Source organism: Excalfactoria chinensis, chromosome 1, assembly GCF_039878825.1.
Source record: "Excalfactoria chinensis isolate bCotChi1 chromosome 1, bCotChi1.hap2, whole genome shotgun sequence".
Classification (NCBI taxonomy): Eukaryota; Metazoa; Chordata; class Aves; order Galliformes; family Phasianidae; genus Excalfactoria; species Excalfactoria chinensis.
In genome coordinates, this window is record NC_092825.1 from 14,711,956 (window position 1) to 15,000,313 (window position 288,358).

General features: G+C 38.1%; 2 protein-coding genes and 1 long non-coding RNA gene across 5 annotated transcripts; 1 reads left to right on the top strand and 2 right to left on the bottom strand.

The window, feature by feature from the left end:
- Nucleotides 1–993: 993 nt before the first annotated feature.
- On the bottom strand, nucleotides 994–43,225 carry CERK (ceramide kinase). Of its 2 annotated transcripts, none has more exons than XM_072361565.1 (13): nucleotides 42,921–43,225; nucleotides 35,012–35,125; nucleotides 33,873–33,995; nucleotides 31,944–32,069; nucleotides 31,504–31,567; nucleotides 26,330–26,475; nucleotides 18,392–18,466; nucleotides 16,888–17,040; nucleotides 15,286–15,391; nucleotides 12,106–12,176; nucleotides 6,778–6,980; nucleotides 4,648–4,856; nucleotides 994–3,700 (listed from the first exon to the last, which is right to left on the bottom strand). In XM_072361565.1, exons 1-13 carry the CDS (start codon nucleotides 43,057–43,059, stop codon nucleotides 3,601–3,603), a joined length of 1,629 nt encoding a protein of 542 aa, XP_072217666.1. In that variant the 5' UTR covers nucleotides 43,060–43,225; the 3' UTR covers nucleotides 994–3,600. The 2 variants fall into 2 exon arrangements, with proteins under 2 accessions (XP_072217666.1, XP_072217665.1); XM_072361564.1 differs by having other exon boundaries at nucleotides 6,778–6,983.
- Nucleotides 43,226–68,870: 25,645 nt separating this feature from the next.
- TBC1D22A (TBC1 domain family member 22A) lies at nucleotides 68,871–221,513 on the top strand. The gene is made up of 13 exons (XM_072357216.1): nucleotides 68,871–69,072; nucleotides 71,058–71,114; nucleotides 73,654–73,994; nucleotides 74,704–74,883; nucleotides 92,192–92,262; nucleotides 97,642–97,770; nucleotides 98,641–98,703; nucleotides 102,282–102,396; nucleotides 123,772–123,881; nucleotides 134,632–134,707; nucleotides 147,996–148,123; nucleotides 185,929–186,024; nucleotides 218,256–221,513. Exons 1-13 carry the CDS (start codon nucleotides 69,011–69,013, stop codon nucleotides 218,382–218,384), a joined length of 1,557 nt encoding a protein of 518 aa, XP_072213317.1. The 5' UTR covers nucleotides 68,871–69,010; the 3' UTR covers nucleotides 218,385–221,513.
- Nucleotides 221,514–249,014: 27,501 nt separating this feature from the next.
- LOC140260091 (uncharacterized) lies at nucleotides 249,015–250,243 on the bottom strand. 2 transcript variants are annotated; one of them, XR_011905498.1, is made up of 3 exons: nucleotides 250,126–250,243; nucleotides 249,965–250,047; nucleotides 249,015–249,123 (listed from the first exon to the last, which is right to left on the bottom strand). It is a non-coding gene; the product is annotated as an uncharacterized lncRNA (long non-coding RNA). The 2 variants fall into 2 exon arrangements; XR_011905499.1 differs by having other exon boundaries at nucleotides 249,062–249,123; nucleotides 249,975–250,047.
- Nucleotides 250,244–288,358: the final 38,115 nt, after the last annotated feature.

The following is a 288,358-nucleotide window of genomic DNA, read 5'->3' on the forward strand; positions in this document are numbered from 1 at the left end:
AGTTAAAAAGGCTGTTAATCCTCTCGTAGCAGAGCATCTGAAAGGACTAAAAGCAGACCAAATGCCTCACCTGCATTAAAACTATGGGACTGGTCACACCTCAATTGAGAATAAGATTAAGCCCTGGTGAGATGTGTGCTGCATGCACATCAGTGGGTGAGACAAGCCTGAGGAAACTGCTGCTACACTGTGGACAGAATTCATTTGCTAGGACTTAAACACCAGCTAGAATCTATTGAATGTACTTAACTATCTGCTAGAAATTTGAAACAAGCAGTGTGAGTAATAAGAAGGATAAAATCCTATTACTCACATTAAGGCAGGAACTCTAAGGAAACAGCGAGACAGAAGCGCTGGGAGAAATTTCTGATTCTACATAGATAACATCTTTGTGTTCCTGAATATATGAGCAATATGGTGACATTCCTGCAAACACTGGCTTGTTGCATAACTTCAAAAGCAAAATCTGCAAAGTGCTGAAAAGCATACACTTACTGCGCCCGCTGCTCACATATAAAGAAGGTGTTTTACTTCTTAGTAGGAAGTGTACTGTATCAATAATTACTGCAATTAAGTCTGAACAGCACCTTTTTGTCACATAGTAGGTATTAATTTAGTCTAGTATGCAGTCCACGCTTCTTACAATGGCGGTTGCCTTCGACATTTTGCAGTTTACAATTTTTCAAAGCCAGTAACTCCAAATACTTACAACCAAGATTCTCCTTCCCCTTCAATCTTCAGTTTCTCTTAATAGGATTACACAGTTCTAGGAGCAATCCAGCCTCACGAGCTGCTTTTCTTCGCTCTCAGTATTGCCTGCTCTCACGCTGGCTATAAAGCAGTGGTCAATGCTAATGAAAGCTTATGAATTACCTCTCTGCCACTTTAACCCACCCACCTCCATTACACCGGGTGCATTTCCTTTGATAGGCAGAAATCTCCCAACAGATATTTTCTTTCAAATCAATCTGTAAAAGGAAGAAAACCACAGTATCGCTGTACAACATCATTTTATTTATTTTTTCTCAATGAATTCCTTTAGCCTCATAAAACAGAGCACATTTTCTAATCTTGAAGCCAGCAAGATTGGGAAATAAAAACAAAACAAAAAACACAGAATCAAACTTGGTTTTTCCATACATGATTTTCATACCGAGACTACATTCAGATGGAAAAAAAACAAACCCTAGAATTAAAATGAAAGCATATCCTACTTCCACAGCTCTCTTCTTAAAAATGAACTGGGTATGTCATACGACTCACCTCTGCTTGTACGATATGCTACAAATAGAACTATTCAGTTCAACTATGCAGCTTTCCTATTTTCTAAAGATATTTATTTTAATACGTTGCAATACCGTCGGTATTTACCTAACACTTCATTACGATACTGCTGAATGATCTTTTCCTCCTTCTCTTCTGGTGGTCCTCTTTCCGAATGGAGGCCTTCCCAGTGACCTTTTTTGGGAACACCAGGTGCAGTTTCAGATGTTACAAGTACTCAAAAGCACTTCAGCATCGCAACCAGATCAGTCTGCCATTTTTTAAGTAACAGTCTCACGCCTAACTAATGGAAAAAAGCTGGTTAGCATTTCTGCTGTTCTCACAGGTGAGAAATTGATCCGGATAGCTGTAACGCTTCATCTGTTGGTAAGTGGAGTTTACACTGTCATACCCTGGCCAAGCATTACAGTAATTTGAAATCTCGGTTCTTTTACAGTATTCAGAGATAGGCCAAGCTAACTGTAGAACTCTTTAAACAACTTATGATTTCAAAAGGTATTTGCAATTGTACAACCGCATCATTTCATTTTCAATTGGGTTCTTCATTCAAAAATACCACTCCTCTTGCTAGACATGGCTTTAAAAATACAATGTATTTAACATCTTTGCAATATAAATGTCCAAAAGTTGATTTTCCCAATGTTTTTAAGACTCGATGCATTACAAAGGAAAGTAAACAGCGCTACTTTTGGAAAAGTATTCAAGTATCTCCCTGACATTTTATATAATGAAAAACAGATCCTAAACTTCATATGAATGGACTTAAGCAATTTATCGCTCACAAATCTTTTTGGTTTTCTGTCATATACAACAGTATGAATAATACTTGTAGCAACAATATAGCACAGCTTTTGTTATTACACTAAACTGGAATGTTTCAACTGAAAAAGAAATAAATCAGCCATATAAAAGAAATTTCAAGTTCTCCAGTAATAAACTGACCAATCACCATGGCTTACACAGAGCAAATGTACATGAAACCAGTAGAAGTCAAATGACAGAAATGCCAATAAATACACATGAATAGAGAATAATTAGCTGCGCAGACACACACACACAATAATCTGAGATGCAGTAAGCATTAACAAACAGAGGTTTGTGATCCTTACCAAACAGGAATAAACCTGCTTGACAAGAGGGAAATTTTGCCCCCAGAATACACATCGGATGTGTGTGAGCCACAATACACAAATTCAAGTATAACTTAAATAATCGCTCTGTAGTTGTACTTGATAGTCTAAGGTATTTTCTGTAAAAAATAAGTCAGCACAGTGATTTGTGATTTATCCCAGTTGCTTCCTTTGACCTCACATCACACTTTGCTTCCTATTTAGTTAAATAAAACATTGTTTTAAAGACATTCAATCATGAAATAATATTTCCAAACTTATTCCAACATGTTATTTCACAAAGACATTTTAACATATCTCATAGAATCTCCAAAGAATTGTGCACTGAAGAGGAAAGCTTTTCATATGTTAATTTTAACTATTTTTAGAAATGTAAAATTTGCTGGTGTTTTATAAGCGACTTATATTTTCCCTTGCCTTTGCCTTCCTCGTATTACACACATCCCTGTGAGTTGCTTGCAAGACATCTCAACTGCAGTACGCGGTATTTGGTATAATCCAGTCATCAGATGCTTTATAATCCCAAACAGCAGCATGCAAGGAAGCACTTATAAATAGGATATATAGGAGAAGTTATGATCTGTCTACAGATGTGCTTTTGTTTTTAAAAATATTTCTAGACTGTTATTGTTATTACTTAAAGCCAGGAATGTGTATCTGAATTGCATTGATAAGTTGCAAGGTAATGTCAGAACTACAAAAGGAAAGATTTAAAAAATATATATGCAGATGACAACACTGTTGTCCAGCATTTAAGCCACATGCAACACTTCACACTCCCAGCAGAACACATTCTCTCAGATACTGAAAATATCTTGTCTTTGTATCTTGGTTTGATGGCAACATAAAGTTCAATGTTTTAAAACAATTACATATTATTGCAACACAACTGCTAAATCAGCTCCCTAAAAAAGCTCAGTATTTATCAGTTGTTATGAACATATACACATACGTTAATTCTCTCTTTTCTAACATAACTTAGATTACATTACTCCAAGACGTATTTTAATGACTACAATGTTAAAAAAAAAAAAAGTGAAATAAAAAGTCTAAAATTATATTGAAACTATCACAAAAAAAAAAAAATCCTAACATTTTAAAATACTTGTCAATTTGACTAAAATGCATATATACTCAATTTCCTTGAGCATTTATTTTTTTCTTCTCCTCATCGAAGGAACAGTACTCATAGTAATTGTTCAATGCTACTGTGGCTGTAGGCAGCTTCATCTGTACAGTTTTCCTCGATTCCCCTTGCAAACAGTTTCATTAACTGGCAGTGAACCCTAAAAAAGATGGAAGTCAATTAAATCATACTTAAAAAAAAGAAAAAGAAGCAGCAATGATAATATACATTTGATTCTAATGATCCGTGAATCTTGGGCACTTGTGCAAAGTTCCTTACTTCAGACTACAGAAACAGCCTTCAGTCCCCATACAGTCTTTCCCTGCAAAGAAGGCTGGATGCTTTCACCCTCCCATCACTCCTGCTAGTTATTTATTCCCCATGTTAAGTTCCATGCGACATCAGGAGAAACTGACCTTATACCATATACACTGTATACACAGAACAAACTTAGATACAAATATTTAGTTTGGTATTTTTGTTTCTCTTTGATTTAGAACAAACAAAAACACACAAACCAAACAAAAAACGCCCTTCAAATTTTAAAAGTGACTCATCTTCTAATTTGATTATCTGCAGAACTGCAAACTGCTTTCTCCATATGCCAAGGCTTAAGATAATACCAGGCTTATCCGGTATCAAAATATACAGAAATACTGAGCATGTGCCATATTTTATAAGACAAATGTGCGAGGTGAGAACCAATCAGATGACTTTTATATGACTTCTTAAAAATGGAAAATAACAACAACTGTTATCCTGAAAAATATTCTGTTTAATAGGAAAAGCTGGTGTTTAGAGTAGCAAAATACTCCATTCATTTAAAAAGAATCATTTAAAAAACAATATCTCCAACTGCAGCCCTTCAAAAACATTACATCAGATTCTAAGAGCTAAGCAGGACTTTGGGTGTTGGGTTCTCTCTCCTTCTCTCAAAGAGATCCTTTACAATGGATGGTCGAACTATTTACTGGAAGGGACCAAAACCAAAAACACTCAAATACACCATGTGGGGACACGCTCTGAGAATATCTTTATGAGTACATTTAAATCAATGAAAAGACTCGGTATCTTTTTGGGTACACACAGGGAAAAATTGATGCACACCTCACTTCAATTGCTGAACTATCCAGAGTTTCTCCATCACAGTTCCAAGTGCTATTAGCAATATTGCAGCAGCAGGCTGGATGATCTCTGCAGAACTGGCCAAAACGTTTCTTCCCTATGTCTGTGACACTGCTTTCATTGTCTTCTGAAAGCTTTGATGTAAATTGAAAACTCTTCACCCGATAAACATCTACAAATGAGAAGTCAAACTACAAAGAAAAAATAATCAAAAAAGGCAATTACAATTATTTAAATATACTTGATGCGTAAAGCAACTCAGCATGCAGTATTCTACAGTCAGGAAAGTCTGTTATTTCCAAGTTTACCTGAGGCACAGAATGACTTCTGTTTTCTCATTTGTGTGGCTTTTTAAAATAAAAAGCAAAACTGGAATTTTACTTTCCAGTGGTGTAATGGTGTTCTTCAAGTAGCACCAAACAGCCACTTTTTGGATAATGAGGTAAAAGGCTCTGAGAGTAGAACTAAAGAGGATATAGGAGCTACTTTAAAAAAAAACTCCTATAAAAATAGATTATAACGTGGAATCTAACTCAAAAACATTTGGCTTGGATCCTTATACCATCCTCAAGAACTGCTCAACTACAACTCTTAAGATGAGCTTTTCTGAGCCTAATCATAAAGTAATGAAGATAATTATAGAATAACTTGCATTGAAAAAGCCATCTGGACCAATCATACACCTACCATTAATATTTCCTCACTAAACCATGTCCCTTAATGCCACATTTCTGTGTTTCTTGAACATCTCCACAGATGGTGACTCCACCACCTCCCTGGGCAACCTGTTTCAATGCCTCACCACTATTCCTGAGAAGAAATTTTTCCTAATATCCAACCTGAGCCTCTCGTGGACCAACTTGAGGCCATTCCCTCTAGTCCTTTCACTAGCTACATGGGAGAAGAGGCTGACACCCACCTCAACGTAACCTCTTTTCAGTTAGTTGCAGAGAACAAAAAGGACTTCCATGAGCCTCTTGCTCCAGACCCCTCGCAGCTCTATTGCTCTTCTCTGGATACACTCCAGGGCCCCCATTTCTTCCTTGTAGTGAGGACCCAAGACTGAACACAGTAATCAAGCAGCAGCCACACCAGAGCTGAGTACAGTAAGACAATCACTTCCCTGCTCCTTCTGGCAACACTACTTCTGATAAAAGCCAGGATGTCATTGGCCTTCTTGGTCACCTGGGCACACTGCTGGCTCATGTTTAGCCACCTGTCAACCAACACCCTCAGGTCCACTTCCTCTATAGAATCTTCCAGCCTCTCTGCCCCAAGCCTATAGCACTACCTGGGGTTGTTGTGGCCAAAGTGCAGGACCTGGGACTTGGTCTTGTAGAGCTTCACTGGGCCTTATACCAGTGATTCAGAATGCAGCTGGTAAGTGCAAAGAAATGCCTCGACCAAAGAATTCCAGAGCAGTACATATACATCACAAAAGTGGGCATAGAGGAAAATAAGAGCAAAGGGAGATATTAAACACCAACAAAATAAAATAAATTTCAGCTAGAAATAAGTAGGATCAGTTTGAGACCAGTTCTATTTGATATTTTCTTATAAATGATCTGATTTCAAGATTCAAATGCATACTAAGTTAGGAAGAACTTTTGACTCTTTCAAGGATAGAGAAGTATTGCAGTAAGGTCTTGACAGATTAGAGGGTTGGTCAATCACCAACCCAATAAAGTTCAATAAGAGCAAATGCCAAATTCTGCACCCAGGACAGGATCAATCCTGAATAGATGTACAGACTGGGAGACAAGAGGCTGGAGTGCAGCTCCATAGAAAGGAATCTGGGGGTTCTGGTTGATGGCAAGTTGAATCCAAGCAGGCAGTGTGCCCTGGCAGCCAAAACACTTTAAATACCATCAAAATATTAAATATATAGAATATTTTATAAGACAGAATTCAATTAGCAAAAGTGGAATTTGGTCAGAATTGCCCAAGGCCTGGCTTAGCTAAGGCGATTTCTGTGATGATACATATTAAGTCATACTAAATGCATTAGCTTTTTCTAAATATTTTGTAGATGTTTTTTTTATCATATACAAATATCAGTATTCACAGGTTAAAACTTATTCTAGAGAGCTCACTGTCAAAGGGAATACATACCTGGTCATCTTTGTTTGTGTGTCTGACAAGATACCGTAGAAAGTCAAATCTGGAGCATTTACGAACTAGAATCAGGTCAGCTGTACCGTCTGCTAAATGAGCTGCTGGTGAAAGACCTTTTGGACTTCGTGGACAGGCACAGCTCATATTTACTACATTGATTGCAAGAAATTTCCCTTTAATAACCTTCCATTCTTCTTCATCTTCTGAAACACATGAACAAACACAAGGATATTGGATATTAATTGAACTACACATAAGAACAGGAAGAAGCAACCATTATTGGCATGGTACAAGATTTTACTAGCCATGTTCATGCGCTGCCAATACAAATCTAATAGATTCTTAGACTTCATATATTAACAGAAGAAGTTACTTCCCCCCTTCAAACACCATCATTATCTTTTAGTGCTGCTTACAATTTCTGAAATAAGCATGTCAAATGCAAGATCAATGTTTTGGGGTAAAATCACTAAGTTTCAGGCAAGGACAAGGGAGATGCAGGTTATAACTCTTGCGGGTTAAAAAGTTTGAGAGGATTTTTAATTTTATTTTTACTGTTCAACATGTTATTCTTAAGCAAGCAGCGACAGAGAGATACTGGCTTAGTGTCTGGTTTCTAACCCACTCCTCTTTCAGTCTCAATGCCATAAGCTATCTTGAAAAACAAACAATACCAAATAAAAACAAGAAAAGATCAAAAGCGAGGAGATGACTCAGGGTTCAGGAAGGGCCAGCATGCAGCAGATCAGCAGCCCGTTAAGGAACTCCTAAAAATCGTCTGCAGATGAACAACAGTAACAAAGAGTTGAATTTGTCTCTGCAAAATTATTCAGGGACTGCTGGGGGAAAAAAAAAAAGTGTTTTCAGTAATATAAAACTGTTCTGTTATATTAGACCTAAACTGACTTTAAATGTGCGATGAAATAGATACTACCAGGAGGCAGAGGAAATTTCTGGAATGAAAATTGTTTATACTGGCAGCCGCTGCACAGAGATATCTAAACTGTATTTTCTCATATAAGGATAAAAATAGATTAGAAAAGGCTTTGCATTTTTACATTAAACATGACTGCCTTCCTTACTATAATAATAAAAAAAAAGCCATAAAGCAGCCATACCACTGTGTTTCACCTCCAAGTATAAGCAGGCTCAGATATATTTTTTCTCTCAGAGAGAGGTCAGGCACTGGAATGGCTGCCCAGGGAGGTGGTGGAGTCGCCACCCCTGGCAGTGTTCAAGAGGTGTCTGGATAGGGAGCTAGGAGATATGGTTCAGTGGTTTTCTGTAGGTATGGCGAAGGGTAGATGGTTGGACTAGATGATCTTGCAGGTCATTTCCAACCTAGTGATCCTATATCAAATGAAAAACTCCACAGAACTAATGATCTCAGAATAGCCTATGGAGATGCACAGTTTGAAAACTGTAGTCCATGAAAGAAGTGTCACCATAGATGATGGAGGTAAAAACGAAGTCACAAACAAACAAGCAAGATAAACTTCGTCTATGAAAGCTTGTTTTGATCATCAATTTGATCACCAAACCACAGCCAAGCAGTTTTTGTGCCATATTAAATAACAGCAAATTAGAAATCTAATATTATTCAGTTGCTCATCTTGGGGTTAATTTAAAATTAATTATTCAAGGTGCTTCTTTGATGAGATGATAGATATTTCATGTTCTGCAATTCCATTATTCTTTACTATCTTCGTTCTTACATCTCACTATCTCAGTTGTTACACTTACTTGATAGTCATTACCACCATCATCCAGGTAAATGGCGGACCTAAATTCTATAATACATTTGTTTTCAATTGACCTCTTCAAAGCTTTATACAACAGAAAAAGGAAGAAGAGGGAAAAAAAGATAATGTAGCTCATCTTTGCTCTTTCAACTTTTCTATCTTCTTGGACATTTTAATTACTTTTAAAATGCCGTTGGAACTTCTTACTTCCCCCTTTCTTAGTACCTAGGAAAATTCAACTCCAGGAAAACTAGAGTAAGTCTGTAACACGACAAAAGTCTTAAAGCAAACTAAAAACAACTTCATATTTTTTTTTTTCCATCTAGTCCATCCTCTGTATGTTCTGATAAACAAATAGGTAATAAAAGAAATGCAGCTTTGTTAGATTCAACATTTTTTGCATCATTTGCCAGAGTGGTTTTAGTATCAGTCATGTTTGCTTTACTGCTGATCATTTTTTTATGTGCTTTCAAAAAGGAGATTACAGAGAGAAATCATTTAAATTAGTTTCAAGATGTGTACTTTAAGAGAGAAGAAAGACATACATCAAACTACAGAATGACTTTGTTCAGGCTGCAGGCAAATGATGAGGCTGTTCTGAGATTAAGGCAGCCAAACAGAACATAAGAAACTACTGGAAACATGAGACATTGTGTGACCCAACAGTTATCAGGGTGAGAAACTGACAAAAGTTACAGACAGCATCACGTAGAACATCTGAGTTCCATGGGTAGTAAAGGGAGTTACTGGAAGGACTGCTTAGAGAGCTGAAGGAGACCACCTATGGGGGAGCTGAACCTTGCAAAGCCAACAGCACCTACTTAATACTGGTACAATCAGTCTGTGGCAGGGATGTAGCAAAACTGGACACAATTAGTGAAATTCAGCTGGAAACAGCTGTTTATTTGGGAGAAGAAAAGGTTGGAGAAAGGGAAGAAGTGGATTAAGGAAGGACAAGCATGGAGAATGGGGAGATAACAGGGGTCACTTGAGCATGAGCACATACTGATCAGAAACCTCCCTGATGTGGATGTGACCTGTTGAAAACTTCAAGTCACATTAACCAGACCTTAAACTGTACAAACTCACAATCAGAGCAGGAATCTAGCTAATAGTGCCTGGGGTCTGGAGTATGGATGTGGCAGAGTCTGAAGGACCCACACACATTCACATAGATTACAGTTTGATAACTATGAGTATCTGTAGATTTTGTTGCAAACTAGCTAGAAAAAAAAAACAGGATCTGGGCACTGATAGACTTAAAGTACATGGTAATTTTTGAGGGATCCCTGAATACAAGCATTGTTGTGAATCAAGACAGTAAGGGGATGTATATGTTCTGCTAGCAAACCTGATGTGGAGAGAAAAGCAGGACTGGGATAGTTACTGGGATAGTTAGTTACAGTGCTTGTGTTACGTGTGGCTATCTGTAAAGGTACCGACATCCTGTCTGCATTGTTCCAGCTACAACTGTACTGTGTGAATGCCTATGTCTGCATGCAAAAACGTGTCATTTCCTGGCTACATCTGGGTATACACCTGAATGTTACTATATGGACAATGCTTATCAGCCACCTGTGTCCAGAACTATACAAGGACTTAATTTAAAAGAAAAACAGGCACTCTCTGATATCAAAGCAACAAAATGAAAAAAAAGAAGAAAAAAAAAAAAAAAGAAAAAGAAAAAGAAACCTCTTTAAAGATGAAACCTTTTGTTGTTTATCTGAGAAGTACTAATAACTTGGTCCTGAATGCATCTGGATATATTAACTACTTATGTATGCTCATTGTAATAATTAAGTCTCAATAGAGGGCAGAATGCTTATATGCATTTTTACCTGGTGGAAAAGCACTGTTTAGTAAAAACAAAAGCATGTCACTCTTTAAAGAAGCTTAACTGCTCAGTAACAACACAGTCTGGGTATTTCTCACCTCTTAAATAACCAACTGCTCTCCTAACCATTATTCAGGGTGCCTCCCTGTAATATCACAGCTTACTTAGAATACCTTTTATACAGTAGGGCAATCGTAAACCAGGGAGAAATAAAATGGCACTCATTTCAACTGCCTACTGTGCACATATACTGCCAGTTGCTGAAATCAGCCTAAGTGCTAGCTCTGAAAATTTACTCAGCGCATGCACACAGACTTCTTCACAATACAAACAAATAAGTGATGGTCAATGAAAGCAAACTTCTAAACTCATATGAACAGTACACAAATGAAGTATGCAAATGAAAGAATTAGCCAATACACCTCACAAGTAAAAGCTCACACGAGGTGGTAATTTGAAATCCTTCTTTGTGCAAATCAGGAATAGTGAATTGTTCTTGTTCACTTTCCAGGATTACATGGAGAAGAGAATACAATACAGAGCAAACAAAAGCAGCCACTGAAAGTAAAATTTAGGACAGTGTCCTCCAAAACCATTTGCATGTCATGTGCTAAGCTGACTAAAGCAGTCAGTTGCTCACTAATATGTATTTCACTTTTTCAGCCTTTGCTCCTTTGCTGGATCAAAGCTGTTAAGAACAAGAATAAAGAGCAAAGAAACAAACAAACAAAAAAAGGCAACTTCTAACTACAATTATTTCCTTCTCCCCATGAAATTTTCTTGCAGTAAAGAATCCTTGTATCACATTTAATTCCTAAGAAGATATCACGTAAAGCAATTTATTTTATTTATGCCTAGATTCAGTTATTCAGGCTACCAGTGAATCTCTACAGTATGAAGATACCCTTTCTAAACAAATGAAACTGTGCAAAGTAATTGTGATTACAAGACAAATAGGTCATAAGGACCAACTGTTGTGTTAAGAATAGTTTTATGCACTGGGCTATGCAAGAAAAAAAGACAAACTGAGACCAGAGGCTAAACTTGGCCAATTGGAAGTTCTATGTTTTCTTTCTGTAAAATCAGAAGTGTATCAATACTAGTGCTTCCTATTAATAGGCAGTAATTGGACATAAAGAGATAGGAAGACTGATGCATAGCATCCAGCATGTAAACAGTTGTTTTAACAAAACAAAGGAAAAGGTATGTCCTTATGAAAGTGTACACAGGGCCTGGAATTGAAGAGGATAAGTACAACATAATGAGAGAAAGATGAGAAAAATCTCATTTAAATTAGATTTATTGCTCCATTTACTTAGAAATACTTAAACTCACTAGTGAGGCTATTATTATCCGTGTTCACTGCCTCATATGTATTTAACAACTTAATGAAGGGTGACTTGTGTGTGAACAAACACTAAGCTGAACCTTCATCTATTCCATAGGTTATCTCACCAAACTTTCCATACTGGCTCAGTTTATCGGTTAAATCCTACTCACAAAAGTAAGACAAATTCCCAGCTCACTGAACATATCTTTAGGAAGCCTAACATATCAAAATATCTAAGTTGTTGATACAATTTCATCAGAATTGTCTGCGGCCTGAGTGGAAGTGATGCCTTAATATGTGTTTCTAAACTTGAAAGATCATTTTAGCAACCTGCAGTGACAAACACACTTGAGCTGATACGTACAGAAAAACAGTATGTTCCATAATACTACATTGTTTTGCTTTTTATGATAAATTACCTTCATGTTTGAATCCACACTTCTTGCGTTGTTCTGCCAGTTGTTGCTCACTTTCCTTGCAAACATAACATCTGAAAACAGAAATACTATTCAGTGCCTGAAAACAAAAATATTCGGTTCTGTGCTTTCCCTAATAACAGTAAGAACTTCCCTCTCTGTAAGACAGAGCATGGCACCAGCAACCTTGATATGGCATAAATCACGATAGTCCCAGAGACCCTACAGGTACTTAAATACATTGCTAAGGATTACTGGAGGTAAGAAATAACAGCATCACATAGCCCTAAGATCATATAGGTTGAAAGGGACCTCTGGATAAGGTTCAGACTTTTGCTCAAAGCAGGTCCAACAGGATAAGGTTATTCAGTATCTTGCTTGGTCAAGTTTTTAAGATCTGCTAGTACAAAGCACTCAAGACCTCTGAGCAATGCTTCAATATCCAACTGCAGTAGCAATAAAAAAAAACACTGACATATTGGAACTAGCCTTGCATTTAACAAGACCTGTAAATGGTCTGCCTTCTCTGCTGCAAGGACACACTGCTGACTTGGGTTACAGCCTGTTGTCACCAGGACTTTATGAGCACAGCTGCATTCCGGACTTCCAGTGCACACTCAGTACTGCTGCAAGGGACTATTCCACCCCAGGCTCACACACATCCTCCTGAACTTCACAAGGTTCCTATCAACCATTTCTTTAGCCTGTCAAGATCCATCTGAACAGCAACCTTGACATTCAACCTACTGACCACTCCTCTCAACCTGCTACCATCCATAAAACCAGTCAGTTCACTCTGTACCACCATCCCAGTCTTAAATAAATGTGCTGCACAATACTGGCTCCACTGTTGTTTCCTGAGGCACACCATTAGTAATTAGCTATCTTTTGGACACAGCAATCAAACCTTCCCATATAGCCTAACCAGCTTTCCACCTATCTACTAATGTAGTATATACCTCACTGATTTAGTTTTAAGAGTACTACAGAAAACATTATACCTTGCTAAAACTAAGGTACTTAACACCCACTGTTTCTCTCTCATCCAGAGGCAAAGGAGGCATTTTTCCAGCCTTTCCCCTATATTCTGACAGTGAGTTTGCTGCACCACTAAGCAACAGGTCCACATTTCCTCCCACCTTTTATTATCGACATCCATAAATAACTGCTTTGTAAGACATAAAGCTCTTCACATCCCTCACTTATTTCCACCCTACCCACACTATGGGTACCCAGTGGTATCCCTGCATGTTGAGCCAACGTATCTGCGCTCCTCTGAGGTAACCCACTCCACCCCTACCTTCTGTTTACTTCTCAGTTACATTTCGGTTTTAGTTAAGAAAGATCTTTAATTATCATGCTGCTCTTTTTTCATGTTTACTCAAGTTTCTGCATATCAGAATGGTCTGTTCATGTACTACATCCTTAAAAAACCAAGGAACTCTCCTAGACCTCTTTGTCCCCCAGTGTTGCGTGGGATCTTGCCAAGATTCCTGAATAAACCAACATCTGTTCTGAAATTCAGGGCTGTAATTCTATACTTTGTCTTGTTTGCTTCTCTCAGTATTTCAACCTTCATAATCTCACAGTTTCTGCTGCCAGACTACCACCAACTGTCACATCCCCATCTTCATTCCCTCCAGCTATCTAAAGGCATAGAATGGTTTGGGTCAGAAGGGACTTTAAAGTCCATCCACTCCCAAACCACCTGCATACAGTACTCAGTGTGGGCAATCTCACCCTTTTCTGTGCAGTCTCAAGGAGACACTAGCTCTGCAATCATGCACAGATTAACTTCTCATTTCACACAACATACTGCATGTGTTTGTGCTGAGGCACTTGAAATAGACACCCAGTCAGGTTGATATGACAGAGGGGAAGCTCTCACTCTCCAGTGTAGTTTCCAGACACTTTCTCAGTACCTATTATAGCCTTTTTTTCTCTCCAAATTATAGAAACCTCAGCATACCTAATCTGACCCTCCTCACAAGGCCAACCGACTCAGTTTGCAAAGGTGGCTCCAACTTGCCGGACGGGTGCCACGAAATTTATGTTTTTTAATAAATATTCTTTAGTCATAAAAAACGTCAGGTTTGCAGGTGGTTTCCTTTGCATAGTCTTCAGCGACTACAATTCACTTCATTCTTTGCACTGAAGGACTGGGGCTCTTGCCTCTGGAAAAGTAGTTTTAATCTACTGTTAATCTCCTCGGTTGCTAGACAGCTTGCTCACCTCTGCTTTGATGGCAATTCAATGTTTTACCAAAACACACCTTTTACAGGTGAGGCCACCACTGCCCCTAGACACAGCTTCGGGGAGACACATCAGGCCCTCTTCCACAGAGACCTGGATGACAGTTTTCTCCATCTGGAGCATCCCTGGCATCAAGGCACCTGATATGTCAGAACTGTAGCTTCCTGGAGACCAGGTACTGTAGCATGTCACAGCACTACTACTGCATAGTCTCAACTAATTCCATGTAGTTTCACAGTTTCTGGCTCCTCTGTACCCTGCTGTGCTGTTAGCTAGATCTCTGTTAGCTGCAGTCATGTATCAAGAATCATAAATACCTACACGTAACTTGAAGCAAGAGAAAGCAAAAGAAAAGACGAAAAGCCAGATGATTTAGTCAGGCCCTTAGACTACATAAACATGTGAACAATATCACAGTATATTTACAGAGGGTAATATTCTACAAAAAGAAAACCAACAAAAAAAAACCCAACTAAATAGACAGCAGTTCATTAAATGACCTATCCCCGAGACAAGAAGTTGTTGCCATGAGACTGAAACAATTCATAAAATAATTAGTTCAAATTACAGTGTGAACATTTGAGAATTTCTGAGTAATTATTCCCATTTTCGGAAGCTATGAGGCATCCAGAGTTGGCATTTATTAGCATTAACAAAGTATAGCGCCCTCAGTATCTTTTTAATGGCACACTGTGCTGTTATGCTTTGTTTAATCTGAAACTGAGGAATGAGAGGACACTAACAAAAATTTTATTACCTTTTTTTTAACTAACCTGACAAAATATGGTATTCCCTTTAATAAGTAAACAAACTCTTTTTAAAGCGCATCTCTTCAGAGCGAGTGTTTTGATAATAAAGAGCAATATTGCCGTAACCTCAGTTTACACACAGACATTTTCAAACAGTATCCAGACATAAATAGTAGCCTACCCTGTTCTGCAGCTATCTTTATCTCGTGGAGATCCCAGTGTGTGTTTTGCTGGTTGAAAAGAAATTGTTCCTTCATAGTAATGATGAGAAAGAAAAGTCTTGAAGCCTACATAAAAGAGGTATTAAGCAGCATTAAGCCTTTACAAAGCCACATCGCAAACACCTCTGCTTACATCCTTTGATTGTTGTTCTGTTTCCTTCTCTAAGGACCACAAAAAATAGCTTTTCTCCCCAGGCTCACAGCTTTTTGTGTTCTGATGTTTTAGAATGTAAAAGGACACGTTCTCTTCTCCCCCACAAAGACTTTAACATTTCCATGTGGGACTCTTACTTTGACTGATGTCTTTAGAAGACAAAAGAAAATTTGAAGTTGTATCATAAATCAAAACAGGCAAAATACACTTTCCAGTAGCTTAATATTTGCCCAAATATTACCTACCTGGGCTAAACCACTCAGCTCTGTCCATAAAACTGAAAGAGCAAAACAATTCATTCCATGAGCTGAATGTCCAGAGAAAAGTGTCTCTTTCCAACTAAGAAAATCAAAACGATTAACACCAAAAATATATTCCTTTTTGGGCAGCTATCACTAGGTGGGACATATCAGCGCATTTCTATGAATGATACAGAACAGTAAAGTGTTAGCAATTTTACTACTAAAAAAAAAATGATGATCCAATTTTAATTAGGGTTGCTTTTAACATCATTCATAACAGTTCAAAATTTTTTGGTTCTTTATAAGATCATAAAATATGGAAGTATTAGTTACAAGTTAATCTGCTAACTGTACTATTTGGTCAAATTCAGTACTTTAATAAGCAAACTTTTAACGTTATCCCCCAAGTGACACAGTTTTAATGAACACAATACCATAGAATGACTTGGGCTGCAAGGAACATTAAAGATCATTTAATTCCACCCACTTGCCATGGGCAGGGACACCTCCCACCACAACAGGTTGCCCAGAACCCCATCCAACAGGGCCTTTAATGCCACAAGAGATGCGGTATTCACAGCTTCTTAGGGCAACTTGTTTCAGCACCTAAACATCCTCTGAGTCAAAAATTTCCTCCTGATATATAATCTAAATCTCTCCTCTTTTACTTTGAAACCATTCCTCCTCCTGTCATTAAGAAACCACGCAAAAAGTTTGTCTCCATCTTGTTTATAAATTCCTTTTAAGCACTGGAAAGCTCCACTGAGCCTTCTCCAGCACAAAGAAGCCCAAATCCCTCACGCTTTCTTCTTGGAAAGGTGCTCCAGTTCTCAGAGCATCCTTGTGGCCCTCTTCTGGACCTGCTCCAACAGCTCTGCATCTAGAGTCCCATGCCTGGTGGCAGCACTGCAGGTGGGGCCTCACAAAGAGAAAGCAGAAGGGAACAATCACGTTCCTCACCCTGTTAACCACTCCTCTTTCGATGCAGCCCAGGATATGGTTGGCCTTCTGAGAAAACATGATGCAATGTAATTGGCATCATAAGAAATTTAAAATCAACTTCCTTACATTTAAAAGTTACAGAGAAGCTTGGTTTAGGGAAGGAGTATCAACTGCTCCAATATGCTTAGACACTTACATAAGAACATAATAATTATTCAAGTTACCTGAATAGTCGTATCTCATCGGACCCATCCACCGTTTCTTTTCACTGTCTTTCAAAACATCTCCATAAAAACCGTAACCCAACAATGATACAGCGTACTTCAAAAATGTGTTGTTATGATGCACAGATGAGACATCTAAAGGCTGACAGTCACCTACAAAGGTAAGTGCAAAGTGTTAAGTCTTTTGTTTCAATGTGCAAATGTGATAATAGCTTTAATGTTACAGACTTCTTAAATATAAGAAATGTGGAACCTATATTTATACACATCACATACACGTATACACGTGCATAAACACGTATTTTTTTTTATGCTTGCAGGAGGGGAAAATATTTTTGAAGGACTAATTTCTTTCAATATTTAAAAACCACTTAGTACTAAGTGAAAAGAATGGCCAGAATGCTAGAAGTATATAAAGAAGAATGTACACTCATGCTCTGTAGGGTTGGAAGAATATGTCATACAAGAGGTCAAAGCAACATCTGTACATCTACTGAATGCTAAATCTTGTATTTCATAGTAACAAGAGGACTCTGATTTCTGCGTAGCAGAAGCTTCGGGAGTGGTTTGAGGTGGTTTTCTTTTGCCTTGTATTTTATTTATTTTAAAAAGTCTAAATGCATGTTGTTTAACTTCATGCTCACTGCCTCTCATCCTTTCAGCACAGATCATAATATCTTTTAATATAACTGAGAAACACATAAAATTTAAATACCTATATTTATATGCCCATTTAATAGTCCAGTTAAAATACCGTAATATACTAAGTACTTATTAGAAACAGCTCTTTAATCCTAGTCCTGTGGTGCTAAACTCCAGAAGTGCTGAACAGTTTTAACCAGAAGAGAGCAGAGAAGCACGTGTTTGTGTCTTTGCAACAACAGCTCCTAAGATTGCAACTATTATGCATTCAGTAAGCAGGTGAAGTAATGATCATCCAGAAATCCTACCCTTATGCTTATACAACATGGATATAAATGAAGACGATCTTGTACTATTTTTCAAATGAAGTATAAAGAACATGACTATGACTCTTTGGTATGTGGCAGATAGAACTGAGATCACTAGTCACAATACATCTCCACCCCCTGTAATCCCAACACAATTCAGGGACTCTATTACTTCAGGACTTAGAGAGTGGCAATGTCAGTATTCTCTGCTCACTGATGGTAACATACCAAACAAGCATTTACAGACAAATAGCTGTCTTCCTCCCTACTTCCTTCTCAAATATGTGATTTTCAGATTGCAAAATGGCAATTATCTGCTAATTCCAGTCAAACAGAAGTCACACTTGAAGCCTGGCATGAAAGCATTAAATTGCACAAGATTACTTATACAAAAAATGTTCTCTAAAATGTACATGCTACTTGCGACGGCTTTCTTTAAGAGACATTTATCACCCAACAATTTACACTGTTTATTGTATTTTTCTGCTATTTTAATATCATGCCAGAGAGTGTGATTATATTTTCATAGCGAACAGTGAACTGTGACCACTCACCTATAATAATATGGAGAGCTGACGTTACTGGATCAGAAATGCCAACAGTTGAATAGCATACGCAATCTGTTGAGCCTGAAAAATGAAGACCAAGAGATTAGTTTATACCTTTTCAAAGCAAGTACTATCGGTATGGTCCTCCAAAGAAAAGCTTTATGTTATTGCAGCCTGCCCCTTTGTATTTTATGGAACAAAATAAATACACAGATACAAAAATTATGATTTATATTGGAACAGTAACTTTCTTTCTGCAGAAAATAGAACCTATTTGCTCTTGTACAAAGGCCCTCCAGTATGTATGAAATTAACGTACAGCAGATAGTGAAGGGAAAGATTAAGGACATTGTTACAACTCTTGCATTAGTTATGGGAGGTGAAGAAGGCACACGCTGATCTCAAGAGACACCAGTTTCCTACTTCCTGGGGGAGTGCTCAAAGTCCCAGGCTGTCAGCATCCCCTCCCTCCTCCACTGCATCTTACAAACACAAATTTGTGCGTTGTTTGATTATTTGAAAGTTAATAACCATTTGCTTTCGGTAGTTGGTTTACTGATAGGAGAGCAAACTAGAGAGTGACCTGCCGTTACAGTCTTCAGCAAAATACCTAAAGGCACAAAAAAATAAGGTTTAGGTTTCACCTGCATTCTGTTTTTTCTAACTACTTCAGGCCACTCCTCACTCAGCATGCCCACTCAGTATTATTAGCTGCCATTTAGAGCCAGACAACACTCCCTTGAGCCCTATAAGAACCATCTAAGAGCCTACTGGAGAGTTCTATATTCTATTCTGCAGCAGGCACTTCAAATTCAGTGTCAGATGTACCAACGCACATAATTTGTTACAGCACCTGACTCTAGATCTATCACATTGTTTCTCTATAGTTTTTCCTCAGATGAAATTCCCTGAAAAGGAAGGCTGGGAATATGAAAACAAAAACTTGCTTTGTCCACATATCTAATCTTAGATTTGCTACTGATTTACACCACACAGGCCAGACAGAGAGCACGTAATTTCTAAATTGAAGTCAAATGGAAAATTAGAAATGAAGAATGACCAATCACTATTTAAAATCCACCTTTTGTTCTTTCTCACTTTGAAAGCAATCAGAACATGTACCCTTATGAACAGGGACACCAAAAAAATCCTGCCTCTGACTCATTTCTCAGTTAATGGACATAATTTCCCCTATCACTTAAGTGCATGGAAGAAGCTTCTATCATGCAAACGATAGGCAGAAGGCAGCCACTGTGAGCAAGGAGCAGCTCCAGGAGCCAGTTAAAGAGAGCAGAAATGCAGAACAAAAGAAGCACTGTCTTTAAGATCTCCCTCCTCGAAGACTGAGGTTTGCAATGCTGCAAGAATATGCAGTTGAACAGGAAACAACTCAAATTTCTTTCAATATCACGTTAGACGAGGTACACAGAAAATGTTACTTGTGCCATCTCTACATTGCCATCTCTACTCATTAATTCCACTTCAGCAAGAAAAAAAACCCTCTCATTACTTTTTAAAAGATACAAACAGCCACTAGAAGATATGACCTGATTTTATTCTGCTAAATGTACAAGCCTAGTACTTTGAGTCATAGAATTGCACAGGTTGGAAAAGACCTTTAAGATCATCAAATCCAACCACAACCTAACCATACTTATCTAGCTTTTCAACTTTCTTCAAGCTGAGTCTGTATTCTGCTATGAGTATTACCCTGAAGTTCCATTTGGCACTTTGTACCATTGGAAGGGCCCTAGGAAATAAGACATCAACAAAATACTGTCAGTTACAACACAAGACTGACAGGCTCCACTGACTGCAGTGATTAGGCACCCCCTGATTATAATATGAACTTAGGCATCCAGTGAACATGCAGACAGCCAAGCATAATAATCAAAATCTGAGAATCGATTTCACTTGGAAAACTTCTCCTAAGGAGATTAACTCTGTTACCCAAACAACAGCAGCCACCAATGCTGAAGTGCTGCAGACGACTCAGCTTGGCTTCCAACTGCTCCTGCAGTACACTAGACATCAGGGGCTAGTACATTTCAAAGGGCACCACACCACAGTAGCTAAGCAGCTGAATCCCAGACTAAATACCTGAAGTTTCTCAGCTAAAGGAAGTTCTCATCCCAAACATTTTAATACTCAGAACCTACTGAGAATAGCGTGTAGAGGGCAGAACAACTCTTTGGCCTTAGCTTAGCTGGTCCATGACAAAATAGGTCTAATTGCTTTGAATCTTTACCACATACCATGTATGTCTCATTAATCCATTTTCCCCAGAAGATTTATTAGGAGGATTTATTATATAGCCACACAACTGCTATATAGGCATATTCTATGTTCTATCCCTCTACAATTTTTAAAAAAAATTAATACATTAATGATATAAAAATGAACCAAGTTAACTTTTAGTTAACTGTAAGAAGTGATTAATATATATTTATTTAGTTAAGACAGCTTGTAACTTATACTCTCCATATAACATTTTTGGTAAAGCAGAAAAAGTAAGGGTCTGCATTACAGAAAATGCAGTACAGTTAAATAACCAGATCTATAACCAGACAGCCCCTTTCCACTGTGTGTGCATGAAAATATTGTGCAACAGTTGTGAGTAGACAAACTGTCTGACAGGTGAATCATAAAATGGCTTGGGATGGAAGGGACCTCAGGGATCATGAATCTCCAACCCCTCTGCCACAGGCAGGGCTGCCAATCTTCACATTTAATACTAGACCAGGCTGCCCAGGGCCCCATCCAACCTGGCCTTGAACACCTCCAAGGATGGGGCACCCACAGCCTCTCTGGGCAGCCCATTCCAGCACCTCACCACTCTCACAGAACTTTCCCTGACAAACCTTCCCTCATTCAAGGTGCTCAGATACCACTTGACAAGCTTTAGATCAGTCAAAGAACTACCACAGCAATGAGAAAAAGCATGGCATTCTTACTCATACAAAAGAACTCATGGCATAAGATTCTGTGGATAAAAATCAACAATTAACCGCTGAAGTAAATGAGAGAAAAGTGTTCAAACTAATCTTTTGAAAAATGATAAAGACTACTAATTTACCACTAATTTTCTCAAGACAAAACACACAGTTGGGGCTATGACTATTCATTTTGCCACTTTCCTTGACAGAAATGTTAACAAATGCCAAAGAACTGGAAGACTTTGACTGCAGTACTAAACCAAGCACATGACAGAAGTGAGATGTTGACCCTGGGATGAGTAATGAATTTAATAACAAAACAGAAACACTCAGTGCTTGTTAACATTGCTTCATGTAAGATGCCCAACAAACCAGTCATGAGGAAGGCACTTATACAGCATTTGCAAGATTCTCAAAGAAAAATTAGCAAGGTAACAGTCTTGCACTGCAAAGAAGCAGATTAAAAATTAAGATGTGATTCCTGCAAGTTTTTGTTATTTTTGTAAATATAGATATATTTTTAAAGTCAGCCTAATAATAAAATCTTAAGTGAATCACTTTAATGGCAGAGTAGCTGCGTATTCCTGGTTGAGTGGCTTGGTGTTTTGAAATACCCAGAGGTAGCTTTTCTGACAAGGACCTGACATGATCAAAAGTAAGCAGACAAAGTTACTGCTGCTGGGAGCCATGAATGATTTGGGCATCCAGAAACCAAGAAATCAGTTTCACATCTCCGGAATGACAGGCTGGCTTAAAGAGAATCACCTACAGAGAATTTTGTCTGTTTGTTTTATTTTTGGTAGATAATCACTTCAGCAGAAGTTAAGTACCACAGCACAACAAAAATAACAATAATGGCAAATTTAAAGATGAAAATAATCTCGCCTGACTTGTCCTCACAGCGGACCGAGCATGTTCAATGTAGCATTTAGCTCTGTCATTTCCACAAGTATAACTGATTTAGAATTACAAAGGTGCAACATAAAACACTGGACTTCAGCTTCCAAATTGAATGTATTCAACCCTGAAATGAGTTGCTAACTAAACTGCAAAGATCATTAAATATTACAAACATTATAACAGGGAAGGCTGTGGATGCACTGGAAATCTTTAAAAAAAAATGTTACAGCCTAGCAGGCAGTGGTGTAGGGATCCAGCCACACACCATGAGTTCATTTCTATCTCCTTTAGGAACTTGTGCATTAATCCCCCACCATTTTTCACGTAAGAAGCCTTTTAAGCAGTGTTTAGCATTACTTTCCACAGTTACACATCGATATGCTTATTACATTCAGCATATATGCTTCAATCCTAGACATTAGGTCATCAGTTTGAATGAAGCAAAAACAAGAAGGAACTGGATATGCTAGAAGCCTCAATTGTGACAGCAATTAACACTTTGTTTCTGCATGTTGCACAATCCTCCCTAGCACTTGGAAGATTTTTCCTCTGTTCCCAGGGTAGGCCATCAGCTTCCATAAGGAGTAAAACTGCATTAATATTATGCCATAGCACAGAGTGCAGCAAGATTTTTTTACCCGCTGAGATGACAAGGGTATTTAATCTGATCACTTCTCTTTTACTAGAGGATCTTCCAACAGCAGTTGATGGCTTTGTCTCCCTCTATATCAAGTTTAGTTAAATATATATATATATATACACACACACACACACTATATATATATATATATATATATATATATATATATGAATTACTCTGGCTTACTCTAGAGTGTATAATTTTAATAGCAAAACATCTGGACAAAACCTCAATGTCACATTTAAAATATAAAAGGTTCTCTCTGGTTTTAAGTTTTACATAGGCATACTATCAATCACCCTGGATACAGTGAAAAAGCACAGCTGAATTTGCTTTAAGGCTAGCTGGCACTAGCAGGAAATAGTAACTATAAGAGAAGTTTCTGTAGGTGCACTGCCTTTTAGTTACCACACCACAGTGTGGAACTGTCTGGTTGCTACATCTTCTGAGCACTTCCAACAGGAAATACAGTCAACTGGCAGATCTAAAGAATGGCTGCAACTAATATAGAAATTCTGAAGTTAAAAAAGCTATTTGAATAGGAGCCTTCATTCATGTAAATTAAAATACAAGTTATTTCATAAAAACATGCAAGAAAATATACAACAGCTTTATTGTTTTCTTATACAAAAGACACATAAAGGAGTTGGAATAGTCTACTGCCAGCAACCCTAGAAGGGCCAAGCAAAGGCTTTCTTCAGAAATAAATGCCTCGCAAGAGCTATTAAATTTTAAGAAGACATGGAGAATGGGATTCTGCCTGCAAAATAAAGCTAATTCCTCAAAAAAAACATCAGAGAGATTTTGCATTAAAACACTTTAACATTTGTTCCATTTGTAGTTTCAAACCTTCAATTAATTGACAGTCTCTGAGCAAAGATCAAGTCTGCTGAATTGAGTGCTAGTTTCAATACAGGCAGCCTTTACACAACAAAAGCACAGCACTGTGCCATGTTAATACAGCAGCACTACTGAGATGCTGTCACCTTACCCCAGGCTCCTGTCAGCACTGAATAAACTACACAAAATAAACTAGACTTTAGAACTTAATCTCTAGGTAACCTTCGTCTTCAGTATTCACTGACATGTTCTTAAGGTTTAAAGAAAATGTTGTAATGAGCTGAAAAAGTGCTATGGATGAAGCTTTCCTCTATGATTTGCACTGCATTGCTGCTTTTCACGTTTTATTTTAGGGCTGTCAGTTTAGCTAAACAAACAAACAAACAAACAAACAAACCACTGAAGAAATACAACTACTTCTATTTAAGGATTTCATTTATCTGGGAATAAACTCTACTTTCTTTGGGAACTAAAAGATCTGCTGGAGTCAATACATGCTCAGGGCTCCATCACATCAAGTAAAGCACACTGCCTCCCAACAGTCTCATAGGCAGCACCAAAGACAGCTTCACCAGAAGCTGGAAAAAAAAGAAATCATGCTGCCTTCCCAAGCACACCGCAATGCACAGCCTTGGTTATTTCATACACAATTTCAGGTCTCTATAATAGCAATGTGTGCTAATGAGTTTGATAAACAGACCAAATTCATATTCCTGTAACAATTTCCTCATATTTTCATCAATGAAGCATTTTAAATATCACACAAGATACAAACAGATCAAGACATGAATTATCTTCAGCGCTTCTAAAATCCAAAAACCTGATAACAGAACTTCAGGTTCCCACTATACACACCACTATAAAGAATAACGACTTGAAAATGTTTGAGCCTCAGTACTGACTGCACGGCTGTACCTCTGGTTAGCTCAGGAAAACAGCATGTAGCGTGCATTCGAACAGTAAAAAGCTGCAACACGGGACAATATTCACAGAAGCACTAAAGCACAGAAGAGAGGATAACTTGATACATGTTAGCAATACTAAAGCCTCAGTGAAGCTCATACTTTTTGGTTGCAATTGGAAAAAAAAAAAAAACCAAAAAAAACACATCAAAAAAGCATTTAAAAAGCAAGGTTAATATTTCAGTTTTATGATGCTTCTAGTTTGTTTCCTTTTCCTATGGGCAAAGAAATAGCTTTCAACAATGATGTTCTCTTTTTTCTAAACGCCTACTTCTTGTCACTACTATCACCAAGAACCAAATTTTTCTGCAACCAGATCATGTAAGCAAAAACCTCTTATCTAATAAACAAAACTGAGTAAGGGAAACGAAGGGTGGAGCACTTCACATTCAACTGTTTTAATTTACATCTGATTTGAATACTAAGCTTCAACAAATATGATCAAAGTATGCCTATACATAGCAAGTCCTACACAGAACTTCTAACATATTAGCTAAAAACAGGAATGAAAAAATACAAAACAATAGCAATTTCACATTACAACCTGCAGGTAACTGATCCTTATTGTATGGCTAATATAAGTTAACCTTCTTTCAAGCAACAATTCAGACATTTAGGTTTAGATGCATTCTTCACAAAGATACAAGGCACATAAACGAGTCACCTAATGCCTGAGGGTAGAAATATTCTATTTCACCTGATGTACTTTTATTGCTGATGTTAAATTTTCTCATAAAGTCCATGTTTTAGTTCTAGCCAGACACTCGTAACATTTATTTCACATCTCAGTTCTTTAATTCAGATCTCAAGTGTCTGGCAAGGAAAAGAGAACAGCATACCAATGGCACTGAAAAGTGCACTTGTCTTTTCATACAGTCCTTGAAATTGCAGACGCCACTGAACAGCTGCAAGAATTAATATAATTTTGGGTGGCACTGTCATACAAGTGGCCTTCTGAAGGTATCCTGCAAATTGGAGGAGTGAGACAACGTATGGGTCACTCTACTTAGATTGATCCAAAGAGTTACTGTGATCAATGAAGATCACATTCAATTAAAAAAAGTGAATAATGACAGTTTTCACAAATGCCTTTCAATGACAGCAGTCAGGATTGCCTGAAAACGTGGTTGAATTGTGAAGTTACAGCTCCTTGCACTTCTAAAAGAGTAGTCAGGGCAGAAAGCGCAACTCTGCCTGGATCCCGGGGACTGTTTGTTCCTCAGCTACAGTAGGTGAATGCATTCTGTGGTAACAACCAAGGTGGAGAAGAAAAAAAACCCCTCCAGATTCAAACTGCTGTCAGAAGACCAGGAGGCTCTCACTGCAATTCTAATTAAGCTTGTGGAGCACAAGGAACTGGAAAACTATGTTTTTTTCCTTCAGGTAAGTCTCCGTTCAATAAAGTTAACTCATTAGCATGTTCAGATGAGCAAAAGCATTACTATCAACATCTTATCTTGTATTAACATAAAATAAGACAAATTAAAAGAGCAAGGAAGAAACAATAATTTTCTCCAGAACTGCACATTTAAGACTTCATTTTGGTGCTTTTATGTAATACCATTGCTTATTTCTCAAGCTTAGTTCTAATTTTGAGAAGTTATGAATAAGAAAAAAATTTCAATTAGAAATCAAAGAAGTAATCTGAAAGTTAACCCCTTCTTACCAGCAGGAATTATGCCAATCCTTATATTGCACTGGGCTAACGGTGCTTTGGGATTATTTTGGTCTATGCCAGAGTCCTTCTGCATTCTTCCAATGAGACCATGCATCACTTCACTGAACATGCCGTCCCCACCAACACAAACAACACTGCCAGGAAACACAAATTAGAATGCACACTAACAGTCAATAAACAGCACGGCAAATGTTCTACTTAGGGCATGCAATGCACATCAAAATAGTTGTATTCTCCTCATTCGCTTATACAGACTACAATAACTCACAGTCAACTTGGCATTAAACAAATAGCAGAAAAAAAAATTCAAGCTACACAACTACAAATGCACCTGGACAGTTCTGTAATGTTTGAAAAATGTCAAAATGCAACCTAAAAAACCCTCTCTATCCTCTGTTGCTGTATGAAGACAGAGGGATATCAGTGGAAAATAACCGTACAAAGAAAACACTGAAGAAGACTGTACACATAGCTTCTGAAATAAGCAAAACAGCAATTAGGTACCTTTACAAAAAAGGAAAGGTAAGTTAGTATTTGTAGATGCAGACAGAAGTGACTCGACACTGCACATTTAATAGGGATACACATTACATGAAGGTCAGAAACAGAAAAGCACATGCTTGCATGCTCTTTTGACCATGCTACTAGTTCAGACAGACAGAAGTCACGTATGTCTAAATAACCACTCATAACAAAGCAGAGTTCTAAATGTCACCAGAAGCAAAACTTTGGTTTTTAATTAATTCAAGTCAGAGTTGGTGCAGCAGCTACACAGAACCTCAGTGTGCTAAAGCTCAGCGCAGTTCACACCCAAGCAAATGCTAGGAAGTAAAGAACTATTTTACAGCAGTATACATTTCATGCACAATAATAAAACGCCCACTCTGGTTAAAGACTGTTTATGATTTTGGAGTTCAAGAGACAGGAATTCAAATACTTTTTGAATGGAGATGTGACAAATCGAAACTTACGCGTATATGATACGGAACATTTACTATTTTCCACAGCAATCATTTCCAATGCAAAAACTAACACTTACTCTTCCATATAGTCAGCAGTAGATATTGCAGAGTGAGCACATATCCCACTGGACAAGTTAGCTGGTTTAGTATTTAAGAGCTGATGATTTAGATTTACTTATTACTGTTTATTCAGCATAAGGGAATTCTGAGAAACCAGTCATTTATTATTCCACGAATGGAGAAGATAGTCTTATAAAATACAGCCCATCTCTAAGTCAAGACCTAAGAGACTGACAGAAGGGAGAAAAGGGTTTTTGTTTCTCACTTTCGTAATGAATTTATCTTTTCAAAGCTTAGCTACTTTACTTCTCAGCTTCAGAAACCTGTCTCATCTTTCTTAGTAGCCTCTAAGAGGAAGGAGGCAAAAGTTTCCACATCAGTTTAAGGTCTATGCTGTGCTAATAGTGTTCTTTATGTAACAAACAGTATATGCAGATTCAGTGATGAATAATACGAACTTGTATTCCTACTGAGGGTAAATAGTGACAGTTGAAAAAAATAAATAAATCACATAGACAAAATTAGCACGATCAAACTCATTGCAAACATCAGATCATCAACGTGTGAGACACGTGTATGAAGGTACTTAATGCAGGACTACTCTAAGAGAGACCTTTCCTTGAGTGCTTCTTCCATTTTGGATTTCTTTTTCTATTGGACTAGCATTTCACTTGTTAAGATATCCATCAACTATAAGGGCTGATCTAAAATTAATGTTTCCTATTTTGTTATGCTGGCCCGTGACCTCAGAAGTGGATGTTGATGGTATGGCAATAGGGTCTGAACCTCTCCCCCAGTATTCCATTACGTTTTGTTGCTGTGTGACAAGCAGCAGCAGAGGAGCAGTCTCACAGAATAGTGTCTGACACACAAGTGCATATGAAGCAAAGGTGTGTCACTGAATTCCTCTATGTGGAAAAAATGACTCCAATTGACATTCACCTTCGCCTGCCGAACATATGTGGAGAACAAACAGTGGATGTTGGCACAGTGAGTGGACTGATATGTTTCAGCAATGAAACACAAGCCAAACTAGGGACAGCCCTAAAACATTTATTTTTATTTGTATGCAGGCATTACTGGTGAAAACACAGATAATGGTGACTACATTGAAAAAACAGTGTTTTGTAGCTAATAATGTTAGCATGCTCTTTGTAGCTGTTTTAGTTTCCATGGAAAGAAATAGGAGGCATTACTTTCAGAGTGACCCACGTAGCTATGCTAAAGGACCTGAGTAGCAAACCCATGAAATGAATGAGTCTTAAATGGTCTATCATCCCTTCCAACCTCAACCACTCTGTGAACTAAGTCAAAAACTAGAAAAAAAAAAAAAAGAAACAATTTTGTATAGGCTTGTTCCATTATCATCCTTACCCATATCAGATTTATTCTAAACACAGTCATTATTTGCACTACAGCATGCTGTAGTCGTTCTACATAACAATCTACAAGAACCTGTACTGTGTTAATGCATGCATGGTACTTTAAGTAACCATCTTCAAGGGGAAGCCACTCTACCACTAAGCTATTAGAACAACACAGGAAATCTGTATTAGGAGAAATGGGAAGAACAAACAGAAAACACATATAAAAGGTTTAAACAATATGCCTGAAGCATAGACACTCAGAAGGCAAGGAAGCAATTATCATTAGGAATCTTCACTGAGTTCCAAGAAATTCAAGCATATCTTTCCTAAATAGAGAATCTGGAAGAGACTGAATGAAGAATCTTATCACTCAATGAAGGAATAATCACTTAACAGAAGTGGTCTGTGGGGACAGGTGAACTACCATTGGATATAGGAATCCAAAAAGCCTTTTCCTGCATGTGAAAAGAGTCAACTGAACTTGAAGATAAACACACATTTACATGATGGTTTTGGTTTTTTTTTACTTTTCCAGTTAATCACACGATCTGTTGTTTAAAAAGTAGCATGAGCAGAAGAATTGCTTCCTAACATCATTGTCCACCATAGAAACACCTCTGTGTATGATGACCAAAAGTCAGGCTTAGAAATACGGCTGGCGGTTCCCAGGATGCCACTGAGGCTTACTCTGGGAATGGAAGAGTCAAAAGATCATAAAAACATGCACTGCTCCGGCCAATTTTTTTTATCTCAGTCACATTAAAGAAAGCAAAAGCAATCCCCACCAAAACAAGATCTAAACTGGAACAATCAAAGAGAGATTCAGAAATCCTTTAAGAAAAAGTATACGCTAGGCATTGTTTGAATATGTGAAAAAAATGTTTCAAGTAGCACTACAATCAGTGACACCGGCAATAAAAACAAGTTGCTGGGAAGAGATTCTATCACATTCTAGAAGCTAACTTTGGAACAGGGAAAGCTCATTCTCCTTTTAATTTTGCTATATAGCCCAAGATGGTAGAACCACTGCTGTCTGGAGCTACACACCTCAATGTCATATTCTTAAGCTTCAGACTACTGCTTATTTGCTCTTACTCCTAAACTTCTTAGAACATCCAACTATAGCAGTTCAATACAGATACAGTGCATGGTAAGATTCAATAGCACTTGTTATGTGGGTTTCTGCTTGTTTGTTTTTATCTTAGAGAGTTAGCAGTCTTTTTAGAGAGGCAAAGATTCCCTCTGCTTGTCTTTGCACTTGAAATTACAACATCACTTATCGCCTTCCTCCTTTCCTTAGAAGTCTCAAAATTTGTTTAATAATTTATTTTCATGTACTTCCTAAAAATATTCACCTTGATTTTTCTGATGAAATGGTAAGTGGCCTTAATGAGAACATAAACATGCACAACTAGCAACAACGCATATATTATCAATAGGAATTTACATCAACATAAAGCATTAGAACTTTCATGCCGAACTACTTCTCAATACATTACCTTTATAGATTTAGTTTAGTAAAGACTATAACACTGCAGTAGAGATACAGTCCTCCCCTTTAAACTAACAAGACCAGTTATAGATTCTAGATTCTCACATGAGAGTAGATAGTTTAGATAGCTGCTGACAAACCCTGCAGGACAGAACGATTACCATTTTGGGAACCTCTTCTTACAATAACCAATTCTAGACATTGACTGGCTTAATTTTCTTCCCAATTCTGTACTGGAATTGCATCAACCTTCAGTACCATATACTTTATATACTTAAGTCAGATGAAAAGTTATCATTTTTAACTATTTTTTTCTAAGGTACTTTCTCTGAATGTTTGCAATATTAAGGAAAGTGTTAGTACGACAAAAAAAAGTAACACAAAAAAGCACTTCATTTTAAAGCAGGTCCAGAAAATTGCTTTGAAGTCAAGGAGTTCAATCTGAATTTAGTTTTTAACTGTAACATCTTGCCATCATCACGTACTTCCTTGATTTACAACCATGCATGCAGATCTGCAAGAATACTCTGAAGAGATAAAAGATTTTTTATTTTCATAATTTACCAGCTTAAAAGCACCTGCCTCCAAGCATAGGAAGACATAACTTTAAAATACTATAGATATGAGCTCATTTACATAGGTTCTGCATACATTTTATCACTATATAACTAATTTCACGTCATGAAACAGAACTGAAATGACTAGTTTATTTACTAAAATATTTTGCTTCTACAGCAGACATAATAACAGCATGCAACTTTACTGTTCAGCTTGGTCTTCTTCTAAACCAGTAACTTCACAAACAGAACAAAATCAGGTGAAAAATATAAAGCTAAATAACCTGACAGTTATTTGCACTTGGCAAGAGTGGTTTTACACGTAGTCAAGATGCCACTAAAGCAATTTTTTGGACTCGTGTATGTGTCAAAGTCATCTGTACTACAAAACACTTCATGATGCCTTCCAGGCTGCCACAGAATGCTCAGTTTCTGGATCAGCAAAAGTAATCTTACAATGATCTGCACAACAGCCTCATGCAAACAATATATTTGAGTGAAATATAATGATGTGTTGAACATGCTAACTGAAACGGTGCAGTATTCCTTTGATACTCCTAAATGTGCACATCCTACTGTGGAAAAGAACACATCCTGGATCTTTGATCAGCAGCAAAAAATGCATAATCAATTAATGCTATTTTGAGTTAGAGACGAGAACACATTACATAATATATATCAGCTCACTAAAGAAAAAAAAAAAAAATCAAATGAAGTTACTTACCCATCATATTTACTAATATTAACTTCAAATAAGTTGTCCTTAGCATGGTTAGCATGTTCAGTTACTATGAAGAAATGAAAAAATATACACTTAAAAATTAATGTTATAAAATAAAATATTGTTATAAAAAGGTATATGCATTTGTTAAGATTGTTATTAATTTATTAATAAGGATAACTCTATTGCCAGTATGACCATAAAATCAACTTGCCCATAAGCCATGCTTCAAAGAATTTTATGCTGAGGAAAGAATTGATAAAACAGGGTAAACGTAAAAAATATTGCACTAAAAACTGTGCAAGTGAACAATAGCTTTTAAACAGTAAAGCTAAAAAAGTATTTAATAAATGGAGAGATTCAGTAGTACCAAATTAAGCTACACAGAGATGCTTTAAAATCTATATAGTGTTTATTAAGGTATTAAAACATTCTTTACTCACCAACAACATCAGCAGAAATAGAAGCCAAACTGAAGAGTGGAGCAACTTTCTGTTCATAAATCCTCTTCCCTTGTCGTTTTCCTCCATATGGATTAATATACACAAGCAACTGCTTTGGTCTACACTCTAGTATAGAACACAATTATTTGTTAGAACATTTGTACTTCCTCAGATAATGTTCTAAACTTTTATTTTTAACAAGTATTAGATCAATACACTTACATAATAAATCCAGCTAAATAAAGCTAGACTGTTTGGATGGTTTAAAGTTACCAAAGGCTCAAAGCAGTATTTTTACTGAGAATATCACCTTTTCTGAAAGTTACTAATAGAAAAAACATTTTTATTCAGATGGAGATAATGGACCAGGCCATACATCTCACAGATCCAATCAGTAAGCGCACAAAATCCATTTCTCAAATTACTTTATTGGAAGACAGGCCCCACATGGAACACATGCAAAAGAAAATCATTAGTAAGAAGCATGTATTCAATGCCTGTGCAAACAAACATTTTTTGTTGATGATCTCCTTCTGGACTCTGAACTTTAAGTCCCCACCTGAATCACATTTTAGGTGTACCTGTCTCTCTCCAGTCTCTTCTCTGACTTTCAAATGGAACTCAGACCTATGTTGTAGGTATCTTTCCTCCAGACCTGTCTCCAATCCACCTCCTGCTGCTTCTGTCTGGCCCCTTGGATGGACAGCATCACTTTGTGTTGTCCAGGTTGTAGACAGGACCTGTTGCTATCCTTCATCCTGCTCAGACACAGTAGTTGAGACTGTGCTACCGTTATCCCTGGCTTGCCTTCTGTTGTGGAGTTGTTTCCTTCTTACTAATTCCTGACAGGTATAGAGGTGCCTCTGACACAGGTAAGTCCTGCTAAACTACACTCAGCCTTCCAAAAAGTAAATGTCCAAAAGTTTCAGAAATTATTACTCAGAACTCTTTCCACAAAAGATAAATACATCGTTCTGAAAGTAATGCCTCCTGTTTATTAGAACAAAGAGAACAATAACACTATTTGATAAAGGAAATTCTCAGCTAGACAATACTGTTTTTCAGTGCAGTAACCACCATTTGCTATGCATTCTCATCAGTGACAAAGTATGTCACACTCAAAAATCTGCATGCCCATCCAGAATGCTGTCACCAGCGCTAACACACACCACCTACTGCCTCACATCTACTTGATGATCTCCACAAATGTTCAGCAAGTGTAGACGAATGTCAGCAGATGGGCTGTTTTGTTTTCTTTTTTTGCATAGAGGAATTCAGTGACACAGCTTTGCTTCATATGTACTTCTATGTCAGATGCCATTTTGTCAGACTGCCCCTCTGCTGCCATCTGTCACACAGCAACAACACGTAAAAAATGCTGGTGGAAAGATTCAACCTCTATTGCCATACCACCAACATCTGCCAACACAATAAAACAGGAGACATTATTTTTGGAGCAGCCCTCATGCGTTGGCAAAGACTTAGAGTAGATATATGAGATGGAAAAAGTTACCCACAAGTGTAATAATTACTACAATACTTGTCCTGGGATCTCCAGAGTACCCCAAGCTTCTAAAACTAAACTTGCTCTTTCTCAAAATTAAAATATTTAAAATTTCTCCTAAGTTTCCAATGTGTCTCTACTTCGAAATAAATAAATAAATAAATACATCCATCCAGGGAAAAGGTGCAAGACATTTTAGTCCTGACTGATGAGAGTAAAACACACATTTAGTACAGCTTAGAAAATATGCATGATGCGAAGCAATAACAAGAGAAATGAGACATTTCAATTCCCACCTCACTTACTTCCTGAGCAGAAGCTAGCCTCAAACGTTCAAAAAGATACCAAAGATCTCAAAATAATCTTAATTGACACACATGTCCGTAAAATTGTGCTGCAAATGATGGTGCTTCAGTTGAACTTACTCTGCATTTCAAGTAATTCTTTCAGTGCCTGTATCCACTGGTTACACAAGTACTCATCAGCACACCAAAACGTCACATCTCTGCACCGCCAGCGGTGATTTCGGGCTTTTTTCACATAATAAACTATAGAAAATAAATAAATCAATCAATAAATCAATAAGAGGAGACACAATGAGACTGTTCTGTGAAATGGCAAATGCATTTCAAACACACCTCTGAAAGAAGTGGTCTTCAATTCTCAGTACACATTTCTGCAAATGAAAGGATTCAGAGCATAAAAGATAAAATTGAAAAAATAAGTGAAAATATCTGCTCCAGGTCCTTACGTTACCTCATAGCAGATACTCAAATGCCAAATGCAATCCATTCTCCATAAACTGATACACAAGATGGTCACAAGTTCACTAAGCATACGCTGTTTTTTTAAGCTATACTCAAGTCTGCACTGTCAACCTGATATAAATGGCCACAAGCCTACAAGGGTTTGGCATATACATCGGCTCCCATGTAGCCAAGAGAACAGGGCGAATTTAATTTCGTAAAGCTGAAATTTGAGAAAAAGTAGTTTAAAAAAAAACAACAGTAATAGTAGAAAAAAGTTTAAATCTTCTGGTGCATTTTGAACCAGGTTGATGAGAACATAAGTGACCTTCCTTTTCCATCTACAGCATCACCAAACAGTAATACTGAAGGACTGAATGCAAAGAAAGCAGTCTATAAAACAAACCTCTGCTGTGTGAGCAATCCCATTTGTCCCAGCTCTGCAGCACTGTTTCCCCAAAACAGCCTGAACATTTTCTTGGCACTTTAAAATCACCATCAGTAACACAAACAACATTTGTATGCACACATTCTGACAGTAAGGGATAATTAAAAAAGAGAAAAACAAAACAAAAGCCCCAAACATGTAGGGGTCGTTTTTTCAGCCTTTTGATTTCCTTTTGATTGTTCTACTGCAGATCTATCTAGCAGCGGAAATACAACACGTTAGCTAGCACTTCACAATGTCTTATATCTTATATACATCTATTCTGTTAAAAATATGACAGTACTCATTCTGAAGATTCCTTTCCCATCTGTCCTACGAGATCTCCAACAAAATAATCAGCGTGTGTCTCCCGAGCTGCTCTGTGCCTTACCGGTGAAAGCATGGGGCTTTGCCATCTTTTGCCATTTGCCAGTGCTACGCTGCTTCTTGTTCAGTTCAGTTTCTTCTACAGCAATGATCTCCGAGGTTGGTACAAAACAGTTATCTGTATGAACACAAGGTTTTACACATGTACATCTTAAAACAGCACCAGAATGATTATTCCTATACACATACAGTCATACACTCAGAGCAACCCATTCTTAAACACATTCAAGAGTCTAAGTCGAAATCTGCTGAGTAGTTCCAATTTCCTCTTGTATTTACTCAAAGCGCATCATCCATAACCACCTATGAACTATCTCAATATTTAAAATGTCCACAATTTCTGTGAAAGGTAGATATTCTCAATATAAAAATGCTTTTCACATGAAGCCAAAATCCAGTAACGCTGCTTTCAGAGAGCAAGGAAACTGCCCCTTCAATGACCACTAACCCAGGTATGTGACAACCAACAGCACAAGTTATTGCTAAGAACACGCAACCGTATCTAGTAGCAAAGACTACAAAGGCTATTTGCCATTCTCAAGTAAGTAGATGGCTTATGAAAGAAGGGCATTCATATGAATTCTTACATCTTTACATCCCAACAGACTTTACAACTTTCAGATCTCCTAAGAAGCAAATTCGAAGTGTTATGTTTATGTACTGTTAAATGTATTTCCCTTTTATCAACATGAATTCTGAAAGACAGTGCTTCTAAAGACCTCTTTTACTTATGAAAGAATTTCCTCCACCCACAACTTTTTTTCCCCCTCTCTGATGCTCTCAATACATTCTCAGTCTCCCTGAGTCCTGTCAAACAGAGGAGTTAGTCTCATTTTCATTACCACTTTCAAATTTCCCAGCCTTTATTTTAACTTTAAAAAAAAACAAAACCACAATATTGAAGTGGATCTGAAAATGATGTATATTTATGTCCAAGCAAGCAGCATACAGAATCACAGAATTGTAGGGGCTGGAAGGGACCTCTAGAGATCATCGAGTCCAACCCCCCTGCCAAAGCATCCTCCCTACACCGCATCACACAGGTAGGCGTCCAGGCAGGTCTTGAATATCTCCAGAGAAGGAGATTCCACCACCTCCCTAGGCAGCCTGTATACATACAAATGTATACAGAATCATAGGGTCACTATGGTTGGAAAAGACCTCCAAGATCATCCAGTTGAATTGCTCACATATCGTCAGTATTTCCCACTAAACCATGTTCTTCGGTGTTCCATCTCAATGCTTCTTGAACTCTTCCAGGGACAGTGACACCACCACCTCCCCGGGCAGCCTGTGCCAGCATCTAACCACTCTTTTGGAGAAGCTGTTAGGAAAAACCTACAATCTGAATCACCCCTGTTGTAACTTGAGGCCATTCCCTCTCCTCCTATTGCTAGTTACATGGGAGAAGAGATTGACTCCCACATCACCACAACCTCCCTTCAGGTAGTTGCAGAGAGCTATAAAGTCTCCCCAAGCTTCTTCTTCTCCAAACTAAATTAACTCAGTTACCTCAGTCACTCATAGGTCTTGTGTTCCAGACTCCTCACAGCTCAACTGCCCTTCTCTGAACACGCTCCAGAGCCTCAATGTCTTTCTTGCAGTGAGGGGCCCAAAACTGAACACAGTACTCGAGTTGTGACCTCACCAGTGCAGAGTACAGGGGGGTGATCACTTCCCAGCTCCTGCTGGCAACACTATTTCTGATACAATACAGGGTGCCATTGGCCTTCTTGATCACCTGGGCACACTGCTGACTCATGTGCAGCTGAGCATCAATCAACACCTTCAGGTCCATTTCTTCCACACTGTCTTCCAGCCACTCTACTCCAAGCCTGTAGTGTTGCCTGGGGTTGCTGTGGCCAAAGTGCAGGTACCTGGCACTTGGTCTTATTGAACCTCATCCCATTGGCTTCAGCCCAGCGATCCAGCCTGTCCAGATCACCAACTCCGCAGAGCCTTCCTACCCTCAAGCAGATCAACAATTCCTGCCAGCTTGGTGTCATCTGCAACTTGTATATAATATGCGATCTTTAGAGAATTATAATACACTTTCTCATATAGCAATATAGATTTAGATATTAAGAGATACAAGACAAAAACGAGCAATGGTTTCATTATTGTATTCTACTCTACATTTCCTATATTTCTTGCTAATTTGAAGAAGTGCCATGTTGGTAGTAAGGAATGTAAAATTAAAAAAGATTTTTCATGACCTCTTCACATTGGTGACTGCAACTCATTTGCTACTTACTAATTTGGTTGTTTTTTTTTTTCTCCTGTCAGCAGCTCTTCTCAATAGTTGCATATTGTCATATTCTATTGACAGACAGAAATTATACAAGCATGATATACTGAATACTTTTTAGCTTTTATGCTAGGAGTAGCAAGAGAACTTATTGCTCTATTAGGCATTTTATGTATTAACAAAATAAAATGAAATAAAATAAAAAAAAAAAAAGGAAGAAGTGAAAGCTTTCCAAACATACAAACAGATCAAAAGCCACTCCTCTGAAGGGCTTGGAGAATATGCAACCAATAGAGGTTATTCAGAAATTCCCTACTTATGAAATCTAAGCTTTTGTGTTTGAATGGAGCTCAAGAATTTGTATCAGTACAAATCACAGCATGACTGAGGCTGGCAATAACCTCTGTGTCTCTCTTGCCAAACCCCACCCAGCAGGGTGCCCAGGGCCAAGGCATGGCAGCTTCTGGAGATCTCCAAGGAGGAGATCCACAGCCCCTGGGCAGCTGTGCCAGTGCTCAGCCACCCACACAATGCTGAAGTGCTGCCTCGTGTTTAAACAGTGTCTCCTGTGTTCCAGTTTGTGCCCATGGCCTCTTGTCCTGGCACAAGGCCTCTAACACAAAAAGCCTCGCTCCATTTTCTTTAACCTTCCCCTCAGGTATTTATATATATTGATGAAATCCCTCTGAGACTTCTTTTCTCCAGGCTGATCAAGCCCAGTTTTCTCAGCCTCTCCTCAAAGAACAGGTTCTCTGGGTCCTGCATCATCCACAGGCCAAATTCTCTATGAAACATTCTAGCTCAGTGTGCCAAAAGATAAAAACAACCGTGATTACAACATTTAGTTTACTGCTAAATAATCAGCTCAACCCCACGTACTGGCATTCAGTTTTATCAACATGACTGACTTAAAAATAATAATGACTAAAAACAAAAGCCATTTTTTTCAGTCAGACTGAAAACCAGCTGGCTGCTACAGCACAAACACTGAAGAGTTTTTTTTTGGTCCCAAGTTTAAACTTTTCTTCACTTAGAGGTGAGAAAACAATAAGAAAGCTCTCCATCAGAAGGCAGATCAGATTATATTGGTCACATACTACAGAAAGTTGTATCTAATAAAGAATAGGATAAGTGAAAATTCTACATAGGGGTACAAAGCATAATTACACAGAAAAAAAAGCAAAAGAAAAAAGCATATTTCAGTGCTAAAACAAGAAGCTACTTAACAAGTTGCATGTTTTCCCCACAAGGAAAAACTAAAAGGAATAACAATAAGCAAACAATCAAAACAACAACAAAGCAACAAGGTGTACGTAGAAAAACATGTACTGGTTAATTAACCATTCATCTGTATTTGAATAATGCATGTTCCACTGGAAGAAGCGACTGCCAGGGTTGTTACTCCTCATATCCTACCTGCTCATTACAGACAGTGGAACCACCAACACACAAGCATGGTTCAGATTTCCTTACCAACCCACTGCCACTTGGGAACAAGTGAGGAAAGACGACCTTGACAAGGGACACATCAGCATATTACAGGTATGCTGGGCAGAGCTCGGTGCCAAGCAAGCCCACCTCTCTTGTTTCTGTTTAGTCTTTCCTACAATCCACATCATCAGAATGGCACTGGTCTTGTTAGAACTTGCCCTGAGGCTTCCTCAAGAGGTTGTTTTAAGGGAAAAGCAGGAAAAAACAGGCTGAGAGAAAAGAATTTTGAAGGACAAAAATGAAGGTTAAGAGCACACAACAAGCAAAAGCATACAGTCCAGGGCCTAGATTGATCATAGCCCTCTTGCCTGTACTTTACAATAACAACAACCAAAACAAGAAAGTGACTAAAGAATTTCATTCTGTGTTTATAATGCCATAGAACCAGGCATTACCCTGTTTCAGCTAAGACTTACAAATTCCATTAAGTACACACACACACAATACATAATCTGCAGAATTCTGCACACCAAGTTCATTATGTTACTTAGGAAAAGAAGAACGTGCCATCAGCACAAGGAAACAAGAGAACAATAAAAACAACTGATCAATGCAGCTTTGCATAAGCAACTTGTGATCTACAATCTCATGCACGAGCGCTTCAAGGTTGAAGAAGAACGTTCTTCAGTGTACCGAAGAGATGCCTAGGAAAAAAGGTGTATAGCTAGGAGTGAATGGGAAGCATTTGAAGACGTTCAGATTAAGCTTTTCACTGAGTTGACATAAATTCAACCAGAGAATAAGAATTGGGAACCTCAGCACTGAAGAGCGCCCCTGAAAATATGATACTGCTAAACAAGGTCCAGTAGGAGGAAGGAAAGTAAACAATACTGAGGAGTTAAGGGTTTAAAAACCATACCATGGTCTGAATAAATGCATTACGCTTTTGTTATTACTTTCTCAATGACAGATTTAAAAGTAATATTGCTGAATTAATATTTATTTCTTCACAGGATAGATTTTAACAATTTTTTTTAATATATATTTTTATGTCGGACAGAGATGCAAAACCAGATATTTTTAGAACTACCCATTTCCTAAACACAACAGACTGTTTTGCTTCCTATTTGATCCTGCATTTGGATGTAGAAAGGAATACATATTTCAGTACTTCTACAGTACCTCTAACTAGTAGCTCTCGTTCCTTGCCTGTGAGGGTCCAAAGACCTTGACAAAATATGCACCAAACCACTTTAATTCACACAACTAAATGCAAGCCCACAAACTCTCATAATATAGGCAGCTCCAATTTGATATTTTTAAACATTGATTCACTGCAATGACTACCTACTCAACAACAAAAATACAGAATGCTTACACTGTATAATTAAGTCCCTATTTAGGCATACTGTACAGTAGTCACGTAGTTGAACGCTAAATGGAGGAAAGATACCAATCTTGGTCAAGCTACACCTCTGAAATTATATGCTTCTAACTAACCACCTTCCATATTACAAAACCTATTTATATACCATCATGTACACTGCTCATGTTTCCAGTATAACTGCAGAGAACACAATGAGCCATCCCAGGTCTTAAAAAAGCTGAAAAACAGAAAGATGGCAGTAATAGAAAACTGCCACAGTACTGAAGCACGAGCTCAGAAAAACACATGAATTAATCAGGGCTCTAAGCAGAGAAGTTACATCATTTATTGTATTTTCTCTACACACATCACAGCTGTGCTTCCAGAACACTTAAGCATTTCTGTTTCTTCTCCCACTCTCTCTTTTCTCCTCTGATTCTAAATATCTTAAAATCCTGTAAGCACAGGACAGCAGCCACACTCAGTAACCAGGCCTGCCACCTAAATAATCTCCAAATGAGTACTGCTTCAGAAACCACCTCAAAAAGGGCCTCGTTTATTATGGCCCACTCTGCCTCTACCACCTCCAGGATTCTGACATCCTCCCTGGAAATGACTTCAGGACAGGCTCATAATTGGTTTGGCCCACCAAGAAAGCTTGTTTAGAAGTACTGGTAAACTTCAGAGGTCTAATAATAGAGCTTTAAAGCCCCATGGCATTCTTTCACGGTCTAAAGCATGGGCATCCAATATTATGGCTTGCTTGGGCTGCACTAAGAAGAATTACGTCAGGCTGCATATAAAATATGAAATATATTTAATGTACCTAACAAAACTTTTTATTTCTTTTTCACTAAAGCATTAAAAAAACAAAACCATAAAATAATAGGTTGGGCACGTATGGTCCGAAGCAAGTTATCATAGAGTGGAATGAAGCTGCCTCTGAACTTGTTGTAGCCTATCAGTCAACCAAGAACTTGAGAAAGGGATTTTTAGAAGGATTTTACAGAACTGAACAAAACTTTCTACAAAGCAGGGGCCTCCTTACCTAGTGGGAGCAATTACCCCAAGAGGCTTTAAAACTCTGTATTTCAGATTCAAAATTCTCCTAAGTCCCTCCAGAGTCATTTTATATCACTTAACTGGGCAGATTTAGAAGACTTATTTGTCTACACGGTTTAAAATTCATTTAGTTGCACGCCTACAGTGTCAAATTCCACTTCCCAGCAATACTGCTGATAAAAAATTAGACTATGTCAAACTGCATACGCCCAATAGCAAGAGGACGATAACAAAGTATCAGCTTGATGGTATCATTATGAAGAGTAGGAGTTCAAAAAACATACTCAAAACACTGCCAAGTTGCAGTCATGTAAACTGCAACACCAGTTCATACAGTCCTCCTCTTTGCCTTTTCTTTCTTCAGAAACCACAATTAAGAAATTCTGATTAAAAAAAGAAAACAACAAGAAAATATTTAAGGAAAGAACATGATAAGGAAAGAACTCTTTCAGTACTCAAGTTTGGGAGTACTCAAGCCTGGGACTGGAGGTACCTACACCCCACCCTTCTACAACAACCTTCTAGTTAATCCTTCTACCACTCATTTAGTTCCTCTCTGTCTCAATTCCTCCACCTCTCAAGTGAAGGTGACAGCACTTATCCACACAACAGGAGCTGCTGTGAAAAGGAGGACACGAAACATCTTCTGATGTCCCCACATTGTGCAAATAGGGACATAAGAGTAACGGGAGTAACGATTATATAAAAACCAAGAGGTCAAAGAATGTGATCAAATGCCACCTAAAAAGTAGAAAGAAACTTGACGTCACTGGTGCACAGGTATTTTCAGAAGTCATCCTACAATTCTGTCACCTAATTTTGGCAGTAAATTCTTTCATTTGCAGTTTTTAAAAGTCGGCTCTATTGGAACCCCAGAAATGGGAAACTACAAACAACTCTGTTAGCACATTATTGCAATCTATATTTAATACCTCCAGGACTGGAATGCACACAAGTTAAACCTTCTGTTCCACAGAGGCCTTTAGAAAGCAAACAGCTTCAAGTATAACTACTTGGGAAAAAACAAAACTGCCTCAGCATGGAAGTGTTTTTTTAGCCATATCTAAGTCATGTTGATGAAATAAAGTCACTTTTAGAGCTCTCTCAGTGCGTCACGTCCTACTGCGATTAACGTTAATGCAACATCAAAAGCTGCAGGCTGCCACGTATTAACAAGAAACAATAGGGTGAAATTAAACAAGCAGGAGTTTTTTTTTCATCCAGCTGCAGGTCGGGTTCCTCCCTTTGTTATCAGAGCCACTTTCCCAGATGCTTAACAGCGCTCTCTGAAAAGCGAGCGGTGCTCACATCAGGTGCACGGCTCCTCGGACAGCTCTCGGCTCCGTACCAGGGCAGGCGGCGGCCCGGCCCGGCTCAGCACCGCAGACAGCCCCGGAGCTGCTCTGCCTCTGGGCGGCCCGGCCCGGCCCTAAGGCTCCGCCGCCTGCCAGGCTCCAAAGGGCCGCGTTTCCTTCAACAACCATCTGCCTTCAGCGGCTGGACTCTGAACCCCAGACGCCGCGGGTTACACCGGCTGGCCCCCGAGAGGGGAAAGTCCCCCGACACGTGCTGGAAACACTCGGCTCAACAAAGCGCCTCAACAAAGCGCCCCGCGCCGGCAGGAAGCCGCGGGACCCGGCTGCGCTCAGGGTCACACCAGTCTCGGGCCGCCCCGAAGCCGCTGCCCTGCCCGCCCCGCCGAACACAGGCCGGCGCCGACACAGGCCGCCCTGCCCGGCAGGTGCTCCGCGCCGCCCCCCTCCCCACCGCGGCCCAGGAGCGCTTCGCTCCCACAGCTCCACTCACCGGCGCCGCGGCGCGGCGGGCGCGGGTCGCGCCAGGCCAGCAGCCCCCTCTCCTCGTCTAAGGTCACCTCCCAGCAGCGCTGCCCCAGCCCCAGCGAGGACGCGAGCCGGAGCCGCCGGCCGCCCGGGAGCTGCTCCATGGCCGCCGAGAGGCCGGGCCCGTCGCGTTCCGCTACCGCATGGCCTACAGCGGGCCACCGCCGCGAGGCGACCCGGCAGCTAACGGCGCCCCTCGGCCGCCGCTACCCGGCCTGGCCCCGAGGCGGGACGCGGCGTCAGCGCCTACGCCAGCGCCGCCGGGTCGGCCTCTGCCGTGCGGGGCGGGGCCTGTGGGCCGCGGGGTCGGCCCGGCTCTGCTCGGCGCCGCCCGGTTCCGGTTCGGTCGCGCTCTGTTCGGTCCGCGTGGAAGAGCGCGGCCTCGTCACAGGAAGAGAGATTCGGCCGCTGCTGAGCTCTTAGAGCTGTTGTGCTTTTTGTGCGAGGATCAAACACCTCTCAAAGCGTCAGTGAGGCAATGAAAGGATGATGTGTCTGCCTGAGTAACCCCACAGACCTCTCCTGCACGTGTTGTGCTTACAGAGTGTTGTGCATACAGGTGTTGTCCACACCTACAGAGATCAGCCAGTCCAACTGCCTGACCAGCTCAAGGCTGACCTTCAGATAAAACCTGTCATGAAAAGCATCACCCAGATGCCTCTGGAACACTGCAGGCAGGGGGCACCAACCAGCTCTCCAGGAAGGCTATCCCAGTGTCCAACCACCCTGTCAGAAAAGAGGTTCTTCCTGATGTCCAACCCAAACCTCCCCTGATGCAGCTCTGAGCCATCCTTGGTATCTTCTGCTGGGTGTCAAGGAGAAGGGACCACACCTCTCCCCCCAATGCCCCTCAGCAGGAAGCTCATGGCAGGGCAGTCCTGTCTCCTTCCCTCCTGGCCTGACACATCGAGTGCCCTTTCCCACTTCCCAGAAGACATGTCTTCCAGATCAGAAGTAATTGTCTTGTTCCTGGCAATAATTCTATGTGATTGAACTCTTGAGTCTTTGCTGCCCTTCACGTCCTCCATGGGGTCACTGTGAATCACAGAATCATGGAATGGCTCTGGTTGGAAGATTCCTTAAACACCATCTAGTTCCAGTCCCCCTGTCCTGAGCAGGATTGCCAACCATTAGATCAGACTGCCCATTAGATCCCACCTGGCCCTGAATGCCTCCAGGAATGAGGCACCCACTTCTCTAGGCAGCTGTGCCAGGGCCTCACAGCCCTCTGAGTAAAGAATTCCCTTTCAACATTTAACTTAAACCTCCCCTCTTTCAGTTTAAATCCTCTCATCTCTGTAAGCACCAGAAGCCTACTTAAAATACAGGCCAGAGCGAGGCAATTCCTTTGCCTCTGACCTTACTAGAGACACGATTCTGAATAGTTTCTACAGTTCAGAGAAAAAAAATGCCGATCTGTTCTTATTTGTTTCCAGCCCTGAGCCTGGGCAAAAATCCCTGCTTTACAGAGGATGGCACAGAGCCCTCTGGCTTGCTTTGTTCAGAGCCAGCACAGGTCTAAATGCTTGAGTTTGCATAAGAGCACTTGAGCTCTGCTCTGAACCATTCGACTTACTCAGAGCGTGTTCTAGAAACGAATGACCTTGTCATTTTCACCTGAACTATGTGTTTGGGATGGTCTTCAACAACTGTGTTTCATGTATTGTTGTCATCTTGTTTGTTGACACTTGCAACACACTTTCCTCTGGCCTTGAAAAACATGATGTTGTCATCTTTATTTTGTCATATGCCTCGGAATCTCACGCTGCCACACTTCCAAGGAAACTATCCTGTATTACTCAACTGTATTACTCTTTACACTTTGAAATCCATCCTCCCCACCGACACCCAAACACCTGTAAAGTTCTTCATACCTGAGGCTTAAAGTAAAGCTCGTTTGTCCTTAAAGTCTGTTGTGAGCATTACTCAGCCAAATTCACTGCTTTGCAGGCATTAACATCCGGCTGGTCCTTTACATTGTGCCAGCTACATCATCTGTTAGTGTCTACATCATCTGTAATCATCTATATCTACTGTTACTACCTCTCCTCCACTAGGACTGTAATATCCCTGGTTCGAGAAGGATCTTTTTGTTCCGAATAGTTCCCTATCTAGCACGCTTCACCCCTGCTGTGTATAACAATATTATCATTTCTGCAAGCCACAACAGTGACGTGGAAACCACAGTCCAACGCAGATAAATACAACAGAGCCTCTTTCAGTGCTGACCTCCTCAGACGTGCTCTAGGTTCTGACAGCTGCAGTATTAAAAATATTGTGTCGGGGTACTTATTATCATTTTAACAATGAGCAGATTAGATCTCATCTTTTATAGTCCGCAGTCACCTGAATCAATATTCTTAAGCCGTGATCCATGCTAGATGAAGAGGTAAAAAGTTCACTGTTTTTATATCTCTTCCCCTATGATAATTTCTTTTCATTCTTATTAACCTGACAGCTCTTTTTGTCTTAGCTGGGGCTAAAACCTGCATGTGTTAAATACAGAACACAAACAGAGCACTACAGCATTCCACATTCACATTTCCTGTTTACATAGGAAACCTTCACTTGTTTGCACACCATTTTAGCCTGACAGTGTTTCAAGTTCCTTTGCAGTACCACAGGGTTTGTGGTGCCTGAACTTTTAACAGCACTGTTTGCTGTGCTCTGGCACCCTCTGACAGTCCCATGAACATCAGTGTTTGCTTCTTCCCTTAGAAAGTAACTGTTAACTTGGAGTCAGCACAATTAGGGTTTCCTTTTCCTTTTTCCCATTTCCCTTCTTCCTTTTCCCTTTTCTCTTCCTTTCCTTTTTTTTCCCAGTCAGGAAGAACAACTGAAGGGTGACTGACTTGGTAAGCTAAATCATACAAGTGTCAATTATTGTTTTACTGCTTATTATATTACCCTACAATTACCACTGAGGGGCTGGAGCTGCAGAGGCAGCGATGCTGCCAAACTGCAGGAGTTATAGCCTAAAATCTTGGTCTGAAGATGGCTGATGACAGGGTTCCACCCTGAGAAATAGTATGGTTTCAAAAGCACCTCACTCTGTTCACAGGTTCATAGAGGCCGCAGGAAGGGCTGCAGTTGCAGTTAATTCAGGAACTGTGATACATTGCATAACAAGCACTGTTCTCAGTGTCAATGGAAAAAATGCAGGAAAGCAACACAACTTACAGGGTTTATACCATCTCTACGACCCATTTATTTTATACAGAGAGCAAACAACATCTAAAGCTGCCTTTCTCTCCCCAGTGTCTGATTTTATAATAGGTCATTCATCTCTATAAAAAGTACTTACTCTGAGCAACTTTATGTTGTGCTGAAGAGGATCATTACGTGACAATACAGCCAATCAATTAAGGAAGACTTCCAAGCAGGTACATCTTTCTAATTGACAGGAGCAGACAGGTGCTCTTCAGCACAACCTACATTAACAAAACACTGATTTTAATCATTTCAAATTTAAGCCAAATTGCAAAATAATTGTCTGGCTTTCTTCCAAGTCTTTAGGAGGTTTACTGACTCATTAGGTCCTTGCAACTAATTTTTTTCCACAGTGAAAATCAAGCATGCCCTTTGTGTACCTTGGCAGAAGTAGAAGGCACTGTGTATGCAAGCTTATCTTAGACAGGGGAAGGTCTAAAGGGAAAAAAATAAAAAGTAGAATATCGCAACTGGAGTGAAAGTTGGATAACAGCCACGCAGATGCACCAGAGGTCAAAGAAGAATTTTATTCCATCGTGTAGCTGGTCTACACATTTCTCTTCAGGAAGTAAGAGGGAATCAGGCTTTTATGTCGAACTCCAGAAGCTAAATGCAGATGTTGCAGAACTCTTCAGCCACTGTGCCCTGTGCTCCCTGTGAGATGGCTCCAGGCCCCAGGAACCTTCATGTCCCAGGGAACCTGCAGTGGTGCTTGGTCTCACTGAGGGAAGAGAAGTTCCAGGTCAGTGGAGACATTCCTAATACCGACCCTTGAACCTACGTGAGAGCCAGCTCTAGTCAGGCCCACGTGACTGCTGGAAAAGAAGTGCAGAACTGAAAACTGTAATCTCATTGCTCAGGGATTTAAGGCTGGAACCAAAGTCAAGGAAAGGCTGTTGCTTTGCGTATTTTTGTCATCCATTGAAACCTATGAAATATTTCTTGCCTTCCACAGAAAGAACTCCCCAAGAAAGTTTCAAGGTAGTTGCTTGGAAGTTATCTTTTGTTATTATTATTATTATTTTATTTCATTGCATCTTGGGAAGATTGAAGTACTTAGAATGAATCCAGTTTTGTTCTCAAGAATACATGCAAGTCCTGTCAGAACACTGCAAATACACTAAAGGCCACATATGGTTATTGTAAAACTAAAAGTCAAAGTTAATAGAGAATAGAAAAATAATTCATTTTTAATATTAAAGTAATGGCTAATATTCTAATTCTCTTTCAACTTATCAGCAAACAAGTACTAAAGAGTGAGTGGAATATTCTTGCCACTGATAGAAAGAATGACATCACTTTGTCTATAAAAATACCTAGTTATTTTAAAGCACTTCTGTGCTTATGAGTTTAAATTACAGTTATTACTGAAAATTATTTGGAAAAAGCTGTTTTAAAGGCTTGTCAGAAAGGATGATAGCAGCCTTTTATTCACTTGAACTAAAAGGTAATTGAGAGAAAGTTGTTGATATACTGGAAGGAATGGATCCAGAAGATAATTTTTCTTGTGAAGGGAAATGTCACATTCTATTCCTGAGCTGTGGAAATTTACAGATTCCTTCCTTTCTTCCAAAGCTCCAATCTGTCTCTACATGTTCTGTATAAACTACCCATCACTGTGAAAAGTACTGACTAGGGTTTGTTTCAAGCTGTTACAGCTGTGGCTTCCACTTACAGATAGACACTTAGTAGAATAGAATAGAATAGAATAGAATAGAATAGAATAGAATAGAATAGAATAGAATAGAATAGAATAGAATAGAATAGAATAGAATAGAATAGAATAGAATAGAATAGAATAGAATAGAAGTAGATAGTCACTTAGATAGATGCACTTGACTGCCTGTATTTCTTTGATGACAACCTATTTTAATTATTAGCCTCTGTTGGACTGCCTCAGGAGCTATGAGACATACACACCCTTCATCCAACTGCATGCTTTTAAGAGACAATGAAATTAAAGCAGGTCCTTACCTGCAGTGCTTCTAGGCAAGGATAACTTAGGAGGCAGAACTGGAAGAATGCTGGTAATATCCAAAAGCTTTCCTCTCCTGTTCACTTCTCAGCTCTATCAGTTCTTCCAGTAAAAGAGAATGCTTCTCTCTGCTTTGCCAATGTCTCTGATCCCTCAGAGCTGCCCTTAAGCCCATGCAGACTTGCATGGAGCACATCCATTAGGTTTTTTCTGCAGCTACAAACCCTTTCTACAGAAGAGTTCTAACAGGCAGAAACTCTGGGCAGGCAGACAGTTTTCCATAGTTCAGTTAGTAATAAATTATTATTAAATTGTGTATCAAGTTCAGTAAACTCTTCTATATGTACTTTTTCTTAGTATAAGAAAAATCAATGCTTTTTAAGGTTTCGAACTCTGCCTGGGTGGTTTTCCTTAGCACATTTACAGGACATGTGTGTGCAACTGGTGTCACACTTTGCAAATTTCAATAGAGGGCTCCAATCTCTGCAAATTGTCTGATGGACAATTAAAACATCACATAGAAAGAGACAGAGCACCGAGTACTTCAACAACCACAGAAGCATCTCTTCAAGCAGCACCTACGGTCTTTGTGATTTTCAGTAAAATAAAACAGAAATTACCAGAGCAGCAAATGCCATTCAAGAAACTGAGATCACTTCTCACTTCAAAGAATCAGTTGGACCAATGTTAAAATGTTAATAACTTGGAAAAATTTAAACTGCAATTAGAACGTATATATAAATAAAGTACATCCATTAAAAAGCTTTTGACAGTTGAGCTGACAAGATTGAGACTGTACCTGATACACACAGACTAAGATGAAACATAAACCTTGTTTATACTTTTATTTTTTTCTGTTAGTCACTGGAATGACCCCGGTTTGTCATTTCTTATTACCTTCCCTGTGATCACAGGTGGATTGAGCTCACCTAGAAGCTTGTGAAGTGCTTAATCACCACTTACTCCTTCCTGCGCCCTTCTTGACTTTTTGGAATCTTCTTCAATGCTTCAATTCTGTTTGGTACTTGGGAACTTAGTAGCCATCAACTGTACAAAAACTCACACCGATCTCCTTGGAAGACACTTCCTCCTTTTGACCCGCTATTCCAAAGCTCATAGTTTGCTAAACACCTCTAGAAGACTACAAATAATTGAAGTTAAAAATGGATGTAGAGGTTCATTTTAGACGTGCAAGAGGTGTTCAAAGATGCAGCCTCCATTTGGAAGATAGGACAGCCACTGTATGAGCAACAAGGATGTTCAGAAGGGCAGAGGCATTTGGCTAAACTGGAAAAATATGATTCATTAAACCCTTACTTGTAGATACTGTCATTTTGAAGTACATCCTTATCAGAACAACATTAATTCAGAAAAGACTATATTTATATATACATATACATACATACAAATGTTCTCAGATTTATCAGTCTTTGGATACGGTCTCATCAGTCTTATTATTCACTCAGTATTTAATTGGAAATTTACAGGCACACAATCTTTTATTTAAATAATTGATACCTTTGCAAAGACAAAGATTCTGGCTGTAGATTATTTTAAAGTTGGGGATTTAAGGTAGTAGAAAGGTGTTGTTTTTTGCTTGTTTGTTTGCTCGTTTTTGTCATCAAATGCCAGTGAGTAGCATCTCCTGGATACTGACATGAATTGGTTCGTGGGATTTAATTAATGGTGTTACTCTGGGTGGCTAGTACGATATTTTAAAAACACAATATCAGCTTGAAGAAAATGCTTAGAAATACGAGTAAAATTCTCATTCAAGAACTGAGATTCTGAGTGATCAGATCAAAGATAGATTGAAGCACTTTATTTGAATAGTGTAATTTTCACTTTGATTGTTTTTCAACTGAATGCTGAAGCAAGTGCGATGACAGCTGGTATGAAGTTGTCTGAATCGGTGATGCCGGAACACAGATACTTGCCAATACTTTGCATAAAAAAACACAAAGCGGAGCTATTTGTGCACTGTGTCTTTTGACATCTCAGCATGCATGTTGACTTGAAATGGATTTCTCTCTTTGTGATATTCTGGTATCAAAATAAGATGGGAAGAGCAGAATATAAAATCAGACGCAGCTATGCAAAAAAAACAACAAACCAAACCCACACAAAACAGCAACAACAACAAAGTGGGCAACAGAGAACAGAGCATCTTTTCATCACTGAAATTAAATATTTAATTCTAGCAAACAAATACAATCGAGAGCTTTGCTGTACCTGCTGTACCTGACTTCGTACTTGTTCAAAGAAAAGCCAGTCATCCCAAGGGTCATTCTGTGTATGTTGAAAAGAAAATTCAGAGACTGAAGAGTAACCTGGTAAATATTTGTAATCTGTTTGTCTTGCCTGACAAATGGCTGCCAATTTAATTTGGGGTCCGCCATCTTACAGGAAACAGTTTTAGAGCTGCCGAGTCTACTTGTCATTCTAAATATAATCTAGTAAAGTTGTAGATTCTGATGAAAGTGATACATTTTCAAATGATTGCACAGGGTTTTACTCAACAAGCTCATTTTGTCAGAACTATGAATCATATTTCACTGCAAAGCTTTGAAAAATTAATCATATCCAGGCTATCTGCAGACTGTCGATGCACGTAGTCTTGCGAAAGCCATGACTCAAAAACATAATTCTAAATCACTGTAGCTAAGAAATGGTAATTAGGAGTAATCTATGTTACGGGAAAGAACCTGAGTGCGAAGGAACCATTCAAGCCAATTGCTTTTATGGTTGTATCTATAACAACAAGCCATCAGGAGAAGAGATTACATTGTTAATAACAGATTCTTCGCTTTGATTAGAAAAGGCAATGCAATAATGAGACTTGAACTAATAACACATTCATAATAGATTTAGCTGTGAGAAACTTCCTCCTCTGTCACAGTAGGACGAGTGTAAAATAAATCTGTGCAGGGCCCAAACAGGAACTGTAATAGAAACCGGGGAGGCATTGAGATGAAATGAATATTCAGTCTAAAGTGGACTTGTACAACATTTCATTCCTCTTGCTGTTTTTAGCCAATTTTGAGACTGTGACTAGAATTCTCAGGACAGAAATGAATGTAATGCTATGCATGCCTTTCACAGCTAGCAGCCACTGGCTACTGAGAAAACATGTGTGACTTACCTGCTGCACCATATGGCTGATTATCTCAACATCACAAATCAATCCACCTTTGGAAGCAAGCATTTTGAAACACCATGGGATAGAACACAGAATGGAGAGAGAGGAATAAAGAAGGGCTGTGTGGACTTTCTCAGCACAACCCAACAACTTAGCCATAGGCCGAGTAGAAGCGGACAACACCTGACTACAAAGAGGGTAGGAGTAGGAGGTAAAACAAGATACATTTTCCCTTTCTTTCTCAGCACAAAAACACCAAACTCATGCACTGCTTCAGAAGGCAAGCAATGCTGTGCGTGGCTCCCAAGGGAAATATGCATTGCAGCACTGACAGCAGCATAGCTTGAAGTTGGGTTAGAAAATACAAACGGCTCCTACGTAACTGAATCAATGCCAGCACATTTCTGAAAACTATCAGATAAAAAGCAACATGAGTAATGGCAAAGTAAAACTGAATAAAGACATTAATTTCTTTCACTCTCTGAGAACAGAATGGTTACAAAGCATATGTGTGTGCAAGCACATCTGCATGCACGGTCACTTAAAAAGAAAAACATTTACCTGAACCTCCACATTTACCTGAACCTCCTTTCCTCTGCAGGGAACCTGGAGGACTCAATGACCTCTTGAGGTCCTTTCCAACCCCTGCAATTCTGGGATTCTGTGATTCACACGATGATGATGGTGTTAACACCTTGTCCATTACTTTACTCTTCAGAGTGATGAAATGATAATGCAGTCAGGCTTCTTTACCTTTGAAGATTTATTTGCTAATCCTAACAATCTTAAAAGTTTCTCCTTCTGGTAACTGGTAACTGTTTAACTGCATGGAGGGTACGATATATTGAAATAAGCAGTGCTTGCTTCCACCTGAAGTATTGCTTCCTATCATTAGTTTCAAACATATGAATAAATAACATGCTCTTTGGACTGGCACAAACACCAGTGGGTAAAGCTGACTTAAAACAGTCCTCACCATCACTGCTGAAACCGATGTGACTAGTGCCAGTCAAGAGGCATTTGGGTAGCCATGATGTCTACATGGGACAGTCAGATATGACACAATGCCTCAGAAACAGCAGCTTGTAGCAAGGGTGGATACATTACAGCATCTAACATGGCACTAAATGTCTAAATTTAGGCAACTGAAAAACCACTCCCCATGTTGGATAGCACTATTTAGCAGAGAGACCTCAGATTTTTGTCATCTAAGTCCTGGGATTAATGTCTTAAATACAGGAACTACTAATCACTTATATACATTTTCTTCCTCACCTAAAGTATGATCAGCAGATGAAAGCCTCTGATGCTCAGGCTCCTCACTTCTCTGGTGTGTGAGCCTCAGGAGGCTCAGCCTGGTCGAGGTGTCAGCCAGTTTTCTGGGCCATACATCTCCACTATAGATGTGACTTAATGCCCAGGGAAAAATGGCAGCCGCAGACAGGAAGATATTTTGGTGGCAGAATCCACAAATAAGTTAGGAATCTATTGTCCCTGAAGAAGCACTGTAGCTCTTTTGGAATAATATTCCTGATTTAGTTTCCTTCCAAATAGCATTTGCTTCATGAGTGCCACAACTGTCTGCACAACTGAACTAAGGCACAACAAACAGAGATAATCAAAGGATTTGCTTCAAAACTGAGTTACTGTTACAAACCTAATTGCCAATATGGACCTGGTTACACTGTACCTAGGAACCTGAGATTTGGCCCAGGGTGAAATATCTTCCGTTGTTTAGAAAGCATTTTTTCTAAAAAAAAATCCTGAACTCTCCTGCCTTTACTGGAGAGGGAGGTGATTGTCCCTCTCTACTCAGCTCTTGTGAGACCCCATCTGCAGTACTGTGTCTGGGCCTGGGGCCCCCAGCACAAGAAAGGCACGGAGCTCTTGGAACAGTTCCAGAGGAGGGCCACTAAGATGATCAGAGGGCTGGAGCACCTCTCCTAAGGAAAGGATGAGGGAACTGGGCTTGTTTGGTTTGGAGAAGTTGTCACTGTGGCTTTCCAATATTTGAAAAGAGTGTATAAACAGGAAGGGGAACGGCTGTTTATGAGGGTGGCTAGTGATAGGACAAGGGGGAGTGGTTTTAAGCTGAGACAGAAGGTTTAGGTTAGAGATTAGGAGGGTTTTTCACCCAGAGGGTGGTGACGCACTGGAACAGGTTGCCCAAGGAGGTTGTGGCTACCCCATCCCTGGAGGCATCCAAGGCCAGGCTGGATGTGGCTCTGGGCAGCCTGGTCTGCTGGTTGGTGACCCTGCACACAGCAGGGGGTTGAAACCAGATGATCACTGAGGTCCTTTTCAACCCAGGCCATTCCATGATTCTGTGATTCTACCGGTCTTCTAATTTCATATGAACTTCCAGGCCTCAAATCTCCTGGTATATCTGGCAGAAGATACTAAAGGGATTAGAGCAAGTCAAGAGTTGATGCCCACTACCTGATTTTTCATAGTTTCATGACTATGTTTCAAGTTCCTGCTGCATTTCTAGTATTCAGAAAAACAATCAGGTTTCAAGCAAAATGATGGATGAATTATAACAGCCTTAAGTTGATGTAGATACATCTCACTGCCTTCAGAAGATACACCTATTGTAGAAACCCTATGCTTACCACCAAATTAAAACATGTTGGTATTTAACAGTTTTGCAGTGGTGAAGATATTATCATGCCTAAGGAGATCTTGCATTTGCCCATCTGAGACTGAATCTACAGACACACATAGCATTAGTATTTGGCTGTGTAACTTATTTTGGCTACTTATTGTAGTGATTTGTTCTTCCCCAGATCCCCCTATAATACAAAACACTGCTGCTTATTTATCCACCTCTACCATAAATATTTGCAAATAATCTTCTACAGCACCTTATATAAATCACACAGAATCTCAGATTCTTTTCATATTTATTTTACTGGGCAGCTACCTATCTTAACTGACAGCCAGTGAAGTGGCAGTTCTGTGAAATCACAGTACTCTTCATCATTATTCTGGTCTCAGAATCAAAGATGTTGCTGACATGAGATGGTGGGTGCCAACATGTTAACATCTGTGCCCATGTTTAACCCCGCACAGAAGACTCCACTTTTTGGTTTGAAGAAGCACGAGCTGGCAGGGTACATTCAGTCTATTGTGCTTCTAGGGTATCTTTGAAGTGTTATTATTAATTCTACTTTTCACAAATTCCAGCTCACTGTGTGAGAATTGCTTCAGCACTTACTATTGTTTATCCAGATAACACCAACCACTCAGTGCTTCTGTCACGATGAGCATAAAGTAAATCTGACTGAAAGTGTCCACATGTATGTGGAATAGCATTTCATTAAGAGCAGGTACACAAAATCCTCCTGTGGCGACATTCCATGAGTGGAAAGCCACGCTTCAGTGTATTTTCTATGCAAATCTCTGACTCTCACATGAGCATGGCATGAATGGTAGAGCTGCATCGCTTTCATTTGGTCAAGAAGCTACTGTTAATTAGATACGATAATGAAAGTGCATAAACATAATCATAAACTTCAAGTTTATGTCCATCAATGAATTTGAATGTGTATTTCCTTAAGACATAATCTTTCATTGTCATGGAGTCACAAGTATTTGAAAGCTGATAGTAAAAGCAGAATATCTGCCCACAGACCAAATATCTTGTTTACAGCACACTACTGGTGAATAATTGAATCCTACATGAGGCATTTTTAGCCTGGAATAGTTCAGAAATGACTGCTATTGATTGTCTCGGTGCACCACCTACCACAAATGCACACAATAGTACAGACCGTGCGGTCTGCAAGATGCAGTCATCTCATTTGTTACTATTCAGAGCAGCAGAAAGGTTGCCTTGGAATCTGGTTGGCCTTTCCTGCAGCTGAGGACTGTTCTCTCAGACAGCCATCCTGCCATTCTGCCTCAAAATCCAGCTCACTTCTGAGTGTCCAAAGGCAACTCAATGGATGCTCCACAGATTTCTTTTTCTCTCAGATGCAAAATGGTGGAACTTAAGAATCGTTCCGTGGCTTGTCAGAACATTTTATTTACAGAAGGTTTCACCACTTTGTTACAATAACCTACATCCCAGGACATTCTAAGTGAATGTTTCTTAATCGTTATACTTCATTCTTCAAGCTGCAGTGCAGTTGACCTTTCTGGGGCACCAGTCTGAACTGCAGCAGTGTAGCTGCCATGAGAAACAGGGGGACGCTGCCTTTGGCACACACATTCATTCTGGACGGATGCAATCTACCACCAACTTTTATAGCCTTTCCTGCCATTATCAGGTGCTGGGCCCTACAGTACTCTCAGTACAGCCTAGAAATAACAAATAAAAGAAACACAAAGCAGTTGGAAAATGAGTTATTGTGATGGAAAGGAGGTTTAACTCAGGCTTTATAAAATGCTTTTTATTACTTGGTAGTAAGCAATTAGGCATGAATCAATATGTAGTTTTTCCATATAAAGAGATTAAATACAAATACATAAAAATACCATTTTAAGCTTCAGATTTGTCTCCAGTCTGTTTCTGTTGGGCCACGAGATTAGAAATGGAAAGTTAAGACATGATATTTCTGAAAATTCTAATGTGAAAAAATAAGCATTCACAGCCTTGATATTAAAAAAATAAATAAATAATAATAATAACGTAGCAAAAAGGAACAGAAACGCAGCACATCACTCAGGGAAGATTACTTTTATATTGAAGTCCTGTGAAGGAAATTAATCATTGCCGTAAGTGGGCAGAACACAGCTGGGAGTGGCTGGATTGCGTTTGCAGTGGAGGAAAGCTGAGCAGCGCTCTGTGAAGCAGCTCAGCTGGATTCCTGAGCAGTGAGAGGCTGCTAACCACCAGCGCTTCAGAACACCACAACAGTAAAAGCCCATGAAATGGCTGCAAGAAACTGTTTGGTTACAGGCCCAGTGGGAATTTCCTCAGCTTTCAAATAGTGGGGGCTGTATGCCAAGATCCCTGCAGCACTGCTTATCTTGAAAGTAAACAGCTGAATGCATTTGGCACGATTGAGTACTGCTGTTCAGCCAGCTTTTATATGGGTTTGTATGGGCACAACTATCATAGCTCTGGAGTTAGGAAAAATCTTTTTCTGAGTCAACATTCTTTTGCTAAATTTCCAGCATGTATGTATAAGGAAGATGCGAATTGGCAGAAGTCTTATGAAATAGATAAAGACTCATGCAGAATTTTCAGCCTTCTCAAGCTGATATCTCCACTTCCTTCCTTTACCCACCCACAGCCAAGTGCAGCACTGCTGGGTACAGCAGAATGGGCTTCTCAGACTTCAGGAAGGATCTTTTTTCCATGGTAATCTTAAAGCTGTCATTGTTGCAGTGACTGCAATAAATGGACCTTGCCTCCTAAAACACTATGGCTACTTTCAAAGTAGATAGGTCCCAAAAATGCCAGATTCACATTAACTGCCCAGTGATCATGCTGACATGAAAATGAGTCATGTTCAAACAGGAGGCCAGAAGGCTTTGAACTTCAGCTGGCTGACACCTGGGCATGCTGCAGAGGATAATTGGCTTCTTGATCCTGGAGAATGAGATTACCAAACCATTACAGCACTGAGCAGAACCAACCCTTCTACTCAACAGCTGTTTTGCTGGCAGACACCAGGGACACCTCTTATTGCAATCTCATAAAGAGGTATTAAGAGCAACCTCAGGAGACCTCAGTTTTTTTTTCACAAAGAGACATTATTACTAATACAAATATCATTTATTACAGTGTAATGGATGGAAACACTGTTGACAAAGGAGGCACTCCCTGAGTCCTCCTCTGCAGGTAGGAAGATACTCCTGAGCTGTGCGCTTCCTTCCCTCAGGAGAAATCACGCATTGGATGTACAATACTTGACCAACAGAGAACTAAACCCAGAGCGATGGGCTTCGATGGTACTTTGTATGAGGGGTACTAATGGGAATTATTGTTTTGGTCTGTTTGGATGAGAAAAACCATTGATGCCACAGGATACAGGAGTGAGAGCTACTTACATAAACGGTGATGCTGCAATGAGTTCATTTGATTACAGGACAGAGGATAAACAAAGTAGGCAAATTGTAATAGAAAAGAACCAAGTCGTGGAGCCCAATCCTCCCACAAAAGCAACAAGGCTATTATTGCTGTTGCTATGAAAGTTCTTGGACTATTCCAGATAAATAAAGTTTCTGATGAAGTTTACAATCCTTAGAATCCATAGTATCTGTATGTGGACTGTTTATCAAACCAGTGTTTCTTAGAGCAGTGTGAAACCCCACCACTTATGTTCAGTTTCTTCCAGGCGTTGTGCACGCGTACACTGAGCCGCACCTGTCAGGGAAAAATCTATAGCAGTGCAGCGTAGATGAGTGTCAGAAAGGAAAGCTGTGCGGAAAGGGAAATATTCAGAGCTCCAAAGTGCCTATTGCTGGTTCATGTCCCCAGGACTCCTAGGCCTATAAGAGATCTCTCAGCTATTGATCCTTCTTCCTTGGGATGAAAGGGATGAGCAATTCCCCTCAAGTTCACAGGAGCTGATGGATGCTACAAAAGGCTTTTTAGAACAGCTCTGACAAAGTTGCTTTCTTGTTTCATCTGCCAGAGGAAAAGATCGCAACAAAATAGCAAACTAACACTGAGCAATTCTCTTAAGGTGAGGTGAATGCACAGGCTGCTCTAGCACCACAGAAGTGGAGAACCCGATCTTTCCATGTGAAAAGTGGGTTCTGCTTTGCTTGGGTTTACAGAAAAAAAGCTGGAGAGGATTTTTCACAATGATTCTGAAGCTTTTACAATTCAAATGCCATAACACACAGTATCAGTGTATAAAAGTTAAGCTAGAATGTGTGTGAACTCTTCAAGCTGTTCAGCACCTCGGAACGCAATGATGAAACAGGGAACATTTTTGATACGTTTGAGCTGAAGAAATGTGATAGAATCTTGACATTGCTGAGCTTCCCTCTTGCCAAGGGAGATATGCTTCCTATGATAACATCAATAAGCAACTTCTACTGTAACAATTCAAATTAGTTCAGAACCGCACTAAGTACTGTGGTTTTATCAACCAGAGCATAAGCAGGCAAACAATGTCAAAAGTGACACGTCAGTAGAACATGAAAGGATGCTGAACCCCCTCTTTTCCCTCCTCTTTATTTTATTTTATTTGAAGCTTATTGGAGTCATTATTTTCTTCCTCAATTACAAAAGGAAACAACTTTACCGAAATAACTGCCATTGGGTACCTAAATTCTCAGACTGGATGATTTAGGATGTGGGCCAAGTTCTGCTGATGCCAACTCTGACTGCACAGGAGGACACCAATAGTCCAAACAGTTTAACCAACCCCTTTTAATCAATTTTACTCAAGTTGCATAATCCTTGACTGCTATATACTGACATTATCCAAAACGATGCTGCTTTAGCACTCCGAACAACTCTAATCTCCTCTCAGACTCATTTTCCAGCAGGGATCTGAGCTTGCTGCAGTGAAGATCCCTTCAGCTCAGCTCCTGGCCTCTCACCACACTGTGACATGGAGGCACATGGTTGTCCTGGCCTGTCCCAGTCAGGGAGAGCACGGCAGGCAGCACTGGCACTTGAACATGCAGGCATTGCAGCTGAATGGAGAGCTGGAGCACAGTGAACTTTAAACACACCCCTGGGAGGCTGCAAGCCCTCACACTGCAGCACAGAGCTTCCAAATATGTGCAGCCATACAGTGGGGGACTAAATGTAAGACCTGTCTGGTATCAACAGCAAGAAACAGCTAAAGCCCTTTCCTCTCTTCCCCACTGAATTAATTGCTTGGATTTAAAACACTTCTTTTGCAAATATACTATTAAAATACCTGAACGATTGAAAACTAACATGGATAGACGACACAGTTTTTCTTGTTATCTGAGGCTGGCAGACATTGTTACAGATGAATCAACTCAATTGCACAGCAGAGAGACAAATCAAGTCGCCAGAATTTCACACCACGGGAACTGCTTTGGAAAGAGTTCCAACTATCAAATATCACCATGGTTTTGAGCCAGCAGTTCCTCATCAAGGTATTGATCTTTTGCTGGCATCATAGCATCTTGTTGAGACAATGACACCGTGTTTCCAGTGGAGCCAAGGGCACCCCAGCCACCCTCTTAGCTGTGCTTGAGCATGCTGCAACCAGACATGGTGCTGAGGAACAGCACTGGATTTTAAAGCAGCACAGATTCGCCTTGGTAAAGTTAGGTAATGACAGGCTACTGAAGCACCAAGACAGCACTAAAGGCAAAGGTGCTATGGAAAACTCTGTGGAAGAAACCACAGTCTACTGAAGTCAGTTGTGTCCTAACTCCATCATTTCTAAGCACTAGATGAAAAATGACAGCTATTTCTCTACCATGATGGTTTCCTAATAAATTTTACTGGTTTTGAGCATGTTGCCAAGTCTTGGCATTGAAATAAAGCAGATATTTTCTACCATTGTGCAGTGTGTAGCAGATGGAAAATTGGAATACTATAAAGAACTCATATAACTGCTGCTGTGGTGATTTATTCCTTCACTGCACACAGATGTTCACACTTCAACTGGCTCATTATTTAAAAGACAGGAAGAAATTGCTTGAGGTACCCTCTCCTAAGGGAAAGGCCCAGATTCACATCACCTTTCATGAAACATGTTGTAGAAGGATCCTCCTCCCCTGAGTTTTCTGTTTCTTTCCAGCACACAATACATTTGAAAAAAGCAGAATAGATCTTAGCTGGGCTAGAAAGTATGGCCCTATTTCTTCATCTACACAGATATATGAAACACGATTTTTAGACAGAGCAATTTAAGTAAGTTTGTTCCACCAAGTTTCCTCTTGCCACAGAGAAAAAAATATCAGTGTTCTTGGAAATACTCCAATAAAACTACATTTTATTTCTATATAGGACTAAACATCTATATCAAAGTACATTTATATACACACGCCATATCTAAAACAATGTAATGTAACTGCTTCTCTATTGTAGAGCGTTTAAGTAACACAGCCCACAAGAGAGATGTGATAAGAAGAAATTCAGAAGGGAATAGCTCTGAGAACAATTCATAGGTTTTAAGACTAGACTGTTTTGATCATCTTCTCTGATTTTCTGCTGGGAGAACATAGATTTTCACACAGTAAAACCTCAGTCAAGCCCAAAGAATTGTAGCTGCACTACAGCATCTCTTTCAGCAAGACATCCTGTCATGATTTAAAGAACTTAACTTGTGGAGAAGCTCCCACATCCTCTACCGAATGATGTAGTGTCTCATCTTTCTGCCCGTAACAGTGGGGCTGGAATCGGATGACCCTTCCAACTCAGACCATTCTGTGACTCTCAGTGTTTTGATGGCATTTCCCCCCTTAACTTCTTCTAGCATCAATTTCCAGATGTTAAATCATGTTATGACTGCTATCATCTTGAGCACTGATTGCCACTGTCGTTATTTGCAGCTCTTAATTATTGCCACCTACAGATACACAGCACCAGTGATTTTAATTTGTAGGGCATTAATAAGAATGCTGGCTAGCATTATCTGAAAACTGGTCCAAACCGATGAGCACCACAGACAAATTAATTACAAAAGTCCATTTATCACACATAAAGATGGCATAGGATCAGTTTGATATTAATACAATTAAGGATTCTATTATTGTTATTAATGTGGGAACACAAGTAAAGTGTGACATCAGCTATGAGTTTAAAGCTTTTACTGTACAATCCATATATATGTATGTTTGACAGTGAATCAAATTTTATATATGTATTTATGTCTGTGTTAAAAAACAGACAAAGATTTGCTTGGTAGAAACCTGCTCATTTTACCCTTGGCTAAGTCAGTCAGATCCTACCTCTCTGTACGAATCTTTCACAAAACAAAACTGAAAAGGAGAAAACACAGAAGTTTTCAGGATTCATTATCATTTCAGTACTGCTCTTTTTCATGGCTCAACTCTATGGCTGACTTTCAGAGTTGGAGAGATTTTTGAAAAATGATGCATAACATATTTATTTCCTCAGGCTACTTGTGAAATCTTATTCTAATGACCGTGCATAGCAGAATTATTACCACTGTACTTCAGGATTTCAGTATAAGAGATTAATCCTTTGAGCTCTTTCTATTTAAAATGGCTTTAAGTTCTGAGGAGCTGCCTGTGATTGCCTTATCATTTTCCCTTCAAAACTCAGGGCTTCTTTGGTGGTTTTACGTCAGTATTCTTAGTTCATTTCTTGCGCTAAGATTGCCAGTCCTGAAACAACTGTCAAGATCATTCAAGTGAAATTGCAATTTTTCATTTCAAGGTTTAGAAGCTAAGCTGTTCTTTCTTTTATTACTTTACAACATGATGATACATGCTGCGTTATACTAGAAAGTGATATGAATAGCAAAATATTTCATTCTCCCTCTTTGAGTTTTCCTTTTTCCCCTTCAACCATTCCTACTTGTTTTGGAAAAGTAGCAGCCTGTGACTTACATTCAGGTAAAAAGAACAAAACTCTGCAGGTTTTGATTTTTGGCTTCCAATTCCAGCAAAAAATCTGGGCAAATATTTATCGTCTTCAGTCAGGAGGCGCTTTGCAAATCCTAATGCTAACAGAGCAACCTCCTGGATTAGTGGCAAAACTTCAAAACAAATGCATAATAAAATATTTTGCTACCTTTGTCATATTTTATTTCACCCCCAAAACTCTGGAATTACTCCCACTCATTTCCTTTGCTGTATAATTTTGCTTATGCCTCTTTCACCAATGAACAGTGTTTCTGCAGCAGCACTCAGTAATTATTTTCTCCCACAAATCATGCTAGAAGAATCCTGCTATAATGCTACAGCTCCAGAATATTTGCTATACTCATCACTCTCACAAATATTTGCTCTTCCTCAAATGAACACACACAAATCACAAAAACAGCCTGAAAAAGTTCAAGCAATAAGGAACAGTTAATGAGACCTAATACAAGCATGCCTCTAAACTAGCATATTCCTTCCTCTTTAAGGAAAGAAAACATGATTTTGATGCAACTCACCTGATTTGAATAATAACCATAATGGATTATACTGAAGATATTTTTAGAAATTACATCATAAACAACTGCAAATTTATACTCTGCTTTGTATTTTTGAGCTACCTTCTACTGTCTGGAGTCACTGGAATACTGAAAACATATGGAACACTAAAAAGAAAGGAAGAAGGCTGTTTTCAGTTTGAAGGTACATTTCAGCTGCTACACAGAGAAACTCAGAAATGGATTGAAAAGCAAACAATGAAACTTAATTACCTTCTAGTATGCGTTTGGATTAAAGAGAAATTAACTGAGAGCAAAAAGTGGTTGAAAAGCATGGTCAAGGCTCTGTTACCCTCAAGGGATATCACCAGAAACTAATCCCTGATGTAGACACAGAAAACACAGAAAAGGCACTCAGAGTGGCTTTGAGGGATAAAAGGTGAGGTCTGTTTGAATTCGATATAGAGGTCCGAGGAGAAGACCCAGGAGGAACTTCAAACGGCGCTGGTGATAGAGCTGGATGGCCAAAGTCAAAAGTAGAGGGGAAAAAACAAAAAGCTGCAGCAATCAGTCATGAAGATTATCAGAGAACAAATGTTTGCTTTAGCTCTCAGGATAAATTGTAGATGCGGTTTAACACAGTTTGATGCATACTAACACCTGAAGATATCTGCTGGAGATAATCCATCAAACTTCTGTGTAGTACTGTTGTCTCTGCTATTCTTAAGCACCTGTGGAGAGTTACAGATTCACTGCTGAACAGCTTTTTGACCAAATAATGGAGGGGAACAAGCACATGATCGCAGCAAATGCCATACCAAATGCAGCATCTCCACATCAAGCCAGCTTGTCAAAGAGATGCTGCCTTAGTGGTGGTCAGCCCTTAAATGAAGTCTAGGAGAGGTGGAGTCAGGCTCCACCCTTTCTGGGAGCACAGCTGAATTACCCTCACCTGTGCTGACCCGACACTTGCCTCAGCTGATTAATCAGAGGTTCAGGCTGTGATTACCAGTTTCCCATACACTCTATTTTTCACTCTTACATTAAAGCAATAGTAGACAGTGTTGCTATTTATTGGGACTCTGTAAAAAAAAAAAAAAAAAAAAAAAAAAAAGAGAGAGAGAGAAAAGAAGAAGTGTGAGTTCCAGCGCATGGCTTACTCTGACTTTTGCCAAATGTTATTGCCTATCTCCATATCAATCTGCAGTTCTATGCAGGTCAACCAGCACCTCTTAAGCTCTCCCAACAATTTAGGAAGATATTTTAGCCTCAGGAAAAATCATCTAATGAAATCATCTAATGCCACAATGATTTCTCTCCGCATCTTGTTTTGATAGCAAGCTAAATTTGCAGAAACTGATTTGAAATGTATAATTTAAATAAAAGAAACATCTATCAATAATGAACAGAACTATCATGGCTCAGAGCCAAATATGCAATCATTTAGTTCTCTGTTTGAAGTCTGTCATGGTGCAATACTGTGTTTAAACCTTCACCATATGTTCTGAAGGCATAATAAGGTAGAATTTCAAGGAACAAGAAGTATCTTGGAAAGAGAACTTGTCACTTTTGCCAGCTTCTCTGCCTTTTGACCAAGAGGTAGGAAGAGCCATTCCTCCTCCTGAGCCTCATGAGCATCAGCACTGCATTGCAGCAGTGCTCCGGGAGGAGTTCTGTGCTCCAGGCCATGGGCGAGCTTACAGCTTAGCTGGGGTACGCCTGGCTGCCAGCACTACGTGATCTGTGAGACAGATAAACTAAAGCAAAATTAAACACCTTCACCTCAGACTGCATCAAATGTAAACATGAGCGCTGTCACTAATTTTTAAATGAGGGACATATTTTTAAATCTACCCATATTGACTGCTCATCCAGAAGAAGACACAGGAGGCAGATGTTTACCCAGAGACAGACAATATTTGTTTATGCTCTCTGCAGTTTCATTATCCATTACTCAGTTACTTACTAGAGCGTGTGGGTGTCAGTGCAAGTGTAGTTTGGAAAGTCTGTTCCTCACTCCCTTTCCCGTGAAATCTTGCTCAACTCATGTAACAGAGAAGGTCATTTACAGAGAAGAAAGTTACAAAACCCTACAATGAGTCTGCCTGTGACAATGAAACGGCCACAAGTTGTATCAGATGAGGTTTAGACTGGACATAAGAAGAAGCTTTTTCTCTCTTAGAAAGAGAGTCAAGAGAGAGTCTAAGTCTCTCTTAGAAAGTGGTCAAGCACTGGGATAGCCTGCCCAGGGAGGTGGTGGAGTCGCCATCCCTGGCAGTGTTCAAGAGGCATCTGGATAGGGAGCTAGGAGATATGGTTCAGTGGTTTTCTGTAGGTATGGTAAAGAGAGGACAGTTGGACTAGATGATCTAGTTGGACTAGATGATCCCTTCCAACCTTGTGATTCTATTATTCTATGACTCCTCCTGGCCAACAGTTCTCTCATGGCAATTCCTCCCTCTAATTAGTGTTTATTCTTCACATGTACTTTTTCACCATGAGGTTTACAGAACATCCATTTCTGCTACTGAAAAATATATTACAGAAGTCTTTAATGACCATTCCTTGCTACATCAGAAGGCCCTACTAGAGATTTAGTTCCTTTACAGGCACGAAAAGCAGCACCATTCAGATTACTGAGTCTCTGCCTCTGGCTTTCCTTCACCTCCGGCTACACATTCAGTGTTCCTTTTGCCACATTTTCCTATTTTATTTTTTTACTTTTCTTGGATGTGGTTTGCTCACCATGATTAGGCCACAAACTTTGGCTCCTTCTCTCACATCAGTGCTCCTGTGAACAACTTTACCTTAGGAAATGATTCCATTATGCTTCTTAACTCCTTCACCATACTCTTTCCATCCTGTTCTCATGCCAGCCCTCTTGCCTCCAGTTGCTGGACCCTATTTCTGATGTACCCTCCTGTCATTTCATGTGTTCTGTGGAGCTGATGTGGGACATAAAAATCACACTAAAAGAGTTTCCTCTAGTGTACTGCCATTTTTCAGCAATAAATTACCATAGCATTCTATTCCTTCAAAAATATTTTTGTTTTGGCCAAATCTACATTTCAAGGTTTCCTCTGAATTTTCTCACTGTCTATCCATGTTGAGTCAATTAGGAACAAAGGTGAAATCACTCCTTTCTTCCAGATTATCTTCATTGACCAGCATCCACTGTTCAAAATGACATTTACTTGTTATTTTTGGACTTTCCTTGTTCACACTTTCTTATTCACAAATATACAACTTTTGCTCAGATCCTGCTGTTTCTCACTCTTCATGTCAGATAGCTGCCTTTTTCTCTCTGCCCATGGGACCAGTATGCCCTTCCTGACCCTCATGTCATGCAGTCTTTTTTCTCTGCACTGCGCTGAAAGAACTGTTGTGAATACATGATTTACTGGGCCACTTCTAACTTCTTTCAATCCAGTTATTGTTGTCCGTCCTTCCTCTTTAACATCCTCTTTGTTCTTTCTTTCACGGTTCTCTGTGACCACTTCTCCCACTCATCTTGCCTTGACCTATACTGTATATAAAAATATCGAACCATCTGAGATTGCTGTCTTCTCTAGTATAACTGCCTCTGTTTCCTTTTCCTTTCTTTTTGGGTAGAATGCTGTTCTTGGGTTGGTTTGCAGCTTCACTTCCTCTGCTTCCTCCATGACTTTCAAAATAAAGTAGATGGATGAAATGGTTAGAAAGAAGGGTGTTCTCATCAGCCAAACAGGACGTGTCATCAGCCGCTACAGAAGGCATTGTGTGTTATATTAGCTGGTTAAAGTTGCTTAAAGCAGTAAAGACATGCAGAAACCAATGCTTCAATACGGAAGCTAATTTAAGCTGTTTTCACTTTTTGCTTACTGATTCAAGCAAACAAAACATGGATATAGAGAGACATAGTATTGTTATCTCTTAGAATAAGTCACTTCCAGCCCCACCTCAGTGTTGCGTTTACACTACAGCATGTTGCTGACACAGCGATCTAAAGATAAGCATGAAAAAGCACACTAGCTTCAACAACTTAATCAGCAAATCCTCCCAGTGTGCACATAGCTAAGCTATCAGGGGAGTGCTGTTGTCAGCTTAGATAATTTTCCTTAACATCAATCCACACTTTTCTGTGTGTCATGAGTAAAGCTGTACAGTATATATACCATACCTTTGCAGAAAAGTCTATCAGCGTAAGCATACCAGCACAGCTAGATTTCCTGAACCTTGCCACAACAGATGAGCCAAAATACAAATTGGTGCAACTGAATGACCACTGAAACATCTGTTTATATATCTCACCAGCTACTGCACTAAGGAATAAACATCTTTGTCCTTTCTTTTCTCAAAAGATTGCTACTTCACGCTATAACTCTTATAATTTTTGACCAGCCAAGAACACAGGTACATTTCTATATTTTAGTACATAAAATTCCTGAGCATCTTTATTTACCAAATGTATTTAGTGACTGAACTCTGAAAACTGGCCCCCAAAAGTAGAAGTAAATTATTTTGATAATGCAAAGCATTTCTTTCCTGCTGAAAATAAACTAAGTGTGGAATCATTCAGAGCTCAGTTTTGAAATGGCCCTTCAGAAGAAGCAGATCCTTGGAGAACCAGCATCCGGAATCAGTATTTTAAGGATGGATACTCTTAATACAGTCTTCTATAAAATAGTTCAGAATATATGTATTTATATACAAATAAAAGTTCTATATTACAATATAAAGGTACAAGAAAAAAATCAAGCTGAATACACTAACTTAAGCTTAACTAACTTATGCTCAGCCTAAGAGATAGTCCTGCATTCTCATTCTGCTCTACCATAACAGACTTCTGTCTGTGTGTACTCCCCATTCTTCACAATACAAATGTAGCTCCATCTGCACATCAGAATTATCTGGAGTATTCAGTAGAGTAAATCAATGCAAGAGTCATTTGTTTCTGGTGTACAACTTTTCACTGCATTGAAAACTTAAGAACAATGTAACACATACATATAATTAAAAAGAAATAATGCAGTGAACTCTATGCTGACTTGATTCAATAAAATCTCCACTTCTAAAATGAACCAGAAGTTCCACACGGCTGCACCAGACTGACATAAAAGTTAAATGGCTCTGCTTCAGCATTCAGGCCAAGTATCACAAAGACTGCAGATGGCCTTGGCTACCTATCCCCAAAATAATTAGATTCCCTTTAGAGAAATATCAATAATGAGTAAACATAGTTTCAGTGAGAAACATAATTTCAAAATCCATATTACTGCTTATGATAGAATACATATTCTATGGATTTATCATGTTTTTGACTGCTACAAGCAAATGTATCTCCTTTTTATATCCTAACAGTGATGGATCTAAAACAAACTTAGTCTTAGACTAAGCAAAGTTCCACTCCTGACCTTAAAGGTTTCATTTTCACTTTAGCTAATAGGCATGGCTCATATTACACTGTGCTTTTCGTGCACTGCATTAAGACTGCTGATACTGAAGGTCACAGTGCATTACGAAACGCTTACAGATCCATAATCTTTAAGATGGATATTATTTAAAGAACATTAGTAGAGAAGAGGATACAATCCATACCATACTCATCTATAAGTAGCACTGAAATTACTGCAATGTGCAGCTTCCACTTATGACCAAGATCTTAAATGATTTGCTTAATAAAATATTTGTTAGCTCTGAGGAGGTAGATCGCAAAGCAGGCAGAAAACTTCATTATTTTTTTTTTAACGTATAATAAAGTATTTGTATTTTACGCACGCACTAAAGAACAAATGCCGGCTTATAAGTCACACATCACACTACCTGCTGACTTTGTTTTGCCAGAACATCCCCTGCAGTCACTGTCATGTATTAGACTTATGTAGAACGCAGCAAAAAATACATCTGTAATCAGCACTGTTTCCTCAGGAGTCACAGTCCAGAGTAACGTGGCACTACGTCAGTTTTATTTGCAGAGGTGAGGCATCTTAGGATCAAAAGACAATGAAAAAGCAAGCAAACAAATGCAGTTACAGTATTAATGGTAACCTTTGAAGGAACTTTAAAGCCATGACACAATAAAGCTTTCCCTCCCTAACCCCTCAGAAGATAGATGGGTAAATAATTGTATTTATCAACTGCGCACCAAAGGAAATCGTGATGTATTTTATTATAAAATGACATTAAATTTAATACGATTGAAAAGCTTCGCGAAGAGAACCTTGATTTACTCTTCATACATATCCCAACCAAGGGGACCTAAAGCCTCGAGAGCATCACACCTTGAGCATCACTCAGCAAAAGCAGCCAGCCTTTGGACAACACTTCATTTCATAGAGCCGGCTACCATTACCAGTCGGTGCCCTACACACTACAACACGGTGCGAGGGGTTCACAGGAAGGAAACGGCCACAGAACACAGCAAAGCAAAACCACCACAGACCCCACCGGCACCCTGGGCGGGACGAAGGGGGCCGCCACCGGCCGGGCTCTGCCCAGAAGGCCCTCCCCACTGCTCGACACTCGCTGCCATTGGGCCGATTCGACTCACCCGGCAGTACTCTCACTTCTGGTTGGTTAAACCCTCTGGGCCTCCTCGGAGGGCGAATGAGAAACGCCGTTGTTTCCCGGTCCCAAGATGGCAGCGCTCAGTCCAGTTTCTGGGGAAGGGAACTGGGGGGAGTGAACCCTGAGGGCGTGGGTCGGGGCTGCCAGCCGGGACGGGACGCGGGGCCGGGGATGAGGTGACAGCCGCCATGGCGAACGATGGGGGCAGGAAGCAGTTCTGGAAGCGGAGCGGCACGAAAGTACCGGGCAGGTGAGAGGGGCGGAGGGAAGGCCGGGGCTCTCTTGGGCAAGGGATCTCTCTGGCCGGTCCCGCGGTCGCAGTCCCGGAGCGCAAGGCCCAGAGCGGTGCGGCTGTGCCCGGCTCCCCCCTCATACCGGTTCGTCTATCACCCCTACGCCTCCTCAGGGCGTCCCGCTCCTCTCGTCCGTTTGGTTGTCCCTGCAGAGAGATGACTGTGCTGTGCTGTCCTGTCTGGGAAGTTGTTGTAAGGCGTTTCGGTCCCACTGTCGTTATTCTGTTGTCAGCTTGTACTGAAAAACAAGCTGTGAGTAAACGAGTGAAATATATTAGCTGAGTTTGCCTTTCCAAGCGCCCCTTGAGAAACTAAGGAGCTGTGGCTAAAAAAAAGCCACAAACAGTACAACCTAAAAAAAAAAGTGCTGACTTGAAGAGTGTGGTTAAAAAGGAGAAGTAAAAAGTTGCTTCTGTTAATGGTGAGTCTGTAGCAGCAGCTTCTCTGCAGTTGTGTGCCATATCTTCAGTACGCTCACATTGGTAAACATAAGCTGTTTGAGTAGCGGATGGGAAACTTTTACTACTTTGTCATTAGCCAAAGACTGAGAGATTCCAAAGTATCCCCATTCACAGATAAAGATAATTTATTACATGTACCATTTTTTGAATGGCACAGAGAAATAATCTTGCTCATCCTTTAACTTCTACTGTCCCTCTTCCATAAGCACAAACTGGTAGTAGTTCTGTTTGTCTAGTTATAAACTGCCTCTTCTGGTCTGACTGTTCTTCTTTCTCTGAACTTCTTGTGTTGTAATTTTACTAAGTCCCTGTACCCCCTGTGGGGATAAAACATGTTTGACTTTCTTTGATTACACAAGCTCTGTGAATAGTCGCAGTTAATTAATTTGCAACCTACTGCAGATGTGGAAGAATGAAAATATGGAGAATGGGTTCATGTTTTTTATGGTAGAGAGAGGATTGTTGCTTTGTATAGAGGTGAATTCTCTTCATGTCTGCTCATACAGCGTCTGAAAGAAAGGATAGATTGTCTGTGCCATGAAGGACAGTGGCTGGTGACACCCGGCCCTCAACTGATCTGGAGTAGGGGAGAGGGTGCAGACAGTTGACTGGGGGTGGATTTTATAAACTCCACAGCCATCTGTAGGATTAATTTCACGAGTTAATGCTGCTGATTTGTTATGACTGCAGACTTTTTGGCTCGGTACTAAATCAATTTTATTAAGGTTAGACTTACATATGTGGTCTTGAGATTGATTTTTGATTTGTTGGGAGGATGTTTGCCACCTTTCATGCGGTTTTCAGTGCAGATTTAGGTAGTGTCAGCGTTGCATGTAATTTGCTTTTCTTACAATCAGAATTGTGCAGTAATAGTTTTCAACATGAAGCTGCTTTTACTTGAAATAATACTGTGGCTCAAATCTGGAAGGAAATGGACTTTTATGATTCTGAATAATATGCTGTTCTGTAATAGAGGTTTTAATAAAAAGTATGTATTTGGAAGTTGGTGTATGTTAAAGCATTTATTTTTTGTACTCCCATGGCTTATGTTCTCTGACATGACATCTTCTGTGCCTTTTTGTTTTCTTTAAATTGATCAGCCTTGTGCATTGGTAGCTGTTAAGAATTGGCTGGTTAGATTTTGGAACCCAAGTATACAGAAAAACTGAAATCTTTGCAGATAACTCATCGAGATTTTATTCTGTTTTATTCAAAGAAGTGATAAATCAGAAGAGAGAAACCTTGCTTCTTTTGAACTTTCTTACTGTGGAGTTCCTAGATAGAAAAAGAATCATCTTAAGTTGGTCTCAGTCTTTCTATTGAGTTACTTTTGAGTATACACTTTAGTTTCAGATTCATTGTTTTTAGTTGTGTAGGGGATTCTATGAAGTGGAAGACTATGAAGTGGAAGACTACTAGAACATTTCAGTTCTGTTTATTAGTGTCTAATTAATATACACACTCTCTCTCTTGTCCTATAGTATCCAACACGTCTATGGAGCTCAGCATCCGCCTTTTGACCCATTGCTGCATGGAACGTAAGTTAACCTAATATTCTATGATATTGTCACTGTCTGGGTGGATATGGGAAGAGCAGTGGATGTAGTCTACCTTGATTTTGGCAGGGCACTTGATACTGTCTCCCACAACATCCTTATAACAAAGCTGAGGAAGTGTGGGATAGATGAGTGGACAGCGAGGTGGACTGAGAACTGGCTGACTGGCGGAGCACAGGGGGTTGTCACTGGTGGTGCGGAGTCCAGTTGGAGACCTGTAACTAGCGGTGTTCCCTGGGGGTCGGTGCTGGGTCTGGTCTTGTTCAACATCTTTATCAGTGACCTTGATGAGGGGATAGTGACCACACTCAGCAAGTTTGCTGATGATACAAAGTTGGGAGGATTGGCTGACACACCTGAAGGCTGTGCTGCCATTCAGTGAGACCTGGACAGGCTGGAGAGTTGGGCAGTAAGAAACTGGTTGAGGTTTAACAAAAGCAAGTGCAGAGTCTTGCACCTAGGTAGCAATAATTGCATGCACCAGTACAGACTGGGGGATGACCTGCTGGAGAGGAGCTCTGCAGACAGGGACTTGGATGTCCTGGTGGATGATAGGCTGGTCATGAGCCAGCAGTGTGCCCTTGTGGCCAGAAAGGCCAATGGCATACTGGGGCACATTAAAAAGAGCGTGGCTAGCAGGTTGAGGGAGGTGATCCTCCCCCTCTACTCTGCCCTGGTAAGGCCTCATCTGGAATACTGTGTCCAGTTCTGGGCTCCCCAGTACAAAAAAAGACAGGGATCTCTTGGAAAGAGTCCAGCGGAGGGCCACAAAGATGGTGAAGGGCCTGGAGCATCTCCCCTATGAGGAGAGACTAAGTGAACTGGGTCTGTTTAGCCCTGAGAAAAGAAGACTGAGAGGGGACCTGATCCAAGTCTATAATTATCTAAGGTGTGGGGGGCAAAGTGGCACTACTTTTCAGTAGTGTGTGGAGACAGGACAAGGGGAAATGGCCAGAAACTGGAGCATAGGAAGTTCCGCACGAATGTGCTCAAGAACTTCTTTATGGTGATGGTGATGGAGCACTGGAACAGGCTGCCCAGGGGGGTTGTGGATTCTCCTTCTTTGGAGATATTCAAGACCCGCCTGGACACCTACCTGTGCGATGTGGTGTAGGGAACCTGCTTTGGCAGGGGGGTTGGACTCGATGATCTCTGGAGGTCCCTTCTAACCCCTAAAATTCTGTGATTCTGTGATTCAGATAACCCAGATGATTTGGATCTTATCTGTCTTCCTTCCTCCTTTTCTTCTTTGTTGTTAGAATATTAAGTTTCTATTCATAATTTTTGTCATAAACTTGACTTTTCTGACACCTTTTGTTGCTTCTTGATGCTTACCAGATTGTGAATTGCAAAAGAGCTTTTCAGTATCTTGTCTAACATGGATTGCAGTCTTTCATCTCTTTGCAGTGCCTCAAAAACTTACTGTAAATAATTATCTTAATTCATCGAATGAAGACTATAATTCAGATATAAACAATCTATATGCATCTTTCTGTTGATTATCTGCCTATTTTTTCTGTGTGTCTGTCTGTGAAATAAAGGAATTAGATTATGGCATGGATTACTTTGAGATAAAGGTGGGCATTTTGCCTGTGGAAGTAGGTGGAAGAAATGAGGTAGTAATTTAAAAATGGCCTTAGGTCGTGGTTATTGGATATCAGAACACAATGTGGGTGAAAAGGGTAAAATTATCACCATTAGTAACCAAATAAATTTCTTGCTAATAGCCCACAGCTAATGCAAATGCATTATTTTTCATTTTTTTATGGCTGAGGTGTTTAGGAAAATGCATTGTTGGATTCTGACTGTTGCTGAAATCTGAAAGCTGGCGTGATTGCTCTGCATTACAGTAAATGAGAACAAGGGCCAAGCTAGGGAGGAATGTCTGGTTTATCTATCTTGTACTGTTTTGACAAGGATAGAGTTAGCAGGTGATCAGGGCATGCTCAGAGTAGGAACTTGAGGAGACATCCTGGCTATCAGAAGAGCAAAGTTCTGAAGCAAATTCATGCTACAGTGCATGATTGGAGAGGAATGATAAATCTAATGAGTTTTAAGGTGAGATTTGATTTGTTTATGACAGTGATTGCATTGCTTGATTGCATATGGTGATTTAGGATTAGACCTGATGACTTGATTGCTGCTGCTGCTTGATTATGCAACAACTACATGGAAGGGCCTGAAACCTCTATAAAAGCTCATAAAACAAGAGAATTGTAACATTTCCTGTCTGTCTTATAAAGTATTCCAGCAGTATTTCTTTTATTTGACTTCCAGCTTTTATCTGTTTGTCTGTTTTGGAGGCAAGGAAAGGGGAGATTTGTTCGGACTGCATTCAAAACAAGGAAGGGTGAGGTTGTTACCTGCCTTCCTCCTAAGGAATATTCCACTATGTTATATCATGGTTGGAAGCAGTAGTAACTTGAATAGAGGGAGAGAAATATCTGCTGCTTCCCTTCCGACAGCATGTTGCTTTCTTCATTACTGTTTCTCTAAACACTGTTTACTTGTTATTTAACAGCTTGATAAAACCGGGTTCAAAACCACCTACAACTCCAGTGAAACTAAAGAAAGTCAGCACCTTCCAAGAGTTTGAAAGTAATACAAGTGATGCTTGGGATCTTGGGGATGATGATGATGAACTCTTAGCCATTGCTGCTGAAAACTTAAATACAGAAGTGGTCATGGAAACGGCTCACAAAGTAATTCAGAATCACAGCAAGTTACAAGAACAGCATAAATTTCTGGAAGAGCATCTACAGGAAGGAAAACAAGTAGAATCAGCAGAGCTGACTTCAATTGTGTGTGGTGATAATAGGCTCGTTAAATCAGTCAGTGAAGGTCATACATCAGGTTCATCAGGTATGTTAAGAAATGGAAAAAGTGTGGAAAATCAAGTAAGGAGACCTATAATATTTGCCTTATAGGACATTAACCCCTTCCCAACCTTTACTACAGGTAAATGTTATTAGTCGGTATTAGATGATTTGAGTGAGGTACTGCACTCCATGCTAAACTGTAAGGCATGTCTATGTGAAATACATAGGTCAGGAAAGAATAATTAAACTTCTTTGTTTTCAGACTAGATATGTACTCAATTTTTGGAGGGACTTGCACTATTTTTTGTATTTTGATGACTAACTGTATCAAGTTGTATGTAATTAATCTACTACTGTAGAAAAAATTGTTACTAAAATGCTACTTTATAAAATACTTAAAAATGGAGAAAAATGTCTTCTATGGAGTGGGAAGTTCATCCTGTTGAGTGATCTGGGCTGTGTTCCTGTGTAATAAAGTGACCAATCACAGTGATGATTATGGAAATGAATTAACCTTGCTGTTAGAATGATCTCTAATTCATGTGTTTTAATTGTGGAATATTGCTAGGAAGAGGAATACCTATGCTGTTAAATTCAAGTAGTTTGCAGTTCAAATTGGTGTTATGCCTTTAGGTTATATTTCTTCTATTTTTCCAGAAGAGAACTGTGTTCTGAATTTAAAAGCTAAATTCAAATTATTAGTAGTCCTCTTACTAGCTGAGGCTAAGTATTATGCTTCTTTCTCCTTTCAGATAATGCTAGTGAAAATTCTTCCATGCAAAGATCACAGTCCCTTCCACAAACCTCCACACCTCCTTTAGTGAGCGGAATGGCAGACTTCAGTACCTCAGTTACTCCTGCATTAACTGAAAGAGAAGCATCCCGATTAGACAAATTTAAGCAGTTACTTGCTGGCCCCAACACAGATCTTGGTGAGTATATTTTGAGAAAGCTACGAACTGCATCTAAATAACATTTAAACTATAAAACTTTGCTGATATATTGTTTTTCCAGATTGTTGGGTTTTGATCTAATTCTTTTACCATTTAGAATAGATCTTGCAAAAAAAACCAAAGGATAAAATATAATTGAATGCCTGTTCTAATATGCAATTTGAATGCATTATTCTAATAAGTGGAATGTTTGATGCCTTCTTGTTCTGTTGCATTGCATCATTTTGTCTTAGTGGGCAAACTTCTGAAAAAAGCCACCACCAGCAAACCAAACAAAAACAAATCACCAAGTGTAATTAGCTGTGTTAGTGCTAAAGCCCGCTAATGAAGCAACATGAGGTGTAAGAATGATTCTTCTGTTTAGGAACAGGAAAAAATGTTAAGGCATGGAATTATTATTGCTTGTCTACTTAGTGAGCATTCTGTATGTTCAGACTAATACATTAGTTCTGTGTCTCATCTGTGAATGCTGACAGTGTGTTAATGTGAAGACAAAGTTATTGTCAGATAACATGACTATTGCCTTTGTCCACTAGATTTTAGCTGCTGATTTGTAAGAGTAAGCGTTGAGAGGGTATCACAGAAACAAATGGCATGTATCCCAAGTGAAACTGTGGAGCAAGTAGGGAATTTGGAAGGCTTGGTTAGTCACATTGATATAAGACTTTATGTCAGAGTAATACATAAAATGATTTTGACTTAAGACAGTTCTGGTAGATATGTTCAGGGAACATACGGAAGGAGATAGAAACTGCATGTTTGCAGTTCCTTAATTAAGACTTCCTTTTCCTAAAAATAAGAGATTACTTCAGTGTAACAATATGATGTAGCCCAAGTTGTGGCTATTCTTTTTTTCATTCTGTGATGCATCCTATGGTGAGATTGCTGCTGATGAAATAGAACTATGGAAACAATACTAGACCAGACATAACAGCTGAGTGAGTGATGATATTCTTAGGAAACACAGCTGTGAATAAACTTTTAAGGTGCTATGCAAAATATGGAATTTGGTTTAAACTTGCAAAGGACCATCAAATATTGCTTTTTCATCCTTTGATCCAACATGTTATGTTTTTATGTGATTGTGACTGACACTAAGGCCCAACTTTCTTGAACACGGTATAACAGTAGTAACCTTCTGTACAAAAAATTATGAAATCAGAGTGAAGACAAGGTTTAACTTAAACCAGCTCAAGGGGAAATGGCCATGAACTGGAGCACAGGAAGTTCCACAGCAATATGTGAAAGAACTTCATAGTGAGCACGATGGAGGACTGGAACAGGCTGCCCAGGGGGGTTGTGAAGTCTCCTTCTTTGGAGATACTCAAGGCCTGCCTGGATGCTTACCTGTGCAGCCTGCTGTAGGGAGCCTGCTTTGCTGGGGGGTTGGACTCGATGATCTCTGGAGGTCCCTTCCAACCCCTACAATTTTATGATTTCACTTCTGCTTCCTAATTAAACATGAATACTTCCTCAGTAAATGAAATTTATGAATTAAAGTAAAAAGAGATTTGTTGTGTCCCCACACTTTCTAAATTTCACACAAATATATACAGGTATACAAAATTTAAACATATTGCTCTGCATGTCATTATTATTATGTGGTGCACATCTCATAAGGTGTCAGTATTCTTTTTTGTGGATTCTGTTAAACAATGCCTGTTCAAAGCTACATGTAGGGAACGCCTTGTTTCTCTTGATGCATAGGCAAAAATTCATGTTTTTTAGTATGTTCTTTTTTCATGAAAGGATTGTAAAGAAAATTCTCAATATTGTGAAACTGTAAGTAGTAGATCATATATAGTGCTGGAACTACATTACATATATTTATTAGGGTAAATGTGAGTTTGTATGCTTATACACAAATATGTACGAACAAGTATATACTGGAGGGCCGGGCTCAGAGAGTGGTGGTAAATGGAGTTAAATCCAGCTGGCGCCTGGTCACGAGTGGTGTTCCCCAGGGGTCTGTGCTGGGGCCTGTCCTCTTCAATATCTTTATTGATGACCTCGATGGGGGCATTGAGTGCACCCTCAGTAAGTTCGCAGATGACACTAAATTGGCTGGGAGTGTGGATCTGCCTGGGGGTAGCGAGGCCCTACAGAGGGATCTAGACAGGCTGGAGAGCTGGGCTGAAGCCAATGGGATGAGGTTCAACAAGACCAAATGCCGAGTCCTGCACTTCGGCCACAACAACCCCAGGCAGCGCTATAGGCTTGGGGCGGAGTGGCTGGAGGACTGTGTGGAGGAAATGGACCTGGGGGTACTGATTGATGCACGGCTGAACATGAGCCGACAGTGTGCCCAGGTGGCCAAGAAGGTCAACGGCATCCTGGCGTGTATCAAGAATGGTGTGGTGAGCAGGACTAAGGAAGTCATCCTGCCCCTGTACACGGCATTGGTGAGGCCTCACCTCGAGTACTGTGTCCAGTTTTGGGCACCTCAGCACAAGAAAGATATAGAAGTACTGGAGCAGGTCCAGAGAAGGGCAACGAGGTTCGTTAAGGGCTTGGAGAATCAGCCCTACGAGGAGAGGCTAAGGAAGCTGGGGCTGTTTTCTGGGGAAAAGGAGGCTGAGGGGAGACCTTATTGCCCTCTTCCAGTTCCTGAAAGGTTCTCACAGCGAGAGTGGGGCAGGTCTCTTCTCACTAGTGACATGTGACAGGACGAGGGGAAATGGCCTCAAGTTGCGCCAGGGCAAGTTCAGGTTGGATATTAGGAAGAATTTCTTTACAGAAACGGTGGTTAGGTACTGGAATAGGCTCCCCAGAGAGGTGGTTGAATCGCCATCCCTGGATGTGTTTAAGAGCCGTTTGGATGTGGTACTCAGGGATATGATTTAGCAGAGGTTTTTTTTAGAGATGGGGTACTGGTTAGGCTGCGGTTGGACTTGATGATCTTCAAGGTCTTTTCCAACCTGCGTAATTCTATGATTCTATGATTCTATGATACATGTGAACATATACACAGTTCACTGGAATCTTGTGTGTATATGTGTGCATTATTGGAAAGTGCTTTTTTTAGTTCCGTGTTACAACAGAGACTGTATTTAAGAAGGGCTGTTAAGGATACTATTAGTCTAGGAAACTAGATTGTTATTATTCAGTATAATACTGAAAATGAGCTAAGGTAGAACTACATAAGAGGCTCTAGTCTAAACTTTGTAGCAAGTATTGAAGGGACAGGTATCAGTTCTGTTGCACATAGCTAGTTTTCATTTGTGTGTATGTGTCGGAGGGGGGGTGAGGGGGTTGTTGATCATGATGAACTGAATTAGTGGTCTGTCATGATGGAGACATTCCAGCAAAAAATCCTGCTCCTTTTTACATTTTATGTAGTAGTGTTGCCTTTACTTGGAAGCAGTGGTTGTTTTAGCAGCCCAGAATATCTCGAACTTTGTTTACTTGATACAACTTTGCATGTTGAGAGTGATTGTGACAGGTTTTTTTCAGAGTATCTAGAAAATAAGGTAATCTGTGGACTGAAACAGTGTCATGTACATTTTCAACTTGAGCCTTTTCTCTAATCATAATGTGAGAAATCAACACAAAGAATGTGAAGTAATGCAAATGATGCTGAAAGCATTTCATTCACACTTGAACAATAATTATCCTATAGAGACAGTGTAAAAAGCAGTGTTGGTCACATATGTCAACTTGTGGCTGTGAAAGATTATGCTCTTTTTCACTGTAAAAACTCAAGAGTTTTCAAAAAGATGTGTTATACATTTGGAAATGAAGATTATTTAGGCCACTGAAATGTGCTAATATATTTTGGAGTCAGGATTTGGTCTGTAGGTTGGATGTTGTGAAGTTGTAGAAAGAGGTACGTTCCATTAGCTCCATCAAATTACACATGGAGAAAAATAATGTACTTGGAATGTACAGTTGTCAGAGATGGAATCCTCTGGTAGTTACTACACAAACATATGGTGACAAAGACATTCTCAAAGTTTCTGTGTATGGTTTTATATTTGGGTCCATGTACACGGCGTCCTTCTCTTCTACTGTGACAGATGCACTATTCAGCTTGGTGTCATCAGCAAATGCGCTGAATACACACTCAATTCCGTTGTCTGTGTCATTGATAAAGATGTTAAAGTTACCCTTTCTTTGTCCGCTGATGCTGTCATGTGCTTCTAGGTATATCATTTGTGCTACAGGAGAGAAACATTCAAGAGCCTTTGTGCCTCGAAGTACTAGCATAATGCAAAGAATAGGGAGCTGATGGCAAAATTATGAAGTGAAAGCTGCCTAACAAACTGAATCACATCACAGCAAGAAGTGTGGGCTGGTAGAAGGAACCTGCTGTAAGAAGCTATTTGGAGAATGACTTGAGGTCTGATTACTCTCTATTAGATCATGTTGATGTATACTGAATGCACATTCAGGAAGCAGGATAGGATTTGAGGTAGCAGCACAACTGCATGTTAGATTGTTGGGCCGGCCAGTGCTTCATGGTACTGCAGGCCAGGTTGCTGAGAGACAGAACTGGTTGTTCTGTACCACCTACCTATGCTTATTCTTGCTTTGCAGTCAACTTGATTTAGATTTACGTCATGTAAAGCCCCACCTTTCCTTGTAGAGGATTTTGCCTAACTGAATTAAGGTGGGCTCCTTGTTTTCAGAGTCTCTTGCAGATGATTGCTATAATAGGAGTGAAGGAGACTCCAAAGCAGCGCAGAGAGATTGAGAAGGAACTTGATAAGTAGAGTTTATATTTTTTTGTGTGCTTAGAATTGTTTATATGACCTAGAATGCATATTAAGCCTTATTGAACACGTCAATTATCATTTTTGTTTGTTTATGGTTGATAAAGGTAGTAGTCTGTAACAGCATCCTGCTGTCCTTTGAAACTGTTTGTCAATCTGACGTTATTGAAAAAAACTGAATAACTGTACAAAATATTCATTGAAACGAACCTGATTAGTTTTCTTCCTAGCCTCATTAATTTTTCTGCATTGAACTGCATAGCCATTTGTCTTTATATTCTTGGCCCATCTATGTCACTTAGAATTTTATTGCCTCCTGTAGTTTTCAGTCACATACAGTTGATCATTTCAGTGTATATTCTTCTTCCAGTTTGCTGCTGTGTCAGACAAAAGTAACAAATTCTGTCCCGCGCCTTCTTGTTGTGACTTGCTGTTTGTCGTATCTATTTTTCAAACTGTTCTCACTGCAAACTATTCTTTCTGATTCCTGTGCTAGTCAGCTTATCTGCAGAACATGCAGAGCGTGCATTTCAGCTGAGAAATAATAAGAAAATAAATCCAAACCCAGAGAAACAACAAACCAGCCCCCTCACCCCCCAAAAAAAACCACAACAAACAAAACACAAAACCAAATCCACACAAAAACAACTCAAAGGTCAGTGTTCTATCAGTAGCCTCCAGAACGATTTTTTTTTGCTTTAATTAAACAAATTGGTGCTTAGTATCTTTATGTATTTTTTTGTATTGTTTTCTGGATTTGTTTCTGTTTTCCATGCTTTGACGTAATAGCGCATGGTTTCACGACTATGTAAAGCATTAATGCTGTGGTCGAGCATTTCAATTTCAAGGTAATAATTTATCATTTTTTTTGTAACTAGGTGACATAAGTTTTTTTTTTTTTTTGTTTGTTTGTTTTGTTTTATTTTTTGTTTTTAAACAGTTTCTGATAACAGTTCTGGTAATGGGATATTGTGCTACAAATTGCAAAAGCGATTTAATTAAGAGTGTCTCACCTATCAGATAAGGTTTTGTCACCAATAAGGCAACCTTAGTGGTAATGATTATTAATGGTTAGAAATAGCCTCAAGCATCTTTTTGCACTAATGAAAACTACTCTCGTGATGCAAAGAATGTTCACAGTCAGCTGAGGAAAACTTGTGTTGATAGGTGATAAAAAGTCTTACAGGAATTTGTTGCAACAGAGATGGGAAAAAAGGGAAAAGCTTTTAAGCCATTTCCTGAATGTTTAAACAGTTCGTAGCTCTTACTGATGTAATTTTGATTCTTTACTTCAGTGATCCTACTGCAAGTCTTATTTATGTTTAGGGTAGGCATGGGCAAAGTTCTTTGACAGCTGGATGCTTGTGCTTGGTTAGCGCTGGCGTTTCAGATGACAGTAAAAGGATTTCTCTTTGTATGAATGTGGTTTTCCTTTTTATGTGAGCTATGAGCTAAGTTCAGTTTTTCCTTCGGTGTTTGGTCACAAGCTGAAATTCAGCCTTATTTCCTGTCTCCACTAATCCATGAAACAATTAGGAGGAATGCACTGCAGTCCCAGTGGTCTTCTCACTTTGAGCTGATAATCACACATTAGCTCTTCTCACAAGTTAGAAATGCTAGCACGTTGGATTCCTGAAAGTAGTGTGGAGTTGAAACGTAAACAGTTTGGGTGACTAAATCAGTTCTTTCACCTCATTCAAGAGTAGCTCCAGCCCATTAGACATACTCCAGGTGAGATTCTTTGCATGGGCAGGATCCTCTTTATTCTGTAGCGTTTTCAGCAGCTTTCTTTAGCTGAAGATACGAAGATACTGAGGGAAGTGACAGAGAAAGGAGATATGTAACTTTTAGGTGTTTTTTGTTTTAATTACTTTTAAATAGGAAAAACTCTCTTGTGGATAAGTATACAATTTCTGTGACTCAGTGTTTAAGTTGTGGGTTCTCCTGTAGAGTTTATTTCTTAGTGGGTTTAGTACTCTCCCATTTCCCTTTGTTTTCCTAATCTTCTGTTCACTTGCTTTCTCTTATGTTCTAACAAGAACCTCATCTTTTGCTCCTCCAACTCTCTACAAAAAATAGCTAACAAGTTGTACTTTCCTGCTTCCTTCTAGCAAAGGCCCTAAGAAGGGTCTTAGCATATATTTAGAACATTTGCTTGGACTTTATTTTCTGGTTTCTGCATGCATTCAGAATAACGCTTTGTTCCATTGAGAAGATTAAGGTCAGTGTTTGCCTGAAAAAAATTTAATGAAGCTCCTAACAGAGCTATTATTCATTTTGGAAACCAGTTGCTGTGGTTGCCATAGTAATAACAAGCCCTTTATTAAAGCTTTTTTTTCCTATATGTTTTGCCTGCATTATAACGTGCGGTTGGGGGAGCTGCAGTTCCATGAGTCTGTGATCTTGAAAGAATTTTCCAGCTTCGTATAGTTAAATTATCCAAGGTATTTGTGTTATAGGAACATAAAACATGTAAATCTAGTTTATCATGTCTGTTGTGGAATTGTTCATGCAGGCCATCGCTTCGTGTAGCCGATTACAGTAACCTCAGTTAAATAACAGCTGTATCAAAAATGAATAATGCGCATAGGGAAATTTAGAACCCCTTTAATATCTCATGATTTATTTTTATTTATTTATTTGTAACTGGTGGAATGATGAACGACTTGCAGACTTCGTTGTTTCCCCGTATGTTTGTTAGTTATGATGGGTAGTAGCTGCAGTTATAGCTCTCGGGGTTAGAAAGCTTGCAAAAAGTGTGTTTTCTTTGTATAATGCCCAGTGAAATACTTATGGAACATGAAGAATCTTTACATAAGCTACTCAAAAAGCATAGTGTCATAAGATTTCCTTTAGAATAATTGCTCTAAATATTTTCAGTTTCAGAGAGAATAAGCTTGAATGTATTGTACTATCAGAGAAAAACATTTTTTTTATTCTGAAATGAAACAAATTATGCCAATTTGAGACATTTATGTAAAGTGTTGTTATCTCTTCATAAAAAGACCTCCAATCTCAACAGCGCTTCTGCAAATTAAATGCTGTCTCATAAGCAGAAGTGCCTATTGGCTAGTGGTAGTAAATGGAGAGATGTTTTTTGGTGTAAAATCTGTGGGGTTTTATAAATGTATTGATCGGTCACAGAATTACTTAAAACGATGGGTCATCTCAAAGAAGGAGCACTAATGGGGCTTCACAGTGTTGCTTCAGTAAGTGAAGGGAGCGAGACAGTTTTCATGAAGAGTTTTACAAACATTGCTCTAATTTCACCTCTGAACCAATAGGTTAAACTTATTTCTGTATTTGCACCTTTAGCACGTTGTCGTGTCTGCGGTGAGATTTTTTTTGCAGCTGCTCGTTTTGGAGATAATAAAATAAGTTACTTTGATATTCTGGAATTTTGTTCATTTTATTGAAGTAAGGATATTTCACAGTGCTATTTTAATTGAAAATATATGCCTGATTTGTAGGTGGCATTAAAGCTTTGTGAAGAAATCCTATACTGGGGAGCATGTTTTCAGCTTATAACTGTGACAGCTAATTCCCTGGCAAGTCTGTATGGGAAAGGCGTTAGTATAATGACAATAAATTGAAATTATGGTTTGAATAGGGATAATCTAACATTTCAACCAATGACAAATAATTTAATGCTTAATTAGATATTAAATAGAGAACAAGTTTCTAATATAAGTACATTTCCTTGGTGCTCTCTAAGTGTTGGTTGGGGATGGATTTCTTCTAATACCTAGATTTGAAGGGTTGCTGACTGTGAGGTGTACGTGCAGTCATACAGGCTTTTAACAAGATGTGAATTTCCAGAGAAATGAGAACTACACTTTCACATCTGTGCTGCTGTACTGCTGTGCTCAAGACGACAAAAAGCAGTGATTAAAATCTGAAGTTACACTGTTGCTTTTTGGAATTTGTTTGATGAGGGAAAGCTTACATGTTAACATTAAGCCAGTATTTATTAATTTTATTCCAGGTACTGTATGTAATTTCCCTTCCTTTGGGTATTGTTTAACCCTTTGTCCATGTAGTTACCTTTTATTCTTCTAAAATGCAGTTGAAACTCTGGTATTGGTCTAAAGGTAATTAAATCCCAATTATAGTTTATTATAGTATAGTAATTTAGCGTGCTCTACTGTAAAATCTTAAATTTTAAAAGGGATTTTTACTAATGTGCTATTACTGAGAAAACCAAGACCTGGTTGCACTTGTTTCTGAGCAGAATTGTTTCTTTAAGTTATGGAGAGTTTAATTTATTGGTGAAGTCAGACTGGCCATGTAAAGGGGTGAAAATGATAAGATGTGAAGCAGTAAACAAATACTGAAAGCTAAGCTGAGGTAGACATACTTGCTGAAGTTAAGTCCTTTGATATTAATTGGGTTGGTGCTCTAGTATTACTAAAATGAGAAGAAAGGGGAAAAAAACAAACCCCAAATGTCAAGGACTAACTGTAAGAATAAAATAGCTGGAGTATTTTGGTAGGCTTGCTGTTCCAGCTGTGCCATCTGACTTTGTTTTTCAGTTTGCCTGCTTCTTCTTAACACCTTATTTTTGGTGTCTTTACATTAGCTGGAATTCATTCTTGTTATTTTTGCACCATTCATTGACATTCATCCTTCTGTTTTGTGAATCTGTTGGAATCAAGTCTTGCTTGTGGGAAAGCTTCTGAGGCCGTCAGGAGCCGCGTAGCTCTGGTGATAGCGCTTGAGGCTTGGCATTTGAGCATACACAGATGAATATTTGCTGTAAGAAGTCATGTTATCATTTATTATACTTATAATACAACTTCAGTTGTACTGAAACTTCACTACTTGTATACACCTTCAGATGGATTTTCTGTTTCAAGGTACTGTAGAATATGAAAATACTTAGCACTGCTTGATGGGAAAGTCTTCAGTAGGAGACAAGGGAGGAAAAGGGAAGAACCAAATGTTTAAAAGAAAAGCTAATGCAGGTTGGATCAAAATATTGTAGCAAAGTGCCAGCTTGGAACATCGTATTTTAGTTTTGAGATAAAAACATAGTGATCATAATGATTTCATACTTCTTAGATTGTTTTTTTAGCAAAGACTCTGATGTCAAGTTGGGCATGATTGCAAGTACTACAATTACATGTTATCATTTGAAATTACCAAATGATCTGATGGGAAATTTTTAAGAATAAAGCACATGCTTATGTTTCAAATAAAACACGCATGTAATTAATCTGTTTTAACAGTGTTATTAGAACCTAGCTTCACTGCCCATTTTTCATCTGAAATGGTATTTTGTATATATGCTCTGGTTTGTTCTTTTCTTGTTACCGGAGGCATGTTTATTGCATGCTGCAATAGTCATGTTAATACTGAGTGGCTTTAGAGTATCCTTTTTTCCCCCCTTGCTTTTGTTGGGAAGGACAAGACTTCCCTTTTCTTCTTCTTCTTTTTCTTCTTCTTCTTTTTTTTTTTTTTTTTTTCTTCTTCTTTTTTCTTCTCCTGTTTGGATGATGTTAAACCTTCAAGGGAAAGCGTAATGTGAATTGATGCCTTAACAATTGCAATGCACAGGAGTCAGACTGTATGCTTTTTGGGTAATAAGCATGAAAGCTTGCTGCTACACCTGATAAGAATTCATGCATAACCTCTTTCAGTTGTAATGTGTGCTATTTGTCATTTGGAGAATGCTTGTTGAGCTGGCTTTAATGAAAAATTACAACACTAATTTTATACATTGTTGGAATAACCTGAGATTCTGGAATTTTGGAAGACTGAAATCCAACAGCAGCCATTGTTTGCATAAAAATGGGGTTATTACATACAAGGGCTAATGGTATATGATGAAACTAACTTAAATCTCTATTGTGTAATCGTCTAACGTCCTGTACTGAAAGCATTTGCCATGCCTCTTATGAAAGCAAAAACAGAAATAAATGCCTTGAAAAAAATTCAGAAGGATTTTGTATAACATGACAACAAAGTAGAGATTATTTTATGATAATAAAGATTATTAAATGCAAGAAGACAGCCTCCAAGAAAGTTAATTTCTATCTCAAATAAGGAGAGTAGAACAGAGTATCAATCCTGTTAGTGCATGGAGATGCTGCTAGTAAAGTTGGAGAGAAGCACCTTGCAAAATATTTGAAGCTCGTAGTTGATTATTTTTCCAAATGTGTTTGGAGAAAGAACACAGCCCATTTTTTTGTAGGCCCAGTAGACAAACCAGGTGTAAAGAGAGCAGGCAGAGGGGAGGATACTGTAGCAGAGAACCATAAACAGTTATGTTCAGCATATGTTCAGCTTTTTACTCCCAAATCCTACGCTGTGGAGGATAATTCCAAGGATCTGTTTCAAATTAAGTTTTGTGCTGTAAACCAGAGTGTTGTTTTTTTTTTCCCACTTTGGGAAAGAACAAGGCCTCTGAAAATCAGTGTTATAGGGTATGCATGTTATTGTTTGGAACGATAAGACAAAGCTCTCCTTACTTGAAGGAAATCTGTGCTCATTGCAGAATATTGTCAGGAACAAAAGTGATTTCTCTTAAAACTTGTTGAAATATTGTGCTGTTTCTCCTTTTTCTTTAAGGAATGTTATTTCAGTGAGGACTACAAGCATTTATTTATTTTTATTTTAGAAGCAGATGTTTCATTTGAAATTATGCTATATTTTAAACCCTTAAAACTATTCTTGATTCTGAACATGCAAGGAAAGCTCAGCTGTATCATGGAATTTCTATTTATAGTCTTACTTGAGTAAGTAATATTTCAATTCGTTTGCATGGTTCCAGTCTACGGTCTTAAATGAGTTACGTAACAGTATGTGGTATCTTTGTCCTGGGTTATTTGTCACTGATTTTCATATGCTCTGCATTATCACATTCTGACAGTACACTCACCTTTTTTTTTCTTGTTTTTGCTTGTGTTTCTTTATGCAAAAGAAGATATACATATATGTGTGTCTGTGTATGTATATGCATATATTGTTTTTAGAGATTGGTACCCATGTTTGTGCTGGGTTTTTAGATTTTTACTGTAACTGGAGTAGAGTTGAGGGAGAAGAAAAAAGTAGTGATGTGAAGGATTAGAGAGCTTAATGCAGTGAGAATAAGAAATTACATAAAAACAATAAGAACAGTTTCACAGTTTCTATTTACTTCTGCTTTCTACTTACTGTATGTGCTACGCTTAGTACATATTTGTAAACAGTGTGGTGTTGAATCAGTAGCTAAAATTTGAAGCTTTACGAAAAAGAATTTGTGAAAAAGCTGTAAATGAATGCACAGGATCTGCTTCCTTTTTGACAGCCTACCAGTAACACAAATAAGTTAAAACAGGTGAAACAAATGTGTTCATGGATGCTGCATGAGGACTAGTGCAGTGGTATGGTGTGCAGCTGGAGACCACCTGCTATTGAAGACTTAAGGCCCTTAAGTCCCTTTCATAAAAACTAATGCTGGAACTTATTATCATGTTCCAAGTTAGAGAGGAAATGCATGTTTGATTTTTAGATATTGTATTTAGTTAAGGCTTATTTTCTTTTTCTTTATTCACAAAGTGTACAAAATACCATCCTTCTGATATTGTCTCTATTTGCCCACCTCGCCTCTGCTTGCTCTGATAGGTTTTCTGCCCTTTTGGCTTTCAGATGAAAATGGCCAGCAAAGCTGTTACTTATGATTCAGTGCTTAGTAGCTCAGGGATTTACTTGATACCAAAGCCTGGTCAGAATAGAAAGTTGTTGCAGATGTTGAATACTTGTCTGCAGCCCCAAGATGCTGACTGTGCCAGGGTCTGAGACTGAGCTAATTGATTAAGACATGGAGAACTGCTGGATGTGAGAAACTGCTGAACAGAACAACCACTGTGTGAGAGTATGACAGAAGTTGTAACTAGCACCACATGGGGATAGTTCTTCATGAATAATTTAGGGAGAATTATGTGAGAAATGTCCAAACAGTGCCATTACTTGGAGGGGAACATTGAGATACTTTGCTGGTTTTGTAACATTGTCCTTTCCTATGCCGGGGTGACCATGGCAGAAGGACAGTGATACCAAGTAATAGGAAAAGGAGTAAGGTAAGCAATCATATGACCAGGTGTTCTCAGTGGGTACCTGTTGGCCATCTAATGCTTGATCATTGACAGCAAAACCTGTTAAGACTGTACCATGTAAGTCAAACTTGCTTTGGCTGTCAGGAGGACTTCAGTGTGGTATTTCGTGGTCGATAAGGGAACACTGGGATTGATATGTTGAAAATCCTGAAATCACTGTGTTGGTGCCAGTTCCAGGACTGTTGTGGCAGTCTTGACTCCTGTGAGGGTAGAGAGGCCTTGCTGGGAGATCTCAACAAATGGGATGGCTGGGCAATTGCCAACTGCATGAAGTTTAATGAGAGCAAGTACCAAATTCTGTACTTGATACAGGGCAACCCTGATCTTAAACTGTAGAATAGGAGTTTGCATTTTGTCTTCTAACCTTGATCTTTGTGTCAGACACCAGTTACAAAGCTGTCTGTTTCTGCTCTTTAGAATGCAAAGGCTTTGTTTTAACTCGGGCTTGCTGGATAGATTTTTGTATGTGGCCAAAGATCAAAATATTCTGAAGATAATCTCTTAATACCACCATAATGTAATAATTTATTTGTTGAATTATTTCTGTCCTATTCTGCTTCCTACTTCCTCTTCCCTGTGTCTGCCCCCTTCCAAAAAAAATTAGTTCCTCAGTGATAATCCTGGAGAAACGAAAAAGCCCGATCCAAATGGTAAGGTACTCAGACTTCTGTTTTAAAATGGCCACTTGCTCTTCATTTTCTCCTGATGTTTTCTTTTTTTAAAAGATTCCTTCAGTAGTCCATCTGCTTTTCTTTGCAACTATACTTAATGAAGCTTGTTCCTGTCCAGCTGTGCTCTGTATCACAGTCTTGCTGTGTGTCATGACAGAGCTGTTGGTGTGCTTTTTTTCTGTTTGTTTTTCTTTCCTATCTTGTGCATTCTTGGATTTCCTTCAGAATCCATCTGTGGCTGTTCTCCTATCGTTCGTGACATCCAGTAGTCTTTTCCTTTAGAACTGCTTTAACATCAGCCCTTCTCTGAAATTTTATCTTGAGCGTCTGATCCTGAGTACTGCTACAGGAAATTTAGTATCAGTAAAATTCATGAATTGCTTCTTATTGGACAATATATATATATATATATATATATATATATATATATAAATATAATTTCCCTTTGTGTTTTCAGTGTCAATATGATTCCAGTATATTTGCTGTGCTAACCTGTGATCTAATATGTTCAACTTACACATCACCCTCTTAAGCAGTGTTTATAGTCTGTTCAGGTTCTGCTTTCGTTGTTACTTTAACAGTCTTACACCGTAGAGTAGTATCATATTTTTTTGGTGTTACTGCTCTTTTGCTTATCCCATAGTTTTCCAGTGCCAGTTGTAACGGGTTACCCTAAAATCTATCGGCAACCATGACAGGGGTTTAGATAGCCTGCAGGGCCGGTATCCCAAAAGGAAAAGAAAACAGGGAAAGAGAAAATAAATACAGCGGCAACGATCTAAGGAGGCACACTATTTTCCTAAATACTATATCGGAATACAGAATAACACAATATCATGCAATATAATTGGAATTAAAGCTAACGAATCAAGTAAAATAAGAGAGAGTGAGTCCCGAAACCGAGAGGCCTACTGTAACTCTAGGCAAACGGCTGGAACGCTCCCACACACTCCCCCATGGCTGGCAGGATTCAAGAGAGCGAGTCCAGCACTGAAGTGAGATTATATAGTCCTGGTCATATGACTGACTGTGGTGTTCCCTGGGACATTCAGTCTTCTTTCTGTGAGCAGCAGATTCGTCAAAATAATCTATGCTTAACATGATGTTATGATGTGGAATACTGATAGCAAAATTACAACATTGCAAAACCATGACATTCCACCCCTTATTCTACATCATTACATTATGCTTATTACACACATACACACATATATAGTTGTGAGCAATCAGCAACCTTATTTTCTTAACAATTTAAAAACCATGACAGCCAGTAAAATCCTATAAATGAAGAACAAGGGGAGAGTTTGCTGGGATTCCTTGGAGTTTTGTTACAAGCATGCTTTTGGGTTTCTTCTACCCATTCATATTTACTATTCAGAAGTACTGTGTGCTTTTGAAGACATATGATGATTCTGATGATATTTTGCTTCAACTCGCTACGTTCCCTGATTTTGAAATAATGTATACGCTTTGTATGCATTTGAGTAATCCATGGAAGAATAGTACATTTCTACTCTTAGCTGCCTAGTGGATAAAACCCCCCACATTCTTTTCTTTCTTTTTTTCTTTCTTTTTTAACTATGTTCAGAGGGAGAAGTAACAGAAACAATAGTTTTACTCAATAACTCTCAAGCTGATGGTTAAAAATGAATGTATTTTATATTGTAGTATAAGAAAGCTGCTGCAACATTATGTATGATGCATACTTGCTTCCTAAGATGAAATTCTTTCCTAGGTTGAGACAAATCTTTTTAAAACAAAATACATTCAAAGAATAATCATGTTTACAATCACATTCACATTTGATTATTTTCTTTCAAAAATTATTGGGTAAACAGAGAGAGATGTGGCAGCAAAATTGCTCATGATGCAAAGTTACCTTAGAATTTAATCTCCTAATAATAAATTTATAAGAACCCTTTCAAAAAACAAAGACAACAACAACAACAGCACCCACAAGACCCCAACTGTCAAGATAGAATTTTCTGGTGAGACGTTATTGCAGGACAAGTATGTTCAAAGTTAAATAAAGATAATGGAGCTTAGTAGGGGGAGCACAACAGATGAACAAAAGAACCTGCAAAATCCGTTGTCTAGACTTCAGTTTTAGAAGCCTTGCTAGTAATGCGGTATTTCATTGTGAATGATAGAAAGCAGCCAAAATGGAATGAGGTGGTGTGACATCAGGAATGACTGCATTGAGCTGAATCTTTTGTGTCTTCAATAGCTCTGGCGTATCTATATGTTTCTGGTATACTGACTTTTTACATTATTTTGTCATTGTGAAACAGAGTAGGATTTTATTTTTCCAGTTGTAGTTTTTGTTACAGCCTGTAGATCATTGAAAGGCAGGGAACATTTGGACTTCTTGTATTTGTTTTTTTTATTCCTTCCAATTCATGTTCTTAATTTTAAAAACATCTGTGATGCAAAACAAACAAACAAAAGCCCCCTTTTATTGTTACTGTTTGTTATAATAAAGCAGGTAAGCGTGCTTGTGCAATGCACAATTAAGTTGTGGAGCACTTTGGTGTGGGATATTGTTGATGTATAATTATAAGGGGGTACAAAAATCATTAGACGAGCTCTGGAATTTGGGCCTCAGCATTTAATGGATTAGTGATGGTACTTTTCTCTGGTGGAAGTATCTTTAGCTTGTTGGAAGACAAAGAAGTCACTTCACATTTGGTGTATTGTTATACTTTTTCCTTTAATGTTTGATATTCAAGTCCATGGTCTGCACAAGGTGCAAATTTTTCTTTGGTGATGCTTGATACACTGTTCCTAAATTGTTACCTATCTTGCTGGAAAACCTCTAAATAAGGTTTGTATTGATAGTAAAAAAACAAACAAAAACACCTTCATTTATGTGTTCTTGCTTTAACCAATTATCACCTTGTTCTCAATTTTTTTTCTTCTATTATAAAGATACAAATTTGTTGTTTTAAATACAAAACTGCAGAGTACATTTACTGGACAAGTTCTTATTCTAATTACTTTGCTCTATGCTTCATTTCTTTTTAAAGACTTACTTGAAGTATAGAATCTGGAAAACATATTCACTGGAATATACATAGCGAATTTAAAAATACAGAACTGATTGGAATAAGTATATTAAAAGAAATGCATAATTTTGTTATTTTGAGTTCTTTGGCATGTTAATAATTTGAACTTGTTTTCACCTTAATTTTCTATTACAAGTAAGAACAGAAGAGCTATTATCTCAAGTAGATACCTTAAGAATATTGTTTCATAGAGACGCTTTAAGGCATCTTTTGTCTTTACATTTTTCTATAACTTCTTTTCCCCCCACAATAAACAGATTTCACAAAAAATGTGTGAAATCTCACAGATTGCTTTAGCTGGTTGTGCCACCTGATGAAGAGCTTTCGAGAGAGGAATACAGCATGCAGATGAAGATATAACATTGAACTAAATTCCAGCATGCAAACATACAGTATATTCTGCTTATGTAACTGCAAATCTCATTTTTAATTAGGATCTGTATAAGTTATTATACAATGAAGCTGAATCTGTCTTGCATATTAATATATGGCAAGTATGTTTGAAAGAACTGGGCAGTAATTCAAAAAGCTACCTCATCGCACAGTGCCTGTTATCACAGTTATCCCTACGGGAAGTAATTATCCACTGTCTTATTAACTCTTTAGAATTGCCATATAATTTGATTTCACTCAACTTCATAAGAAGACATAATTAATGTAAACAGCTTTTTACTAATTTGAATATATCTGTGTATGTTGATAATCATTTTTTTAGTTATCATAAAATACTTTTCTTTTAATAGAAGAATTACGGAAATTGAGTTGGTCTGGAATTCCCAAACGAGTTCGTCCCATTGCGTGGAAGCTTCTTTCAGTAAGTTTTACTTATGTCTTTTTGTTTAGCAGTAATGGCTTTCTTTGGGAATTTCAAATATTCTTGCTTGTGCTGTAATCCATCAGTAATACTTGAAAGCATTGTCTTGTGGCTGAACTGTAATAAAAGTTCTGTTCTTTGCTCAATTATAAGATAAATTTGTCAAAGTGGAAGGAGGAGAATGAGAAGTGGTAATAAATCATGCCAGCTGTGTACTTTTATTTTCAGCCTGGCTTTCTTGAAAGCAGGACTTTTGTGATAAGTAGCCTCTTTCAACCAGATTTGAGCCAACATTGGAGACTTGAAAGACAAGTGAATTCCTACAGTTTTCTTGAAAATAGGCATGCAGTGAGGAAGCAGAGGCTATCTGTGTCCCACAAAAGGCTTTCTTCTGGCTTGACATTACAGTAAGTACTAGACTCTTTGCAGGAAGGATTAGTTTTGTTACTGAGGAAGAGCTGTGAAAGGAGCTTGGGTTTTGGCTGTTATTTTTTTGTTTTTTTATAGTAGTTGAAGATGAACAAATCTGAACAGCTGCGATCAGTTACCTTGTGGCATTGAATCTCCTGCTCTGGGGCTTGAGTCAGTTCAGGGAACCAAGCTGCTTGAAAAGCTGGTTACATGTTTGCTGCTGGCTCACTGAGTGCTCCTCAAAACCTCATCTAGGGTTTCTCATTGGAGGCAGGAGGAGTTTGGAAGCACAGTAGCTTGGGTGCAGATTAGAATACCATGGAGCAGCACACTTGAGTGCTTCAGACAAGGCAGCGCAGGGAAGCTTATGGGTTCCTGGGGTTTGTTGGGTTTGGTGTTGCAGAAGTGAATCTCATTATTTCATTGTTTGTGCTGTGTTTATAAAAGGTTATATTGTGAAAATACTGTGTATTCCTGGCAGGAATATTTCTGGTATCGGTCTTTTCAGCTATAAACTTGTCATGGTAAGTGGTTGTGTGTGTTAGCTGTTCTCTGTACAAGGCTGAGAGAACTTGCAAAAATGTTTGTATTAAAGAGAAGCAAAAATCTTGTGCTCTCTGCTCCCCAGAGACTGTGAAAGACACTTTATCAGCAAATCTTCATGCATTTAAGAACTCTTTAAAATTCTGAGTTACATACACAACAGTTTAACACTATTGAATTTTTCAGAGAGTAGACTTAAATAGCTTTGCTTTTTATAGAATAAATTCAACAGGGAACGTGAAGTATTTATTTCACATTGAGTTTGATTTCCAGTGACTGAAAGAGTCTGTCTTGCTAATGAGTTCCACTAAATTTGCAGCTTAGTTCCACTGATGCTAAATGTAGATGCAGCTTCTTAACGGCAAATATTCAGTGGTAACTGAGATTAAGCATGCAGTGTATGATATATTTTAATTCTGCTTCTAAAGTTGTCCAACATTAGACATCTTCATTTGTTTATTTTTTAATTTAGGATGTCTGTTGTGAAATATTCAGTCAAAAATTTATGACTAACTCCAAAATTGACTTGGAAGCCTGATAAGCTGAGGCTGAAGGGTAGGTTAAGTTCTGAATAATAGCATGAAAATGTTTGGTTAAAACATTTTCTCTAAGAGAAAGATATGAAAATCGATATAATGCTGAAAAGTCACTGCTATCATGTCTACTGTTTGTAAATACACATGATTTATTTCTAAAGCTTAAGAAAAAAAACCTTAGACATCGTATCCCTAAACAGCAAGCAGAATTGTTTAGGCTCCCTGTTCTTTTGAATAGCAGTTATGGCTGCCTTTGGAGGGAATTTGATATATAAATACTCTACTAGTTTATGCCTGGATGACGTGTTACCATCCCTACTAACTTTTTAAAGTGAAGTGAGTGGGAAGCGGGACGTGTCCTTTTGAAAGATGACTTCAGTCTTTGAAAAGGAGTAATGGCAAAAATGTCTGCTGAGGAAAAAATTGGTATCCTTGGAACAATCACATTTGATCTCACAAATGAATTCTTTTCTAATGGAGCTAAGATATAGGAAAAAAAAAATCAAACTGTTGAGAATAAATGTGAGGCAGAATTCAATATTTAACTAAGTTCAGAGCTCTGGGACAGGATATTAAATGTCAGTCTGAATCTTGAGGCAAAAGTTAAGCGGATGCAATTTAAAAATAGCTGGAATTAGATGCAAGTCAGTACATCTTATAAGAAATGGTTTTGCTAAAGCAAAGTGCGTGATAAGTTATCTAGAGTGCAATATTTGTAATTAATTTCTTGTCATCTTATAAGAAGAAATTATAATACATGGCATACTTTTAATTATTTTAGTACAGAGATGTTTACAGAAGTCTATTGATACTCTAGTGTGTGGGTTTTAATTTTACTGTTTTTGGCAGAGCAGTGTAGAAATGGGATTTGATGTTGGATTGTTGGAGAAGAGTAGTGAAATCAAAGTATTTATCCTCAGTGTATTTGCTTCTATTGTAAAATCAGCAATTCTAGCATGTTACATTTACTCTAAATCCCTTTTTACTTGTCATGCTAAGGACTGAGTGGGAAAGTTGTTTTGATAGCTAAATGCATAGCATTGTATCAGTTACTTGTACCGGCTATGGCACACTGTGTGAGTGCAGGCATATGCTGCGGTTCTAGCATTACAGAATGGTTTGGTTGGGAGGAACCTTAAAGATCATCAACTTTAAACCCTGCTGCTGTGGGCAGCAGCTCAGGATGCCCAGGACCTACTCAACCAGAGATGAGGCACCCTCAGCTTCTCTGTGATTTCTCTGAATGTTATGAGAATTTAAGGAATTGTTCTTTTAAATACGGAAAATCTTGGTTGAAAAAAGTTCTTTCCTTTGCTTTACTGATCACTATTAGTGTGCTGATGCCCAAAAATATGAAAGGAGAATTTTTGTAATACTGGCAAGAAATAATTTAACTTGACATGAATAGCAGATATGAATCTTTTTTTTTTACTTGGGTGGCTTGACCTCTATTAAAGTCATTTATGCTTACAGTGGTTCTTCTCCAAGATTTATTTTTCAAGTCTGCCATTTATGTAAAATATGATTTTATTTTTTTATTTTTTATTTTTGTGATGTTATGTTTGAAATCGAGCTACACACAGGAAAGCATCAGTTGTTCTTGAATGTTAAAGAAACCTTTTGGAAACTGGTACCGTGAAGCCAGCATGGTTTCACCAAGGGCGGATCTTGCCTGACCAATCTGGTGGCCTTCCATGATGGAGTGATGGCTTTGGTGGATGGGGGAAGGGTGATAGTTATAATCTACCTGGCATTCTGTGAAGCCTTTGACACTGATTCCTCACCGCATCCTTCTCTCTAAATCAGAGAGGTATGGATTTGAAGGATGGACTGTTTGATGGATTAGGTAGTGGCTGGCTGGATGCAGCCAAAGGGTTGTGATTAATGGTTCTGTGTCAGGGTGGAGGCCAGTCACAAGCTGTGTCCCTCAGGGGTTGGTCTTGGAATCAGTGCTCTTCAACATCTTCATCAGTGACACAGGCGATAGCATCGAGTGCACCCTCAGCAAGTTTGCAGATGACACCAAGCTGAGCAGTGCAGTTGATACACTGGAGGGAAGGGAAACCATCCAGAGGGACCTGGAAAGCCTGGAGAAGAGGGCCCATGTGAAGCTAATGAGGTTCAACAAGGCATATAATCAGGTGCAGGGTGTTTCACTTGGGCCAGGGCAATCCAGGTGTTAGTACAGACTGGGCAAAGAGCCCCTTGAGAGCAGCCCTGCAGAGAAGGACTCGGGGGTCCTGGTGGATGAGAAGCTGGACATGAGCCAGCAGAGCGTGCTTGCTGCCCGGAAGGCCAACTGTGTTCTGGGCTGCATTAGAAAAGGGGTGGCCAGCAGGAAGAGGGAGGTGATTGTCCACCTCTACTCAGCTCTTGTGAGGCCCCATCTGCAGTATTGCATCCAGGCCTGGGGCCCCAGCACAGGAAGGACATGGAGCTCTTGGAGCGGGTCCAGAGGAGGGCCATTAAGATGATCAGAGGGCTGGAGCACCTCTCCTATGAGGAAAGGTTGAGGGAACTGGGCTTGTTTAGCTTGGAGAAGAGAAGGCTCTGGGGAGACTTCATTGTGGCCTTCCAGTACTTGAAGGAAACATATAAACAGGAAGGGGAACAGCTGTTTACAAGGGTGGACAGTGATAGGACAAGGGGGAATGGTACTAAACTGAGACGGGAGGTTTAGGTTAGATATTAGGAGGAAGTTTTTCACACAGAGGGTGGTGACGCACTGGAACAGGTTGCCCAAGGAGGCTGTGGATGCCCCATCCCTGGAGGCATTGAAGGCCAGGCTGGATGTGGCTCTGGGCAGCCTGGTCTGGTGGTTGGTGACCCTGCACACAGCAGGGGGTTGAAACGAGATGGTCATTGTTCTCCTTTTCAACCCAGGCCATTCTATGATTCTATGAGTGTTACTAGTATATTCAGTTTATGTAACAACAACACTTAATAGCAATGGTAATTCCTTTCTTAAGCTGACAAAATGGTCATTTGAGACTGTTTTGAAGTCACTGCAGGTTGTGAGCCTAGAAATAGAGATCGAACTGGGCAGAAGAAAATGAGAATGGATTTTTGTTGGAGGATGGGATCTTCAGATAGACTGGAAATGAGTTCATTGAAGGACAATTCGGATATACAGTTGCATTAAGTACTACATATAAGCTGCATATCTGATATACAACTTCCTTAGTGTGACTGGACCTTGTGGAAAATAATATTTATAAACTACTCTTAGTAAAGAACTAAGGCAGTATGTTCTAATGAGCTTACATCCAGGAGTCCAGTTTGTGCTGAAATATTTCATAATCTCTTTAGATGAAAAGGAAACATGTCATTATTTTATTATCTGAAACAGTGAGTTAAAGTAGCTCGAATACTTTAAAGCTTTTGAATAAATTCACCCTTATATTATGATTTTAACTCTAATTTAAACAAATATATTTGTAAATGTATATCATTCATACTTTAAAGCAACTCAGGTATGTATTTTATTGAAAAGTTGAATAAAATTCCTCAAATAAGGGCCTCGTGGGGATGCAGGAATTAATGAAGTCATGTAGCTTTACATTTCTCTGAAATTATTTGTTTTGAACTTTTTTTACTTGGAAGGGGAAGCATCTCAGAATTCTTGATGAGACATTGCTTAGAAAGATGAAAAACTTGAAATATATTATTAAAAAAAATGTGAGTTATTTTTTGTAAGGTCTTGGTTTCTGAACTTTTGTGTTCAGTTACAATGATTAGAAAACTGATTTCCTGAGTTATTATTCAAACCAAAATAGGACTGCATTGTACTGCATTTGTTCATTAGCTTTCCTGTTGCATATAATCCAATGCTAACTGTTCTTTTTGTGAAGAGTAAGGTCTTTTTCATTTCTTCTTTTTTATTTTTCAGGGTTATCTTCCTGCAAACGTGGACCGAAGAGAAAGCACTTTACAAAGAAAGCGAAAAGAGTATTTTGCATTTGTTGAGCAATACTATGACTCCAGAAATGATGAGAGTCATCAAGATACCTATAGACAGGTAAAACATCTACTGAATTACCTTCTACCTATGTTAAATCTGTTAAAGAGCTTACAGGGATTGTTTTTGAATTTTACTATTGTATTTATTTATTTTCCTAAGCTTCTTGATAATCAAATGGTCTATCAATTGCTTTCCTACATTTTGGAAGCAAAGTTAAGTCGTTCTTGTAATATGAGATATTTTGGTTTGATTCTTAAAATAGTACATTTCATGTAATGTTAGCTTTTGTCCTGCCATGCTGCATGGCTATACCATTTACTCTGTTCCATTTAAGATGAATAGAGATTTTAAAGCATTCATTTCTTCTGGCCCTCCTTCAGATGGCTGAGAAGATAGTATAGCATTGACTGTTCTTTACTGTCTCCATATTCCTGCTTAAGAAGTTGAAACTGTATGATTTGTAATTAGTGTAAGCGTGTCCAAATTTGTTGCCTCCCCAGATGAGTACATAACTTTATTTCAAGTTTTGTATCAAATAATTTGCATCTCCAAGTACTGACCTAATCAGTCAGCCTTACCTTAGGCTTCCTTAGGACAGATTAAATGTGTGTTCAGTAATGTCAGTTGCACATGGCTTTACACAAATGTATGTTGTTAGTCATAGCTACACCGAAGCAAGGATTAATAATAGTATAACTGTAATTTGCAAACAATCAGCATTGCTGTAAGGGTCTTAAAATGTGAAAGGAAAGAATGGTTTCTTTTTATATTTTTTCCCAATTAGTAATTTAAATTAATAATGATGTTATCCATAAAATACTGATACAGTGGGATTGTAACTAGTAGTGTAAAACTGATTTTTCTTTTTGTTATTTAAAAAGTGCACTGTTGGCTCTTTTTACAGTATTCTTGCTTCTGTCTAATTAGATTCATATAGATATCCCGCGCATGAGTCCTGAAGTTCTAAGACTTCAGCCCAAAGTCACAGAGGTAAGAATTGTATATAAATAATGTGAGATTTTTATTTATTTTTATTTTTAATGAACTTAATATCACAGTATTTATGGGTGTGTGTTTGGAACTGATTCATAGCATGGCTCCTGTTTTTCTGTGTACCTGTCAAAATTCTGGAAGGTCTGGAAGGATGTATCATAGAGTATCATAGAGTATTCTACTTAAGAAATTCTCTTATCTTTGAGTTTAGGAAAAATTCATTTTGAATTTGACGTTGTATGGAAATAAGTTATTATTAGATATTCCTTTTACTGTCAGTTTTTTTTTATTTTTATGGTAGTTGTGTAGATTGTAGGATGGGGGGTATTTGATGGTATGAAGCACAATGGTAATGCTTGAGTGAGGAGCACAGGAGTTTTTCACAAAGAATTTTTCACACAGAGGGTGGCGACACACTGGAACAGGTTGCCCAAGGAGGTTGTGGATGATCCATCCATGGAGGCATTCAAGGCCAGGCTGGATGTGGCTCTGGGCTGCCTGGTCTGGTGGTTGGCGACCCTGCACATAGCAGGGGGTTGAAACCAGATGGTCATTGTGCTCCTTTTCAACCCAAGCCATTCTGTGATTCAATGGATAACATCCCTTGAAAGAGGAGGAGTGAGTTGTTGAAGGTCTTTTCACATATAGTTTGATTGAGTCTGTTGAACTTCTCTGTTGTAAATACTTTATTTTAAAGATTAGTGACTCTAAGTGTAGGTTTAATTAATGTGAATAGTCAAAATTCAGTAGTCTGTAATTTTATGTACTTTCAATTCTAGTATTGTCTCCAATGGAATTAGGTTGAAGTAGGTGGTATATACCTGTTTCCCATCTATGCTTGCATTGTTTGGGAGAAGTAATTTTGAGGAAACAAGATTGAAAATTACTTCATTATATTTTCTTCACCTCTTTTATTGGTTATTTAAAGAGGAATAAAAAGTGAATTCATAGACCTTTCTTGATTAACGCTTTGGGGATTTTGGAGTTCCTCATTTGTGGCAAAACCCACAAGAAATTCAGAAATCTGCATTTAAGCTAATGGATTCTTCTTATGTATATGAATACAGTTCTTACTGTTATCATGAATGAGAGCTAAATTCAAAAGAGAATAATTGATTGGTAATGACATCTCCTGAGATGTGGTGGTTCATACTAGAAAAGTAATTCCGGTTTCTGTTGCTGGTTTGGAAATCAAGAAGGAAACCTTTTGGGAAAGTGACTTTTTTTAATGAGTACTTTTTGAACACAGTGATGAACACCGTATAGAAACTTAAATCAGGCTGCCTTTAAGGTATTCAATGCTCATTTTTTGTGATTCAAAGCCGTAAATGAAACTTCATGAAAATGAGTGGGAAATTGAAAATACTATTTTGGTGCTTATTTGTTGAATTTCTGATTAGATGCATTTGAGGATATTAAATCTGGTATGCCAATTACTAAGTGGTCCTTGCTGCTCAATAATTTACTGCTCCAAAACATTAATAACTCTCCCTTTACCTTAATTTTCATATCTGGATTTTTAAAATGCTGTGGAATCCAGGGGTGTCTCGGTTTGAAGTGCCATCTGTATAAGTTAGCTGATTCCGAAGAAAAGGAAGGGAACGTTGGTATTGCAAATCAGAAATTGACTTAACCCGCCTTCTTGAAAAGCTCTGCTTTTATCATTTCTGCCATGAGTGTTTTGATAGGTTTTTTTTCCCCTCATTATTTGTGTATTTTTGAACCCCCACTACATAAAAGTAAGAGTTTCTAGGTAAGTAATAAGAATCGTGGCTAATGAGAGCAAGGGAATGCTTTTGAGAAAGCACAGCTGAATGCCTCTTTTTCTACCTTAACTGTTTCCCAATACTGAAACTAGGACAAGCAAAAGAAAAAAAAGTCTTAATGTCACTTCCCACTTGTGTTTAAGCTGGATGGTTCCCAGCACAATTCTTAACTATTCTCTTACATTCTCATTGATTTTTATTTTAGATGTAGCTGTAATGAATCAGATGTGAGCTGCATTAGGGCTTTTGTTTCGGTACCCACAGAAGCTTTTGTTGCTGTTGCTTGTGTTCATTGTTGTGTGGATATACAGCACTGTGCTCTTGTGTGTGCCAGGGAAAGTAGGAGCTGGCAAGTTAAGGGAAGTTGATTCTGGATGTGTGTGGCAGGAGGGTAGAAGTCGATGCTTGGAACTGGCTTTCAGAGGGAAAAATGCAAATGTGTTCCAGCTTCAGGTGGCACATACAGAAGCCTGTAATGGATCTTTCAAATACCTGGTTTTGAGTCAGATATGCCTAATCATTTCCTTACCTGGAAATGACTGTAAAAGGGATTTGATGCTAAAGAGTAACTTCTATTTAAATCCAATCTAGAATAATTAAATTCTTAAGCTAACAGATGCTTGAAGTGAGATTGAAGCCTACATTTCTGTTCATAAACTAAACTTCCTCTCTTTATTGTGTCCATTCTGGGTGGAGCTCTCAAAGCGTGAGCAATCATTGATTCCTGGGTTTGTAGCAAACTCTACTCAGTCTCCTCAGGGTCCTTACAAATTCTCTCAGTTTTATTAGTACTGCATCATTCTATTAAAACTGATGTAGTCCTTTTCTTTGGTGACCTCTGGTGCCTCTGCTCTGCTTCTCTGCCTGTCTGCACTCTTCTTTTGTTTGTTTGTTTTACCAGACTTTCTCCACAAGGAGTGAACTTTCTCTTTGTTTCACAAGGTTGTCCTTATTGAGTACTGATAATCAGGGCAGGGCATGGTGTGTCTTTCATGGTGCTACTCATCTGCAGCCTTCTGAAGCAATGTGCTATTTTCAGAAGTGAACAGTTAGGAGATTCAGTCTGTCACAGACCTACGTTTTGGTGGACATAGATGCTATGATTGTTCTGCTTCAAGTTCTTTTCATCCTGTCCATCCCATAGTCAGATGATGTAAGTTGTGGCCACTGGAGCTTTTGCAGTTCCTAAGAAAGATGTGGTTCAATGAATTTAGGGGCTGAGGTTATGTGATAAAAGGTTGAATTATTTCTACATTTTCTGATTTTTTTTTCTGATGTTTTATTAATTGGTATATGTTCTTCTGAAGTCTAAACCTCAGTGCTGCAGTATTAAGCAAGCATAACTATTAAGGACTTTATTTTTTGGCATGTTATTAAAAAAATTCTGATTGTCTTAAATACTACTTTCTGTTACTTAACAAGTATGTTATTGTACTAAGAAAATACTTGTTTCAAAGGGATATATGATCATGAGAGGATGATTTAATATTTCTATGAAATGAAGAGGAATTTTTTATCACTGGAAAAGCTCCAGTGAGTAAGTGCTGCTCTATTGTAACTGAACTACATGCAAGTCTGGTTTTAACATATACTAATACACTGAAAATGCTTATTTTTTAAAGTAACTTAGAAACATAATTAATGTTGCCAGTTAATTATGAATATAATTGTTGATGTATGCTTTTATACGTGTGTTACTGTACTTGCAACTTTGTGACATCAAATCTGTCGTGAACTTTTCAAGTGTCTTGTTTAAAATGTGCTCACCACTTGGTAAATTATCTGAGAGTTTCTTTTACTCTTTTTCAGATCTTTGAAAGAATTTTGTTTATTTGGGCTATACGTCACCCAGCCAGTGGATATGTTCAGGGCATAAACGATCTTGTTACTCCTTTTTTCGTAGTCTTCGTTTGTGAATACATAGGTAAGATTTATCGTAATACTGATTTACAAATTGGTATTGGCTTTTGGAGCAGCACATTTGTTTTAGTATGAATAACATTTTGGAACAGTTAATTAAGGCATAATTTGGGACATCTTTATTATAAGTATTTTTAATTATAAATCTGTATGGTTCTTTTAAAAATCTGCTGAAGGAGCGATCAGTTTTTATGTGAATACTCAGTGGAGTTCAGGATTCTTTCAGATACTTGTTGAAAAAGCCCCCCAGCCAACTACACACCGCACCCCTTAAGGCTAACCAAGTACTCTAAAATGTTCTGTAGAATCTGCAGGTGGAGGAGTTGTCTTTAAAGTCTTAAAGTTGTCCTTTAAAAGGACAGTCCAGCACTTGCTTTCATCTTTATTTTTTAACTACAGATCTGGTTAAGAAGTGCCCCATTCACCTTTCTCTTGATCCTTTCTTTTTCTTTGATGGTTTAATTTTCTGTTTCTCTCTGTTTAGCTGTATATGGAAATATACTTTTTTTTAGATTTTTTTTTTTTAGGAAGCCAATTAAATGCTCTTCTCTAAGTAGCACATTATTCATATCTTCTATTTATGAATTAGCATTTAAGTCTTTATGAACATTAAATGTATTGCTGATCGTTAGCAGTAATGCAGTTGGCATTTCACGACAATAGTTTGTTAACAATTTGAATATTACAACACATATAAAAGGCAAGGTTGAATAGTTAAAAAAAGAAAAAAGGCATTGTTAAGCCAGCTTGAATTAAAACTGCTTTCCTTCTGTTTCTATTTGTCATACACTCATATGATATCAGTGCTTATATATGAACGAGCAACATGTTATCTTGCTACTTCAGTGAGACTGTTTACAGTGGATTCCTCATCTTCTGCTGTCTGTCCACAAGGTACCCATTGGTGTCTTAATCCAGATTGATTAGATTTAATGAAGGACAGCTTATCCTTGAGTGGATGAAAGACTACCCATTTATTCATTTGCGTGGCAACACCTCTTGCATTGTTCATTTCTTATTTCATAGGGGGACATTTCATTGCTAAGCAACTAATGAGAACTACTGCTGCTTACTCCCTAATCATCTCTTAAGCAGGATAGGGGCCCACTCCTGAGAGTACTTGCAGTTTCTGCCTTTTCTTCCCTCATTTGACAGAAAATGGAAATGTTCTTAATGATCCTAAAACAGTAGGATCTCTAGTAGACTTTAGGGTTGTTAATTGAAATAAGAAGCTCAAATGAGATGTGATTAGAGAATTGATATTCCATGTTAAATAGACCATTTAATTAATATAGTAAATAAATTTGTCTTTACCACCAACTTACGTTTGGAAACCCTGGTGACTGTAAATGTATTTGCCAGCTTGTCAGTATACCCATATAACGCAGCATAGCTATATCAGTAAGTTTTCACTGAAGCGGCTGATAAAGGTGAATACCTCTGCAAAGGTGTAAATCTCAGAAAGCTATATTCTAAAAGCTCAATTAAAAGTTCATATCTATGCAGGGAGAGCAATACTGAATTGAACGTGTTTTGTTGAATAAATAAGTGGTCCTGCCAAAATGCTAACAGCACTTATTTTCAGTGATATACAAAGTGATTCCAAGATTTGTCTTTAAAAAACCTTTTCATTTGAGTCTTTAAAATATAGCTAAGTTGTACTGAGCAATCCATTCAAGATAGAATGATGAGTGCGCATTTTACTTAAACTTGAAATATGGATGTAAAATTTATGAAGTAGCTCAAAAATTTTGAGGTATGTGGTAAAAATTTATAGCTGTTCAAAACTCAGAGTATTAATTTTGTTTAGTTTAGATAGGAAACATGCAACACTGTGTTTATGTGTAGCAAAATGGTTAGCTGTTCATGTATTCAATATTTACTTTTGATTTTTCTTTTGTTCTTATTTTGGGCTCCGATTTTTAAGTGAGTGTTGTTGCGTACCTTAAATTGCTTTGTTTATTGCTTTGCTTTGTTGTTTTTGTCTCAATTTACTGAAACGTTTGTGTTGCTCTTCTGAGTCCTGATTCATCCTGTTGAAATAAAAAAAAGGGACAAAAGAGATTCCAAAGGTTTATTAAAGATTAACTGCAAGTTATTATTGTTAATAATGCCTTTAAAATAAGTCTGCGCTGATTAGGCTATTTCACGGTATATCCTGTTTAGTCAACTATTTTGTTGAGATAAAAGCCCTGCTTATTTCATCTTTATGACAAATGTGAGAGAGACGTTAATCCTTCATCTCACATCACAGCTGTGCTGTGCTGCAGATGTGCAAGCCTCTATTGGAAGTGTCATTGAAGAACTTTTGAAGATTGAAATACCACGTATAGGAGCGATAACTTATTTGCATAGTAGCTTATTTGTCATTTGAATCTGAATGCCAAAAAATAGATTAATTGATCTTTTTATAAGGATCAAAGTCAGATATTATTATGGATAAATTTCAGCACGTGGTTTCTCACTTTTAGAGTAGGTTGAGTGGCTGAATGTAGGAACTGAATTATTGAATGCTGAAAGTATTCTTACGCTGCTGGAAAGGCTGCATGTATGATGAAAGAGTAACTTGGTAATGTCTCATTAGTTCTCTGCTCTGCAATAAAAGCGGAATATTGTAGCATTTTCAGCAAGATAAAACTGTTGTCAAACCAAGCCAAGAGAAGCATAACTGCAGATAGAGAACATTTTAAAGAAGGTAGACCTGCTGCTTCCTGCTGGAACGTGGCAGACTTAAGATTTCTGGCATAAATTAGGAGAAGAATTAATTTAAATCTTAGGATTTTTTTTTAACATGATTTTATGTGTTGATCCAATGGTTTAATGTTGGTTTCTTTTTTTCCAATGAGAAGTGCTAATAATTTGTGTGCTTATTCTGCTGTGATACAGCAGTTTCTTTGGGTTTTCCAGGGTTGGTGGTATGGGAAAATTATTTCACGCTCAATCCTAACTTCTTATGTGATACAGAGCTATTATATTCTATGATTTTAGAACAGATGCTAATTAATTTCAAGGCAATTTTCCTGAAAGAAAAGAATTCTCAAAAATATCAACGTTATGTACAAATTGTTTATGTCAAACTGAATCCTGTCCCCTTGGATGCAGGTCTAGAGGCATTTTTTTGTTTTGTTAATGTGCTAAGATCCATTATCTGACTGCACCTTGTTCACTGATGCAATGTGAACAAGAAAATTTTACACTGGTTTGGGTTTTCTGTTTCAAGCTGCCAGACATCACTCTCTTAGTACACTTCTGTGTTACTTGAAGTTCCTGTTGTGTGCTGTTTCTAAATTTTCCTGTACTGCACAGTGGCTTGTGATTTCTTACTCATGGAGTCAGATACGTTTTTGTTGCATTTAATATTTCAGTACAACCTGTGCATTTCAGTAATTCACTGGGCCTCGTGTGTATGCCTAGAACCACATGGAGAAACTGAATTTACTCTGCATCCACACAGAAATAAGATCAGGGGAATAACCACCATAAGGATGTGTCTCAGGCCGTTGCTAAATGGGGTGGCTGCCTAAGATTACTTTGCGACAGCTAACTGTTGGATCAAGAGGAAATCAGGAGTTAATAGCAAGTCAAGAGCAGAAAATGAACACTGTTGTAGCACTTCATCGTTTTATATCACATAAAGAGCATCAAGAAAAATGAGGCTGCTGAAGATTGGAATGATGCTCAAGATCTTGCCTACAATTTTCTTGCAATAAAGGAGCTTAGGACAATTTGATGATGCTCACAAGAACTCGTGAACTGAAAACTTCAGAAACAGTAGTCTTACCTCTGTAAGTATTTTTCTTGTAATCTTAAATCTTGCATGTGGTTTGGTACCCGGTGTTTTTATAAATCGATACATAGGACTTCATGGAGTAATTTTTTCAGGCCTAAATTGTAATGGGGTTGGACAGGGATTTAGTTATGGAGTATCATTACTGTGTGAGCATACAGGTTGACTGATCCTGTAAAAGCCATCATCTGCCTGCATGCCCTTCACTTTTATTCCCTTTCCCTCTCTTATATTACAGTAAGTCTTCCTGTCTTTACCACAAGAATTCATACTGATGTCACCTTCTTTCATTCCCTTTTAGTATATTTGCAGAAAATAAATAATAAATGCAGTTAAATCTGTTTTTATTTTCCATAGCTCATTGAGCACTGTATCTAAAATTATAATTTTCATAATACGATTGAAATAATGGTTCCGAGCATTGCATCATGGCGGAATCTGAGGTAATTCCTCAGTATTTATTTATAGAATGAGAAAAATTGTGAATTTGCTACATACGTTCTTTCCAAAAAGAAGAGTTGTAATTTTTATGTAGTAAATAAATCTGTCTAGAATGTATGTAAAATTGAATTTCTGACTGATGAGACATTAAGCCATAAAGCAAAGGGTGTAACCCCAAAGACTCCAGGTAGCTGTTAGGAGATTTTGCCAGTTTTGTTTAATATGCATTCGTTGTTTTCCTTACAAGACCAAGCTGAAACGTTGCCCTCTGCTGTATGTAATGTGAGACCATTAAACTTGCTTTATAGACAACTAGATCTTTGATTCTACCAATTTACTTGTTATTGGAGAGTTGTGTGTTGGGGTTTGATATGATAAAATGGAAAAGATGTTATGTATGTCTAGTTACTGTATGAACTACAGGCCTATAAGTAGATTAATGGAATACTTCCTCCTTACAGACTGTTCATCAGATTGGAGACTGGTGGAATCATTCTCTTCATGTTTACTGGGAAAGAAATACTTGCCAGAACAGAACTCCCAGGAACTTGAGGAGTTTCTCAGGTGTGAGAAATGAAAATAATGCATTTGCAATTTCTGAAAGTCTTGTGATTATGCTGTTTAACAGGCTTCCGATGTTGCAGTGCTTTTCTTGGTTGTTTGAATAAATATGTTTTTGAACCATGCTGTACTGAAGTGTTTTTATTCATACGTTTACTTGAGACTTTTATGAAATTTATGAAGCTGTGATTTATGAAACTTTTGCAAATTGAATTTGCATAAAGGCACTGGTGTGAAACATAATTGACATTCTGACATTTTATTGCTAGTTGAAAGTATTAAGTAAATATTTCCTTACTCTTTTCTTATTGTGAAACTTCTGTGGAAAAACTATAAAACTATTCCAAATATTTAAATGGCTGTTTTATCATGTAAAAATTCAATGCACGAGTTCCATTTAATCACATTAAATTTTCTACCCTTAGATCAAATCACCAGTAATGTAGTTTCCACATACAAAAGTAGTTTTTAGTGCTGCTTCCTAATAGTTTCTATGATGTTTTAGAATCATATTCATGACATTAAATGAAATTGACTGAAAATATCGTAAACACAAACAGCCATCTTTGGAATACTCCTTAATAACTGAATGAAATATTATATATGATTAAGGGGATGGGAGGATGGCAGCAACAAAGAGTGAAGAAAGCTCACGAATAACTGTTTTCAATTCAATGACAGCCCAGTTTCTATGGAGTCTCCCCCTTGGAGATTTCTAGAAGCCACCTGGGTGATGTGGTTGGTTCTGGGTGTCCCTGCTTGAGCAGGGGTTGTTCCAGATGCCATCCAGAGGTTCCTTACAATCTTGGCCATTCTGTGATTCTGTAATTCCATCTTCTGTGTAAGCTCAGAAAGCATCATATGCTCAATTCTGTACAGATCAGCAGCACAGTCACCTCACTGAGGTGAAACTTTAGAATTACCTCTTAACTTCTGGTGCCTTCATGTAATATAAAACTCTTAGTGTATACATATGTGCTATGTGATATATATATTTATAAAATTGTGATGTGACACAGAAATTGTTCAGCATCATCTAAGCTTACTTTCAGGAAAATGTTGCTCACTTTATCAATTATTAGGAATATTTTCCTCGACTCTCACCCTGTTTACGTGCTGATATACGGATCTGTAAATGTATTTTTGAATGTGATGCAAGTAGGTGAAAAGGTAGAGGCATGTGAATAAAATAGACTGGATTTGAATATGTTTTTGTATGATGTTGTCATTTTCTTGCTTTGTTCTATGGCAAAGGTTGACAAATAAGCAGAGACCTGTGTTTGTGCCTGCTTATGGGACTGAGGACTTGATACTTATATACCTCTCCTGCCTATGCTGTGTGACAGTGTTGACTATAGTGGGAAAGCAGCTGGAAATGTTTGGATGCTACAATCCTAATGGTGTTTTGTACCTTGCTAAGAAGCCTTTCTGGAGCTCAACAATATTTGATCCTGTTTCTTGTAGTTTGGCTTGTTCTGCTTAATTTAGGAGCTTCCCTGAGACCTTTTTCTTCCTTATATAATTTATTTCATATTACCTATCAGAGTCCTCAGTTGGAATTCAGCTGTTCTTTTTGTTTGGAGCATACTAATGGCCCCATTAGTCACTGCAGTTCTTAGACTGATGTTTATGGTCCTGTTAGAATTCATCCTTGTGAAGAAGCAGTCTATTCTGAGAAGTTGTAGTCAGTTTTAAATACATGCATATCCTACTGTGATTCAGAATTTATTTTTCTCATTCATCTATTTAAATTTCTCTGAGGTGCTGTAATGAAAAAAAAAAATAAAGCAACCATGAAGTTTTCTTTAGGAAAACTACATTGTATCAAAGGAAAGGGTTTTTTGTTTTGTTTGTTTGTTTGTTGTTTTGTTTTTAAAGATATATGGAATTAATTTTTTTGCAATTTAGAAAGACCTTCGCTTTCTTTTGGCTATTGGCTAGGTTATATTTTTAAATTATTCATCTGTTTTTATGCATGTCTCACTCAAGAAAAATAAACCATACGCAGTGTTCGAGCCGTTTTCTTATTGGTATATAATACAATTTTTCAGGCATAATTTGGCAAAGAAATCTTACTAATTTATGTTCTTCTGTTTAGTATAACCAAGTAGGAGAATCTGTGTGAAGACCAATAGTATTATTTGAATTATTTGACACCTAGCAGTGTGTGCAGATTGAGCAGCCCTGCATGGTGAACACTTCATTCTGGCTTAGAGTTTCAGATTTATTCATGCAGGTGTACTCAGAAGTACAGTTGGGGTTTTCACCCGGCTATGCACTTCGTGTGTGGCTTGCAAGAAGTAACGTTTATTCTCTAGCATCTTTCCATTGGTACCAAATGCATGAGTCAATCTGTCTGCATAACCTCTCTCTGAATCTATTTCAATCAAAATGAGATGACTTCCTTTCTTAATTAATTTAATATTAGCTAGTTGTACCAACTCAATTAGAGCTCCTGTTATTTCTTAGGAGTGTAGTAACCTTCAGAGGGCTGTGTGAACTCAATTGAATGATACGTGCTGTAGAATTCATCTTCTTCCAGACCCCATTTTCTATTTCAAGAGGTTAATGTACTCTGCCTTCATTTCATTGCTCTTTAAACTTAACAGGGGAGCTGCATATTTGAGTAATTCCAAATCAAGTTTAGTTGGACTGAAGTGTGTTTCTTTTCATATGGTTTGATTACTGTGCTCACCTGGGCTAGTTGTTGTCAAAATGGGTAGTTTTACTTGCTCTTTTCCATCCCCAAACATGCATTTCTGTTACCCTTCTTTGGTCAATATTGGTTTTTCTCTAACACAGTGAATCTGTACAGCTAAACTGGCAGGAAAGTAGCCCTGTAATAAAATGAATAATTTAAACTCAGAGATCAGAGATGAATATCAGTGCTGGTGTATGGATGTTAAGGAGGAAGAGGGTAGCAAGATCCCTGTTTAATGCCAGCTTACTCTTGGATTGTTTTAGCTTTTTCATAAGCTGTGCCCCTGTAATAAATATTTGTGAGTTCTGCTTGTTTTTCACTTAACAAGTTGGGAAGCATTCTTAAAAGTATTACTAGGTGCAGGTTATGGTAGGGTAACCTGCATTTCTAGTATACTTTCTTTCCATTTCTATCCTTAATGGTCTCTGTTGTTATTACAATAGACTGTTCTCTTTTTACAAAATTAATCCTTCTCATACTCTTTGTTTCAATTGTTTTCACACTCTTAAATTTACCATCAGATTTCCAAGCTAATTAACAATCAGAAATGGCTGCATGGTCTGTGTATGTAACAGACTTTTTTTGGAGAAAAATTTGAGAGTGAACAAGTATTTGCTATTAATTAGGATAACAGAGTGCTGTGAATATAATATATCAGTTTCAACTTCAGAGTAATTAAAAAAAATGAAGAAATGCACACATATTCTTTGTCCTGCTTCCTCTGAAAGTCTGTATCTTTGTTTTGACTGCTCAGAAGAAAAGAGCTTTCTCTTTTGGAACTTCTTGAATTGAGTAAGATTTACATATAACCTTACTGTTCAAGATCCCAAGGTCACATTTGTACCCCAAAATCTCCTTGCTTGAGGCTTCAGCTCTTGTAGATGTTAATTTCTGGGCAAAATGAACAGACCTCTATGCTTTCAAAAAGAGTCTAATCTTTTCCTTCCTTCTTTGCTTCTCTTACCACGTGTTGAATTATTTTTTGCTGGTACTTCTGATATTTTTCATTTGATCTGTATTTTTTGATAGTAGTTTTTTATTATTTCTGTTTATCTTTGTAAGCAAAGTGTTTGAAGTCTCATTGTAGTGAACAAATGGAGAAAACTCCAGTCAACTTCATAATTCTTCATTAAAACAAAATTCAAGTTCTTGAAAATCCATTTGCTCACTCAGTTATCATGAACTGCACACGCTGGATATTGTGAATGAAGTGTAATAAAATATACTCTTTAGTGTCATTAAGGAAGTATACTAGTAATAGTGCTGTGCGTTCAGCTTATAAGAGTGTTATTGCTGAGAAGTGATGTGTTCCCTTAACATCATTTTCTGCTGGGGTAAAATCAACTCATTTTAAATAAAAATTTTCTTCAGCTGTCTTTTAAAAGGTGCATAACCATCTGAAGTTGAATAAGCCTAATTAAAGTTAGATTTTTCTGGCTGTGGTTAACAGCTGCTGTCAAAAGTGAAATAAAGACGACATTAAAATTATCTTAATAAGTATATCTAGCTACTGAATTGCCTGTTATTTTTAGTTTCTTACCTGTGAGAAAATTAATGTTTTGGTAATGGCATTCATTGCTCATAGCATCATGTGAATTTAGGTTTAAAAAAAATAATAATCTGAATTTTTAAGGTATCTTAATCTTTTAGACTTTTCTTAAGCTTCTAAATCATCTTCAAGGAAAAGATATCTGATGATAGATAGTAGTGATAATATGAGCATTAGAGAGGTTTGACAAGACGGGAAGTGGTAGATTTATTCAAAAAGTGTATTAGAAACTGCTCAGGTATTTAAATGAAAAAACATAAATGAATTAGATTTGAGTTTTCTTGTGAAGGAATGCTATTATATTAAGAAGAGAAATTTTCCTACCTATGGGAGGAGAGGAGAAAGTGCTTCTAAAATAAATATTTTAAATACGCCTTTTTGTTTGTTTTTGCAGAAGTTGGCATTATTTTTGTAGTGCTTTGAAATAAGAGAGGTATTCCATGTAATTAAGAAGAAAATACCCAAGTCTTTCAGATTAGTAATTTTAGAAAATGTTCTTCCTTTGTCATAATGGCATAGACTGTGTAGGAGTGCTCTGAACCCCAGAGCTGTCCTGGTAGCCTATCTATTTTTAATCAGTGATATTTTTACCCATACCATGCTGCAGTATTAGTAAGCAACAGTCATTTGATCTTTACTCTGGAAAAAATAGTCCAAAGGGTTTAAGGAAGTCTAGACATGGAGATAAGGTGTTAGGACAGCTACTGGAGGAGCAAACAGCATCTCGAAGATTAAACTAAGAGTCAAAACAAAGGATTTATTAGACTTGTGATTTCTGCTGACTGGTAGCAATTACTTCCAGGTACCACTATTTGAATTCCTTCTACTCATTTTGAAGATACTGCCGTACAACTGCTTTTCTTGTTAAATAGAAAATTAAATGAGAAATTGTAATCTTTATTTTATTTTATTTTATTTTATTTTATTTTATTTTATTTTATTTTATTTTATTTTATTTTATTTTATTTTATTTTATTTTATTTTATTTTATTTTATTTTATTTTATTTTTTTTGTTGGTATGAGATAGTAGCTGCAAAAATGCTGTCATTTTATATAAGTTTTGTTACATCAACTCAGAGAGGCTTTGCGTGCCCCATCCCTGCAGGTGTTCAAGGACAGGTTGGATGGGGCCCTGGGCAGCCTGGTCTAGTATTAAATGTGGAAGTTGGTGACCCTGCCTGTGATGGGGAGGCTGGACATTCATCATCTTTGAGGTCCCTTCCAACCCAGGCCATTTGGTGATCATTTATTTCTGTAGGCATAAGATTACCTTTACATTCTTAGTCTTCCAAGCATACTCTTATGTTCTAATACAGAAATTTCATATAACTGCTAAGTCAAAAATAACTGGATTAGATTTTCTTATGCATCCAGCCTCCTAGCATGTGTGGACTCCTTTCATTTGGAAAAACTTTATATATCCAGTCCTAGGGACAGAATGAGAGGAACTTTTTACTGCGCTACTATTTTTCCTATAAGAGATGTGTTGAACAATTCCTGAAGTTAATAAGAAATTATGTGGTAGGATTTGATGATCTTTAAGGGTCTTTTCCAACCTGAGCGATTCTATGATCCTACGTATTTCTAACATTAGATGGGTTTCATCCAAGATTTCTAACCAATTGAAATCGATGTTTCTATAAAATGGTAATACCTGTTTTACCTGTTTGTAGATGATGAAAGCAACTACTTTGCCTTTAAACTAATCCCTAGTCAGTGAGTTGGTCTGGGGCCATACGCATTCATCCTGCAAAACCTCACCTTGTGCTGATTCCTTTATTTTGCTGGCTGTCCATTTTCAGTTCACTGTGGGTTTTGTCCACAACTCAGTATGCCGCCTTCTGTATTTCGCCAGAGGAGCTATTTTATTAATTTCATTTTGCACTGTGTTCAAATGCGTCATAAAAATTACGAGGTACCAAAATACTGTTTTGTCTTCAGTTCCTGTTGACTCAAATTGAATCACTTTTTGATCAAATGTGGTCTCTGCTGTCTGCTTATTTCACATAATTTTATTACTATTAAGGATTTCCATTCTCTTCAGTACAGCTTGTGAGATCATAACAATTGCTCTGTTGTTTATATTATATCTTAGAATTTAAAGTGATGTTTAATTTTCTTCATATACAGATCAACAACTTTGCTCGTGTTCTACTTCAAGCCTCCATACATGAGGCACTTGTATGCATTTTCTTCTGGTCTGCAGTTAATGATGTAGCTCGGCACTTTAACTATAGTTAAAATAAGATATACATTTTCAGATGAAAATCAAAACAACCAAAAAACTTTGTCATTAGCAATCAGGATGAGTTGTAAGTGGCCTACTGTATTGATTTTAAGTTTTTGGCGATTTTTGCTAGCTCTGAGATTCGTCTGTTAAAACAGTCTGGTTTTGTATTATTGAATTGTCTATGTCTAGCTCTTCTGTGGTTTTAAGGTACTCTGTAGAGTTGTTGTGAGAAAATACATGGGGGAAAAAATTCTATATTATATTTATGTGCATATATGCTTCTGTCTCTCTCCATATATATATATATATATATACACACATGTGTATACATACACATATATACATATGTATATATATGTATATACACACACATACGTATACATACACACATGTAGTCCTTCCAAACATACTGTTTCCTATTTATTTCCATGGAAACAACAACAGATGCAAACAACACAGTAACACTATTTCATAGAGCAAATTCTCAGCTACAGAACTCTCTTTTTCATCATAATCATCACAGTTAGTTATACATTTTTCGCCAGTGGTGAATGAGAGCCTGCATGCTGTGCTCATAAAAATCTATATGGCCACATGGAATACAGTCACCACTGCTGAAATGCAGCATCCACTGCCTTGCTGTCCTATTTTAATCTCCATAAACGTTCACTGAGCTTCAGTGAATGTCACTGAGTGCAGTTTTTTCCACACAGAGGAGTTCAGATCCACACCTTTCTTTCAGACGCCCTTCCATGTCAGATGCCATTCTGTCAGACTGCCCCTCTGCTGCCACCTGTTGCTCCGCAGCAAATTATAGTGGAATATTGGTGGGAGGAGATTCAACCTCTATTACCGTACTGCCAACATTGTCCTCTGACATTGTGGGCCAACATAATAAAATCAGAGGTATTACTTTCAGAGTTCCCTTTCATTTATGCACTTCTGAGTATAAATGTGACCCGGTGGCACACGATGGTAGAAGTGCCGCTTGCAACACCAGAGGCCCGGGTTCGAATTCCCCCCTGTGGCACAAGTGGTAGAAGTGCTGCTCTGCTACACAGAAGGCTTGAATCCCGGAAGTTGGACTCAAAGATCTCTAAGGTCCCTTCCTACTCTCATGATACTATGATGATACTATGATACTGATGTGAATTCTGATATGTGAATACTGAAAATCTTGCTTCTGTGTATTTTGAAGTTTATTAATGTAAGTTTTAAAAAAAAGAAGCTTTCTTTTGTGGTGCTCAGCACACACTTCTAGAACTGTAACAGCTTAATGAAATTGGTAATATTATGAAGACAGAGAGACCTGGGGCTCTTTGGCCTGGAGAAGAGAAGGCTCTGAGGAGACCTTATTGAAGCCTTCCAGTACCCAAAAGGGACCAACAGGAAAGCTGGGGAGGTACTTTTTATGAGGGCATGTAGTTACAGGACAAGGGGAAATGGCTTTAAGGTGGAGAGGAAAAAAAATAGGAAAAAAAAAAAATTGGGAAAAAATTCTTTCCAGTGAGGGTGGTGAGGCACTGGAACAGGTTGTCCAGAGGAGGCTATGGATGTCCCCTCCATGGAAGCATTCACAAGGCAGGCTGGATGGGGCTGTGAGCGACCTGGTGTAGAGGGAGGTGTCCCTGCCTTTATTGGGGGGTTGGAACTAGGTGATCTTAAAGGTCCCTTTCAACCCAAACCATTCTATGATAATATTACCTTAAAGTAATAGGTTTCTGGTAAGATATCTTTTGTGGATTCTGTTGTCTCTTTTTGGCAAGTAATTATGGAACTAATAGACTTGTACTGGGAGGAAGTCATGAGAGTTTACTGAAAATTATTTTATGCCATTCTGTTTGAAACTACAAACTGGAAATGTTGCATCATGGGAATAAATGAAAAACAAAAGCTTTAAGAATTATAGATGCAGTAAAATGAGATTGAAGAGAAGCCAAAAGATTTCTGCAGGTGTAAAAATGAAAAACATGTGAAGAAGGAGAAAGTTAATTACAATTAATGTAACTATGGGAGAGGCATGTATTCTAAAGAGATCTATGTATTTTCTCTTTGGCTTGTACGTTCGTTTTACATTCCCCATGGTCTCCATATAGTTATAATTAATGATCGTCTTTCTGTAGTGCAGAAGCACTGAGTTGTTTATACTTGCAGATCTAAATCTTCTCAATTGTGCTTTCAAACAGACTGGGGAATGACTTTAATGACTTTCGGCATCCACTTTCACAACTTTGTGTGTTTATTATGGAGAAACTCACAGGAAGAAAAGCTAAAAGAGAATGAATTACTTTAGCAATGATAACATGCTGTACAAATTGTCAGAAGCATAACATTCAACTACTATTGATACAGATCAGTAACATCTTACAACCTACAAGAAAGTTTTCAAATTAAGATGATTCAATTCTTTAAACATAAGCAGCTTTTCCCCTAGCATTTTCAACGGTGCATATAGTAAATTAATGCTATGCTCAGTTCAGACACGGTTTTCAGAACTCTGTAAACTAAGGCTGTTTAACTCAAATAGGTTTGGTTTAGAGTTTAAATGCAACAACTTCTTTAATCATAGGGAAGTAGGCAGAGCTTCTTAAAGAAATTCTGTTTGTTTGTTTGTTTGTTTGTTTTTAATTTCATCAGAATGAGGATTTTTGCCTTGTTTTTAATTTGGAAAATATGAAATTTTGAATTTCTGCTGTCAGCTACAGAGAAAAGCACTTAAGAAGACCAGTGGCCAAAGAAGGAGAAAGAAATCTGTTCATCAATTTCATGTTTAATGCTTTAGTAGCACATTTGTTTACTTTTGACTTAAAGATAAACTTTTCTCCTAATTTATTGACTTATAAATATCATTAAGTTCATTTGTGAACTCATATCTATGTTCTATCTTTGGTTAATTACGAGTTTCCTTAAATTACAGTCATACTGAAGTACTTTGCTTTTCTTATGTTTACACAGGAAGTAAATAAACTATATTATTTGCTTTTGTGTAGGGTTTGTCTTTTCCCCATGTGAAGATCATAGACTCTTTTATTTCATTTTTTCTTTATTTTAATGATAAATATATATGTAAATAGTTTGAATATCACATTAAAAGTGTGCGTGGTTTATTCTAGCTTTCTATCCTTGCTTTTTGCCATCAATTTCATTGGGAAATTATAAATTGCAGTAAATTAAGATAGCTAAGGAATGCGCTCAACAATTAAGTGAGGTAAGATATAATGTTGCCTTTGCAATCAGAGTTCATCTTGTTCAAATATGCTTTTAATTCAGTATATGGCAATTTGTGCTTAAAAATATGTCCAAGTAATGGATGTTGCTCATGTTTTCTGCTTTAAATAATGCATTAAGTTTGTAAGACATTTTTCTTCCCAATTTGCTGTAATGTTGTAGGACATAAAGATTATGTGCTTCGTTGTTTTCTATAAACATGCTGCCCACTACTGTAGAGCCTGGGTTTGCAGCAAACTGCCACAGTCATAAGCTTGTGTGTATAATGTCACTGAAAAACAGTTATTTTCCCTGCCGTCCATTTTTCTTTCAATTTGAGAATCTTTTACTATGAAGTAATTAAATGCAGGACGGTGTGCTCTTTGTTACTTTCAGGTAAGAAGTCTTAATTGTACTGTGCTTGTCAAAGTCATCTGCCTATATTTGGGTACACGGACAGGTTTTAGATTACAAAGTATATTTTGGCCTAATGCAGTTGTTTCTTTTCTGTCTGATAAATCCTACTTAATTTGGTACATTCATTTATAAACTTTTTTGAAGGCTCTTCCATTATGAAAATGCAGTGCTAGAAATTCTGTCCTTAAAATGCACTTAAAAATTTTCTAGTGTTCAGGTGACTCTGACAGAGGTTCTCTGTGTAATACAACTCATGTGTTACTGTTTTTTTAACTGCTTTTGAGTGCGTGAAAGCTCTATGTGGAATTCCTTGAAATATAATGCTTTTTACTCACTGTTGGCAAAGGTTTTTAAAATGTATCTCTTCTGTTTAGAGAGTCAGTGCTCATTGCCTCTGAACATAACCAGTCATACTGAATGTAAAAAGATAACTTTCATGTGCTGAGTTAAATTCAGAGTTCTCAGATTTTTACGATGTCCTTAAGGTACTGTGGAATTGGTTTTAAAAGAAAAATGGTCCATCGTTTATCTATCTGCACCGATACCGCTATGTCTTGATATGTCAGTCACTGATCTTAATTTTAAGTGATTTTTGTCATCTTTCTTGCTAAGGTCTGTTGCTGTGCAAAGTTTTGAGGTCTTTTCACAGTTTCTGCCCCCTGTTCCACAAATAATACATTCCCAGTTAAAACGTCATAGAACAATAGGGGTTGAAAGGAACTAGAAGAGGTTATCCTGGGCAGTGTCATACCCCAAGTTAGGACCAGCTGTATCTAGGACCAAAGCTGTCTATCATTTTAAGACCTTCCCGCACAAACCCAGGCATCACACTGAGTCCCACATAATGCTTTGTTCTGTCTTGTACTGCAGGGAGTCTGGCACCAGAACCTGCAGTCTGTTCATTGCTGTGATCTCCTCTCTTCCATCACCTGTGTCTCCTGCTGAGATCTTCTGATTTAAATAGCTCCTTGCATCTGAAACCAGTTACTTTGCCCTGTCACCGAGTAGACAGGAAAAATTAATGATATTTTCAGTAGTTAAATTATGCATATATAAAGACTATTTTATTCCTCTCTTTAGTTGTCTTTATTATTTAAAAAGCAACAACAAAAAAACTGCTTTTTTTTGACACTCAACATGTCTTCTGGTGTATCCTTCAAATCCTCTGTCCCAGGGCTTAGCTTTAGACTTCTTCGGGCAGGCAGTGGTTATGTCTTCCTGTTCTTCTCTGCTCTGTGTATTTGTGTGTATGTATATACGTAGGCTTGTCGCTTAAAAAAATTAAATGATAAGCACAAGCTAGGTAATTAAAAAATGTGGTTTGGGAGGCAAGTTCAACCTTTAATCTTTCGTTTCCTATTCTCTAAGCACCTTTTGAATTTCTCAGGAAACTCCCTTATCAGGCATTCTGTGTAAATGCTCATCAGCATCCTGTGCTCGTCATGCATATTGGATGCTAATTACTTACTAGTCTTCTAATTTGGTATCACACGCACCACTTCCCTCTGGCAATCTGTTTTGGTTGACAGCAACAAACCTATTGAAGTGATTACTTTGAGAAGAATATGCACTGAACGTTGTGTTCCTCTTTGTCCCTAAAATATATTTTTTCTTTCAAGAAGAGCTGTCATCTTAAAAGCTTTGAACGCTGCTGTTCCACAGTGATGTCATTCTCAGCTCAGTGGCTTAAGCTTTTTTTTTCTGAATGTAACTTGCATTTACTGGCCAGATTTCTTGCCTGCGTAAAAGTTTGACAGGCAGTTCTGTGTTTGGTTCTCCGCAAGTCTATTGGTTCCACCTGGTCTATGTAGTTCTCTTTGGTACTGTATTTTTGTGGTGGAGTTGTTGAATCAATCAATACTTCTTGTGTCTTGAGCTGTACCTCCGTTGTGTGCCTCTCAAAAAACAAATGTATTTCTGTGTAGATATGTGTAATGGGTAAATTAAGAAATTAAGGGCAAGCTATGGACTACTTATTGAGGAAAAAATATTTTCCCATTAAAATTTGGTCTACAAAAAGCTCAAGTGGAAAATCTTACTGGCAAGCATGCAGACCCACTAAAGGAAGTCTCCTGACAAATTGCTGGTTACTGTTATGCAATCTGGAGCTAGAGAATAAGTATATGAGGTATTTATTCTTCTGCAATAGAACTAATTGTAGAGTCATGCATTAACTTTGACCATAAAAATTAGGTCAAAGTAATCAAGCTTACTGTGTTTTTGGAGATGGTGATTTACCTCGTTATCCACGTCAGTGGAGATTGTAATGTTTCTGTCATATACAGCAAAATAATATGGGGACTTGATAAAGTAAAATGATTAATGATAAAACCATTATTCTTGTAGTGATGTATGTAATTGTATATATCCTGCTTTGTATTACATCTTTAGGAAGTTGTGGCGGATGATTTGAAAACAAGTGTAAGATTATTAGTGGTCTTCAGACAGACAAATCAACTATACAGTTTGTGTGAGAACATGGCTGGTAATAGGGGAATTATATGAAATACAGTAAGGTTCACATTTACCTCAGCCTGGACTGGTGAAATAACTGGGTTCTTTTTATTTTTCAATTTTACCTTTGTGACTTGAAATTTTTGCTTTGGTAATTAATCCTTAACAGCTCAAGAGCTATTTCAATCAGATAAATATGTAATTAGGAACTTTTCAATGGGAGATATTGATGTGGTTATGTAAATATTTAATTAGGTAATTGTTACTGAAAGAATTTACATTTAAATGCTCTATTATGTTATGATCCCCTTAGAAAAATGCTGCTTTCGTGCAACAGTGACTAAATGGCTGTTGTATAAGTCTTTGAAAACTGAGTTTGTGGTGGAATATGTAACATGGAAACATTACTGTGTACCACTGAATGCAATCGTATGCTTCTGTAGTTTGTGTCCTTTCCTGGTAACTTCTGGTTGAATCTTTCTGAAGCTATGACATGTACAGTAGTTTCAACAAAATACTGCAAATATTATACAGACAGGTACCTGTGTATGTGTGGTCATAATGATTTCCTTGCAAATAGCTGCATCATCTGTATGCTTTGGACTTGAAATGAGTGACAGTTCTTATTCACTAGATGAGGAATACTTTTACACAAAGTAATGCTTCATGAAAAAAAAAAAAAATAAGATGTTCAGAGAAGCCATGCTTCTTGCATTTGCGTATTTGTTATTTCATGTATTGAATGTGTGTGAAGAACAATCCTTCATCAAACAGGCTTGTTTCAGGTTTTAGAACTTTTTTTTGGTCTTTCTTATACCACCATCCGTCGACATCTTCATCAATGACACAGACACTGGCATTGAGTGCACCCTCAGCAAGTTTGCAGATGACACCGAGCTGAGCAGTGCAGTTGATACACTGGAGGGAAGGGAAACCATCCAGAGGGACCTGGAAAGCCTGGAGAAGAGAGCCCGTGTGAAGCTAATGAGGTTCAACAAGGCCAAGTGCAGGGTGTTTCACCTGGGCCGGGGCAATCCAGGTGTTAGTACAGACTGGGCAAAGAACCCCTTGAGAGCAGCCCTGCAGAGAAGGACTTGGGGGTGCTGCTAGATGAGAAGCTGGACATGAGCCAGCAGAGTGCTTGCAGCCTGGAAGGCCAACTGTGTTCTGGGCTGCATTAGAAAAGGGTTGTCCAGCAGGAAGAGGGAGGTGATTGTCCACCTCTACTCAGCTCTTGTGAGGCCCCATCTGCAGTACTGCGTCTAGGCCTGGGGCCCCCAGTACAGGAAGGACATGGAGCTCTTGGAGCGGGTCCAGAGGAGGGCCACTAAGAAAATCAGAGGACTGGAGCACCTCTCCTGTGAGGAAAGGTTGAGGGAAGTGGGCTTGTTTAGTTGGAGAAGGCTCTGGGGAGGACCTCATTGTGGCCTTCCAGTACTTGAAGGGTGCATATAAACAGGAAGGGGAATGAATGTTTATGAGCGTGGATAGTGAGATATTAGGGAGTTTTTCACTCAGAGGGTGGTGATACAGTGGAATAGGTTGACTAAGGAAGTTGTGGATGCCCCATCCCTGGAGGTATTGAAGGCCAGGCTGGATGTAGCTCTGGGCAGCCTAGTTTGTTGGTTGGTGACCCTGCACATGGTAGTTGGCTTGAAATCAGATGATCATTGTGGTCCTTTTCAATGTAGACTGTTCTATGATTCCATCTTTCTGTAGCAGGAGTTATATTTACCCACTATAAAATTCAAATAGTTTTACAAAAATCAGATGCATTTAAAAGACAATGAGAGGTTAGATATGAACTTTGTGTTAACATTTTGAACTGCTTCTCCCAAATTAACTAATTAGTCTTAACCTCATCTCAAAACCTGTCTTGAATGGACAGAAGCCATTGTTTGTTTATTTGTTCTGAGCTGTCTTTACAGAAGTAAATATATGACTACTCGTAATTAATTATTATTGTTTTTTATCCATCTATCCACTGCCTTAGGGAGTGGGTCTAGTTAAAACCATTTAGGAAAAACTTATTCTCAATACTCTGTGGGAAGTTTCAGAAGCACTCAATAGCAATCAGTAAAGAATGGCTAATACCACGCTTACAGCAATGCACATATACAGATCAGCATGTCATCGACTCTATGCTACAGCAGTTTTCCTTCAGGCAACTATTTTACTGTCTTCTACAATTACATAGATAACAAGATAAAAATCTCCACAGGAAATAGAAGAAAATTAGAAATATTGCTGTGAGACTTTGTAGTTGGGACTTTTTATGTAGTGTGTTTCCCCCCAAGATATTTATGCACGTACACATTTGTCTGTTTCTTTTCCCCATGTTCTTGTTACTTAATCTTTATGATACTGTCCATTCAGATTTTAGTCATTGAAAACAAATCTCAAGTTATCTAAAACTCAAATTTTCAATTCTGTCTTCAAACAAAATTCTTAAATTGGGATAATACTTTGTCTCATCCACTTTTAAGATGGTTATACAAACTGGAAGAAGAACTCTATGAGAGCAGCCCTGAGGAGAAGGACTTGGGGATCCTGGTGGACAAGAAGCTGGACATGAACCAGCAGTGTGCGCTTGTAGCCTGGAAGGCCAACTGTGTTCTGGGCTGCATTAAAAAAGATGTAAAGGAAGTAAAGGAAGGATGTGGAGCTCTTAGATTTTTACTTCTTCTGTTGCTTGTTTGTTTTAATACCTTCCACTTCTTTTTTTTTAAGTATCTCTATTGTGTTTGTCTTCATCCAAATAAGCCCCCTCCCTCTGTTACTAAATTTGCATGCAGTTTTTTTCCCCTTAAAACCACATGGGAAAAGAAATATTTTGTACTACCACCTATATAAATCAGTGCTAAGTATGTAAAATGGTATTTTGCATATACTGTCAATCAAATATTCCTTAATGGTAATTGTCGTGAAAATGGATGGCCTATTTTTGTTTCACCAGAAGTGTGGGTCACTTAAATATTTAGAGTCAGTTTTGAGCTTCCACAATAAAATGCAGAGCAACCATTGCAGATCACTGAGCATTTGCTTGCTTCTGGCTTTTGTGATGCTTTGCCTTCTTTATTTGATTTAGTGTCTGGATGACCTCCACAGTGTGGGCATACACCACATTTTAGTAAAAAAAAATACTGATTAATATAATGGATACAATAAATATACTTCTTAGCCTGTATAATGCAAATTGGCATCCCTCAGGGGTCGGTTCTGGGACTGGTGCTCTTTAATATTTTTATCTATGACATTGACAGTAGAATCGAGTGCACCCTCAGCAGATTTGCAGATGACAACGAGCTATGGGGTGCAGTTGATATGCCTGAGGGGGATGGGATGCCATCCTAGACAGGCTGCAGCAGTGGGCCCAGGTCAACCATATGAGAGCCAACAAAATCTAGGTTGTGGCAGCCCCCACTTTCATTACAAACTGTGGGATGTAAAGGTAGAGCACAGCCCTGTTAAATTTTTTTGGGGGGAAAAAAATAGTCTTTTCCATTTTGTATGATGTCCTTTGGATGACACATCATTACTTGAAAGCCAACAAACAAATCCTCCTCAAAAAGATATAGTCAGCTTTTAAACCATTTTACTGCTTTTCTAAAAGGGGTATTTTGGGGCTTTCTTCTGTCAGAAGTTGAAATGTTTTATTGTGTGTGGTGCAGACATAAACATTCTGCAGAGCTTGTTCACGCATAACATGAAGGCTTCTGATAATCCTCTTTCAGGTGTGAAATATCTAGAATGAAGTAATTTATTATATATTAATTCTGGTTAACCAGGCATGGTTTGAGATTTTCACAGTCTGCAGGAAATTAAGTATTCATTAATATTTAAAGCCATTAGATGACACAGTTGAGCAATAAATGATTCATTTGGTCCCTGCTTAAGTAAATGTTCGTTGAAGTTTCTGACTAGAAGATAAGTGGTGCTTGTCTTTGTTTTCAGTTATTTTCCTCATCTTTGCTTTATTTATTCTATGCACTTCATTGACTTGTCTTCTGCTCTCTCTTTTCCTGAAACAGAAGAAGAAGAAGTGGAAAATTTTGATGTTTCCAGTCTGCCTGAAGAAGTGCTGCAGAACATAGAAGCTGACAGTTATTGGTGCATGAGCAAGTTGCTTGATGGCATTCAGGTAAATTGATTTTTCCTGTCTGTAAGTAGTGGAGATAACTGATTAATGTCATGGCTTTGAACTGCTTTAAGGTTGTTGGGAAAGAATGCATCTATGAAAAACAGGGGAGGAGTAGATTTTCCCATTGGAGAAATCTGTTGCAAATTTGGCAAAATATTAGGAAACTACAGTTCAACTTTATTTATTTATTTATTTATTTATTTTTAATGAAAGTGTCTACATATTTCAGTTTATTATGATGTGCTGGAGCAGAGTCAAAATATCCAGTTCTGGAGTCATATTATGAATCTCAGTCAGCAGTGGTACAGAAGGTTTACTTGAGTCCCTGTGAGATTCTGAAAAGCTGACTTCTGTATTTATTTATTTTGAAGTGATTGATACATCACCCTTTAAACAAAGTCTTACTCGTTCCTGAAATTATTTTCATATTTTTTAAATGTCTGGTTTAGTTTTGATATTTCTGCAGCTTCACTGTGTGTTGTCTGAATTGGTTCAACATAGGAAAGCTATTAATATGGACACAGTTTTGTTATAAGTGCAAGTAACAGCTGAGTGGAGGATTTGTGGGTACTTCTTGGCTGGATCTACAAACTAAATGTACAGCTCAGCATCTTGTATTCAGGTGAGGGAGGAGTCAGTGCAGCCTGGCAAAGATTAAATGGTTGCCCAAACATCTGTATTGGATATTTAGCACTTTATGCTGCATTGGCCTTGCAGCAGTAATGCAGATATTTGGTTTTTACAAAGAAGTTATCTGAATTAAATGTTATAGGCTTTATGTTGTGATAGATATAAATAGTGTGTCGCTAATTCTGGTTGTCTGATCTGTCATTTGAGATAAACATTCTGAATCTTATAGAAAGTAAAAAATAATCTGAGTTTTGAAAGTCAGAACACATGCAAGAAAGTAATAATCTGTGTGTCTTTCTGGGCTGTGATGAGATCAAAGCTGACCTTTGATAAAAATGTGAAAGTTTCTGAAGGTGTTGATTTCTCCTTTACGATGGTAACAAAGAATGTTAATGATGTTCAGTAGGCAGATGGTTGCAGTCAGGGTTCATTTGCTGTTTTCAGTGAGCTGATTAGAAAATAAATTATGGTTACAACTATTTAGCACTTCGCTGCCGCTGCTTTTCTTTTTTTAAGAGATGTTCATACCATCTCTTTCTGATTATTCCCTGATTTTGAATGAGCTGGAGGATCTTTGCTTTGAAATTGTTTCAGTATTATTTTGATGACAATAGAAGAAACAGTTACAGAGATAGCAAAACTTTGGTTGATTAATTCCTTGCATTTTTGTAATAGATGAGATGACGGGAAAGTGCTTTTAGAGCATACGATGAATTCAATCCTTCTGATAGGTCTCACATATCTTACTTTGTTTTCAAGTACCTTTTGGATGGATGCTTGAAAATCAAATTGTTTATTTCTCCAATTACTTTTAATACATTGAAGATCATGGAGGTTAACTTACATATCTGGAGAATGCCTATCCTGCAGTCATTAATAAATCATCATTAAATATCACCAACAATAAAAATTCACATGAAAAGAAGCTGCAATTTTCAAAGAAATTAATGTTCTTGAGAGTCCTAATTTTGATAGCATTTTTTGGATAAGTGTTTTTCACATTTTAGTACTTATTGTTTTTATAAATGCTGTGACGTACTCTTGCTTATTTGTACATTTTAATATGAATGCTTAATTGATTAAAGCGTGCTGCAAAATTATACTCATAATGGAATTTATTTTTTAATTATATTGAATCAAGAAACAGAGGACTTTAACTTCCAGGAGGATATTTTGAGTATATTTCTTCTTGTTCAATGTCAAATGAATAGTAGCTCAATTTTTGTGCAGCATCATTGAAAAATGTACTCCTTTTATCACATTGATCCCTGTAGAAGATGCTGCTTTTCTTATTTCACCCTATCTAAATGTCTGTGTTTCAAATATTTGACCACATATCAAGAATAAAAGTCAGAACTTGAAATCTAATTGACGAAATGTGTGTAATAAATATTTTACAATTTTGTCTGATTTTGGAAGTACAGCTGTACTTTTCTTTTTGAAAGGAAATTTAGAGATGACATCATTTTCTCCTTAAAATTCTGTTTTCATACAAAAACTTCAAGTGCTGATAAACAAATTATCGAAACTAATTGTAATGGAATTAAACTGCATCGATTAAAAAATTTAAGCACGTACATAAATGGAATGGTTATCAATTGGATGTATTCAGGGATGCACTCATCTATCAAAAGCAGGCTTGAAATATTATGCTAGCAGTGTGACTAATGATGTTACAGTCAACTCATTGCAACTGCAGAGTGCTGCTGAAATAAAAGATTTTGCTTCTTTTTTCCTCCCGTTCTACTTTCTTGTCTCCCTATGTGTTGATAGCCACTTTGCTGCTCAGGTAGAGGGGTCATGTTGCATGATGACTTTGTTGGAATAATTAATCCAACTGGAAATGATCTTGTTGAGAAGTGGATGAAAGACTGTTTTACTGAACTGACTAACATTCTGGAAATGTGATTGCAGGATCCTTTGAAAGAAGATGAGGACTAAATGGGGACTAGGGTGTTAGGGTAATGTGGAATCGTTAAATTTAATGTCAAGCCCGAAGTGCATAAGAGGATTTATATCAAACTAATAAAGCTGCTCTCTTCCCTGCTCCTGAATGCTCATTCCTTTGTGATCTCTTGCTGAGAGCAAAAGCTGTGAGCTGATTTAGAGATCTGAATCACTTGACAACACAACTAAACAAAAAAGCTCACATCGAATACCTTAAACTGGTACTGCAGCAAAGAGATGAGTAGAAGTTCCCAGCAGGACCGAGGCATAATCACAGCAGCAAAGATTTACTTTGGATTTACTTTGCTGTAGATTCTAAATTTGTCGAGCTTGTTGCTAGCGTGCAGTAAACTAGATTGTCCACTTTAGGCTTCTCTACTTCTCAGTGAAGTTGCTACTGATTGTTTCTTGGAAATAGTTCTCCCTGTTCCCTTGGTATTTTCCATGTAATCTACTATACATACATAGTGGAATGTCTTTACAGCCAACCAGCAAAAACTGCTCTTTTCTCACAAAGCTACAAAAACCATGAAGAAATATACATGCTCAGTACTTAATGTTTCCTATTTTATATGAAAATACATTGCAAGGGACTTACGTATGACAGCTGATATTTTGTCTGAAGTGCCTGAACAACTGATGCAAGGATTTTAGAGAAGAGAGATGTGTGATGCTGTGGCAGTAACTTCAGTCTGGAAGTCTGTGCTGAGTAGGCATAATACATTGATGAACATAGCCTTTCCATTTGGTGTTGGCTTATCAAGACTGGGTAAGCTTAAAGGGTGTACTGTGATAACAGTTACGTACTAGGATACTTTGGATAGGAAGGGGCCTCTGGACCTCATCTAGTTCAGCTTCTTTCTCAGAGGGGGTTCAAATATGAGATTAGGTTTCTCAGGGCTTTGTCCAGTTGGATCTTGAAAATGTCTGGGAATGGAGGCTGCAGTATCTCCTGCGAGGGTAACCTGTTCAATGCTCGACTGTCCTCGTGTTGAAGAAGTTTTCCCCCACTGTCGTATGAAACATTTCACATTTCAATTCATGCTGCTTGTCTCTCATCTTCTACAATATTTAAAAGTCAAACTCTGTCATCTCGGTGACATAGATTTTGGCAGGCTGCTGTTATGTACCTCTAAAACCTTCTTCAGTCTGAAGAGCTCCAGTTTTCTCAGTCTTTCAAAGGGAATGCACTTTGTTCTCCTCAGTATCTTGGTAGATCTCTATCCTTGTTCCAGTTTATTGAGGATAAATCAACTCCTTTTAAAAGAAACCCTTGCCAGCCAGGTTGTCTTCAGCTTGTATACTTGCAAGAGACTGCAGTTTATAAAGACACATTTCTGAGAATGTTCATGACCATGTTCAAAACAAGTCTGAAAACACCACTGGTTTCTTGTAATTTTCAGTGAATTACTTGATTCACACTTGTAATCCATGATTAATGTTTAACAGCATTTTGGTAGGTACATTCATATTGCAAGCAAAGATCATGTTTTTGTCTACTTGGTTAGTTATTTAAAGTACTTTGTCTTACGTTGCTGGTTGAAGAATCTGAAGTGTTTCAGATGTCAATCCATTTTGCTTGTGATAAAAGCCAGTCTTCTTTAGAACACTTCTAAATTGTAGGTGATGCATGAGTACTTCTGCATTTTCACCTTTAGGAATAATGACTGTGGACATGAGAAAATGAGATAGAACTTATCCCATGAGTACTTTTTTCCTTTCAAGTTGACATTAGCACCCACCTGTTTTAATTAACTTTTTTTTTTATTACTGTATCATCCTTTATAACACTTTCCTCAACAGTCTCATTAGCATTCAAGAAAAAGTTCACATAGATCTGTGCCTCCTGAAAACGTAACATTCACATATAAAATTAAGTATAACTCTTCATTTTAAGTTCAAGTGTAATGGTAATAAAATAACCAAAGGAGAAATATATGCATTGCATAATGATCTAACCAGATGTATTAAAAATAGCAGTAAAATTTTAATATCATTATTTATCCAGGCCTGGGAATTATTAGAGTAAAAGCGAAATAATTCATTTGCGGGGACTGTAGTGCAAGGAGGTGCACGTTAGATATTTCTGTGGCTGATTAAATAGCAAGATTTACAGTCTGCAAAGGCAATCCTGCAGAGAAAGTTGTTGCTAACCTGCGCCTCAAATCTTAGTTATAAGTGGATGGATAGAGTGCTACTTGGAAAATCTTTCAAAGGGTCTGAGGGAACAGATACTTAGCATGAATATTCAGATCAGACTTTGAGAAGTTCATACAGAAATAACACTAAGACTTCTGAAAATTCCTCACAGGACCTTTCAAAGACCTATTCGTAAGAAAAAAATAGGTCAAAGATAGCTTTCATAAAACTCCTGCAAGACAGAGGTCTTTCTAAATCATATCTGTATTTCATTGGGGTAGCCAGGTATTCATAGCCGAGCTAGTTTCAGCTATCCAAGTTAGTTATAGAATCATGGAGTCACCAAGGTTGGAAAAGACCTCTAAGATTATCCAGTCCAAGTTTCCACCTATCACCAATACTTCCCCACTAAACCCTGTCCCTCAATACAACACCTAAACAATAATAAATTGCAGACCAGTTGTCTGTGAGTATGGAGTTTGTTAGCCAATACAGACATATATAAAATAGTATGTATTGCAGCTGTCTCTTTGAACCTCTTACTATTAACCTCTTTGAACCTCTTATCTGTCTCTTTGTATATGGTCTATGTGTGTATTGCAAGTGTGCTTTCATGCACTGATCAAGTTTCTGTATCATGGGTGTTGCAAGGTCTGTCTACTTGTGCAGATACAGTGGTAGCTTATCTAGGGTTTCGGGGTGTACTTCAGCTCCATGCTCAATTTAGCTTAGCTAGCTAAGGTGCTCTTTCCTACCACTTTCCTCAACTGGGCACACACCACTGGTATGGTGTGTTCAGAGGAAAAGTGGACTAACAGTCTCCATTGACAATGTATGGTTCATATTGAAAGACGGTTATGCAGTCACACAGTCGTTCCTGTATTAACAATTGGTGATGCCAGCATGCATGTTTTAGAAATGTAGAATTCCTGTGAGGAATTTTCAGAAATATTGGAGTTTTTGGTTTTTTTTTTGTCTTTATTTAGCTCTTCTAGCATTTGGGCTGCATATCTGTGCTGTGTTTCTCTTTGTGCAGTCAGTAGCTCTGTAACCCAGTCTGTGTGACAGAACTTCTAGATGGTAATAACCATGAAGTAATTTCCAAAAATCAGGAATGTACGTTTCATGATAGTGAACCTTGTCCAGGTTATGTCCTGAGAATGACACAACATTGTCTTCTTTAATCTGTGATCAGTCTAAGGAGAAAAGGAAGAAAACAATATTTGGGAGTAGATTGCTTTACCAGGGCTGGTTACTTAAAAAAAAAGTAACAGCTTTTTATTTTAGAATAAAATTACAAGTTAAGTTTTAAAATTGTATGAGTGATAAGATGTATGAGGATTGGAGTGACATCTGATGTCTGCGGACATACTATTCTGTATTGCTGAAAGTGAGTTTTTTGTTGAATGGGGCCTGCTGTACTGATGGTTATATTATGGCTTGGGATTACTCTTAAATGTTTTCAGTATTGGTGACTTCCATAAAGCTTTTTCTTACTAGGAACAATTTAAAATTCAAATGTTTGTATTCTTTAGATGCAAACATGAGATATTTTGGGAGAAGTAGGTTGAGCAATTAAGGCAGGCGCTTCTGCTTGGTTAGGACTCTCCTAATGTGAAATGGACAACTTCAACATTTGTAATAATCACTAATAAAAAAATATCTCTAAACGTTACTTCTCTCTTCCTTTACCTGAGACTGAAATTTCTGAAGCATGTGGCCCAAACAGGTGCTGCAATCCAGGATTTCTTCTGTTTTCATTGTCAGATATCTGCTTCTGTTTTTCTGATGTACTTCGTTAGAATAGATGCTGTTCTAAACTACACATGATTTAAGGAATTGATTTAAAATGCAACAGAGGTTTAGAATTTTTTCCTACAAGCAGCTTTTAACTTTCTCAATTCAAGGTAGTTTTATTACGCTGTTAAAAATGAATAGCCTTAAGGGCAGGCTTTTTCTGAAGGCAAAACATAAACACTGTTGTGCCATTCTGTCTTTTCCGAAAGACCTTCAGATCTTCAAAGTCCCGTATGAAACTCTTCTTCATAGAAGTCTTTGAAGACTTTATTAGTACCTGAAGAAAAAATATGTGTTTTATTCAATAATGTGACCATTCCAGGAAGTTAATAAACCAACTCGGTCAATAGAGTCGTTGTAACTATTTGTTGTTGGAATGTAATTAACATAATTGTTATGTTAATTCTACTCTTTTGAACTAACACTAATTAATGTCTCTGCTATTGCCTGTTCAAAACTTGGAATAGTTAAAATGCAGATCTGCTATGGTCTTCCTGTATGGAGTCATGGCTCTGAGCAGTCCAGGACTGTTCTGGTTGCTGATGGTCTGGCCTCAGACTGATCATTTCAAAGTAGATCCTGACACTCTTCCTGTACCACAAACTGACAGTTGACTGCAACTCTCTGTCAACATCCAGTCAGTTCTTTATCCAGCCAGCAGTCCATCCATCAAATTGCATCTCTCGCCTAATTTGGAGACCATTATGTTGCATGGACTTTTTTTTAAGTTTTCAGAAGTCAGGTTTAAAGAATCTGTGGGACATGCAGATTGATTTCATCTTCTCACCTGGGAATGGAGTGGAATTGTTCAGTGGAAGGAGCCTTCAGAGATCACCTATTCTGACTACCTGACCACTTAGGGGCTAATGAAAAGTCAAAGCAAATTAATGAGTGTGTTCCTCTTAAGCTGTTTTTAATACTCAAAAATTCCTTAAGTGCATTTTTAATAATGTAAATGAGTGAGGAAGGTCAGAGGATTTAAAAGATTAAGATTTATGACATGTAGATAAGAAATGCTGTACTTTGAAATTAGAAAATACTTAGGTCTGAGTAGAATAAGTAATACAGCATGTTTTCATGTGTCTTTGTAAGTGCATAACATGTTACATATCTGTTTATGTATGTGCATTGAAAGATATGTATAATAAGTATATATTACTTATGAATTTACTATATATAATTAATAATATAATGTAGTTTTGTTAATGTATTTATATGTCTTTCTTTCCTTCTGTATATCCTTATGGCTGCTTTTGTAATACACCAGATGTCTTCACCAGTACTGTTTTCTATCCCACATCTAATTCAAATAATTGAAGTCAGAAAGAGAGACTTTCAGAATTTTTCTAGGCCTATGACTGTGAAGTACATTTAGTATTCTGTAAGACATGTAAGATTAGAGTACCAGATCTGTATTGAACTTGGTTAACGGTTGCTTTTATGCACCTTTAAGACATGATTAAAAGGCAGCTGTTCTTTTTAGCATGCCATAAGCTAAGTAATACTGTGAACAGATAGCTGCCAGTACTGTGGCTGTGCATGGTGATAAGAAATGGAGCATTTCTGTTACAGTATACATCACAATGACTTACCTCGCAGAAATGCTTGAAAATAATGGAACACATATTTGTACTAATCTACTTTATATTGTAGACAATTAAAAGTGATGGAGATGTATGAATACTGCAACATCCAGAGATTATTAGAAATGAAAGTAGGGCCTGTCCTTATTTTCACTCTATACCACTTTCTCAGTGCATCCACAGAAAGTGTTACTGTAGGACTTACTTGCTGAATTATACCTTGTCAGCTGTCAGAGCAGAGATAGCAAAATGGATGGGATTTGATTCCCAGGGTGATTTTTGGAAACTGTTTTTTCTCTCTGCTTTCCTTCTGTGAGCATAGGACGAGAGTTTGAGTTAAATTTGTTCAGTACATTTTTTCTTTATATGCATTTCTTCAGTTTGCTTATTTTCTTTATTTTCACATTCTAATCGAGTTTATTCCATTTAGAATTTTCTAACCTTTCAAAAGAAAAGTAACAATTTTCTACTGTGTTTACGTCTTCTCGTATAGTAAAGGATGCAATTGAAGTATTTTATTTTAAGATTTAATTATTATTTTTGAGGAAAAAGTCCTGCCTATTTGTAGTTGCAGGGCAGTTAGCTATTAGTCTCTGCAGAATAAGTACTGGCAATTAACACGAAGATTTGGGAGTGAAGCAAGTTTTGAGCCCTTGTGACATTATAAAGTCTTAACCTTTGGTATTGTAAGGTGAAACTAATTATATGTTGGAGTCTGAACTAGATATTATAGCCATTCAGCCATGAAGTAGGTTAGCATGGTTCACTGAGAGTATGTTGGAAGCTATCTGAGCAGAATGCCAAGGAATTTAGATAATGCACAGTAATGCATGATTTTTTAATATTTATCATAGGTAATACAATATAAATACACATACAATATAAAGTATGTGAATACTTTCTAGACAGAGTCAAGAACAGAGGTTAGAAATGTGCTGTTTTGTGTTATCTGTTTGCTGAAGACATGTGGAGGTAAGATAATGCTGTTCCTTAGGTCTTTTTTAGAGTTAGTCTTTTGCTTCATATAGATGATGAGTTACACAAGGAATAAATGAAAGATAAGAAAAACTTGAAAGATGAGTAGTGTAGCATGCCTCTAAGAACCCACAGGTGTGAGGGGGAGCAGGAGGAGAGCTGAAATACCAGATTGTCTTTTTCTGCAGAAGTTTGGAGGGAACTGTATTGAAATGAGCTCTATAAAGAGCCGTCAGTGCTATATATAAAAACTTTGGTCTTTTGAAGGGCCGTTATGCTGAATTTGGAAGCTGATAAAGCCAATTAAATTGTATGTTAGAAAAACTCAACTCTTAACTGCTGAACTTCTATATTGCCCTGAGAAATAACGAGTTGGACATGTTTTCCTTTAAATCTGTTACTTGCTTTTTCCTTTACCTGTAAGCATAAAAGGATTAAGAATTATAGATGTCAGAATACTTTTTTACATTGGTAAAATCATTTTTTCACAGTTTCACAAGCTTCAGAGTCAATTATAAATATCATAGAAGGGAATGTTGATAGCATAGTTTAATTAGAAAATAGGTCTTGTGAAACAACAAAGATGTTCCCGGATAGATGAGTCAGCACAAGGAGAAGAGTAATTCTGAACTGGGTTCACTTGGAGCTGAAATAATAAATAGGGGGAAAAAAAAAAAAAAGTGAGTAGGCAAAGATGAAATATTGTGAAGAACAAAGTTAATCGCTTTAAAATCCAAGTCTGCAATTTTGTATTGCATTTTCGGATGTGTATGGAGTAACAATGCTTTGAGAAAGAGCAGTTTCAGGTTCATAGATGGGAGCTATGATGCTGTTGCAGCACATGGGAAGCATTCTAGTGCTGAATTTGCTTTCTTTGTTAAATATGTGAGAATGCTTTCACAGAAAACTTGTTATAGATTGTATAACTGAGAACCATATTGCTGTACTTTGAATGCAGTACTACTTCTGGAACTCAAGAGTTAAATTGTTTAAAACATAAATAAATGAGTATATAAACAAACACAAAGTCTAATTAGAGTTAATGCATTCAGACAAATGCATTCAAATGCCCTATCATTTTAACTGTGCAGTTCATATGGTAGGTTTTGGTACATGATATTAACAATGACCTTATGTTCAGAGCATTCGTGACTCCATTGAAATAGTTTTCATTTCTCACACTGCTGGAAGGCATTATTCTGAACTCTACACTTACAGATTTATATCTTGTCACTGATTAGGGTCTAATTTTCAATTTTCCTACCTTATCTGCAATTAAAATTATAAATTTATGGAGGGGGAAAAAAAGACCTTAAGAAAAAAGACTGCAGCACAACAGCTTTGACATTTGGGAACACAGCCTTCTGACACTCTTTAGACTTCCATGATGTAGTTGGAACTTCAGGGGCTCTAGATTAGCAGGTAGTGAGCAGATGATACAGCTCAGCTGTAGCTGCAAGGTATGCTGTTAGGCACAGGGACTCTGTAGTAAGATGGTGGAGTGTGATGATTTGCTGCTGAGCTATAAAGACAGTCTTCGGAGATGCAAAACCAAAACTTGAACACTTAGGAAAACAAAAAGAGAAGAAAAAGAAGGATAAAAACAAACAGTTAAGTATTGGGGGAAAAGAAATTGTAATTTTCCATGAACTTATGTTTGTATGTATTCTCTTCTTTAGGATAATTACACATTTGCACAGCCAGGAATTCAAAAGAAAGTGAAAATGTTGGAAGAGCTTGTTAGTCGGATCGATGGTAAGTTTAAAAGCTAACTTAATTTCTAAATAGTGTTTCATTGAAAGCACTTAATCAGAACATTTGCATGAAGTCAACCCAGCATCACCGCTGCAGCCTACATTGGTGGAGTAACGTATCCTTCCTTAGATGAGGTGTCACACTCGGTCAATTTGTGGCACGCTGGCCTTTGAAAGATCACTGTCCTGTATCATTTAAAGGAAAGCTACTAGAGCATGAGCCACTTTCATTACTTTTTATTAAGGCAATATAATCAAAATTCAATGGCAATTTCTTTGCAGCAGAGTAATGACCACATACAAAAGGCAGCCGGTATTCATTTCATATTAAGCTCAATGATTGTTGTAATTCGGGCAAGTCACAGTGGTTGTTTATGGCTGTCCTTTGGCACTATGTTTTGTGCCTTTGTGCATCATTTTGCTATCTGGAATGCCTGAATAATTTCTCTGTGGAATCCAATTAATTATGAACTCTGGAAATAGCATCTTTAATATTATAGATAAATTACAGTATGTGCAGGGGCAATTTGAGATTATGCTTTCATGTTTTAACAGGGCACTTTGAAATATATTCTACCTTCATCCTTAAAATAATTCCCTTTATGAAATGCTGACTGTCATATTGCTGGAGCAGAGTTTAATTAAATGAAATGCAAGAGATAATGCTTGCCCATTCTAAACACACTCTCTTGGTAGTTTGTTAAATTAATGAGCAGAGTATTAACAAAATGTTGCCAAGCAGAACCAGCCATATATTTGTGACTTTGGCCTGTCAGTGATGAAATAGAAAAAAAAGTATTTCCTGAGTAGTTTAATATTTGATAATCTGTGTGAAAAAAATTAATTCTGCTATTTCATTATATGTATTGTGAGTTTTTCTTGTGCCATTACTTACCATAGCAAACTTGGGTTGGCCTGCACACATTTGCAGCCTAAATTTTGGTAGGGCTTTTCATGCCCTTTATGCATCCTTAATTATTGATAGATTAGAGCAGGAGAACAGTGTTTATATAATATTTTACTATAAATATAGATGTATATGAAATTGTTGCATGTATTAAAATAAATATCTAAATTAACAATAAAGGGATGATTCTATTCAAAGTGTAGGAAGAATTTTATTTAGAAGTGTTTCTAAAGTAGTGTACTTTATAACTACGGAAATCATCTAACTGCTTTCAGCATGGATTTTCATGTTATTTTATGCTAATTTCAGTATAGGTGGTTGCATTTCAATTATTTATAGAAATGCACTTTTAAATAAAGTGCATAATTATATTACCTGCAAGTAAACTTCATAAACGTGGTCAATAAACTACAGAAACACATTTTTAAATAATGTTATTGTTTGTTTGATAAGAAAAGAAGAACAGCTGAAGGCTTATTTGTACCTTCAGTGCTTTGGGTATTTAGTTAAATAAATTGTCTTAGTGGATTAAGTTTGCAAAGGATTATTTTGAAGTCTTTGCACTTAAATAAAAGAAAAAAAAAAGGCAGAAAAATGAGTTTTTCTTCCTAAACTGTCCTTTGTAGGGCAGTTTAATTGCTGTTTACTGACTGCAATTAGTAAACTAACTGCAATTAAAGTGTCTGCCAGATTTTTATCTGGTATGAACTAATTTTATGAGGTTTTTAATAAGACTGCAATTTGGAAATTGTTGAAGTACACCAAAATTGTGGTACCTCAAGAATTGCAGGTTTTTTATATATCTTTCCAAGTGTAAGCACAACATATTCTTAATATTTGCTCATGTAAATTGTGTACTATTTAAGAAAGGATGTAACCAACACTATGGCTATTTTACTTTGAGCTGCAGGGTATAGAAGATCCTATATTGATGTCTGTGGCTGTAGATAACTGCCAAAGTATTTTAAAAATGAAGATGGACACTGAATAATAACTTCTCTACATTCGAAATGCTAATTTACTGGCAGTTTTTAGTAGAGATCGTGCGGACTTGCCAGTTAGTGTTGATTCTTCAGACTCAATGAAGCAGTTACAAAGCAACATCTTAGATTACTCTAAATTATAGATTCTTGATAAAGTTGAATAGTTGAAGACAGCTTCCTTGTTTGAGTTGTGTAGTTGGAGAACGCAGTGCAGTGTCCCAACTAAGAAACTGATTGTGTTATAGTAGGTATATTTTATGATATATGTTATCCATGTGACATTCATATGTAGGAAAGAAAACCATATGTTAAAGGAAACTATTAAGCTAAACTAAACAACTAATGGGGATTATGACAAGTCAGATCAAGGAAATGGAATTAAACATTTTTTTTTTCCATGAATAAAAGATGAAAGTATGAAATATTTTGTAAGGCTGTTGTAACTAATTGAAAAGTAAGTCTGAAGAATTTCAAAGTAATTGAAGCTATTGAATCTTAAAACTGTTTTGGTTGAATTACTCTGCAAGTCAGTGGTCCAGACCCCATCTCTCATCTGCGAGGATGGAGATTCTGCAGCTTCCTTGCATTAGGCTCAAGGCTTTGACTACCATCAAGCAACTACCAAAAGTCACTGTGACTTTCTTTTAGTACAAGTAAATAGAATCTTCCTTTCTGGAATTAAGGTATAGTGTGTTTATTAACCATTCCTCCCGACTTGCTATCATCCGTTAAACTACTGGGAATGCATGAGGTGCCATTCTCCCAGTCATACATGAAGTTGATGCATAGCATTGGCACCAGTACTGATTCCTGAGATAGGCCATTTGTAATTGACTGCCACTTGGACATTTGTTCTGCTGACCACAACTCTTGTAGTACAGTCGCACACTTAAGCCTTGGTTTGAATATGATTTTTCAGTATTCCTAGGGCTATTTCTTTTTGTGTGGAGGAGTGTCCAGCTAGTTCCTCTCTTTTGCTGGGAAATATAGACCAAAATACATGAAAGATAAATATAAGATTTTAGACATTGTGTTGGCAGTGGTGGATGTTCACTGCTATTTCAACTTTTGGATGACGCCTCAGGTAAGGGATCCTGACCTGCTTGGATATTTTGATAGAATGACGATACAGTTAAATTAAGTGTTATCATTTCTTACTCTTTGTTTCTGTGTGCTTTTTTCCTTTTACTTTCATATTAAGTCTGCTGTACTGTAGCTAAAGAGAAAAGTATGCTTGGTCTGAATTTAATAGTTTTTCTTTAAAAAAAGAAATTGTATGGTTTAAACTAACTGTAAATATTCTAATTGCTAAGTATGATTACTGTGGAAGAAAATAATGTTCCTGTTGTTACTGTGTCATATTATTTTCTTGATGCTGGATAATTGAATGGTGAAGAGAACCTTAACATAATAAGTAGCTGCTTGAATGGATGAAGCTCGTGCAGCTTGTTTGCTTATTATGATGGGTTACCAGTGTACGAAAAGTGATACCTAACCCTTTGGAGAGTGTTAATACATTATGTTAGTGATTCAAGAAACCTTCATTAACCCAGCCTCATGGATCATAACTCCTCTCAATATGACTGTCCTTGTGTGTACAGTGCAAAACATTGAATTAGACTTCAAACAGCCAGTGCACTATTTAATCGTAATCTGAGCCCATTTAAACTCCAGAAAGTATTTTTAATGACCCGTGCGCTTGGTGGAATTTTTTTCCTTTATTAACATAATATTTTCATAGGTAAGACTGAATAATGTTTTGTCTTCAAACTTACCCCATTTTTCTCCTTGTCATCATTATTCACCTCTAAGAATTCTGCAAAAATTTTGCAAGAGAGGATCAATAAATAACTCAATAATATTAGCTATCTCCAACAAGTAGCTACATTTTCTGTTCTCTGCAATGTCAGTGGAGCTTTTCTTCTGCAAATCGTGAGCATTACAAATCTCGTGATTTGTAAACAGGTCACACTCGTGTGATGCTCTCTTCCACAGTTGCTTCACTTAGCCTTGAAATCGAGAAGACATGTTGTAGGAATGGCAAAATTAATTCAGCATTTCTGTTTTCAGAATTTACAGATATACAGCATTTACCTGGTTTAAGACTTGGGAGAGTCTTGGGTTCTTCAGTTTACTGGAAAGCATCTGATAATTATGTCAGAGTGTCAGGCAGCCTGCAAGAAGGCTGAGCATTTGCAAATAGAAGTAATCTTGGTTTTTCCTATAAACTGACAAAAAAACGTGGGTTGTTAAAATTGCGTGGCATTTTCTCCAAATTAGCAAAAATGCGACTTGAGAAAAAAAATAAAACAGCCTATTACTTTTTGTTGTTGTTGATGTTCAGTTTAAGTCGTATTCTCATTAATATTAGAAAAAAAAGCTTGTAAGGCTGGTATTCACAGCTCAGAGTCTAGTTTATATGTTCTTCATCTTCAGTGAGGATAATTTTGAAACATTTTATTCTTACAAAACGCCTTACAGAATAACTCATGAAGTTTGCATTTATGTGCTGAGTAGATCTGTGTTTTCACAGATCAGAGTTGTAGGGTTTGGAAGGGACTTCTGCAGATTATTTAGTCCAATTCCTCTGCTAAAGCAACTTCCATAGAGTAGGTTGCACAAAGAAAGCATCCAGACTTGTTCTGAATATCTCTGTTCTTGACAAATTAATCTTAGCGTCACTATTTATTTATTTATTTCTCTCATGGACTGCAGTTGTCCTGGTCAGGTGACAGCATTTCTTTCTGTAATGCTACAATAAGGACTTCTAAATCAAGAAAATAGTCTTAAATCTATATGTTTTTCAGTTTATACTGTACATATATTTTAACTGTACTTACCCACAGGAAAAAAGAGCTATATGAATCTTTTGCATGTATTCCTCTGTTGTGTACTTATGTGCAAGTTAAGTTCTTCGCAAGATATAATGAGTTTTGAATTTTTCATTTTTATGAAAAATGTTTGCATTTACACAGTGAAAGAGCTTATTTCACTGTATTTTTCTTAGTACTTCTGTTTTGAAATACTTGCTGTAGGTGTGCCTGATAGGTTATTTAATAGTCAGTATTTATGTATCATGTTAATTTAATTTAATCAGGCCTGCTTGTAATACATCATTCATATATTGCTAGTAGACCCGGGATTATTCTATCTAATGACCATTTAGTTGAGAGGTAGTGTTAAGAGCTGAGTACTGAATGGTCGAACTTTCATTAGGATTCCTGCAGTTTTCTCTCTGTTGAGTTGGCACATTGCATTCTGCACATTCTTGTTCTGGGAGAGACACACCCATTCCTGCAGAACCATCCAGTCATTCAAACACAAATGTTTCATGGATTTGCTAAGATCTTAATTTTGCCTGCTGAGTTAAGGCCAAAAAGTACTTGGAGAAATGAATTTGGTAGTTTTTATGCTTTGGTAGTCTCTAAAGATTATTAAGTTTCTGTGCAAAATGGTTTTGATATTTTGTTTTTGAAGATCTGATTCTCAAAAAGACAAAATATCAACCAAGGCTAGTATATTTTCTTCTTTACCAACACTCTAGTTTTCTGCTCAATATAACACAATAGATGCAGATTAACTAATTTAATCAGTTTTTAATTTGGGTCTTGGTTGTTTGTACAATGACCTGAAGATGATACTATGGTGGCATTTGATCAATCTTTGCTATATATTCAGTCACGCTAATGATTTCTTTAAAGTGTGTTTAAAAAATACTTAATGGTGTGTATAAAATTATGTTCATGTTTAATTATGTTGTAAAGCATTTTACTGACACCTGTAATTTTCAACTAAAATTGTATCTGTGGGGGAAAAAAGGGCCAGTTGTAGTTGTAAAGACTTTGCATTTTTTAAATCCATTGAAGCCTTTTGAATTGGAAATGGGAAGAGAATTTATTTAGATCTTACTGCTGCTGTTGAAAATTAGTGATTATTAAGGTCATTCTTTATGTGTCAGCTTGATGCTGAAGTGATTAAAAAACTTGTAGGCATTTCATAATTGTTTTAAATTAATTTGTGCCATAAAGCTCTTTTTCATTTTAACAATGCCATCTTCTTTTTTATCTGATTTTACGGTTGTAATTACTGTATTATACTTTAATCTACTCTTAGATGCTGCTCACTGGGCATTATAATTATTTAATTTATCTTTTAAATCATATTTCTGTATTTTACTGAGGAGATTGCATCTGAGTGCTCATACAGGGTTCATAGATCTTAACAAGAGTTAATTAAGACTGATGTTAAAATCATTTATAAATTCCTGACTTTTCTAAACACTGACTTTTCTAAACACTTTGACTTTTAATTAGCCTAAACTTACATTTTTTGTTGCAAACTAAAAAGTAAAGCAAAACAAAAAACCCAACAACACATGAGCTGAAATTTAAGAACATGTTGGATGAAAACCCAGCTATGAATGCACACAGTTGTGATTCAGAAGATCTGGCTACAGTATTCTGATGTATACTTCCTGGAAGTAGAACATCTTATCAAACAAATAACGCTGTTACATTCAAATATTAAGGTCAAGTTCCACCTGGAACATCGAGTATATTTTTAGCTTTTATCTTGAACATTTTACTGGGTTACTTCTTAATAGTTTCCTCCATTTTCCTCCGGATACTTCAGAATTATTACATCCTTGAGGCAGCTTTCCCATCCCTCGTGTCAGTTCCCCTGTCTGTCCCTCTGTCCGTTTTCTGCCTTTGCTTTGGAATCAGTCTCTTGGGTTTTTCCATATCAGACAACATGGAGATGGTTTGCAAAATAGAGAATGAAATGCAGAACTCGCATTCAATAAAGGGAAACATTGCTTACCAAAACCAGTTTTGTCAAGTGCTTATTGTAAGTCAGAGGCAGTTTATCACGAGATTCTGCTCTCACAATTACAAGTTTACCCTTGTGAGTGGCAGCATTCACAGCAAGCAGCAGTGTCCTCAAATATGTTACTTGTTGTTTATGTCACACTACTGTCTTTTTGCAGTAACTCTCCGTGCTTTCAGAAAGTTCAACCAGGTAGCACTGCTTATTGTAACACTTCATTGCTTAGAATAAATCCTGATTGGTTGCTTGGTTGCTTGCTTTGCTCAGCTAAGAGGACAGTACTAAAGTTTTCTAAATGATGGCAAAGGCTGCCAATCAAGAGCCAAGTCACAGCATTATGAACAAACTGGGAAAGAAATCTGTTACTTTACACTGTTTACGGAGATTGTACATAATATTTCATCCCTACAATAGGCCATGAAATCTTTTCTGTAGTTGAGAAGTATCAATACTGCATAGGGAAGAAAATCACTGTTGTCAGCTCAGGTTTATATAAGCTGTGTCAGTGCTACATGAGGGGCATTTCCTATTTGTAATCTAACAGTCAGATAAAGTTCAGACTTGCCAGCGTGTTCCATATGAGTTAATAAGAGGTTAAGCCATGTGATTTTCTTTTCTATAGATTCATCTTTTAATAAACAGTAGCCAAATTTAATTGATAATCTGGCAAGTAAAAGATAAATGTTTGCTCTGTCATGTGTGAAAGAAATCTTGTCAACCATGAGGCAATGAAATGCCAAACGTAGTATTGGACTGTCACGGGGCTTTTTAAACATTTACATACAAAATCGCTGTAACCTATGTTATGAAGCTTCACTGTCAACATTAGCTGACAAATTGAGTGAGTTAATTAAGTTATAAGTAATAATTTCTTACTACGTTTGACGTGGGAAGGAAGGTGTCTGGATTTTACTTTCAGTAGACAAAATACAAAACAACAAAAACAGCCAGAAACTTCTGCGGCTGTATTATCTGTTTTACGAAAGAGAAGATGGGAGGAAACATTTGGATCATACTGCTCTATTTATCTGTTTTGTTAAAGTGACTACAAAAATATTAACTAATATTAAATAGCAAAGGTTAATTAGGGGAAAAAAATTGATGGTGAATGTAGAGTCTTATTGAAGCTCTGAATTACTGTTCAGTCTCCACTGCATTCCTCCATGAGATTATTACCTGCCAAATATATATATATACTTTATTATCAATTGTAGATTCATTCAGAGAACCTTCAAAAGAGTCATTAGAAAATTAATAGAAAAATAGGATCCCATGTTAATTCTGCATTAAACTTTGTGTAATTCAAAATGAAAGGATTTTAAGTTTTGAAGCATTACTTTTTGGGGGGCGAAATGCTTTGCCTGCATTATTATCTCTAAGATCATTGATTATCGTTTTTTCTTTATTGTTTTTTTGGAATGTCAGTCATTTTTAAAGTAACAATGTGGCTGATGCAAAAGCAAGGGGAATTTGACAGTAAGAATTCTCATATATAGTAGATGTGGAAACTGTTTTCTAAAACGTCAGTCCTTCATAGTGTTCAGTTTCTTTGGCTTGTCTTCCATTATGTTAGTCTCTGAATTATTACATTATAACATTTGTTTATTTTGTTTATTTGTTTATTGGCATGGCCTGGAAAGAAGAAAATCCAGCTTGAGTACCATTTGAAATTGAGAGTGCTACTATATGCCTATGGCACATTTTCAAACATCAAATAGAAAGGCCACACGCATTATTCTGTGTTAAGAAGAGTGCCAACAAAACCCCTGCCATTATTTTTTTCTGTTCATTTTGGATTGGTGTTAATGGAAATATTCTTGTAGCAACTGTAATCACTTCAAGAAGAATCTTAGTGAGGACAAATATATGCTTTTTCTTCCTTACCTTGTATTAAAAGACATGTTTATTTGTTAGTTGCATTTCAGGTGATGTTTTAACAATTAGTCTGTTTTACATTTCCTTTAGAAATGTGTATAAAGTGTTTATACTGTGGAGTTAAAAATGAAATGCTGAAGTATGAACTATAAAAACCCCAAATTATCAGAAATGTCAAAACTAGGTTTAGAGTCAAGCATCAGAAAAGATTGCTAAGGTTGATAGGAATCTTTCAATAAAGGTCATCAATAAATGGCTAGTATTGCAAAGTAATAAATTACACACATGGCAGTAACTCCATGCTGTGCCAATGTAATTTGGCAATTCAGGCATTGTTTTACTGTTATTTAGTTATTCTTCTTTGCTTATGTGGAAGCTTTCCCAGCTCTTATTACGTTAGTGTCCCCCAGTCAGGTCAGTGCTTAAGTCATCATGCTTTAGTACAGGTCATTTTGTCCTTAACTGTGCTTTAGTTTTTGAATCTGCAGTTACGTAAAACAATTCTGAAATCAGTAAAACTGTGTGAGAAGCTGGCATTAAACAACAATATTTTAGAACATACAGATTCTGCTTCCATGAGAAACTGAAATTTTTGGCTGTGCATTACAGCATTTGGTACTCATAATTTCAGAATGGATCAATGAATACATAGAAACATGAGTATTTTGGCTTTTAAAAAGATCAAAGCCCTTGTTGATGTGATTGTGTAGCAAATAGGTGCTGCTAAAATTTTCAACAGAGATATGATGGATAGAATTGTTCCAGATGCCCAGATTAGGAGGATTTGTGAAACGTACTTGACTGTCATTAGTGTTCAGGACGCTCAAATGTGAACAAATTAATATATACTGTGTGTTTGTTAAAATTATCAGTAATTGGAAATGCTTTTAATGTAGATTGAAGTACACATTTCTGGTAATTTGCTACTTAAGAAAACATTTGTATATTGTATTTGTTTTTTAAGATTTGCTTCAACAAAACTGTCTCTGTGTACATATTTATATTTATATTGGGAACCTTAGTAAATAAAATTCTTGTTTTGTTTTGTCTTGTTTTGTTTTGTTTTGTTTTTTAATTTTGATGCAAGTTGTATTTTTTTCATAACTGTACCATAACTTTGCTGGCTGAAAATGCAGTAAGTGTATTCTTATGAAATACTTGAGATCTGAAAGTTGACAGTAATTACGTAACTTGGTTGTTTGTTGCCGACTCGTGCTAATTTTCAATGAAATGGGAAATTTAAATTTAGATTACAACTGCAGTAATTACCTTTATCAGCAAAATAGCCCCTTACTGACAATTACTTACAAAGTAGGAAGAATGAGCCTTTTCAGTCATTGCATTTTCTATTCCAGTCTTACATCAATTGCTTATAACTCAGGGAGTTTGGTGATCTGTTTTTCTTTAGACTAGAAAACAACTTCCAAGATATTCATTATGAATATTAAACACTCGTTGAAATATAAAGACTGGCACAATTTATTGTTCTTCATTACTTTCGATGTCTGCAAGCATCCACGTGAAATACGTTGGCACTGTGTGAAAAACAAAAATGTTAGGTGGTGTTTGTGAGTTAGTACATCAGCTGGAAATAAAACTGACTGTTCTTGCGTTCTTACTTGATTACCTAAATGTTGTAGCCTGCAATATAGGTATCTGAAGTTTAACATTGCATTTCATTTCAGTATATGCGACTTGCAGCTAAATTTCCCTAGAGCAAGGGACACATGAGAGTGGTTCTGTACTTGTTAGTGCTTGTGAGGCATGCAAGGCCTCCAACTTTGTTTCAAAAGAGTATCAAAAGGTGTTATACTGTCTTTAGTATGAAGCTTGTATGTTTCACCTGCCTTGTTTCATTCTGAAGTTCATTTTAGGAGCAAGTTTTTCACACAGAAGGTGGTGATGCACTGGAACAGGTTGCCCAAGGAGGTTGTGGATGCCCCATCCCTGGAGGCATCCAAGGCCAGACTGGATGTGGCTCTGAGCAGCCTGGTTTGGTGGTTGGTTATCCTGCACATAGCTGGGGGGTTGAAACCAGATGATCATTGTTGTCCCTTTCAACCCAGGTCCTTCTATGATTCTGTGATTTCTCTAAGGTGTTAGGATGTGATTACAATGGTTGCCTTCTTTCAGTAGCCTTTCAAGCTGAGAACTTCATCAGCATTCTGCAGAAGGATAAACAATTCCACCATGCATGTCATGTCATACAGACCTTCAAACCAGCCTTAACATTGGGTTTTGTCTCTATCACAGATTGTGTACTTAATGAGTTTGTAGAAAGCCTTGGAAATAAAGGTTTTAGTATGATAGGAGGATATTAAGTTTGTAAAGGTAGAAGATTAGCCATGTGATTAGCCACTACCCAGGGAGGTGGTGGAGTCACCGACCCTAGGGCTGTTCAAGGAAAGACTGGATGTTGTGTTGAGGGACATGGCTTAGTAGGAGCTATTAGCAATAGGTGAATGGTTGGACTGGATGATCTTTTAGGTCTTTTCCAACCTTGGTGATTCTATGACTCTATGATTTTGAGATTGGAAGATGAAGGTGATTGTGGGTGGTGGGATATCCATCACAAAGTTCTCCTTTATGAATAATTTTGTAAATATCTACAGTATACACTAGTAATGTAGTAATACTTCTGCTGTACACAGCTGAAGGGAGGGATTATACAGAACTTGATGGGATCACTTAACAGCCTGGCACATCGTAGCCTCTCCACCCTCGTTCTCTTAGCTGATCACATCCTGTGGTAGCAGTTCAATCTATTGTGTATTAGTAGTATCCATTTACCTGTGTAGTGTTATATTTAGAAATGAAATAGAACATTTGAAGATTTACACACTTTTATGTATAGCTACAAGTTTAAAAAACATAAATAAATCCCAGAAATAGCAGATATTTTTAAGATGTTCACAAAAAAAAAATGCTTTGCTTGTATTTATATAATGGAAATTTATGACTTTAAAAACGTAGATTATTTAGCCTTGGGTAGATAGAGACAAAGAAAGTGCTTTGGAAACATAATGATGATTTATACATATTTATAGGTGTTTGTTTTTAGGCACTTTTGGAGTCAGTGAACATTTGGTGTAATGTGTTGTGACTGTTCTTATTTGTAAAAAGGCTCTCTGTGGGTTGTTTTTAAAATCTGAAAGATTTTTACTTCTCCCATATTGAAACAACTTTCAGTTGTCTGAAAGTCAATTGTCATATTGACTAAAACTTTCATATAGCCATAAAACATGTCTTGGGAAAGTGAATGATGCAACTTCAGTCTAAGGCTTTAAGCTGTCAGAATTTTCAATAACTAAAAATAATATTAAACTATTATTATTGGGCTCACCCACAATTCTGTACAAATGTGTTCAAATTTAAATGGAGCTGGTGTGGGTGAAATTTATTCTATGAGTTTCTACTGTGTGTTCAGTCTTCCATTATTCTCTGGCCTGCCTGCTTCAACACAGAGGACCCAGGAAGCACATTGGTTTATATGGACAGACAGTTGATCTTCTGGTCCGCAAGATGCAAATATATCAGATGTTTTCCAAAAGTCTTTAAGCAACTGCTCTAGTGATTAATTTAACTTCTGCTACCTTACTCTTTATACGATGTCTTGTAACAGCGCCACTGCACTTTGGGGATTTCAACTATTTGTTTAGATTTTTAGTGCCTTTTTAGCTCTGGTAAATGTGGAATTTGGAAGATCAGTGTATTCTCATTGTCTAAGCTTCTAGCATACCTCTGTGAATGTGGATGGAGGAGAATATGGGTAGCAAAGTCATCTTTCAGAAATAAATGGAATGGAGATGTCTTATTGAGGCCCTAACAAAGACTTCTTGTCGTACATTTCGATGCAGTACGACATTAGTGTTTCTGCAGTAGTTGTAATTTATGGCAGGTTAGCTAAAACCACTTAACAGAGTGTGATTCTTTTGGGGGTTAATTATGGTAAATACATAGAAGTCAAAATAGCAGATTAGTTCTATTAAAGATAGAAATAACCCATGCAAGAGATTACCTCTGCTCTCAAATAGAGAAGACACCAGAATAAATATTGTATACTTGAGTAGTTCTTTAGAAAGCTTTGATACATTGATATGCACTGTTCAAAAATTTGTATTTATTCGATGTTAAGAAATTGTTTAAGCTACAATTTGTTTAAATTTGCTCTCTCTGTTTTGCATGCATTAATCTCATCTTCCTGTTTCAAGTGAATACAGCCTTTGCTTATGCTCTCTTATACTTCTTTGGCAGTTTGTTATTTTCTTCTTCTTGTTACCAATGTTTTAATTTGGAAACCTTTACATTATTTGCAAATCTTGTTGCTTGTAGTCCTTCCCCAAATAATTTTTGATCTAAGAAATTAGTGGATATATATCTACATATTCATTTCATTTTATAAATTTCTAGATTGTTTTTTGTATACTGAGAAGCTCTGACTTTTAAACTTTTTTCTTCCTTGTTATTTCCTTGTGAACCATTGTTTAAGTCATCCAAAAGAAGAAAAATAAGTCCAGTGTACTGTATAAGTAGTTGCTTCTCGTGTTTCTGTTTGTAATTTTATGTATTTATTTGCACACATCACCACATTTTAATCTATTCGGTATCAGAGAATTATTTAACTTTTCAGATACTGCTTTTGATAGTTTAGGACTTCAGAAAAGATTCAGTAAAATGTTGGTTTATTCTGTCTTCAGAACAAGTTCACAGACACTTGGATCAGCATGAGGTGAAATATTTGCAATTTGCTTTCCGATGGATGAATAACTTACTGATGAGAGAAGTCCCTTTACGATGTACCATCAGATTATGGGACACATACCAAGTAAGTGCTTTATTACACTTCCATAACTCTGACTGTGTGTTTCTGTGTTATTCTTCTTGAACCTTTTGATTTAGAGTTATGATAAGAGAGTGTTCAGTGATTGTTACTGTTTAGAAACATTAAAAGTTTTCAGTCATATTGCCCTTAAAAAAAACCAAGCACTTTGTATCATAACAATTTGTAGTACTAAAATGTACCCCTTGTTACCTCAGTACTTTCTTATTCAAATGTCAAGTGAAATAATTGGTATTAGTGAAAAACTGTTAGTCTGTTCTTAGTTCTGAAATTGGTTGAAAGGCTGCAGACAGACGGTGGTGGTCAATGGCTCTACGTCTGGGTGGAGGCTGGTAACGAGTGGTGTCCCCCAGGGGTCTGTCTTGGGACCGGTGCTTTTTAACGTCTTTATCAATGACATCGATGATGGAATTGAGTGCACCCTCAGCAAGTTTACTGATGACACCAAGCTGAGTGGTGCGGTTGATACGGAGGGAGGAAGGGATGCCATTCAGAGGGACCTCTCCAGACTTGAAAGCTGGGCCCGGGTGAGCCTAATGACGTTCAACATAGCAAAGTGCAAGGTTTTGCACTTGGGCCGGAAGAACTCCAGGCATCTGTACAGACTGGGAGGAGTGATCCTTGAGAACAGCTTGACAGAGAAGGACCTGGGGATACCGAAGGGCGAGAAACTTAACATGAGCCAGCAGAGTGCTCTTGCAGCTTGGAAGGCAAACAGTATCCTGGGCTCCATCAGGAGAGGGGTGGCCAGCAGGGACAGAGAAGTGATTCTCCCTCTGTACTCTGCTCTTGTGAGGCCCCATCTGGAGTATTGTGTCCAGGTATGGAGCCCTCAGTAAAAGAAGGATGTGGAGCTGTTGGAAAGGTTCCAGAGGAGAGTGACAAAGATGATTAGGGGACTGGAGCACCTCCCCTATGAAGACAGGATGAGGGAGCTGGGCTTGTTCAACCTGGAGAAAAGAAGGCTGCGGGGTGACCTCATTGCAGCCTTTCACTACCTGAAGGGAACCTACACCCAGGAGGGGAGTAAACTCTTTGAAAGGGCTGACAATAGCAGGACTAGGGGAAATGGATCCAAGTTGAAGGAGGGAAGATTTAGGTTGGATGTCAGGGGGAAGTTCTTTACTAGGATAGTGGTGAGGTCCTGGAACGGGCTGCCCAGGGAGGTTGTGGATGCCCCGTCCTTGGAGGTGTTTAAGGCCAGGTTGGACCCTGGGCAACCTGATCTAGTAAATCTGGAAGTTTGGTGGCCCTGCCAGGCAGGGGGTTTGGAACTTCATTATCCTTGATGTCCCTTCCAACCCAGGTCATTCTGTGATTCTGTTTCTTAGTGTTCCAGCAGCTCTGGTTCTAGTTTTTAATTCTTTTAATTATTTAATTAAATGTTAAACTTTTGGCAGAGGTGAGGGGCACTGCCACTGGGAGAGGTGTCTGGGTAGGATAGACTGCCTGGTTCCATTGAGTCTGTACTGGGTTTCCATGCTGGCTCCCCCACTTCATGAGGACATCCAGGACAACAGTGAGCAGTGGCCTTTCATTATAGGAGAATCCCACTGTTGTTTTAACAGAAGGTAGCCTTTTTTTTTCTTGCTCTTCCCCTCTTAGTATCATAGCTAGACTAATGGCTAGTCTCACTGAGCTGTATATTTTTTTCAGAGAAAATATGGAATAAATATTGATGTTTCCAGTTTAAATTACAACTTGGACATTCTCAGAGTAGGCCTAGTTTTCCCATGAACTACATCAGAAGGTTTCAGAGGAACGGCAGCACATTGAAGAGTTTTCTGTTGCATATTTTCCGGTGTGATAGGTAACTATTGGAATCTGGAATGATTAGAATCATGCTATGTCACTCTGTATTCTTTGCAGTTCTTTGCAGTGTTTTGAGAGTAGGATCAGGCACTTAAGTGCTATCCAGATCTGTCTTGGTTAAAATGGTAATAAAGGTTCTCTATCTGGTATCATATTTTGTCTAGTTTAATTTAGGATTCATCAGTCATTTGTTATGCTCTGTGAAGTAAGTCATTGGACATACAATCCAAAATACTTGTGGTTGATCTGGTTAAAGTGTAAAGGCGGAGGGAACTGGAAAGGTTGCCAAATCCTCTGTTAACTAAATGCTCTGGTATTCTGTAGCTGTGTCTCTGAAATCCACTAAAATTTATCACTGTCTTCTGAAGCAGAACTTTGTAAAATAGGAAAATTAAGGACATTATGCATGCTGCTTACAAAGAATGTGTTGCAAGAGCTTCTTAGCTGTAAATATTTTGTTTTACTTATTCTTTAACTCAAATTGCATTTTAATGAGAGTGAATTATACCTTTCTTTACTTGATTTGGACTGTGTTTTCTGTTTAGTTTTGTTTTTAAAATAAATGCTTGAAATATTTTTGTATATATTTTCGAAAGTAATATTGCTTGTGAAGTAATGAACTCACATTTTAAATCTATAGTACTGCATTATATGGATGGCCATAGACTTTGTCAGATGTGAAAGTTTTCACAGGCCAATAGTGTAATGTAATACCTCAGATTTATATTTTTATTATCTCTTGCTTTTTTATTCTGTGTTTCACCACCCTTTTTTTTTTGGCATAAAGCTAGTGTGGTGGCTGAATAATTCAGGGGTTGTCCATGTTAGTTTTATGTTTGCTCTTTTTTGGGGGTGGCAGCAGTTACTGACACTGATTTAGAGATTTGTTCTCGTATTTGAAACAATGAGTTAACCCTGACTTAAATGACACAGCATTCTGCATTGGAATCTTGTTGTAAGGGGTATATCTATATGCTTTACATCTATGCTGTTCAACACTAAACAGATATTTTAAAAGGTTAGGTTTTCTCTCAAAGTCTCCAAGGCTAACCTTCATTTAATTAAAGACATTTTATAGAAGTTTGCATCAAATTTTTATTTAGGTTGATTTTCTTTCATAAAATCTGTGTTGTCCTTGTGGCACTTTTAAGATCTACTGTATTTATATCTCTGTGTACATTTCTCTCAAGTGCAAAAAGTCATTAGAGTGCTAACATCCATTCTAAATCCCTCATCCTTTCCTAGAAGTAGCAGTACAAGTGTCAAGTTGTGAAGTAGTACAGAGTTAAATTTTAACTATTCGGGAAAAATCTTGTCTTTTTAAAAAAATCTATGCTTAAATATTGAGTTGAGAACAACATCAGATTTCTGGGCAGTTGGGAACTTGAAGGAAAACTCTTAACGATGCCATTAAATTCTCCTGATATTTGATAATGTAATGTTGTACCGACTGCTCCTTGAGATGAGGTAGTACTATTTTTCATTATACTGTTGGTCTTCTGGCCTGATGTTCTTACACAAATTACCTTTCTGTGCTGTCATTCCTGCAGTGATTTCTCTGTGTAAATAAGTCTGTAGGAGTACATAATTTGCTTGAGAAACACTTTTAGAAACTTACTCAGACTTCTGTGTCGGCTGGGTATTAAAATTTATGTGGATCTGAAATTGTTTGAGAAAAACAGCAACAAAATAACAACAGCAACAAAAAAGCAACGAAATGTGAATGCAAAAAAAGGAAAGCTGAAGTAGTATATTAGTTTTCAGTTTCAAATATACTGTGGCAAGTGCCATTTGAAAGTATAGATTTCAAGTGTACAGCCTAATACTTAATCCTGCAGGGGAGCCTTTTTATTTAGTACCATATTGCTGACTGCTGTGTAGCCAGCTCTCTAGAAGGCCGATGAAGCTGAAATTTAATTCTTGTAGTCTTTGAATACATTGCAAAACAGGTGAGTGAAGTGGGTGCTATTTACAACTCACGAGGGGTCCTAGTTTGAAGCTTTACTGTATTGTTTTGCGAGGAATGCCTTAGTGTTACCAGGATATCTTAAGGCTTACCTGAAACCACGAAGAATAAATGCAAATAAAAGCACTTAGTAACATCATGTAAAACAATGTCCAGAGGGAAATATTGGTGGTAGATGGATGGTTGGACTAGATGATCCTGGAGGTCTATTCCAGCCTTGGTGATTCAGTGATTCTAAGTTTTTCACAAAGAAAAGGATGCCCAGAGAAGCTGTGAATTCCCCCATCTGTGGAAGTGTTCAAGGCCAGGTTGGATGGGGCAGCCTGATGTGGTCAGTGGCAGCCAGCCCATGGCAGGGGGTTGGAACAGATGGGCTTTGAGGTCCCTTTCAATTCCAACAATTCTATGTGATTCTATAAAATGTAAAATAGTTGAAAGATTTATGAAAGGCATAGGAAAAAGGCAAACAATATCACAGAATACCAGTGTTGATACTATTAGCCAGCTAATTTACTGTCTTTGTGCTGAATTAAGTTTCTCTGCCAGTTCTTGTATTCCCTTGCTTCTTCATAATGTAAGTTATCTTTCTGTTAGCCAGTAAGGGATCTGATGAGTGCCAGAGTCAGTGCAAGAGAAAACAATCAGGATTTCCTTTCTTGGTAGATAATGAACTTCTCATGCTACATCCTGATGAACAGGGAGCGGCCATTGGTGCTGGCACCTACTGCGATGTAGTTTATGCCTTTTTTCAGAAGTCCTACAAGTGATCCAGAAAAGCATATTTTTATCCTTCTTGGAACTAATTATTTCTTCTTTGTCCAAGAGTCTGATGCTTTCAGTCTTCAAAATAAATATTATTTAAGTTTTCTGAAAAACGCGTGTCTTCATTAGACCAAATATTGGAAGTACTCGAGTAGCCATTTACATACATTTCTTATACAAGGAGAGATAGAAGTTTATTTTCTCTCCTTCCTACTTGATGCTCATTTTTATTGTCATGTGTCCCAGGCTGGACTTCAGCTGACTGGCATGGTAATGTACTTTTGCTTTTTTTCACCTTTGCATCTTTGTATCACTTATGCAACTAATTCATAGCTTTTGTTGGAGGGTGGGAGGGACTTTCTTTAAATATAGACATCTAATGTTACAGTTTAAAAAACAAAGTAGTTCATCCGTTTTACTGGTCAGTGGCATGATAGCTCTCTGCAACATTTTGTAGCTAGATGTATTTCTTAGGATTGAGACTATCCTCAATAATTTTGTTTCTCTACCGAACTGTTCATTTTCAAGATCGTTCAGTAATTTACTGAGTAATACTAATCTTACTGTTATTTTTGCTCTTTCATTGCTTGTATTTTATTTTTTCTTTAATTCACGTCCTCTTTCTGTCTTGTTCCACAGCAGTCAGTGTCAGAGTCTAGCTAAGTGAAATTGTTGAAAAGATTTGGACATGTGAATATTTAATGTCCAATTACTTATTCACAGGTAGGATCGTGTATTTAAGTTTTATAGACATTTGTCAATTTGATTGAAGCTGACCAGTGGGTTAAATGTTTCTGAAATAGGAGAGATAGACATGGTGGAACATAACCTTTCCTGCTTGGACATAAAATGCAAATGTGAAAGTTTAATTTTCATAGGAAATAAAGGTAAAATACTGCTTAACTTGGTAATGACTTCTTGTCCGCATGAAATATACTGTGAGATAATCTCTTGGATTCAGAATCATAAGAGGACTCTGGAGCCTATGATCAAGTTATGCTTTCCCCTTTGATTCTGACATCCCTTGTTCGATATAAGGCATGGTGTTTGTTTTCACCATCTTCCTACCTTAGAACTGGAATTCACTGTTCTGCTCTCTCCTGAACTGAGCTGCAATTGTCCATATCTTCACTGTAATTCAAGAGCACCTGTTCACATTATCTTCTTTAAAAGTAATTCTAAAGATGTAATTAAAATTAGTTCTTGGATGCTAAACATAAAAGGGCGTGTAGTTATAAGGTTTGCAATCTAAATATTTTCTTTCCAAACAAAACATCCTTACTCTAACTCTCCTTCTGTGTTCCAGTTAGTATGTTCCCTTATGACATTAGTCTCCTGATGCTTATAGCTCCTCTTCAGCCTTAGCAATTGTGAAGTGTTTTTTTGTTGTTGTTGTTTTTTTTCTTTCTTTTTTTTTTTTTTTTTTTTTTTTTTTTTTACTTTTTCAGTTTTTGTCAGCCAACTGACTCTCATTGCCTTACACCACATGGATTGTTATCTGCCAGGACAACTATGTTGCCAAGGCAACTTCCCATTGACAAGAATTGTGCTCATTAAGACTTTATTTTGGCAGGCAATTATATTCCAGTGGCATAACACTGAAGTCAGTGACCTCTTATTGTTTATCTTCTGCTAACTGCAATCTGAAGTAACATAAAACTGACAGACAAGAAGGTAAGAATGTTAGTCAGAAAAAGTTTATCTTCAACTATGAGCACAACTTTTTGTACAGATATGAACATACATAAAGGTTATATGCTTTTGAGTACCTATTTTTCTGACCTTAAAAAGCACTCATTCATATTTATATAAGTTCTCTGATTTTCTCCTAGGAAGGAAAAAAATCTAAATGCTATTTGTAGAATTACTATTATGCTTGTATACAATTGGTCTTCTTGTTTATTATCAAGGTCTAGTTTATTAATTCCTATTTAATTTTAATTTTTATTGGGAGACAAGGCTCCCAGTCTCCTCAAACAAACAAATTAAACAGATCCACCATCTTGCTGTACATTCTGATATTTTCATCAAATACTGGAAGGCCATAATGAGGTCTTCCCAGAGCCCAGTTCCCTCAACCTTTCCTCACAGAAGAGGTGCTCCAGCCCTCTGGTCAACTTAGCGGCCCTCCTCTGGACCCATTCCAAGAGCTCCATGCCTTTTCTCTGCTGGGCCCCCAGTACACAGTACTGTGGATGGGGTCTCACAAGAGCTGAGTAGAGGGGGACAATCACCTCCCTTTTCCTGCTGGCCACCCCTTTTTTAATGCAGTCCAGAACACAGTTGGCCTTCCAGGCTGCAAGTGCACACTGCTGGCTCATGTTCAGCTTCTCATTTACCGAGACCCCCAAGTCCTTCTCTGCAGGGCTGCTCTCATGTAGTTCTTCCCTCAATCTGTATAAATGCCTTGCACTTGGCCTTGTTGAATCTCATTAGATTCACATTGGTCCACTTCTCCAGCCTGTCCAGTAATAGTAAAGGTGGAGTTTAGTTTGACACGTGGAAGTAAAAAAATCGGTATCTTACTTCTTGTGTGTGTAGTGCCGTATCATGTATCAAAGATTCCATGTTAGTTCAGGAAGATGTAGTGAATAAAGACAGGGAAGCTTAGGGAATGCTTTCCTATGGCTTAGAGTAGCTGATCAACTAAATCTCTTTTTAGGCTCCATTGATTGTATTGACTGGATCTTCATTACCTGTGTAGCTTAAACATATATCATGTTTGCAAATATTTAATCTAAAAAAGGGAAGCTCGCTGAGTTTCATCACATTTTGTGTCTGTATGTATATGTATGTATATAAATCTATACGTATGTCTGTGTGTGTGTATATATATATTTATTAGTACTTTTTTTCCATCTTACTTTTCTGTCTTAGCAAATATTTTTTATCTCAACCCATGAATTCTGCTTTGTTGGTTGTTCTTCTATTTTTTATTTTCTCCCCCATCCTATTGACAGAGTGGGAATGAGCAAACAGCTGTGTGCAGCTTAGTTAAACCCCCAGATATACATAGAGAACCATTCACTTTTTTCTTCATTCAACTTCCTAAGACAGCCTCTGGTGCTATTGAAATAGATGGCAATTTTTCTGTGGCTAAACAGAAGTTAATTGCACATGCAAAATGGATAAGATGGAGTATTTTCTCTTCTGTGTAACTTAAAGGATATGAGTAATTTCATTGACTTCATTTGAGCAAGTAATGAATTTAGGTAATTAAGCATGTACTTTAAAGTGATCTATTGATCGGGATCTTGATGAATTTTACTGGATGATAATCAAATGTTAGATGTAGTCTAGAAAATAGTTTGTTTTTCTTCCTTCCTACTTTGAAGTAGTTTTTCTTTTTCTGTAGGAGAATTTTAGTAGTATTTTTTATTTAAAAAGTCTGAAAAAAATCATGTTAAAATAAATCAAACTGAAAAAATTAAGGCACATTTGGGAGAGAGCATAAAATGTCTTTTGTCAATAAAATACAGCTAAGACTGAATATTTTTATTTATATGAATAAGAAAAGTCAGGATTTGAGAGTGTGGCTGTGAGTGATAATAAAAGCTTCTGGCTCATCTATTTTCACAGGATTTGTAGTTCTTTAAATAACCCCTTTTCATGCTCGTGGTTTACTCATCTGGTAGTGGTCTACAGAGAGATATCTAGCTTGTCGGACAAGATGAAAGCAACTGGTGGTATGGTTTAACCTGCCCACCAGTATTCTGTTAGATTTTGTCTCTGTGAGACACATGGCAGCAGAGGGACAGTCAGACAAAATGGTGCCTGGAATGGAACTGTATTCAACCATGTGGAAGAAATCTGCCCGTTTATGGAGTTTTATGTGCGTGACATGCAGGCTCTTGTTCATCACTGGCAAAAATGCAGAATTAATTTTGGTGACGGTTGAAAAGCAGTGCTTAGTAGCTAAGAATTTGCCCTATTAGACAGTGTAATTGCACTCTATTGTAGTTTCCATGGAAATGAGTAGGAGGCATTACTTTTGGAACAACCTGCAGTAGACAAGCTGATGAATGTGGGTTATGTAAGTGGCTAGTGAGGAGTGAGGTGCATTTAAAGATTAACTGAACAGTTGGGCCCAAGGGTTTGTGATAAGTTGCACAACATCCGCTTACAGACAAGGCAATTGTGACTCTAGTGAGCAGAACTCAGTTCATGGGTGATACTAAATGAGAAGGCATGGCTGATATGCCACAGCTTGGGCTGCCATGGAAAGGGAAGTTGACAAACCTGACAGTGGTATGTAGAGGGATCTCATGAAGTTCAGCAAGTGGAAATTCAAAGTGCTGCATCTGGAGAGTAATAGCTCAGGCACCTGAACATGCTGGGGTCTGGTGAGTTGGAATGCAACTTTGCTGAGAAAGAGTTTGCAGTGCTGGTGCACACCAGGCTGACCAGGAGTCAGCAAGGCACCTTCACAGCAAAAAAACCCACAAACCTACAGTATACTGGGCTGCATTAAGAGGAGTGTTATAACCTGCTCTCTTTATGTTATACATGGCTTACTTCAATGAAATTCCTCCAGTGTCTGTTTAACATTCTGTAGCTTTTCTAAATGCCAGCTCACCAGTGTGAAACTGGTATGTGACATTCAGAGGCTTCTTCATTTTTTTCCTATGCAAAATGGCAATTCTGTAAGCCAAATAACGGCTTTAGTAATAGGTAGCAGCAAGTTTGTCTTCAGGGGCTTTGTTTGTATTAAACTCGCTCACTGCTGATGAAAAGTACCTTTGATGAAGCATGAAAAAGCACAGATCCAGTCTGACGAGTGCTGTCAGCTGTGTGGTTTTTGCAGCCACGTGTCCTTACAGAAGTTAGGAAGCTTCCTTTTACTGCTTGCTTTAAAAAGAAATGCACTGCTAGACCTTAAATGCATTTGAAAAAAACAAACAAACAAAAAAACAACAAAACAGTCAGTGTAAGCTTTGCTTTCTGCAAAACAAGAGAAAAATAGGAAAAAAAAAATTGCAAATTTAATTGCAGGGTTTTCAACTAGAGTTGATTCAGTTTAAGTTATGATTTTCTGTTTTACCCTTTCTGCTATTAGGTACCGATAAGAATAAATAAATTAATAAATAAATAAAGACAATCACTCTAATTCCATTCCAAGCATTGTTACCTGAAACTTCTTTAAGCTCAGTGGTTCTGGGCTTTCACTGGTACCCTTTATGCTCTTTAAACATGAGAGTTCATGGGCACAATTCTGTTACATTCTGTTGGCCTTCCAATACTTGAAGGGAGCATATAAACAGGAAGGAGAATGGTTGCTTACGAGGGTGGATAGTACTAGGACAAGGGGGAATGGTTTTAAACTGAGACAGAAGAGGTTTAGGTTGGAGATTAGGAGGAAGTTTTTCACACAGAGGGTGGTGGTGCACTGGAACAGGTTGCCCAAGGAGGTTGTGGATGCCCCATCCCTGGAGGCATTGAAGGCCAGGCTGGATGTGGCTCTGGGCAGCCTGGTCTGGTGGTTGGCAACCCTGCACATAGCAGGGGGTTGAAACTGAATTATCATTGTGGTCCTTTTCAACCCAGCAAATTCTATGATTCTATTTGTACTTACCTTTTTGTATTGGATGCAGGGACTCTCTTCAATAGGTGCTGTGTAAGTAATTCAGAACTCCCAGGGGAAGAATCCAGACTGCAAAAGGAACTTTGCACATGTCCTGTAGCAGGGAATGGAACTTCTTTCCCCAGAGCCATCTCTTTGCTCAGCTCTACTTCTTTGCTTTAACACTTGTTACAAGTTGTTCAGCATTTTAAAACAGTAACCCCAATAGTTTTCTCAAGATTTTGATGTTAGTACCTAGTCAGTGCCCCCAGTGGCGCAGTGGTTTAAGCTCCTGCCTGCGGCACTGGAGGGCCCGGGTTCGAATCCCCCCTGTGGCGCAGGGGTAGAAGTGCCACTTCGCTACACAGAGGGCTCGAAACCCGGGAGTTGGACTCGATGATCTCTAAGGTCCCTTCCAACTCGCAAGATACTATGATACTATGATGATAGTGTTGGTACCTAGCTGCAGTAGGTAGGTACTAACGTTTCTAGAAGCTAAACTAGGAGCTAAACAGTGATCAACATTTCATTTTTTCCCCCTTTTGTTTCTAATGGGTTGTTGTTAAAACCTGAACAACTGTGAAATAATATAAACACATTGCACGGTTCTCTGGTTCCTTATTTAAGTTTATTAAAGCATCCTTAGCTGATGTATAGTTGGTGTAGCCCGCCTTAACATAGGACTGTCTGATGTTTCAAAATTGAGTAAAACTTGGGAATTTTAAATCAAATTAAAGTGTTTATGAAGGACTGAACAGAAGTGTGGGCATTTTGTTACATCGGAAAATGAACAACGTAATTTGAAATAGTACAGGATATGATTTGTATTGTTGTGCATGATAAATTTCTGAATAGCAGAACTCTGTGCAGGTAAGGAACAAAATAAATTACTATAAAATAGGGTTGTGAAATTCAGAAATGAATCTATGGTTGATGCCAGTTTACAAAACAGGCAGCCTCACTGCCGTATGTAAAATAATTAGTATGTGTTAGTGTATTAATCAGCTACAGATGACAGAACATTAGACTACACTGACGATAGTGGGTTGAAGTATATAGATTATAGATTAACCTGCTCTGCCTGGAAGCAGAATATTTCAAGTTACAAAGCTTTTCAGCAGCCAGCTCAGAAAATCTGTTAAGCTTTCAAAATACTTTTAAAATCCTTTGCTCTATGTAAGGTGTATTACCTGCACTCAAATGCAACTTTCTGTAAGAAATGACAAACCAGTACTTCACAAATACAGTAACATCCAGTAAAAATAGTTTATTTATAATAGCATGGGTACCCGTGGTGGGATTTTGAAATATATAATTACTGTTTATTTCTGGAATGCACAACACTATTAGAACTACCTGAAATATTAAGTCCTTATCTTCTTTCTTCTTTGTCTCTGCTACGCTCTTGCTCCTTGTAATGACTGCTTCTTCCTTATTATTCTGGCCTTTCTTGTTTTCCTGATAAATGACAGTCTTGTGGTTTGCTCTGCCACTTGGATTGCCCTTGACTGTCTATGCTGCGAGCTTTTCTGCCCTTTCTTCCAGTCTCACAGGGTTTGTTGGCTCTCCCTCCTTCCCCCCTCCCCCCCCCCTTTTTTTTTTTAACTTCTCCATCGTATTCATGGGTGATCTGAGGCTTTCCTTATAGCTTCACTGTCAGCTTTATGCTGATGATATGCATATCCACTATTTTTTTTTATTTCTGACCTGACTCCCTTCGTTAAGATATGTGTTTCACAGTGCCTGTATGACAGTTCTCCCAAGATAGCTGATGGCAATTACTGATACCAAGAATTCTTTCTTTTTCCTTTTCTTTATCAAAGCACCTAGTTTTCTTACTTTGTAACTTTTCCTAGTAGATCCTGTGCTGGATTTTTTGTGTTCATCATATTTTTTATCTTGCATTCTCCAAGCTACTTTCTACTTCCCAATTAAAAACAAAACCACAAACAATAACAGCTCTTACCTAATATGAAGAGTATGATTTTCTAATGTGAAGAGCGTGCATTTCTTTAAATCAGATAGAATGGTTATTCCAGTTTGTTTCGTCCCTCACTTGAGCTAGATGGGATACACCCAATGGTGCTAAGGGAGCTGGCAGAGGTGACTGCCAGGCTGCTTTCTGCCATTTATCAGTGGTCCCGGTCAGCTGGAGAGGCACTGGGTAACTGGAGACTTGCTAATGTGACTTCCATCTCTAAGAATTGTAAGAAGGATCCAGTGAACTGCAGGCCTGCCAGCCTGACCTCGGTGCCAGGGAAGATTACAGAATAGATGATCTTGAGTGTGAACACACAGCATGGAAAGCCTGTCAGGGGGATCTAGATAGGCTGCATAGCTGGGCTGAGGCCGATGTTATGAAGTTCAAGACAACAACAACTCCTTGCCGTGTTAGAGGTTGTGGGCAGAGTGGCTAAAAAGCTGTGTGGAGGAAAAAGATCGGAGGATGTTAGATATCAACCAACTGAACATGAACCAGCAGTGTGCCCAGGTAGCCAAAAAATCCAATGTCATTCTGATTTGTATCAGAAATAGCGCAGCCAGCAGGAGCAGGGAGGTGATCATCCAGAGAAGGGCAAAAAAGCTGTCCAGACCCTTCACAGATCTGATAAGGAGAAACTTGAAAGAACTGGGATGGTTCAGTCTGGAAAAGAGGAAGCTCAGTGGAAACCTTGTTGCTCTCTACAACTGCCTGAAAAGAGGTTGTGGCAAGGTGGGGAGTTGGCCTCTCCTTCCAAGTAACGTCGATGGGATGAGAGGTAATGACCTGAGATTTTGCCAGGGGAGTTTCAGGTTGGATACTAGGAAGGATTTTTTCTCAGCAAGAGTGGTGAGGCACTGGAAAAGGCTATGTCCGATGAGGTGGTGGAATCACTGTCCCTGGCAGTGTTTAAGGAAGGGATATGGCTCATTGGTGGGAGGTGGAGGATTGGACTAGATGATCTTAGCGGTCTATTGACCTTTATGATTTTATTATTCTATCCTGTGTTTCAAGAATTAATGATTAATAAAAGAATAAAAATAAAACAAAAAAGCCCACCCCACTATTTCAAAGTGAGTGTAAATCTGTGCTGAATTTTGGATGTTTTTTGCCTAATTGGGATTTATATTTTTGTATGTGAAAATGAAATAATCCGAAATATGCTACAGTGTGTCACTGAATATGACGAAGTTCTAAAATAATGCTAATGTACCATCAGATATGAATAGTAGTTTTCAAATTAAGTCCAATTTTATCTGTCATCTGAGCTTTATTGAGTATGCATTCTCTCACTAAATTTACTAATTAGGATACACTTGAAAAGAACACAAAAAAATTCTACATTTGCAGTTTCACACTGGTTCAAAAAGTAAGTTGTCCTTCTGACGATTCAGATCTATGAACAGAATGTAGAATGTACACTCAAAAGTACAGGTTGTGAAATATTTCTTCATCTTTGTGACTATTCTGATACTGAACAAATCAGTAATTACTAGTAGTATCAGCTCATTTTAAATGAATTAATTTGTTTCTGGTATCTCTAAGCTTTTTAAAAAAATCTTGCCTATTCTGTTTATCTACTTGGAAAGGTATGTCTATGGAAGAACATTCATTTCTTTCCTATACACAACATTGTTGGCTGCACGTTTTTGCTGTGCGCATATTAAAGCAGTGAAGAAACTTGCATATGAGAGGCAGTGAGTAAGATTCATTTCAGATAACTCAATTGTCATCAACGATGTTCTGTAGGGTAGTAATATCTTCCAGTGAGCCTAAAAAACAAAATAAAGCTGTGTATAGCTCTCAAGATAAAATAAAATGTCTGAATCACAACTTTGGCGTAATTGCTGTTCTGTGATAGTTGTTTTCATGATTTTGTAAACAATCACGTAGTTTATGAATAAATTAAAAATTGCTGTTGTAGGTGCCACATATTGTAAAGACAGTGACTCAACATCTGCTGGTTTTGAAAGCCGCAGCGGTAGTGATGATAGAAGGAAGACAGATTTCGGTACAAATTGGAAGGGGGTGGATTAATGACATATTTATTTATTTATTTCCACAAGATAGTTTTTTTAAAAAAAGGTTTTATTACTTTGGATGAAATAAATTTTATTGTTAAAATGGAATAAGGTTCTTAGTACATATTAACTGTCATGCTTGAGAAATACGAAGCTTAGAGTTCATGTGTTAAGATAGAAGTTGGACTGTGCATTGCCAGTAGCACAAGTTGGTATTCATGTGTGTTGACAGAGGTTGCTAAAAATGCTTTTAGGAACATAATTTGAGGATGACTTGTGATCCTGTGACTTTTCTTTAAATGAAAAGTTGCTCCAAAAGTAATGCTTCCTGTTTATTTGCATAAGGGCTACTACAATAGGAAGAGTAAAATAACACTGATGCAACGAATTCTCGGTTACAAAACACTATTTTTTAATGTAGCTACCACCATTAGCTGTACATTTTTGCCAGCAATGAACAAGAGCCTGCATGTCACACTCAAAAATGCCTGCAGCAGTGGAGGTGACCCGTTCTTGCAGTTTCCACTGCTTTAATGCACCACCCACTGTCTCACTGCACTCACATCAACTGCTCAGTCTCCGTAAACGTCCAGCAAGTGTCAGTGAAAGTCAGTGGGTGCAATTTTTTCTTTCTGCATGGAGGAATTCAGTGCTGCATCTTTGGTTCATATGCATTTCCATGCTGGATGCCATTTTGTCAGACACGCCCTCTGCTGCCATCTGTTGCACAGCAACAAAATGTACTGGAATACTGGTAAGAAAAGTTCAACCTCTTCCTGCCATAATACCAACATCTACCTCTGACATTTTTGGCCAACATAATAAAAGTAGGAGGCATTACTTTTGGAGTACAAGGATTTCGACCATATTGTCTCCTAATGAAGACATGCAATTCAAAGACAATGCCTTGGGTAGTTTGAAACTTGGGTAGTTTGAATCCCAAATGATGGGAACACTGCATTGAGGGATTACAATTGAATCTAGTCTGAAGCAAAATCCAAGCCAAATCAAGTGTGAAGTAAGACACAAACCCAAACCGAAACTATTCCTCATCTTTATTCTCATAATTTGGCATCTTAAATTGATTTGCCTTTAAACACTTGCTATCAACAAGGACAAAAATCTCATCTTTTGATGGATGTAGTGATGTTTTTTATCTGGTTTTTATGATACCATCAGGTATTCAAAGTACTTTAAGGCATTTGTGTGGAGGAAAATTGTGAAGTTATTTTCCATTTATAAACTAGTTACAGATTCCTTGTACTTTTTAAAAACATAAATGCATCTTATCTAAAAAAACATGCAGGTGGTTATGCTTCATTTTTGCTAATTTATTCTTTTGGTGAGATGAATGTGTTTGTAAATGCCATCACCCTTATTCAGTATACTTCAGTTCTTTTTCCATCAAAATTTGCATTGGAAAGATTTTGTATTAATGCTTTTCAGTTCAAGTGCTGTAGCATCCACTAAGGAAGCTGTAGTGCCAGTATTTCTAAGGACAACGTATGTTGTTGAAACTGATTGATTGTGCTAATCTAATCAAGCTGTCAAAGCAATCCTTCTTACAACATTCTTCTTCATAAATCCGTTAAGTGTTTGAACCAGTAAGCCTTTTTATGCCCTTTCCTCAGCAGAAAGTAAGCACAGATGAGTCAAAATGAAAAGGATTTAGAAATGAGAAGGGTAAGCTTATATGAGAAAGGAAAACCCATACCCTACCAGTTGCTCATCAACAAAACTTAAAATGCAGTTTGTTAATGTATAGCTGATACTTTAAAAGACCTAATGTGCTAATTTTTTGTAGATTTTTTTTTTTTTTTTTTAAATATTGAATTTCTGTTAAGGAAATTTTCTTACTCTCTTTTTTTTAAAGAATAGATAAATGGTAGTGATTAATACAAGATCCACTTTATCTAGCTGTGTGATTATCTTTCAGCCTGCAGATTAAGAGGTCCATTATAAACTACTTATTTTTGGTATGAGGCATTTTTCTACTGACTACATCTGAGTTTTTATTAATGGGTGTTTGGTAAGAATTGCAGTAAACTTTCATATTTTGAAAGATCTAGAAAATAATAACAGCATAGGAAACACTGAGGTAATTCTGTTTGGAGACTGACTGTAGCAGAACTATCTGTGGGTTACCCAGTATTGTGTTTTGTTTTGTTTTTTCCATTGTGAAGGAACTTAGTCTTTAATTATATATGTAGTAGAGTAATTGGGTTGCTTTCAAATGCTCATAGAGATTCTATTCTGTTTTCCTTTATTTTGGATCTCAACTGAAGATTATAATTTTCTAGAGTAAAAAGTGGAAAGCGTTTATATTAACATTTAGTTTCTAACTTGAGGAACGATGCTGAAGTCATCAGAAGACATCTGTGAATTGTTCCTGTATGCTCTATCTGTATTTCTGTTACATAAATGTTATATATTTAGTTGTTAACATGTAGTTATTTAGTATCTTCACAAGCGATCAGGAAAAGAAAGGGAATAATGCTGTAAAAAAGCTTGCAGTTGATCACAGGTTATTCAGAATAAGCATGGAAGTGAATTTGTGATGCAAGAAGATGCTCTGAGAGTAACAGGGACAAAATGACACTTGAAATTTCCATTCATGCAAGTGTAAAGTGACGAAGATTTGAGGAGAAAAGGGAAATCCTATTTTTGAACTTAATCACTTGCCATGAACTCAATGTTGCCGCCTGGGAACAAGAACTTGAAGTTATGATGCTTCTATGAAAATGTCAGAAAAGCAAATAAAAGAAGCTTAATTTTGATGGTTATGGTTCCGTGTACAGAAGAGGATTGAGATACAGAATTGATAAAAGTTAAGAATGTTTTTTTTTTTCTGGGAACAGTAACATAACCCAGGACTTGGGTAAAACATAACCTGGATCTTGGATTAATTGAAGTCTTCTGGGAGCTGTAGTTCAGCCTTCTCTTTTGAGACCAAGAGACCAGAACTCATAAAGTATATTGACAGTCCGTAGAACTGCAGCATTCAACTCCCAGTGCACTGCATGGTGTTATGATGCGGAGTACCAATGAAAAACCATAAAAACATGACAAGTGTTTAAATAAAACGGTCATGTTAACACTTTTTTCTTTCCCTAAAGAACTTTCTTTTTGAGTCACAGGACCATAGAATGGCTTGATTTGGAAGGGGCCTTAAAGACTGTCTGCTTCCAGCGCTCCTGCCATAAAAAGGAACACCTCCTACCAGACCAGGTTGCCCAAAGCCCCCTCCAGCCCAGCCTTGAGTACTTCCAGGGTGGCACATCCACAGCTTCTCTGGGCCTCAAGAGCCTCCTAGAGAAGAATTTCTTCTTTAAAACAGTATTGAATTTATTCTAGTCAGTTCTTTTGTGAAAAATTAGATACTGCATTATTAGCTTCTTTATCATATTGCCATGTGTAGGTCATTAAAATCATAGGGAGGTAGAATTATGCATAGGTGCTTTTATTTTAGTAAAATTTAGTTTCTGTAAAGGTAACTTTTAACTTCCTCATTTTGATATTAAAATGTAATGAAATTTTTTTTTTTTTTTTTTTTAAGAGTTATTTAAGTTTATATTTGTATCATTTAAGCTATTCCCTCTCTTTATTTTATCATCAAATTATTGCTCTTATTTTTTGTCATGGTTTTATTTCCAAAAGGTCTGCTGGTATGAGTAGAAAAGTAGTCCTTCTGGAGTTGAACCTTCATTAAATATTTTACTTACCAGCACCGTATTGTATTTTTCACTTCAATCCTTTTTGTCCTTCACTGGTTACAGGAATGCAAATAAATACTGGTGTATTCAGAAAACTCTTTGTATTTAGTTAGTGATTTGGAAGTATGAAGTTGTTGAGTACATGTGGTATTGTGCATCCTGAAGAATTCTTGACTAAAGCACATGGTTAACTACATTAGCACTGAAATTGATGTCCAGGAGTTTATTGATGTTGTGTAAAAACAGCATATCAACAGTGCTGACTAGACTTTAGTTCAGCAAGAATGTGTCTTCCTGGAGTGTGCTTTTGGCAGAACCTGGTTGTTTGGGGTCATGTTATTTACTTAAACACTGTGAGCTGTGGGTCTCAGATCACTGAGAGGACTCTGAGCCTCATTGGACGTGGTCGTTTCTGTTGAGGTCCATTTTCACCTGTGATGTGGTTCACATTAACTGCCTTCATGTTCTAATATTTGTTTGTAGGTGTACAATTCATATATTAGTTAATGTTCTAGTTACTCACTAAAAAAAAAAAAAAAAAAAAAAAAAAAAAAAGAAGATCCTTTTTGTAACTTCTTTTGATGTCTTCTTTCTTTTCCTTGTCTGAGAGTTCTCTACGTAGATTACATAGAAAAGGATATCTCCAGACACAATAATTTTAGCTATGTACGTAGACCAGGGAAGGCTCTGCTCCTGAGTTTTGATCTTTTCACAAGAATGACTTAAAAATACAGAATAAAAAGTCATTTAAAACATTCCTACAGGAAAATTTGCTGTTTATGTCACTGGATCAATGTATCTCCTGAAGGCAATGTCATCAGCTGAGTCACTCCACAATGCTGAGATGTCAGTTCACATTCTATGAGCAGTGTTCAGAAGCCCAATTCACTTGCCACATTAATCCTTTATCACTAAGAAGGAACACCAAGATTGCTTCTTTGGATAGGAGTTTGATGCCGCTAGATATTTTATGGCAGAGAGATTTCACTGTATTCCTGTTCGCTCTAAAACAGACTGCAGGATGTAGTGCTTATCGATATTATCTGCTTCTGGCTAAATAAAAATTAGGTGTTTAGCAGACGCTGTTTGCTGAACTTCATAATGTCTTTGTGGTATTCAGCCACTTTTCTTATCTGGAAAGAGCTATACAAGATTGTGATTTCTCAGCACTGTTATGAAAGCAAATTATCGAAATTTAAAAGAAAGAAGTCATAGAAATAACTTTTAGAGGAAAAATACTGTTTTATAGCTCATTAGAAAACGCTTTTTGTTCTAACTAGCCATTGAAATGTACATTTTCCTGAAATACATTATTGTGTTTTTATTACTGAAAATCACCAACATACTCAAGCTAGAAAAATGCACTTATGTTCTTCCTGTTAAAGCACAGATTTCTGTCATGGTGTATTTTAAATTAAAGAATTAAAAGCATCAAAACATTTGTCCTAGTCAGCATTAAAAAGTGATGTTAAATTATGAATGACAAGTCAGTATCCTGCCTGTGCAGTCTGATAGCTTTGTAGATGCAGTAGTCTAGATTCTGGATGCATAAAAGCAGAGATTTCACACCGGGCTAAACCCCGTGTTTCTGATAAAGCAATATGCACAACACTAACAGTACAGAGGAGACAGACTGAGCTACCAACAGATTCTGCTTAGAACACTGACATTAATTTTTTGACTGTATCTCTTGTTTTCTTCCCTTTATGGTAATGAGCAAGAGCAATTCTGTGCTGAGATTCTTGCATCAGTAACATTAAAAGAGTTTAATAAGAAATGTACAGTAATAGATGAGCACTATTAATAGATGAGACATACTGTATTGAAATTCTGAATCTTTCTCACCAGTAAAATAATTATTCCGCCCTTTCCTTTCTTCTGACGAATGGAATGCAACTGCTGTCGGCAACCTCTATTATTAATTGTATTGTTTATATCAACTTTAAATGCTTTATTAACCTGTTGCATGCTCTATTTAGTACATTATTCTGTAGGTATGTTTTTTAGCGTTTGCACAAGCGCTTATTTATTTTTGTCTTGCTTGCACTCTTCTGCAAGAGGGAGAGTGTGAAAGAATGCGTTCAGCAGTGTCAGATGGAGCTCATTGCTATGCTAACTGCAGGACTGTACTCCTTTAGGAGGGCATTCAATCCTTGGCATTCATTCCCTCACGCTGATGTGATAACAGAATAAAGGAGCTTTACAGCTGATTGAAGTCAAGTAGTAGGGCCATTGTAAAGGCTCACAAGAAGATTACTGATGAATACTATTACTGCAGGAGGCTGGACTAGCAATTGTGTATGTCCAGGCTTTCTAGCAGAGAATGAATAACAAAAGTATGTGCTAATAATTATGAATTAGCTATGGCCTGTTCTCTTAGAGGGAAGGTGGTGATGTGTGTCTGACTTCAGTATGCTAAGAACTGTATGATAAATGTTTACCAAGCTCTGTGAATGATTCAATTTATATTAAGTCATAGTAGGAATTGCAATTGTTGTATTTACTTAGTTTTGGATACCAGAATAAATAAAAATTGGTCATAATGTTCCGTCTCAGTCTGGACTCAAGAAGTGTTTTAATACTTCAGGAAATAATGGAAATCACATTTTCTCCAATTTTAAACTGCAGTATCTTCCTTTTTCTTAGACAGGAGACAGATTGAAGACTTTGAATTTATTCCAGTATATCAAACATTCTTTGCTTATAAAATGAGCAGATGGCTGAGATAAAATCACAGACTCTTCCATGGTTTAGTTTGGCTGAACTTTTTTGGAACTAAAATACTTCAGTTTTCTGATTGTCTTTTCTTGCAGAGAGCATGTATAAATGTTAAATACCCAGCCTTACTGTCATTTCCTTTTCTACAGTCCTTCTAAGTGGTGATAGAAATAGAAGATACAAAACCTTTGTAAGAATTCTGTTGTGAGAAAAAGGGCAGGTCTTACCTGCCTGTACTACCTTAAAAAGGTTACTGGATGCTCAGAAGGGAGAGGTGAATTAACAGTCCTCATTCGTTTGAAAGCACTGAAAAAAATCTCTTAAAATTATCTGAAGTCTGGGTTTTATAAAATAGGAGATATTAAACAGAATTTTATGACAAATTAAGAGAGAAGTCAAAGGAATTTGTGGTCAACTTTGCCTCTATTCAGTGTGTATTTCTGGGACAGGTCTTCTTTCAGGTTTGACTTTGCATTGACAAATAGTGTAGTGCACTTGAAGTACATCAGTGAAAAGAAACTCTTCAGTGCAAGCCGAGATCATTTTGCATGTGTGTTGCACCATAAAGAAAATATTAATGTACAAGAATGATTGTTAGATGTATTTCAAAATAATGTTTGTGATCCAACACCAGACCCTGCAGTAACTGTTCCATTAATGTCTTTCTGAGTACTAGCTAGCTCATCAGAGTCCTCTTTTGCCTCCACAAGATTTATTTAATCAATTTCTTTGTTTCCTGTGCATCTCATTGGTCTTTCTGGCTCCAGCTGGCACAATCCCTAAGTTCTTTCTCATAATTTTTCTTCTACTCTTCTCTGTCATCACTGGAACCTTTCCTTCCTAGGTGTCATCAATTTGTCATAAGGGAAGCTCTGAAGGGATCTCTGTTTTTCTCTGGAGGGATTCCCTGGACCTCCTGGTGTCTGTTTGTTAAAGAAATGTAACTCACTCAAACTGAAAAAGTACCTTACCAAACCTCCAAGCTTTCATAGTCTTACTCTTAAATTGGATCATCTTAAATATCCATGTGATTACTGTACGCTGCATTGTATAATTTCAGTGTGTCTTCTGTTGTTGATAGATGACAATGATTAGACTCTGTGTGCTGTGATTTTTTTTGTCCTTCATCTGTCTTTGAGAACAATGACACTAATTCTGGAGATTATGTTTATACTTTTGAGAGGAAAAGATATTATGAAAAGTAATAAATGAAAATGATGCCTCCAACCTGCATTTGCTCTGAATTTGTTTGTAATGGAACTTTTATGAAACAGAATAAACAGTATTGAAAAAGCAAGTTTTATGTAGTGACTTAGGAAATTGTAATACCTAGAATAAGCCGAATAAGATATAAAAAGCTATAAAGCAGGTTTTCTTGCACTCTGGGAAGAAAGACATAGTTTGTTTTAGAGTGGAAACATATAATAGATAGGGAGTGCTTGTGGTTTCCTGCTTCTAGGTTTAAATACCATCAGTTGAGTTGTTTTATCTCTTTTGCAAAATTTATGGATAAACACAGCCAGATGTCCTCAACAGTCTACCATTTTCCTTTTGTTGCATAAATGGAGATCAGATTACATGAAACTCATTTATAAAATAATAAATAGGGTCAACCCAATATAAACTACATCTTCCAAATATCCTTTAGTAAATGTAGGTGAAAAAAAAAGTGGTGTTGTTATATAATACCTTCTAACAAAATGATAGAGTCCTTTTCTGATTGTCTTCCTGTCTATTAATAAAGTTGTTTTCTTCCAACTAAATTTCTTCTTTCTTTGTAGTTACTTATCAAACCTGCAGAAAAGTGGCGTGTTAGAAGGAAAATAAATCAGTCTGTCTTTTCTGAAAGGTATAATGAATGTTCTTTAGTGATACTTTGTTAAAGCGTAGATTGGAGATAGAGCGAAGTTGTTCTTGAGTATGTTTTAAGTTCAGTTTAATGTTTCAGGACAAATTATCTTAAAGTAGTGGATTATAGCTGTTTTATTTTTATGTAATTCAGCATCTGCTATATTAAAAAAAAAACAACAAACATTTTCATAATGAAATACTTTTTGAAACTTCTATAAAAATGCACTTTGAAATACATTTCTGTTGCATTACGCCTTGCTACTTTTTGAAATTAAATATTTAAGCATAGACTAACTGCCTGTATGATTGTGGTATATACATGTATCTATCTATAGGAAGATCATTTTTCTTCTTTTCTCTTTTACGTATTTCTAGCTACTACTTAAATTAATTATTTTTGTCACCTGCCCTGTAGCGTTTTATGGGAACTGAAATCTGGTGCTTGAATCCCTGTAGGCTCTCAGTGAGCAAGTAACATGGTAACCTCTTAACTTCACACTTATTTCTATAGTAGCAGCATCTGTTGTTTTTCGTAAATGAGTATTAATTTGGTTAATAGCAAGATTCCAGGGTTGTAGTGGCTTTTCACAGCCTTCTAGGACTAGCCATTGAGATAACAGGGAAAAAAAACAAACAGTTGTAGAAATGTTCTTGATAGAATACTGCCACAATATTATGTGACCAAATGTAGTTTCTTGTAAGATGCCCACAATCCATCTCAGTAGCATGGAGCTTGCTTTGAGAATTGTGGAACTTCTGGAATTGTTTAGTTATTTAACACCACTATTTCTGTCCCAGAACCTGTTCCTGCATCTAGACAAGCAGTTTCCACATGGCTCTGGGAGTCTCTTGACTGTGTAAATCTTAGCTAGAACTGCAGGTGTGCTGATTGCTTTCTTTCACAGCTCCTTTTGGAATGCATAGTGATAGAGCACATTTTTGATAGTAGCACTGTACTGTATCCACTTTGGAATGAGCTACAAACTCTGTTAGTAAATGATGAGTTTCAGGGCAGATATAGCAGAGATTGTATAATGGTCAGTTTTCAGCAGTGGCCTGGGTAATAACTTTTATGAAAAAAATAAAAATAAAAATCTAAAACAATATGAGATGAGCAGTAATGTCCATCATAGTAACTTTGGGGAGTTGGAAGTCAAGGACCAGCAAAATATACAAAGTAACTGTGGATGACCGGGCTTTGAGCAACCTGGTTAAATGGAAGGTGTCTCTGCCTATAGGAGGAGGAGTAGAACTAGAGAATCCCTTCCAACCCAAACCAGTCTGTGAGATGTGTAAAAAGCATTTTAGCTAGAAAATGAAAGAAGCTGTATTTGTAGCTTAAATGATGTGTGAGTTATTAAAGTACTTGTACTGGCTTAAACTGATGTTTGAACTTATAGCTTGACGTCCTGCTTTCCAACAGAGGTATATTCTACTCACATTTTACAGCCTAAAAGCTCAGAGTAATTTGGGTTTTTTGCAACATAATAAACTGAAGTTCCGACTAGTCTTCACTGGTATAAACAAAATAATATAGAGAAAATCAGTTTAATTTGAAAAATATTAGGAAGCTGAAGAACAGATACAGTTATTATATTTTGATATGCATCTATTATTATTTTTATTCATAGATATTCATAGATATTCATAGATTGGGTAGACAATATTCTATTTGATCTCTCTTCTAATTTTCTAGAGGCTGAATTGCTTGAGTTGCTATTTTGCTAAATATTTGTTTATTTCATTTTGTTGATAACATTCGTCCTGAAGCCAGAGAATGTAGCTTTTTATTCGATGGTTGTTTCCTTACTGCTTTTTGTTGTTGTTGTTGTTTTACTATATTTTTAAGCTGCTATTCTTTATAACTTATGTAGGCACTTTCATGGCGGCATTAATAAGATCAGTTGTAAAATGTTTCTGAAAGTTCTGATGTGTGTTTAGGAATCTAATGCAAGATACAGGGCTTGGGTTGTTTCAGTAGGACTGGGATTTTAGGTTACTTCAAGTTTCTGCTAAGGTTTCTGTGTCCTGTACTCGCAGTCAGGCTGTAGCTGGGAACTGAGCGAAGCTGATTTGCAGCTTAAATGATGTCTGAGCTATTAAAACAGTCATACTGACTTAAACTGATGTTTGAACATACAGCTTGCCATCCTGATTTCCAACGGAAGTATGTTCTAGGCAAGTTTAAGTCCACCTCACTAGGTTAGCCAGCCTGCTGCTGAAGATTGCCCTGCCTCTTCTAGTCAGGTGGATGCCATCCCTTTCTAATAGTTTATAATCTTCACAGAAAGTCCCCTTGTAATAAAACTCCAAACCCTCACACTGTCAACAGCCATGTAGTCAGGAGTTGATATGTGTTATATGTCTAGTTTTGGCTTTCCTCTTTTCTTCGATTAGCAAAACTGAACAGAAGACAACTTGGACACCAGTGTTCTTCACTTACTCTCCTGGGGCTTTCTTGTGTTCTTTGAATCTGACAGAGTTCCACTTCCCAGTATCAGTCTTGCCCACATGAAGGAGCAATAGTGGACTGGCACTCTCTTGGCAGTGTTCTGGATCTTGGCTCCTGGGAGGCAGCAAACCTCAAGAGTCTCCCTGTCAGACTGGCATCAGTGATCAGTGTATGGTACAGCTGCACTGGAGAGTAGTATGTGTGTTGCTGTCCACTAATTGGACAAGGCTCTTCTGGTTCTAGTCAGAACTTGTGGTTTTCGGAGATGGGAGTTAGAGCATCAGTGTTATCCTCTAGGGAACCTTGATAAAAAAAATTACAACAGCTCTGCAGGCATGCTGCCATTCTCACACAAGTCTTTTGATTCACGTTACAGTCTTTAATCAGTGGTACAAATGTGAAAACTGATCATTAGTACAGACTTCAACTTGACTGTTCTGCTGTTCAGAGTGTTTTGATTTTCAGCATTTTGAGAAGATTTGAATCAAACACCTTCCCTTGGTTCAGTGTCCTGAGAGAAATTTATGTATTAAGGAAGCTATATCCATTGAGCCATCTTAGCATCTTTAGAACAATTATGTTATTAGGAAAATATTTTTCTTGGAGCTAATAAAGTTCTTCTCAACTCAGTTACGGTTCCACATTCTGATCAGAATTTAGCAAAGCTATACTCTGTCATCACTGTTATTCTATTTCTGTAAAAATCAGTTGATGGATGGAAGTAGAAAAGGTCTGAAGAGGACTTTTTTATTGTATCAGTCTGATGAGACTTTTGTATTAGGTGTTTTGGTAAGAAGCAGCTTATCTTTTTAATTCAGACAAAATCAAGCTCCTGGCAGTAGCTATTAAGTGTCTAATGAATTTAATTAAAGTACATGCATTATTAATATTTCCATTTGTGATATTGAGTAGATACTTGGAAATGAGTAATGGTGTTGGCTTCTCAGTTGCTTTTGACATCCACTCTTCTTAAAAGCTGCAGTTTTGCACAATCACTACTATAGAGCTTGTGTGCTGGAAGTAGCTGAAAGGCAGCTAATGTTTTCAGATGTTATACTTCTGTCTAATCTGTGACAGTTAAGACACTGCTGCATTCAGCAGCTGCCTACTTCAGGTTCTATGGCATCTATCAGTATGGTAGTAGTAGCTGAATGAAGCACAAGGCTTGAAGGCCAAAGAATATTGTTAAGCAGGCATGTGGTCATGAAAAGCTGCAATTAGATCATTGTCGTGAGATGGGATGGAACATTCAGGAAAATTGTCATCCATTCAGGTAGAGGCTGATTCAGATAGCACTGCTCTGCAAGAAAGCAGTATTTTCATGAGTAAGTGTTCATAGAATCACAGAATCACAGAACTGTAGGGGTTGGAAGGGACTTCTAGAGATCATCGAGTCCAACCCCCCTGCCAAAGCAGGTTCCCTACACCACATCACACAGGTAGGCGTCCAGGCGGGTCTTGAATATCTCCAGAGAAGGAGACTCCACCACCTCCCTGGGCAGCCTGTTCCAGTGCTCTGTTACCCTCACCATAAAGAAGTTTTTGTGTACATTCGTGTGGAACTTCCTGTGCTGAAGTTTCAGCCCATTTCCCCTAGTCCTGTCCCCACACACTACTGAAAAGAGACCAGGCTCGCCACAATGGCTCCCACACCTCAGGTATTTATAAACCTGGATCAAATCCCCTCTCAGCTTTCTTTTCTCAAGGCTAAACAGACCCAGTTCACTTAGTCTCTCCTCATAGGGGAGATGCTCCAGGCCCTTCACCATCTTTGTGGCCATCCGCTGGACTGTTTCCAAGAGATCCCTGTCTTTTTTGTACTGGGGAGCCCAGAACTGGACACAGTATTCCAGATGAGGCCTCACCAGGGCAGAGTAGAGGGGGAGGATCACCTCCCTCGACCTGCTGGCCATGCTCTTTTTAATGCACCCCAGTATGCCATTGGCCTTTTTGGCTACAAGGGCACACTGCTGGCTCATGGCCAACCTGTCGTCCACCAGGATGCCCAGGTCCCTCTCAGCGAAGCTCCTCTCCATCAGGTCTTCTCCCAGCCTGTACTGGTGCATGCAATTATTGCTATGTAGATGCAAGACTCTACACTTGTTTTTGTTAAACCTCATCCGGTTTCTTGCTGCCCAGCTCTCCAGCCTGTCCAGGTCTCGCTGAATGGCAGCACAGCTTTCAGGCGTGTCAGCCAATCCTCCCAACTTCGTGTCATCAGCAAACTTGCAGAGGGTGGTCACTATCCCCTCATCAAGGTCGTTGATGAAGATGTTGAACAAGACCAGACCCAGCACTTTGCTTTGTTTCCTCCATTCGGGATCTCAAACTCCACCATCCCATGATCGCTACAACCCAAGCTACCACTGACTTTTACTTCCTTAACAAGTCCTTCCTTGGTGAGAATAAGGTCCAGAAACACCCCACCCCGTGTCAGTTCCTCGACCACCTGCATCAGAAAGTTATCTTCAATGCATTGCAAGAATTGTCTGGACCGCACATGCCTGGCCATGTTGGTCGTCCAGCAATATCCGGATAATTGAAGTCCCCCATAAGTACCAGTGCCTGGGAGCATGACGCTACTTCCAGTTGGTTACGGAAGGCCTCATCAACCTCCTCCTCCTGATCAGGGGGCCTGTAGTACACACCCACAACAGTGTCACCCTTACCAGCCTGGCCCTTGATTCTCACCCACAAGCTCTCGACTGGTACATCCCTCTCCCCCAGGTGGAGTTCAATACATTCTAGCTGCTCTCTCACATAAAGAGCAACTCCACCACCCCGCCTTGCCAGATGATCTTTCCTAAAAAGCACATAGCCCTCCATGACAACATTCCAGTCATGCGAGCTGTCCCACCACGTCTCCATGATTGCAATGAAATCATAGCCACGCGACCGCACGCAGAACTCCAATTCTTCCTGTTTATTTCCCATACTTCGCGCGTTAGTATACAGGCACTTGAGAGAAGCAGCATCTCCCCACCCCTCTCCATGCCTTTGAACTCCATTGTCTCCACCCCTCAAGCTCTGTTTTAAGTCTTGAACTGCTGCCTCAGACCTCATTTTGTCCCTCTCCCCCTTTTGTACCTAGTTTAAACACCTGTCAATAAGTCCCAACAGTTCCTCGGCTAGAGTCCTCCTACCCCTTTGGGACAGGCCATTTTCGTCTGCAGCCATCATGCCAGGTGCCGAGTAAATTGCCCCATGATCAAAAAAACCAAAACTTCTATGTTTGCACCAACTCTTCAGCCATTTGTTTAAGAGGTCGGTTTTTAGGCCCAACTCAGTATTCTTCCCTGCCACTGAAGGTACAGATGCAATAACCACTTGCACACCTGTTCCTTCAACTACCCTCCCCAGTCCCCTGAAATTATCTTTGATAGCCTTCAGGCTTTTCTTACCAACTTCTTCACTGCCAGCCTGAACTATCAGTAGGGGATGGTAGTCAGAAGGGCAGATCAGACTGGGAAGTCTCCCAGCGATGTCCCTGACCCGCGCCCCAGGGAGGCAGCACACCTCCCTGCGGGTAGGGTCGAGCCGGCATGTAGGGCCTTCCGTTCCTTGCAGAAGGGAGTCACATATGACGACTACCCTTCTATCCTTCCATGTGGAGGAAGTCTTGAGGCATGGGTGTGACCACTTCCCCCGAGGCACCCTCACAGGTGGGCCTCCCTCCATTTCACATTCACATTTTTGCAGCCCAGCAAATAGAGGAAAATATTGATTACAACTATTTCCTAGTGTCTAGAGGAATACCAGTGATTGGAAATTAAAGATTTTGCGGCTAGATTTGTAATGTGGTTTAATGGTAAGAGAAGGCTATTAAAAACAAGAGTGTGACATCTTGACCATCTTCATAATGGTTGAGCTGAAAACCTTTGTTGTATTCCTGACTATATGTCGCAGCTAAGCTTGGAAAGCTCTGTCAGGATTGAAAACTATTCTTTGTAGACAACACAAGAGGTACTAACATCAATGCTGTTTTCTATTTGGAATCTAATTAGACATCTTCCCAAAACATTTACGTGTTACTTTGACATAATGTTACCTGGAGTTTACAACTGGGTATTTGAGGATTGCAGGGTTTCTGTTCATCCAGAGTAGGGTGCCCATATCCACATGGCTTCTGAAGATCTTCAAGGAGGAGACTCTGCAGCCTTCTCAGATGAGCTGTAGTCATTCACTTCAGTGTTTGTTGCAATCATTATTCCAACCAGAAGTTCAACCAGAAGTTGAACATTTAAACCTTTAAAACCTCTTATTTTCTGAGTTGAAATAAGCAACTGTTTTAATACTGTTAGTTAGATGTTGCTTGTTTCGGTTTAGTCCTTTGGCCTCACTGGGGTGTGCATTTGTATGGTTATTTAAAAAATTTCTTTCACTTGTGATGTAATGATCTTACACTTCTTACTTTATAGCTGTGCTTTGAATACTTGAATAACTTTTAATTAAAGCTAATGATATGATAACATTATAGCCAACTAATCAAGCAGTTATACAATTATGCAACTTTCAGTATCTTTGAAATTCTGGGGCTAAAAGCTCTAGCGGTTGTCTTGATCATGGATTACGTATTTGAGCAAAATGTGATAACCAATGAATATCTGCAGAAAAGGATACTATTGTGCTCTTCTTAATGAAATAACAATTTAATACAAAAAAAATCAGCAGCCCTATTGTTTAGAATAAAAGGCTACATGTAAATGAAGCCAATGCTGAAACTGTATTTAAGCAACGCTGACAGTTTCTCTATTGTATCCATTAATTAATTTCCCAGCATTGAGGTTCTCTGGCAATGAATGGCAGAAATAATCAGAATTATACATGAGGTAAATAGTTTGGAAATTGAAAAGGTGAAATCAGGAATTAGTTTAGTAAATATTAGTCATGCTGTTCATTTGTGTTCATTTACCTTTTAAAAGCAGGCTATGGAGGTAGCGTGATCTGGTGTTGATTAACATGATCTTCCAAAGTTCTTATCACAGGTGAAGAAGTTGTAAATGGTGCCTGTATCTCTGCATTAGCCTGCCTAAAGCAGGTGAATATTTGTATGAAAATACTTTGCTTTAAAGCAAAGTTCTTCAGCGTTAAATCATTTGCATCATGTTTCTGCCAATGACCTGATTTTAGCATGCGCTTTGTTAAGGTAAAGCATATCTTTAAGGAGAATTCTGTGAATAAATTTGTTTTGATTTCAGTGCGATGTAGCTTTTATTTTTTTCCACATCGTTTTCCAACTAATTGGCACCAGGGCTCAACTTGAAAAGAAAATTTAATATTTCAAATTAAATTAATGATTTCAGATGTAATGAATGTGGTCTTAATTAGCAGAAAACTTCAAATTTCTTTCTAGCTGGGAACAATTACTTGAAGCCCAACCTTAAGCCTAGCTTAAAATAAAAGAATACTTAAGGTTCTGATATCCCAAACATGCATGTTATTGAAAATATTGGTCTGGGAATTTTGAGTCAAATTTGTCTCATAACCCCCTTAAAAAAAACAAAACAAACAAAAAAATGAAAACAAAAACCAAAAAAACAAAAAACAAACAAACAAAAAAACTTTTAATAAATTAATAAATTTTCTTAAATTCTCTGTGCTGGGGGGCTGCTAGTCTGTCAGTTTTGTTTTTATCCTCAACCTTTTAATGGCTCAGTCCCTACTTCCATAAGTTCTTTCATCCAAGAAGGATTTTAAGTTACAGCATGGGGCATCTGAGTAAATTAAGGATGCAAAATGAATTTCCTTGGAATAGCGGAATAGCCAGAGGGCTACATTTTTCAGGCATATGTACATTTTTGAAAAGACTGCAGCTGGTTTCATGTCCTCACATCCTCTTCTATTTTATGTGATCTGACTGCCCGGGACTTCTGAAGTAGAAAATACCCAGGACCAAGGGTGCATAGGGAAGTGGATTCTTCAGCTTTATGCTCATGAAAGAAACAAAATACACTGTATGCTTATGATTCTTTCTCTTAGAGGAAGTGAAGGGTGTATTGATGCTCACTGTTAATTGCTTGGGGACTCTGCTTTAAGAGATTATGCTGTGCCATGACTTGGTAAAATACTTAGATACCGTATTAGTGGCTCTAACCAAAGTACTTTGTTCTTTAATACATTGCCTAGTAAATGAAAGAAAATATGGCTGTAAGTGATCAACCACTTTCTAAAACCTAAACCGGGTAAATTATCTATTTCTGTTGATGAGGCTTGTAATGTTATATGGTTGTCATTTGTTAATGAACTAGCACCTTCCTAGAATAGATTCACTGGTTGTTGCTGTGGAACCTTTCTATCTTAAATAGTTTCACAGAAGAAAAACTTGCAGAAAAATTTTTATTTTACTGAAAGAAACAAAATTATGTATATTAGCTAGGATTTTTATGTATCATCCCTCATTGTTATATTGGTAGTTGATACTAAAAATTGCAGTGACTGATTATCCTGGTAGAATTTCGTGCTCATGTTGCTACATCTTTGTACTTTCTATGTTCTGCCTACCCATTGCTTGTATGGTTGCCTTCTGCTTTGTAGAAATTCAAAGCAGCAGATATAATAATATTTTTTCCAGTAAGTTCAAAGTGCAACTCATGGTTGTTCTGCATTTGAGAAAAGGCTCATAAGCATGACAAATTACATAGAAGAAATTTCTGGTATTTATGTGTAGGGAGGTTCTTTTCAAAGTAGCGTTGGAAATCATAGAATCGTAGAATCACCAAGGTTGGAAGAGACCTAAACGATAATCCAGTCCAACCGTTCACCTATTACCGATAGCTCCCACTAAACCATGTCCCTCAGTACAACATCCAAACGTTCCTTGAACACCCCCAGGGTCGGTGACTCCACCACCTTCCTGGGCAGTTCATTCCAGTGCCTGACCACCCTTTCTGAGAAGTAATACTTCCTAATGTCCAGCCTGAAATCTCCCCTGCTGCAGCTGGAAACCTTTCCCTCTAGTCCTGTCACTAATGACACGAGAGAAGAGGTCTATCCTCAGCTCACTACAACCTCCCTTCAGGAAGTTATAGAGAGCAATAACGTCTCCCCTGAGCCTCCTCTTCTCCAGGCTGAACATTCCTAACTCCTTCAGCCTCTCCTCATATGGCCTGAGCTCCAAATACATGTTTCAGATTATAATTGTTTTCCTTGTGTGGAGTTCAGCATTATCTTTGTATCAAAAGCATTCTTCAAGGAAAATGCCTTGTTCTCCCTTCTTTCATAAATACCCATGAGAAGAAAAGCAACTGTAGAAGAAAGACACAGTTTGGTACTGATTGTGGAGGTTTCTCATTGACTAAGAATCCACTTGTCATCCTACCACTCATGATGAAATCTTTAAATCAATCACATTGAGCCACATAAGAAAAACTGTTTTGGTGTTTTTTTCCTCCCACACTTTATTTTTTGGAAAAGCTAGGACAGAAAATCAAATATACACCTGAGGTTGGTTATTTTTAATTCTGTTTGAGCTGAACATGTTAGCCAGTGAAGGGAATTTAAACTTTGTTCTCAAAATGCAAGCCACTGTGGAAAACTATATGAAAGATGCTTCTTAAAATAATAGTTCTGTCAAATCAAGTAAATAGTGTTCAGTAGCATCCTTTTCATTTTACATTGATTGTCTTACCATGAATTTTGCATGTGGTATACAACATTCTTATGAGGCAAAATATTGATCCAAAAATAGATCAGTGGTGATCTGTATTTCTTGTGGCTGGGATTTAACAGCAGAAATATTTAAGATAAATTTTCTTTTGGGATCTGTTGCGAAGTTGTTGTTAACCAGATTGGAGAGGCCAGCTACTGATTTTTTTTCTATGAAAACTGGCCTATCATTCAGTTTTCAGCATAAATCTACCAAAGCTAATATAACACAGTAAGATACATTTTTGAACATTCCTAGCAGATATAGGACATGGGAACACAGTTCTTGTAAAGGGCTTTTTTAAGAGCAGTTGTTCAATAAGGGCCTTGCTAGAAGGAGTGCAGGTTAAGGTAATAACTTTTGCACAATATTTTTGCTGTACAGGATACTTCTGGTTTACTGTTAGGACCTGAAAATGCTGGTTTCCATTACATTTTAAAGTGTTGTGAGTTTTGTTTAGATCAGATTGGTTTTAATTTGGTAAAACAAATGCATAAATTTTCAGGTAAATTGATGGCTGTTTGAATTATAAGCAGCTGCTTTTAGGTCCCACCCATAAGTAAGATTGTAATTTGTTTTGCCTTTAAAACCTAAACAATTCAACTTTTTCCTGTGTTTATTGTGGGATTAGATTCAGTTTAGACAAGTGCTGTTGGTCACTTGTTGCTTTTGGGGCAATCTCCTTGGGGGTAGTCAGGGTGAAACAAAAACAATAATAGTAGACAATCTGTAATGTGCTAACTGAATGCTAATAAATCTTTTTAATAGGTATTTTTGTAACTCTCCTGTGCAATAGGAGGAATTGCCCTAGCATGGATACTAACTATCTGAAATCTAGGAAACAGATGGTATGAGTCAAGAGGCAGGTTTCAAAATTAAGGAAAATTGCATGTAATCTACAGTTTTTGATGAGACTTTAGCAGTTTCTATTTAAGTGATGAAGAAAGGGATGGAGGAATGAAACCATAAAGTTTTCTGACAACACTGAGTTATTCAGAGTAATAAGAGCTGACAGCAAGGAGTCGCGGGACTTCATGTTCTTAAAAACAGCCAGGCAGTAAATAGGTGAAATTCCATGTGGGCAAATATAAAGTGATATTGTGCGTGCGTTTGGAAAAATCCTAACTTTATCTGTACAACTGCAGGCTTCTAGATTGTTTTCTACACTCCAACACAAGAAGAAAATAGCAACTTAGAAGCAGATAAGAAAGAATAAAAATAAAAGCTAGAAATTATTAGGAAAGCAGAACAATATATCATTATTCATCTGTATGTTTACTTTCTGTCTGCTTCTTACGTGCTATATACAGTTTGGTCCCTATTTTGGAAATAGAAAATTGCAGGGAATAAAGGTAGTAAAACCTGTATATGGGAACTGTGGGATGGAGAAAAAAAACACTCTAATTTGCAGAAAAGGCAGGGAAGATGCTGGACTTACAAAGGCAGAGATTAATGAAGATAGTGAATAGGAAGGAGTTGTTCATATTCTAATTGTGATAACTGAACAGCTTTGAATAGAATTAGCAGGTGTCTGTTTAAATACAGACATGCCTTATAGCATATATTTGGAATTCTTTGCTACAAAACAAAGCTCAGATTTGCAAAAATCTTTGGACAGATAAGTTACAATAAATGTAGGTGGACCTCTTAGCAGTGTTCTAGTGCTGTATTACTTCTTGGGCTGGAGCTCTGAGTCTCAGGTTAGGTGTGGAATGATTCTATACCTAGGAAGCTGGAGCTCCCAGGTGATGGATCCCACCTTCCATGATGATCCTACTTCTCTTTTTCTCCCTTAAATTTGAGGGAAATACTGGGTATTTGGGGGAAAAATGACTTTACCCTCTTATATCTAAACTGTCTGCTTTTGCTTATGTAGTAAGAACTATGAGTTACATAAAGTTACTTTATTCATCTATAATCATAAAATGCTCTGAAGTCCTTAATTCCGAGCCATTATGTGAGTGTTAAATGTGGTATTTTATTGCCTAACACAGACACAGTTTTGTAGCTTTAATCATTCCAAGTACTTCAAAAATAATCATGTATTATGTTTAGTCTCAGCAAATGTACCTACCCTCCCTAAACACTGAAGCATCCAGTGTATGGGAGGCAGGTTAGACTAATCATTGACTAGACAATAATCAGACCTGTCATGCAGCAGAATTTGCATTGTGACAGTGATTGTCTAAATGAGGAAGTTAGGAGAGTGCAGTATAAAGAATGCCTTTCATTTCAGCAGTAGAGGAGATCCAGCATTTGCAGAGCAATGAGATATTTGTGATGTTAACAACTGGAATGATTTTTATTGATAATGACAGATGGTGCTTAGATAATGTGCCCTGAATCGACTGCAATATGTTCAAAATAAGTCTTCTGGAAGGTTGTACATCTGTCTTGAGATCTTTTGCTAAAATATTTAAATCAAGGTCATTGTTTACATTTGATTTTAAATAGCTTTTAGCTTGTACTCCATATTTCTGTACATTTAGAGATCAAACTGTTCATAACTTCAAAAGCTACAAATAGAGAAGTATAATAGGTAGCAGGTGTTAGAAAAGGCAATTATGCATTAGCTGTTTTACTCAATTTCCAAAACTGTCTAAAACTATCCATTGGAAATACTTTGTAGCCCGGGCTTATCTCTGAAGCATGATGAGTTTTTAAACCTATAGGGACATATGCATTTTTTCTCTAATAAATTGCATGTTTAAACCTATTTGGTTTCATTTAAAAGAGCTGAAGAAAATTGTATTGGGGGGGGAAATGGCTGATGAGAAAAATTTCTTCTATACTTTCAGAGATTTTTTCTGCAATTTTTCAAAAACATTTTCAGTTGCCATTATTACACCTTCAAGCACATTTGCTGCTAATTTTTTAAGCCGCTTATCTTGACTTTGTGGTTTTAGAAGAAGTCTTGTTGTGTGATAACAAACTAAATTCTTGGGCCTAGAATCAGAATTTTGGGTTACTATCAGACAAAATTAATGCTCTGATGTTTTAATTTGACTACCTTAGACATTTTCACAACAGCTCCTGTAAACTAACTTTGAAATTAGCATTTTAATTTACATATAGGTTTCTTTAATCCTTCTTCCCTACACATTTCAAGAACTCATATGTTCTTAGGAGAGCGAGGAGAAAAATGCTTAATTAATGTATATGTTAATACCAGAGCAAATTCCTTTCTGTTCTCTCTTTCTTGCTCATATCATGTTGTTAAAGAAATACAGATTTTTATTTCCTTCTGCTACAGTAGCAAGTAACCTATAACATAAACTATACTTGTTAATAATTATTACTTTAAATGACATTTGCCTGTCTACAGGCTGCTCAGTCTCCTGCTTCATCTTCAAGAATAGTCTTCCTCTTTTCTGTATTTCCAGTATTTCTGTACTTCCCCGTATCTGTTCATGAGTCTCAATCCACCTTTATTGGCCTCCATTCTATAGCTGTCATTTTCCTCCTTCCCATTTGGTTGCAAATGATAAGGCTGGTGCCATTCTCTTGGGTCATCCATTCTTTGAAGGAGGTCTGAATGCAGGACATATTTCACCAAGTAGTGCCACCTTTTTCTTTCTTCTTTGTTACTGCTCTTGTTCCTAATGTGCCTGAAGGTCTTTACCAATGAGAGAATACCCTTCAGAGTAGAAAGTGCTGTTCATGTGTGATGATGTTTTCGTGCACGGGCTGTAGACTTGGTCTTAAGAGCTCTCTCTTTTCATTGGGCTTCACCACCCTGCTTGCTTTCCAAATTATAGGAAGATTGTCACTTGTGAGACTATTCTGTGTATTCCAGAGAAAGCCGGGAGCTTCTCATGTATGGATAAATGCTGTTACTTTAAAGAACGTTTTTAAAATTCATGTTAAAAGTGAGAAATTGCTTGTAATACAGCACTGAGAAAATGTAGAACACAGTTATTGTTTCTAGACTTGATTTTAAACATTTTAAAATACTTCTTCATTCTTTCAAAGAAAGTTTCATTAAAGATTGTTGTTTATGCCTTGTTTATCAAAGATTGTTGTCAAAGACTGAATTTAAAAATATACAGCATGTTCTCTGAATTTACAGAGTAAAGTTGCAAGAGGGTTGTTTTCTTTCAATTGGCTTTCTTCATTTTTAGTTATCTTTAATAATTTAAATGTTGCCACAATAATATCTGATATGATAAGTGGTAGCACCACTTCTCTTGCAAGTCTGTTTTTTGAGATACGGTTACACTTTTCCATGTGGTAGATCTCCATCCCTTCGGCACTCTTGTCGCTAAAATTCTATGTGGATGTGGATTTTTCAGGAGGATCGTAATAAGTACACGATATTGTAAAATTATAGCTTTAATGTTATAAATTGGACATCTCTTTGATAAAGGCGAGCTGTGGAGAGTTCTAGTCAAAATTACCAGGTGCTTTGTTCTGGGATTTTACATTGTGCTAACTTACTGTGTTATTCAAGTATAATTTTCCTACAATAGGAGAAGATATCAGAGAATATTATAATAAAAATCTTCCTTTTCTGGTTCCAACAATAACTAACTGCAGCTTAAAATTTAAAACTTCCCTGAAAATAATTGACATTATCTCTTTTCTTGACTCTTAACAATTTGGTCAGCATGATCTATAGGTTCAGTAGCTGCCCACATGGTGTCTGTAATAACCCCTGCCGTGCACTGGAGTTACTGCACTTCTGTCAGCCAAGGGTGGGCAAGGAGGAGAAAGGGGATGTTCTTCATTCTTCTCTGCTGACTGCAATAAGATTATCACACTGTTACAAATGCTGTGTAGAATATTTTACATATTCTGTGTTTCTCGGTTTAATAGAAATAAAATCTATATATTATTATATCAGGTTTTAAATAATAAGTTGTTTCTTCTAATTCAAGTTCTTGACTTCTAATTCAGTCAATTATGGACCAAGATTTAGTTTTAATGACTATAAACCATTGTTTTAAAGTGCTGTTGTAGCTTACTATTGTAGCATTTATTATAGAATGCTATTAATAATGGAGATGAAAGATACGTTCATGACACAGCATAGATAATACAGTACTGGATAATATCAGCAATGGGAAAAATATATCTGTAGAGAATGAGTTTAAGTATGGGGAGTAAATTCATACTTCACCTTATCTCTGGTTACAGTTATGAATAAGTTTGTCATGGGATACATGCAAACATATGTGTGATAGCAGTAGAAAGCAATTTAGGTGACACGCACCTAGCAGTGAATGTCATAAAAAAGCACTTGGAGGGTATCTTAATTAGAAATATGTATTGTAATGATGTTTTTTCTTTATTACTTTTATTTTTTCTAGTCTGAACCAGAGGGTTTTTCTCACTTCCACTTGTATGTCTGTGCTGCATTCCTTGTCAGGTGGCGGAAGGAGATTCTGGAGGAGAAAGACTTTCAGGTAAGTAAAGAATTGAGTAATACAAAAATCTGTGGATAGTTTTCAATCACAGCAAACACAATCAATTTAAATTTATTTAAATTTAGGTTCCAAGCATTACATGGGGATGAATTTATGACAAAACAGTAACACTTGCAACAGGACTAAAGATGTGTAACTATTTGTTAGGGTTTCTCCAAAACTGTTAGACCTGAAGCAATAGACTACAAACAGTAGTAAATGTGTGGTCAGAAAAAAATTAAAAAATAAAATAAAAAGTGTTGTTTATACTGAAACATGTTAAGAAAATGATTTCTGGAGATCCTCTGATAAGTAAATCCTAGGTATCTCATAAAGAAATTTTCTGAAAGGTAACAGGATTTTTTTTTTAAAGCTTAATACATCACTGGAGTTACTTATTTATGAATTCCCATCTCTATAATGTAGCAGCAAACTCTAACAAGATTATGTTTCTTCTTTCAAAAAAGCAAGGCAAGCGACCTTCAAAAATAATAAGTCTATATTTCAGGGGCAAATAAAAGGCTTGTAAAAGTGCTTACCTCGGGTTTTACATTTGAAAACCTACTATTTGTCCAGCAAAGAGCATGTCTGGTAGTTTTTTGGAATGGGATTTGAATACTGTAAATAGGCAAATAATTTTCATACCCATGTAGAAGTTCAGTTACATTTGTGAAATGATGACAGTTCCATTTCAAAGCAATACTTTATATTTAATTTTTCTCTCAAATGCACACGCAGTTCTTAAATGGTATTAAAGGCCTGTTTCCAGGTTAGCTGTAAACAAACTACACTGCAAAGCCAACACCATTTCGTGCCCCAGGGAAATGGCCTGTTACCAGCTTATTTTCCCTTCATCTGACTGAACTCTGTTGCCCTGTACAAATGAGCCATTGTATGAGTCTGTGTATCATTTCAATCTATTTTATCTTCCTTTATAAAACAGTTTATTCACTGGGCTTTAACTGTTTTTGTCTGTGGTTGCAATAAATAAACCCATATGGGTATGATGTAACTGCTTTTGTACTACCTGATAATACTGGTGTTTTGTCAAAAATAATTTCAGTGTTAGTAGTCATACCTCTCAAATATAATTGTTCTCTGCTAATCCTATTAATTTAATTTCCACTGATATCCGGCATCTAAGTTCCTAACATTTTTGCTTCTCTATCAAATATGTTGCAACCATGCTATTAGCATTAATGATCTCAAGGTGAAGTTCTGTGACTATTTCTTTTCTCCTTACATGTGTTCAAATGAGTTCATTAACGTAATAAATAAGATATGTCTTTATGGTTTAATTTCTTATAGGCTATGTAAGGTACATAAATCAGTAAGACAATGGAACACATTTATCATATTGCTTTATGTCACTTACCACATAGATAAGCAATTAGTAACCTTGAGGTCCTGTGAGCTATTGCTAATGTTATCACTGGCTTCACCATTATTGTACAACATCAGCTTTTAAATTGACTAATCTAAATTGTTATAAATTCTCCAAAAGATTCTTCTCCCACATAGGAGAAAACCCCCCAGTATTCTTCCACTTTGTTATCAATAGCTGTATTGTAGACTGTTACTTATTCTATGACAGCTGTTCCAAAAGTAACGTCTCCTGTTTTATTATGTTGGCCCATGACCTCAAAGGCAGTTGGCGTTGAACCTTCCTCCTAGTATCCTGTTAAATTTTGTTGCTGTGGGAGAGATAGTAGCAGCGTGGGCCATCTGACAAAATGGCATCTGATATGGAAGCGTGTATGAGGCAAAGGTGTGTCATTGAATTCCTCCATGCAGAAACAGTGGCATCCACTGACATTCATTGATGCTTACTGAGATTTTTTGGAGACCAAACAGTGGATGTGAGCACAGTGAGATGGTGGATAGTGCGTCCCAAGAGTAGTGACAGCGACAGTGGGTCAAAGAATCACCAAGTTCGGAAAAGACCTCCAAGATCGTCCACTCTGACTTTCCACCTACTGCCAATACTTCCCAACAAAACCACAACATCTAAATGTTTCCTGAGCACCTCCAGGGATGATGACTCAACCACCTCCCTGGGCAGCCTGACCACTTTTTTAGAGAAGAATTTTTTCCTAACATCCAATGTGAATTTCCCCTGATGCAGCTTGAGGCCATTCCTCTAGTTGTGTTGCTAGTTATATGGGAAAGGAGGACTGGAGAGTCACCTCCACTGGTGCAGACTTTCATGAGCACAGCACAAAGGCTGTTGTTCATTGCTGGTGAAAATGCATAGATAATGGTGCTGATGATGTTGAGAAATAGTGTTTTGTAGCTGAGAATTTGCTGCAGCAAAAAATGTTATTGTGCTCTTTGTATCTATTGCAGTTTCCATGGAAAGAAATTGGAACTCTTGAGTTTTAAATCATGTTGAAAAGTTAGAGGTTCAGTATATGATGTTAGACTAATATGATTGTGTTGAATTCACATTATTGAGAAGTCCTAGGTATGGTACATTTTGCAGTGAAATTTTGAGATTTATAAAATACTTTGTGAATCATCAGTACATATGTCCAATCATTTCTCTTGCACACAGTGTGTGTTATATGCATTTTTTCTGCATATAAAATAACTGAGACAGGTCCGCTGATCAGTTGGGACACTTGGTTCCTTTGGGCTTTCTGTGAAAATTTGCACTTCTCTTTTACATTTCTATTTGCCCGCTTTCAGAAGAATGAAGAAACTCATGATGTTCTTAAGGCCGAATATTTTCCCCAGAGCACTGGGCGTGGTCATGAACCAGATGAGACACTGAGCAGATTTCGGATCAAAGGCCAATTTTAAAGGTTTCAGTTGTGCTAGGCTAGGCAATATTTTTTCTATCATTTGTTGAAGTGTGTTAACAGTAGCATTACAGACAGAACAAAGATAGAATATAACCTTTGCTCTTAAGGTACTTGCTTCTATTATCTTAAGTCTGCCTTTCTGCAACCTAAGCAATTAATAAAAGTGTGTGATGTGTATTCTTCCTCATATGAAGCAATTAATTTTTTCATAAGGAATGTTCACCTGTGTGTGATAACAGGCCCTTATCACAGACAGCATTTGTATGTGTGTGGTCTTCATTTTTATTTTTATTTATTTTTGTTGTTGCTGTCATGTAGTTCTGTCGTGGTTACAGTTATATTATGAAGTATTAAAACGTGAAAACTACTACTTGGTGCTTGATTTACATCTGTAGAAAGAATCACTGTAGCGTTGTCTTTGAATTTGACTTACTGTTACTCATTTTCCTAAGTACGGATGTAATTCCAAAACGTTCCCGAATTTGTGGGATAAATATGACTAGCTGATAACGTTAAGTGATAAAACATTCAAGCATGATTTTGAGCATATTTAGAATTAAAATATTAATGGAAAATGTAGCTGTTGAATTTAATAGTGTCATGGACAGGATATTTGAAAGATTTGTAAGGAAACAGGACACTAGGGACCAGATTTATCTGTCATACTGAAGGTAAGTTAATAGTGATGTTGTACTGATACTGATTTAAATGTTGGATATTAGAGATTTAGTTCAAATTTTAGGTATAAGTAAGTTATAATTTTGTTGACATAGCTGAGCTATAAAAATATATTCAATGTGATACAGTAAGAAATCTGTCTTGCAGATTTTTTTTCGTTGTTCTAAGATACAGGCTTTTCTATCCAGCAGACATTTACGCCCGTGCTGTCATTAACCCACATCTTTATTACTACAGTGTCCTTTTCTTTGGCTTTGACAAATGCATTTTTGCTTCATTTATATTCATGCAGTCTGCAAAGAAGCTGTAAAGATCATTTTTCAGTCCATCATTTTTTCTCACTGTTCACCTTCTGTAACTTCCTTTCCTATGTGGCGCCGAGGAAAAATAGGTGGTTTCTATTTCAAGGCCGTTAATGGACTAACACCAACACCTTACCTGTCATCTCATATTCTGTACTGAGATTTTGACTGCCAGTTTATCAGCCAGAGATGACAGACCCATCACGTGTTGCCTGAGTTACTGAGAAAGCATGTGTGCTGTGTTCTGTATTGACCATCTTATTTAAATGGAGCACGTAATGCAGATCTTGTTACTTCTCTCTCATTCCTTGTGTTATTTTTCTGTGGTGCATGGAATAGATTTGACAGATAGGCTATGATGCTGTTAGTCACATTCACATCGATAGTTTTGTGTTGGTTCTTCTTACCTTTCTGTGAACTTGCTGTTGATTGAAACTTACTTGAGCAATGAAATCTTTGAATTAGAGACTGTCCTTTCCTCTGATTTATGTAATATTTAAAATAATGATTCTTTAATCTGAGTAAATGCTATGGAGTAGCTTCATTGACTTCATGAACAGAATGAATGTGTACACAGTATTCTTTTCCTTAAAATGCTGAAAAATGCTCTTGACTTTTAAAAATGTTTCATTAAAGTGAAATATTACAAATTAATGTTAGTTCAAATGATGAAAGATGAACCACCATCATTCTACCTCAAATGATGAATAACATTTTAAGGAAATGTATGCTATTATTATTACTTAGGCAAAAGCATATGCCTTCCAAAGTTGTGATCAGATTTATTCTTAAACAAGTCTTCATTTTTTGTATATGTTTTTTTTTAAGCATTTCACAGTGCCTGTGTTTGCACAGATGTCATTTACGGTGTATTTAGATGGCAGTGAGCACCCTCAACCCCTTCAGTTTGTTTTGCCTTTCCTTCTCTGATTAACAAGCATTGAACTAGAATTGGCACAACTCTTTGCTACTTACCACTCTTCTTAAACTTCTCAAACTGGTCATGGAAAAGATATCCCTCCTTATGGCAGTGAGTTGAATTAGGTGATCATTCAGGTCCCTTCTGTTCCTGTTTCTACTTCAGTAGATGCTTGCATGTAAGCTAAAATTGCTTGAAAAAGGTAAAAAAAAAAAACACCTCAATTCTACTTCTATACACTTGTCAGGGGTGTGTATTTGAGTCACGTCCACGAGTTAAATAGTGTAACTTTGCACCTTAAAATGGGATTATAAATTAGTTACAGAGGTGACAGAATAAAAAGATGCTTGGAAGACAAATTGCAGTCTTTGAACAATATCTGCCTAGTTTTAAGGTGCTTTTCTTCATGTGTTCTCTTATGTTAAATGATTGGGTAGTATTACTTCATGATCCTTTATGAAAGATAATTTGTGCAATTTTATACTGCTGCCTGCACGAGTTACTGATTTTAGTTTAAAAAGTTTAATATGAAAATCCTGGTGATTATGTCGCATAGAATGTAAGATATCAGACATATGATTTTATACCATCTATTTATTCTCAACTCCTGTGATGTGGTTTTCACAGTTTTTTTTTTAAATAATATAGTTCCTATTTTTGGTAAGGATTATTGAACAGTTACTTTCTCTGCATTATCCTTTATAGAAGCTCAGGACTTCCCATACCATATGACATGATATGCAACTAATAAAAAATACATCTAATGTAGCTTATTGTGTGTATGGCACTAGAAATTCAGTTCCCATTTCTACTGCAGTAGAATGCATCTCAATTAAAATAAATTAAAAAAAAAGATAGTATTTCTTCTGAGCACCATAAAAAATGACCAATATATAATGGATATTGAATAAAAGACAGAAGGGAAGTGGGGAAGTGAAATTTGGTTGGTAACAAAGGTAGTTAATTGCAAATGGCCAGTGCTGCTGAAAACTTAATGTCTCCACAGTGACTATTCTGATTTTTATTTTTCAGTTAATCATGAGTTTATCAGCAGCTGGAGTACACTTTGGACAATAACAAATAAAAAGCAGTATAATACACATTCTGGTAATGAGGCCCACAAATCCGGTCTTTTGTTTGTGAGGAATAATAACTTTCAGGTTGATATATTCATCTTCATCTTGAGCAGCTTCATCAGCAGCTTTTCCTGTCTGCTCTAAGTTCTTATACAAGTTAGAGTATTTTCCTGTTTCTCATTCCTGGTATCCAAAAGCTCCTTCCTGTCTACCTGTCTCCTGCTCTGAACACAAACTTTCTGTCAGAGGCTTTACGGTTTTGTCTTTACATCCTGGTTACAACTTCTACTTTACAGCCACTTGTCAGAGGAAATCATTTTTATCATTTTTCAGCATGATTAATATGTGTATTTTTATATTTATTCCATAAAAGTCCTTTTAGCATTTCTTCAGAAATGTTCGTATAAGTTAAGGGATACTTCAATTTGGACAGTATCTCTGAAGGTGTAAAATTCAACTTGAGGCTCCAAGCATTGTCAGCTCTGAGTTCAGTCCAGGTAGGACAGAGCTTTATTCATCTGAGTCCTGAAAACCTTCAAGGACAGAGACTGCATGACTTAAAGAGATTATAGGTTTTGCATTATGTGTTGTTCCTGAGAATTGCAAATATCTTAATGGGTCAGTGCTGAATTGGAGTCAAACTGAAATAGGCTGAAATACTAAGCTGAAGTTCTTGTGGCAAACTAAGATCTGATAGGATTTGACATCATCCTGTTGCTTTTAGAGTAGTTTTTGGAACAGAGGAGTGTGTACCCCTCTTATCTATATGCTGTGTAATTAGATGGTTCTGTAGTCTGTGCCCTTGTTTAGCTCCCCCTCCATGTATGGAAGATAACAGGGCCTTTTCTGTGATATATCAAAAGCTGATCAGAGGTAAAGTATATGAGCATGGAAATATTTCTGACCTACAGAGCCTGACTTCTAACATTGCTGTGATTTTATTCCCTGCTGTGAGCACTTTTGGAAGACATTCACATGTTGTAAGAAAAGGGAAACTCTGTTTTAGACATTAAACATTATAGCTAGCAACCTGAAGTTGAGTACTGGAAGTAGGCAGCTGGGCATTGGCGCTGTTACATCATTTATATTCACAACAGCCAGCTTGCAGTAAGAAATTACTGGCATTATTTATTGGTTTTGCATACAGCTTTAACTGCAGAGAATGATGAGCGTGGTAAAAATTGCATCACAGTCTCATCTTGTATATAGACAAAACATCATTGGCTTTTGGTCCCACTCCAGCTATTACAGCTTCATTTCAAGTGCTCTGTTCACAAGCCTGCTCAACTTAATTAAAAGCGTCTGCATCTTTTGGTTATCGTGATTATCTTGACTTAATCTCCACCGTTGAGTATACTGAAAATCAAGTGCAGCAGACATTTTATCATACAGTTTTAGAAATACAAGTTCAGTCCTATAGAAATTATTACTGTGAAATTTCAGTGTTGATCTCAAATGGAAGGGATGGGCTAGGCCACGCTTCTCTTAGCTTCCAGAAACTAGAGGCACTTGTCTGGTACCAGGAGGAGAACTTGTCCTCTGTGTAGAAAGTAGCTGGAAGTTTCATACCAGTTTATATGGTACACTAAAAACGGTTTAAGGACCATTAAAAATAATAAAACTCTTAGCGCTGCCCTTTCTTATCTCTAAAGGCTCAGTGTATTTCCATGACTCTTTTTCTTCTGATGAGGCTGTAGGCTTATTTTTCCTATTTTACATACTCTTTTTTTTTTGTTCTTGAAATCTTGACTTTAAATGTGAAAAGCTGACAATAAAAATCTACCAAAAGGAAACCAAAACACTTCTGATAGATATTTCATTCAACTAGCAATATGGGTATCTTTATACTTTAACCCACATTTTTTAACCCACATTCTTTCTTTTACTTGAGCTTTTAAGCCAAGAGTTCCTGGTCATCTGTCTTTTTAGAAATAATCAGTAATTTATTTCTAGTGATAAAGTTACTTTTTGTGTTCTATACCTGTATTTGACATCTACACATTCATTTCTGTTGTCTTCTTTCCATGCAGTTCCCTTCCCAGAAGTCATAGTTACTGCTTAAATTTTTTGCAATAGTTGCAAATAGTAAAATTGAAAGTTATAGTGCAATTATATTGAATTGCATGTAGCTTAAGTATATATATATATATATTTGTTACCGAAACTGAGAAGTTACTCTGTGCTATGAACCAGTCTAATATTAGCTGATAAATCATGAGAGTCAGTGGAAGCACAGCCCTACTTCTTCCCAAGCAACTGAGTGAAAATAGAGGAAGTCCTAGGGAATTAGGTTTAGCTGCCCACTGCAGCCATGACTTACCTTAGGAGATCTGTCTAGTTTTTAACAGGCCCATCTCTCATTCCAGAATGTTTTAAAATAATTCATTGGTTGTAATGAGATTGGATTACGAAAACAGAAAGTTTTGAATATTGCTACTGAAGGAAGTGAGTTCTACAGATCTGCATACTGCATCAGTGCTCACTGATCATTTTTATCATCTTTTATAAATACTTTTTGACTGCTGTAATTTAGTAACTTTATTCTCATTTTTACTCTAATCTGTTTTAAGGCGTATAGCTTTTACCAAGTCATTTATTTGACAGGAGTTTGACATATCTGAAAGTCAAGGTACAGGGCTGTAATAACAATTGCCTTCTTTCCTGGTGCATTAGTTGGGAACATCTAAAAGGGAGAATGGTGCATCACTGTTAAACTTGTTCTGTCTGTTTCTGCATATAAATGTATAAGAGTTAAGAGTACAGACAATTGCTTTCCACTGGTAGCCAGCTTGCAAGTACCTTGAAAGTACACATAAAACCAAGGGTCTTAGGAAACCTTATGTCACTTGTCAGCAATTTATATACTGGTTTTGGCCCACTGTTTGTCTATATTAGGCCATTAATTTTGTATTATTAGTAGGTGAAGTTTAAAACCAGGCATAACATGCTAATGTTGCTTTGAGATGGTAACAGTTTTCCCAGAATGATTAACACTGATTGCGATAATGTGTGAAAATTTGCTGAAGAAAAATAAATCAAGTGTGAGTGTGTAATGCTTCTACCTTTTTTTATTACTAAGAGTGATCTGAAGAAGAGAGAGTAATTGATAATCCTCAGTATTTGGTCTGTTTTTCCATCTTGTAAGTGTGTGCGCCACTTGAAAAATTACATTTGAGCAGTATTTTTCTTCAGTTCAAAGTAAGTTACTGTTTGAATAGTTTGCTTTTGTGGTGGTCAGGGAACATGTTGGATGATGGATCAAATTAAAAAGCTTCAGCACTGAAGTACACTTTCATGCTTGGATTTCGTGTGCAACATACAGCAATTCATTAAATTCTGCCCTTTCACGCAGAAAAAAATATTTGACAACAGATTTAGTGTAGTTCACAGCTGAGACTGTAGTGCTGTGTATTGGTAGGTCTGAGCTGTACCTTGTCTGTTTTCCAGTGTTCTTCAAAAAAGAGCAAAGCACTTACATGACAAAGTTAGCATTCTGTTGTATCTGCTAACTCAGCTGTGCTCCATTTACTAATGTTTGTCTTCCGTGTTTTTCAAATATAAAACTTTTAAGTAACAAAAGAAAAATGTTAACCACATTCATGATTTAGTACATGTGTTGCGTATGGTTCTGTTACAGAAACCTGATGAACTGAAGATTGGTTAATGATGTAGTTAGGCTTAAGGTTTAATGAAATAAAGCCAGTCCTATGACCCAGGTATAAATTAGAGCTAAAAGGCAAGTTTAAATTACATTTTCTAGTCAGTCAAAGAGCATGGGTGAATCAGCTACTTGTGATGGCACCCTACACTCTGTAAATACTTATTTTGCTCTGTTAATTTTAAAAGGTTATGACACTAACTGACAGTGGATTTTTAATTCCTACTATAAGAGACATGATCAGTTAAGGAGGGAGGGAGGCAAATCCAGTGGAGACCTCTGAATAAAGGGGAGAATATAATTCCTCTTGTAAAACTTGCCGTTGTGTGGAGAAAAACTGTGGAGCACAGTGTTTATGCAGTTTATACTGCTTGAAGGATGATGTCTTTAATTCTCAAAGTTTGAAAGGGAAAGAATGCTTTAGCATGCACTCGGTCTTCAGGGGCAGAAGTTACTTGGCTGTGGCAGTCCTGAGCCATTTGTGTGCAACAGAGTGAAAACTCTGATACATCATATTGGGAACATTGTTTGAACATTGTTTGGGTGAACCTGAATGTTCCTCCAAACAGCAGAGAAAGGAGCTTGGGAAAAACTTTATTGTCTTAAAGCTTTTAAGAAATCTTTAGTGTGTAATAGCCTGTTCTACTAAAGCCCAGTGGAACGCTGACTTCCTTCCCCAGTGCTCATTTATTTAATTATTTTGGGATTTAAGGATTTTAGTATCATAGATTTGAATATGATATATTTTTGTTGGAAAACAAACCCATATGGTAGAAATAAAAAGATTTTCAAATTTACAAAGAGTAAGATGCTTAATTTCTATTTCTGGACATGTTAATTTCAGAGGTTTTAGATTGAGTGCATTTTTGTTTTATTTGTATTTCTTTTGTTAAATCATATTATGAACTCCATACAGTCTTGCCAATAAGTGACAATATATTTTATTCAGTCTGAACTTTTCTATTACAGTTTATTTTCTGTAGTGACTAAAAAGGAGAGCAACCTAAAAGAAAATAAAAAATAAAATAAAATGTTGCCAGCATATTTCTCAGTTCCTGACTATTCTTTTTCAGAACCAAAATAAACTTCAGTGTTGAGAGTTATCTGAATGTGGAACTTTAGAGTTCGTTCTGGTAACAATGGCTTACCAATAAAATTCTTTCTCAAATTGTATGCCATAAAACTTGTAGGATCCTAGCACTCCAATCTTGTAAAGTTGACTACCTGGAGTTACATATCTGCAAAGTTCAGCAGCTTACCAAAATCTTTATTTCATTATACTCCCTGAAACTTGCATATTTTGAATGTGATTAAATTGATCCCATTAACCTTGTAGTGTTACTGGTCAGGTTTTCCTATTTGCCCCAGGAATTCATTCTCAAGTTTTAATGAAAATTGCTTAATGAATCTGTGCTAGATTAAATGCTTTTTTTTTTTTTCGCTCTTGTCTTCGTTAATGTTGTTACTTTAATTGCAGAAAAAAATGTTTGATGTGGCTTGTGTCCCTCACTTGATTGTTTTTGTCTAAGGCTGTCCTTGCAGAATGAAATGACACAATAGTCTCAGCAACAAATAGGAGTACAAATACAACTTTTGGAATGAGTGAGACTGGCCTGGACTAAACATAGTAGTCTAATCAGTGTTGCTTCAGACGAGGCTTATTTAGGACAGAGACCGTAGTTTTGTGGTCCATGTATTCTCATGTGTTGTTGAAGTATTCAGACATAGGCTATTTAATGATCCATAACAACAGTTGCCTGAAGTGAAGAGCTGAACTGTTCGGTTATTGCTGGAGTAAACTACAAAGCAGAAATTATGCAAGTATCACTCACCAGACCTATGGCAAGCAAATAAAGTTACATGATCAATATTTAATAGTGAGTAACTTTCGATGTTTGTATTATTATTTTACAAGGGCAGTAAGCATTGCAAGTAATTTACTGTCCTGTAACTCTTTCAGAAGAGAAAATAATTAAATAATTTTAGAATAGTATTTCTAAAGTGAGTTATTTGTGTTACTGCTGGTGCCTTTTTGTTTAAAGAAAACGAGAAAACAAAGCAGAACTATAAATATGCTGCTACAACTGATGGCTCCCACATGTGTTCATTTTTCTCCACGCTATCAGGATATCGCATAGGGTGGTGCCAGCCAGAGAGGCCTACACAGGTTCCTTTTTTTACAGTAAAGGTGGTGAGTCACTGGAAGAGGTTGCCCAGGGATGCAGTGGAAGACACTCAAGGCCAAGGCTGGATGGTGATCTGAGCACCTGGCTGAGCTGTAGGTGTCCCTGTGCATTGCAGAGTGTTGGGATAGATTACCCTTCAAGGACCCTTCTAACTCAAATGATTCAATGATTCTGTACAGAATGAACCTCTTCAGCAAATCTACAGTGTTAAAAAAAACCAACACATCTTTTATGCTGCTAATGTGCAAAAAGCACAATGAATCCAAAATTAAGTAAAGGTAATACTGTACTAGAACTCATAAATCAAAGGCTTAATCAAAATCAAGCTGGTAGGAAACTGTGATCTCTTTCCAATTCGTTAGAGTAGTTTCACATAAAGAGGAGAAAGACTGTTCAGGGAGAGAAAACTCTTGACAATTTTTAACAAATGTAGTCATTTAGTCAATAAGTTTATGTGAATAACTTCTGATGAGCTTTTAAAATTGTTTTCATCACGGTTTTATAATTGCAATAGTTCTGATTGCATCTAAAAATCACACTCTGTGCATAAATTGAAATAGAATTCTATTTCACTTTTTCTAGGAAAAAAGAATGATTTGAAAAGTAAATGCATAAAATACAATGGATATGAAGAATATGATTGTCTAATAAGGCTTTGGAAAAAATGCAAGTGTAAGGCTTCATTTTTTGTTCCATAAAGTAGTTCCTTAATAGTCCCCCAAGCATTTGGGTAGCTTTAAGTGAAAGAGCAGTAATTCAGTTTTGACTTCAGTTGAGTTATTTGACAAATTCCACTCAACGTTTTTAGTAAATGCTACTGTCTGAGAGTTAAATTGTACACAGAGTGAAAAATGCATCGTCTTCTGAATATTCTGAGTAAGACCTTGGGGATCCTAAGGTATTCTGCTGTTACAGAAATAGTTGTACTTCTTTTCAAAGCTTGTTCACTTGGGTATATTAAAATCCATACAAATAAGTTAAATAAATAGGGTTCAAAACAAAAAGTGTTTTGCAAATATGCAAAGTAACTCAAGTATAATTTGCACAGCATTTTACAAAGATGACAAGGTTTTACTCTTTGCATTTTATAGTTGAGACTAATGCATGTCATTGTAAATAGTGCATAATAAGATACTGGCAGCAATTGAGATAAAAGAGCTGAGCTGAGGTTTTAACATCCATATTTTGGTATAGTTGTTTTTAAAAACTGTTAGTTATTGCTTCTTGGATGTGTTATTCCTAACTGATCATAAGTGGATAAGAAAACCAGATTAACTAACTCAAAGACTTAACGAGGGCTCAGGATGATAGAAGGGCGCAGGATATTGAAAAAGAAGTGCAGTAGATGAATTTTTTAGAAACATAGAATGAGATTACAGTGATAAATATTATTATTGGCAGAACTACAAACACATCAAACTGTGCTTCATTGTTAGGGGGAAAATAGGGGAAAAAAAATTATCCAAAGCAGAAAAGGCTGTATATGTTATCTATTTGCTAAAAACTCATGCTTTTAAATGTATTCATCTATGTATCTTCCAACTGTAATTAGCACATGGAAACAGCACCTATTGTGTAATTTTCCATGATGTTTGAATTATTGCCAGATTAACAGAACAGTACACTCCTTGGAATAGAAAGGTTTTCTTCATTATTACAAATTTCACTGTATGGTCTTATCAGTCCAGACTTATTTTTGCTGCAGTCCAGTTCTGTTGTATCTTGAACGGTTTTCTTCATAATTAGTTCTTTCTCAGAGTAAACACCGTGTGTCTTAATTGCAGAGTTATTGTACTTTGCTTTCAGTGAAGTTACGTGTCATTAACAATCTGAGCCCTAGGATGAAAGTATTTGCATGATAGTGGACATCTAATATAGAAAACTAATGCCAAAGTATCAGTGTGTCAACAAATTACACTGAAGCTAATTCAGCTGAAATTGATGTGATGAATGCCAACTGAGCTGACCAAGAGAAAATGACTAATGGTAGCAACATGAAATTGGAAGGTGTTTTTGTTTGATAATACCAATTTCTTAAGACTTAAAGGTGAATAAATTAGAGAAAAATATAAATTTAAGATAAGAAAAAATGAATTGGCCTAAAAATATGTTAATGGATATCACAAATGTGCACAGATTGGAAAAGTTCCCAGTTTATTTCACAGTGTAGATGTTCAATGAAAGAAAGCTAATATTCAATATTATATAACAAAACAACTGACCAAACCTGTTTGATGATTTGATCAATATTAGAGATTCAAATGTAGACTTTTTGATAGAAGCTTTCTTGAGGTGATTATTGCAGGGTAATCTTCAGTGGTTGAAATACGGAGGAACTAGAAAGTGAGATCTCAGCTCTTATTTCTTATTCGTGATATTTTTTTTTATGGGCAAATCTCAAAGTTTTCATTCTGTTTTGAAAGGTGACCACATAATAATGCATCTTTTTGCTTAAATACAGTCAATCGTTATATTCAGAGAAGAGAAGGGGAAAAGTTTGCCTCTTCAATTGATGAACTCAGTTGAATATCCTCTCGTTATTGACATTATTCATTCCTGTATAAACCTAATTAAGATAATACGGATTTCCAAAGAAATTAGTGGGACATTACACTAAAGACAGTGTATTTTCCATCTCTTAATTAACTTATATCCATGAAATCTAAAGTGCAAGTAAAACTTTAAAAAACCTGTCCATTGATATTTATGTTTTCTTTCAGTGGAAATGTTTTAATCTACAAACAGTTACTAAATGACTCACATTGTGAATTTAAAATAATTTCTTGATAGTTTATTGCACAGGCCTTTAGCTAAAATGATGAAATTTCTTACAGACATAGGATTTGTGTTAATTTCCTGGTTTTCACATGTATATCTACCTAAAGGATGCATATCTCAGTCTGTTTTGCTTAAGAGCAGTAGCCCTGTAGCATAGCGTTCTGCTTATACTAAATTTCATAGTAATTTTTTTATAGTTGGATATATATATATATTTTTTTCAGCCTGGGTGCAAAGAGGGGTCAGGGTGGCTGTGCTGTAACTGTCAAAAGCATGGCAAGAGCAGCTGCAGTTAGATGGCTAGCTGCTAAAAAAGCAGCTGTAGCTGTGTCTCAACCGCAGATGGTGATGACTGCGGGTGATGCTCTGATGAACTTTAATGTATCTTCTATCCCAGCCCATCCATTCTGATTTAAAAGCATAATCATATGACGTTAAAAGATTTTGCTAGGAATCAGATGTGCGAATTTTAAAATATTTTATGCATTTAACCTTTTTTTTTTTTTTTTTTTTTTAAATGAAGATTTTCAAGATTTATGTATCATCTATATCCTAAGTGTTTTGTCTTTAAAGATGCAGGGATGGCATGGTTTAATTAATAGCAATGTTTTATTTGGAAATGTTCTGAACCACCCATTTAACATAAGATCAGGTATTAAAGTCTTCAGCCTTCAAAGTTCTGGCTTTATAGATAAAATCTCCATTTACCTTTTTTGATGATTTTTTGTTTCCCGTAGTAAAAGAGAAGGGTTCTTGTCAGTGGTCCAGAGTGTGAAATTATAAAAGGGAGTGATTAATTTCTTTTCCTGCTGTCTGGGTTCCTAACAATCTTTTTCAAATCATTTGATTAGATTTGCCAAATAGAGTTGAGTTGAGTGAAAGAAGAAGCATTAGAAAAATCCAAACCACAGAGTTGCTGAACACATAAAGAATGCAGCTAAGGATAAATGATTTGGATCTAAAGAAAAACAAGAACTCTGTTACAGTGTCAACTTCAGCGCTGTGCTCATGTGATTAACAGCTAAATCTTTCAATTGGCAAAGCATGCTTGTGTGTTTGTGCAATCACTGAAATAGAGTTCTGTGTGACTGTATCTTAATCTGGTATTGCTTCTTTAGTAGTAAAATTAGTTTGACCAGAAGTATAGGCTTTACGTATCTTAATGTAGGCAAGCAAGTGTTGCTTCTTCTTGACATGTAGTTCATCATCTGCTCTGGCTCTCTGACCATAATGAAGTCTCCTATCTTAAAGTAGTGTGAGAACAGCATAAATATAATGTAGTAACAGCATGATTTAACAGCATGAATCAGCAGTGGACCGTTGTGGCTTTCCAAATCTGTATGGCAACTTTGCTATCTCAACAGAATGTTAGAAAGTAAATGAGGTAGCATTAGGGTTGGAATGATTCCAGTCATCATAAGCAGGCTGAATTCATGCCTCGCTGGTGCTGCAAGGATGCTGTCTCCTCCTGTTTCAGTCTTGCTGAGCATGTTATCGTCTCCCTTGTGGGAGTATGATCACTTGCCAGTAAGTGATACACTGGAGGTCATGGGTATGAAACAGTAGTGAAAGAATCTGACATTTTATTACCTTTATTTATGTTTCCTTTACTTTTCAAAAATAAATTTGCTCCACTAAAAAATGTTTTACATATATTTTGTTTTTTCTGTTTGGATATTCTTTCATATTTACTCTTGCTTCTGTCAGGATTGTGAATATTCAGTTACTTTCTGTTGATGTATCTTTTGTAGCTTATCAGAACACTTCTTAGTGTTGAATTTGTTCTCTTAATGGACAAGCTTAGTTTTACCCTGGAGAATGCTATCTGAGGGTTTTTCCTAATTTTCAGAAATGCAGTAAATAGGGAAGTTCCAAAGTATCAGAGGATAATACTGTAAAAAGACTGTAGCTTTCTCTTGACCCCGGTATGTCCAGCTAACAATAGTGGAAAAGGTATTTGTATTATCTGCAAAAGCAGCTTTATCTTTATTTCCTTTTATGGATTTTAATGGCAAGCATGTAATATGAGAGTTCTTCCTGTCTTCGACCCATTTTATTCTTCTGTCTTAGAAGAATATGTCAGAAGAAAACAATACCGCTGTGCTCATGAAGATGATAAAGGTGTAGTCTTAGTTATACCTATTAAGTGTTGTCTATGAGTAAGTATTTTCTAATTATTATTTATCTAGTTACTTATCCAGTTTTCTTACTATCAGTTAAGAAGAACATGTGAAACTGTTTTTTCACGATCATTCCTATCCCAGAGCTTCATTTCTGTCTTTCATCTTGAAAAGTGTATCTACATCAGATAACAGTTAAGGCTATGAAACTTGATTTTATTCTTTCCTGATATTTTGATGAAAATGCAGATGATCATTTCCTGTTGGGGTCTATAGTTTTTTGACTTTTAAATAGCAATTAACAGCAAAAATGACTTACTAACTGAAGGACTAAAAACTGTTTTTTAGTTAGTCATATTCAAGGGCAGGTTTACCTAACGAGCTTCTGTGGGAGTCAGTAATAAGCAGAATGCTATTCATCATTTCCACTGATGTTTGAAAGTATCTATAAAAAAGCTGATAATAAAAGTCTGTGGATGACATTCTGACCATGTGAGAAGGACACTGGAATTATATAAGCCAATCCCAAACCATGTGTCCAATCTACCTCTAAATGCAAGCTGCCTTTTGATACAGAAAAATGAAATCATTTTTGCAAATAACAGAATACGTCATGTCTCTGGAGTGAGAGACAACATGGCATGGCTTCTGAAAAGATACATTGCTGATGAGTATCACAAGATGAGCTCCCAGAATGTTGCTGTGGCACATGGGAGTAATATTATTCTTAATGACCATAAAGGTTTGCTTTATATTTGTATATGATAATATTGAATCCGGTTCTTATGTCTGAAATAAAAGGCTTAGGGCTCAGGATAGCTGATGGGCTTGAAATATTTAATTAATCAAAAAGCAAATCAATAGATTAATTGATAAATGTATGTGAGGTTTTATAGAAAAACAATCCTAACACACAAACAAAATAAGTCATGAATTTCAGTATCTCTTCGGGACTTTTAATAAGTGTTTCTTCCTGAAAGAAAACAGGTTTAGGTTTAGTTCCTTTTACCCACACAAGAGGTCAGACCAAGATAAGTAATGATCTTTTCTGGCTTTAATATCTATGACTCTACTAATCAGCTCAAAGTTTCTGTTTTGTTTCTGACAAATAGTATTCCTGCTGACATATATGATTGCTGTCTTGTATAGATACAGACATCTGAAATACTTATCACTTTTGGAACAACTAGACAATGAATTGGCCATAGAGTACAATTTAGAAATGATAGGCATCATTTCTTACGCATTTTTGTCTTCACAGTTACCTCTTAAACATTTTGATATCTACGAAGACTAATTGGCAGAGGAAAAGCACTATTTGGTTAAAAAGACACAACAATGCAGTAATCTCAGCACTTAATGTAACTGAACTCTAGAAGCAAGTGCATTTTTGTTTGCCAGTATATTCCTTATCTCAAAAGCCTATATATGGGTATTTCAGCAGGAAATATATACACATTTTCTCTACAGAGCTTTTTGGCTTTAAGGGTCCTGAGACCAAACCCTTAACAGGTCTGACAGTGCATTTGCACACTGGTGGGGTCACCTGGCAATACTGGGGGTCCCCTCTGATCTCCACATGTTTTCAAGTGCCCTGTTTGTTCTGACTGCTGCCTTTTAAGAAAGGCAGAATCTGATGCTGGGTGCGTATAATCTGGAGAGATTTCATGTAAGCCTTGCTTTGTGGCTTGCATTTCACAGAGATTCTGCTGCTATCAGAGTTCTAAATTAAGTCCTCCACACAAGGAAAATCTGATTTTACTGGCCTGTAAGTTTCCAGAAGAAGCACTTTCTGATTAATGTAGGATATTTTTCTCTCATCAACCAACATTTTTATATATTTTCAGTAAACACCACTAAGGGATCTCTATGTTTTCTCCATTTCAATATCAAAAGCATTTTCATCCACAAAGAAAAAGTGTTCTTCTTCCTGAGCAATTTAGGTGACCTGCTAAACTAAATGCACTGGCAGAGCTTCCATTTGGTTAGTAATTCACAGCTGTCACTGGAGACTTCTCTCTACAAAGAAAACTGTTTTCTTTCCATGTTTATTTCTTCAGCAAAAACTGTAGCATAACAAAGTCAATTATTGGCCTTATCAGTGTGTAACCCTGGAGAAGACTAAAATCACGAGAGCCTGCACACTTGACTACCAAAGTCAATCGAAACTACTGATAAGAGAACAAAGAGAAACTAAAAGCTTTTAGAGTAGGAGCTGAATAACAGAGTGAAGTGACATATGACTTTCTTTGAGACGAGCAGATGGAGGAAGATTAACTGTATTTCTGTCACTCGTCTGTTTTCTCCTATGGTTTCCTAAATGCTCTTCCATGTAGATTTTGCCCTCGTACAACAAAATTGTCTCATTTCAACAGCAAGACAGTAAAAATAACAAGTATTTAAATGCCTATTGTTTTGTCATCTACTTGTAAACAAATGGGATTTAAAATTCTACCAGAAATGCCATTATAGCACATCTGCTGTCTTTTTCTTAACCTTGTAGTTAGTTCTTTGAGCTGCCATGAAGAGGAAGGTCTCAACTCATTTACTTTGTATAGTAAATAATTCTTGCAGTACACATCCTTATGCAAAGAAGGATGTGATATCGCTAGCCTAGCTAATGCTAAGCAAAATGCACTTGGTCTGATATTAAGCATACTTAACTGAACAATACTTGCTTTCTCAAGACTAGCTAATGCTAAGCAAAGCACTTTGGCTCTGATGATAAGTAGAGCATCCTTTATCTGCTCAAGAAGCCCAGTATATCATTGTTATCTAAGATAGTGTGGGGGCCCTCTCCAGTATGTCACTGTTAAACTGCCAACCTGGAAAAAACAAGAGGAGGGCAATTGACGGTCATGAAGAGGAAGACTGCTTCCTCCATCTACGAGGGTCTTGAGGTCCCCACTCAAAACCACTGAGCATGTGCAAGGAGGTAGGACCCTTCGTTAGTGATTTTGGGGGGAATATTGAATATATATGCACTGACTGAGAAAACTTCTGCAAATGTAACACAAGTAATGTAATGTATATAAGCTGAAGGTCTTTTGTTCAAGGTATGGGTTGTTAGTGCAGAGATATTAGAAATACTTTTACTGCTTTGGTCAAACACTTAATGACCTCTTGGTCATATTCATTTATTTAAACAACATTGTGTGCACAAGGTATACTTTTGTAAAATATGTATTTCTGTGAAAAGCCCAGCTCTCCAGAGGAAATCAATTTGAATATATTTTCCTTAATGTATATATATTTGTATAGATTTGAGCCTGTAGGTAGAGAGATTTTTCAAGGTTTTTCTCTGTGTCTGTAAGGCCATACAACTCTTCTTAATGTCATATAAATTTTTACAAAACCATATGGGCTTGAGAACCTGAAGAAATGTAATACTTGTACCTGTTACACACTAGTGATTGTTAAGAAAAGTGTATTTCTCTTTTTCATACTGATTTTCCATGTTTTTATGAGAGCTGCTCCAAATGTAATGCTTCTTATTTTGTTACGTTGGCCCACAATATCAGAGGTGGTATGTTCATGGTATGGCAGTAGAGATTAAAGCTTCCCACCAGTATCCCATTACATTTTGTTTCCATGAGACAGATAGCACAGAGGTAGTCTGACAAAATGTTACCTGGCATATAAGTATGTACAAAGCAAAGTTGTGGCATTGAATTCCTCCATGAAAAAAAAAAAAAGAATAAATAAATTGGCATTCATCACCACTTGCTTTACATTTATGGAGACCAAACAGTAGGTGTGAACACAGTGAGGCCATGGGTGATGCATTTCAGCAGTGGCAACAGTGATGGAAAAATCATAGAATCACAGAATCACTCAGGTTGGAGAAGAGCTTAATATCATCGAGTCCAACCACAACCTGTAAAGAAGTTTTTCCTGATATTCAACCTAAACTTACCTTGGTGCAACTCGAGGCCATTTCCTCTCATCGTGAGAGGAAAACACAAACTGTGTTCTGGGCAGCTTTGCACAGGTGTCACATTACAGAATGAAGAGCATCTCAATCACCTCATCTGTGTGAATCAGCAGATTATGGCAAGAAAACTGTCTACAGAGCTGAATACTGGTTTCAATGCATTGGAATTAGTGGTAGCAACATTGGTTTACCAGAAAGTTCCTTCTAGGTGGGTCCCATAGATGCTCACACAGGAACAGAAAGTGCACTGTATGCAATTTTATTGGGACCTATTGAACCAAAGCAAGACTGGGGGTAACAGTCTCCTGGATGGTTATGGGTGGCAAGATATGGTGTCACCGCTACAAGCTGGAGTGAAAATGGCAGTCCACAGAGAGGCAGCATGTGAATTCTACATCAGTGAAAAAGTTCAAGATATGGTCTTCAGTGGGTAAAGTGATATGCACTATCTTTTGGGAAAGTAAAGGGCTGATCCATGTGGATTTCCTAGAACCTGGACATGCTCCTCTGACACTGACGTCTTGACGTTGACTAAACTGAAGGCCCAAACTACTACAGTCACGACAGAGAAGAAGACAACCTCTCTTGAAACATGATAACACCAGGCTCCATACTGTTTTTAAGACTACAGAGTTCACTGCCAGTTTTGACTGGACTGTCTGACCATACTCACCTTAACATCCAGATTTGGCTCTTTCTGACTTCTATCTGTTTAGGCCAGTGAAAGATAGGACTGTGTGGGCAACATTTTCCTAGCAATGGCCATCATAGCAGCTGTGAAACAGTGGACCACACCCTCTGGTGAGGATTTTAATGAGTGGAACAGATGGGCTCTTGTTCATTACTTGTGAAAGTGAATAGCTTGTGGTGGTGACTATGTTGACAGTGTTCTGTAGCTGAGAATTTACTCCGTTAAATAGTGCTGTGGTGCTCTTTGTATCTTCCATAGGTTCCATAAAAATGAACAGGAGGCATTACTTTTGGAATGACCTACATATTAAGATTTTTGTTTACATTATGGAAAATTTGAAATTTTGGCTTGCAAGATCTTCAGTGAAGGCTCTGAAGCTGCTTCACAATTGCCAGACTGCCAAACCGTTCTGTTAGGTATTTATAACTTGATGAGGGGCCACTGTTCTAAAAGTGCAGATTTTTGAAGAGTTTTAGAGCATAAACTTCATTATTTCCATGCATTTATGAACTAGAATTATGAAAAAAAGGGGACTCATGGCTAAGCACTTTTAGGACTTTAATCTTGGAAATCTTAAAAGTCAGCAGTCACAAAAGATTAACTCAGCCTGTTGTCATTGTACTGAAGAAACATTCAGTTCTTTTCTCATGTTTGTGTCTGGAGGCTGTTCCTTTGTAGATAAGCAAAGAATAAATTCTGCATTCAGCTGTTGATTTGCAACTTCTATTTTCCATTAAAGCTGAAACATTCATTATCTCATATTGAAATTTGATCTCAATTTCTGGTTGGCTAAAACTGAAATTGTGGACTTCTATTTTTTTTTTTTTTTTTAAAATTTATTTATTTGTGTGTGTGAGCATTGTAATGTTAAAGAAAGGCTTGTAAATATTATATAAATAAGATATATTAGTATTTTAATCGTCTTAAAAATAATTTAGGATATTTGTGGGTACCTTATGGCTCTGCTGAACTGCACTTAGAAGCCTGAGAAGGTGGGATGATAACTCATTTAGAGTGCATTTGGGATGCTTTATAATGGAGGGTAAAGATTTAGGCTATAATGTAATTTTGGTGAAAGATCAAAAGGACATGAGTTGTTTCACGTTGATTTATAAACCATTGAATAAACTGAGGCTTGGGAGCACCTTCTGCATAAACTAAAAGGAGATAAAGAGCTTGATAAATGTATGTGAGGTATTGTATGATGTAGTAAGATTAATCTTGGCTTGCATCTGTTGTTGTCCCTACTGAGAGGCTGGGAGATGTCTTGAGCATTAATTCTTAATGATTTTCTTGCATAGTATTTATACTGTTTTGGAAGATTTTCATGATTTATCTTATAGTATACAGCTGAGTTATATATATATATATATATATTTAATTGAATTACTGTTTCCATGCAGTTTTCTGTTGAATCTATGCTAAAACTTCTTTCCTCCTCATTCATGATTTCTTCTAAAAGTTATAAAGGAAATACATTCTGTTACACATTTGTATCTTAAAGCATCAAGAAATGAATAGAAGGGTTATGTTTTTGTATGTTGGAGAGATCTGTAGAGCTTGGATGATCCTGTATCCTGTGCTCTTGGGCCTGCATGTTTTGCTCACCAAGGAGGTTTAAACTATTTCTTGATATGAACAGTGTTCTTCTCAGAGCTAGAGACCTTTGGGTTAGTTTTTCTTAATTCTGTGATGTTTCCCAAGCCCATTCAGAAATTCTTGGTTATGAGACTCTGCCCAAACAAAGACATTGGCCTTTGGGCAGGCTTTTTTTCTGTCCTTTTCTTTAACTGTACTCGTGTAGGTGGTTTGTTTTTCCGTTTTCATTTGAAAACAGCATTAGCTGAGAGGCAGTCCTTTAATATGCTCTTTTTTAGCATAGTAATTTGTGTATTTTTGTATCCATCCTGTTAACTGTTAACCCTTGTAAATGAAAATGGAGATGTAAATCTTTTCTTCTGCTATAAACGAGCTCAGCTTCCTTGGCATAGTTCTTTAAAACCACATATTTTATGATTAGCAATTAAGAATGCTAATGACTTGCAGAACAGAACCTTACCGGATGAAACAGGACTTTAATTGCTGTTTTAATGTTTTTAATATTCTGAATCCAAGACTCCTTTTCAGCAGTTGCAAAAAGCAAAACATGAAAGGGAAATGATAAGACCATTAACTTTTCACTAGCTTTCATTTTTAGATTGTTAAGGTGGGTTTCTGTTAAGTTCTTCACAGGAATATGAAATTAATTATAACAGCATGCTTCTGTATGTTTTCAGAAGATTAATAGGAGGTTGTTCAGTTGAAGCATCACCGCCTATTTTTCACCTGCTTGAGAGCTGTCAGCCCTACCTATTGACCAGCTTCAGAATATGACAGCTGAGCCTTATCGGATTATTGTTATTCTTTCACTCTTGGCAAGAAATTCTTAGAGAACTTGGGAAGATTTTCAAACTAATTAATGTCAAAGAAGTCAATTGCATAAGATTGAATTTACTAATGCTTTTCAACAGTGCAATGGATTTGTTTGTAGCTGTGTATCTCAGATCACACAGAATTTTAAAGATGCATAACAAGTTAAACTGTATGACTGCTAGCTCAGACTAAGTAAGTGCAGCATGAGTGTTGACATTTAAGTACTAAATCATGTGCTCAACTAATAAATAAATAATTAAATATACACATGTATATATATAAAAATATATGTATATTATTTATTTATAAATGTGTATTTAATATGAAGTTCTTTACTCAGAGGGCGGTGAGGCCCTGGCACAGCTGCCCATAGAGCTGTAGTGCCCCATCCCTGAGGGTGCTCAGGGCTGGGTTGGATGGGGCCCTGGGCAGCCTGAGCTGGTGGGGGGCAGCCAGCCCATAGCATGGAGTGGGGCTGGGTGGGCTTTGAGGTCACTTCCAACCCAAACCATTCTGTGATTCTATATATCTTCTCAGAGTTACAACTCAATTGTGTTACTGGAAGTAAACTGATGGCAGGAGAAAAAAGGGCTTTTACTCTGTTAAGATTTTTTTATTTTTTTTCCAAGTATCCATGTTAAAGCTTTGGATAACCTTTTTGTCTGTAGTTGGTTTCATTCTGTTCTGGTTTCTTTAAGCTCTAGTCCATTAGTGATAATGTCATGGTGTAGAAAAGCAAGGCCAAAATTAACATAAATAAGTATGATTGCATAATAGACAGGGATAATTTAGTTACTGAGCAATAAATGTACAAGAAAAAACATTTTAGTATTTAATAAACTAAGTTGAATTTTCAGTATTTCAGGAAATACTGAATTCAGTTTTTTTTCCCTGAAATAGACACATTACAGAATGCGAACTTTTATATCTCATTGATGTATGACATGCCAAGAATACACATCTCTTAAGTCCTTCAGACGGTGTCTAGTGCAGGTTTAAACTTAAATGCTTCTACCAGCTAACAGATAAACCAGTGTTTCCTCATCTTCTTCTGAAAAGTTTTAGTTCACCCTTATTGCTAGAAATTGTGAGAAGTGGGAGGACATTACTCCAGTGACGGAACTCAAATGCTTTGTGATATCCCAGCTGTCGCCTTCCACCTCAGGAAGCAATCAGCTGTACTGCAGAAGAATCTGGGTCCATGGAAGCCTCTTATATCTGCAAGGAACTGTTTCCTAAACTGCAGTTTAAGCTACTTCTTCCTACTATCTGTTTAATACTGGATTTTGAAATGTTAGCTTTCTCAATTCCAGCTGTGCCCAATAGAAATGATATGGTTTCTCTGACTCTGAGATACAGGTAATTAATAAGAATTGCAGCACTCCAGAAATATAGTTCATTATTTGCAACCCCAGATAGCAGAGACAGCTGGAGAAAGGAGAAGTGGCAGCAGGCATAAGGAAAATGCTGAGCATATTGGAAGAGGAACTACAGTACTCAAGAAAGAAAAAAGAACCCACCTTAGAGCTTGAGCTCTACTTGTTTGCTGCATTACGTATGAACAGCAAGTGGCAGAGAGAAAGGAAAGACAGCTGGTAAGGTAGAAGAAGGTCATTGAGACTCGGCATTGTGCACCGCACTTGTGTTTTCATAGCACCAGTCTATGTGTTTGTTCCCACTCTTTATAACAGGCTGGAGGAGGTTGTGATGGACAGAGCTGGGCAGGGTGTGCTTCATCTTGAGTCTCTGGGAAGAGGATCAGAGGCCAGGACAGCCCATTACCAGCCTAGCAACTGCAGCAGAAGCCAGGTACATCTGTCCTTGTACTTCATAGTGCAGCACAGGAGGGAGCTGGAGTCAATGGATGGGATGCCCACTTGGTACTGGCCATTCATTCCACCTCTGCCTTTCACCCTTGGTAATCCCAAATACGAGCATTTTGAAAGAAAAAAGGAATTAGATCATTCTTATATTAATTTTGTCTGTAAGGTGATTACATCTGTTCAGTAAAAGAAGTGTTGAATTGTTGTCCAGTTCTGGCTGTCTCTGCATTATTGAATTCCCCATAAAAGGTAACAAGATACAGAATTTTGTTGAATGTGTGCTTGTGTGTGTATGCTTATTTCTGTTTTGTATTATATGAACAAGTAAATGAGCAATTTTTGTGTCACCAATTAGTTTGTTCCTTAGCTTGACTCAATATTTCCTCTAAATTAATTTTAAGTACTATTGCGCTTCAGTTGTTCTTTAAAAGTAAATGCTGTGTTATGAAATTACAGGAACAACTTTTGAGGAGGCATGTAACTCTCATAAAGAAGCAGTTTAATCAAATGACCAACATAAATTTTTCAGTGTTCCATATGTGTGTGTTCTGTGTAACAGGTACAGCACTTGTTCAAAATATAGCTGTTAGCAATTCCTTATTAAGTAGTGAAAAATTGTATATAAAGCTAATTTGCTTTCCATTTAGTTCTGTGTTATCATAAACTCTAATGTTGTTAAGTTCCTGATCATAAAACATAGTAAGATTGCAGGTTCTGCCTATCAGTGCAAAATAGAGCTGTTGTAGACCAGAGGTATTCAGACCATAATTACACTGCAGTTGGCAGCAGGAAGGATTAACAACTCCAGAAGAAAAATACTATACTTTAGGATTGCCTTGATTTGTTAAATTAACAGACTGGTTCTCAATTTTGACTTTAAAAACTAACTATTAATTTCCTCAGTGTGTCTGAGTTCAAGTTTAGCTGCTGCTGCTTTGGATTAGCTAGAAATAAAAACTCTGTTATGTTACTGTTGTTTGTTAAGTTAGACACGGGTCTCAGCAATAAACTGAAGGAATTGGTAAGAAGGCTCCTGTTATTAGACCCAGAATAGCAGACGTCACCTTCCCATCCGTCCTTTCAAAATGGACCTGGATGCCAATATCTTTATTATGCAGAGAGCCCAGTGCCTGGCTGCTTCCCTTATTCCCTTAGGCTGACTGATGTAAATTTGCAGTGTTTTTTTGGAAGTCTGCACGATGCTGCTGGCTCAGGAGCAGTCCCTTTGTAGAGCAAGAGATGGGATGTTACAGAGGAACTGCATCAAGAACTCAGTGGCTGAGAGAGGCAAGGTGATCTTCGTGGCTTCAAGGAAAAATGGTGTGTGCGGCAGTAATACGGAGGTCAGGTCCTAGTAGGGACCCATCAGTGAATTTAGCTCTTCATCAGAATGGATGAAAAGAAGTGGCTGCCAATGTTTGTTTATGGCTCATATTAGCTGCTATTGTCCTCAGCTAGCTGGGATCTGTGATGCTGGCCATGGACAACAGAGCTGTTATTTCCTTCATAAGGCAAGCTTTGAGTGTGAGCGTTGGATACAAAGAGGAGATGCAGAAACTGAAACACAAAACCCTCAGCTTGGAAGTGAAGGAGCACATTATAATTGTTGGGGGCAACAGACTAAAACAGAGGTGGAAACTGTGGACATCTGTGTAAACAAATTGCATCTTCCCAACCCAGGGAATATTCAGCCTTAAAGAAGAACAAGACAAAGCATTTTCTGTTATTTATGAAATAATTTGAAATATTTATACATTGTTTTACGAGAGTCATTTTTTCCTTTTCTTGGAGAGAAAACAGCTGACAAATCATACCTGTAATAGTGAAGAAGGTTAATACATGGGAGGCTATCACACAGTTCCTCTTCTGCAAATGGAACAAAAATTTTGCTACGAACAATCAATTTTCTAGGGAGTGGAAAAACACTGGGATGCATTCACAAACAGAAGAAAAAGGATAAAATGTGTAGTGACTGCGCTGTATGCTACAAAATCCATATACAGGAAAAGAATACATTATCAATTTCCTTGTTTTGTGGTAGTTTCATTGATTACATTGAGCATATTTTCTCTGCCTGTGTTTCTTTCCTAATTGTGCACGACATTATATTCTGGGACTGAATACTCTTACGTTTGTGAGTTAAGTATGCTTAGCATTCTTCTGTCATGCTTTTGGATTTCTTTTCTAATTAAGCCCATGTCCTTTAGAAAATAAAATACTAGAAAATTTCAGTGTGGAAGGGACCCCAGGAGGTCTGTAATGCAATCTGCTGCTGAAAGCAAGGCTAGATACAGAACTAGAGCAATGTTTTTGCTTGTGCTTGGTGGGGGGGGAGAGGAGCAAATCTATGCAGCACCTCAAACTTCCTCTACATCTTTTCCCTGAACATTACACCTGGTCAATCAAAATAGGCAATAAAGGAATCACTGTCATTTCACATTCTCCGCAGTGTTAAAATGTAACACTCTTATTTTTGTTTAAATCTTAAACAGAGTTAAGAATAAACAGGAAGTAGTTTGTAAGAGGTTTTTTATTTGTAAGGGTTTTTGATTCTATGTTTAAATTGAACAGTCACGCCATAGATCAGAAAGTAGCTCTGGTTGTATTCATCTCAGATACCTGTGATCCTTTCCCAGTAGAGAAGAAACTTGCCACTGCCGGAATGGCAAGGAGGGAGAGAGGGAGGCTGGGAGTGCTTCTTCCCAGTGTGACATGAAGAGGGAAATGGATGGAACTGGAGCTATGGCCTTGGCCTTAGCTCAAGAGATGAATGTGGCTGTTTGGTGCAGGTGAAACTTGAGTGCACTATTTGCCAAATGTAAGGGGCGAAATTTAGGCCGTATCTGCTGGATATGCAGCTAAAATATAAACAATCTTTGGAGTGGGATTTTGGAAACCCCAGCTCTGCTGATGATCTACTGGCTGCCCTTGGGCAAGGTAGTTCCTGCTGTCCTTAGTTTTATCAGAGGGATCTAAAAATATGGATGTGAAAATGCTTTACATTTCAAAAGCCGTGTATGAAGACTAGGTGGCATTGTTGTCACAGTTATTTTTGTGACATTGCTAAGGGGTATTGCAGCTGATACTCTCAAAGAACTGTTGTGGTTCTTTTACATGAATGTAATGCATCTGATAAAGGGATGGAGAATACAGGTATTATCCACTGATAACAGCTGCTGCAGTTCTCCACTTGGGCCCTTTTCAAAGCTGACCCAAACTATCGAAGCCTTCAGCTCTGTTCCGTATAGCAGCTTATGACTGGCACTTTGGATTGCCAGTTTACCCATGTCAGTTACAAGAAATGATTATTATAACAGCTCAGTGTTAGGCTTCAGTCAATGTTAAAAAAAAAGGTGAATTAGTTGAAGAACTCCTAAACACTGCTGGAGAGCAAATACATGCATGTCATGCAGAGTAAAGCCTTATCGTTGTCTTGTGTGTGGTACATGTCATGGGGATGTGAATAGTCACTGACTTCTAACAGTATAATCCACTGAATTATGAAAGCATGAGGTGCTGAAAGTGAGTGTTTAAACTACTTTAGAATCTTCTACCATGAACTAATATGGAAAATGTTAAAATGATAGCAGGGGAAAGATAGAGGTTATAATTGCTTGGAGGCCAACTTCATCCTACATCCAAATCTAAGAACTAAATCTAACAAATTATCTGAAGTGCTTTGAACAGGATGGCAACTGTTTTTATTTAAAAGTATTAAAAGCCACAGTTAAGTGATGTCATTTTTAAGTACTTACTTTTAAGCTGTGGTTTTGGTCGCTAGTGCTACTATTAAAACATTGCTGCCTTCATAGCTAATTTTTGATGAACTGCTACATAATTAACACTGCAAGTTAGGATCAATGGAAGTGGGTGTATGGGGAGAAAAGTGCATTTTTGCTCATAAAAAAAAAAAAAAAAGTAAAATTTGGCAGTGATGATAGTTCTGTTTGTACATATGGACATATCAGATACATTTCATGAAAAAATGGAGCTGACCAGGTCTACTCAGATAAGTGGTTGTAATTTGAAGCAGCTGAATTAAGTGTACAAAGGAGATCAAGATATTTTTCATCCCCTTGGCCTTGATAGTTGATGAATCATTTCAATGAAACCAGAAAGTATCTGTCAGATTCCCCAACTAGGTACAATATTTTTAAAATTAGGTCAAATATAAAATTCTTGCAGAGATGTTTTACCAATACTGCTTTTTCTTTCTTTTTTAAATAAAAACAACTTGGTCTTCTTGCTCTGAAATATGCCGAGCAGTTTGTCAGCAGTGTGTTTTTGCGTTAAGTATTAACCCAAGTTTATAATTCAGCATATTTCAAAGAGTGTCTTATATATTTTAATTCTCAAAGAAAATAGGAAAGCAAATCTAACCAGTTAGCATGGATGCCTTATTTACACAAGGATTCAAATGGATCTTCTTGCTTATAAAAATAATAATTAAAACTGAATGAATACTCTTGAGACATTATTCATATGGTCATCTTTGCTCTTTTGCAAGTGTACAGTGTTAAACTGAGCAGCTTTAGATCATCTTGTCGTGGACTCTTGCAGGTATTGATTAGCATAAGTTTGTACTTTTCTTCAGAACCTGGGACTATGGAGAGTTTTCTGTTTGGTGTTATTTTTTTATTCATTCATTATTAAGCATTCTGCATATTTGTTTGTTTCAAAATTCTGCTTTGCGCTTTCAAATACTTTGCATTTTCACCAAGCTGAAGAATGTATTCCTATCTCTCTGTCAGGCTGGATGTGGCTCTGGGCAGCCTGCTCTGGTGGTTGGTGACCCTGCACACAGCAGGGGGGTTGAAACCAGATGATCGTTGTGGTCCTTTTCAAACCAGGCCATTCTATGATTCTGTGATCTCAGACAATTTTGAAGTTCATTAAAGCAATAGATCACAGATATATAAGCTTTATCTTCAGTAAATCACTCAAGTAGTGTTTCATTGTGTTGCCTCGTTAGCTCACTTGGATTTGTAACACGTTCACTGGTCAGTCTTTCCATTTGAACAGTTAAAGAATGATCATTTTCCCTTGGTAACATTGGTGAAATGCTCACTCAAAAGGAAATGGGTTTTGACAGTCAATGGATTACTTTCTATACTTGATTATGATGAAAATAATTATGAATATTTGCAAATTATAATAGAAATATTAAACTAGTTCTTCATCGAATAGTGCTGCTTCTCCAAAGAATAACAGGGAAGATGAAAATGTCTGAAGTGATTGACAAGTTTATTTCAAGAGTCTCAAACTTGGTGATCAATCAGACTTCTGGGAATGCGTGCAGCTGTGCAACTCTGGAGGCCATCAATACTTTGGATAAACAGCAAAACAGATAGATAGAATGTCCCTTTGTCATTCAGAAATGGGATAGAAAGCAAATATTTTTCACATAGTCCTTTCAAGGGATCCTTTGAAGCACAGTCATTGGGATTTGGTCACTGTGCATCATAGCTCGGTATAGAACTACAGATCGGGAGATTGGGTCTGTAGGGGGTTGCATTTATTTATTGTTGCTGCAGTAAAACTTATACCCTGTGAAAGCAGGAATCTGCATTGTAGGACCTTTTAAAATAAATTCAGATTTTCATTTGAACTTGCTTTTATTTATGAAATTTCAACCCGGATAGTAATGGCTTCTATATTGAAATAAATTAGTTTGGACTAATAAATCTTTCTTGTTGTACTGTATACATAGCATACCTAGCGGCCCTAGAAAAAGCCAGATATTCTTCATATTTGGATGGGAAAAGATTAATTAGGGAAGAAAATTTTAACACTTTTGTTCATGCACTGGACTAACCTGGCTTACTAAGTAAATATTAGATCTGACATTGACATGTGGTGTAGTCAGCAACCGTGTTTTATCCGTGGCTGTCTGCCTCACCCTCCTGGTGGAGAGGTTATAGAAACGCTTAGGGATTAAACATTGAATGAATATATTATAATGCATTAAAGAGGAAATGTAAATGTGCATTTTATACAGACCTAGCATAGATATAGAAGCAATCTGGGCCACAGGTGTTACAAACTGAAAGTTACAGACTGTCTTCCAATGAAATTCAGAAGACAGGTGTACAATTTTTGAGGACCTGTACACAAAATATGTGAAAACCTAAAGGGCTTGGTTGGACCTGGCAGGTGTTTAAGAAGTGTCACAGTACTAAACCATGTAGGAAATGCGATAAATCTGGGAAGAGACTGATCCTGAGTTAAGCCATTTTGGACTTAGCTCCGAACTGAATTTCTGGTAGTTTCATGTGTGCTCCAGCCTATTAAGAATTGTATCTCAATTAGAAGCTGAAAAATGGGAGTGGTAACACTGTTTTCATTTTAGAAGTATTACATGATGGGTCTAACTCAGTTCATGCGAGTTCTTATTTGTTCAAACACAATAAGAGATTTCCAACCTTGGTCAGGGACACTGCTACTGTATACTCACACAAGGGCAAGTGCAGTAAATACAGCCTACCTACCTCTTACTTGGAGACTGTAAATTCTTTTGCTCTTACAATACACAAAGAAAGTGAATTTATTTCTCAGTTATATTTTATTTTATTTCTGAAGACATGAAAATAGTCATAGATCAGATACAACCAATAGCTTGTTTCTGAACCAAAAGATTGAATAGCGAGAATTTCTTTCTATAACAGTTACAGAAAAATCACTTCAGAGGATCTCAGGTTTGTTTGGGATACTGGGGCGCTACATGCATGTAAGTAATCATTCTATAATATACAGCTATTATATATGTATGTATGTATGTATGTATATAGCTATAGCACTTGTATTTGCAAATATATATTAATTTCCTTTTTTTCTCTCTCTCTCCAACTAGGAATTGCTGATATTTTTACAGAATTTGCCTACAGTACACTGGGGAAATGAAGAAATCAGCGTACTCCTAGCAGAGGCCTACAGGCTGAAGTTTGCATTTGCGGATGCCCCCAATCATTACAAGAAATGAATATAAAGATCCAGAAGTTACTAAGACCAACCAATGTGTTCTGCAGTGTTATGGCATCTGTTGTGATGATTGCAATTTCAGCTCATTGTTCTTTCATTTGAATTGAGATGACCATTAGAATTCTGTTGGAATTTGGAAAATGAGAACAGAATACCAAAGAAATGGACAAAAAATGATATTGAGTTATGAATGAATTTAACTTAAAAGAGATTTTTTTATTTTTATTTTATTATTTTTTTTTTTGTTCAGCATGAAAAATTAATTCATAAGTCTTTCTCATAATTGTCTTCTTTTTTCTCCCTCCTACAATTTGGTGAAATGGAGTTGAATCTATGTTGAACAATTCTTATACGTATTTGAGTCTTAAAATTTCTCACAGAATGATTTTGTGACTGCTTCGTCGTTATGTCATGACTTCATCAGGCAGTTGGAATTACTCATTTTGGGTGAGAAAAACAAAGCTCTTCACAGTCACAAAGACCATTTCAGGCAGCAAGACCTGTGTTTTGAGGTCTGTTTATAACCAGTAGGATGCTGGTATTCTCATACCATCTTTCATTGTTCCATGAAGCAAGGTTAGAGTGCAATGATATAAGAAAATAAAAGGGTGCAGTGGAAATTGATGGCATTTTCTAAACATTATTCAGTATTGTTGGGTGTTGTAGAAGGTTTTTAGCTATACAAAGAAGTGACTTTACTCTTTAGACTCATCAGTAACACTAACATAAATTCTTCTTTATATATACTGGAGTGTTTTTAAAGTATGTGGTATTGTTACAATAATTAAAGCCTTTCTCTCAAGGCCTTTCAGTTTTTCATTATTAGAGCTCACTTTTAAGAATCTTACTAAGAAGCTTGGTTTACAAAGCAAGATATATTTTTATCTCAGTTGTTGCCTTATTCTCCATTTCTAGTGTATTAGAAAAGGAACATTAATATGTCTGTCCAGAGCTCATTTGTTAAATAATTTAGTACCTTTTTTGTTATTATTCAGAGGAAGTGAGAAGATGATAGTTTCCAATAACTGTACACACAGCTCACTTTTACAACATGAGCAGAATAAAAATCCTCTGTGACTGTGCAGAATGAGAGCAATGTTTCTTGAAACAATTGTGGGATTCGGAATAATTGCTTTGAACTTGCAGAGTTTATATCCACTATTCATTCTCAAGAAATCTTTTCAAATAAGAATTCTCTATCAGATGTAACTAAACCCATTTTAATTTGTGCCTGCTGTAAGCACATGGGTTATTAAGGGTGAGACTTGCAATAGCAAGATACTAGAAGCTCTGAATATTCATCAGTTGAGTTCTAGAGTTGCACAGTGGCACACAAGAAGTGTAGTGCACTTTTAAGTTTGGGAAATAAAGTACTTTCAGGAGGTATTCTCATATTGGAAGTTTAATTTAAAATTCCTAAAAATACATAGATATGTATTTTGATGAAAGCTTTGTAGACATGTTGGATACATTACTTATTTTAGGGCCTTTAGTTGTTGACATCAACTGTATAATAAGTAATAAGGTGTTTCAGGGTAAAAAGAATGAAATACATGTCATAATGAGATCTGTATTTTAAAATTATATGAACTCTTTGGTTGAAGAGAAAGCAACATATTAATTTCAAAGCAGGAGGGTTTGCTGACGAGGATGCACTTCTGTCCTGCTGACATCAGCTGGGGCTTTCAGTTGTGATGGCCACAAATTGACACCTCCTGGACTGCTGCGCCTTGCCTGGGGTCTGTGGTGGGGCTCTGTTTCTGAAACATGTGTAGATTGTTTCTGTAAGTTCACGGTGAAGCATTCTAACATATTGAGATTTGTCTTTATGTTTACAAAGAACATCATATTGTGCCTAACAGAATAGCTACTAATAACAGAGTACAAGAAATTTATGACTGTTTGCTTTAGTCTTAGTATTCATATTAATTTGTTAACAGAAAAGCATATTATTGTAACTAGAGAGAAGACACACAGCATTAAATGTACAATGTTGTAAGGAATTTCTATAAGAATGATTATTTTTTAATTGAGATGTTATTTAGGTAGTTACACGTAACGTGGAAAGTTGACCCAAAGTTGTCTGCAGTGTCAGATGCTTCTGCGTAGCGCACACGAGGTTGGGTGCATAAAATTCCTTGATGGGGCCATGCAAGTTGTCTGCCACGCCTTCCAAATACAGTAGCTGTCTCTGACTTCCCTTGGAAGAAAACATTACCATCAGAGGTCACCTTTACTACCGTGTCTGTGTCAGAAGTTGAATATTGTACTTGAGCACATTGCTTTTAAGTATAGCGAGATGTTTCCTAGTATCGATGCTTATTTCTATAGACACAGAAAGTCAGACATAGATATAGAAATAAAGTTTATATATCTATACAGATGGGAACCATTTGCAGTAAGCGGAAGGCCATCCTTTATGTAACATGTCAAATGTTTCCATACGTTTTAAATTTCCATAACATATTTCATGAGGAACAGAACCAACCAACCACCTTACATTGGACAGTTGTACATCTCGGGAAAGATGTCATTCCAAGCACAAAGCTACAGTGTAAAGGAAGTAATTTCATCGTTGCTACATCCCATGGACTTTTCCTTTTTTTTTCTTCCAAAACTCAAGGTTCTGAATATTGTAGAATTCCTTTGTAATATGTATTTTCTTACGCAGGAGGCATCCGGACACATCACTGGTGAAACCAGGCAGTAATTTCCTTCAACGGATGTGAAATACTGAAATTGCGGTGTCTAAAATGTGTTAAAGAATTTCTGTAATAAAACTTTAAGCAGGAATGTACAATATAGGCAGATTTATGACTACAGTATTTGAAATATGTAAATAGTCTACAGATTACTCAAGTATGTAAATACAATACACGGGATAGGATAGAATTGTAAGTTGGAAATCTTATGTAATGCTGTAATATGTTATAAGAAATTAATTGCATTTTTTTTTTCACTCAGTTCCTTATGGAAAGGCCTATTAATTTGTTTTTTTACTTCAGAACTGTATAATAAAAGTATCTGAAGTTCCATTGTATGCTTCTGACAAATATTAACACTGAGGCACTGGTTACATCTGTAAAACTGATGAAAGATGAGGAAATAAATGCATATTTATGAAGTGCTGTATAGAGTGGAAAGATTTTTTATTGTTTTCATCAAGCATGTTGCGTAATAGATCAAAGTGTGGCTTTGGTGTGTTTGCTTATTTTTTATGGTCTCAAAACTCTTTATCACAACAGCAAATGCAATTGCAAAAGCTCTGTTCCTGGGTATGTTTCTACAACTCTCTGCCCTTGTGTCTTACAGATTGTGCAAGTTAATGAGGCAGACAACTTCCAGAGGTTTGTCTCTGCATGCACCATATACAATGCAAGGCACCGAGCGTTTCCTGCAGAAAGGGAATGAAGATGAATTTGATCAAGCAGCAGAATTAAATGGGGGGAAGCAAGGAAGGGAAAAGTGAACAGAGGTGGCAGAGAAAGCTGTACACCTCGGGTCATTGAGGAAGGAGAGGAAAGTTCAGCTCAGTGTTGGGAAGCAGTATGAGGTGGCAAAATGAGCAATAAGTTTGGAAGTGTAATGATTTGATTAGATTAGCAAGCAAGGAAAGATGCCCTGCTCAACTGGGGTGCTCAAGTCCCTTTCACTAAGGAGGGCAGTCTGAGACTTCCCAAACAAGATGGATCGGGTGAGAAAATATACAACCTATTGAAGTTACTGGCTTATCTGTTTAAGAATGCACACAATACACAACATCAGAGGAAGTAAAAATGAGGCGATGGAATGCAGTGGGTAACCTCTCCATTGTGTGCTTGAGTATTGATGAGTTGTAATTGTACTGTTCTCTCACGTTGGATGAAAGTTGGTTCTCTCCATATGCTGTAATCTTCTGAAGATCATACAGAAAATCAACACGGAAGATTCTTCAAAGAATTCAAAAAGCAGAAGAGATGAAGACGGATAGAGTAAAGGTCCTGAGGTCTCACAAGGAGTGTGCTGGGAGACAGCTGAATGCTATTTGTTCATGTTCTTGAACAAAATCAGCTCTTAATATCTATTTTACATATGGACAGGCATCCCTGAAGTGAACTGCAACAGCAAGGGCTTTCCAGAAATCTGGTCTTTTTTTCAGCTCCCTTCCTCCTTGCAAACGGGATAGAGATGAGGGGAGGGAAGTGCTTTGTAGTGCTTTAAAATCTTTGGAGATGGGAAAAGCAGAGAGGAGGTAGAAAAGCTCCGCAGTCCAGCATTTGTGTGTGGTGATGCCATGCCATGGGGAGAAACTCCAGCTCCAGTGCTTCTGCACTCTGCATGATGGAGAGTGAAGTTCCTGAGCAATACAATTACAGATGGTTACTGGTTTTGTGTAAGTTGAAACTAAAACCTTGCATCCCATCTGATTTTTCAAGCTCAGCATAGCTGAGGCAGCACTGGAGTAACTAATTAAATTGCTATGGCACTATGTCAAAGAACCTTTTAACCTTCAAAGCATGTACCCCACAAATGAGTCAAGGCAAGGGGCCAGAAATAATAAGAGTCAGAGAGATTTGATGCTATGGGGATTGCCTCAGAGTGCTCTGAAACTTCGATTCCTTCAGCCAAAGGAGTTTCCTGCAGACTTCCAGATGAGAACTGATGTGCACTGTCAGTAAACACAGTGGCTTGAACTGGACTTCCAGGTTTCTGCTTGTGGACAAACTTCCTCAACAGAGAAAATTAAAGTCTCTAATTGTTACCATAATGTATGGAGATCTTCGGAAGCGTACAGTCCAGAAACAAGCTTAGGAGTCAGAGCTACTACACAGAAAGCCCTTAGTTCCTAGTGCAGAATTGCCCAGAAGCATATGCCGGGAAGTGCCAAATGTTTACTGGAAATCTGCCTTTGTTATCAGCCAGGTATAATAATTCCGTATTCCCTTTAATTTCTGCTTTGTAGAAAGGACGGAGACAGACGATATACTTCTTGCAGTATCTGAACAACTTCATCATTAGGTTGAGGATCCTGACTGACAGAGCATTTTGACATTCGGGTTATTCATTTTCATCTTCCTGCAGAAGGAACTGAGATTTGCAGTGAACAGTGCCTGCTACAGTCCATTTGATTAATTCTCCTCTCTCTTTTAACAGCATCAAAAATACAGCATACGTAGCTGTCATGACAGCTCACACGAAATAACAAGATGCCCAGACTTATCAATAGTTAGCCGGATATCTCACTCATAAAATGTCCTTTTGGCAACTAAGGCAGCTTGACAACTTTTCATCATTTTTGGTCTAAAAAATAAAGTCAATAACACTGCCTTAAAGAAGTCCTTGTAGAAGCACTTTTAGACTGCAGTTAATAATAGGATTGGTAGCCAGGGAAAAACATGTAATCCTGTACCTGCATGATCATGTGCAAAAGTATCCTTAGACAACCGTGAGAACTGGAGGCAGTCGTACAAAAGATGTGACCACAGTGAAATAAGTAATTCAGCTTTTGCACACAGGATTTAAATAAGTTGGCTTAACAGTAAAGAAAAGGTTTTCATGTTCTGTTTTTTTCCCAGATATTTTGTCATTGTTGTGCCTGTGGAAAATTTTCTTTAAAAAATGAGTTTGAAAATGAGTGCATTTGTGTCCCTTGCTGTCATCAAGGCAGTGGGCAGCAGACATCTTCGTGTTCAGGAAAAGCAGTCATTACGTTCTGAGCATGGAGGCTGCTTAAGAAACCTTACATGAATGTTGCAAGGGAGAGGTCCAGCCAATAGGTGAAAGTGTGCAGTCGTTCTTTGTGGTGTAAAAGCAGGAGCAATTTGCATCATGCTGACTATACTTCTTTCATCATCCAGGAAAGAGTAGGAAGAACAAAGCCCATCTTTCCCCATCAAGGACATCTGTTTGTGGAAACTCCTTTATAGAAAAAATAAAGTAAAAGTAAGAAAGAACATGCTGGCAGATTAATTCGACATTAAAACAATAGCCAGCAAAGGATACACAGAATCCAGTAAGCGCTGCATAAAGAAAATATTGAGTACAAAAGAATGGCCCATCCTTGGGATGTCTGAGGATGACAGCACTAGTTAAGTAACCACTTTGTCATGTCATATGTATGCAAGTTGTTATCTTTTCAGTTTCTGTGTCAGAAACACAGACCTCTGCATCTGAGTTTATTGCAGTCTGTTTTTGCAGTCAATGGGGAGAAACGGGTCCTTCCCACTGTCTTTCTCTGTGTGCCTCAGCAGAGTTCTGAACTGTGCCAAGTGAATGTGGTACCTTCAAGGTTTCTCTGCCTGCCCACTGGCACTACAGGAGTCTGGGGGTGAGCCCATATTTAGATATCAGTGTTGCCATTTTGATATTTTGAAGTCAGTTTAATCCATTTCAATTAATTTGAAACATTTCTGTACAAACCTTGGAAAGAAGCAGACATAAATTCTGTCAAATGCCTTTTAAAAATGCATACTTGAAGTTCAAATTTTATAACATGCATGAACCAAATAAGCTATAATCTGAAGGACACATATTGGCTTGTTTGGTGCAGGCACTGTACTGTAACGCCAACCTTACTTAGCTATGCTTTAGCTGCAGCTAGATAGCGGCTCAGCCCATTAGCTTGCTGTTTATATTTGCTATCTTTCCTGCTGTGAATAAACTATAGCCCTGTAGCACAGCCAGAGAAAAAGCTTAGTATCCTTGAATGCAAATTGAAATGAGTGAAAAAATAAATGTTGACAAATTACTTCATTTTCAAATGGGATCTTCGCGCTGGGATTTTCTTCCTACCACTTGTTATGTAAATAAATATTATAGGCTGCCAAGAAAAATTTATAGGCAACAATTTCCCATTGTCTGTCCAAAAGTAAAAGTAAAGAGAGGGTTTGCCAAAGTAACATTCAAAGTGTATAAAATACGTTTGAGGCAGCAAGGAAGGGAAAGATCCTACTACACAGGTGGGGCTGTGCATTTCTGGAAGTCTTGGAAGAAACTGCCAAATGTTTTCGGGAACTTTCTGCTGGGAGTCAGGACCTGAGAAATGCTCAAGGGACATTCCACTTAGCTGACCAGATTCTCAAACCACACATTGGTATGAAATTGCATTCATATTATTCACCCAAAACCATTTGCCCTTGTCCTGTCACTATCAGACCATGTAAGAAGTTGCTCTCCTCCTATTTGTAAGCTTCCCTCAAGTACAGGAAGGCCACAATGAGGTCTCCCCAGAGCCTTCTCTTCAAGCTAAACAAGCCCAGTTTTCCCAACCTTTCCTCACAGGAGAGGTGCTCCAGCCCTCTGATCATCTTAGTGGCCCTCCTCTGGACCTGCTCCAAGAGCTCCACATCATTCCTGTGTTGTTGGGCTCCAGGCCTGGATGCAGTACTGCAGATGGGGCCTCATGCTGACAGAGCAGAAGGGGAAAATCACCTCCCTGTTGCTGGCCGCCTCTCTTATGATGAAGCCCAGAATACTGCTGGCCTTCCAGGCTGCATCCTGTCATTAGGTAGACACAATGCAGAAAGTTTTTCTAAGACAGCAGTTTGAAATTACCAAGAAGATCTAAAGGCAACTGCATCAATTTTTATTGACTGGGAATATTCTGACAATGCAGTCTAAATAATTGTTTTCAGTTCACTAAACTTCTCTAAGCTTTTCACATAGATCCATTCTGACAGACAAGCCAGCACCAGTTTTCACCCAAACTCTTGAGATTCCAGAAATTGTTGGAGAAAAAGGAACAGGGTCCTGTAATTGCTGATGTTTTATGGAACTCATCCAAGACGTCTAGGCGGACTGCATTAATACAGAATGATACAGCTACAATAAATATAAGTTTGATTTCAGACAGCTTTGTTTTGGGATCCGGAGGCCCATTTAGTATAAGAATACATGTGATGGGCAATCTGTTGATAAATACTGCCAGCTATGTTTTAAGCTCACTGAAAAAGGCCCCTTGGAAACATTTATACATACTTCTGGAATTTTTATGAAATCCCATTTTGGACTTTAAGGGTTAGAACTATAAAAGTGTCTTCCCAGACTTTCATATTATGTAGTAGCTTTTTATTGTACTCAGTAAATATATTTGAGTGTTTAGTAATAGCTCAAACTTCAATCTCCACTTTTATAGAGTCTTCTTTATAAGCTTTTTACTTCTTTTTCCCCACACTAACAGGAGCTGCTGAATGAGGAAGTGATACTGCATCAGCGCAATGAAAAGCAAGTGATTTTAACTTCAAAAATAATTGGTAGGTTTCTTTCTCGCTTGGCCTGAGTGAAAGGACATGTAATTCCAGGATCTGAAATCAGGTTCCAGTAACGAGATTCTTTTTTATTAAAGGAAGAAAACAAATTGGGATAAAATAAAAAATACTGATAGATCTGAGGCAGCCCACAGCATAAGTTCTGCCAGTTTCTGAATGGAGGCTAAGTGTTGCTTGTGTTTAAAGTGCAAATTAATTTCCTCTCTAGAGAAATGAAGTAGCTTAAAGCTACGAAAATCTCTTCCGTGAGCAAGGACTGCTAAAGAAACTGCCAGTTAAGACTACTGATGGAATAAATACAGCAGAGGAAGTAGATTGCAATTTATGGTGACTAGGCAAAATAGATCAATGGAAACAAAATACATCTGGAATTTCCCAACCTACAGTAGAAGACGAAGAGAAATAACCTGGAAGAAAGAGAGAGAGAAAAGACACGAATGAATTCAACTGGCTAATTATTCAGAGGAAAGAAATCCAATACATCTCCAAACCAAATAAAGGTACTGGCATAATTTGTGTCACTTTGGATAGAAATATAAAAATAAAATAAAATGAAGGAAGGCAAAGGATAATTTGAGACAGAAAAGTTGTCACCCAAAAATTTGCTGCACTCAGCTGATCTCTTCAGGTTGCTTCCAGGGGCGATGAAGACACAAAAAGAAAGAAGAGAACCGACAGCCTCTAACCTGCATCCTGCTTGGGTCACTCTGGGAAAGCAATGTTCCAGGAGCAGAGACAGACTGGCCTGCTGCATGGAAATGGACAAAAGGAACAGCTCCCTACCCCATGCCATCCCATTTCAATGGGAAAATATGGCTGGCACTTGCTATTCTGTCATTTGGACTAGAATTATGGCCAGGGGCTTTTCTTGTCTATGAGAGACCCTGTCTTGGTCGATTGGAGTCTCCTCTGTTATAGCTCTGTGATGCCTGCATCTTAAGGTTTCGCTGACATGCTCTGATGCCTCAGGAAAAAACACAGACTCCTGAAAAATGCAGTAATTTATACAGTTAGACACAGACACTGATGGCCACTGTTTTGATTCAGTGTTCTGCACTGAATTCATGCAGGGATTATGGTGTTGAAGTCAAAGTGTATGAAAAACAGAAGATTTCTCAGCGGTACCAGAGAAACTGTAGTGGTTTGCTGAAATTGTATATGTGCATCTTGTTCTGAACATCTTCAAAGAACCCTATGCAAAGTGACTGTTATTTGAAATATTTCTTTCTTTACCCTGCTCTGTTTGGCAGGAATTTACTTCTTTTCAGAAAGGTAGCTGTACAAAATCTTATCAGACCATCTATGGAAACAGCAAAAGCTCCTGGGGAATGTACTCATTTGTTTCTTTTGACTCAGGCTCACTGCATAAGCAGAAAAGCCAGGTGGGGGAAGCCAGCATCGCTATTTATATTGCTGTACATTTTGCTAACCTAAGCGTCTACCTTTTTCCAAATTAAAAAAATATATATCAGTAGCTTCTGTGTGATTGAAGGAGAGCTTTGGCAGAGCTGCTGTGTGGAAAAAGAAAAAGCTGGTGTAGAAATAGATCTCCAAATTTGTAGAGAGGCGTCTCAGATCTCAGAATGCTGTGGCTGCAGAAACACTTCGGAGCCGGTACACGGGAGGGCGCATCTATCCTACAATTGCACGGAGCCAGAAGCTGCACTGCCAGCAATCAGCTCCTGAGCAGTAAGCCTTTATTCATGAGCACGCCAAAGAAGACTTCAGCAATGAAGACTCTAGCTATAACATAAGGATGGTAAAAATAAACACAGTCCAAACCTTTATGCCACACAGGAAGAGTCATATTATAAGCCAGCCTTCAGAAATGACTTGCTTTTCTTCAGCATCAGGGTCAATCAGAAGAAATTTGCTTAACCTGTGATGATGCCGTTTTCAGAATCAGGGAAACCCGGCATGCTTTTTCTCAACCTTTTTGAGGACTGGACAGACCTTGCAAGACACAGCTGCAGGGGAGTAAAGCCGGCAAAATGTGGCCTTTAGTGTACTGCATGTTATGCTTTGGCATATGGGCTGAAACTCTGTGCGGGAAAACACAGTACTGAAAACATCCACCATATGGTAAAATCAGTGAAATAATAGCAGCAGTAAGACATAATTCTGCATAGTAGTACAGCGTCTCATTTAAGATGTATATTACTGGATGTCCCAGCCAGAATTATGGTCTTCTGTGTGAGGTATTTGACAATCACTTTGCCTTCAGCAAACAAAGCTGGGAAAACAACAAAGACTGGGATTTGAAAATCCCAGCCTTCAGCAACAAACAGCACAAAGCAGAGTCTCATAGCACTTTGTAAATGCCTCTGATCATGGGGTTTATCACTTTCCCACCTGTATGTTCCTAATCTAGCTACTTAGCTTCTGCAGGCTCATTCAGAGAGTGACTATCTGAATCCTTCAGCTGTTCTCCTTAAATAACACCACAGGGCCAGATTTCGTGTCTGAAACTTGGATCAATACTGAAAGGGAAGGAGATAAAAAGAGTATGTGTGCTGGGATGAATCCCATCTAAAATGTCTGTGCTTTCTTGGTTACTGTGCCATACTGGCCAGTGGTGTGACAAAGGAGAAAAGCAGGGTCATGCCTCTACCTTGGTTTTATGCAAGACCCCCAGTGGGGAGGCCCTGCCCAAGGCCATGCAGAGACATGAGTGGCCCCTAGAAGCTCCCCTGCAGCAAATACAGCACCTTGTCCAGTTCACACTCATTTGTTCAGCATCCGATCACCCCTCAGAGCAAATGCTTCAGAGATGTTTCCTCTTGGCCTCTAAAATCAGAGGTGCTGTGGAGCTGTGTTACCCCATGTCAGCATGCCAAGGCCCAGTCTTTGGGCATCGCTCTCAGCAGCTATAGTGGTGCTTCTCCTACACCAGAGAAATCAGTTAAACCAGCAGAGAAGACAAGCAAAACCACCCAAAACATGCTGACAGATGAAGAAAGGCAAACAAATAACGGTAAGGCTCCAGATAAGTTAAAATCTGCAAACTAATTGTTTCCATAATGGGATAATACTTCTGAAGACGGCTGTTTGGAAATGCAATGGCCTGGAAAATGGAGGTCAATAAAACAACAAAAGGACGACCAGGCTAACTGAAAGAGGAGAGCATTTGATGGAAGTTATTTAATCACCAAACTAATTCCTTATCTGTTAAGTAGGGAATGCTGGTTGGGAATGCATTGGAGCGTGGTAAGTGTTGAAGTCCTAACAACGTGTAAGTCAGTTGTGTTTTGGTGTAGCAACACAGAGCTTCTGCAGCAGTACTCCTCTAACACTGCACTTCTCTAAAAAATAATAAAATTTTCAGGGCCAATAACAATATCTGATAAGAAGAATGTTTTTGTTCAGGCTAGGATCACTCTCCACATGTGGTGCACAACCTTTTTTATTTTACTGTGTACTCGATACCAGCTACTAAATATAGTCTGGAAGCTGATGACAGGCTCTTTGGTCTGTCATTGCTTCACCTGCCAGGAGACTGCCAGGCTGCACTGATATGTGGGATCCCTAACCCTAGCAAGGGTGATGCTGGGCTCCTGAGTTCCTTGCCTGAATGAGCCTGTGAATGCCTGAACATTGCTGCTGAGCTCCTCTGCTGCCCCATGAAATGACCCTGTTAAGGCAAAGTTTGAAGTGCTCAGATGAAAGACTGTCCTTTAGAAAAATTCCTCCTGTCAAAACTTGTCACTATGTCCTATAGCTCTGCTGCACTTTAACCTGGCCTAGAAACTGTTTGAGTAGTAGCAGAGTTCGCAATGTCTCACCATCATTATATGGCATCATGTCATGTAATTCAGATCAGTTCTTCCAGAAAATCAGGAGACATCACTACATAACGTCGTCAAATCTGACCTGCATTATGAAAAGTCTCAGGGAAATAATATGGCATCCAATGCAAGGAAAAGGCAGTAGGACAATAAAGAAGCAGAAAGCTATGTTGCTCATAGACAAGCACAGTCTGTAGGCAGACAAGCTAATGTTACCTGGGATTCTGAGCCACAGCCCTTCTTAGTGTTAGCTCTTCTGTGCTTTAAAATGTTTTCCACTGATATTTTTTCAGAAGATTCACTTTGAATTTTGTATATAGCACTTAATCTTTCAGAAATATACAGTTAAAATTGAACTAGGAAGAACAGCCGCAGCTGTCCCTCCCAGATAAGGAATGGGAGTATTCAGCTTTTTGTTTGTGGCAGAGAAAGCCTGGAGACCAGCCAGTGTTAAGCTATAGCAACACTGAAAGGTAGGCTCTGAGGGTACCAATGAGTATCACATATTTGGAGAAAGTGGGTTAAGTAAAATGACCTGCACAGATTAAGCAAAGGAGTGTTGAGAGAGGAGAAAACATAACCATCAGATATGTAGCTAATCAGCCTCATGAGATATGAGGAGTCCAATGAGTCAAGAGCAGAGTCAATAAATAATAAGAAGCCATGCTTCAGGGTTAAGAATGTTGCTGATTTAATATGAAGTGATTTAACTGTATGTCTTTTCTGTTAATAGACACTTTAATAGCACAGTCTGGAAAATCTGATCGTATTATTTTCATGTTCTCTGCCAAATGATGCAAAGACTATATGCATGGAGAAGTGCACTGGAATATGTAATACAAGCATAAGATCTATACCAAAAGGTATACTGAATATCAAAATTCAAGATATAATCAAACTGTAATATATATATATATATTTTCTATCATTAATATATTTTCTCCGCTTTGATGTAGTGGATCTCCCTCAAATGCAGGATGAATCTCAAAAGTAATGACTGTCAGAGCTGATGCTGTTCAGCAATGATTTGCTAGTATTATCTATCGGATAGAATCTCATTAGGTCTGTGAGTCCTCTTTCAACCAGGATGACAACCCGGGGGAGAGGAAGCACAGAACATCTTAGTTTATAAAAATCTGTGTTACCCAGAAGGGGAAGATGTGTATCTACAGGGTTGCAAAACAGCCTGTGTTGCCTGCTGGGAGGCATCAGGATGTGCTTGCATGGCAGCCCAAGGCAATCTAGGACTAGGTTACAGCAACCTGTGCTTTCCCTGGGGCCCAAGGCTTCACACTTCCATTCCCTTTCTTGCATTAGCCCTGGTATCTCTGGGCTTCACACAGATCTTGTTTAGGGAACTGACCTGGCTGAAAGCTAATTATTTTACTTAATGGTAAACTTTCAGTTTTTTCAGCTCCCTAAACCATTTCACTACGCAATCAAATGAGTGCCTGCACTAAAGTCACAGAGGAGAAGGGCATAAAAAGCTGGAAATGGGCAGGACAGTGAGATCATAGCAACCCTGTTGTAAATTAGCTTAAACCACATGCTGAGGCTCAGGCTCTGAGTGGGAGAGGCCACTGAATCCTGATCTCCTGTGAGTTGTTAGCTAACCTACCCTCTCTTTTTTGAGTGCTTTAAGGCCTTTTTCTTGCTTTTTCCTCTGCTGCTTTGTTCACACAGCTTGAAGAAAAGTGTTATTTGTTGTAAGCAGGCTGCCTTTATCTGCTTGGTGTTTGCTACTGATCAGAAAGGAAGAAAATCTGATGTGCCCACTCTGTTGGACCCATGGAAAGGAGACAGCTGCTATAAGGGCAATGCAGATTACAGCCCAGCGGGAGGGCTCAGAGGGAACAAAGACAGTAGCTGTTCCTGGCATTTAGTCTTCAAACTCGGTTGTATGGAAAGTAACACACTCTTTCCCAATGGAAATGAAAATCATCACCTATGCAGAGACTGTTTAAAGCCCTGGGAAGGCACCTGAAGGACTCCCATCTCTCCTCAACAAGCTCTTAATGGAGGTTCTTTACAGCCTTTTCCTTTTTCTCTCTGCTCCTACCATCATCTCATTTTCCCTCTATTTACCATTTACTGGCACCTTGCTTTTTAAACTTGGACAATGTTTACATACTTTCTCATTTTGCTTATATCGAAATGTTTTTATCTCTCGACTTTCAAATCCTGCTCTAATCAAATTTTTCTCAAGTCCTGTCTTGTCTGTTTATTTAAGCCTCCAGAAATCAGCCTCCTCTCTTTGGTTTGTATATCCCATATTATAAATCTTGTTTAAAAATTTACATGATAATTCTTACTCCTTGCTGCCAAAGCCAGTGGATAAATCCACGGACTCTATTATATGACAGCACATTCATTATGTATAATTACAAAGCATAAGAGATGTTATTCAATGTTGTTAGCTCGGCTACATTGGAATTCCAGCACACATCTGTACACAATTTATAGTTGCTTATAACATATGCTAGCACACAGCGTGTGAACAGCCTGAATTTAAGCTCAGATCCTGTGTGGGGCTCTTCATGAATCTACTCACAGCTGCTGCCTGTAGTTCTTGCTCTTGAGAAACAGGAGCAGTGGGGTTCTGCTCAAGGAAAAGTAAAGACGAGTCATGAATGCAGAGACTCTAAGAAAAGGACAGAAAATCAGATAACTTCAAAGTAGTTTTATTTTTCTTCAAATACAAATATGAAGAAGTGAATGGTGGGTAGTTTTGCAGAGTTATTTCTGAATATTCCATTTTTTAATATCAACGATTGTCTGATAAAAAAGCAAATAAACTCTCAAAGCAGAGCGGAAGATGATAATTATATGGTGAGTTAGAGCTGCATTGCCTACGTTGGATTGACATGGAGCCTCTCAAAATATGTTCAGGGGTCTTACATTAACATTAAGCAGCTGTTGAGATCTTGTCCTTAATAATACACAATGTTATTACACTGAAGAGTACCATGACTGACATCTCCAGACTCACAGTGGAAGAAGAACAGACTACTTTCATTGTATTATTCACTATTTTATATGTCAGCACTGCCACTTTGTAGGTTTCAGGCTCTGGAAACAGACTGCATTTGCTTCTGTGTCTTATGCTCTGCACTAAAGACTTTCAGACAACAGAGCTATTTAAGAAGTAGCCCTCCAGCTCTTCTAAATTTCATGAATTAGAGCACATTACTTCTCCTAAATAGACTGTAAATAATTTTTATTCAGTAGCTAATAATGCAGGTATTTCTGTAATTTGTGAAAACCAAACGTTGTAATTTCCCACTGAGGCTGATTGATTGAAAGTCTTTCTGCTCTTATTATTTCAGACAGCTTAGCTACAGATTTACTGTCCTCCATGCTTCGAATTAGCTGCATAATTTATATCTGTGCATAGTTTGAGAGGTGCTTCCTAGAAAGCGAGACCTTTCAGTGTCTACCTTCACAGCTCAAAAAGTGTAACTGCCACCCTGCTATCATTCTGTGGTATTTTGAAAAACTTTGTTCAGAACTTCAACAAAAACCTCCAGCAAAAAAGTTAGAAATGTGCCACTGAAATATTGCTCTGTTTAATTCCAGCAATATAAAAGCATGTGGCTTTCAGAGCAAAATATTCCCAGTTATCTGCAAATGTTCTGCACAAGAGTCAAGTTTGTAGAAGAGAAAAGTGATATAAGGTGATATATAAGAAAAGTGATATAAGTGATATCCCTAAATTAATGGTAATCTCAGAGACCGTGGTTGACTGGAGATGTGGTGGAAGCCCCATCCTTGGAGCCACTGAAGGTCAGGCTGTGTGGGGCTCTGAGCACCCTGATCTGGCTTAGGTGTCCCTGTTCATTGCAGGGGAGTTGGACTAGATGGTATTTAATGGTCCCTTCCAATTCAAATGATTCTATGATTCTGGGTTGTTGACCCTGCCAGGCAGGGAGGTTGAAACTTGATGATCATTATGGTCCTTTTCAACCCAGGCCATTCCATGATTCTATGATTCTATGATCTAACTGATTGTCAGTAATAAACAGGATGTATCAGTGTTGGCTGCGACATCCTACTGAACAGGATTAACAAGCTGGATGTATATGTAGAGCTTGATATTTACATGTGAAAATCTTTATTCCTGCCTTCATGTAACATCCTTGGGGAAGACCTTATTATGAGTCAACACTTTATTATGACTAAGCCTAGCATGGCATTTTCTGGTGACAATGGCCAGCTGAAAGCACAGGCTTTACCATTGATTGTAACAGGTAATGATTTTGTGTAAAGTAGGTAGAAATATTTCTGCTTGAGTTAAGAAACAATAAGTCAAGAAGAGTTCTAAATTGTAGTAACACATGAAGGTAGGTTGCCAAAGAAAACATGACTCCCTAAATCTCCATCTCTCCCCTAGAGTACAAATGGAGGACGTGATGTTGAATGAAAGTGTCCTCAACAGAAGGACTGCTAGTGGCTGGCATCTTCTCAGCTGGACCATGCTGACAGAGCAGCCACGTGTGAGGCATGCTTCGTTTCCCTTCATTTCTGTCCAACTGTTCCTACAGACAGTGGACTTGCTTTGCTTGAATTTGGTACAGAGATTTGCTGTTGGCTTTTCCCATCCAAATTTCAGAGTAACTTGCAAAACTTTAGGGTTCCATCATTTTGGGGCAGTGATCTTCAGGAAAGGAGAGTAGATTCCTCCTCCTCCAATATGAACTTCCACAATTATTCCCATGAGTGAAGTGCAGACTTCCAAGAGAAAGAAGGGTCCTTCAGTGGACCAGGAGAAGTGCATACAGGCTGTGAGAAAGTGGGAATGATGAAGGAATGAAAGAGGCCAGTGCCACTCTGAATCAATATTACACTGCGCTGAGGTAATCCAAGTGGTCTAAGTAGGACCTGGCACTCAGGCAGCTTGGCTGAAAGACCCCTGGCTCCCCAGGGATAGAGCACAGCCCTACTGAAAAGGACTTGGGGTACTGGTGGATGGCAGCTGGATGTGATCCAGCAATGTGCCCTCAAAGCCCAGAAGGCCAACTGTACCCTGGGCTGCATCAAAAGCAGCATGACCAGTAGGGTGAGGGAGATGATCCTACCCCTCTGCTCTGTGCTGTGAGATCTCACCCAGAGTACTGCATCCAGATGGGGATTCTTCAGTGCAGGAGAGACACAGACCTGTTGGAGTGTGTCCAGGAGAGGGGCACAAAAATGATCCAAGGGATGGAACACCTCTCCTAAGAAGACAGGCTGAGAGCTGGGGCTGTTCAGCCTAGAGATGATCAGACTCAGGGGTAGATCTGAGAATGGCCTGTCAGTATCTAAAGGGGGGGATATAAGAAAGGACAGACTCATTAGCAGGGTCTGCTCTGACAGGACAAGGGGAGACAGCTTCAAAATAAGTGAGGGGAGATTTAGATTGGATATAAGGAATACATTTTTCACAATAAAGCTGGTAAGGCACTTGAACACATTGCCCAGAGAGGCAGTGGATGCCCTGTCCTTGGAGACATTTGAGATCAGGCTGGATGGAGCTCTGAGCACCCTGATCTAGCTGTAGGTGTCCCTGTAGATTGCAGGGAAATTGGACTAGATGACCTTTAATGGCCCCTTCCAATTCAAATGATTCTATGATTTAAATGTTTTTATGATCCCGTTTGTCATGCACCAGGAGGAACTTAGCCCGTTGATCTCAGGGCTGTGAAATGAATTCAGTTTTATAGCTGATGTGTCTGAGAAAAAGCTATTTGTGACTTTATGTTGGTAGCTGTAGAAATCACTGTAATAGTGAGCTCTTTTGTTAATGCACCAACTGGAATTATCTATTTTTATTCCCTCCACTTTAGGAAGCATTTCCACTGGTCAGCAATGGCAGTCATCAGTGAGCACCCCAGAATTCATATGTTAAACAAAGTGCCACTCGTGGAAGGACAAAACAGTAACCTCCAGATTCACAAAACCTCTGCCTGCTTTTTCCAGCTGTGCTGAAAACCTTTTTCCCATTTAAGCTAGCACTTAAACTGATGTTCATCACCAGTTGATGAGGATTCATTTGGAGGTAACACATCTTTCTAAAAGATTTGCTAGGTTAATTTTCAGAAGTACTGTGCTTTTCTGGTTTCTGCTGATGATAATGTAGGCTGCATTTGTTCTTACACTGAGAGAATCTCCATGTCCTGAATAAAAGCACCTGTGCTGAATGGCAGAATTACAGAAATTATCCAAATTCTGTAAAATCAATGCCAGCCTTTCCACAGACCTCCAAGAGAGTTTGACTGCATGTGTTTGTGACCGTATTTTATCTTCACGGTTTCTCAAAGCACACATGTTTATTCATAGCCAAAAGTGATTACAGGTCACAATGTCTTTACATAAAACTTGACCCCGCATTCGAAAGGAATTAGTTTCTCCTTGGGTAGTACTTATGGTGAATTACTGACTTTCTTCCTTTCGACTGGAGTTGCTTATCTTAAAAAAAAAAAGAAAAGAAAAAGAAAAGGGGGTTCTTTTTTTATCTAATCTCAGGACTCACTCGTATCTCTTTCTTGAACAGTTGCAGTAAATCTTAGCAGGATTATCAGAGTTTTACAGGCTTTTGGAAGCTTTGGATTTACCTTCATGCTGTTAGGCAGTGCAAGCATGAGAGGATGAATCTGCATCACAGCTAAACACCTGCCACTTCAAATCCTGCGGTGGCAATGAGGGTGTCCCAATAGGATCATCCAATTTCTGCAGCTTACAAAACAAGATTTTTCCTGCAACCACAAAAAACCACACACCTAATTCATGTTTTGTCATAGGCTCTCTACATTGTGCTGTGGTGCAGATATAATATGAGAAGGCTGGAGGGTACAACAGAATAAAAATGAATTTGCTGTGAAATTAATACTGTGATAGAAAAGGTAAAGATAACCCATTGTCCAGGGAAGGGGATTATGTATTATTCCGTTTGAGTAAAAATGCTTCTGGTAGACAGTTCTTAGGGATCTGGAAAAGGTAAGTATGTATTAATACAATACTTCTACTGCTGAGGAGCAGGAAAAACAATAGTTTAGTAGAAGAATGCTGTCAGAGAGATGCAAACTGCATTAGTACTCCAAGAAATCTGTGCTTCCACTTTTCTGGATGAGAGTGCTGTGCAGAGGGCTGATGGGAATCTGTAGTGACAACAGTGAAGAAGAGTGAAATGTCAACCTCACCTCTGCATTACTTTCCAGATCTCTAGGTAGGTGACAGAGAAACACAGATGCAACAATTCGGTGACAATTTAGGTTGTTACTTGTTTTGATGAATTTGTGCTCTTTAAATAAAAAGCTGTTATACATTTTAATTAAGAGGAATGAAGAAGTCATTTGTGAAAAGGTTCAATTACCTAAAAACAAAACAAAACAAAACAAAAAAACCAACAACAACACAGCAAGGCTCCAATTTCACGCAAAACTTCACAGGATAAAAAAGGCCAAGTATGTCTTTTAATTATAAAGCGATTTGATTTATAATTACACATGGATATGTTTTATTAAAAACATTCTTAAAAGGATAGCTTGTGCCAAGTCTTACTAATACGCTAATATTTAATACCAGCAGCCAGGCGAAAGAGACCTGTTTTCAGAAGCAACTCTAATTATTGCCAGGTAGTAGATAACTGAGATTCTTGAAATTAAAAGCCGAAGAATTTGAGAACAATCAGTATTAAGTTGAATGACTGCTGATGGCAGCATCATATCCTATTGAAAACAATTTGAAAACTTCCTCTGAAAACAACTTGAGTTTACATAATTCATGAAGCAAACAGTGAAAAAAAATAACTGTGACTGTAGTCCTGCCCTCCTCACCACCATTCTGCAGTTCCTGCACTGTGTGCTCAATATAACACTCTCTAGACCCCCATGTATTCCAATTAACTTACCCAAGAGATGGATCCCAATCCAGTTGCTGGATTAATGAATTAAAAATTTCTCATAGCAAAGCTGGCAGAAGGCAGGGAACAGGTAGAAGTGACTGGCATCAGGGAGAGACAAAAGCAGGAAAACAAGATGAAACAGTAAAAAAAGAGAGAGCTTGTCTCCCTCTTGGCATGCAGTGTGCAATACCACACCTTCAGATATTGATTGGAATAGGGATATGGAACCCGAGTGCTTTTTCCTTTCACCCACCTGCTTACTGTTGGTTTGTTGAGTGAAAAAGCCTGAAGTAACTGTTGCAAGCTGTGTCTACCTTTTTTTCTACAGTTTCCTAAATTGTTTCTATTTCTAATTTCTGTATGCAAATACCACACCATGTTGGAACTGTGTAGCAACAATTTCTCATGACTAAAGGACCTGATTTTCGTGCATATGAATGAAAGTCTCATCAGTATACTGCTGATATCTCAGTTCATATAGAAGTGGCATCTTCCAGCAGTTCCCTACAGGTAACCAGAATGGAAGAGAGGACAGAAGCAAGGGCTCTGCAGGGTGAGGGGTTGCTCTTTACATGTTCTTTCAGGACATATTTCCATGCATATTTTTCTCTTAAGGCTTTCCACACCCAGCCTGCAAGTTAGGGCACACTCAGTTGCACTAATGCAGCTGTTAACCATGTTCTAAGTAACCTGTGCAATTAATTATTTTTGAGTACTAGTCTTCAGTTGCGTTGAAACAACAACAAAATAAAACACCAACAAACAGCCTACCAAAAAACATGGACTATCTTACTGGTCCAGTTTTAAGTATGTTCCCAGCAGATTCCTGCACAGCTGAGGTCTGCACTCAACCACACTGTGAAGGAAGAAGTAGATGAACATCCCAAGAACTTCTACTGCTCCTGCTGTAGTGTAGTAAGCTGACATCTAATTGCTGCCTGAGACTGGATAATGGAGGTAGGTGATCCCAATAAAGTAATTCCAGTTTCCTCATCCCCTTTCTCATTTTGGGACATAACTGTTGCTGGTCACACCTTTCCGTGCAGAGAAAGAATTTCCCATCAGTATTGTTGCCATGGCTTTTGCTCTGTATCCTGGACATGAAGAGGGGACAGTTTACTTGCCTTTGTTAAGTTGGAAGTGACCTTTGAGGAGTTTCCACTATAGTTCACTCTACAGGAGTTTAAATAATTGGCAGCAGATGAAGAGGCTGCTCTGAGCAATGCTTTCTGCAGCTCCAGTGTGTCTCAGACCAGTATAACAGAAGAACAGTGACTTTGAGGACTGGTGGTGAGATGCCTTCCTGTGCTAGTGCTTGGCAGGATTGGTTTAGATTTTGGGTTCTAGCAGAACAGCAATATTAAGGCACTTCATTTTGGGTTTTGTTGCTGTTCCAGGGGCATAGTGAGGGTCAGCACAAAGAAGATCACTACTTACTGGTTACCAGGTCTATACTTACTTTCCTCAGAATTACACAGAAATTGAAAATACTTCTACAAAGATATTACAGAAATATGGCATATGATACAGACTCACTTTCTTGGTCTCACTGGAGTTACATTAGAACTCTTAAATACTCCATTGATTCTGGAATTGCTTTAATGGGCTATCAGTGTTGCACGGTTCTGAGTGTGTGTATTGATCTCAGCAGCTGGTTTTGCACCAACTTTAGATGTTACACAGCAGGGGCTTTTTCAAAGTCATTTTATAGGATATTTGAAAATACATGTTCAGGAGAATGCCCTTTTACTTGCTAAGCACAACATTCTAGGCATCCTTTGGCAACAGGAGACTGAGACACTGAGTCGTGTTAAAATGTCTTCTTCTCATTCTCTAATCAGATGTTTTCCTCTGACATTCCTTTAGGACATGTTAGTTTACTGTTAATACTTAGAGATGTATTCACTTGAAAAATGAATTTATTATATGTTATTTTTTGTTTGGGAGAGTAGAGTCATCAGAAATGGTAAAATCAGATCTTTTTGTCGCTTCCCTTTCTTTGACAAAACCTTCTCTCTTACTCCAATGAAATGCATTGGTACTCAGCATTTGTTTTAGTGGCTGATGCTCTTATTGTTTGCGTATGTAGCTACCAGTCAGTTAAATGCAGGGAGGACAAAAGCCAAACTAATTCCTTAATGTGTGCACTCTGGAAAGTCACAATAAATAATCTCAACTTTGTACAACTGATGCTTGAGCGTGCCCTGATTGGTGACACACACATTTCAAAATGACCTTGACTATCCAGCAGCCACATCCACAGCTCTAATTCCCTGAATAACAAGTTGACTGCCTTCAGATGCAGAGGGTTGGAAAAAAGCTGCTGCAATGGGTAAACTTCCCATGTATTTTTCAGTCTTTTTCTCTACCAACTGCTATTGCTGATCACAGAGAAAGAATCTTCTTTGTGTCTGTGCATGAGGCTCAGATCTTTGGGTGTCTGACACAACTTACAGGTTTTCAGTCCTGAGAAAATGATCTGTCTTTCTTTTCTGAGTAACCAGAGCTAAGCAGAAAGAATTAGTGTATGATTTCTGAAAGACGGAATAAATATGGCTATTGGGTATACTATTGGAGGTGAGAATATGTTCCTATTTATCTGTAAATGACAAATGAAACAGAGTTCTTGAAGTCTCTGCAGAGCCCTGCTCTGTCCCACTGCTTCTAAAGCACATTCGTCTGCAATGCCAGCAGAGCACACTGGCACAGGCAGCTGCTTGAAGTGCTGGTTATCACTAGATAGCAGGTAGCAGATATGGACAACCAGGGAATGGCTGAAAAAGGCATTGCTTGAATATTTCAGAACTTATTTACTGCCAAAGACGGGGAATACCTGAAAGGGGATATCTTTTCTTATTTTTTCCATTTATATATATAATAAATATATGTATATATGATCCAGAGGCACAATAACAGCTTCTGAAAAAAGCATCTAAAGATTTATGAGGGATTCAGAAGAAAAATCATTGTAATGAGGGAAAAAATGATGATTAAAATGAGTGAACACTTTTGTCACTCCTGTTCAAGAAAGAGGATTTCAGCGTTGATTAGGAGCAGGAAAAGTGCAGCAGGATGGAGGAATGAGAAAAGTGCCTTAGAAGACAGAAGCTCTGCTTCTTTAAGATAGCAAAATTGAAGATAAGAAGGTGTGGGGTTTTTGTTTGTGTGTTTGTTTTTCTCTGTAAATTCATCAGATACATACAAATAGTCCTAGAGAAAATTCTGAATAAACAGCAAGGGGAGAAATTAAAACAGCTGCTTGAAAGAGCTTCAGATGTGATTAGCAGCTGGAGATCATGCCTAACAATATCGAGTTTCAAGACATCATTATGATTAGCTTCATCAAAAAGGACAGAGAGATGGCAGTGTCTAAGTGCCTCTCAGGAAAAAATATATCTTGTACCCAAGAGCTCCTTAAGCACAGGAAGGTCTGTGAACAACCAGTGCCCCGAACTAATGCTAGGCAAGTTCAGACAGAAAACAGAGCTCATAGCTTCAGTGTTGGCAGTGATTATCTTTCACAACACATTATCAAAGGAAGTGCTGAGTGGTTCAGCTCATAATATTTATCTGGAAGGGAATGTTTCAGCCACAAACAGTTATAGCTCCATACAAATGGACACTAGGTGAAATTTCACAGACTGAAGGAGGTAAGGTCCGTTGTGAGTCTGAGATCTTCAAACATAACTTACAACAAAATACAGAACTTTCAGCTCTGCAGGAAGAAAAATGCAGGTAAAAATGAAAGGCTTATAGGTGAACACACAGTCTTTTTTTTCTCCTCTTCTGAATAAATTTGGCTCAACCAATTTTGTCTGTTTCACCCATAGAGACTATTCTACTTTCTATCTCCAAAGTCATTTAATGATGTAAAAACCTTCTTGATAACCTTTTTTAATTGGAAGGGAGTTGAATATACACAAATGCATACAAAATATTTTACAGTAGAAAGAACAACAACAACAAAAAGGAGTCCAGTTCTTTACTGCATAGTTTGGATGTAATTAGTTTGTTGTTATTTGCAGACTAATCAGTTTACAAACTGAACAATTCACTGTGTGACACGGCAGCAGGTGTATCTGCCAGAATGGCTTTCATGTGAAAAAAGCCCCACCATAATTCAGAAACAGTTTTGCTCAGAATTCTTTTCCAGCTTCTCTCCTGTACTACATGAAAAAGAGAAATGGATGCTGGCAGCCCAGGGCCAAGCTTGGAGCCAGAGCCGTCTTCATGGGGTCACATCTGGTTTGCACAGAGCTCTGCTGCTGAGACCTGAAGGTACAGGAAGCAACCATCTATCACAGCTTTAAGTCATGAAAGGCAGATGAGGGGCTGGGGCACTTCTCTTGCCTTGGTCCATGAACACACGCCTATGAAGGCTCTAAAATACTCATGGCAGAATGAGAACCATCACTGGTTCCTATACACTGAATTTCTTTCCACCTTTTCCAGTTTTCCTGTGTCATGTAAGCACTCATCTGGCAGATTCATTGAAGATCTCTAGTGAGAGCCCATCAAATCTTCTCTGCAGCTCCAGAGAGCTGCAGAATCGAGTGCTTTGAGTCCTTCATTATGTACCTACCTCCATGAGATCACCACAGGCTCTGATTCACAATTTAATCTATTTTCTGCTAATAATGAGATGAACTGAAGTAACTGTGGAGAAATTCAATTAGTATTGTAGCTAATAAAAATGATCATTGTGGTAGAAAAAATGATTCATAACTGCAGAATGTGCTTCTGCATGTTTTTCATTCCTTAGCCTGCACTAACACTTGTAATTTAATGTATCCCCACACTGCTGAAACACACATGGCTTCCCGCTCAGTAGCACCCACAGTTTGTCTCCCTACCAGAGTGCTTTTTTAAGCATTGCTTCCCATGGTCAGCTCCTTCATCCACCAAAGGCAGTGGTGTAAGACAGGACCCCAACACACACTCTGTTTTTGAAATACTGTCTTCTGCTTCTGCACACAGGAAAGCCCACGGAAGAGGATACATAACAATGAATTACAATTTATCTACAGCCATAATTCCTATGCTGCTAACCAGGCAGCAGCCAAGGTGGGTGTTTTAGCCATCAGACTTTCACAGAACCACAGATGTCAATTGTCACTTGTGTGATACTGTTAGCGCTGTTCTAGTTCTTCACTTTGCAAAACAGATTATAACCTACTAATGAGAGATGCTGAAATACCTTAACGAGGGGATTTTCACACAGGCACTGATCGTGCTCAGTGGACATGGAAGAGTCCTGCGTAATTGGCACTTGTGGATCTGTAAAGCTCTTTCTCTCATTGTATCTTTTAGAACTTATACTGTGCTCTGTTTGTAATTATCTTCCATCTCTGTTGGCAGAAAGAATCACTTTGTATTTCAAATTGTTTTTTATATTTCTATTTCTGTAATTAAAAGGCCCACTTTACTACATAAGATTAATACAAGAGAAATGGAAACAAACTCAGAATTTTCAACTACACAGAGAGAAGAAAAAGGAAGTGTGTAATGTCAAATGGACAGATCCTTCTCTCTCACCTTGATCCTTCTGCATTTGCCAGAATTATTGTTGCAAGCTTTACAGGAGTCATGGTAAGTCCCACTGACTTCAGAAATGGAGAGCTGCAATAGGAAATGTTGCATTTCAGAGTGGAATTTTGTTCCAAAAATGTTTCCCCGATAATCCTGGTAATGCTTTTACTGATACAATTTGAATATACAGTTAGTTAAGCACAATAACATATGCCAGCATGAACACATACATAGCAGTTGATGACACAGAACTTCTGCTACCAATACATGAACATTATTATTCTTCTGTCATGTAAATTTCAGACTGGAAAGAATAATAAGAGCCTGCAAGTAGATTCTGGCCTTGCAGCAATGGGCTTGAACAACCACCAAACACTAAGCAGCAACTTCTGAATTAATTTGATTAAAAATTTGCACAAGTGTTTTGATTAGTACAAAGTAAGCTGTAAAAAAGCCCTGCTTGTAGTACAGTTAATCTCCGGTATTACCAACAGGAGCTTGGTAGGAAGGATTAAAACAAAAAATGACTTGTTTTCCATTAGTAATCTATATTCTTTTATCTGAATATGACTGCTAAATGGAAATAAAATAGTTGGCTGAAAATATCTCACATCTAAAACTTGGGGCAAAGTATGCTTACGTATCTCATCCCCCAAATTTTCAGTTGCTCTGCAAGGTGAGCTCTTTACTTGGAAGGTATAGAAAAAAGCACAGACATAAGGTAACATCTGCAGTAACAGCACGATTTTCTCCTTAATCTTTTCTGATAAATCTCAGCCTGAGTCAAGTTATGGTTGTTCTGCAGGGCAGAAATATGAAAACATACCTAAAAGGTACATATCTTTAATGATTACATGAATACCAGTAAAATTTAAGCATCCACACAATTGTGGAAATTTCAGCTCAGTATGCAGATACTGACTCAGGTTTTTAAATTACAGGAATAAAACCCATCTCTATCCACACATGAAAAAACACAGGGGCCCAAGGGAGAAGGTAAGCCCTAATAACAGTCTGAGAAACGGCCCCTGGTCTGGCCTTGGTGATGGACAGTCAAGGGTCTGAGAGCTGGCTACTGAAGGGACCAGGAGGTCCATGCTGGCTGAGGGGCAACCACAAGCTCAGGGCCATCTTTGGGGTGGACTGTGTGTCTAAGTCCTGTTACTGGAGGCATCACAGTGCCCAGTCCAGGAATGAGTATTGCTTCCTTCATTCCTGGACTTACAGAGGGGATGGCATAAGCAGATTAAATATGTTTTAAAATCCAAAGCCTTGCTCCTTCCAGAAGATATCCAGCCATGTTTTATTTACAAAGCTACATGGCAAAATATTCCTTAAGCTGCTCTCAGATGTGAACAGTTATGTCCCCATTTTTGTTGCTGAAATTGGGTGCCAAGCAGGGTACATGTGGCCTTGGAGGAATGTCAGCAGCAGCCCATTATGGAGGCTGTGAGGGTGGCTGCCCCGTGAAGATGCCACCAGGATTGCTGCAATATCTGGCAACCAACTGGAGGTGAGTACAAGGGAGAGTACCCAGGGATGGACCAAGCACTCTTTTCACACAAACTAGTCCTTATCTCTCCACCAGTGAGGCTAGGCTGTTGACTGAAGCTGCAGGGAAAAGCTTTCATGACGGCATTAGGGAAATGGAGCAAGAAAGTAATTTCCACTGAAGCTTTGCTGTTGTTCTCCAGTGTGTGTCTCCAAAGGTGTTTCACCTCTTGCTTTACGTATTAAAGTATGCACTGCCCTTTTCTGTGTCTGCCATTATGCAAACAGGTATTATCACTGAAATTGAAGTCAACATTAAATAAGGCATAATAACCTATTCAGGTTGCATTTGAAGTGTTCCCTTTTCTTCCTGACAATTATTTTCTCTGTTTAGTTTTGCTTGAAGCATTTTCTAACAACCTTCTTCAGCTCCCCCCACAGTCTGTGCTGTTGAGTGGGCAGGCAGGGCCACTGTTGCTGTTTGACTGCACAGCCACAGCTCTTTCCAAAAGATTGTTGCAGGCCCTGGGCATGCCAATTACTCAGCATATGGTTAACTCTAAGCCTGAAAGATTTACTGCAGCCATATTTAGAGACTTTTAGGCTTCCTAACTCATCTGTGAGCTCTGTGCCAAAGCACTCCATACAATTTTAAGAAATCTTTGAAAAAGCCCACAGTCATAGGATGATGCAGAGGGGCCTTAACCACCTCCACTCTTTCTGCTGCTTGGGATCTGACTTTGAAGAGAATCATCACAGACTCTTGCAGTACTGCATCTGTGGGTCTTTCCATGCTCTTAACTTTCCTGAGGTCAGATGTTCAAGTCAGGCTTTATATGTACAAACTCTCAAGTGCTTGAGACATTTTACTGATGGAAGCGTAAGATAGCTTCAGTAACTCCAGGGTTGGTAGGAAACCTGCATGGCTGTCAGGGCTGTTTCAACTCGGGTGTTTCTATCTAGTCCCTTGGTCTAACTGAGCCTTAATGCTTTAAACCTGCAATACTTATTTCCAAACTTCACTTTCCATTCCTTTTAGAAATCTATAAAGGATTAAAAATGACACTAGCCAAAAGCTGCACTTAAACTGTCGTTTTAAAGAATACATTATTTTCTTTAAATGTATTATTCAAACTCAATCTTCAGTTGCTTTGCTGTTTTGGAAGTGCTGCAAAACGGAGAGCACATTTCTGAAGATTAGATTTAGCTTTTGGTAATTCTTTGTACGAGAGTGAATTATTTAAAATGCAGAGAAAATAAGTGGTTTTAAAATTCATATGGTTCTTTTTTCTATTTTGCATTTTTAGCAAGGAGACAGACTTTAGAAAGCTTAAACTAATATCTTGACCCAGAGTAAAAATGCAAAAATCTCATGAAATTTGCAGAAATATTCTCGATAGCAAATACAAGTAGATTAGATAAATGTGCAAGGAAGCCTGGCTTAGAGATAGCTTCCTGAAACTCAGTCACTCCTTGTCAAGTTTGTACATCAAAAAGTTGACATTCAAAAGATCTTAATCACCTAAGGAAATGAGGCTGCTTTATAGGAGGTAATACATAATTACTTTTATTTCCTGATAAAATTATCTTAACCACCTAGTATATATGGCAAGATCACTTTTGAAATTGCTCAGATATTCACATTAGTAAATTTAATCCTTGCACTGGGCCTTTCTACATCCTTGTAATATCCTTCTTCTTCCCTGTTTATTCCAGTTTTTCTAGTATGTTTTTCATAAGCATTACGTATTCTAGTATGAGGCTTTATATATATATATTTATATATATGCCCGGACTCTATTCATTTGCAAAGTGATGTTTTAGCCTTTATTTTCTCATATGTTACAAGAAACATGTCATTCTATTGAAAGGCAAGCTCGAATATATGAGAATCATTAGTTTGGAAAGTCTGGCTTAATCTGTGGTTTGGCAGTTGAATATCATGGGGAAATTATTCAGTATAAGGCAGGTAGGGTGCCTCGATACATCTATAGACAGATACTTTTTGAACTGCTAATTGGCAGGTGAATATTTCTGACAGTGTTATTTTGTCTTCTGCTGAAATTAAATGTCATCAATTCAGGGCACAGAAATCCACTCTTTGGTTTTATGAAATTGTGTGTAAGGCTCTGCTCTGTGAAAGACTGAACCCATGAACCCTGGTCCACCTGAGAGTTTAATTTCACACTTAAATTTAAGTCTGTGTTATGGTTGGACTGGAATGCACACATGCTGAACAGTAAGTTGAAGTTTAAGTGCTCTGGTGTGGCATTATGCATAGCATCCTGCAAAGCTGAACTCTAAACGCTTCCTGACAGTGGTACCAAAGATAAGTTATGGGTCTGAAGGATGCTGAATCTTCAGTCTGGAGAATAAATATAATGCATATATTAGTAATGATCATTGCACGGGCATTTTTTTAAAAGGGGAAAACCATAAACTGTGTCCAAAGATTAGTGGAGGGTGACTGTAGCTACTTGCAGGATTGCTTGTTTCTTCAGAGCTAAACATCATGACATTTATGAATTGGAACAACAAGCATGAAACAAATTTCAATATAATACTGTTCAGAAGGCAAAATGTGTAGTTTGTCCAAAAATAGGAATGATGTCAACAACTGCTGTACTGTTTGCAACATTGGAACCTGATGGAAATGAAGAGAAGGGAGTTAAGAAGAATAAAACATTCGGGGAGCACACTGAGGGAGAGGGAGATTGAAAATGCAGTGGGAGTTGACAAAAGAAACCAGCACTGATAAAAGAGTTCTCAAGAAAAGGCAAAAAAGTAGCAATTTTTGAATAAAGTGTCATACACCTTGGAAAAAAAAGGGCTTAACAGTGACTTTTATAGAAGGAAAAAATAAGGGGTCATACAAAGAGCGATGCAAGAGAATCAAATGAAAAAGTGATTTTTTTTTTTTTTTTTTTTAAACAGAACAGTCATGATAATTCAGATCATAAACCAAATAGCATAAAAGTAAGGAAATGCAGCAAGCTGGGGAGGGGTGGCCAGAGCAGAGCAGGAGGGAGGGATGCAGTACTACGAGTGGAGTCTGGAGCTCAGTGTGTCACCATAATCAAAAGAGAGAAGGAAAGAAGCAAAAAAAGCAAATGAGGGAAAATTGCAAATTTTTCTTAGCAACCATTCTAGAAAGAACAAAGCTTTGTTGAGAAATAGGTTGTGAAAGATGTGAAGAGGCAAGGAGAGAAGGCAGGACCTTTGTTTGCAATTGCAGCATGAAAGTGGGGATGTTCAGACAGAAGCACTGTGATCAGAGAAGAGATTTCTAAGGCTAGAATGGACAGTCTGCTGCTTTTCAAAGTCTCATTGTGCTTAAGATCAAAGGGTGGCCAGGATCATTTTAGCACTGCTGCTTACAGATAAAAGTCAGGTAGGTTTTGAGACAGGCATCTTCATTATTAAATGGAAGATGATCGGCTGTGTTAACACAGCAATTAACATGCTTAGGAATGGATGAAGATGATATATAGTTGTTTGTTTTCTTGCTTTATGTTGTTTTGCCTCCCTGGGGAATCCATATCCTTTTATGTAAAACTGACAGTTGAAAACTGAAATCAGATAGCCAACAAGTCGTGTGAATATAAGGAGAAATTTTATTCAGTGTCTTCCTGATGGACCCTGTGTGCTTCTGATTTTGAGGACCGGAGCTGCTGCAGAGATTTTCCACTAGAGTACTGCTTCCTGAAACTGGGCCTCCTCTATAACAGGTTAAAAAGCAGGGCTCCTCCTGATTTATTCTATTTTCCCGTCTGCCCATCTTCTCAGTCTTAGATCCTGCTTCCCAAGCTCCTGAAACACAAGGTGACAATGCAGAGTTCATCCATCCATAACCATGGATGAGAATTTATAAGCCCTGAGCATATCCTGCAGTCAGACTCTCCCTAGAAACCACAATGCCTATTCTCAGGCACTACAGTAAGAAGCAAGAGTTGTCCTTCGTGTAATAAAGTAGAATCTTGAAAACATCTTTTCTAGAAAACATTTTTCACTTGTGCATATCCCTTCAGTTCTATGGAGAATACCCTCCCTGCACCTGAGGAGCTGTTCACAAAATCATTTTGTACTGTGTAGTTTGGTCAGCAAGCTTGTTTATGAGTAGTATTACACTGATAAAAAGTATGAGAAAATTTAATTAGGAAGTCCTACGAGTCTTTGAAGTCAACATTTCCTACCTCTTAATCTAATAGTTAACTAATGATCATCATCTGACTCTAAAGACTTTCCCGCATTCACAGCAGTATAAACATACAAAGTACTCTCTCAGCTGAATTTCAGGCATTTCAGATTTATGTATGTGGCATTAATTTATAACTCTGTCCTCTGCAATATTTCACCTAAACATTAGCAATTCTACCCAGTAAGTATTTCCTTCTGGCCCAAAAGGATTATTACCAAATCATCTTCGCCAGGGAGAAAACAACCATTAATCTGTTTAAAATTAATCCAGGAAAGTAAACAAAATCATTAAGAAGTTAGGTGTAATCAGAATATGTTTATCATCTGAGTGACGCCAAGCTTAGGCCAGCAATAAAAATATTGGCAATCCATTGTACAGGCAAACAGAATACTTTCATAAAAGTTACTTGGTAAAGGCTTTGATTTTTCTCTGATAATGATCTGATTTCATTACCTTTACGTACCAGGATACACTGAGCTTAATTTTCATGTGAGAAAATCACAGTCAGTGGCAGGAACATTTCTGTTTGGCTGCAACTTCAAAGAGAGAATGAAAAATTTAGAAGGTAAGATCAATAGTTAGAAAACGAATTTCATCTTAACAAGGCAACTTACGGCTTGGAGCCATGCAAAACAACCAGAGAAGCTGTGACTTTCAGAATCATACGGGAGGAGAAAGGATAAAACTCTCAACTCAATGAAACAGCTGTTCAAGCTAAAACAAAGAAACGCAACAGGAGAAAAAACGCCCTTCCTCCTCTCCCAAATGAGTAGGAGATAGAAATCAGTCACAGAGGCTCAATTAGTCTTCTAGACTGCTTGGGCCACCTGTGCCTCCCAAGTTCACACATTCCTGTGCTACTGATGGTTGTCAGCCAGCTGGGAAGCAGCTTTGGCCTCCCAGTCTCTGGGAGAAACTAATACCTGGGAATGAGTTCAGCTGAAGAACACCATGGGAGTAGGGGCCCAGAGCACCCGACCTGTGAGAAGAACAGGAGGCCTGAGGAGATGGAGCCAGGCCCTGCTCAGAGTGTGTAGCAGGAGGCTGAGAGACAACAGTAGGTGCTGAAGGAAGAAAGTTTCAAATGGGATACAAGGAAAACCTTTTTCTCCATAAGGACAGGTAAGCGCTGGAGTAGGCCCGGAGCATTTATGCGGTCTCCATCTGTTTAGCGCTTCAAGACCCAGCTGGATAAAGATTTGTGTAAGTTGATCTCTGTGATAAACAGGAGGTTGGTCCAGAGACCTCCATGTGTATGGGACTTCATAGCCAGTGTTCACTGTAGCATCTCATTTTGCTTGCTAGCTGACCTGTCCCCTTCTCTGTACTGTTTGGGTCTGAGATACCTGTTTCTTCCTGTGGGCAGAGAGGGAAGCTCACACTTGGGGCATAGCAATTGACAGCACTGAGTGAAGGAATATTCACATCCATGCAGGAGCCCAAACTGGAGTGAGTAATAAACTAGATAATGAGTGAACAGCTACTAATTAATTTGCCTACATCACAGCTAGTTTACAGGCTTTTCTGTTGCTTGGAAAGCTGCACTACACCCACCCGCTCCCCACAAACTGCCGTCCTGTGTGACTGATTTGTAATCCTGGAAATTAAATGAGCTTAATTCTTTTATGGTTGCAAATTCCACACGTTAAAAGCAGGAGTTCCCAGAGGGAATCCTAATGGCAGGCTCCAGATGGGGCAGGAACAAAGTAACAAACTGTAATTCCACTCATGGGTTTGAGGATCAAATCCTATATCCCTCCAAAGGATGTAAGTTGAATTTGATGCCCAAATCCCAAAGCATTTTGCTCAGCTGCTGCATTACCCTGTACACTATAAGAACATGGAACTTTGCCTCTGTGCATGCTCCCAGATGCTTTATATTTGACAATACTGTGCATTTTGGCATCTGTGTTACACCTGAGTCCTTTCAGGTTTCACCAAGTGGAGGCTGTGCCATCTGTCTCAGTGTGGATGTTTGATGCATTTAAAGAACTCTCAGCCTAGTGCCCGGCTCAGAAATTGAGATGCTCACTTGAAAGAGAGGAAAAGGAAAATCTTGAATTTCGGCCTTTTTCTGAGGACTGTTGATATATTATGCAGGATCAGAGTGAAACATTAACCAGGTTGTAAAATGCGTACTGTGGGATCTGAAATGTGGGACATCACCCCCCAGCAAATTCCCTATCTATCTGCAAAGGTAGCAATCCAAGCTCTCTGCTGTGAGCTCTCCTGGTGCCTCTGCTAGTTTTTGCAGCTGTGGCTGCACCATGACTCATTTTCAGCAAAAGGGTCAGAGACTGCCCAGGGCCTGGCAGATGGTTTAGTCTCCTCTGGGGAGGTAGGTCTAAAACAACAGTGTTTCAAAATATGCGGAGACAAGGGAATGAAACAGCCCGCATCCTAGGTAAGAGTTAACACCGAGCAACTGCTTGAAAGGACTGGAGGAAACCTGCTGCTTTCAAAGAAGATTTACCCCTGGGCAATGAGTATCTTAGGCAGGATTCTCCAGATGGAAGGAGATGGGGGGAAAAAAACAAAAAGAGAGGACAGGGGCAGCAAAGGAAAAACCTGTTCTGTCTCCTCATGGCTAGATAAGCAGCTTCTCTTTTGACAGGTTTAGTTTGTGATATTTCCTCAGGTATCTCTTCAGAAAAGAACCCAAATTCCTAAAAATGGGGCTGTGAGCCTGAGCACCTCATCTCTTTGTGAATGGGGCTGAGGTGTTTGTAATTTAGAAGCAGCCTATAACTCATTTCTCAGGAGTCCTTCCCTTCATTTCAGTGTAGGGATAGATTACATAGAATGTTTAATCAGGTTTTATTTTAAGTTAAGCACTGGAGTCTGTGATATTCTATAAAGGGCCAAACAGGCTGAGGATGCTGTGTGAAGGACAGCAGTTACACAAACACAAATATACTACCCACAGACAGATCCCTTAATAGCTTTCCACCACTGTATTATTATCCTCACTTTTACCACTCAGGAACTTTAAGGCCACCTTTCCCTTATCCCACATCTTTCTGCTATTCAGTCAAACAAGGCTGGATGGACAAAAGGACCCTTGCTCCTTCACACCTCTGCTGAGTTAGCTGTGATGTTTTAGGTACCCACTCCTGCTGCTTTTATTTCACTAGCGGAATCATTACAGGATTTCCTCAGCTTTGTGTCTATTATGGATAATTTACAAAATACAGAAAAGTTGCCTTAAAGAAGACAAAAGATTAAAACAAGAGAATATTTAGAATTTGAAACAAAGACAGCTTTTTAATTGACTCTTTACAGTGCTTTAAACCACCTGGCTGTGTTTCCAGGCAACAAGTTGTCTAACTATATGTGACCAGCAAGGATGTCTGCTCTCTTTAACTGTGCTTAAAAGGATCCATGATGCCTGCAGTTATTTTCAAAAGGCCTGGAAGGGTGAATAACCTCCTCCTTTATGTGTTTAGTCAGAAGATTTGCTGGAACTAACTGTTCTAGTCCATCTAACTGCATCACTGACCTGACATAATGAAATCATCATGCAGGTTTTCTATTTCACTGAACATTTTTTCCTCTTGCCTCCTAGAGAAACAAAGGTCTTTCTCCTTAGGTAATGCCCACTCTAAAACAGGCATGTCATCACCTATCAGCTTTTGATGGTTATTTCCTCTTCTTCCTATTTCATCATGTGGAAGAATGAGATATTTTTCTAAGCCCATCTTCATTAAAAAAACCTATGTAAAATAGAGCATTAATGAAATCTGTGATCAGAAATCCTGCTCTGCCTCCACAGTCTAACAAGTCCTAAGCAGAGCCGCTGCTCTGACATTCTGAGATGGGAGAAAAAGTGATAAATATTGTCCACAGAGCATTCACACAATACTTTCCTGAACAGACAGTAATTCAGGATGTGGCACTGCTTTCTCCATGGAAGCACAGTATGCAGCTAGACTGAGGTTTACATTTTCTTGATTACTCTTGCAGAAGAGAGAAACTTCCGGACAGAGTTAATATGAATCTAATGCCAAAAGACCGATACATTGCTTGGACAGTTCTAAAGCAAACTGGGTTGTTTTCAGTGTTGAAAAGAAAGCTCTGAGGAATGTATATTATAGTTTCTCTGTAGTTTTGGGAGTATCTATAAATGATTTAAAAAATGCTTGAGGCATGCATTTACACGGTTAAGGCTATGTCCAGCCTGCTCCTCTCATCGTTTGAAGTTTTCTCAGGGGCGAAGGAATAGAGGATGGGTGCTGAGTGCATCCTAGTGAGAACATTACATATGGATGCCACACGAGCTGGCACTGATGCTCAAAGCAGCAGCCTTGCAGCACACTTCTCCTGTGCAGCTTTGCACTGCCTTCACCCTTGTGCTGTAAAATTGCTTGTGTAGCACAGTAAGCCTTTTGTCCCCTCCCCTATCCCTATATCAGATTATACCACTTCCCTGTCCCAGTCTACCATTCAGTTGCATAGAGCTTTGTGCCAGGGCAGAGAGGCACAACAATAAGCAGGAGAAAGGGAGGAAGCCAGTGGGATGTTTGGAGGCAATGCTGGCTAATGCCAGCTTAAAGTACTCATGAACTTGTAGCCTGAAACAGGTCATTATGAATAATGAGGTGGAATTCCAGTGATACTACACATTTTTTATTGTGGAGGGACAAGTTTTTCTTTATGCTTAAAGATGATGTCTTACATAATTAAAAAGTAAGGCATTCACTGCAGATTCTTAATAGATTCTTAGCACTTAATGGAGTAAAACAATTTATGATGGCTGCTTTATCTTGCTCTCCAGCTGCACACGTTTTCAAATCATGAATTTTCACTGGAAATTCAGACTGCAGTAAAGGATTTAGCCTATCTTTTGGTCAGGCAACTGACTGAATCAACACAAACTATTTGAAGAAAAACATTTCCTTAATTTTACCTTGAAATCATGGCACAGGTTGGATACAGATTCCAAGAAAGAAAGATTATAAATAGATAATGACAGCTTCAGGCTGCGCCATTTGTTACCTCAATCTCACTTAGTTCTATAGCGATATTTGCGTTCAGAAAATCCTAAAGAGCATGTGAGTGCATTTGTATGTCCTGTTATACACAGCATTACTTACTGCAGTACAGGTGGGCTTTCTTTAAATTTTGACTGCCTATGTTTATAACTGCTCAACCGAAAATACCACAAAGCTGAAATAGCACTGTCTGTTTACTCGAAGAAAGACAGGTGCCAAAAAGGTGTACATGTTATTTAATACACTACATTTCTTCAACTTACATATTGCAGTTCTTTTCTAAAGAACTCAACCATGCCAAAACAGGGCTGGAGACATGGAAGCAATGGTGTTAAGCGAGGATCTCATCCAATGAGTAACAGCTTGTCTTCCTTGGAATGTGTTCTTACCTGCTGAACTCTGCTGCAAGGGTATAGGTTAAGAAGTATCCAAAATGTTTCAACACACAAAACCACCTTTAGTTGTTTCATAACCTGCAATCTGTCACTAACTCCTGTCTTTGCTCACCACAGCACCAGCAATCAGCTGAACAGTAGGTATCACATAATCGTAACATTGTAGAAGCTGGAAGGGACCTCCAGAGATCACCTACTCCACCTGCTCTGCAAAGCAGGCTCCTTACACCAGGTAGCACAGGTAGGCGTCCAGGCAGGTCTTGAATGTCTCCAGAGAAGAAGACTCCACAACTCCCCTGGCCAACCTGTTCCAGTGCTCTGTTACCATTACTGTGAAGTTCTTACACACAATTGTGTGGAACTTCCTATGCTTCAGCTTGTGGTCATTTCCCCTTGTCCTGTTGCCATGTTCCATTGAAGAGAGTCTGACCTTGTCCCTTTGCCTCCTGCACTTCAGATACTTACAGACAGTGACCAGATCCCCTCTCTGTCTTCTTCTATCAAGGCTAAACAGACTCAGTTTGCTCAGCCTTTCCTCATAAAGGAGCTGCTCCAGGCCCTTTATCATTTTTGTGGCCCTCCACTGGACTCTTTTCAGGGCATCCTTGTCTTTTTTGTACTAGGGAGCCCAGAAGTGGACACAATACTCCAGGTGAGGCCTGACCAGGGCAGAGTAGAGGGGGAGGATCACCTCCCTTAACCTCCTGTCCACTCTCCTTTTAATGCACCCAGGATGCCATTGGCCTTCTTAGCCACCATGGCACACTGCTGGCTCATGGCCAACCTTTTGTCCACCAGGACCTCCAGGTCCCTCTCCACAGAGCTTGTCTTCAGCAGGACATCCCTAAACCTGTACTGGTACATGCAGTTATTTTCCCTACATGCAAGACCCTGCACTCACTCTTGTTAAACCTCATCTGGTTCCTCTCTGCTCAACTTTCCAGCCTGAGCAGGTCTTGCTGAATGGCAGCACAGATCTTCTGGTGTGTCAGCCATCTCTCCTAGCTTTGTATAATCATCAGACTTGCTGAAGGTGGACACTAGCTCCTCATCAAGGTAATTGATGAGGATGTTGAACAAGAAAGGACCCAGTACCAACCACTGAGGAACACCGCTAAATACAGGCCTCCAACTGGACTCTGTGATGCTGTTCACAATACTCTGAGCTCTGCCAGTCAGCCAGTTCTCAATCCACCTCACCATCCACTCATCTATTCCACACTTCCTTGGCTTCTTTATAAGGATGTTGTGGGAGACAAATGCCTTGCTCTTCCTCCATCCACCCAGCCAGTGATGACATTATAGAAGGCTACCAGGTTGGTTGAGCTCCTGCTGACTACTCCTGATAACATTCTTCTTTTCCAAGAAGATCCTGCTATGATCAACAGCTCAGGAGTATACATATATGAGTATACGTACTGTAGTGAGGTCTTAAATGGCCCCCTAAAAACTGCTCTTGGCAAGGAAGCAGCTGACTGGCATCGGAGTTCGCATGGGGAAGGGGTGATAACCATGTCAGGACAGGGTTAGTGGTGTGGGGTTATGGGACCTGCCCTACTGCCAAGCCAAAATAATGGCTTAGATTGCCAAAAGCATCAAGAAAATAGCAAATTGTTTCAGGGGATGTTAAAGAATGAGTTGGACTACGTTGGGGGTAAGCATATGGTGGAGCACACTGAGAGGATGGTTGGGCTGAATGATCTTGGAGGTCTTTTCCAATCTTGGTGATTCTGTATTGGCCTTTGAGAAAATGCATTACTTTTCACTGGTCCTGCATGTGAGGTTTGTATTCCATGGTTCAGACTATACTAATACAAACATATGGTTCAGTAATGTATAGTTTTCATTTGATCGAGGCAAACTCACAAATGCATCTCATGCCTTGGGGTTAGTTGCCTTCCAGTGCAATGTGTCCATAAGCCAGTAAATCTCACTTAAAGAAATTATTAACCTTTACTCCACCCCTTTTCTGCTAAAGGGAATGGATTTCCCAGATAATCTCCAGCTCAGAGCAAAACTCACTGATCTCCTTATGCAGGAGCTTAAAGAAAGCTGTAGGTCTTCCTTTGGATTTTCAGAATGGGAAGGACATAAAGCCCCAGTAAGCTTATGAAAGATATTGCTTCCCCCTTGCTTTCATTGCTGCTGGGGTCATGTGCAGGAATCACCATGTCCAGTTCACCTGAACAAACTGTGGAAAATGAAGCTGTCATTCTTTAAAGAAAACATAGATAAGCACAATGCTGCAAAGCAGCTCTACTGTGGTTTTAACCACAAGTGACTTAGTGTAGCCTAAGTATCCAGTGACGGGTTCTGCATCTTGTTTTGTCCAAGGATGGAAACTTCTGAAAAAAACCTCCCCTGATTTTTCCAGATTTCTGGTATTTGTTGCAGTGTTACCAAAAGTTATTGCTCTATTTTAGAGTGAATCCAGAATTGTGACTCTGATAGAAGGGCCATAGTCACTTGACATTTCTCACCTCATAATCATAGGGGGCATATAAAAGACCTATAGCTGCCTAAACTATTAACTAAATCTCTCTGGAAAACTGAAGTTTTGGTGAAAAAAACTTTCACTGAAGGTTGAGTCTCTGTGATGTAAGGTATGATATCATTCTACATTTTGGGGGGCCAGAAAATATTGAGAAATGCATAACTCAGACTTTTCATAACCCATTAAATTCAGTGTTAACATCCAAGCATACACATTTTTCTGTTTTTAATTCTGGTTGTTCTACTTCACCCATAACACACATTTACATTTCACCTCTGAAATACTTCAAACTGCAAGGAAAATATGTTACTAGAGAAATAATTGTATCAGCTAAATTTTATATCTCCATCTTTCTCTGTCTTTTTGTTGTTTGTTTAATCTCTTCTGTTTTACTTGTTTATGTGAGCACTAATATTGTATCATGTCACTGCTATACACCTGGAAAACTTCGTATTTTGTTAATGAAAAGCTGCCTATAGCAGTGTAAAATGACACCAAATGGACAAATTCTTGAGGTTTCTTACTGCTCAACTTTCAAAATTAAGCAAGCTTATTTTCTCATATGCTGACTATTATCTAAATACCAGAAACTGAGTACTGAAGCAGAAAGAAAGACACTGTTCCACACAGTCACCTCAGAAATCTGCAAGACTAGAAAATGAAATGAAAACATCCTCACCCCACGACAGTGCAGACCACACTCTGCCAGGAAGAAAACAAGCCACTGTCTGCCTCTCTCTCTCTCTTTTTTTTTTTTTTTTTTTTTTTTTTTTTTTTTTTTTTTTTTTAAAGCAACTAACACAAAAAGCAAAACAACAACAAAATCCACCCAAGTTATATTCAGCTTCTAACACTTATTTATTTATTTTGAGACACTCAAAAAGAACTGGAAATAAAAGACTGTAACCCTTCTACATCCTGTACAAGGCTGGGCAGGTTTTTCTTTCCAGACTTATTTCTGTTGTAGCAAATTTCAGTAGTTTTCTGGTTTGAATCATCTTCCTCCACCCCCACTGGGTGCCTCAGATAATTCTCTTTTCTTTAGCTCTAGGCTAACTGTATGTTTGTTTCTGCTCTTCTCTCCCTGTTTCTGTGCCTTAGCAGCTCCTTGCTTGCCAAGTGTTCCCTGCCCAACAACCCAGCTCTTCTCTCCTGCAACTTGTTCCCACCAAGCACATTCAGCTTCTATAAGAAAAGGAGAAACCACCTCTACCTGTGAAATATTCCCTTTCTGCCAAAGCCCACTGTTCATGGCAAAACAAATAAGCCATCATTCTACCTGTAGTTCAAATGTATTTTTTTTTTTTTCCTTTGAAGGAACTTAAAAAGCACTAATTGGAAACCAGAAAGTTAAACAGATGCTATTAATCACAGTCCCACCCAAGCACCTGGACTGCAATACTATCTTTTCTCACCTCAGCAATTTTCTCTCATATATATATATATATATATATATATATATATATTTACTGTACTCCCACCTCTTATTGCCTGCCTGCATTTTTTGTATTTTCTGCAGTTGACGATGAAACCAATTTACTTCATTAATTTTTTTTTTTTTCTTCTAGTCCAAAGAACTGATGTTTTTCAGATAATCTCATTTTCCTTCCTCTGCTCACTTGTAGATTGCTTCCCATAGAGTCACAGAATCCTTTAGGTTGGAAAAGACCTCCACAATCATCTAACCCAACGATCAACCTGATATACAGAGTCCCATCACTAAATGATATATGTCCCTTCATGCCAGGTCCATATATCTTTTAAGTCGCTCTAGGAATGAAAGCTCCACCGCAGCCCTGCATAGACTGTTCCATCTTTTTCTCGTGTTAAATCTGAACCTCCCCTGGTGGAATTTGAGTCTGTTTCTGTGTCCTGTCTTGTCATCTGAGAAAAGAGACCAACACTCCCCTCCCTGCATGCTCAGAGGCAGATGTAGAGAGCAATGAGGTCTTTCCTCACTCTCTTTTCTACTTTCCTTCCTTTTTATTCTGGAATACATGTTTTCTCTGCTTACCTGAAAGATTTTTTTTTTTTTTTTTTTCTTTCTTGACTATTTTATGCATTCTGAATCTACTTATCCAAATCATTCCTTCCAGGTGAACTTTGCACAATGATTTTGTACCAAACACCACCTTAAACGTAGTTTTGAATACCAGCTGAGGTGTATCCAGACCAGAGAGTACTCCCTGTGTGGACTCATTTTGATGCTGATTTATTTTCATTTAAATCTGAAATCTTTAGATCTGAATTTGGTTGTTCGTTTTATTTCTCTAAATGCAGCCATTTTTGTTTGTTTGTTTAACGTTTCATGCCTTATAGTTCACAGCTTAGATTGGTGCTGGGTAATGTTGACTGTTTTGTCCCTCTTCCCCCTGCCCCCCCAACATTGTTGACCAATTACTGACAGCTGTGTATTTCCAGGACTGGAGCTTTCTATTTTTGCTTACCTCCCTACTACCCACATTAATCTCCATTCTTGAACTCCTTATTTATTTTTCCCTTTATACCACAGAAGTTTTATCTGATCTGTCAAGCTTCTTTTATAATTGTGTTCATATTCTTGACCTTGTCATATATTATTTTCTTTATAAGAACATGGGAATTGCCAAATCAAAAAACAAACAATGATTCATCAAACCTATAAGCTTGTCAAAGAGGGCAGAAAAAGCTCACAGAATACCTACACAGGGATACAGTGTTATAGAAGGGTACATAAATCCTCCTTGGCTTCCAGCATTGATCAGTTTGAGCCCTCAGGCTTTAGATTATATAGTTTACAGTTCTTATTTCAGCTAGTATAAATTATCTATTGTCTTTATGTGAAGGCACATTTAATCTTGGTTAAATTTTACTAACATTTTGGCTAAAAAATATTTTTATTTGCATGTTATGTAAGAAGACTTTTCAATGCTGAGAAAATATCTCCTTACAAAAACACCTGAAAAAAATGTATTTCATTTTATGTGTCACTGGCTGACAGTGCTATCTCTGAGATAGGTTCCTTCCTTTTTTTTTTTTCTGTTTTTATGCATCACTCTCATCATTTATACTTTTCTTAAGAACACTAAATAAACTGTGGCGCTTACCCTTTATTTATGGCATACTTTGAGCCCATAAAGCAACAAACAGCCTGCCCATCCAGGCCCTTCTGCCCTAGTTTGTACTGATTCCACTTATGCTTTTGTAACGTTGTTTGCTGAATGTCCTAATGGTCTGCTCACAAAATGAGGAAAATCTCTTATATTTTTCAAGTAAGAACAATGGATCCCCAGATGGATTGAAAGAGTTATTTCTATAAATCTGCAGTAGGAAAGATGTTGTAGATGCTAACCCCAAAATCCGTCTAGCAAAATGGCTGCAGCTTGGCAAAAGATCTTACAGAGCTGCATGGAAGGATCGCTTGCACAGTGGGACACTGCTCGAGGCCTTGAAATGGCCCAGCTAGCTCAGTTGGTAGAGCATGAGACTCTTGATCTCAGGATGGTGGTTTGGCAGGATCCCAACCGTAGTTCACAGGCTGCTGTCTTCACAAACCGAATGGTCAGTGTGCAGATGCTTGAGGTGATGGCTGTGACGGTCGCAGTGCACCTCTGGCAAATGATACCCTCTAACACTGTTGCTGACTCCATCTTTGCAGCCAAGCTGTTGGCCCGCAGGGGCTGGGAGGACTTCCCAAGTTCAGAGGCTGCTGGAATTTTAGATGAGACCTTGGCCTCTCACACGGCTCCTGTTGCATCCTTACATGTGCATGGTCACTCTGAGGTGCCAAGCCTTTTTACCAGAGGTAATGTAATAGCAGATACAGTTGCCAGCACTCCTGTCTTTGGCCTAGGGTCACTGCAGATCTGGCAAACTGGTGTCATCTGGGAGCCTTGCTTGTCTCCCCGTCAATGGCTGGCTATTGCTGTGAATACCTCCTCTACTGTCATCACGGCCACTGAGCATGTCAGGTCTGGCTTGACTGCAGTCCGATACCATTTGGCAACCGCTGTTGCTATGGTCGGTTTGCCCAGTCACGTTGAGACTGACAATGGGTCCTGCTTCACTTCTCGTTTTACTCAAGAATGGTTGGTGAAGACTGACTATGGGAAGTGGGATAAGAGTTCTTTCCTTACAGGAGCAGTTGGTGGGGAGGCCGAATCTGGTACCTGAGACTGTTTTGCTGCTGTTGGTCTCGGTGATTAGTACCGCTCAAACAACAAGCGCGGGGACCTTCTGGATTCAGTCTAGAATTGTCGGGTCTCAGCCAACAGTAGATTCACACTTATCTGTATTTGCAACTTCACTTATCTTTTAGGATGTGTTCTTCTTATCCTATAGAGCGTGATTCTAGTTTCCTAGTCACTACATATCGATTACACGCTAATGTAATGATGGTGCATGTTGCCGTGTGCTGATGAGCTGATGGATGCTATCGAGGCTACGGACAGAAGACTTTGACTACTGTTCACCATACAGAGAAGATGCATCATGCAAGAATGATGAAGAATGGAAAGAAGAATGACGAAGAATGAAGAAGAATAGAAAACATCACGGATGAGAACTGTTTCTCGGATGGTTCCAGACATCAAAGGGACTATCTTAATATACACTTCATTTAGTTGTGGTATTGTTTTCTTTTGCACAAATGTAACTTGCACTACTCATTATATCGGGTGAAGCTTTTAAGGTTTATATAAAGTTTATAGAGAGTAAGTTATATTAAGAGTAATATATTAATAGATATTAAGGTTTATATAAATTTATAGAGTAAGTTATATTAAGAGTAATATATTAATAGAGTAATAGAGTTATGATAAGAGTAATATATTAGTAATCGTAAGGATTGCATTAAGATCAATCTTAGTTTTGTTAAGGTTAAATTTGACTAAGTAGATGAGTAATTCAGTTAAGCTGAGTACAATAGTATAAGTATATTGCATAGAACATATAGAATAATATCAAATTTATAGTAGATTATACTTGGGATTTTAGTGTTCACATTGAAAAGGGATAAATTGTTGTCTTGGGGGACGGGGAGATGTTGTAGATGCTAACGAGGCTGAACCTTGTAGTACAAGCATATAGGCGGTAGCGGGGCTTTTTCGGGATGTGACGGTGATAGTAAACCAGCCTCTTCCGTCCCCTATCTAGTGATGTACTTTGGGCGCGCGCATTTCAAACGTGCCCTAGGGGGCGTAGACGAAGTAGTAAGGTATATAAGGTATTGATTACTCCTAATAAATGCCATTTTGCCACCTTTCTTGATGAGTCACGGTGGTCCTTTTGGCCCTAGCGAGGGTTTCGCTAGCACCTGGGCAAGTATGGGGTTTGGATTATAATTGTGCACGGCAACAGAAAGCACACAGGACACTGTCACGGGGTCAGTCATGGCAAGCTCAACCATAAGACAGGGACAGAGAGTCACCTTAGAAAGAGAGCTTTAAAAAGACAAATTTAGGTAGAAGGTTTTAGATAGCTATTTAAAGGTAGGGAATATCTGTCTCCTTAAAATTTCAGCTTCGGGGATGGTAAAATCACCACCATGCCACTTGCTAAGAAATTTTTCTTAAATAAATACCAGGAGTAGATCCAGTACTGCTCACTGAAATATTCCTCTCACAATTTGTAGGCACCTAGCTTTGAAATTATCCTATTGTTTTTGCATGTTTTACTTTTCCCCAGTAATAAACAGGTGCTTGAGAACAAGATACGTAGGTGTTGTCTTGTGTAAAACAAACAATCATAGAACTGAAATGTATATTATCCCAGGCTGAAAAGATCATCAGGTGCAATTTTTCTATGGAATAAGGAAGCCCAGATGAGATTTCGTAGCATACTGTAAACAGGATCTTGAAAATCTACAGTGATGGAAATTCTACCACATCGCTGGGGAGGTTATACCAGTGACTAATTTCTCTTCTGGCAAATAAAAGTCTGTCTAATATCAAGACAAAACCAGCAGCTCTCAGAGATACAGCCATGCTGTTCCAGTTACAGAGTACATTTCCTGTTTAGAATGAGTACTCTGATACCATCCTCCTTTGAAACTTCACCTGTAAGTCCAAGCAAAATGACTCCATTGTCAACATCAAAAAATAGTTCTTCATTGCTATAGATCAGAGCCTCTGGGTTTCACTGTCAGAAGACTCCTTGCTTGGCACAGCAGGATCCCAATGAACCAGCATCACAACGTCCCATGTGCTAACTAATTTCTGAGCCCCTAAGAATCTCCATCCCAAACTTATCCAAGGTCCATGATCAATTTATAATTTACTGTGATGTATTCTGAACTGTTAACATCCCATTACCCCTTAAATCAGCTGAATCATTAAACTCTCATCAGTTGTAAGATCAGAATACAAAAACTCCAAATAATGTGCTGCACGTTGCATTTCACTTTAATTAAATAAAAATAGCTGGACTGGGAACTGTGTGTCAGAAAATAAATTTCCCTCTTTTGCTGGTAGTTAGCACTTATTTCATCTCCACCCACTGGCCCTAAGCCTCATTGGATGAAACTAGCTTGTCATATAAAAGAACTTTGTCAGAGATAGTCAAATTTTTTTGTCATCTCAGTTCCCTCAGGTGTTTTCAGCCCAAACAGGTGCATACAGCATTTGCTCTGTTTAGGTGCACAGGATGCTCCATGGTTTTCTTTTAAACCACCAGAATTATTTTCTATCTCTTCTTCTGAAAAGAGTGCCCAGAGCTGCTTCTTTCTACAGTTTATTTATATGAATTTTGACAGCTTTTATGTACAAATGATAGTACTTAAACATTACCAATGTTTTCCCCTTGTTTCCTACCAATCACAGTGCCAGAGGAGGTTTGAGTAATTCACTTTCACTAACTGCATATGAGCAGGAACTTCTGATGCCATGTGTTGTTTCCTAACACAATCTTGTTAATCAGAGAGGCACCCAGAGTGACCAGCCACAGGCAAATGAACCTTGGCCATGTAGTTAGTGTGTTTTAGCTTGCCTTGGTAGCTTCTTGGACCCAGCTGCCTCCCAGCTGAAATTCAGTGCAGGCAATGCTTGCTCCCCATCATTTGTGAGGAGGAAAGTGCCAACATGCACACACACGCTCTAGCTTCCTAAACCAGAAAGGCAAATCCTTCTCTGTATTTGAAGCATGTTTTTTACATCTGGCTGAAAAAGCGTTTGGTCATCGTTTAGTATCATTACACTGTTGATACTTACGTATTTAAAAATGAAAGTAGTGTTGGCTCTTTAAGGGAACAATAATACATTTGGTCTGAATGATAGCTACTATGGACTTCTAATGGTTACAAGACCGAAGAAACCATTTGCTCTTGAAAGCTTAGCAGCTGATTCAACACAGGCTGATTAGATAAAGAAAAGAGAATGGAAGGATAATAAATAAAAGAGCCCTGTGGTGAGAATTCGAAGGAAATGAAAAACACTTTATTGATAATCAATCTATGGTAGAATTTGATAATGAACTTCTGTATAATAAGCAGCCCATGTGCTCACCCTGCCACTGGAATTCTAATGAGGAAGATAATACATTACAATTAGAAGTTTGCCAGTGAGCCGGTTATTAAAGCAATTAAACATTTTTAATGCAAGTAAACAGAAGTTGTTGCAGTCTGTATTTCAGAATCATACAATAAGCAAGGGTGAAAGGAACCCATAGTGATCATGGCATCCAACCCCTAGGTCCACACAGAATCGCCCAAAAATCAAACCCTATATCTGAGAGAACTGTCCAAATGCTTCTTGAACACCTTGGGGCATCAAATGGTTGGGCTGGGGGTTGTGCTCACCGCCCTCTGGTGCAGACCCTTTCCCTGACCCACCCCTCCCCTGTCACAGCTCCATGCCGTTCCCTCGGGCCCTGTCGCTGTCACACAGAGCAGAGCTCAGAGCTGCCCCTCTGCTCCCTGTGAGGAGCTGCAGATGCCATGAGGTCTCCCTTCAGCTCCTCTGCTCTGGGCTGAGCAAACCCAGGGACCCCAGCCTCAGTGACACCCTCTAATAGCTTTATGTCCCTCTGATGCTGTGGCAACCACACTGCGCCCAGTGCAGGAGGTGAGGCTGCACAGCACAGAGCAGAGCAGAACAAGCCCTCCCCTTGCCCAGTGGCAGTTCTGGGCCTGCTACACCCCAGGATACAGCTGGCCCTTTTGGCTGCCAGAGCTCATGTTTGACTTGCCATTAGCCAGCACCCCCAGGCTCCGTTCTGCAGGGCTGCTCTACAGTCTCTCATTCCCATCTATATGTACCTTGAGGATTGTCCCATTGCAGGTACAGAATGCAGTACTTGCTTTTGTTACACTTCATGTGGTTGGTGATTTCTCAGCCCTCCTGATTCATCAAGACGTCTCTGCAAGGCCTCCCTGTTCTCTACTCTTTTGCCATCTGGATATATGATTTTTATATTATTTTCCTTGATAGCAAAGGGGCTAAGATAACCTTTGGTTTTGTGCTTCCATGAGTTTTATGATTATTGCTTACTGAACCAGGTGAGACTAATCTTGATGAAATAATTGAGTAAAACATCAATATAAGAAAACATGCAATTATGATTTTTTTGTCAGTTAAAAGTAAGTTTTTCATGTAAAGCCAGGGGAATTTTAGAATGTGATGGTGGGTTGGAGTCCCTCCTTATTTTCTGGACTATGTTAAAGTCCTCTGTCCCTGAATTATTTTGGCCTCTGTTCTCCTGTAAGTCAATGCGTGCTTACCTGACACAGTAGGTAAAAAATCATATTTCTTTTAGCATCCGAAAAGCTATGATCAACCCCTTGCTGTGCTCTACTGGAATGTGCATTAACCATTGCCATTCCCAAATATGTGTGCTGGTGCTCTCCCATCTCAGCCCCATCTTGCAATGATGCTCTTATGTTCAACGCTTGCTGAAATTCAGTCTCAGTGGCAATGGTCAATCCCATCATCTGCTTCTTACCAACCTGTCAAAACTCTGCATTACTGTCTTATTTAGCTACTGTTTAGTTCATCCCTTGCTGCTCTCATTTTCTTTTTCAATGAGTTCTACTGCATGATTGTTTTCTGCTGATTTTGCCAGCTGGTCACTAACTGTTTTCAAACAGGCTTGCCACATCACTTCAGAATTTCATGCTGTGGTCTTCCTCTCTTCTTATTCCTATTGCATCTATCACTGAAGCTAGGTCCCAGGTGGTTGTCTGGAAGCTTAAATAAGTCACTTTGCTCTGTGCACCATTTTCTAAGGCTTTGCTTCCTCTAACAGTACTGTATCTTTTTCACTTTCGCAAATGCTGGTTAAGCAGTTGAGTGGTAGACCTTGAGGTGCAAGCAATTTTAGTCTTTCCTATTTTTTTTGAATAGTTTAAAGTGAATTGAGTACTTCAGCTTCTACAAGCTCGTCAGAATACCCCAGATCTGGGAGGTGTGTGTAGTCATGAAAACAAGAGGAAAGAAATGAAAAAGGAGAAGGACCAAAACCATTAACAGAATATTTCAGATAGATAGCTTAAGGAATTTTAGGTTTCTGAGGCAGTCACCAGGAAACAATGTTCTCTAGAATGAAAGATGACTTAAGTGCATATATCAAGTTTCATATGCATTTTTGTGTTAATTCTTGTGGCAGGTAGGTTTGCTATTTCTGAGAAGAGAAAAACTATTAAAACTGCAAGTGTCAGGACCCTCAGCACCTCAAACCTCACTTGGGATCTCCATCTGTGAATGGAATTATGAAAAATATCTGTGCAGCTGGTAAATTAAATATTCAAAAATTGTGATCAAGGGAAAAGATTTAACAGCATCCAGTACAGAAGAGAATATAAGTGTTAAGCTAAAACATAAGAGACATAGATGTTTCAGTCTTGTTCATATGCATCAGTCTTCTGTTTTACTGCTACTCTTTTTAACGTGGGCACACAGATTTATCTTGAAAATTCTGTATGCTCTGATGAGCCATCATAGCTCATTTTCAAAAGACATGAAATATCCAGAGATCTGTGGATGAATTAGTAGTGTCTCAGTGTCAGTGCTATGTGGAGATCAAATCAATAAAACAACTACTTATGTAGGAAAACGACACAAACCCTGAACTACAGATGTAATAGCACAAAATATTAGAGATATTGAAAAAATAACATACTTACACAACAGTTGTACAGCTTGGAGAACATCTGATTTTTTTTTCCACTCGGTTGTATTTTGAGGCTGAGGGGTAGCAGAGGTTGTTAGAATTCTCACTAAATGTGATGATTCACATCACATGTGGCAGCTCTACATACCAGACATATGTGAATAACCATCTGCGCCAATTTCACCCAGAACACCATATGTACTAAAGCTGGTGTTACCCAATGGAATTTTGAAGAACTATATGATACATGTGGTGGAGTTCAAATCTCTCTGAACTGTCTGCCAGTGTGAACAGGTTCCACTGCACTAGTGTCTTAGGAAACATTTACATTTCTTTACTTGCCTATAAAACCTAGAGACTGGAAGAGTGATTGTATGCTTGTTCTATTTTAAAGAAAAATCTATGCTTATAATTTTAGTATCCAGGAAACTGATACTTACAGCCCAGTCCTGACACATCGCAGGTTCTTTTCTTGAAGGGGCTTCATAACTTCTCCTTCATTCTTATGTGTGCTCCTCATTCTTGACAACAGCAGTAATTTCCACTGATTTCCTCAGCACTTTTGTAAATGATAGCGCTCTTTATTCCATGTAATTAAGCCTGTATAGAAGAGATTCCCCAAGGTAGGTCATTTATCCATTGCTTTCCCTCACATTTCTTTCCTACAAACAACAAATTTTTTAATATCCATAACCTGGAACAATAACTGGGGGCTTTTCTCCAATCTACTCACTCCACTATTTCTCACAGTTTTTCTTCAGTTATAGCATAATCCATGAGGGCTTCTGTCCTTCATTTTCTCCAGTATTTAATGCAATAAGTTCATTATGGGGCAAGACAGCATGAAGGGGAAGGGAAAATTGTAGGTATTACAGTAATAAGATTGGCAGTATAAATAAAGAGCTGTTTTCTTTATAGTCTGCTGCTCTGTACACAGAGGGCTGAAACATACTTTGTACTCAGTCTTTTCCTCTGTGACTTACCTTTTAGTATTGCTAAGGTAAATCTCAGAGATAAGAGCCATCTGGGGCGACTGCATTAAGATAGATACTGTTTCCAGGGAAGATTCTGTTCATGGCATTCATGTAGGATGGTTTTCCATTCAATTAAATTATTGTGACCAGTCTGCCTTTTTTATCCAAGTCGTGCGATTGGCCTTCATCAAAACAAATGTCTTTCTACAAGAAGATGAGATAAAGAAGTGACATGAAAAAATAGTGGTAAGTCATACATGATAAATGAAGTTCCAGGAAAACTGAGGGTGCTTTTTACCACTGTTACCAGGTAAGTTCAATTTATTTTTCCCCCAGGGACAGATACTGCAGCTCATGCAGTAAGGTACTGCTTTTGTCAATTACTGATGATAACGATGCATATTTCTGAGCTGTTGAATTATACCTGAATTACATTTCTTGGTTACTAAACAAAAATATGATTGATATTGAATTATTATTATTTTTTTTTTTTTGCACATGCTTTTTAAACTGGTTGAATTCAAGGACAAGCTTGCTTTCTATAATTGTCTAAAAATAGAATCATGATTACTCTGTAAAATTCCATTTATTATTGGTAGAGTAAAAGTTCTATTCATACATATGTTTTTGAGGGCTTCTTCTAGAATTTCACTGTAACAAATTCATGCTTAATAATTGCCTAAGTTGATGGTTTGCCTATCGGGAAATGAACTAGTTATTTTTCTCAAGTTGAAATGTCAAGTTAGAAGGAGTCTTTTACTCCTTAATTGAAGATACTTCTTAAAGGAATGTTAAAGAGGAAAGAGCCTCTACTGGACAGTCAGTGGAGGAAGACTGCATTAAGAAGCAATTATTTATCTCTATATGATAGAACTAATTTACATCTGTTCACATCTAGCTGGTGACTGATTTTCAGAGAGCCTCAGAACTAGACCTTTAAAGGGAACCTGAGCCATCTGTAGCATCGTAGCAACACTTTAAGGCATTTTGCATATTACATACTGAAAGAAGCAGTCATGGCTTACTGGTCTTTAGGTGGTCTGAGGACCATATGGTGAACTTGAATCCAAGCTTATTGTAAAGCAATATGTACTTGTGCCAAGTCATGAATACACAATTTGGATTGCTTCTTCTCTCTGTATCATCTTTGGCAGAAACTGGAGTGAAATGGTGACTTACAACCTTGTGAATATGGAGGACAGGAAATGACTTAAATTGGTAAGGAAAGGTGTGCTAATAATGAAAAATAGAAATGAATTTTGAGAAACAGTTAATAGAAATATAATTGAAAGTGTTTCTGTCCTCGTGTGATACAGCGCTTGAGGACAAGACCAGTAAAACAGTTTATGACCTAATTTTTAAATGATCTGTGGTGCTGATCACATTTTGAGCTGGTCTTTAAGAAAATACTGGACTTCTTGCAAACAAATCATGGACTGACTGACTGACTGACTATTAAAACCTGGTCACTTCCCTTGGTATCTTAGTGAGTTTTGATTTTTTTTTTTTTTAAATGTTTTGTCTCAGCTGTAGAAGCTTAGCTTTCTGAAAAGTGTAGCGTAAATAGCTGTCTTGATACACTCCTTGAATAGCAAATAGGTATATTTTGTCACATGAATGTTTTTATACTAGCATATAACTTACAATGTTCTGTCATTGCAGAGTTTGCCTCTTAAACTTCTAGAGGAAGTTACACTTGCTTATACCAAATCAGTACATGAATTTCTGACGCATGGAGAACAGCAGTAAAAGAGATTTATAGTCAGAATTTATTACAGATGAATGGAGTCATGCTGGAATTGGGTTAGAAAAGGTATGTTTACTGGTAATAAGTCCTCTGTTTAAAGTGGCAAGTCCCAGGTTAGACAGGATATGTGATATGCAAGCAGAACAAAAAAATGTACAGAGGCAATGAAGTAAATATAGTTTCCAGAAAGATTTTCAAGGGAGTGCTGAAGAGTTAGTCATTTACCTCCAGATGAAGTTCAGCAAGAGTTGTTTGCCAAAGTCCCTTAAACTTTCTTATATATTTCATGCAGTAACTCTACTGAAACTTATTTACCATCACAGAGCAAGGCTCATCCCTTTTTCTTCCACTTTCCTTTGTATTAGATGGCATAATTTCTTGGCTTTATTAGTTAATGAAGGTGAATGTCTTTCATGTTTACGAGATGCAATTGTGTTCTTTGTTTTGATCACATTATGGTAATGAAAGTGTCCCTATTAAATTGTCTGCGGGCTCCTAACAAAAGTGTGCAATACCAGAGTCAGGTTTCTTTTCAGTGTGGGAGAAGATTATTTGCTTGTAGATCATCTCGATGCCATCAACAAAATGTATAGGTAGTTTGGGATCTACAATTCTTTTTGTTCAATTCTGGATGCTTTATAAAAAAATGTAACTTAAGTCTTGCAGATCACATTGATTTCTTTCTCTCTTCAAGGTCAAATTTCAAGCACACTTTGCCCTGTAGCCTTATTACTTGCAACCACTACTGGGTCCTTTCAGGCTGCAAACTGGGATGGTTCAGCTATGTGCATCAGGGCTTTGTATATTTTACATTCTGCTATTGGGAATATTTCTGGTCTCAGTACAGCTGACAGTTGACTGACCACTAGGCTCCTCCACTAAGAATATCAATGTTTTTATGCTGGAATATCTTAAGGATGTGCAGAGATTGATCTCTTAGAGCTCTAGAGGGAGTGCTGTGTAGGTATGACCATGCCCAAGTGGACCCCACTGCTTATTTAAGTTCTCTGGCTAGCATGCATGTGTGTGTTGTGTGTATGCACACCTGCATGCGAAGGAAGGTCCCCAGGGCAAAGCTCTGGGGGAAGCAGCATCAATTGTCCTGTACCAAAGCTCTTTTGTTATGAGATCGCTGATCTGTGGTGGAACAAGTATGTGGGTGTAATGTTGTTTGTGGTAGGGGAGATCCCATCTGTGCCTTCACAAAACTTCTTTTCTTAACTTACAGAAAGGTTCAGGTGTAATTCTCTTAAAATAATCATATTGGAGTCTTTTATTCTCCTCTTGTGCAAGGCATTTTGCTCTTGAAATGGTTTGCTGAGCACAGATTTTAAATGATTTCAGTATATGGTAAATGAGAACCTTAAGCAGGCTAGAAAATCAGTCTGTTATGTGAGTTTTTAGTTGATCTGGCAATTTAATGTTTCAGATCACCATGCAGCAGTAGATATAATTAAGTGTCAGAGAGAGGGCTAAATGCATGAAAAAATCTTACTGTATAATTACACTTTTATAATAAGATTTACTCGTCAACTTAAAATGTAATAAGATAACTAACAAGACAATTTATTTTTCAGTATAATGAAGATGTACAGAAGGCAGAGGGAGGACCTTATAAGAAGCTTCACTCTGTGGCTGACTCTGCCTGGTAGCATGCACACTTAATGAAGGAATAACACTGCTGAACTTAAGGAGGGAGATAGCCATGTAGGACTGGTAGCAGATGAAGTAAGAGTGTGAGTAGGCTTAAAGTTTGGATATGGTGGAGGAGAGAAAGACGAGAGAAAAACTGTGATGACAGAAGGTGGAAGAGTCTGCTGGGTAAGATACTACCGAATGCGTTCCTCCAATTGATAGAGCAAGACATTTCCATAATGTAAACTTTCAGAGAAAAAAGGTTAAAATAACTAATTGCTTTGGTGTGGGCTGAGAGATATGTATGGAAAGCTATCCCAGACTGGCTGACACATGCTAAGTTGTCTGGTAGTGTGAGTTTTAATGAAGCTTTGCTTAGGGAAAAGGAGGTCTACTGAAAGTCAACTAGGAAAAGACAGAAATTCTGAAGAGTTTATACCCAGATTAACTATTTGTGATAGGGAATGCAGTTTATAAGAATGGGAGAACTGCTCAAAGAGATTGTAAGAAATAGTTTGCTATCATCTAAAACTGTGACCGGACAAAGTCTTGGAAAGGTCATGTTCATAATTTCTGGATCATGAGCAATGCCCTTTACTTGTGATCCTTCAACTCGTGTCAGTGGAATTGTGTAAGATCAAGTTCATATTTGCAAAGGAGCAGAGGCTAATTTCACAGTTCTGGCTGGCTTCAAAACCAGCAGCCCAGGGAGCTGCAAATGAAATCCACCATGAACTACTGCAGTCTATAACACCAGGGCTGCTTCTTTGCTGGCTCATCCACACAGACTGTGTCTGTCAGCTTCCAGTGACCACTGTAACCACACTAAACAATTAGAGAGGCACACCTTCCTCAGAATATGTGGAACATAACATATGTGTAGATATACTGGGGCTAGATTCAGCATCACTGTAGCAGGTGAATGGATGCAGAATTGTCTCAAAAAGCAAACAATACATCTAAATTATCTGCTGATTATTATTAGACCTAAGTTTTGGCTGAGTGCTGAGGGAGTTGGCTCTTGCTGATGTCTGTGCACTACTGTAGGGATCCAGTGGAGACATCTGCAGGATAGGCTGCACTGATAATGTTGCAGAATGCAATGACTTGAAATTGGCAATAGTCTTGGTGTACCACCGTGGAGGAAGAAGGTGTTGCTGTGATTATCATCCACAGTACAAGTCATGTAAGGCTACATTCCATGAAGTATGTAGTTTGCATATAATCATCTACTCTTTCTCTCATATATCACAATGTAAATGCATTCCTGAACAGAGCAATGTAAATATGACCAAAGAAACACACTACACTTTAAATTCTGTGTATATTGTTCTCTCTGTTATGATAATTAGTACATGGTGGTACATTAGTCAGAAAGCAAAAAGTACAGTACCTGAGAATTATGTTTTGTTTTTTTTTCTTCATAGCTGCCACATGATGTGAAACCATTTACACAACTTTTGAGTGTTACTGCATTTTAAGCAGGCAAAGAAGAATCCTGTTAGCATTTTGTCTTTTATTTTATCCTTAGTCACCTAGCCAGGACATTTGGGGAATTTTCTGTGCAGGACAAAAAAAAAATTGCTTACTTGATGTTTTCCTTATTTTGTTGCTTCAAGTCTCCAGGAATTTTGGTTTAAGCAAAGAAAAGAACAGTTTCTCACTGTTGCTTTTACAATAGTTGAAGAACAGAGAAAGTATTATTTGCTGTGTTTATTTTGTTTCTCTGCTGAGGTCTGATGTGATATGATGGTGCTTGGAGAAGCAACTGGAATTGTTATTTCAGGACTAATTTAAGGGACCCCTTAGGCATGAATGAACATATAACATGGACATGGAGCAACATTATATTGTCCTGTCTTTCAAGGCGGGGGAATTAGGAAAGAGGTCTTCCATTCAGATATGCAATTTGGTAAGCATTTAAGGAATAAGCATACAATCTATACCATAATTCAGTGTATATAAAGACTGCAAAGTTTTTTTGTTGTTGTTGTCAGAAAATACTATGGAAATCTAAGGAGAAGTAAAATACTTCTCCACTAATGTAATATATATTTCTGGCTATTCTACACAGAAGTGTTACTTGCCTAGATAGGCCATTGGTCTTAATTTGTTTGGTTCTTCTTGGATAACCAAGATGGTACCTCAAGCTGGCTACAGCTCTGAGGGCAACATACTCAGGTTGTCTTCCAGTCAGCTTTCCAAAGAGATAAGAATATGTTTCATGCCATTACTGTTCATGTTTTATTTGAACACAAGTTTTAAAGCAAAACTTGAAGTAAATAGGAAGCACAAACTAGAGGTTAAATAAATAAATAAATAGTTTCACATGCAGCTCTGACCCTGCCCGCTGTGTTGTTGCCAATGAATTCTTGCTTCTGAGCCTGACTACAGACAACACAGTAACTCTATCTTACAAAAACAAAACAAAACAAAACAAAAAACAGCTGAATTTCCTTTGGTCTTGAGAAATTTCCTTCCATTGCCTCTGAGGTCTCTCTGTGTGATGATTCTTTCATGCATTATAGCCCACTGGAGAATTTTCTTCCTGATTATGCACAAAAATTCAAGGAAATGTGCAATCTTTTATCTTCTTCCTGAAGTTCTGGCTGTCACTATCCAGAACCACTTTCCTTCTTCAAGAAAAAGTTGAAAACAAGCCAGTCAAATACAACATCAAACACATCAAGTATATTATGACAATTGAGACTTTAACCCTGACAGCTGTAATGAAGGATGTAGCCATACAGCAGCACAATTAGTCAAACCTCAGCTAGGTTAGAAGTGCCCTTCTGGATCCTTCTGGCAGTGCTGCCATGATAGCATGTTCTCAGAATGGGAAAAACTTCAGCTCAGCTCAGCTAATGGCTGTTTCCCTGGTGTCAGTGTAAACTTAGGCAAAGTGTGCATGCAGGAGTTACAAGTATTGCTGTATAAGCTTATCCCTAATGCACAGTAGATGTTTTATGCTGCTGAAGATGTATCACTGACTGACATTTTTTCAGGCATATTTTTCAGTGTTTCATTACTATATTTTTTCTGCTATCATGTTTATATATTTCTACGGGGTTTGTATTTATACCCTGGTGTTCAGATACCATCATTATGTTGAACACCCTTTTCATATCAAATGAAAAGAACAAATAGATCTGTATTCCTTGATGGGAGAAATTATGATTTTCTTAATTTTTTGGGGAAAGAAGATTTGGCAGATTTCTAAAGCTGGCACACTGTCTCATTCCTTTGAAAATATGAAGGTTGATTAGAGTAATGACCTTTGCTACATGTAGAAGGGAGAAGGGAAGGAGAACTGTTGCTTACCTTCAGTTTCCAGCATTCTCCCACCTGTTCACACTGTAGGAAGTCGCTAACATTCAAAGTCAAGTTCCTGAAAAATTGGAGATTTGGAAGCCCCCATTGTAATATTGGACAGTGTTAGTAACTTCTATGTAGTCTTGGATAAAGGGAGGATAAGAGGAAGGGAGGAAATATTGCATTACGTTGCTAGTTGATTAGAGTCATTCAACCTTATAGAATACATGTAATTTGATATAATCTGATATAGTACATCTGCAAGAAATACAATTTTCACAGCGGGTAAGAGCTTGTGGGCAGGTAATAAAATCCCTGCACTGACCAGAAACTGTTGTGAACATCTGTTCTCTGACTACTTAAATTATACTTGGACAGTTTGATGCATCTCTGGCATCCATTCCATGTTCTAGTGGAATGAAAGTAGAAGAAAAGAGCGATGTAAAATCAGAGAATCCTGTTGGGTTGTAATCTTTCTTTCTGTTCTATTTTCTTTTTCCTCCAGTAATTGTGTCACATCTTTGTTTAGGAACTCATGGCATCCTTTCTTTCCCTCATTCGTGTTTGTAGCTATATGCTTACTCATTTTGTGTACATTGATTACAGCCATGCAAGGCTTTGGATGTAATTAAAAGTTGTGATGAGAGAAAGAAAATGAAAAGAAAAGAAGGAATGCCTTCTTGTGAGAAGTTTTTTTTTGAAAGTTTTGAAGTTTTTTCAATGAAACTGTAATTTCTTAAAGAAATTATTCTTCCCTGAATCTGAACTCTCAGTGCCATCTAGACCTGAATTCTGCTGGGCTGGTGTCACACTCTGGGGTTTTATATAACCTTGTAAATAAGTTAGGAGCTGGATAATCTGTCAAAACTATTATGGTGACACACAAAAAAATTAAATTTCTTTCAGCTACACAAGATATTACAACAGTGGCATATTTACTTCTCATCTCCATGTTAAAGCTATGTTTTCCAAATTTTTAAGCTGTGCTTATTCACTTGCATTGTTAGGGCAAGGTTTAAATAAAGCAGTGTTTAAATAAAGCAGTGCTTTATTTAACAAAGAGAAAAGTCAAAGTCACTGCACAATTTTTTAACTTCATTTGAAAAGAGCAATAATCGTTATTATTATAAATTGGAATTTTTAGTGTTTTAAGGGTCTTTTTATCCCATTTTGTCTCAAGAATATAATCTCATTTTGATATGCTTGCATTAAAATGGGTTGGTGCCTGGGGCTTGGCTTCACCAGCTGTAATTTGGAATCTGATTTATCTATCGTTAGTTTACGCACATGCAAAAATGTACGTTCTGTATTTTATGGCAGTGGATGAAGACTATAGCATGGAATAACAGGTGTACTTCAACAGAGCATTCCTAGGAGATGCTTCGGCTGATATTCCTCTCTGCCAGTGGCAGAGAAATCCTTTACTATACATGCTTGCATAAATCTACTGCATACATAAAAAGGAACACATTGCAATTCCAGTAATCACACCAGATACAAAAAGCAACCACTAGCTCTTATTCAAATAAAATTCTGTAATCCTTTCCGCAAGCTCAGAGCTGCATTCAGCTGGGAACTCTGAGAATACCTTATGTGTCTTATGAGAAATAGTATAGTGAAAGACAGAATTATGTGCCTCATTCAAAAAATATGTTAATACTGAAGATGTTTCTTTCCCTGTGGCTAAAGGAGGAGACAACTGGCAAGAGCCCTGGCCACAAAAGACAACTGAATTTCCTTAGCTGAGATACATATGCTAATTTTGTCAGATGGCTGTGCTATCAGTCTTCCCAAGCATCTAGGACTTGCCAAAATCTTTTGTGTCATTCCTCTCACTGATTCCTCAGAATAATTTGTATGCAGATCTTCAGTCTAATTTGCCATCATTGCATATGTTGGTACAGGTAACAAAATTTTGTCTTAAATGCAAGATTCTTCCACAGTTATGTTTTTATTGTGAAATTCTGCAGAGAATTGTTAATTTGCAAAGCCCAAGATTTCTTCCTTGAAGAGAATAAAACTGAAATATATTTAAAAGCTTTAAATATTGTATTAACAACTAAGAATTCTCCTTTTTTTTCTTCCTCCAGACTCAGTCTTTGTCCTTCCTGTCTCACATATACAAGTGCCACATCTCCATAATACTTAAGCACAACATAAATACTGAAAAAGGGGAATAGTAAATCTCCTTCTACTGTAAGGCCAATAACAGGATTAATGAAGTACGATCTGTGTGAAAGTAATTTTCACCGAGAAACTGAAGTCAAGAAGTTATATTTTGCACTATTTCTCTCCTGCTTGGAAGAAGACAATTTTGTGAGTTTTGTACCTGAGAACTGCAAAGCATATCCCTCATACAGATTGATATATTCCAGTAGAAACTTATGGTCATGGAATACAAAGAAAAATAATACCAAATATAATAATATATATATTTTTATGTATGTATACACATATGAGGAATCAAAGTAAGATAATGAAACTAAAAGTGAAACAAAGCTTATGTGCTTTTATATTTGCTGTGATTATTTATGTGTTAATTTTATTAAACATTATATATTAAACATTAAGGTCCATAAATCCATGGGACCTGATGGGGTGCACCCATGGGTGCTGAGAGAGCTGGCGGAGGTTATTGCTAAGCCACTCTCTGTAATTTTTCAGAGGTCTTGGTGAACTGGGGAGGTGCCTGAAGACTGGAGGACAGCCAATGTCACTTCAGTCTTCAAAAAGGGCGAGAAGGAAGACCCAGGTAATTATAGACCAGTCAGCCTCAGCTCTGTCCCAGGGAAGGTGATGGAACAACTTGTGCTGGATGCCATCTCCAGACAACTGGGAGAAAAGGAGGTTATAAGGAGTACTCAGCATGGGTTCACCAAGGGGAGGTCATGCTCGAACAACCTGGTGGCCTTTTATGAAGATGTCACTAGCTGGGTGGACGGGGGGAGAGAGGAGGATGTAGTCTACCTTGATTTCAGTAAGGCTTTTGATACTGTCTCCCATGACATCCTTATAACAAAGCTGAGGAAGTACGGGATAGATGAGTGGACGGTGAATTGGGTCGAGAATTGGCTAACTGGCAGAGTGCAGAGGGTTGTCATTGGTGGTGCGATGTCTGACTGGAGGCCTGTGACTAGCGGCGTCCCCCAGGGTTCTGTACTGGGTCCGGTCTTGTTCAACATCTTCATCAACCCCCTTGATGAGAGGATAGTGACCACCCTCAGCAAGTTTGCTGATGACACGAAGTTGGGAGGATTGGCTGACACGCCTCAAGGCTGTGCTGCCATTCAGCGAGACCTGGACAGGCTGGAGAGCTGGGCAGCAAGAAACCAGATGAGGTTTAACAAAAGCAAGTGTAGAGTCTTGCACCTAGGTAGCAATAATTGCATGCACCAGTACAGACTGGGGGAAGACCTGCTGGAGAGGAGCTCTGCTGAGAGGGACCTGGGTGTCCTGGTGGACGACAGGTTGGCCATGAGCCAGCAGTGTGCCCTTGTAGCCAAAAAGGCCAATGGCATACTGGGGTGCATTAAAAAGAGAGTGACCAGCAAGTCGAGGGAGGTGATCCTCCCCCTCTACTCTGCCCTGGTGAGGCCTCATCTGGAATACTGTGTCCAGTTCTGGGCTCCCTAGTACAAAAAAGACAGGGATCTCTTGGAAAGAGTCCAGCGGAGAGCCAAGAAGATGGTGAAGGGCCTGGAGCATCTCCCCTATGAGGAGAGACTTAGAGAATTGGGTCTGTTTAGCCTTGAGAAAAGAAGGCAGAGAGGGGACTTGATCCAGGGTTATAAATACCTGAGGTGTGGGAGCCATAGTGGCGATGCTGGTCTCTTTTCAGTAGTGTGTGGGGACAGGACTAGGAATAATGGGCTGAAACTTCAGCATAGGAAGTTCCGCACGAATGTGCGCAAGAACTTCTTTACAGTGAGGGTGATGGAGCACTGGAACAGGCTGCCCAGGGAGGTGGTGGAGTCTCCTTCTCTGGAGATATTCAAGACCCGCCTGGACGCCTACCTGTGCGATGTGGTGTAGGGAGCCTGCTTTGGCAGGGGGGTTGGACTCGATGATCTCTAGAGGTCCCTTCCAACCCCTACAATTCTGTGATTATTTTTCTCTATGTGTACAAAATGTACACTGAGAAAATGTAGACTGAAAAATTTCAGGAAGACTTGAGAGGGGAAAATAATATGATGCATGTCCAAAAATCCCCCCTAAACCTGATAAAAATATAACTCGAGGTAGAGGATGATGTCTTTGTTAGAAGAGAAACAAATTGGCAAATATCATCTCTGGAAAGGTAGACCTGAGGAGGGTTATGGTAAATGATGATATATTTAGGTTATTAGGCAGGAAATAGTCACCAGGAAGCCTTGTAAAGTTAGGCACATCTCTGTCCACCTTTAACCATTTGGATTCCCTATGGGATTTGGGCAGAAGCCAAGTGCTTTTTTATTTATATATGAGTTCCTGTTAAGTAACAGGTGCTCATTTCTCTCCGTAAGGCATTTCTGAGCATCCATAACTCATATAAAGATGGACCAAATACATCTAGAGCTCAGTGTGAAGTTGGGAAGGCTGATAGGTAGGTTTGCTGTCTGACAGTGAGATTTGAGATGCCCAGTAGGACTGAAGAAGACTGAAGAGCACTTCAGGTTTATGTAGTGATGGGCAATCTTCTACCTGGAGCAATGAAAGACTTTTTTGTTAAAGTCCAGGTTGTGTGTGTAATGAGTGTATGTTCTGGGGTGTAGATGCTCTTCACATTTGGTATTGCAATGAAGAAGGCAAGTTCTTTAGTATGTTTTTTCTGTTATTTTGATTTCCGCATCTTCAGACAGGCATTGCTTACAGGCTGCTGCTGGCAGAGCTGATTGAAAGAACTGCTCATGGTTACCCTCTGTCACCTGCATAGTGCTACCAGTTCTGTGTACATTATCCTATTGACTTTCCCTATAATTTCTGTGGGTACTGAGTAAAACAGAGAAAAGGGCTGAGGTGATGTGGAGAGGAAAAATCTGAGCCACTGCAGGGTGTTTCCATTTCATATTTATTTTAAGTTGTTTCTGAGCATTTACGCATGAAATGTATTTTTAAATGTGCTATAAAAGTGTTGTTCAATTTTTAACACCTTAATTAAGTATTAAAATCCTATCTACTTTAAATCTGCAAATTCTAAGGAGTTTTTGTTCTCTACTATTTATTAGGAAGAGTGTTTCTCATAATTATTTGTTATTTGCATATTAAGTGTTGTATGAGTATGCAACATTTAAAATGTAAATACTTTTACCCAGAATGACAATCAGAGATAAGCTTGGTGCATATGTGAGAGATGTTGCCTCCTCCTGAAGAGTCCATGGGTTTCTGAGCACAGATGTCAGATGATCATATAAAAATAAAGCTGCATTGGATCTTCACAACTGCATTTGGGGTACCTACACACTCTCACAGTGTCCTAGCTTGAATCAACTCATAAGGCTCCTGCTGGCTTTAAAATAGTCACTGTGGTACAGGTATTTGGTACAGGTTTCATGCCACACTACCAGCTATGGCAGCAGAGAATGCAAAACGTGTTTTTAAAATACTAAGGTGATTAATTTGTCATGAGCTCTGTTTTAGTGTAGCTACTTGGCTAATGTTACCCATGGTATCTTGCTTAGAAATAGCTAAAGGAGTTCTACATAAGCTGAAATCACCTTTGGAAATATTTTTTAGGTAAATAGAAATAAGGATGTGTTATTGCCCTTATTTTATGGAAGGGGAGAAAAAGGAACACTGGGCTTAACTAACCTGTCAGAGATTGGGAGGTTGATGGACTGTATGTAGGATGGCTACTCAATAAATCTAAGGTCTAATGTGGATTCTAGTGCATTCTTGCATGATGATTGTGTCACTTAACTCCTCTGAATCTCAAGTTTTCCTGCTCTAAGATGGAAGTAATTATATGCAGCAACCGTATAATATCCACTGAGAGCTGTGTAGTTAGAAAGTATCACTGAAGCTATCAACAGGAAAAATGGGAGGAAGTTAATAAATTTTAAGGCCAGAAGGGAACATCATGATCATTTAACCTGTCCTACTGCATTACTGGGGCCATAAAATTTCCCTTGTGCGATTTCTGAATTAGTCCCCAAACTTGTAGTTTCAAAAAGGTATTCATATACTTTCTACTCTTGATGCAAATACTTTTAGAATCTGTCGCTTTATCAGGAAGTTTTTTCCTGTACTCAGTAAGTACAGGTAAATCTTCTGTATAATAATAAGTACTGTGCCTTTTCTTATTTTCCTTTCTGCTTTAAAACATGAAAATAAAAAACCCAACAATTTAAAACAATGTGAATTACTCAGGTGAAATATTGTTTTAATAAAATTGAGAATTTTTTATTTCCTTTACTTTCTTATGATTATCCCTAGAAATGTATATGAGTTTTGAAAGAGAAATTCAAAACATGTATGTTAGAGGTTACAAATTCCAGTAGACCAGTGGAGGCAAGGCTGCCTCATCTGTGTACCTCCAGATTCAGGCAGCAGTGAGGCTGAGTGTGTATTCCTGAGGAACATGCAAGAACGTCTCTTGCACTACATATAAACAAATGAAAAAGGCTACAGACATACGCAGACATAGAAAGTTCTCTCACAGATGCTGACAACAGCAGTGGCCTTATCCTGCTCTCTTCTTTGGCTGAGAAAAATTAAGGTCTGCTGTCAGAAATAAATGTACAGTGATGTTTCAGTGTTCAAGAAGTGTCTGGATAGGGAGCTAGGAGATATGGTTTAGGGGTTTTCTGTAGGTATGGTGGAGGGAGGATGGTTGGACTAGATGATCTTATAGGTCCTTTCCAACCTTGTGATTCTGTGATTATGTGATACAGTGTGGACCCCTCAAACAGCTTGGCAAATAAAAACAGTTTGCCCAGTAGCTGCCTTTGTATCTCAGTTTCCCCAGTTTCTTTCATCTCTTACCCTGCATCCCACAGAGTGTCTCATGGTACACTGGAGTGCTTTAAAAAGAGTATGGCCAAGAGGCTAAGGGAGGTTTCTCTCCCTCTACTCTGCCCTGGTGAGGCCATATTTATAGTACTTTGTCCAGTTCTGGGCTCCCCATTTCAAAAAAAGAAGAGGATTCCAGTGGAGGACCACAAGGATGATAAAGGGCCTGGAACAACTTTCATATGAAGAAGGGCTGAGTAACCTTGGTCTGTCCAGCTTGGGGGAGAGAAGACTGAGGGTGGATCTGATCAATATTTATAAATATCTTAAGGGTGCTGGAAGATAAATGGATGAAGCCAGGCTGTTCTATGTGGTTCACAGTCACAGGACGAGGAGCAATGTCCTAAAACTTGGACGAAGGAAGTTTCATACAAACATGCAAACAAACTTTATGATAGGGGTGATAGAGCAAAGGAATGGGAGATCCGGGGTGCTTCTGGAGTCTCCTTCTATGGAAATATTCAGGACTCATCTGGATGTCTACCTGTGTAGGGTACCTGCTTTAACAGGGGTTTGGGCTCAATGATCCCTTAAGGGCCATTCCAACCTCTGTGTTTCTGTGACATCTCTGTGACAAAATGTGACCTGGAGGGCATCTCCCACTGTTTCATGATGATGGGTGTTCCTTGGTCCCTCATGCTGAGGTTTTTCTGGGACAGTTCTGAGAGGAGCTTGGCAAGGGCTGTTTCTCTATCTAGGTTATTGGAATTCTCCTACCTGCCTTGAACCCCTGTGCTTCTTAGTGGGTGTGGTTGGGCTTTCAGTGGGGTCATGGCTGGGATGGACCTGCAAGGATCTGGGACAAGCTAGTATTTGTTAATTGGGCTGTCCAGCCTACCTCTGAGCCTCTATGATCCTCTGTGTCTGCAGTGAATCTTTCTGTCCTCCTACTTAACGATTGTATTAGTGAAATGCATCTCAAAATCCCATTTTATCCTCCTAATGTTTCTTCCCAAGCAATAATTTTTCCAAATTCTTAAGTGGTGGTGAAACATTTCCTCTTAGGGGGGATATCCATATAAAAATCAAGTGGAAATGTTTCCAGCTAGCCTAATTTAATAGTTCTCGTGGTTAAGATCTGTACCTTATGAAAATAATAAAACAGAATATAAATCCTCATTTCTTCCGTCTCCTTCCTGCTCCTAATAGGGAATATCCCCTCACTCTGCTCTCTTCACCTTTTCCAACTATTTTAGGATTGGAAAATCTTTGACTGGAGGTTTTTTTTTTGTCTTTTTATTGTTTGTAGCATGAATTTATACCTTAATTAAAGTAAATTAAATCTGAGATGGCTAACGCTATGTGAAGTGAGACCTTAACAGCATACTGGTTTCAGGGAAAACTTCAGCATTTTCTTCTACAATCACTGGTGGTTATTCTATTTTATTATGTTGGCCCACCACATCAGAGGTGGATGTTGATGGTATGGCAGTAGAGGTTGAGCCTTCCTGTCAATACTGTTACGTTTTATTGACATGTGACAGATGGCAGCAGAGGTGCAGTCTGAAATGAAAGTATTGTCATGGTTTTGCAATTTTGTAATTTTGCTATCAGTATTCCACATCATAACGTCATGTGAAGTATGGATAATTTTAACGAATATGTTGCTCACAGAAGAAGACTGAATGTCCCAGAGAACATCACGGTCAGTCACATGACAAGGACTATATAATCTCACTTCAGTGCTGGACTCGCTCTCTTGAATCCTGCCAGCCAGGGGGGAGTGTGTGGAAGCACTCCAGCGGTTTCGCCTAGAGTTACAGTAGGCCTCTCGGTTTCGGGACTCACTCTCTCTCCTATTTTACTTGATTCGTTAGCCTTAATTCCAATTATATTGTATTATATTGTGTTATCCTGTATTTTGATATAGTATTTAGTAAATAAGTATGCATCCTTAGATCGTTGCCGCTGTGCTTATTTTCTTTTTCCCTTTTTCCCTTTTCCTTTTGGGATAGCGGCCTGTAGGCCATGTGTTCCCCTGCCATGGGTGCAGGTAGATTTTCGGTTAACCCATGACAAGTATGTATGAAGCAAATGTGCATCACTGAATTCCTCCATGCAGAAAATAATGGCACCCACTGACACTCATTGATGCTTCCTGAACATTTGTGGAGACCAAACAGTGGATGTGAGCACAGGGGGGTGGTGGGTGGTGTGTTTCAACACAGTGAAAACAGTGGTAGGAAAGGCAAGCCATATTCCAGATGGCTATTCACAGCTGTCACAGCAGGAAATGAAGAGCATCTTGATCAGCTCATCTGTGCAAATTGGCAGATTATGACCAAGGAACTGTGTAGAGATATGAATATCAGCTTCGATGAGTTGGAAACAATGGTGGCAGTGTTGGAATATTGCTAAGTTTTTGCCAAGTGGGTCCCGTAAGTGCACATACAGGAACAGAAAGAATGCCATGTGCAAATTTGTCGGGACCTGCTGAACAAATATATACCTGATCTTAAAACAGTGCCTGACCGCGGACATATGTTTTCTTCTGTGGACTGGTGGGTGGAAAACCGCCTTTGGTGCAGTGAGGATCACAAATGATTGAAAATCAGTAGCCTGCCATGGGGAGATTTAAGAGGTAATTCCTCTTTCATCAGTCGTAACTGTAATGATTTCTTTCTTAGATGCCCTGTCTAGTTCTTCAGACTTCCCATCACTGCAGGTGTTGAGGTGCAGAATGATAAATGAACACCAACTTTTAAAATTCTCTGTGCCTTTTCCAGTTCAAAACTGGTAGACATGATAATATGAATGATGAAATAACAGAGGATGTGAAATAAGCACTACTATAAAATTTAACTTTGGTTAATGCCAGCCAAACAGGTAATGAGTAAAAGTATTTTGCCAATTCATTCACTCCATAGTCAACTGAAAGATTTGGTAGAAGTATCATTTTTGCAATAAATAGAGCATTATTCTTATTACATGGAGTAAGAAATTTCAGGAACTTAGCAACTCCAATTTAATGCTGGAAAATGTTATTTCTTGGAGCACTAGGTACTCTTATACAGTTATATAGCTGAGCACTGTGATCATCTGACTGTGAAGTTCTCTTTAAAAAAATCTATTAGAGATACAAGCCTAATGCATGACTTCTAGAAGCTGCATCAAAATGGGGTGACAATATCAGGCGGTCAGCTTCTGCCAAGGCAAATATCTGCTGTATAAGGAGAGAGTTAGGAAACAGGATCTGTGCCTTGTAGAAAATCATAACTGCCTCTTTTTGCAGTACTTTTACTGTTACTTTCTGGCTTGTACAAAGAAGCAAAGGCCAAGTCTGGCACACACTGCCTGATCCCTTGCCAGAATTCAGAGTGGTCAGAGTCCATTGCAGCTGCCAGATGAGTGCATTGCATTGGGAGAGGGATGGCATTGCCTTCACCATTACTATTTTGAGCCAGTACAATGCAGAGGAAGGTGTGAGTCACCCTGCACAGACTTCCTCTATAACTCAGATTAATGAAGATTTTTAAAATTGAATTATTTTTTAGAAGACATGTAACCCTGGGTAATTCTGCCTATTCTCGGCTTCTGTACTGATGCTGGTAAATCTGTTCTCCTGTGAAAAGGACACTTTTTAGCTTAAAGTCAGACAGATGACTTGGTTTGAAAAATGCTGGTGGTAATGTCTTTTGAAGAGCACGGGCAGTATGCATAGATTACTAGCCTTTTGTAGTCATAGTTTTATTGGGTTCTCCAATTAAAAAAGCATTCATTAGTGGTAATATTTCCCAAATTCATTTAGTCTAGGTATGAATTGGTATTGCCATAAAATATGTGTTCTGAAGACAAGATATTTCCTAAGCAGTACATGTTTTTTTTTTTGTTTTTTGTTTTTTGTTTTTTTTTTTTTGTTTTTGTTTTTTTTTTTTCTGAAAATGAGCCTGGTTTTAAAATGTCCACATTAATGCTGGATAAAGATTCTCTTGCTTCGGGAAAATGGAATGATCTTCTAAGGAGACCTGGCGCAAGACAACTTGCAGGCAACCGAGTACTGTAATGAGGACTGTTGGCAGGTGACTTTTGGCCATGCATGTGTCCTTTTCTTTCAGTGCAGTGTGCACAAATAGTGTCTCTCTCTATTTTCTTATTAATTATTTTTACTTTTTAGCACATTTTGATGCTCTCTGGATGGGATTACTGTATATCTTTGAAAACTGGCTATTGCACCGGTCACATAGCTGTTTTGACATGGATTTTTATTGCAAATTCTGCCTGTTTTAGAAATACTTGGAATACATACAGTACTACGTAATTAAACTGTTATGGTTCCAATGAAAGTGTTATAAGATAATAAACTCATAATATCAATTGAAAAGATTTTTTTTTTAAAGATGCACACAATGCAGTGTGCAGAATAATGTCTTTTCACAATTTATTGAACAACATCTGAATTATTTAATTTTTTTACAACCATAAATATTTATTTGCAAGTGAATGACCTTTTGATGTGACTGTATCAACTCACATACACCTTAACAAGAACTAATGAAATTAAAAATCAAAGACTAGCACAGGAAGAACAAAAATTATCTTATATGAAGAATCAGAAAAATAGGAGACATAAAAATCAGTCACATTTAAAATGAAAGCTGGCACGCTCTTCTTGATTCACCCCAGTGTGTATAGGGATTGTTAAACAGTAGGTGCTGTGTAATTTTTTTTATCACAGAATCACAAAATGTCCCAGATATGAAGGGACTTCAAGTATCTTCAAGCCACAACCACCCTACCATGAGCATGGCTGCCAACCTGCTCATTTAATACTAGACCAGGCTGCCCAAGGCCCCATCCATCCTGTCCTTGAACACCTCCAGGGACAGGGCATCCACAACCTCTCTAAGCAGCCTGTTTCAGCACCTCACCACTCTCTCTGTGAAGAACTTCCCCATGATATCCAACCTAAATCTTCCTTCCTTCAACTGAAAATATTTTATTTCCCCTTGTCCTGCTTATCAAAATGAATCCCAATCTCAGGAAAATTTCTTAGGTGATACCATGACAATGATTTTTATTTATTTTTTTTTTTTTTTCACCAAACTGTTCCACATACTAATAATAGGAAAACCTCCAGACATGAGCTGAGCACACCAACCTCCCAGGGAACTGAGTGGAGAAATGCATTTTATATTCTGCAGTGTGGACATTTTCTTTGCTTCCTTTTCATTTGCTTATTATTTGTTTTTGTCACCAGAACAAGTTCTGTGTAAGAAAGCGTTTAGGTTTCTTTGTCCACCTTCCTTGTGGGAAATTTTGGGCTTCACAGTTCTAACACCAGTGTTACAACTTCATCAGCTTTGTGGGATCCAGATTTTTGTCTAGATATTATCTTTGTATTTCAGTTTAAGGAGAATCTTATAATCTAAGTATGCTGCTCTTCTCCATATAAATCTGCTAGGAACTCAATGTACTCAAAGTTCATTTATAGACCTGGTTCAAAAAGAGCCAGTTCAGTGCAAAGGAGCAGGAGGCACAGCAAACCCTACTCTGAGGTTCCCATTTTCTATGCTGTTGCTCCTAGACATGTATTTTTGTACTGGAAATCTTGGCAAGGCTGGAGTCTACTACTGAGTGCATTCTGATAAAAAATAATATTCAACTCCTTAGATACTTCGGTTTGTAAAGGAGTCCAATAAGAAAAAAACACACTTGTACAGTAAAATAAAGAAATGAAAACAACCCAAAATAAAAATACAGACATTCTCGTTTTAAACTTAACAGGAAAAGAAATCAGATTACTGTAACAGGTGCTGGTGTTTGCTTGAAATATGAAGGCAGCATCATATTCCAGCTGAATTTGGGGTATCTTTCTAAAAAACCTTTTTTTGTTAGCAGTAGACATGAACACAAGATTATAGGCAGAAGCATACCACTGAATTCTACAGGTGAAACAAGCCAACAAAAAGCCTCACTGTAACTACGGTGCATACATTCATGCAAAGGGGAGAGATCCTGCTGGCAGTGTGTCTGTGGTACTGAAACAATTCTATCCTCATTTTCTCACTACAGAAAGGAACAGCTATTTTCTTGTTTGCTCATCTCCATCTTATTGTTGCAAGTCTTGGCAATCAAACTGTACATGAAATGAATGCATCAGTCTGAATTGCCAGCATCATTTAAAATACTCCGTTAGCTTATATTTTACATAATGCTGTATTACAATTATGCAGCTGTATGATGTTTCTTGTCCAGAAATTCCTGAAAACCTGGAATTGCTCTTTCCATGATG

Coding starts and splice junctions, on each gene's coding strand:
- TBC1D22A (XM_072357216.1), top strand. CDS start 69,011: ATGGCGAACGATGGGGGCAGGAAGCAGTTCTGGAAGCGGAGCGGCACG. Junction 73,995..74,703: donor TCATACATCAGGTTCATCAG/GTATGTTAAGAA, acceptor TTCTCCTTTCAG/ATAATGCTAGTGAAAATTCT. Junction 98,704..102,281: donor TTCAGCCCAAAGTCACAGAG/GTAAGAATTGTA, acceptor ACTCTTTTTCAG/ATCTTTGAAAGAATTTTGTT.
- CERK (XM_072361564.1), bottom strand. CDS start 43,059: ATGGAGCAGCTCCCGGGCGGCCGGCGGCTCCGGCTCGCGTCCTCGCTG. Junction 17,041..18,391: donor AGCTCTCCATATTATTATAG/GTGAGTGGTCAC, acceptor TTACCTTTGTAG/GTGACTGTCAGCCTTTAGAT. Junction 4,857..6,777: donor ACACAAACAAAGATGACCAG/GTATGTATTCCC, acceptor TTTTCTTTGTAG/TTTGACTTCTCATTTGTAGA.